The sequence below is a fragment of the Pan troglodytes genome, chromosome 23 (assembly GCF_028858775.2).
Source record: "Pan troglodytes isolate AG18354 chromosome 23, NHGRI_mPanTro3-v2.0_pri, whole genome shotgun sequence".
Taxonomy (NCBI): Eukaryota; Metazoa; Chordata; class Mammalia; order Primates; family Hominidae; genus Pan; species Pan troglodytes.
Window position 1 is genome coordinate 52788908 of NC_086016.1, and position 265121 is coordinate 53054028.

The 265121-nt window shown below is 51.3% G+C and overlaps 7 protein-coding genes, 1 long non-coding RNA gene, 1 other non-coding gene and 5 pseudogenes across 35 annotated transcripts; 7 read left to right on the plus strand and 7 right to left on the minus strand.

Annotated features, from left to right (window-relative positions):
• Nucleotides 1-7277: 7277 nt before the first annotated feature.
• On the plus strand, nt 7278-71558 carry SHANK3 (SH3 and multiple ankyrin repeat domains 3). 7 transcript variants are annotated; one of them, XM_063808078.1, is made up of 23 exons: nt 7475-7566; nt 8789-9438; nt 9782-9985; nt 11418-11489; nt 13351-13459; nt 13535-13686; nt 13785-13952; nt 14078-14194; nt 19158-19235; nt 22108-22174; nt 30887-31160; nt 33939-34132; nt 35098-35211; nt 40210-40285; nt 40516-40598; nt 41088-41212; nt 41314-41446; nt 42428-42508; nt 49868-49891; nt 53205-53335; nt 53939-54023; nt 58553-60806; nt 69059-71558. In XM_063808078.1, exons 2-23 carry the CDS (start codon nt 9151-9153, stop codon nt 69648-69650), a joined length of 5421 nt encoding a protein of 1806 aa, XP_063664148.1. In that variant the 5' UTR covers nt 7475-7566; nt 8789-9150; the 3' UTR covers nt 69651-71558. The 7 variants fall into 7 exon arrangements, 6 of the variants coding, with proteins under 6 accessions (XP_054532100.1, XP_054532099.1, XP_063664148.1 ...); XR_008541883.1 differs by lacking the exon at nt 7475-7566 and adding an exon at nt 61767-66990 and having other exon boundaries at nt 9136-9438; nt 67035-69152; XM_054676123.1 differs by lacking the exon at nt 7475-7566 and having other exon boundaries at nt 9136-9438; nt 69059-69140; nt 69285-71558.
• On the minus strand, nt 19338-21783 carry LOC134809753 (uncharacterized; annotated as a pseudogene).
• On the minus strand, nt 27367-27470 carry LOC112206793 (U6 spliceosomal RNA). Its single transcript, XR_002941264.1, has one exon. It is a non-coding gene; the product is annotated as a U6 spliceosomal RNA (small nuclear RNA).
• Nucleotides 71559-71654: 96 nt separating the features above from the next.
• Nucleotides 71655-149784, plus strand: ACR (acrosin). The gene is made up of 15 exons (XM_016939515.4): nt 71655-76643; nt 77653-77856; nt 78076-78359; nt 82451-82596; nt 83043-95623; nt 120692-120866; nt 121011-121593; nt 122745-122865; nt 137300-137451; nt 144865-145088; nt 146090-146302; nt 146756-147083; nt 147209-148037; nt 148237-148305; nt 149474-149784. Exons 1-5 carry the CDS (start codon nt 76567-76569, stop codon nt 83589-83591), a joined length of 1260 nt encoding a protein of 419 aa, XP_016795004.2. The 5' UTR covers nt 71655-76566; the 3' UTR covers nt 83592-95623; nt 120692-120866; nt 121011-121593; nt 122745-122865; nt 137300-137451; nt 144865-145088; nt 146090-146302; nt 146756-147083; nt 147209-148037; nt 148237-148305; nt 149474-149784.
• On the minus strand, nt 93023-93854 carry LOC739651 (U2 small nuclear ribonucleoprotein A'-like; annotated as a pseudogene).
• RABL2B (RAB, member of RAS oncogene family like 2B) lies at nt 105361-121239 on the minus strand. Of its 20 annotated transcripts, none has more exons than XM_054676138.1 (10): nt 121073-121137; nt 120456-120610; nt 119753-119916; nt 115494-115523; nt 114216-114295; nt 113309-113388; nt 107768-107879; nt 107323-107417; nt 106909-106992; nt 105361-106742 (listed from the first exon to the last, which is right to left on the minus strand). In XM_054676138.1, exons 3-10 carry the CDS (start codon nt 119857-119859, stop codon nt 106644-106646), a joined length of 687 nt encoding a protein of 228 aa, XP_054532113.1. In that variant the 5' UTR covers nt 119860-119916; nt 120456-120610; nt 121073-121137; the 3' UTR covers nt 105361-106643. The 20 variants fall into 20 exon arrangements, with proteins under 20 accessions (XP_054532113.1, XP_054532112.1, XP_054532111.1 ...); XM_054676137.1 differs by having other exon boundaries at nt 107323-107420; XM_054676136.2 differs by lacking the exon at nt 120456-120610 and having other exon boundaries at nt 107323-107420; nt 121073-121239.
• On the plus strand, nt 122776-149784 carry LOC107966435 (forkhead box protein D4-like 1). The gene is given in 12 exon segments (XM_063808079.1): nt 122776-122865; nt 126532-129206; nt 129208-132473; nt 133703-133811; nt 135115-135214; nt 137300-137451; nt 144865-145088; nt 146090-146302; nt 146756-147083; nt 147209-148037; nt 148237-148305; nt 149474-149784. Coding segments are annotated over 2 exon segments (1383 nt in total). The 5' UTR covers nt 122776-122865; nt 126532-128334; the 3' UTR covers nt 129719-132473; nt 133703-133811; nt 135115-135214; nt 137300-137451; nt 144865-145088; nt 146090-146302; nt 146756-147083; nt 147209-148037; nt 148237-148305; nt 149474-149784.
• Nucleotides 149785-149970: 186 nt separating this feature from the next.
• Nucleotides 149971-159152, plus strand: LOC112208025 (mitogen-activated protein kinase-binding protein 1). The gene is made up of 12 exons (XM_054676130.2): nt 149971-150239; nt 150528-150661; nt 150877-150932; nt 152113-152349; nt 152865-153031; nt 153246-153391; nt 153507-153704; nt 153876-153960; nt 154222-154505; nt 154730-155344; nt 155767-155852; nt 156492-159152. The coding sequence occupies exons 1-12, from the start codon at nt 150136-150138 to the stop codon at nt 156717-156719; spliced, it is 2340 nt and encodes a 779-aa protein (XP_054532105.1). The 5' UTR covers nt 149971-150135; the 3' UTR covers nt 156720-159152.
• Nucleotides 159153-159494: 342 nt separating this feature from the next.
• Nucleotides 159495-177866, plus strand: LOC747584 (bifunctional peptidase and (3S)-lysyl hydroxylase JMJD7). 2 transcript variants are annotated; one of them, XM_054676135.2, is made up of 25 exons: nt 159497-159614; nt 164433-164586; nt 164663-164916; nt 165281-165337; nt 165842-165937; nt 166169-166245; nt 169858-169930; nt 170234-170370; nt 170484-170615; nt 170763-170803; nt 170939-170981; nt 171225-171279; nt 171527-171657; nt 171901-171990; nt 172265-172299; nt 173394-173529; nt 174189-174325; nt 174560-174782; nt 174915-175032; nt 175349-175486; nt 175654-175758; nt 175914-176093; nt 176372-176538; nt 177039-177225; nt 177351-177866. In XM_054676135.2, the coding sequence occupies exons 1-25, from the start codon at nt 159551-159553 to the stop codon at nt 177560-177562; spliced, it is 3042 nt and encodes a 1013-aa protein (XP_054532110.1). In that variant the 5' UTR covers nt 159497-159550; the 3' UTR covers nt 177563-177866. The 2 variants fall into 2 exon arrangements, with proteins under 2 accessions (XP_054532109.1, XP_054532110.1); XM_054676134.2 differs by lacking the exons at nt 169858-169930; nt 170234-170370; nt 170484-170615; ... (14 more) ...; nt 177039-177225; nt 177351-177866 and adding exons at nt 166475-166634; nt 166762-167281 and having other exon boundaries at nt 159495-159614.
• Nucleotides 177867-178728: 862 nt separating this feature from the next.
• LOC129138557 (spectrin beta chain, non-erythrocytic 5-like) lies at nt 178729-205978 on the minus strand. The gene is given in 48 exon segments (XM_063807813.1): nt 178729-179669; nt 180565-180650; nt 180772-180863; nt 180996-181082; nt 181491-181562; nt 181896-182030; nt 182348-182449; nt 182535-182732; nt 183013-183202; nt 183337-183542; nt 183805-183960; nt 184537-184731; nt 184979-185183; nt 185304-185500; nt 186141-186280; nt 186283-186325; nt 186579-186765; nt 186964-187220; nt 187299-187433; nt 188328-188474; nt 188616-188706; nt 190289-190461; nt 191122-191199; nt 191439-191627; nt 191834-191996; nt 192241-192362; nt 192502-192615; nt 193416-193530; nt 193621-193736; nt 195535-195630; nt 195765-195956; nt 196071-196220; nt 196686-196853; nt 197263-197367; nt 197796-197945; nt 198125-198328; nt 199568-199747; nt 199970-200080; nt 200173-200287; nt 201102-201247; nt 201509-201644; nt 202029-202186; nt 203219-203335; nt 203572-203772; nt 204019-204205; nt 204569-204783; nt 205185-205349; nt 205841-205978. Coding segments are annotated over 48 exon segments (7095 nt in total). The 3' UTR covers nt 178729-179499.
• A 3802-nt stretch (nt 205979-209780) lies between these two features.
• LOC129138469 (uncharacterized) lies at nt 209781-210391 on the minus strand (annotated as a pseudogene).
• Nucleotides 210392-212701: 2310 nt separating this feature from the next.
• LOC112207538 (nascent polypeptide-associated complex subunit alpha, muscle-specific form-like) lies at nt 212702-216810 on the plus strand (annotated as a pseudogene).
• Nucleotides 216811-218610: 1800 nt separating this feature from the next.
• LOC112204113 (protein capicua homolog) lies at nt 218611-226695 on the minus strand (annotated as a pseudogene).
• Nucleotides 226696-230886: 4191 nt separating this feature from the next.
• On the plus strand, nt 230887-253682 carry LOC134809718 (uncharacterized). The gene is made up of 3 exons (XR_010156097.1): nt 230887-232029; nt 252670-252819; nt 253279-253682. It is a non-coding gene; the product is annotated as an uncharacterized LOC134809718 (long non-coding RNA).
• Nucleotides 253683-265121: the final 11439 nt, after the last annotated feature.

The window sequence follows — 265121 nt, forward strand, 5'->3', positions numbered from 1 at the left end:
TGAAAAGATACTCGGAACCCTAAATGTGAAATTAACTAGACAAATATTTCTCACTTTTAATTTCACGTTTTTTTTTTCCTTTGAGACAGGGTCTCGCTCTGTCTCCCAGGCTGGAGTGTGGTGGTGTGATCACAGCTCACTGCAGCCTTGACCACCCAGGCTCAGGCGATCCTCCTGCCTCAGCCTCCCAAGTAGCTGGGACCACAGGCACGCGCCACCACGTCTGGCAAATGTCTGTAATTTTGTAGAGACGGGGCCTCACTTTGTTGCTCAGGTTGTTCTTAAACTTCTGAGCTCAAGTGATCTGCTCACCTTGGCTTCCCAAAGTGCTGGGATTACAGGTGTGAACCACCTCGGCCGGCTAATTCCACATTTCAATGTTAAAACAGTATTTTAAATTTAACACTCTTTCTAAGAATATACAACTAAGATCAGCCATCCCTTTACGCTGCTGTTTTGCTGCTAGATATGGAGAACCCACTCATCAGAATACACTCCAAAATCTGAACTAGCTTTTGATGATGATAAAATGTAGAGTGTTTACCAGGTACTAGGCATGTGCTAAGCATTTTACACACACGTACCTCACCTAGTCCACACAATGGCCCAGGAAGCTGAGAACTGACCTGTGAGCCTCTGAAGGCAGACACCTTGCATCTCAACCAGGCCTGCCATCTGGCCAGAATGAATGAGGAAATGAAACAGTTTGTACTACAGTCCCCAGCTTAGCTGAGCACACATGGAGACATAGGAAGGCTAGGAAGCTTTCCTAGGCCACCTGGGTATTTGGTGGCTGAGCTGGACATTTGCTCCAAGTCCAACTCTTGAACTTCTCTGGGAAATGTATTGTTCCTTGAAACCAAACTGCAGAAGTGCTATCAGATTTCAGGGACTAAAATTAGAAACTCAAACCCCTTCAGAACCCTCCCTGTCTCCCAATCTCTATTTCTTCCAGCATGACTTTCTTCTCGAGCCTGCTTAGCTTTGGGTGTAAGGTGCGTTCAGGGTGGTAGGGTCCCAGACGCCGGCCGTAGTGTGGTAGTGTGGCTTTCTTCTCAAGGCTACCACTCGGTCACCAGCAGCTCCTGAGTTCACAGTTCTCCTATAGATCCCAAGAGTGGAACCAGTCTCATTTTTTTTTTTTTTTTTGAGACGGAGTCTTGCTCTGTCACCCAGGCTGGAGCGCAGTGGCGCGATCTCGGCTCACTGCAACCCCCGCCTCCCAGGTTCACGACATTCTCCTGCCTCAGCCTCCCAAGCAGCTGGGACTACAGGCATCCACCACCACGCCCAGCTACGTTTTTGTATTTTTAGTAGAGACGGAGATTCACCGTGTTAACCAGGATGGTCTCGATCTCCCGACCTCGTGATCCACCGGCCTCGGCCTCCCAGAGTGCTGGGATTACAGGCGTGAGCCACCGCGCCCGGCCAGTCTCCTCATTTTAAGACACGTACTATCTCAGAACAGGATTCACACTGGCCCCGCTTGGGTAACATGACTACCGGCCTCTCTACTGACTGACCATAGTGACCCCAGACAAGTGAAGTTACCGCTTGTTCAATGAGGACAGTGACAGTGCTTCCCTGAGTGACTCTGTGACGATCGAATGAGCTAATATGTGTAATACACTTAGAATGGCATGTATGTGCTCAAAAACCTTAGGGAACAATCCATTTTCATAATTCTCACTGCACACTTCTTTTTCATTTAAACATTTTTCATAAATCTTTGTGGTGGTCCCAAGCAAAAAAAGTTTTTCTGGGAAACTGTCACTATTGCCAGCTTTGGAGTTTGAATTCTATGGCCCTTTGTGGTCCTGGCCACAAAGCCAAGGCATTGACATACAAGAAGTGCTGGGCTAGTGGTACAAGGGACATATCCAGGTTATTCAGGTTCTTACATAGATCCAGGCCCAACATGAGCTCATAACTCCTGGTCATAAAATTCTCACAGAAACAATCCACCAAGTGTAAGAATCAGTCCACGCCACGAAAAGCAGAATCAGACCATCAGAAAGTTCACATAATGGAACTAATGACTAGAAACTTGAAAATAAATATTTCTGAAATGATTAAAAACAAAGAAGAGGCTTGGCGCAGTGGCTCATGCCTGTAATCCCAGCACTTTGGGAGGCTGAGGCAGGTGGATTGCTTGAGTGTCAGGAGTTCGAGACCAGCCTGGGCAACATGGGGAAACCCTGTCTTTACAAAAAATTTTAAAAATTAGCTGGGCGTGGTGTTGCACGCCTGTAATCCCAGGTACTTGGGAGGCTGAGGCAGGAGAATCGCTTAAACCCAGGAGGCAAAGATTGTAGTGAGCCAAGACTGCAACATTGCAACATTGCACCCTAGCCTGGGTGACAGAGCGAGACCCTGTCTCAATAACAAACAAATAAATAAAGTCTAAAGGATGTACTTAGGAAAAAGAAAATTGAACCTAGAAGGAAAGAATGAGAGGCAAGAAGGCCGGGCACGGTGGCTCACACCTGCAATACCAGCACTTTGGGAGGCTGAGGCGGGTGGATCACCTGGGGTCAGGAGTTCAAATCCAGACCGGCCAATGTGGTGAAACCCCGTCTCTACTAAAAATACAAAAACTAGCAGGGTGTGGTGGTGAGTGCCTGTAATCTCAGTTACTTGGGAGGCTGAGGCAGGAGAATTCCTTGAACCTGGGAGGCAGAGGTTGCAGTGAGCTGAGACCCAGCCATTGCACTTCAGCCTGGGCAACAAGAGTGGAACTGGGACTCAAAAACAAAACAAAACAAAACTGGTTAACATGTAACTAAGTCTAAACAAGCATTTATTTTCCGACAGGGTTAGTAATAACAGAGATGACTAATTTGGAGATAACAACATGGACAAAAACCTATAGGATGAGAGGAGCGATTGGAGATTATTCTAAATTCTTTTTATTACACAGAAGGAAGATAGAGATACTAATTAACTTTAGACTTTGTTAATTACGCACGTGCAAAGTTTAAGTGTATTTATAAAAATGACAGAAAGAGAATGCATAACTTCCAAACCAATGGGAGTTGGAGGAAAGGAGAATAAAGAAAACTTGATCAATCCAATAGAGGCAGAAAGAGAAAAAAGAAGCAGAGAAAAAAAGTACAAATGGCATGAAATAAGATGGTAAAAATCAGTTAAAGTATATCCTTAATCACAATATACATACTTTTAAAAATTAAAAATTGTCAGACTGGGTTTAAAACAATCTAGCTGTACATACTATTTAGGAAGCACACTGAATATAAGGATGGAAAGGATAAAAGGAAAATGATGGAAAGAGATATGAGGCCATGAAGAAGGGTGCTGTAGCTATATTAACTGTCGGAAAAAATAAAATTAAGACAAAAAGCTCAATTAGAGATAAAGAACGGTCTCACATAATGATAAAAAGATGAATTTATCAGGAAGCTGTAATAATTTTAAACTTGTTAGCATTTAATGACAAAGCCATAAAGTATATGAAACCAAAATTGGCAAAATTTCAAGAAGAGACTGACAAAGCCACTGTCACAGCAGAGATGTGAACACATCTGTCTCAGTAATTTATAAATCAAACAGACAAAATATTAGAAAGTACACAGAACATGTGAATAAAATAAACAAGCTTGATCTAATGGAGTTATATGTGAATATAATGAATACATATGAATTAATATGTACCATAGATATGAATTATTGATTCATATATATGAATCAATACATATGATATAGATGATATCAATATATATGGTAAGAATAGAAATACCTATATCCAACAATTCCTACTGAATAAATAGGAAACTTTTACAAAAATGGACCATGTAGGATACAAAGAAAGGGTCTTCATAGACCCTCAAAATATCAGTATTATCCAGATCCTTCTCTGACCATATATAATAAAATATCAATAACCAAGGGTTAGTCTTCTCCCAACAAAAAACAATATGCATTTGCAAATATAAATAAGCATATTTTCAGCAATTCCCAAGCCAAAATAGATAATTGGTATTAGAAAATCAGAACAAAATGTCCAGGCGCAGTGGCTCATGCCTGTAATCCCAGCAGTTTGGGATGCTGAGGTGGGTGGATTACCTGAGGTCAGGAGTTCAGGACCAGCCTGGCCAACATGGTGAAACCGTCTCTACTAAAAAATACAAAAATTAGCTGGGCATGGTGGTGGACACCTGTAATCCCAGCTACTCGGGAGGCTGAGACAGAATTAGTTTGAACTCAGGAGGCAGAGGTTGCAGTAAGCCGAGATCGCACCACTGCACTCCAGCCTGGGCGACAGAACGAGGCTCCATCTCAAAAAAAAAAAAAAAAAAAATTCAGAACAAAACTAAATGAAAATACTACTTATCAAGAATTAAGGGAACAGGTGTATGACTGTAGTCTCGACTACCTGGGAGGCTGAGGCAGGAGGACGGCTTGAGCCCTGGAGTGGGAGAGTGGGAGGCTGCAGTGAGCTATGATCCTACCAGCCTAGGCAACAGAGTGATACTGTGTCCAAAAAAAAAAAAAAAAAAAAAAGGCTGGTCCGAGTACAGCGGCGTTTACAGCTAATTGATCACAACCAGCCAGTTACTTGTTCCTTCTTCACTCTGTTTCACTTGACTAGTTTTAAAAAGTAAAAAAAAAAAAAAAATTTAAAGGAAAGCTTAAGGGACATAATGAAAGTGGTACTTGGAAATTCATAGGTTTATGAAGAAACACTGAAAAAAAGACAAAAGAGAAACACTGAAAATTAATGAGCATCCAGCTCAATTTAGAAAAAGAATCAGGCTGGGCGTGGTGGCTCACGCCTGTAATCCAGCACTTTGGGAGGCCAGGACAGGCAGATCGTGAGGTCAGGAGTTCGAGACCAGCCTGACCAACATAGTGAAATCCCCGTCTCTACTGAAAATACAAAAATTAACTGGGTGTGGTCATGGGTGCCTGTAATCCCAGCTACTCAGGAGGCTCAGGCAGGTGAATCGCTTGAACCCGGGAGGTGGAGGTTGCAGCGAGCCGAGATTGCACCACTGCACTCCAGCCTGGACGACAGAGCGACTCCGTCTCAAAAAAAAAAAAAAAAAAAAGAAAAAGAAAAATAATCATAAAAACTCAAAAAAGTAAAGAAATAAACATAAGAACAGAATAAAATAGAAAAGAGATGATCAAAAAATGAAAAGCTAATTATTTAGAAATAGATTTGTATTCCTAGAAAAATAAAACTTAAGATTCAAGATAAAATGGAACCTAAATACACCTATAGATATTCAATAACTAGATGCAATAAAAACTCTACTCCCTGCAAATACTGTGTATTCAAGGATGGCTGCCTTACACAAGCTGGTCTGGAGTCTGGGAGAGGGACTGATCTGCAGAGGGGAAGTTGGGTGTGGACTTGCAGATGGAGGCTGGTGTGCTGACCCGTCACACAGGGGGAGCACTGCCACGCATCAGGCTGTGCCAGGGGCTTGGACACTTCAGTGGACCAAACCGGCAAAGGTCTCTCTCCACTGGGTGCCTACATTTTGGCAGGGAAAGAAAGACAGTAAAGCACAAATAAGTGAGTCAGAGTATGCTAGAAGGGCCTCAGGAGGAAGGCAGGGGACCAGAGTGAGGCAGTGGAGCAGTGTGGGGCCAGGCAGGCCCACCTGGGAGAGGAAGGTGGAGGGGATGGCCTGGGAGCAGAGGGTCCTCTCCCCTGAGGTGTGGAAACCAAGGGAGGTGAAGGTTCTGGGGAAGTCAGGTGGGACAGGACAGAAACGTGCCTGTGGGGTGAGCAGCACAGGTGCTGGTGTCACCTTTGGGAATCTTTTCCAGGGAAGTGGTCACCCAGGGTTTGTGGGCTGAGCGAGAGGGAGGGTAGGGAGTGAGTGAGAGGGGCCGGGGGAACGATAGTGAGGAGTCAGGAGGGGACAGCTCTGAGTGCAGCTGAAGTGAGGCCAACAGCTCTGATAAGAGAGAAGCCAGCAGTGGGCAAATGCAGGCCCACCTGAGGTCCTGAAGGTGGGTGGGGGCGTGAGCCCCCTTGCTGGAGAGTATATTAAGATAGGAGGGCCGAGGTTTGGGAGGTGTCACAGGAAGTGCTGAGGCAGGGAGGGCCCTTGCAGTGGCCTCAGCCTGGGGTGGCAGCGGGGCAGTGGGCTGGGGTCCATCCAGGGGTTGGTTTGCACCCAGCACTATTCTGGGTGCTTTGCCCACATGAGCTCTCCCAGACCTTGTGAGGCCTATTTGTGTCTAAATGTGTGTGGGGGCAGGTGGGGAAGAAGTGGGGATGGTGAGAAGGACAGATCTTTCCAGAATTTTGGCCCTGTTGGAAGGAAGGGAAACCCTAGGGGCCATGGTGTCCTGTAAATCCCCACCTTCCAGGTCAGAGACGGGAGAGAAGAGGGGGTAGACCTGGGCCCAGGGTGGCCCTGCCTGGCCGGTGGGGTCTGGTGGGCCTGAGGGAGGGTCCTCAGGAAGCTTGGGGAGGCCGTGGGGAACCTGGGGATTATTCTCAACAAAGTAAGGGACAAAGACATCCCGTGTCCCTTGGCTTCCTCTCCAGGAACCCCCCCGGAGCCCGGACGACGTCATGTGTGTGAGTGCTTGTGGGTATTGTTATTTTTGCTGTTTGCCGGGGTGGCGGTGGAGCTGGGGAGTGACTCAGGCTTGGACTCTTTTCACGATGTGAGCATCATGCGTGCCAGGCACTGTGCAGAACCCAGGCTCAGGGCGGCACTGGGCAGGGGCTACGGTGCTGCCCCGGGCAGTGGGTCTTTGACCCAGCTGAGTCTGGGGACCATCAATCTGTGGGCTGCTGGTTGGTGAAGATGTGAGATTTTCTCTCAAAATGCTCAGTGGCCACAGCCCCAGTGCTGGCCTGGGGTGGCTGGATTCACCTGGGCTGGTGGGTTGGCAGGAGGCGGCTGGTGGGGTCCAGAGGTCCAGTCTAAGGGTCGGAGGAGTGCCGGCCAGGGTCTCTGGGTCCACCCAGCCGAGGGCAGGCTTGCAGGGAGACACCAAGGGAGAGGGAGGAGGCCCAGGGCTGTGGAAGACCTGGCTGCGGAGAGTCCATCACTGGTGGACTGGGAGGCCCCATCCACCACCTTCTGCTGGCCACAGTGGGATGAAGGGCCGGCACCTGGGAGCAAAGGCAGGTGGAGGTTGCGGTGGGAGGGACGGCAAGGAAGGTTAGGGTTAGGGCTGAAGGAGGGGTTGGGAGGGAGTTGGGGGCCTGGGTGACAGGGGTGGGAGAGACATGGGCAGGAAGACGGTGGAGACACGAGGTGGGCCCGGAAGCACTGGTTTCCTCTCTCCAGGGCTGGGCCACAGGAAATCCAGCCCTCGTGCCTTCCAAGGTGCTTCCTGCCGATACGGGAGCCTCCAGGGCCCCTTCCTGCTCCCTGCTCCCGGGACCCCCACCCCTCCCATCCTGCCCCCTCCCCTGGGAGACCCTCAGCTGCATCACTCAGGCCAGGCCAGTGGCCTTGGGAGGGGCCTGTGATGCTGGGACCACAGTTCCTGGGCAGGGAGCAACCGTCTAGGCGTGGGGAGAACGCAGGACGTGACCCACACACCGCACTGGAGGCTCCGCTCTGCCCGGTCAGTGGCGTCCTGGGGAGGCGGGAGGAGGAAGCCAGACTGGTCCCAGGGAAGAGAGGCCCTGCTCTGGGGTTGACCAGAGGCTGTTTTGAGGGGAGAGGGCTCATCAGAAACACTCTGTCAGGGGTGCTCTGGGGTGAGCAGGTGGTGGTCGAGGTGGATCTGTTGGGGAGTGGGGGCTGTCCTTGGAGGGAGTGCCAAGCTCTGTTCTGTGTGGGTCAGGGTGTTTAGGATGGTCCAGGTTGTCACGGCGGGGAGGGTAGGGAGGTTTTTCTGCGTGTATGGGGGCCGGAGCAGTTCAAGGTTATTCCTGGGAGGCTCAGGCAAAATCCGTTTTGTGGGTGATCTGGAGCTGCTCTTGGGGAGGCTGGGGGTTAGAGGCTGTTTTCCTCCTTAGGCAGAGGGGTTCCCCAGGCTGGGCTCTTCTGTGAACGTTCTCAAGCCCTGCCCTCAGGGGGCCAGCGGCTCCTCTAGGAGGATCTGGGGCTGCTTGGGGGCGGAGGAGGGGGGTGGGGAACGCCAGGCAAAGCCGGTTGGGAGAGTTCTGCAGGAGGCGGAACTATTTCGACTTAGGGGCTGCTCTTGGGGGCACAGGGGCTCGCAGTGCTGGACAGTTCCGAGAGGCCGCTCAGGGCTGGGGGGCCTGATGCACCCCGATGGGGCGGCGGTGCCTGAGCTAGTTTCTTTACTGAGCTCCCCCCTCCTCCGCCCACTCATCACCCCCTCCCGCGTTGCCACGACAACGCGTAAAACTAAAATTCACTTCCCAGTCGCAGGTGGAGACTAGTAGCGCCCCCTCCCCTAGGCCCTTCCCCGTAGGTCGCGCCCCCATCCCGTCGTCGCTAAGGTGACGGGGAGGGGGCGACAGGCGTTGGATCCGGACCGGCCAGGGGTCCTTGGGGGGAAGTCCGGAGCAAACTCCCCAAACTAGGCTGGCGTGGGGGAGCCGCGCCGAACACGCCAGGGCGTGGTCGAAAGGGTTAATTCGGAGGGCCTCTCGCCAAGGCGGTGGGAAGGGCCCCGGACCCTCCCCGGTCTGGAGGTCCCCGTGGTCCGACCCCCAGGCCTGGGGCAGGGGGGGATCCCCGCCATCTCCTCCAGGCCCGAAGCTGGGGGTCGGTGGAGTGGGGGGGAGAAGCCGCCACCTCCGGAAATTAATTGTTTTTCTTTCCCCTTCTCGCCCTACCTTGGTCTTCGTGCCCCAACGCGGCCCCCACCCCAGCTCCGGGACCCCTTCCTCCGCCGCACCCGCCCCGGTGGTCCGCGGATGCCCGCCCGCTGCGGAAGGGCGGCGCGGCCCTTGCTGCTCAGCCACTCCCCCCCCACCGAGGCCTAGGACTCCCCCCCCCACCCCGTCACAGCCCCCCAGGCCCCCCGCCCCGTGGCTTGGCCCCCGCCCTCCGCACACACCTCCCACCCCCACCCGGGACCCCGCAAGTAACCCCCCAACACTGGCCCTGAGCCCTCCCGGCCCCCGCCTCCGGCGCAGCCCCCTCGCCACCCCCGCTTCCCTCCCGTCTCAGGCCCCCTCCCCCCGCCGCCCCCGCCCCCGGGGAAGGCAGGCGCCGAGCTGAGCCGGGGCCGATGCAGCTGAGCCGCGCCGCCGCCGCCGCCGCCGCCGCCCCTGCGGAGCCCCCGGAGCCGCTGTCCCCCGCGCCGGCCCCGGCCCCGGCCCCCCCCGGCCCCCTCCCGCGCAGCGCGGCCGACGGGGCTCCGGCGGGGGGGAAGGGGGGGCCGGGGCGCCGCGCGGAGTCCCCGGGCGCTCCGTTCCCCGGCGCGAGCGGCCCCGGCCCGGGCCCCGGCGCGGGGATGGACGGCCCCGGGGCCAGCGCCGTGGTCGTGCGCGTCGGCATCCCGGACCTGCAGCAGACGGTGAGCCCCGCCGCCCTGGGCCCGGCCGTGCCCCTGCGCTCCCCGCCCGGGATTCCCCCACCCACGCCGGGCGCGCCCAGCGCCTGGGACCCCCGGCCCACGGCTACTCACCCCTCCCCCGCCGCCTCCGCCGGGACCCTCCCCATCGCCAGGGCGGGGCCCCGGGAAGCCCGGCCCCTGGGGCGGGGCTTCGGCCGCGGTTCGCGGAGGCGCGGGGTCCCGGGCGCCGGCACCCGAGCCCCGGACTCCTTCGGCGGGGGCCCGGGGCTCGGCACCCCGCATGGGGCCGGCGGGGCGGGTCCGCGCTCCCGGGACCTGAGCTTACGAGCCCGCTCCGCTGCAGAAGTGCCTGCGCCTGGACCCGGCCGCGCCCGTGTGGGCCGCCAAGCAGCGCGTGCTTTGCGCCCTCAACCACAGCCTCCAGGACGCGCTCAACTATGGGCTTTTCCAGCCGCCCTCCCGGGGCCGCGCCGGCAAGTTCCTGGATGAGGAGCGGCTCCTGCAGGAGTACCCGCCCAACCTGGACACGCCCCTGCCCTACCTGGAGGTAAGTGGCCGGCGCGGGGGTGAGCTGAGGAGCGCGCAGGGTGGATCACCAAGCCCCGTGGCGGGACCAGTGAAGGGCACGGCAGTGGGGAAACACAAGTGGGAGGGGTGAGGGGTGGAGGCTGTGTGTGTGTGTGTGTGTGTGTGGTGCTGTGTGCAGAGTGCAGTGAGCGTGTACAGGGTGCAGCGAGCGGACACAGTGTATGCAATGAGTAGGCACGGTGTGTGCAGCAAGTGGGCAGGGTGAGCAGTAAGGATGTACAGTGTGGGCAGTGTGCAGTGTGTGCAGTGAGCGGGCAGGGTGTGCGCAGTATGTACAGTGTGGGCAGTGTGCAGTGTGTGCAGTGAGCATGTGTAGTGAGCAGGCAGTGTGTGCAGTTAGCAGGCACAGTGTGTGCAGTGAGTGGGCAGTGTGCACAGCATGTACAGTGTGAGTGGTGTGTGCTGTGTGCTGTGAGCATGTGTAGTGAGTGGGCACAGTGCAGTCAGTGTGCACAAAGTATGCAGTGGGCACGTACCGTGTGTGCAGTGAGTGGTGTGCAGTGTGTAGTGTGCAGTGAGCAGTGTGTACAGCATTGCAGTGTGGGGCAGTGAGTACAGTGTGAGTGTTGTGATTGTGGTAAGCAGGATGCACAGTATACAGTGAACAGTGTGCACAGTGTGTGCAGTGTGGGCTGTGTGCCACACAGTCAGTGTGGTGTGTGTAGTTTGAACAGTGTGTGCATTGAGCAGCATGGATGGTGTGGACGCTGAGCATTGTTCTCCAGGGAGGAGTGTGAGCACGAGTGAGTGCCAGAGGGGTGTGTGGTGTGAGCAGGGCTATCTGTGTGCACGTTTGTTCCTTTCTCCAGCTGTGAAGTCTTGTGAAGGCCAACCAAGTGTCCTCCTTTACTCACCCATGCATGGTGTGAAGATGTATTGAGTGCCTTGCTAGGCGTGGGGACGTAGACGGGGTCAGTCCTGTGGAAGGTCTTGGAGTTTGGCAGGGTGGAGGGGGGTGCCCAACTGCAGTGGGCGTTGAATAAAGATTTTGTGAGCTGAGCTCAAAGTTGGGCGGGCCTCCGTGGTGGCACAGGAAAGTGGGGTCAGTTCTACCTGGAGAGTGGAGGGGGATGTCTAGGATGGTAAGCCTGGAATCAGGCCTTCAGAGAGGAGTGGGATTTTGCTGAGAATCCTGGGGATGGGAAGGCGACGGGACAGTGCAGGCTGCGGGCAGCTAGGCACGTGCCTTCCATCGGGCTGCATCATGCCTGAGTGTGGTGGGTGCATGGCAGCTGTTAGCTCTGTCCACTGTGGTAGTATGACTGATGGTGTGTACAGGAGGGCAGTGAGGGGTGCGGTGTGGCCAGCATGAGCGGGACGGGGTTTGTGCATGGACTCACTTGCTCAGCCGGGGTGGGGGCATTTTCTCTACCTTTTCTTTATCTGAGCAGTTTCGATACAAGCGGCGAGTTTATGCCCAGAACCTCATCGATGATAAGCAGTTTGCAAAGCTTCACACAAAGGTAAAGGATCACGGGGAGGGGGCTCCTGAGGTTCCCTCCTGCCTCCCTGTGGCTGCTGTCCCCCACCCCAGCTTGGGGCTGACCACAGTCCCCCAGCTTTAGCTCAGTCCATTTCCCCATCATCAGGGGCCCAGAGCCTGTACTGGGTGTGGCTGAAGGGCTGGGCACAGATTCCTGGCCCCATGGTTGGGGTCAGGTGTTACAGTGATGTGTTCCAGTTAGATCAGACTCTTGCCGACCCCCCTGGCTTAGGGGCTGGAGTGTCCTGTGAGAAGCTGGGTGGGAGAGGGAGTGGACAGGCATCTGATGTGATGGCTGTCGGGACAAGGCACCCAGCATCGAGTGGTCGACCGGTGCTGGGCATTTGTGATTAGACCTCTCATTAATCCTCTTCCAGAGGGACTGTTATAACCCTGTTTCACAGATGGGGACACAGAGTGCCCGACTGTGTAGACAGTGAAGCTGGGGCTGAACCCAGATCTGTCTGATTCCAGGCCCTGTGCCCACCAGGCATGCCTTTGAGGTGTCTACTGCTGGGTGCCACCCCCAACTGGGCCTGACCCCAAATGCTCTTGAGGGGGGCACCTTACTATTTCCCACTGAATGTCAGAGGGGCAGGGTGGGTGCCACAGCCCCTCCCCAGGGGCTTCCACCCCCAGCTCACAGTCCAGCAGACACTTGTTTGCTGGATACTTTATGGGCGGTCTCTGGAGCCCAGGAGAGGAATCAGAACTATCAGCCCTGTGCCCTAATGGTCCCATCAGTGACTTTAGAGCCTCAGGCTTCTGTGCCAGGCTTTTCTGCTGCCCCAGGGCAGGCGGTGGTCAACGGCCTTGGCACTATGGCTGGGCAGAGTCCACTGTGGAAAGGTCCCCCCTCCTGCCACTGGCCCTCACTTGACCTTGTCAGCCTGGGTTCCTCCCCCATGGCCACCCCTCCCTCCGGATCTCTCTTCAGTGACCAACAAGACATGAGTGACTCACTCTGAAGTAGGTCTCGTTTGTTTTTAGGATGAGCCTGAACTTCTTACATAGCCCGTGTTTCTGCTTGCCTGGGCTCCAGCTGGCCTTTCCCTCTCCCCTGGTAGTGAGCACTTCCTCCTCTTTCACTGCCTGGCCCGCCTGAGGAGGTTGCCTCCCAAGGCAGGGGTCCCTATGGCACCCTCCCCTATTTCTGAGGTACACTGGGTGTTTATGGAAGGGCCCCGGCCTTTGGCCAGGGCACCTTGCCTTGTGTGTGTGGTGTCCGTAGTGCCGGCTGGGGAAGTGAGGTCTTGTGGGGTGAGTGAATAAACTGGGTGAATGAGTACAAGGCCATCAAAGTCATGTCACAGGATGGGTCCCTGTGGTGGGGGTCTGCGGTGGGGTGAGCTGGAGAGGAAGATGGGCCGAAGAAGGAGCAGGTTGTCTCAGGGTGCTGAGGATTCAGGGCTGCTGTGGGGCTGGTTCCTGCCTGGGTGGACCTCGGGCTCTTCTAGGCCAGGCAGGTCGGGGCAGCAGGGCTGGAGAGACGGAGCCAGGGCAGTGACTGGGCCTGGAGTGGGGGACTTGCTTGGGGCCCCACCAGGGTGACCTGGCCTTGGTGAGGGGCTACTTGGGTACAAGCTGACAGTCGTGACTGGTTTGGCTATCAGGGCGCAAGGAAGGGCTTTGAGCCGTGCATGGGCCCACCCGAGTGGGAATTGGGGCCGTGGTGGGAGTGCAGGACCGTGGGTGACAATTGTGATGTCAGGTGCCAGGTCAGACTGGTAGGGATGTGGCGGGGGTTGCCTGAAGGTGGCCTGAGGCTTGCCGGAGGAAGGCGGGTGATGTTCAGATGATGGAGGCCTTGGTGCCAGGCTGACTGACGGCCGGTGTTCCAGGCGAACCTGAAGAAGTTCATGGACTACGTCCAGCTGCATAGCACGGACAAGGTGGCACGCCTGTTGGACAAGGGGCTGGACCCCAACTTCCATGACCCTGACTCAGGAGGTGAGGAGTGGAGTCGGGGAGGGTCATGGCCTTTGCGCGGCTGGGAGCCTGACCCTTATCTGTCTGTGAACCCAGAGTGCCCCCTGAGCCTCGCAGCCCAGCTGGACAACGCCACGGACCTGCTAAAGGTGCTGAAGAATGGCGGTGCCCACCTGGACTTCCGCACTCGTGATGGGCTCACTGCCGTGCACTGTGCCACACGCCAGCGGAATGCGGCAGCACTGACGGTCAGTGAGGGCGGGGCCTGGCCTGGAGGGGCTCTTGCCTGGTGATGGGGCTGGGGGCAGCTGGGCCTGGTGTGGATACTGAGGCTGCTCACCCTCAGACCCTGCTGGACCTGGGGGCTTCACCTGACTACAAGGACAGCCGCGGCTTGACACCCCTCTACCACAGCGCCCTGGGGGGTGGGGATGCCCTCTGCTGTGAGCTGCTTCTCCACGACCACGCTCAGCTAGGGACCACCGACGAGAATGGCTGGCAGGAGATCCACCAGGTGTGCAGGGAGCTGAGGTGGGGTCCCGGCCTCTGTGTGCTGGGTGGGGGATCCTGGCTCTGTCTGTAGGGGTGGGGGCCCTAGCCTCTGCCCAGGGACCCTACAGCACCTTGCTCTTCCCCCAGGCCTGCCGCTTTGGGCACGTGCAGCATCTGGAGCACCTGCTGTTCTATGGGGCAGACATGGGGGCCCAGAACGCCTCGGGGAACACAGCCCTGCACATCTGTGCCCTCTACAACCAGGTGCGACTGTGTGTGCTGCACATGCCTGCACCAGCGAGTGTGCATATACTTGCCTCTTCTGGGGGTGTACGTGTGTGTGGGCACACAGGTGACCCTGTACAGTGATTGCATGTGTGCACCGAGTGTGGATATACTTGCCTGTTCTGGGGGTGTACGTGTGTTTGTGTGCACACAGGTGACCCTGTACAGTGATTGCATGTGTGCACCAGGGAGTGTGGATATACTTGCCTGTTCTGGGGGTGTACACGTGTGTGTGCACACAGATGACCCTGTACAGTGATTGCATGCGTGCACCAGGGAGTGTGGATATACTTGCCTGTTCTGGGGGTGTACATGTGTGTGCACACAGATGACCCTGTACAGTGATTGCATGCGTGTACCAGGGAGTGTGGATATACTTGCCTGTTCTGGGGGTGTACGTGTGTTTGTGTGCACACAGGTGACCCTGTACAGTGATTGCATGTGTGCACCAGGGAGTGTGGATATACTTGCCTGTTCTGGGGGTGTACACGTGTGTTTGCACACAGATGACCCTGTACAGTGATTGCATGCGTGCACCAGGGAGTGTGGATATACTTGCCTGTTCTGGGGTTGTACGTGTGTGTGTGTGCACACAGATGACCCTGTACAGTGATTGTATGTGTGCACCAGGGAGTGTGGATATACTTGCCTGTTCTGGGGGTGTACACGTGTGTTTGCACACAGATGACCTTGTACCATGATTGCATGCGTGCACCAGGGAGTGTGGATATACTTGCCTGTTCTGGGGGTGTACACGTGTGTGCACACAGGTGACCCTGTACAGTGATTGTACACGTGTACCAGGGAGTGTGGATATACTTGCCTGTTCTGGGGTTGTACATGTGTGTGCACACAGATGACTCTGTACAGTGATTGCATGCATGCACCAGGTAGTGTGGATATACTTGCCTGTTCTGGGGTTGTACGTGTGTGTGTGCACACAGGTGACCCTGTACAGTGATTGTATGCGTGTACCAGGGAGTGTGGATATACTTGCCTGTTCTGGGGGTGTACATGTGTGTGCACACAGGTGACCCTGTACAGTGATTGTACACGTGTACCAGGGAGTGTGGATATACTTGCCTGTTCTGGGGTTGTACGTGTGTGTGTGTGCACACAGATGACCCTGTACAGTGATTGCATGCGTGCACCAGGGAGTGTGGATATACTTGCCTGTTCTGGAGTTGTACATGTGTGTGTGTGCGCACAGATGACCCTGTACAGTGATTGCATACATGCACCAGGTAGTGTGGCTATACTTGCCTGTTCTGGGGGTGTACGTGTGTTTGTGTGCACACAGATGACCCTGTACAGTGATTGCATGCGTGCACCAGGGAGTGTGGATATACTTGCCTGTTCTGGGGGTGTACATGTGTGTGCACACAGGTGACCCTGTACAGTGATTGTACACGTGTACCAGGGAGTGTGGATATACTTGCCTGTTCTGGGGTTGTACGTGTGTGTGTGTGCACACAGATGACCCTGTACAGTGATTGCATGCGTGCACCAGGGAGTGTGGATATACTTGCCTGTTCTGGAGTTGTACATGTGTGTGTGTGCGCACAGATGACCCTGTACAGTGATTGCATACATGCACCAGGTAGTGTGGCTATACTTGCCTGTTCTGGGGGTGTACGTGTGTTTGTGTGCACACAGATGACCCTGTACAGTGATTGCATGCGTGCACCAGGGAGTGTGGATATACTTGCCTGTTCTGGGGGTGTACACGTGTGTTTGCACACAGATGACCCTGTACAGTGATTGTATGCATGTACCAGGGAGTGTGGATATACTTGCCTGTTCTGGGGGTGTACGTGTGTGCACACAGATGACCCTGTACAGTGACTGCATGCGTGCACCAGGGAGTGTGGATATACTTGCCTGTTCTGGGGTTGTACGTGTGTGTGTGCACACAGATGACTCTGTACAGTGATTGTATGCATGTACCAGTGAGTGTGGATATACTTGCCTGTTCTGGGGGTGTACACGTGTGTGTGCACACAGGTGACCCTGTACAGTGATGGCATGTGTGCACCAGGGAGTGTGGATATACTTGCCTGTTCTGGGGGTGTACATGTGTGTGCACACAGATGACCCTGTACAGTGATTGTATGCATGTACCAGTGAGTGTGTATATACTTGCCTGTTCTGGGGTTGTACATGTGTGTGCACACAGATGACCCTGTACAGTGATTGTATGCATGTACCAGTGAGTGTGGATATACTTGCCTGTTCTGGGGTTGTACATGTGTGTGCACACAGATGACTCTGTACAGTGATTGTATGCATGTACCAGTGAGTGTGGATATACTTGCCTGTTCTGGGGGTGTACGTGTGTTTGTGTGCACACAGGTGACCCTGTACGGTGATTGCATGTGTGCACCAGGGAGTGTAGATATACTTGCCTGTTCTGGGGGTGTACACGTGTGTTTGCAGACAGATGACCCTGTACAGTGATTGTACACGTGTACCAGGGAGTGTGGATATACTTGCCTGTTCTGGGGGTGTACATGTGTGTGCACACAGATGACCCTGTACAGTGATTGCATGCGTGCACGAGGGAGTGTGGATATACTTGCCTGTTCTGGGGGTGTACGTGTGTGTGCACACAGATGACCCTGTACAGTGATTGTATGCGTGCACCAGGGAGTGTGGATATACTTGCCTGTTCTGGGGGTGTACGTGTGTGTGCACACAGATGACCCTGTACAGTGATTGTATGCGTGTACCAGGGAGTGTGGATATACTTGCCTGTTCTGGGGGTGTACATGTGTGTGCACACAGATGACCCTGTACAGTGATTGTATGCGTGCATCAGGGAGTGTGGATATACTTGCCTGTTCTGGGGGTGTACGTGTGTTTGTGTGCACACAGATGATCCTGTACAGTGATTGTATGCGTGTACCAGTGAGTGTGGATATACTTGCCTGTTCTGGGGGTGTACATGTGTGTGCACACAGATGACCCTGTACAGTGATTGTATGCGTGCACCAGGGAGTGTGGATATACTTGCCTGTTCTGGGGGTGTACATGTGTGTGCACACAGGTGACCCTGTACAGTGATTGCATGCGTGTACCAGGTAGTGTGGATATACTTGCCTGTTCTGGGGTTGTACGTGTGTTTGCACACAGATGACCCTGTACAGTGATTGCATGCGTGCACCAGTGAGTGTGGATATACTTGCCTGTTCTGGGGGTGTACGTGTGTTTGTGTGCACACAGATGACCCTGTACAGTGATTGCATGTGTGCACCAGGGATTGTGGATATACTTGCCTGTTCTGGGGTTGTACATGTGTGTGTGCACACAGGTGACCCTGTACAGTGATTGTATGCATGTACCAGGGAGTGTGGATATACTTGCCTGTTCTGGGGGTGTACATGTGTGTGCACACAGGTGACCCTGTACAGTGATGGCATGCGTGCACCAGGGAGTGTGGAAATACTTGCCTGTTCTGGGGGTGTACACATGTGTGTGCACACAGGTGACCCTGTACAGTGATTGTATGCATGTACCAGGGAGTGTGGAAATACTTGCCTGTTCTGGGGGTGTACACATGTGTGTGCACACAGGTGACCCAGTACAGTGATGGCATGTGTGCACCAGGGAGTGTGGATATACTTGCCTGTTCTGGGGGTGTACACGTGTGTGTGCACACAGGTGACCCTGTACAGTGATGGCATGCGTGCACCAGGGAGTGTGGAAATACTTGCCTGTTCTGGGGGTGTACACATTTGTGTGCACACAGGTGACCCTGTACAGTGATTGTATGCATGTACCAGGGAGTATGGATATACTTGCCTGTTCTGGGGGTGTACATGTGTGTGCACACAGGTGACCCTGTACAGTGATGGCACGCGTGCACCAGGGAGTGTGGAAATACTTGCCTGTTCTGGGGGTGTACACATGTGTGTGCACACAGGTGACCCTGTACAGTGATTGCATGCGTGCACCAGGGAGTGTGGATATACTTGCCTGTTCTGGGGTTGTACGTGTGTTTGCACACAGATGACCCTGTACAGTGATTGCATGCGTGCACCAGTGAGTGTGGATATACTTGCCTGTTCTGGGGGTGTACGTGTGTTTGTGTGCACACAGATGACCCTGTACAGTGATTGCATGCGTGCACCAGGGATTGTGGATATACTTGCCTGTTCTGGGGTTGTACATGTGTGTGTGCACACAGGTGACCCTGTACAGTGATTGTATGCATGTACCAGGGAGTGTGGATATACTTGCCTGTTCTGGGGGTGTACATGTGTGTGCACACAGGTGACCCTGTACAGTGATGGCATGCGTGCACCAGGGAGTGTGGAAATACTTGCCTGTTCTGGGGGTGTACACATGTGTGTGCACACAGGTGACCCTGTACAGTGATTGTATGCATGTACCAGGGAGTGTGGATATACTTGCCTGTTCTGGGGGTGTACATGTGTGTGCACACAGGTGACCCTGTACAGTGATGGCACGCGTGCACCAGGGAGTGTGGAAATACTTGCCTGTTCTGGGGGTGTACACGTGTGTGTGCACACGGATGACCCTGTACAGTGATTGTGTATGTGCATCCCTGCCTCAGTGCCATGGTATATATATGTGCTCTGTGTCCTGCAGTGAGTTGTGGCTGCAGCACAGCCTCATAGGCGTATGTGTGCACATTTGTTCTCTGAACACACAGGGGCTTCACATGTGTGCACGTGTGTTCTGAATAACCAGGTATGAATTGGGTACATCTAGGCCCTCTGGGCCAGGTGAGACCTGAGCGTGTATACCTACTGGCTTGTCCCTGTGCAACTCAGGTGTACATGGAACAAATAGGTGTGAGTCCGTGTGTGCGAGCCTGTGCCCTGCGCACGCCATGTGCGCATTCCTGTGTGCGCATGTGCTGTTGTGCTCGGATGGTCTCTCCAGCCACCCAGCTGTGATTCCCTCTTCCCCGCAACAGGAGAGCTGTGCTCGTGTCCTGCTCTTCCGTGGAGCTAACAGGGATGTCCGCAACTACAACAGCCAGACAGCCTTCCAGGTACACCGGTGGTTTACAGGAGCTCAAGGCTGCCCCAGAGGTGTCTGTCTCTGTGTCCATGTGACTTGACTTCTCTGAACCTTGCTTCTTCCCTGGAAGGCCCTAAGGGAGCACGTCCCCCAGGACTGCCCACAGGAGGTGTTGGGGGACGAGCCCAGCACGTGAGGGGTATTTGGTGCTGATGTTCCCTTCGTCCCCTCGCCAGGGAGAGAGGAGGGTCAGCAGGGCTCTGGGGCAGGGGTATGGGGAAAATGAGAAGACTGGGGTGACAGGTGTGGGTCTGACCCCCCAACCCCGAGAGACCAGCAGGGGTGCAGAAGCCAAACTGCAGAGGGGGTGGAGAGGGGGGTGGTGGAGGGGGGGTGGTGGAGAGGGGGGTGGTGGAGGGGGGTGGTGGAGAGGGGTTGGGGTGGAGAGGGGGGTGGTGGAGAAGGGGTGGTGGAGAGGGGGGTGGTGGGGGGTGGTGGAGAGGGGGGTGGTGGCGGGTGGTGGAGAGGGGGGTGGTGGAGGGGGGGGTGGTGGAGAGGGGGTGGGGTGGAGAGGGGTGTGGTGGAGAGGGGGGTGGTAGAGGGGGTGGTGGAGAGGGGGTGGTGGAGAGGGGGGTGGTGGAGAAGGGGTGGTGGAGAGGGGGGTGGTGGAGAAGGGGTGGTGGAGAGGGGGGTGGTAGAGAGGGGGTGGTGGAGAGGGGGGTGGTGGGGGGTGGTGGAGAGGGGGGTGGTGGAGGGGGGTGGTGGAGAGGGGGGTGGTGGAGGGGGGTGGTGGAGAGGGGGGTGGTGGAGAGGGGGTGGGGTGGAGAGGGGTGTGGTGGAGAGGGGGGTGGTAGAGAGGGGGTGGTGGAGAGGGGGTGGTGGAGAGGGGGGTGGTGGAGAAGGGGTGGAGAGGGGGGTGGTAGACAGGGGGTGGTGGAGGGGGTGGTGGAGAGGGGGGTGGTGGAGAGGGGGTGGTGGAGAGGGGGTGGTGGAGAGGGGGGTGGTGGAGAAGGGGTGGAGAGGGGGGTGGTAGAGAGGGGGTGGTGGAGGGCGGTGGTGGAGAGGGGGGTGGTGGAGAGGGGGTGGGGTAGAGAGGGGTGTGGTGGAGAGGGGGGTGGTGGAGGGGGGTGGTGGAAGGGGGTTGGAGAGGGGGTGGTGGAGAGGGGGGTGGTGGAGAAGGGGTGGTGGAGAGGGGTTGGGGTGGAGAGGGGGGTGGTGGAGAAGGGGTGGTGGAGAGGGGGGTGGTGGGGGGTGGTGGAGAGGGGGGTGGTGGCGGGTGGTGGAGAGGGGGGTGGTGGAGGGGGGGGTGGTGGAGAGGGGGTGGGGTGGAGAGGGGTGTGGTGGAGAGGGGGGTGGTAGAGGGGGTGGTGGAGAGGGGGTGGTGGAGAGGGGGGTGGTGGAGAAGGGGTGGTGGAGAGGGGGGTGGTGGAGAAGGGGTGGTGGAGAGGGGGGTGGTAGAGAGGGGGTGGTGGAGAGGGGGGTGGTGGGGGGTGGTGGAGAGGGGGGTGGTGGAGGGGGGTGGTGGAGAGGGGGGTGGTGGAGGGGGGTGGTGGAGAGGGGGGTGGTGGAGAGGGGGTGGGGTGGAGAGGGGTGTGGTGGAGAGGGGGGTGGTAGAGGGGGGGTGGTGGAGAGGGGGTGGTGGAGAGGGGGGTGGTGGAGAAGGGGTGGAGAGGGGGGTGGTAGACAGGGGGTGGTGGAGGGGGTGGTGGAGAGGGGGGTGGTGGAGAGGGGGTGGTGGAGAGGGGGTGGTGGAGAGGGGGGTGGTGGAGAAGGGGTGGAGAGGGGGGAGGTAGAGAGGGGGTGGTGGAGGGCGGTGGTGGAGAGGGGGGTGGTGGAGAGGGGGGTGGTGGAGGGGGGTGGTGGAAGGGGGGTGGAGAGGGGGTGGTGGAGAGGGGGGTGGAGAGAGGGTGGTGGAGAGGGGGGTGGTGGAGAAGGGGTGGTGGAGAGGGGGGTGGTGGAAGGGGGTGGAGAGGGGGGTGGTGGAGGGGGGTGGTGGAAGGGGGGTGGAGAGGGGGTGGTGGAGAGGGGGGTGGAGAGAGGGTGGTGGAGAGGGGTGTAGTGGAGGGGGGGGTGGAGAGGGGGTGGTGGAGGGGGGTGTGGTGGAGAGGGGGGTGGTGGAAGGGGGGTGGAGAGGGGGTTGGTGGAGAGGGTGGTAGTGGAGAGGGGGTGGTGGAGAGAGGGGTGGTGGAGAGGGGTGTGATCCCAGCCGCTGATGTAATTCAGGGGAGGTTTCCGGGCCCTTTCTCTGGCCAGGTTGGTTGGCACTGATGACCAGGTGGACGTGGTCTCTGACTTGGAGTTTGTTGGGGAGTCGGGAATATTGTGGGGGTTTGCGGACCAGGAACGGAGCCAGAACTCCCCTATTTTCAGTAGGAGTGAGATGTGGGAAGAGTGGTCAGGCTGCTGAGGTTGTGTGGTCATAGAAGGTGGAGGCAGCAGTGGGCTGCCAGATGGGTTTGGGCACACTGGGAAGCAGATACGCCAGGGCCTGTTGGATGACTGGGTGCAGGGTCACAGGAAGGGGAGGATGAGCTTGGCAGCTTGGGCAGCGGCGGGGCCTTGGCTGAGATGGGAAACATGGCTGCATGTTGGGACAGACCAGTGTGCCCGTTTGCTTGGGACTGCTGGTTTTAGCTCTGAACTTCTGTCCAGGTAGCCCCTCAGTCCCAGGCAGACAGAGGGTGGGTCACTCCAGTTATAGGGTGTGCCTGTGGCATCCCAGTTACAGACAAGAGTGTGTGTCAGTAGAGAAGAGGAATGGGCTGGGGTCTCCGGGGCCCCCAACCAAGGAAGACTCCACACAGGAACTGGAGAAGGAGCAGCTGGGGCTGGCTGGGGAGGCAAAGCTGGTGCTGCTCAGCCCCTCCCTGCTCCTCAAGGCCTTGACCTCCCCTTTCCCTCAGGTGGCCATCATCGCAGGGAACTTTGAGCTTGCAGAGGTTATCAAGACCCACAAAGACTCGGATGTTGGTGAGTTCTGCCCACCTGGGCGACCCTGCTGAATGTAGATTCGTGTGGTTTTCTGGGGCCCAGCAGATGTGGGGGTCAGTGGTGACATAACAAAGGGGCCCCACACCCCACATCTACACTGTGTGGCCAGTGGTCTCTGAGTGGCCACTGCGGGCATGAGGAACGGGCCACAGGGCCTGTGTTGAGTGAACGTTGTTTTTGGTCTGGGAGAAGAGCATGGTGAGGTTTGGGCTGTGGGCCGGGGCTAGCATTCAGCTTAGGGGCAGCATAGGTTGAGAGTGGGGTTGAAGTTAGGGTCAGAGTCCCTGTTTCCCGTTAAATCCTAGGAAGAGCCAGCAGGAGACATGGGGGTGGTGGACCTCACTTCACCCTGGAGCAAGCATGAGTCTCGGTGGTCCGCAGCAAGCTCTCAGCATGGAAAGATCATATAAACGACACATAAGGAAAACAACAGTGATGGGAAAGCAGAATGGGGCTGGGAATAGTGCCATAGCCATCCTCAGGGCAAGGAGCTCTGAGCCCCCTGCTGCCTGCGAGTAGAGGAAAGCCTGGTGTGTGCGTGACTCACGGTCCTGGAAGGAAAACCAGGAGACACACACGTGGCCTCAGCCAGGATACCCGAGCCTCTTGGAGGTCTCTGGTGGGTGTGGTGCCAGGCTGGGACCGTCCTGTTGTAGCTGCCGGAGTCCCCTCTGGGAGAGTTGTAGCTGCCGGAGTCCCCTCTGGGAGAGTTGCTGCTGGCCAGGCTGGGACCGTCCTGTTGTAGCTGCCGGAGTCCCCTCTGGGAGAGTTGTAGCTGCCGGAGTCCCCTCTGGGAGAGTTGCTGCTGGCCAGGCTGGGACCGTCCTGTTGTAGCTGCCGGAGTCCCCTCCGGTGCCTGTGCCTCTCTCTGGAATATGGACTCCCAGGACCCCCTTCCTGCCATGAGTGTTTACTCGTGGGTGTCCCCATTTTTTGTTTTTGTTTTAATTTGAAGTGACAGCGGGCAGCAAACGTCTGGAGCAGATGTTAGGGTTGGACTCTCACTTGGTTCTAATGTGAGGTCATGGTCAGGGCTGGAGTTGAATTTTGGACTGGGGTTAAGATTAAGGTCGGTTTCATGTTTAAGGGCCCTTCTTCTGTAGAGTTCCCCCTGAACATCCCCCTGTAAGGCTTGGTTATGAGCCCCTCCACCCCAGGCTGTGTCAGTTGAACCATCTGAGGCTGTGGCAGACCCTCGGTGAATGCCACAGCTGCTCTCAAGGCCACTGCAGGGAAGTGTGTGTTGAGGAAGTAACTGGGCCAGTGGGATGGGTAGGATCGGAGTCCAGGGTCAGGTCAGGGGAGAACTGTGGTAAGGTTTGGGTTTGCATAAGGGGCAGCAGATAGTTACTTCTGGTTTGGGCTGGTGTTTTGGAGGTGGCCCTTAGTGTTGGAGGGCTCTGGTTTGTGCATGTGTGGGGCCTCTTCCTCTTTTTTTTTTTTTTTTTTGAGATGGAGTCTGCCTGTGTAGCCCAGGCAGGAGTGCAGTGGCGCGATCTCGGCTCACTGCAAGCTCTGCCTCCTGGGTTCTCACCATTCTCCTGCCTCAGCCTCCCGAGTAGCTGGGATTACAGGTGCCCACCATCATGCCTGACTAATTTTCTGTATTTTTAGTAGAGACGGGGTTTCACCGTGTTAGCCAGGATGGTCTTAATCTCCTGACCTCGTGATCCGCCCGCCTCGGCCTCCCAGAGTGCTGGGATTACAGGCGTGAGCCACCGCGCCCGGCCAGAGCCTCCTCTTCTGCCTATAATTGTCTAACCGTGGGAAAGCTGTCCGGGACCTCTGCGCCTCAGTTTCTCTTAAGTGAAACATGGTCTCTTATGGTCATTTGCATCCCCTTCCCCCTGTGGCCTCCTGTGGCATTTGATCCTAGGTGGGGCTGGACTCTTGCCGGTGGCCTTGGTCTAGTTGCTTGGAGGGAGGGCGGGAAGGCCCCATCTGCCCCTCATCTGTGCGTTGTGGACAGATACCCCAGGGCTCTTGGAGTCACCATGGTTGCGACTTACTGGCTATCCAACCTAGGTGTGCTTGCTTGGTTGGAGTTAGACACACGTCCCTCAGTGGTAAGGAGCAGGCACCTGTGTCAGTTCATCCTGATGTGGTCGTCGGCTCCATGGGCCAACAACACCCTTACCTGATCAGGTGCCACACACAGACACTAGGGTGACACCGCCAGATTTCCCTGAGTACAGGCAGCATATTTGTCAGGATTTAATACAAGCCCCTTATCTCAATTTGCCCTCTCAACAACCCCCCAAGGAGTGATTAGACTGTTTTACAGAGAAGGAAACTGAGGCACAGAGGGGGTTAATTCAGACCTGATTGATTCAGGGTCTGCCTTTGTCACTCCCATGCCCTCCGTACACATTTGCTCCAAGGACAGGACAGTCATGACTTGCTACATCCTATCCCCACTGGGGTCCCAGAGTGGGGCCTGTACACAGAAGAGGAACTGGAAGGAGGTGCCGCCTTCTCTGGTGGGCAGGTGCCACCTGGTGGGATCTGGTAGACTGGGACCTGTGTAACCCTTCAGGCAACAGGATAGCTTGCTGCCTCTCGACAGCCCTGCTTGCCCCCTCTAGACTGACAGGCCTTGGGTGGGGTCCCTGGCCTGGGCGTGGAATGGGCATCCCACAGTGCTTTTGATGAGTACCTTGGGGAAATGCTTCTCCAGGGTGCTGTCATGCCCATGAGAACACACCTGTGCCTGGGAGTGTGTGCCTGAGAGAGGGTAAGAGACGATGTGGACCCAAAGAGTGACCTGACATGACAGAGGCAAGGAAGCAGAGGTGACCACTTCTAGGCCAGAATGATTCAGTAGCGTTCTGTATATTCACGGTGTTGTCCAGCCAATTCTACTGAATTCAAAACATTTTCATCACCACAAAAGAAGACCCTGGATACATTAAGCAATAATTCTGCATCAATTACCCTCTCCCTCCAACTCTGTCAGCCATTAACACACTTTCGTCTCTGTGGACTATAGATTTACCTATTCTTGATATTTCATGTCAATGGAATCATATAATAAGTGACACTTAGTGTCTGGCTGCTTTTACTCAACATGTTTTTGAGCTTCACCTTGTAGGATATATCACTGCTTCATTCCTTCTTATGGCTGAATAATATTTCACTGTTGGTATAAATGACATTTTGTTTATGCATTCATCTGTCAATGGATACGTGGGTTTCTACCTTTTGACTGTTTCGAATATTGCTGCTGTCAACATGTGTGTACATGTACTTGTTTGAATACCTATTTTCAATCTCTTAGGTATATACCTAAGAATGGAATTTTGGAATCATATGATAATTCTATGTTTAACTTCTTGAGGAACTGCCAAACTGTTTTCCACCATTTTGCATTCCCACCAGTGATGTATGAGGCTTCCAGTTTCTTCACATCTTCACCAACAGTTGTTACTATCTTTTTTTTTTGACCGTAGCCATCCTAGTAAGTGTGAAATGGTATTTCATTGTGATTTTGACTTGTATTTCCCTAGTGACTAGTGATGTTTTGCATCTTTTCATGTGCTTATTGGGCATTTGTATATCTTCTTTGGAGAAAAGTCAAGTCCTTTGTCCATTTTTAAATTGGGTCATTTATTTTTGTTGTTGAGTTGTAAGGGTTCTTTATATATTCTGAATACTAAACTTGTGTGGAATATGTGATTTGTAAATATTTTCTCTGTAGAATAGGAGATCCTTGTCACTTTTTTGATAATGTCCTTTGATGTACAAGAATTTTTAATTTTGATAAAGTTCAAGGTATCTATTTTTTTCTTTTGTTGTTCATGCTTTTGGTGTCATAGGTCACGAGGGTTTATCCTCTAGGTTTTCTTCTAAGAATTTTACGGTTTTCACTCTTAGGTCACTGATCCATTTTAAGTTTTAACTTCTGTTTATGGTGTGAGGTAGGGAGCCATCTTCATTATTTTGCATATGAATATCCAATTGTCCAGCACCATTTGTTGAAGAGACTATTCTTTTCCCATTGAATGGTCTTGGCACCCTTGTTGAAAATGAATTGATCCTAGATATGTGGGTTTATTTGGACTCTCAATTCTATCCCAGTGGTCTACATGTATATTCTTATGCCAGGACCACATGGTTTGATTACTGCAGCTTTGTAGTAACTTTTTATTTTTATTTTTTTGGAGATGGAGTTTTGCTCTTGTCACCCAGGCTGGAGTGCAATGGCGCAATCTCAGCTCACTGCAACCTCTGCCTCCCAGGTTCAAGCAATTCTCCTGCCTCAGCCTCCAAAGTAGCTGGGATTACAGGTGTGTGCCACCATGCCCAGCTAAGTTTTGTATTATTAGTAGAGATGGGGTTTTACCATGTTGGGCAGGCTGGTCTCGAACTCTTGACCTCAGGTGATCCACTCGCCTCTGTCTCCCAAAGTGTTGGGATTACAGGCATGAGCCACTGCACCCGGAGTGTAGTAACTTTTGAAATCAGGAGGTTTGAGTGCTTCAACTTGTTCTTATTTGTTATCATTTTGGCTAATCAGGGCCCCTGGCAATTCCATATAGACTTGAACACTGCTTTTCTATTTGTGCAAAAAGGGACATTGGAATTTTGCATTGAATCTGTCATCACTCTGGGTGACATTAACATTTTAACACCATTGTCTTCCAATTAATGAACATGGGATGTCCTTTTATTTATTTAGGTCATCTCTAAGCAGTGTTTTGTCATTTTCAGTATATAGATTTTTTTACTTCCTTAGTTAAATTTATTCTTGATTATTTTCTTCTTCTGGATGCTATTATAAATGGAATTATTTTCTTAATTTCCTTTTTGGATTGTTCATTGCTGGTGTGTAAAAACAAGTGATTTTTGTGTGCTGATCTTGTGCCCTACAACTTTGCTGAATTTGTTTATTAGCTCTAGTAGCTCTTTTGGTGTATTCTTTGGGATTTTCTATATATAGGATCATGCCATCTGCAAATAGAGATAGTTTTACTTCTTCCTTCCCAATTTGGGTGCCTTTTTTTTAATTTTTATTTTTGCCTGTCTAGAACTTTCAGTACGGTGTTGAATACCAGTAGTAAAAGCAGGCATCTTTGCCTTGTTCCTGATCTTAGGGGGAAAGCATTCAATCTTTCACCATTGTGTATGGTGCTATCTATGTGTGTTTTTTTTGTTTGTTTGTTTTTTGTTTTTTAAATATGGAATGCTTCATTAATTTGCATGTCATCCTTGTGCAGGGGACATGCTAATCTCTGAATCATTCTAATTTTAGTATATGTGCTGCAGAAGCAAGCACTTCGGATTTTTAATAAATTTCCTTTATTATGTTGAGGAAGTTACTAGCTTCTATTACTAGTTTCCTGAGTGTTTTTATAATGAAAGAGTGTTGGATTATGGCAGATGCTTTTTCTGCATCAATTGAAATGATCATTTATTTCCCCTTTTGTTCTATTAATGTGATGTATTATATTGATTACATTAGTCTGTAGATTTCTTTTCCTGCAATGCCCTTATCTGGCTTTGGTATCAGGGTACTACTGGCCTCGTGAAATGAGGGAGTGTTCCCTCCTCTTCTGTTTTTTGGAAGAGTTTGAGAATTTGTGTCAATTCTTTAAATTTCTAGTAGAGTGCACCAGTGATGCCATCTGGTGGTGGACTTTTCTTCGTTGGGAGGCTTGTGGTTAAGGATTCAATCTCTTTGCTTGTTATAGGTCTGTTTAAATTTTCTGTTTCTTCTTGAGTCAGTTTTGGTAATTTGTGTTTTTCTAGAAATTTGTCTACCTCATCTAGCTTTTCTATTTGTTGGTATGTAATTGTTCATAGTGTTATATTCCTTTTTAACTTCTGTAACACTGATAGTAAGTCCCCAAATTTCACTTGTGATTTTAGTTATTTCTGTCCATCTTCTCTCCTTACTAGTCAATCTAGCCAAAGGTTTGTCAATTATGTTGATATTGTCAAAGAAACAACCTTTTATTTCCTTGATTCTCCGCTGTTTTTCTATTTTGTTTATCTCTGCTCTAATCTTACTGTTTCCTTCCTTCTGCTAGCTTTTCTTTCTTTTGCTAGTTTGGTTTGCTCTTCTTTCTCTTGTTTGTTTGTTTGTTTCTTTTTGGTCTTCTTTCTCTAGTCTGTCCGTCCCTCCGTCCCTCCCTCTCTTGCTTCCTTCCTCTTTCTTTTGTTTGCTCTTCTTTCTCTAGTTTCTTCTTTTCTTCTCTCTCTCTTTTTTTTTGGAGATGGAGTTTCGCTGTTGTTGCCCAGGCTGGAGTGCAACGGTGCGATCTCAGCTCACCACAACCTCCGCCAACTGGGTTCAAGCAATTCTCCTGCCTCAGCCTCCCGAGTAGCTGGGATTACAGGGACCCACCACCATGCCTGGCTAATTTTGTATTTTTTAGAGGCAGAGTTTCTTCATGTTGGTCAGGCTGGTCTCGAACTCCCAACCTCAGGTGATCTGCCTGCCTCGGCCTCCCAAGTGCTGGGATTACAGGCATGAGCCACCGTGCCCGGCCTCTTTTCTTTTCTTTTATTGGTTCATTCATACAGACAAGGTCTCACTATGTTGCTAGGCTGGTCTTGAGCTCCTGGGCTGAAGTGATGCTCCCGCTTTGGCCTCCCAAAGTGCTGGGATTACAGGCATGAGCCACTGAGCCTCGCCGTCTCGTTTCTTTTTTGTTTCTTTTTTTTCTTGAGATGGAGTTTCACTCTTGGTGCCCAGGCTGTAGTGCAATGGTGCAATCTTGGCTCACCACCACCTCCGCCTCCTGGGTTCAAGCAATTCTCATGCCTCAGCCTCCTGAGTAGCTGGGATTACAGGCATGCACCGCCACACCCGGCCAATTTTTGTATTATTAGTAGAGACGGGGTTTCTCCATGTTGGTCAGGCTGGTTTCGAACTCCCGACCTCAGGTGATCTACCTGCCTCGGCCTCCCAAAGTGCTAGGATTACAGGCGTGAGCCACCGAACCCGGCCTTCTCTTGTTTCTTAAGATGTATAATTAGGTTATTGATTTGAGATTGTTTTCCTTTTTAAAAGTAAGTGTTTACAGCGTTGTTTCCCTTTAAGTACTGCTTTTGCTCCATATGTTGTATTTTTGTTCTTGTTTGTCTTAAAATGTTTTCTAATTTTCCTTATGATTGATTTCTTTTTTCTCTTTCTTTCTTTTTTTTTTTTTAGAGATGGGATCTCACTCTATGGCCCAGGCTGGAGTGCCCTGGCATGATTTTGGCTCACTGCAGCCTCAACCTCCTAGTCTCAAGCCATCCTCCCACCTCAGCTTCCTGAGTAGCTGTAACTACAGGGTGCAGCACCACACCTGGCTTTTTCTATTTTTTATAGAGATGGGGGTGTCACTATGTTGTCCAGGCTGGTCTCAAACTCCTGACTTCAAGTGATCCTCCTGCCTTGACCTCCCAAAGTGCTGGGATTATAGGCTTGAGCCACCATTTCTTTTTTGAGCCTGGTTTCTTTTTTGACACATTGGTTGTTTAGGAGTATGGTGTTTAATTTCCACATATTTGTGAATTTTCCAGTTTTCTTTCACTTCTCGATTTCTAGCTTTGTTTCGTTGTGGTTGAAAAAGATACTTTGTATGATTTCAGTCTTTTAAAACTTTATCGAGACTTGTTTTGCGGCCAAACATACAGTCTGTCTGGGAGAATGTTCCATGTGTACTCGAGAAGAATTCTTGAATATATTCTGCTCTTGTTGGGTGGCATGTTCTGTACGTATCGTTGAGTCTAATTGGTTTAAGTCTTCTATGTCCTTATTGATCTCTCCAGATGTTCTACCCATTATTGAAAGTAAGGTATTAAAGTTTCTTACTATTATTGTGGAACTGTCTATTTCTCTCTTAAATTGTGTTGTTTGTATCATATTTTGACGTTCTGTTGTTCGGTGTGTATATGTTAGTAATTGTTAATCAACATATAATGTCCTTCTCTGTCTCTTGTTACAGTTTTTATCTTAAAGTTTATTTTGTATGATGTTAATATAACCACCCAGCTCTCTTTTGGTTACCATTTACATTAGATTGCTTTTTTTATCCTTTCACTTTGAACCTATTTGTGTCTTTGGATTTAAAGTGATTATTTTGTAAGTAGCATATAGTTGGATAATACTTTTTAATCACTATCTGCTTTTTAAGTAAAATTCTATTGGAACACAAACACACCTATCTGCTTGTATGTTGTTTGTGGTGGTTTTCATGCTGCGGTGGCAGAGTTGAGTCATTGCAACACAGACTATATAGCTTGCAAAGCCTTAAGTAGTTACTGTCCAATTCTTTCCAGAAAAGGTTTGCTGATCTCTGGTCTAGAATGTCTTTTATAGTTTCCCTGGTTATAGTTAACTGCAAATGGTCCTGTTCAGCAGTAGTCTGGTGAGATTCGTCACATGTAGCCTGTTTTGTCTCTCCTGAAGCTTGTGAAATGCAGTTCTTAGAGCATATCTGAGCATCCTCAAGGCCTCTTTCGGCTGAGAGGAGAAGCAGGCTTCTACCTCTGAAGCTAGGGTGAGAGGCAGTTTGACTGGGATGTGGCCCCTTAATGGTAGCTTCATTTGTAGGGTGGCCAACTCTTTTGGTTGGCCTGGAACCAAGGCAGTTCCTGGAACATAGGATTTAGTTTTAACATCTGGAAAGCCTGGGCAAACTGGACAAGTTGGTCACCCAGCTGGCTGTTCAGAGTCTTACCTATGCCCCCTTACCCCAGTACCATTCAGGGAAACCCCCAGCTATGCGAAGCGGCGGCGACTGGCTGGCCCCAGTGGCTTGGCATCCCCTCGGCCTCTGCAGCGCTCAGCCAGCGATATCAACCTGAAGGGGGAGGCACAGCCAGCAGCTTCTCCTGGACCCTCGCTGAGAAGCCTCCCCCACCAGCTGCTGCTCCAGCGGCTGCAAGAGGAGAAAGATCGTGACCGGGATGCCGACCAGGAGAGCAACATCAGTGGCCCTTTAGCAGGCAGGGCCAGCCAAAGCAAGATCAGGTAGGAGGGGGCTGGGAGGCCCTGGAGGGGTTGGGAGGGTGGGGTGCCGGGACCTGAGCCAGGAGGAGCCAGCACCGGGAGGCAGAGAGAGGCCTGGTGGTGCCTAGCACCTGTGTAGTGATGGGCTAGGGCTTCCTGGTTGGGGAAGGGAAGAAGGCATCTCTGGAGGTGGGGACAGGCACATGCACGCTGATTTCCGGTTGGAGCTGGGCTTGCCATGAGGACAGTGGGCAGTTGAGGGAGTGTGTTAGGTGGAGAGGGTATGCTCCTACCTGTGATTTAGAAAACACACTGCAGTGTCAGGCATGGCTGGGAAGAGTCGGGGCTGGTGGCCTGTGGTAAGGGGGGACAGGGATGGAGTTGCCACTCCAGTAGGGCCCAAAACCTACAGGTAAGCCCCAGCCCTGCCCCCAGGGTATACTCATGGTTTCCCCCAGCCCTGGCACACCCTGCAGGACTCTGTGGCTTCTATTCTTTACCCTCACCCTGAGGCCTGGGTCCCTGAGGCAGGGATGCCTGGACCGGAGCCCACTGGCCTCTCTGGGCTGTGCACTGGGTGCTGAGGTGGGCGCACTGGCTCTCAGCCACTTTGTGCCTGGACTTCTCATCAGTAAGTGGGAATAGTCCTACCCAAGTCATTGTCTTTGGGAAGACTTCCAGAATGCCCTGGGCAGGTGAGGGATCACCTGGCAGAGTCTGGCAACTGCCGGTGAAAGCACCTGCTCTCCCTGTGCCTTGAAGGCAGGCACCGTCTTTGTCGTTTCCTAGTTTCATCAGAGCCAGGCACTGAGGAGGGTGTTTGGCAGACATTGTTGAGTGGAAGAGTTATATAAACAGTATGTTGTTGTCAGGATGGCCGCCGGCCTTTACAGCTCTGTCAGTCCAGGCCTGCTGTTGGGCTGAATGGCATGTGTATACTAGCTCCTTTAACCTTGACGAACGTACATGTTCGTGCTCTATTAATACCATGTTACAGATGAGCGTCCTGGTACTCAGGTGGCCTGTGACGGGTCCAGGGTCACAGAGCTACGGATCAGCTTCACTGGGCCCCAGGTAGACCCAATCCCCAACTTTCTAAGCCCGAGTGTTCAGCAGAGGGCTCAGGGTGCAGCAGGGCCTATGGAAGGCGCCCCTTCCTGTGCTGCTGCTGCCTCTGCTCTGCAGCCTGGTCTCAGCGATGTCTCCGTGTCTGTCTTTGCCTGGACTTGTTGGACTCGCAAGGCTGGCTGTACTGCCCCAAATCTCAATTCTCCCCTGAAGCTTTTTTATAGACCCGCGGATTTTCTAAGGGCTGGGCGGCCCAGTGGCTGAAAGAACACATTCTGCATTCCGGATGTTTCCATCCCGCAGAAAGGCTGCTCCTGAGTTGGAGGCACGCGTTGCCACAGGCTCCTCCCTGCATTCATGTTTTGTATGTGTTCATCCTTTCAGCAGACACAAAACTAAGACCTGCTGTGTGAGGGGCTCCAGCTCACCTGCTCTGTGGGGATGGCAGAATTCTGTTTTTTCCTTCCTCGCAAACATTTATTGGGTGCCTGGTGCGTCAGAGGTGGTGGGTCTCAGGAGGTTGACAGCTGAGGGCCCGGGCTAAGCAGCAGTTAGGTGGGCAGTGATCCCCTTATGGGGCTGCCCTGGTGAGTGGACAAGGGTCTGCAGCTCTCGGGAGGGGCTGAGGAAGTTCGGTGCCCCGAGGAGAGAAGTCACCTCTAGGGGAGGCGAGGCTGGGCCCTGCACCGCGCGGGTCTCAGGCGGCGGCGGCTCCGCGGCGCCCTCTGTCGGCTGAGCCGGAGCCGGGACCCGACCCCCATCAGCCCCCCAGTATCACACGGGGCACGGCGGGGCGAGTTTGGGCTGAGAGCCCGTCACTTAACAGCTGGCCCAGGGGTCAGCATTTTAGAGTAGTTCAGGTGTTGGCAACTGCGTGATGGACAGCCCACAGGAGGGGAAGGAAAGGTGCCCCTGTGTGACTAGAGCGTAGCAAATTGCCAAGCCCCAGGGAGCCTGGCTCTTGGAAAAGCGTGTGGCTCTGGCCTGCCTGGGTACTAGGGAGCCACTGCAGGCTTCTGAGCAGAGCCCCAGTGGAGGAGCGAGAGCTCAGGCTCTACCCCAGTCTGGGAGTGGTCTGGGGAAGGTGGGCATCACGCAGTGGGCGTGGGCAGGGGCCGGTGTCCAGGACGAGGGGACACAGGCCTGGAGGGGGACTGGGCACCCAGCGATCCGGGCCCTGGACCTGGAGGGGTGGGGGGGCGCCGCTCCCTCCCGTTCACCGGCTCCAGGCGGCTTTGCCGGTGCCCGAAGCCCCCGCCCCATCCCCCGCTCCCACTAGGCTGCCCTGACCACCGTCCCGCGTCCGCGTCCGAACTCCCCCTCCCAGGGGTCGGCGGCGAGGGGAGGGCGGGAGGGAGGGCGCGAGGGCCGCCACCACCGCCCGCAGAGGGAGGAGCCCGGCCATGGAGGAGGCGGGGCGCGGGGCGGCCGCGGCATGGAGCGAGCCTGGCGCGCCCAGGAGCGCAGCCCCGCGGCCCCGGAGCCCTGAGCGGGCGCGGCTCGTGCGCTGGCGGGAGCGGGCCGGGCGCGGCGGCACGGCCCATGGAGCTGCTCCGGGCCGGGCCCCCGGCGGGCAGGCGGGCGGCGGGCGGCGGGCGGCGGGCGCTGCGGCGGCGGCTGCGGTGAGGCCGGCGGCGGGGCCGGGCCGCGCGCCATGGAGGCCCCGGGCGCCGGCTTCGCGTGCCCGCTGCCCCCCGGCATCGCGTCCGTCACCTACGTGTTCGTCTACAGCCCGAGCGGGCCCGGCGGCCCCGGCCCCGCGCCCGGCCCCGGCCCCGCGCCCCCTGCGCCCCCCGCACCGCCGCCCCGGGGCCCGAAGCGGAAACTTTACAGCGCCGTCCCCGGCCGCAAGTTCATCGCCGTGAAGGCGCACAGCCCGCAGGGTGAAGGCGAGATCCCGCTGCACCGCGGCGAGGCCGTAAAGGGTGAGGGGCGCCGGGGGGGCGGGCCCGGCGCGGGGAGGGGGCGGCGCCGCGCGCGGTGCTGGCCGGGCCGGGGCAGTGGCTCTGGGGTCTCCTTTGCCGGGGCGGCCCTGGGCCCTTGTGGGATCCCTGGTGTCACAGTGAAGGGCTCTGCCTGGGGAAGGTTCCTGCCGTGCGGGTCCCTCCGGTGCTCTGTCGTTCCGGGCTCCCTGTGTCACCACGGAGGCTCCTCTCTCGCCATGGGCGTTTCTGTGTCCCCGGGGGTCTCTGCCTGAAGGACCCTGTCCCATTACAGAGCTTCCTTGCATTGCGGGGTTCCCGTGGCACTTCTGCAGCTTCTCCATTGGAGGCCCCTGCGATGTGGGGGACCCTTGCCGTCGTGGGGTGTCTATGACCGTCATGTGGGTGTTTGTGTTATGCAGGCTTCTGTCGCTGGGGCTTCCTGTGTTCTGGGGGGATCGCGTGCCATGACAAACCCCTCTCATTCTGGGGGTCTCGGGGCCATCACTGGGCTCCTAGCCTCAGGGCCGGCTGAGGTGGAAACAGCCCAGCTGGTGCATCACGTGGCCTCACCCACTGGCCACTGCACGATGACCCCAAGCTCTCGGCAGTGACCCCTGGGTGGGTGACAGAGCCAGGATGGGGGTCGGTCGAAGGGGCTGGGGGAGCATGGTCAGCTGGGGGTGGGGGCAGCAGCAGGAGTGTGGCCCCTGCCCCTGCCTGCGCCCCTCCCCGAGTGTGTCCATCTGTGTGTCTCTCTGTCCCCCACATGCCCACCCTGTGCCGAGCCCATCTGTTCCTTTCTCTCTTCTGCGTGGATCCCAAAATCTTCCCAGGGAAAAAGCTGGGAGAAAGTGGGAAGGGAAGGAGGGAAAGGGCAGGGGGTGGGTGGGCAGAACCTGCTCCTGAGGTGGGGTAGGCGCCCAGCTCTGCTCCCCACTGACGGCCTGTCTGGCTTCTTCCTCCAGTGCTCAGCATTGGGGAGGGCGGTTTCTGGGAGGGAACCGTGAAGGGCCGCACGGGCTGGTTCCCGGCCGACTGCGTGGAGGAAGTGCAGATGAGGCAGCATGACACACGGCCTGGTGAGTGACCCCACGGCCCCCCGGGCAGCTCCCAAGGGGACCACCCCTTCCAGTTTCCCTTTGGTCTCTCTTGGTGCTAAATCCACATGGATATTCATAGAGAAAAGACTAGAGGTAAAGTCAAACAAACACTCAAAGTAGACGCAAACTTGTGTACATGACACAGACACGTGTGCACACACTCTGCATATACTTGGGAACGTGTGTATGTAACCTGACACTTCACGTGCAGCGGAGACACATAGGACGTGTGTGACGGGGCCTCTGTCTGTGTGATCCCACATTGACTCCCAGTGACTTGCACCCCACCAGCACAGTCCTTCAGAAACACCAGGTGTGTGGAACGCATGATTCCTGCGTAGCTGGCAGACATGTAAGGAGGTCAGTGTGAGAAAAGAGGCGTTTTTCCAAAGTGGACAGATTGTCCAAGTGGGCAGAGCAGGGAGGCCCGGAGCAGCCAAGAGGAAATGAGGCCAGTTGGGCCTGGAGGTGCCCTGGTGAGTGCCCTGGGGCAGGGATGGTCTGAGGGCAGCAGGTGAGGGTGGGCTGGTCCTCAGCCTGCAGGGAGGATGTGAAGGTGAAGGCTGCAGCTCCTGGGTTGGTGAGTGGCTGCTATCCAGCCCTGCTGACCATCTGGTCCTTTGGGGGCCCCCGGGCTGGAGCTGGGTGCATGTCTTGGGGGTGCCCTTGCAAGGAACCCTCAGGGGTCCCGGGAGGCCCCCAGATCCATGCATGTGCTTCTGTCCTGGAGAGCTGGTGGGCCAAGCAAACCTCTTCTGAGTGATGGTCACTGGGGGCCATCGGTGGTGTGTCTGGATCAAGGGTGCATGCACCCTCCCTCTGCATGTGAAGGGCTCAGGCCTGGGGTTACTGTGTCCCCGTCTCTGTGTCCCCAACTCTGAGAGTTTCCCAGCGACTCCACCCCTGTACGGCCTGGACCCCTGCCCTGTGCTGAGCTCAGCAGAGGCCCAGGGAGGCAGGAGCTTCGCCACTGACCTTTTCCTGGGCTGGTGCCCTTTCCTCCTTCCTTGGCCTTGTTCTGCCTTGCTCTGACAGCTCTACTGGTGGCTTAGAGTGTGGAAGGGACTTGGCCCCCTGTTCTCAGCCCGCGGAGGGTGGATAGGGCAGGGTCCAGATGGGAAATGGTTTCAGAGATTTGGGCCCTGGTTCAGACAGTATGGGAGAGGGGAGGGGAAGGAGAGGTAGGGGGATCCACACCTGTGGCGGGAGCGGGTCTTGAGCTCCCCCACGTGGTGGTGAGGAAGGTTCTGGTTTGAGGACTGTGTGGAGTGAGGGGCATTTGGACCTAAGTCTGAAGCTGACGGGGAGGGAGGGGGGTTTAGGCTGGAGTCAGAATTGGAGAGCAGCAAATGTTTTTTAGGTGTTTGTCATGTGCTGGGCCCTGTGCTGGGAGCCGGGATCACGGAGGCTCAGCTGGAAGCCTTGTGGGAGCAGTGGCTGTGACGGGGGCCGTGTGAGCGTGGGAACTCCCTGGGCTGGCCTGAAGGAGTCAGAGAGGGCCTCAAAGCAGAGGCATTGTCTGAGCTGAGTCCTCTAGGTGGTCAGCGGCTGGGGCTGAGGGGACAGCCGTGTGTGCCGGGTCCGTGTGGCGCTCTACAGCTGTGTGTCAGCACGGCCTGCTCTGAGTGCCTGGCACAGTTTTAGCACTTTTACACGTATAAGTCGTTGACTCATCTCAGCAGTCCCAAGAGGTGGGGCCACTTGTTGTTATTCCATTTCTAGGGGGTCACATGGCCCTGAGGGGCAAAGTCTTGTTTGCAACATAGGCAGCAAGTTCTATGTGAGTGAAACGCCTGCATGGGGTGAGGGGCGAGGCTGGCGTGGGGACCACGAGGGTGGTCAGGTGGCATGGAGTCAAGTGACAGTGTGGCATCATGGCGGAGGGAACCCAGCTGCAGTGTCTGATTGTGCAGGTTGTGTAGGATCAAAGCCCGGGCTGGGCAGAGCAGAGCAATGGAGAGGAGGGTTCAGGTCTGGGCTCCAGCCAGCAGCCATGGTGTGTGTGACCTGGGGAGTGAGTGTCAGAGGTCCCGGGGTAGACGGGAGTATTTCATGAGTGGGCAGCGGGAGAGGGACCTGCGGAGGCTGCCTGCGAAGGGCAGGGAGTGGGAGCAGTGACAGTGCCCTCTGACCTCGGCTGCAGGCCCTGCTGGCCACACTGCGCAGAGCCTCTGCTCTGGGATCCCGGGGCCGAGTTCTCCCAGAGGCCAGAGTGCAGCCCAGGAACAGGAACCTGCTTCCAACAGGCCCAGATCTGCTCCCCCCGCCCCCCAAAAAAATCCATTTCCTGGACTGGAGTGGGGACAGAAAAGGACTTAAAGGTCAGGGAGGGGATATAGTCCCTGTGCGTGCAGGGGCTGGTGCCCAGAGCCGGTGCCTGCTGTGGGATCGGGAGGCGAGTCCTGGTCACTTACCGAGCAGAGAACAGTCTCCCACGGCACCTCCTGGCAGGCAGAGGGTGGAGCTGTGAGGGAGGGAATGGAGAAGCGAGGTCAGGTGTGTTCTGGAGGCCCAGCAGGAGCAGGCCCTGTGCCTTCCCTCCCCTCTCTCCTTCCCTTTCTTTGCAGTAAGGTCAGTACTTGGGTGGGTAGTGGGAGATGGCTGTGTTGGGCATTTTCTCTTCAGCTGGCTTTTATGTGTCTTATTAACAAAGCTGGAAAAATGAGTTTGTGTTATGTAATCCGTACAATTTGTTTGGTTGACAACATCTGAAAACAGGAGGCTGGTCAAGTGCAAGTGTGGCGGGTTCTTCAGCAGGCAGCACCATGACACTTCCGTGCCTCTGTCGACGTGGAGAAGGGTGTGATGGAGGAAAGGAGGGTCTGATGCCCCACCTGAGTGGTGATGAGGCTTGGCCTGAGCTGGCCTTAGGTTCAGCGGGATGAGGGGTGCAGGTGTGGTTGGGGAATGCCAGGATAAGATATAGGTCATCAGAACCAAGGGGATCCTCCAAGTTGGATTTTTCTATTCTATATGGGCAGGCTTAGAGGGGACTGTTGACTTACTGAGAGTCACACAACGTAGTAGCTGGGACCTGGAATCCAGCCCGATATTTTTTTGATATCTGTGTCTTCTGATAGGAATAGGCACTCTTTCCTCTTTCCGTCCGGCCACTGCTCCACCTATGTTTACAGCCATCTATCCTTTGACTCACCCACCCATCCCACCATCATCTTCTTATCCGTTGACTCACCAGCCAACCCAATCCACCACCCCTCCCTTCCTCCATCCATCCACCTCTCCACCTACCTGTCTACACACCCAGTCCATCCATCCATCTACCCATGTATCTGTCTGCTCTTTGACCTATCTACCCATTGCCCTCTCCTTCCCTCCCTCCATCCACTGGTCCAGTGCCTTTCAATCCACCCTTCTGTCCGTCTGTCTCAGATGCACCTGTCCACCATTTACGCTCCTAGTCAGCATGCAGAATGCCTGTGACATGCCAGGTGCTGTGCTGGGTGCTAGGATCACAGAGATAAAGAACATGTGGCCCTTACCCTCAAGGAGCTCACAATTAGTGGGGGAAACAGGTCATCGAAAGCTGCAGGTTATCTTTCTGATCTCATTTCCTGCCACTCTCTCTAGCTCCCTCTGCTCCAGCTGCACAGGCTCTGAACTCTCTCAAATGCTGCAGGCTGATGCCTGCCGTGGGCTTCCCCCGACCACCCCCGCTCCTGGGAAGCCCTTTGCCCACATATCCACAGGCTGCTCCCCATCCTCAGCCTCTGCTCAGCCCTCCCGTGGGGGTGAGGCCTTTGCGTGCCTTTCTCTGCCCTCCCTGATCTGTTCGCTGGTCTCCTGAGCACTTGCCAGCATTCACAAGCTATGTCTTTATCCTCTGTTTATCCTGTCTCCCTGAACAGATTATAAACCCCACGAGTGCAGAGACTTTGTTCTCTTCTCTGCTGTATTTACAGAGCTGGTACACAGTAGGAGCTCAATAAATACTTGCTGAAGGAAAACATGGATCTTGAGAAATGCTACCAAGAGAGGAAATGAGGAAGGTGCTGAGGGATGAAAGCGAGGCAGTGGTGGTGCTGCCCGTGGGGCCTTTGCAGTCCTGGAGAGTGGAGCTGCGGGGCTGGGAAGGCTGGCGGGTGGGGCTCGCAGGCAGCTGGAGGAGCTCGTGGGAGCAGAGAGGTCATGGCTGGAGGTGTGGCTCGAACCTTCAGGTCAGTGAGGGTGGAGTGGTGGGCAGACAGCTGGCTAGCTTGGTGCTGGCCATGTGGGACTTGAGATCAAGAGGACAGTTGGGGACCAAGCTCTGTGGGATGCATCGAGGTCAGGGCAGGGGACCCAGCCCCCACACCTAGATCCCCTGCCCCACTCACAGTTAGTCTGAAGCAAGGGACCCCATGAGGTTGAGCATCAAGGAGCTATTGTGAAGAAGTTGAAGACAGAATGCTGCTTCCATGCCAGCGCCTATAGGCTTATAGCACGGCATTTGTACATGAGTGTGGGTAATGCAGATTCAGATGTGCACACACACGCATGAACACACCTCACACGCACATGACGGCAGGTCACACGGACACATGAGCACGGCACTTGCACACAGTGGGCTCATATAGAGACACGTGCATGAGCACAGCATCTACACGTGACCACGGATCTCTCACACACACACGTATGTGCACACCCCCCTCTTTGCTCGCAGCCTTGGGGCTCACTTACGCTCTGTGGACGGCTCTGGCCTTGTTTGGACTCCTGGTTCAGCAGCTACTTAGGAAAGAGATGAGCTGCTGCCCCCTCCTGGACCCTGACCCACGGAGGTCAGAATTCCCTACATCACCCCTCAGCCTTCTTACCTCTGGACCCAGGACTCCAGGATTTGGGGCCCCCTACTTCCATCTGGACACAACCAGGCCAAGGGGGTGTGTGTGGGCAGAGACTGGTGACCAGCATGGGTGAGGGCAGTTGAGGCAGGCCAGCTGGAGGCCACGACCGTCCATCAGCTCCCGATACTCCCTTCAGAAACGCGGGAGGACCGGACGAAGCGGCTCTTTCGGCACTACACAGTGGGCTCCTACGACAGCCTCACCTCACACAGGTACGTGCAGGGACCCTGGCTGGCGGGAGCATGCATGTGGGACATGGGGCAGGACCTGCAGTGTAGAGGGAGGCCAGGTATGAAGAGGTCAGAGGAGGGCAAGGGAACGGGCCTGGCCGACCTCTCTTCTGCTGCCCGGCCTGTCAGTCCCGGGGTGACTGCAGGGTGGACTGTGGCCGGCCAACCTCGAGGCAGGGCTTACCTCACTCCTCCCTGCTTTCCTTCATCAGCGATTATGTCATTGATGACAAAGTGGCTGTCCTGCAGAAACGGGACCACGAGGGCTTTGGTTTTGTGCTCCGAGGAGCCAAAGGTAATGGGGAGTGGGTGCCCGGGGGTCAGGCAGGCAGGGGCTGCACACCGCTCAGGGATGTCTTCAGCTTCTTGCTTCTGCCCCCCACTCTGCTCTGCCCCACACTCCCTCCCTGCCTTGCCCCTGCGGCTCCCGCTTTTGGCCCCGGCTTTCCTGGTTCCTCTGCTCGGTCGCGACCGTCGTGGTTTGCAACGTCCCGGCCCAGGCGGCAATTCCTTCCCTTCGCTGTTTTCCACTGTCTTTGCTCTAGAGTGTAACCGAGTGGGGGCTTTTCTGGCATGGGCAAAGGGAGTTTTGCAGAGGGTCATGTCTGGGATCCCTGGGCCGGCTCGTCCCTGCGCTGTGGCTCCCCGTGGCCCTCCCCCAGCCCCGGGTCACTGCCCCCCGCAGTCATCTCTTTCCTGTGCTGAGCCACTCGGAGGTTGCTGTGTGGCAGCCGCCCCCACCCGAACCTAGCTGGTGAAGCGCCTTCCTAATTGCCCCCCGCAGCAGAGACCCCCATCGAGGAGTTCACGCCCACGCCAGCCTTCCCGGCGCTGCAGTATCTCGAGTCGGTGGACGTGGAGGGTGTGGCCTGGAGGGCCGGGCTGCGCACGGGAGACTTCCTCATCGAGGTGAGGTCGTTCTGGCCGGTGCTGCCCAGTGGGATGCTGACCCCTGAGCCCTGTGGTGGACGTGCCTGGGGCGTCCCCACCCAGCTGCCTGTCTATCCCAGGTGAACGGGGTGAACGTGGTGAAGGTCGGACACAAGCAGGTGGTGGCTCTGATTCGCCAGGGTGGCAACCGCCTCGTCATGAAGGTTGTGTCTGTGACAAGGAAGCCAGAAGAGGACGGGGCTCGGCGCAGAGGTGAGGGGTCACGCTTCAGGCCTCTGTGCCCAAACTTTCCCCTGACCTTAGACCTTTGACTTCAGGCCCACATTCCCCTTCCCATCCCTGACCCCCAACTGCTGACATCAGATTCCTGAACCTCAATGAACCACCCACACGTGTGGGCTGGGACCCCTCCCGATCCCTGGTGCTAGACTGCCAGTCCTGTCCCCTGGCCTGAGGCCTTTGACCCCTGACCCCTGACCTCAGGCTGCCCCTCCTCAGATCCCTGCCCCCTCCTTCCCGGCGTTCCCCCAGCCCCTGGCGTGGCAGAGCCCTCCTTCCCTACACCGCCAGCAGCTGCCTGGAGGCCGGGGTTGCCATAGCAACTGTGAGGTTGACGCTGCCGCGCTGCTTATTGTCGGAGGGAAGGGGGAGGCGGCACCTGAGGGAAGAGGAAAAGCGTCTTCTCCCCGCGACGACGCGGCACAGCCTGGGCCCAGGAGGCTTTGCCGGCCAGGCCCAGCCCAGGCCTGTGGCTTGGCTGACCACACCCTGGCCCCACGAGGGGCAGTGGCCACCCGGGCCTGGGGGGAGCCCTGGAGCAGCAGGAGCCCCGCCCGCAAGGAGACCCCTCCCAGCCCCCACCTCATGGCTCTGGTGCCCCCTTGCTTAGCCCTCGGAGCCTGCAGGGTGGGTGCTCAGGCCAGAGCCAGCCGGCACTGTGACCCCCACCAGCACCCTTGATCGTCTCCTGAGGCCCTGATTCTGGGGGTTCCCAGGGCCCCTGAGGCCCTGACCGCCCGGGCCTCCCCCCCCCGCCCCGCACTCCCTGAGCTCCTTGAGCCATGAAGAAGTTTGCGTCCAGCCGTAGCCTGAACAAGATCCTGGCACAGTGCGACTCATCCTCGCGGGAGTACGAGGAGATCCAGGCAGTGGAGCGCAAGTGGCACCTGCACCTGGCCACACCGCGCCGCCTGCTGCTGGACAGGAGGTCCAAGGCCTCCCTCTTCTTTGCAGCCCCACCGCCCCCCAAGAGGGCCCCCAGCACCACACTGACCCTGCGCTCCAAGTCCATGACAGCTGAGCTCGAGGAACTTGGTGAGTGGCGGGGGTGGCAGTGGAGGTGGACGCAGGTGGACGGTCCATGATGGGCAGACAGGGCCGGGAGACACAGGTAGTATGGGAGGGCAGGGGGTCAAGCCAGAGGGGAGGAAGGACAGGTGGATAGAAGAGCAGGTCAGAGGTGAATGGGTGGGTGCTGGCGCGACGGGGAAATTTGGTGCTTGTGGGGTGAGGAGAGGGTGGCATGTGGAAGGGGTGAGATGTGAGGGGCTGGGGATGGACAGTGGGGTGTCCAGGACAGATGACGGGGAGCAGGGCCTGGCCCACCAGTATGTTTGCATGTGTGTGCATGTGTGTGCGTGTGCTGCCTCTGGTTTTCCACGTCTCCACTTTGACTTTACTCCTGCATTTCATCCAAGTGAGGAGAGAGCGGTAGTGAGGTGACCAGGGTCTGCTGCTGGCTCTGCCAGGCACTGGCTGTGTCAGCTCTGTGTTTATTTTACCCTCTTGGTGACTGTGCACTCATTGACAGGTGGCCCTGCTGACCCCACAGGCCACAGGAGTACTGTCGGTGGGATGATGGGGCAGGGCCTCGAGCGCGGCAGGAGGGGAGCAGGAGTGTGTTGGGGTTTGATGGGGCGTGTTCTGGGCACAAGCCCTGGTTGACCATCAACAGCCTCTTCATGGGCAGGTCTTATATATGTGTCCATTAACAGCCTTGTCATGTGCACGTCCAGATATACTTGATCATGTCCTGACATGTGACAGTCAGTAGCCTCTTCATGGGACTGTCCCATTACGTGTGACCATTGTCCTCACTGTGGGTATGTGCTATACATGTGGCCATCAACAGCCTCGTCATGGGCATGTCCCACTGTACGTGACAGTTGACAGGCTCTTTCTTTCTTTCTTTTTTTTCTTTTTTTTTTTTTTTTGAGACAGTTTCACTCTTGTTGCCCAGGCTGGAGTGCAATGACACGTTCTCGGCTCACTGCAACCTCCACTTCTTGGGTTCAAGTGATTCTCCTGCCTCAGCCTCCCAAGTAGCTGGGATTACAGGCACCTGCCACCATGCATGGCTAATTTTTTTTTTTTTTTGTATTTTTAGTAGAGGCGGGGTGTCACCATGTTGGCCAGGCTGGTCTCAAACTCCTGACCTCAGGTAATCTGCCTGCCTCGGCCTCCCAAAGTGCTGGGATTGCAGGCGTGAGGCTCTTTCTTTCTGTGATCTGAGCCCAGTTCTGTTCCCAGACTTAACTCTGCCTCTGGTCATAGAAGGAACCCCAACTCTGGTCCTAAACTGAACCCTGAAGTCCTGGCCACAGGAAGGGACCCCATTCTGATTCTAGGCTGAGCCCCATCCCTGGCTTCAGTCTTGGTTCTACCCCAGCCATAGAAGGAACCCTTTTCCTGGTCCCCAGAATTATCCCTGACCTCACTCATGAACCAAGCCCTGACCCTGTCCTGGCCGCAAGGCTGAGCTGCCCCATGCCAAGCAGGTGGTCTTAACTGCAGTTTAGTTCAGTGTGGAGAACAGCTACCAACGTCCATTGGGCTGACGTGGTCAGAATTTTCACCATAGCTATTCCAAATAAAATAAAACCCAAAGAAAAAAACAAAAAACCCCATATAGATAATTCAGAATGAAAAGGAGAGAAACCAAAGCCAGAGGCTTCCATACCTTGTTATCTAGTACCCAGGGGCAAGGGGTTGGGGTCCTGAGGCCCCCACAAGGCTGGGAGACGTGGCTGGACCTGTGAGAAGCGGGAAGGTTAAAAACCAAGCCCAACCACTGGAATTAGCTTCGAAAGAACTGGAAATCAGAGAAGAATATGAAAAACATTAAAATAAAGTAAATTGTCACAAAGATTAGAAGAACTAACAGAACTAATGAGAGAATAGGACAGAACAAACAAGCAAAAAAAGAATAAGCACATTTTAGAATGATTCTTTTTTTTTTTTTTTTTTTTTTTTAGACTGAGTCTCGTTCTATTACCAGCTTGGAGTGCAGTGGCGCGATCTCGGCTCACTGCATCCTCCGCCTCCCGGGTTCAAGCGATTCTCTTGGCTCAGCCTCCTGAGTAGCTGGGATTACAGGCACACAACACCACACCCAGCTAATTTTTTGTATTTTTAGTAGAGATGGGGTTTCACCATGTTGGCCAGGCTGGTCTCGAACTGCTGACCTTGTGATTCACCCACCTCAGCCTCCCAAAGTGCTGGGATTACAGGCGTGAGCCACTGCGCCCAGCCAGAAGGATTCTTAAAGAACTGTTATTGAAACAAAAAGTATAGTCACTGAGATAAAAAAGAAAGCCATGCCTGGGATAAACAGTACACTAGACCCAGGTGAAGAAAGAAACAGCAAGTTAGAAGATAAATCTGAGGTTACCCAGAATATAGCACAGAAATATAAGGAGATAGAAAATATCAAAGAGCAGTTAGGAGACACACACAAAAAAATCGCATAGATAATTCAATGGGACTATTGGGAAAATCCCAGCATTTACCTAATGCAAGGCGTGGAAGCAAAAATAAAATGTTGCCTGGAGGCAATATTTGGAGATGCGATGGCTTAAGAATTTCCGAAAGTTGAACAAAGACATGAGTCTTCAGTTTAAAGAAATATAAGTCTCAGCAAGGAAATAAAAACAAATCTGTATCCACATCTTTCATAGTAAAACTGTAGAATGCTGTGAACAAGCAGAAATCTTTAAAACAATGAGAGAGGCTGGGTGCGGTGGCTCATGCCTGTACTCTCAGCACTTTGGGAGGCCAAGACAGGTGGATCACTTGAGTCTAGGAGTTTGAGACCAGCCTGGGGAACATGGCGAAACCCTATCTCTACTAAAAATACAAAAATTATCCTGGCATGGTGGTGTGTGCCTGTGGTCCCAGCTACTCAGGAGGCTGAGGTGGGAGGATTGCTTAAGCCTGGGACGTGGAGGTTGCAGTGAGCCAAGATTATGCCAGTGCACTCCAGCCTGGGCAACAGAGCGAGACCCTGTCTCAAAACAAAACAAAGCAAAAGATGAGAGAGAGAGAGAGAGATGGGCTGCTGGATGTCTTAGACGGGAGCAGTGGTCCAACTGACAACAGACTTCTCATCAGCAATGGCAGATGACAGTAGATGATGGAAGAAGAGCTTCAAAGTGTGGAGTCAAAATTCTTTTCCACCTAGAATTCAGGAGTGAGGCAGAGAGGCTAATCCTAGACTTCTGGCACTCGGGTCATAAGGGTCCAAGGTCAGTCACGGGGAGCTGACCTGTCAATTGAAGATCCAAACTGATCAATAAGCCAGCACCAGTAGGCAGCTGGGTCCCAGGATTCTCCTGCCAGAGGCTGTCACATAGCCACAGTCAGCTGCGTGCTCAGAAGGGACTCTTCTATTCAGCACCACGAGGCTTTTGGGCAGCCTGAGATCCGTAATCCTGGGACCCAGGGACTCTGCCCTGTGGAAACGAAAGGACTGTGCTTTGCTCTCTGGGCTTTTCTGCCTGAAGAAACTGGTGAATGAAGACGCTCCTTTCCCTCCCCTCTGGGCTGGGTGTTCCCTCTTCTGCAACAAGCCTCAGGACAGGTTGCTGGAGTCACTTTGCAGACCCCGGTCTTCCAGAGGAGTTGCTCACAGCTTCAGGCCACCATAATTTTCCAGGCTTTTTTCTGAGCAGAGTCTGGGGGAGGATGAAGGGACAGCTTAGCGCAGAGCCTCTTCTACCCACACTTCTGGAGCTCAGGAAGCCACCCTGTCCCCAGAAGACAGCTGTCCTGGGAAGCCAGCAGGGCTTCTGGAAGTCCCCTCTGGAAATGCCTGATGTGAGGAAGCCATGCCAGCATCAGGGTTTCCCCAGGTACCTAAGGGACCATCCCACAACCCAGTGTTTTTGCTTTCAGAAGATAGAAATGAGGCCTGTTGGTCACTGCTGGCATGAACACATCAGAACTGCCTCACAGTGTCAAGAGCTATTAGAGCCCTTTAGGATCCATAGTCTATCGAGAAGGTGCCTGGACACCTAAAAAGAAGAAAGTGAGGTGTCAGAGAAAGCAGGTGCAAGGTGGAGGCTCCTGTCCAGGTGGCTGTTTGCTGCTCACAGGATGTGGGAGAGGCATGGCCCTGTTGGAGGAAGGGGAGGGAAGGGGTATCCTGTGGGGGAATGGGGTGAGCAAAGGCTGGTGCCTGGAAAATGAAGGGTTGCAGAGCTGGGAGTGAGAGGAAGGGGCTGGGTGGGGACCTTCCTGAGATAGGTGGTGAGAGAGAGAAGAGGGCAGAACACCCCTCCTCCCCTCAGCACTGGGGGCTCCTCATGGTCGCCACATGCATGTCTGCTCGGTTTGTACCAGGAATATGCTGGGGTCACAGGTCAGTGGAGACCCAGGCCAGGGAACGCCCTGGCGGGTCCAAGCCCTTCCTGTGTATTCACGTTCCCGGGAGAACTCTGGACTTCCCTGTAATTTCTGGGCCCCTTTTTCTTTTGTGATGAGAACATCAGGGTAGGTGCCACACCCAGCATCTGTGTGAGTGGCCTTGTCCTGGAAAAGGTTTCTGTGCCAAACACACTTGCCCTGCCTTTTAAGACCGACTTTGAACAGAACACAAAGGTGATCACCTTAATTTTCAGCGACACCTGAACTTGTTTTCTATGGGGTTTTGCCTTTTTTCTGAACAAACGTTTGACTGAGCCAAGCGTGATGGAGTTGTGCATATCTCTGTGTGTGTGCGTGTCTGTGCGTGGGTGAGCGGACGCGCTGTGTGCACCTGCATGCGTGTGGCACACGTGTGTGCGTGGGTGTGGACGCGCTGTGTGCACCTGCATGCGTGTGGCACACGTGTGTGCGTGGGTGAGCGGATACGCGCTGTGTGCACCTGCGTGCATGCGGCACACATGTCTCTGCGTGGGTGAGTGGACACACGCTATGTGCGCCTGCATGCGTGTGGCACACGTCTGTGCATGGGTGAGCGGACACGTGCTGTGTGCACCTGCATGCGTGTGGCACACACGTCTGTGCGTGGGTGAGCGGATATGTGCTGTGTGCACCTGCATGCGTTTGGCACACATGTCTGTGCGTGGGTGAGCGGATATGTGCTGTGTGCACCTGCATGCGTGTGGCACACGTCTGTGCGTGGGTGAGCGGACGCGCTGTGTGCACCTGCATGCGTGTGGCACACGTGTGTGCGTGGGTGAGCGGACATGCGTTGTGTGCACCTGCATGCGTGTGGCACACGTGTGTGCGTGGGTGAGCGGATACGCTGTGTGCACCTGCGTGCGTGTGGCACACATGTCTGTGCGTGGGTGAGCGGACGCGCTGTGTGCACCTGCATGCGTTTGGCACACGTCTGTGCGTGGGTGAGCGGACACGCGCTGTGTGCGCCTGCATGCGTGTGGCACACATGTCTGTGCGTGGGTGAGTGGACACGCGCTGTGTGCGCCTGCATGCGTGTGGCACACGTCTGTGCGTGGGTGAGCGGACGCGCTGTGTGCACCTGCATGCGTTTGGCACACGTCTGTGCGTGGGTGAGCGGACGCGCTGTGTGCACCTGCATGCGTGTGGCACACGTCTGTGCGTGGGTGAGCGGACGCGCTGTGTGCACCTGCATGCGTGTGGCACACGTCTGTGCGTGGGTGAGCGGACGCGCTGTGTGCGCCTGCATGCGTGTGGCACACGTCTGTGCGTGGGTGAGCGGACGCGCTGTGTGCGCCTGCATGCGTGTGGCACACGTCTGTGCGTGGGTGAGCGGACGCGCTGTGTGCGCCTGCATGCGTGTGGCACACGTCTGTGCGTGGGTGAGCGGACGCGCTGTGTGCGCCTGCATGCGTGTGGCACACGTCTGTGCGTGGGTGAGCGGACGCGCTGTGTGCGCCTGCATGCGTGTGGCACACGTCTGTGCGTGGGTGAGCGGACGCGCTGTGTGCCTGCATGCGTGTGGCACACGTGTGTGCGTGGGTGAGCGGACGCGCTGTGTGCGCCTGCATGCGTGTGGCACACGTGTGTGCGTGGGTGAGCGGACGCGCTGTGTGCGCCTGCATGCGTGTGGCACACGTGTGTGCGTGGGTGAGCGGACGCGCTGTGTGCGCCTGCATGCGTGTGGCACACGTGTGTGCGTGGGTGAGCGGACGCGCTGTGTGCGCCTGCATGCGTGTGGCACACGTGTGTGCGTGGGTGAGGGGACACGCGCTGTGTGCGCCTGCATGCGTGTGGCACACGTGTGTGCGTGGGTGAGCGGACGCGCTGTGTGCGCCTGCATGCGTGTGGCACACGTGTGTGCGTGGGTGAGGGGACACGCGCTGTGTGCGCCTGCATGCGTGTGGCACACATGTCTGTGCGTGGGTGAGCGGACGCGCTGTGTGCGCCTGCATGCGTGTGGCACACGTGTGTGCGTGGGTGAGCGGACGCGCTGTGTGCGCCTGCATGCGTGTGGCACACGTGTGTGCGTGGGTGAGCGGACGCGCTGTGTGCGCCTGCATGCGTGTGGCACACGTGTGTGCGTGGGTGAGGGGACACGCGCTGTGTGCGCCTGCATGCGTGTGGCACACGTGTGTGCGTGGGTGAGTGGACACGCGCTGTGTGCACCTGCATGCATTTGGCACACGTCTGTGCGTGGGTGAGCGGACGCGCTGTGTGCACCTGCATGCGTGTGGCACACATGTCTGTGCGTGGGTGAGCGGACGCGCTGTGTGCACCTGCATGCGTGTGGCACACATGTCTGTGCGTGGGTGAGCGGACGCGCTGTGTGCACCTGCATGCGTGTGGCACACGTGTGTGCGTGGGTGAGCGGACGCGCTGTGTGCGCCTGCATGCGTGTGGCACACGTCTGTGCGTGGGTGAGTGGACACGCGCTGTGTGCACCTGCATGCGTGTGGCACACGTCTGTGCGTGGGTGAGTGGACACGCGCTATTTGCGCCTGCATGCGTGTGGCACACATGTCTGTGCGTGGGTGAGTGGACACGCGCTGTGTGCACCTGCATGCGTGTGGCACACGTTTGTGCGTGGGTGAGCGGATGTGCTGTGTGCACCTGCATGCGTGTGGCACACGTGTGTGCATGGGTGAGCGGACACGCGCTGTGTGCACCTGCATGCGTGTGGCACGCATGTCTGTGCGTGGGTGAGTGGACACGCGCTGTGTGCACCTGCATGCATGTGGCACACACACACAAGTCCCTGCTTGTGGTTGTCTCCTCCTTGGCTTTCAAGGCATGTACCAACTGATTCCAGAGTTGGGCAGATTTGCTATTCACGGTCTGATAAAGAGGTGTAGGCTGGGGGCAGATTTGGGAGGTCATGGTTTTTGGGGGAGGTGGTGGTGAGAACGATGGGGTGGGGAAATGAGTGTGGATAATGGGGCCCGGGTGCCAAGCCTGCCTCTTATGCCCTTTACTCTGTTTCTTGATTCCAAGCCTCCATTCGGAGAAGAAAAGGGGGTGAGTCATCTGCCTGTGTCCCCAGGGCCTTGGCTTTGCCTGACCCCTGTCTGGGGGAGTGCTGGTGTGTGAGGAGGTTCCAGCGCAAGTCAGGGTGGTCCGGAAGCCTGGGCTGCACCCTCCTGTTGGCCTTCTCCCTGGGCATCTGGTAGGGGCATGAGAGAAGGGCCTGCAAGGATGGATGGGGAGTTCCCAGGGGTGTGACCCTCTGAGACTGTGATGGCCTTGGGGGCTCAGGTGAGCCTGGGGCCTGTGAGCTGTGCAGATAGCCTGATGGAGGCAGCCCGTGGGGAGGAGCTGGGAGAGCCCCATGGAGGCCACTGCATGCACCATGGCCCAGACAGCAGGAGGGAAAGGGCTCCGAGGGTCCCAGAGGGGGAGCTCTAGGGAGCAGGGAGACTGGGCCGTGTTGGCGTGCACATTGCTTCTTTCTGCTGGTCCTCTCGGGGCCTGTGCTTGGGTTGTGGGACCTACTCCCTTGCTGGTTGGTTGTAGGGCCAAGCCCAGAGCTGATGGTCCCTTCAGAGCAGGGGTCTGAGTCCCACAGCACTGGGGAAGGAGCTTGGAGCTCCCCTGGCCAAAGACCCCAGGCTGTTGACTACCCTCCTGAACCCCCGTTCAGGCTTCCCTCTACCCTTTGGGGCTGCTCCCTGTATGTCCTGTATGTTCAGCCTGGCTGCAGGGGAGGGCGCATTCAGGTGGGGACAGTCACCTGGGCCTGGGTACTGAGGTCCACTGTCTGGTGAAGTCCTGGGACCCGGCTTCCGGCAGCCTCCTCTGCCTCTCGGGTGGATGGGAATCAGGGCCCAGACAGAGGCTTGAGGTGGCTTTCTCCACCCAGGCCTGTATATTTGCTCCACGTCCGTGTACCTGATGCCCATCCCTCCCTCTCTCTTGACCCACTTCCCTCCCTCTCTCTCGACCCACTGGGCTTTCCCTGGGTGAGGACACATCTGCCAGGCCCTTGGCCCGGCCCTCTTGAGGTCCCCTTGCTGCCTCTTGCCCCAGCCCAGGTGAAGGGCTTCCCCAGTGTCTTCCCAGGTATTAAAAGCAGGTGACAAGGTCTCCTCCAGTGACGTTTTCTGCATGCCTTTGGGGCAGACATACAAGCTATTTCTGGAATCTTCTGGCTCTGCCCTCTAGCTCGTTAGTGGGGCTCCCAGGGTGCTGTGTTGCAGCCCAGGTGCTGCTCCAGTTGTGGAAGAAGTGATGGCTGGTTGATCATCCCGCAGGCCCTGTTGATCAAACAGCTGCAAACCCAGGTGTGTCCTGCACCCAGAGGGCCCTGGGAGTGAGCCGGTCCTCTTGGTTCCTGATGGGCTTTGTTTCCCTTAATTATCTAAAATAATTTATTTAAGAATATATTCTCTAATATTGGGGGGAGATTTATGTCAACCTCATCAGTTTGTAATTTGCAGAATTCTTGATGAACCCTTTCCCTTTTGAAAACACTTCTCACCCGGCTCCAGCACCATCGCCGGATGACCAGAAACAGCTGCTCACTAAACCTTATGTGCGTCCCGCTGTGGGTCTCTGGGATGGGTCTTCCAGACCTAGAGAGACAGCCTCTCCTAGCCCGTGGCTCAGGCGGCAACGTGTCTCCCATGATGCTGAGCCGTGTGTGCCTCACGGAGTTTTCTCTCCATTCATATCTTTACTTCTGCAGTTTCTGGGGAGTATGGTGCTTAAGTCTCATGTCTTACTTCCTAGTCAGAGATTTGTGGCAATTTCACTTCAGTTTGCTCCTGGGTTGGATAAGGGTGATGATAAAATCCTCGTGTAGTTGTGGGATGAGAGGAGTGGTTTGCATAAAGTCCCGCATACTCTAGAAATCACCAAGAACTTAACAAATGGTGGCAATGGTGACTTCAACTCCCAAAAAGAAATCATTCACTTCATGACAAAAGCAAATGAGAAGTCCCCTCAAACCAGCAACCCCTGGTCTGTACCTGGGCCCCTGTCACCTGGTGGCACTGGGAGCTGTGCACAGGCCCAGATATCTGCAGTTGGAGCCTGTTTTGCTGGTAAACTCTTGTATCGTTCAGGACACAGGCTGGGCGCTGATGGAACACAGAGAACAGTATTTGCTCTCTTCTGCAGACCCGCAAGCTGTCTGGGGAGATGGGGCACACAGACATGAATTGTACTGAATTGTGTCCAGTGCCAGCACAGTTGTAAGCCTTTCTTCTGTGCTAATTCTCACTAGAGACACGTGAGCGAGCGCTGTTTTTATGCCTGTTTTATCAATGAGGACACAGGGGTCAGAAAGAGGTTATGTCAGGACAGAGTCAGTGTACAGGGTGGGTCTGGTCTGGGTTGGGTACAGGACAGTCTTGGGGAGTTCCTTCCTTCCTTCCAGCAATGCTAAGCAGATTGCAGAGATAGAACCAGCAGGGGCTGTGAACAGCCGCAGATTGGAGTTGGAAGGAGTAGGAGGTGTCCAGTCTGACCATTGAAATTCTCCAACAAGGGGCCAAGACAAGAGTGAAAGGTGCCAAGACAAGTGTGGCCAGACAGTGGTCCCTCTAGGGTTGGCATAGCCCCAAAGAGTGGAGAAGGGCGTGGGGTTGGGTGCAGCCTGAGTGATGGGTGGGGTGCAGTGGGGCTGCTGAACGAGAGGGCTGGTGCAGCAGCCAGGTGGACATGAGTGCTGCCCCAGCCCTTGCTGCATGCTCCACGCACTGGTCCTCAGTGGACCCACAGGGGGCGAGAGCTACTGATGTCCTGGGGGAGCCATCCAACCAGAGCTCTGATGGTCCTGAGATACACGTATTAGTTTAACAGTTTCCAAGTCACTTTGATCTTTTGTGGAAACCTGCTTGTACATCAGGGTCTGTCCTCGGGCTGTGACCCGCTGTGAACAGCTTCCCTTCCAGTGCGGTACAGATAGCCAAGAGTGGCCTGTATGTGCTGAGAACAGTGACAGGATGAAGGGAAATGGAGGGAAATCCAGGGAGACTGTGGTCTCTGAATTGTTTGTCTGTCCCGTGCCCTGGTCTTCTCCCTCATGGTCAGAGTGGCCTTTCCTTAAGTGAGGTCCGCAGGGTCACCTGGAGTCTCCTTGAGGCTAGAGAGGCTGCCTGGGGTGGGGTCTGAGTCCTGGGGTGAGGGCCTTGTCTTGGGGGCCTGGGCTGCCTGGGGTGGGGTCTGAGTTCTGGGGTGAGGGCCTTGTCTTGGGGGCCTGGGGTGGGAGCTTAAGGAGGGAGGGGAGCAGTGGCCTCTGTCAGCATCACGGGTGGCCGGGTTGGGGAGGACATGGCAGTGGGGCAGGAGGTGGCCCAGGCAGCTGAGATGGAGCCTCCTTGCTGTGCAGAGAAGCTGGACGAGATGCTGGCAGCCGCCGCAGAGCCAACGCTGAGGCCAGACATCGCAGACGCAGACTCCAGAGCCGCCACCGTCAAACAGAGACCCACCAGTCGGAGGATCACACCCGCCGAGATTAGCGTAAGGGCCACGGGCGGCTGGGAGCACTGGGTCGGGCAGGCATGGGGGTCAGACTGTCCTGGGCCCTCTTGACGGAGGTGAGAGCCTATCATGTGGACCCCTCTCCAGAGGGGTGTGTGCACCCCATGGCCTCTCTCAGAGACTCTTGGGGCTGTCTCTGCCCCCTAAATGGCCACAGCTCAGCACCTGCTGGGTTTGCTCTTATAGCTTTTGGTGCCTCTGCCTTCAGGCAGTCCCTGTCTCACGCCTGAGACCACCAAGGTACCCCAGCTCCGCTGAGAACACGACAAAGCATGTCTCTGTTCCCTGCCCACTTGCCAACCCGGCGCCTTCTAGGCTTCTCCCCCACCGTCACCCAGGGTCGGCCAGGGTCTGCACCCACCCTGCCCAACACCGTCTACACTGTACCACCATCTGCACTGCCCACACAGCCCAGGCTCCAATGGGCTGCATCCTCTGCTCCCAGAGGGCAGAGTCCAGACATCATTCCTGGGTCCAGGCACACACAGGCACTAGTGCCATTGGAGTGAGAGTGTGGGGTGTCTCACCTCTGGCTTAGGAGGAGGACTGGAACCTCCATATTCCCCTCCCTGACCCCCACAGTCATTGTTTGAACGCCAGGGCCTCCCAGGCCCAGAGAAGCTGCCGGGCTCCTTGCGGAAGGGGATTCCACGGACCAAGTCTGTAGGTATGGCTGGGCTGTGGGGCTGCATGGGGTGGGGAGGAACGGGGCTGGGGTATGGCTGGGCTGTGGTGCTGCATGGGGTGGGGAGGAACGGGGCTGGGGTATGGCTGGGCTGTGGTGCTGCATGGGGTGGGGAGGAATGGGGCTGGGGTATGGCTGGGCTGTGGGGCTGCATGGGGTGGGGAGGAACGGGGCTGGGGTATGGCTGGGCTGTGGGGCTGCATGGGGTGGGGAGGAACGGGGCTGGGGCCGGCAGGGCGGACTTGGGTTTGAAGGACACTGCCTCTCCCTGCCCGTAACTGGGGTTTCCAGTTTCCCTCTCAGTCCTGTCTCTTCCTGGTCCCAGCTAAAGGATCTCATATGTTGATGGATGTGTGGGGATTAGGCCTTCCCCAACCCAGAGCTTTCCCCTGGCAGCCGACACTCCCTGTCCAGTGGGCACCGCCCCCCATCGCCTCATCCCTCCCATGGACAGTCTCACCCCTGTCCCCAGCTGCCACTTCCTGTCCACTGGGCACCCCCACCTCCCCATCACCTCTCATCCTTCCCATGGGCAGCCTCATCCCTGTCCCCAGCTCAGCTGCCTCCATCGCGGTTGCTCCCCTGCAGCCCAAGTGCATGTGAAGTTTCTGACCCTCAAACCCCCTGAACTTGTCTCTCCCCTACTTCTCCATGTATTGCTGTCTCCCCCCTTCACAGCCAGTTTTCCCCCAAAAAGTCACCTCTACTGGCCGTCTTGTCTCCCGTCCCCCACCGGCTCCTCAGCCTGCGGCAGACTTTCTCTCTCCATACCCAAATTGAAACTGCTCCCACCAGGGTCACCGGCGGCCTCCAGGGCCTTCCTCCCCATGGACGCATGGCCAGCACTCCTGCTGACCTCAGCTGGCATTTGGTTTCTTTGCTCCTTCTTCCGTGAAACGCTCCTCCCCAAAGCTTTAGGACAACACTTACTGGTTTTCCCCTCCTTTCTCAGGTGGCACCTATTTCAACCCTGCCGCCCCAGCCTCCCAAATATGGGACCTTTTCAAGGCTGTGTCTTCAGCCTCCTTCCCCTCTGTGCCTCACCACTCCCCAGCCACCGTCACACCCCACACTCACCGTCTCCTTTCCTGACCCAGATGGGGACACCTAACAAGCCCTGCCCACTGTGCATCCCTCCAGACATCCACTCTCCCGTCCCCTGCCCACCTGTACATCTGTCCACCCACACACCTGCCCACTTGACCGTCCGTTGTCCATACAAACCCCAGCACACGTCCCATCTGTTACACATAGGAGTAAACCTTTCAGCACTTACCACAGGCTGGACACTGAGCATTTAATACTTAGAATAACCATATTGAGGTTGAGACCACTGGTACCTCCATTTTACAGATGAGAAAACTGAAGCAAGGAGGGTAAATGACCTGCCCAAGATCACACAGCTGCCCAAACTCGGATTCCTCACCTGCCTCAGGACCCTGCCAATTTGTGTTCACACAAGGCCGATCCTGGGCCAAGTCTGGGGCTTGGTTAGGGAATGTGACGTGTGCAGAGAGCTCAGCGGGCACATTGTGGGTGCCGGGGCTCACGGACCGATGGAGCCCACTGGGGGGCTCCGAGCACACCTGGTGTCACAGAAGGCTGTGTGTGTCGGGGTGGGGGTACTTTTGAGCTAAGATGTGCAAGATAAGTGGGAGTTTCTGGGCGATAATGGGGTGAACTGACAGAGCAGTGTGGAAAAGGCATATGGGTGTGTGACCTGGTCCCTCAGAGACTGCCAAGAGTTATTTCTGTAGGTGGGATTGTGGGGAAGAAGGCTGGTGAGGCTGCAGCTACTTTGGAGCTGAGAAGCGCTCTCCCCTGCTCTCCCTGGCCTAAACCCTGAGTGTCTTCCGTGGTTTCTTTCTTACCCTCTGCCTCACCTGATGTGTCGGGGTAGGTGGCCTCACAGCCCTGCCCTGCACAGGTCTCATCACCTTGCAGCTGGACCATGGCTTTGTTCTCATGACTGCCTGCCCTGGCTCTGCCCTCTAGTCCATCCCTCTGGCCAAATCAGGCTTTCCGCAGAGCTGCTATCACCCCATATCCGTCCAGCTTGACCCTCTGTGCACTCCTCATTGCCTCAGGGCCCTGGAGATCGGCCCCAGTGCTCTCCTGCTTCATCTGGAAACATTTGTCTCTGCCTCCCTTGACCTGGGTCTTCTGACTCTTGCTGTTCCTGGGCCCGACCCTGCAGGTCTAGGTCCATGCACCTGCCCTGCAGGCCTTGAGCCACTCTCCTAGGACTGCCAGTTCTGCACTGGTCCCTCAGGCACCCTCTTGCACTCGGTTGATGGATGGGTGGACAGGTGCTCCTTTTTGGCTCCTCTTGGCCTGCTGGGCCTCAGCTGCCAGCATGCACGTTGGTTGGGTTGTCAGACTCCCCAGGCCCCTGCCCCATGCTCTGGCTCTGTTGCTGTGGGCACACGATGCAGCCCTTGAAACATCAGGATTTTGATCCATAAACATGGAGACCACCTATTACCCACCTCCAAGGACCACTCTGAGTCTCCCCCGGTAGGCGGCACTCACAGACCGCGTGGCATGCTGGGAGTGCTCAGCAGCTGCCAGTGTTAGTAGACGTAGATGCTGCCTCTTGAGGTTGGCACGCAGTGGGTGCTCGAGAAATGCTCTCTGCTATGACCTAGGCAGACAAAGAGGGTCTGCCTCTGCCCCCAAGGGGTCCCACCCCCACCCCAGATGGTATCAGAACAGATTCCCCATTCCCTGCTGAGGCAAGTGACTTTTCTTTACCCTAAGTCAGAACTTGGCATGCTATTAGCATTAAATTTCCCCTTATTTCATCTTTGCACGTCACTCCCGCCTTCTGCATCCTCAAGGTGCGCTCATTCTGCGTCGCTCCATCTAACACATAGGCTGTGGGTGTTCACTGCGTGTTCATACACAGTGCAGGGAATGCAGCAGGAGACCCAGGACGAACTGGGCACAATTTCTCTGTCCAGCGGTTGGGGAGGGGGGGAAGGCAGACCTAAAAATCACGATGATGATGACCTCGGCCCCCTTCCCCCATTCCCAGGATACTGCTGCAGTTCAGCCCTGCACTGTAAAGGTGAAATCACCCCACAGTAGTTGCAGGCTGTCCTCTTGACATGAGGAAGTTCCTAGAGGCTTCTGAAGTTCCTGGCAGATCTAAAATTCAAGCCTAGGTTTGTACACAAAAGCCCACCCTTGGTACCTTGGCTACAAAGAGAGATTATGCCCAGCAAGAAGCAGTGTAGTATTGGAGGCCTCATTAGCACTGCGGTGGCTGGAGGAGGATGCGATCAGGAACAGGCAGTCTGTATTTTAGCGAGTTCATAAAAATGTTGACCAATCTCAGAGTGAGGCTGGGAACAGGAGCACCACGAGACCTGGGTGTGTGGGTGTGGGGCCATCCGCCCCCTGCAGCCTCACTGAACACACCTGCAGCACGTGTGTCCACATCATGATGTCCACAGGGGTGTTCAGGAGGTTGTGTCAGGTTCTGCTGGACAGCAGGAGCATGAGGGCCCTGAGCACTCCAGCCCCTGCACAAGACCCTAACAATGATGTCTGAGCAAGGCATGCAGAGGGGGGTTACTGAAGCTCAAAGGGGCTCAGGGCCTGGCCTGGGGTGACGCTGCCAGTAGGGGTTAAAATGAAACGTGCTGGGTGCTCAGCCTGCAGTTCCAGTTTGATTCATCCGTCCGTTCTTCCCTTCACCCACTCACCCATGCGGGTCTCTGGGAGGAGCCTCTCAAGGCTTCCTCCACAGGGCACCTCCTTACCTGGGTGGGCATTAGGTCTTTCTCTGCTGGAGGCCTGGCTCCAGTGGCCACAGCCCTGCTGCCCCTCACCCTGCCAGTGTGTCACTCCTGCTCATTTCCGACTATCTTCCTCTCACCTCTGGTTGCCTCCAGGGCTGGTACTTCTGCATCGGCCTTGTTCATTCTGGGGTGGGGAGCCCTGTACTGGCCCCTCCAAGCCCCTCAGCAGTTCTGTCCCCATGTCTTGCGGGGCTGTCCCTGCCTTTCTGGGATATCTTCTCAGGGCCTGCTTGATGACCCTGGGTTTGGGCAGGTCTTGGCCCCAACCCAGGTCGTCAGAGTTTGTGTCCTTTCTCAGGGGTCCCTGGTGGGGCCCTCCTCCATCCGTAACTGAACTCACACCTCTCTCCTGTCCTCTTCACAAGAGCCCTCCCCGTGCAGCCCTGGGCCTGGGGCACAGAGCTTGGGCATCCAGGGACCAGCCCAGACCAGGGTCTTGCTCGGAGCCCGTGCTCTGGGCTCCCTGTTTCTCCCCTGCCCTCCATTCCCCGCCCACCACTGGTCCCAACCCCGTCTTCCCGAGCATTCTAGCTCCTCTCTGCCGCGGGCGTCCATTGTGTCCGGACGGTGGCTTCCCCGGGGTGGAGTCGGGGCAAGGCTGGCCTCTCTGGGAGGGGGTTGCCGGGGTCCCCAGGAACCTCTCCGAAGGCAGCACCACCCCCCGCCCCGCGCCCTGGCTGGTCTCACCGGCCCTTCCGTCCGCAGGGGAGGACGAGAAGCTGGCGTCCCTGCTGGAAGGGCGCTTCCCGCGGAGCACCTCGATGCAAGACCCGGTGCGCGAGGGTCGCGGCATCCCGCCCCCGCCGCAGACCGCGCCGCCTCCCCCGCCCGCGCCCTACTACTTCGACTCGGGGCCGCCCCCGGCCTTTTCGCCGCCGCCCCCGCCGGGCCGCGCCTACGACACGGTGCGCTCCAGCTTCAAGCCCGGCCTGGAGGCGCGCCTGGGCGCGGGCGCTGCCGGCCTGTACGAGCCGGGCGCGGCCCTCGGCCCGCTGCCGTATCCCGAGCGGCAGAAGCGCGCGCGCTCCATGATCATCCTGCAGGACTCGGCGCCCGAGTCGGGCGACGCCCCTCGACCCCCGCCCGCGGCCACCCCGCCCGAGCGACCCAAGCGCCGGCCGCGGCCGCCCGGCCCCGACAGCCCCTACGCCAACCTGGGCGCCTTCAGCGCCAGCCTCTTCGCTCCGTCCAAGCCGCAGCGCCGCAAGAGCCCCCTGGTGAAGCAGCTGCAGGTGGAGGACGCGCAGGAGCGCGCGGCCCTGGCCGTGGGCAGCCCCGGTCCCGGCGGCGGCAGCTTCGCCCGCGAGCCCTCCCCGACCCACCGCGGTCCGCGCCCGGGTGGCCTCGACTACGGCGCGGGCGATGGCCCGGGGCTCGCGTTCGGCGGCCCGGGCCCGGCCAAGGACCGGCGGCTGGAGGAGCGGCGCCGCTCCACTGTGTTTCTGTCCGTGGGTGCCATCGAGGGCAGCGCCCCCAGCGCGGATCTGCCATCCCTACAGCCCTCCCGCTCCATCGACGAGCGCCTCCTGGGGACCGGCCCCACCGCCGGCCGCGACCTGCTGCTGCCCTCCCCGGTGTCTGCTCTGAAGCCATTGGTCAGCGGCCCGAGCCTTGGGCCCTCGGGTTCCACCTTCATCCACCCACTCACCGGCAAACCCCTGGACCCCAGCTCACCCCTGGCCCTTGCCCTGGCTGCCCGAGAGCGAGCTCTGGCCTCCCAGGCGCCCTCCCGGTCCCCCACACCCGTGCACAGTCCCGACGCCGACCGCCCCGGACCCCTGTTTGTGGATGTACAGGCCCGGGACCCAGAGCGAGGGTCCCTGGCTTCCCCAGCTTTCTCCCCACGGAGCCCAGCCTGGATTCCTGTGCCTGCTCGCAGGGAGGCAGAGAAGGTCCCCCGGGAGGAGCGGAAGTCACCCGAGGACAAGAAGTCCATGATCCTCAGCGTCCTGGACACATCCCTGCAGCGGCCAGCTGGCCTCATTGTTGTGCACGCCACCAGCAACGGGCAGGAGCCCAGCAGGCTGGGGGGGGCCGAAGAGGAGCGCCCGGGCACCCCGGAGTTGGCCCCGGCCCCCATGCAGTCAGCGGCTGTGGCAGAGCCCCTGCCCAGCCCCCGGGCCCAGCCCCCTGGTGGCACCCCGGCAGACGCCGGGCCAGGCCAGGGCAGCTCAGAGGAAGAGCCAGAGCTGGTGTTTGCTGTGAACCTGCCACCTGCCCAGCTGTCGTCCAGCGATGAGGAGACCAGGGAGGAGCTGGCCCGAATTGGGTTGGTGCCACCCCCTGAAGAGTTTGCCAACGGGGTCCTGCTGGCCACCCCACTCGCTGGCCCAGGCCCCTCGCCTACCACGGTGCCCAGCCCGGCCTCAGGGAAGCCCAGCAGTGAGCCACCCCCTGCCCCTGAGTCTGCAGCCGACTCTGGGGTGGAGGAGGCTGACACACGCAGCTCCAGCGACCCCCACCTGGAGACCACAAGCACCATCTCCACGGTGTCCAGCATGTCCACCTTGAGCTCGGAGAGCGGGGAACTCACTGACACCCACACCTCCTTCGCTGACGGACACACTTTTCTACTCGAGAAGCCACCAGTGCCTCCCAAGCCCAAGCTCAAGTCCCCGCTGGGGAAGGGGCCGGTGACCTTCAGGGACCCGCTGCTGAAGCAGTCCTCGGACAGCGAGCTCATGGCCCAGCAGCACCACGCCGCCTCTGCCGGGCTGGCCTCTGCCGCCGGGCCTGCCCGCCCTCGCTACCTCTTCCAGAGAAGGTCCAAGCTATGGGGGGACCCCGTGGAGAGCCGGGGGCTCCCTGGGCCTGAAGACGACAAACCAACTGTGATCAGTGAGCTCAGCTCCCGCCTGCAGCAGCTGAACAAGGACACGCGTTCCCTGGGGGAGGAACCAGTTGGTGGCCTGGGCAGCCTGCTGGACCCTGCCAAGAAGTCGCCCATCGCAGCAGCTCGGTGAGCAGGGCGGTGCGGGGAGGGATCCGTGCCTTGTCCGTGGCCCCGTCTGTCATTCCTCTTGTCTGTTCTCTGGCTCTCCTGTTCCTCCTTGTTCTGTTCCATTCCTTCTGTGGCAACCCCCAACCCGCCCCCGCCATCCACCTCTGAATCCGGTCTTGCTTGGCCTGCCCGAGAGAGGAGGTTCTTCTGGGTGTCTGACACATCAGGGTTGCTGCTCACTGTGTCCCTGTTGGTGCCAGAAGTGGGAGCTGGGCTCCCCTCAGAGACTCAGGTTGGGCATGAGGCGCCTCCATGGCCCTCCTGGAGGCTCTTGGCCCCAGGGATTCCTGTGGGTTCTCTCTCTCCCTCCCGACACAGGCTGTCTTTACCATTAAGGGTTGTTTTGTGTTTTACTTTGGAGGTACGCCTCCCTCCTCCCATCCTCTCTGTGGCCATGTGGCTGCCCAGTGTGGCTGATACCCTCTGCCTTACAGCTGCCTCCTGCCTTGCTTCCTCTGGCGGCTTGGAGCACACTGACTCCTTTTCTTTTGGGGGATCTGCCACTAACTTCCTATTTCCCATCCCGGAAACATTTGTCTCTTGGCACCACCTTAGAATCCCTTAAACATGGATTCCCGTGTGTCATTTCTAAAGTGCAGTAAGAAGGTAGATGGAAGTCACGCCATCTCCCTGCACTCCATCTGCCCTCTTGCCTTCTCCCCACCACTTCCCCGTCTGTCCTGCCCCTGCCCAGAGGGATCTGAGCAGGGGCCTGGCTTGCTGCTGAGGCTGTCACAGCTGCCAGAGCCCTGGGTTGATCCCATAGGTCTTTCCTTGAGGACCCGACTCCCAAGGCTCCTTCCAAAGAGGAGCCCTTCAGGCCCATGGGCTGCATGGATGCTGGCGGCAGAGCTGGTCATCCCCCACCCACCCCCTTGTCTGCCTTTTTAAAGCTGCTTTTGCCTTCTGTGCCCCTAGGTCTCCCCTCTCCTCTTTGGGTCTAGGGGGGTGGTATGTGGATGCCACCTCTTGACTCCTCCTTCTTGCTGCCTGGAAGACCAATCTAGTGGGCCCCGTACTGTCAGCCTTGGAGGACAGAGTTCACAGCGTAGCAACGTGTTCAGAACTTAAGGACTTTGCAGGTCTTACCAAGGCCTGGCCATTCTACCTTCTTTAGTTCAGGATTCAAAAGACAGGTAGGAGCTTGGGAAGCTCATGAGGCCTCTCCTAAGGTCCCGGGATGCTGCCTCCAGCTCCTGTCATCCTGGGGAATTGCTCTGGGGTCCTCTCCCCTTTTAGCCTTTTCCAACTCTCAGCCAAACTGGAAAGCCCTCTTCCCAGCAGTGCAGTGTTGAAGGTGCCCGTAGAATGGGTGTTATAATCAGAGTGAGCAGCCTGGTCCTAGGGCTCTGTACAGGACCAGACCCCTGAGGCTGGGGTCTCCTGACCCACACCTGACCAGCCCCCATCTTCCCTCTCTGCTTCTCCCTCCGCTCCTCTCTGCCTCTTGGTCTTGATGAAAATCAAAGCCATTTTAAAAAGTGCATAGCACAGTGCCTGGCCTGGTTCGGGCCCTCAATAAACATTTCTTAAATGGATGAAAGAACAAAGCAAAATGCAAATGCTGTGTTTTGTGATTTGAGATCTAGGGAGGTGGCTTAGGACAAAAACCCACAGAAGGACTTACTCAGCGTTCAGACTCATCAGATGTCGATCCCCCATGGTCGGGCTCAGGTGGGCCCAGGTCTCGTCATTGGCTCTGTCCTCTCCTGTGAGGCAGCTGCAGCAGTTGCAGGGCAGGGTCAGGGGATTCCTCAGCCGGAACCTCTGGCACTTCCCCTTCTCTGAGTTCATCCTCCCACAGTGCTCTTTAGCATTCTGTCTTGATCAGGGTATGGTTCTCTCAGCCCTTGGCTCTGGCTTTCACCAGGACCCTGTTTGTTTTTCTTTCTCAGATGTGGGATGGGGAAGGACAGGACCAGCAGCCCTGACCCTTACGTGATGTCTGTTCTTTTACTCAGTAGTTTCTGCAAAATTCTGATCTCTGATTGGGTTCATGTGGGTCCTCTGCTTTTCCCTGACTGATCACTGGGGTCTGGGGACATAGGGCTGTCATCGGCCAAGCTTGAGTCCTCTGTTCTCCCAGGAACCAGGGGGATGGGTCCGCCCACCTAGCAAGCAGGTGCTGAGAGTGAGGGGAGGGGGCTCTCCAGATGGAAGTCCAGTGCTGTCCCTTGAGTAAGTAGATGCTGGACAGCCTGTAGCAACCAATGTTCTGTGACACGGCCCCCACTGGCATCAGCAACTCACTTCCTTGCCGGTCATTGGCTTGGAGCCATCAGAGGGCCCTGATGTCGGTGCTCAGGAGGTCACAGCTTAGTGCTGTATCCCTCCCCTGTGAAGTGTATTTACAGCGAGCCAACTGCACAGACTATCGCGAGGCTGCACACGGCATCACCTGTGAAGCACCCGGTAGGCCCAGGGCTGGGGCCTGTGGACCCCTCACTGGTGTGGGCTGCCATTGTCTTTGCTGTCACTGACGACACCTAGGTGAGGTCTTAGAGTCCTTTGTGGGAAAACAAGCCTGTTGGATGCAGCACTGGAGACGGTCCTGCCGTATCAGTTTGTCTTCACACCGTTCTGTTAGACGGACCCTAACAGAATCCTCATGTTCCAGACAATGAAACTGAGGTACCAGAGAGTTTCCTTGCAGACAGAAAACGGTGGTCTGCCTGACCACGAGCCCTGCTCTCTGGCTGCCGTAATCGAGGGCCGCTGTTGTTAAGCCCCTTCTGATGACACACAATGGGCTTTTGCGCAGTAACGCCCCTCCACAGAAGTGGCAGGTGTGTGCATGGCACAGACTCACCCCCTCTGTTTACTGGTCATGTTTGTCATAAGTAGCACCTGGTGCCACCTGAGTGGCCTACCCGGGCCTGCTTTTCCTTCTCAGTTTGCCTCTGTGTTACCTTCTGTTCCAGCTCACTCTTCCTTTCACCCTCTTGCGCTCCTTCTCGCCCTCAGACCTGGGCTGAACTACAGCCATCTGGAGGGGCCCCTGCCCACCCTGGGCCCTTAACTTCCGGTGCTTCTGGCTGCAGGCAGCGGAGCGGAGCACAGGACACTTGGTGATGTCTGAGTCCAGTCCTGTTTGAGATCTGGTCCTTTGTGTGCCCACCGTGGCTGTTGTCAGCTCTTGTCCTGCAGCCCCTAATGGCTGGAGTCCGGTACTCACTGCTCACTTAGGGATAAAACTGCTGGTGGAACTGTCTAAAGTGTGGGAGGTTCTGACATCCAGGTATGGCTGCTTCCTTCCCAGGGCCAGTCCTGGCAGAGGCGCTAGGTCACCCTCAGGGCCATACCCTGAGCTGTGTCTCCAGCCCCTTGTGTTCCACAGTGTTTGTCTCCCAGGCCCATCCTTCTCCTCCCTGACTGACACCATGAGAAAGGGAATGCCTACCCACCTTCTCCAGAGATGGCTCATTCCTGATGTGCTTTAGCCACAAGGTGTTCTGTGGCCTGAGAGCTTTCTGGACGAGTTAAGCTGTCTTGTATGTCATGGAACCAAAGCTCGGTAACCTGTGGAAAAATGATGAGCTCTGGGGCCACCTTTGATTTTCAGGGGAACCTGCAGGATGTGGCACTCTCATGCTGCCTCTGGAAGGTCCAGGACCTTCGGCCTTTTGAATCCTCGATCCCAGATTGTCCACCTGCTCTGTGCTCCCAGCTCCAAGTCTAGCTCTGCCGGACAGACCATCTGCCCAGAGCCCCTCCTCGGTCTCTGGGCCCCACACCTGACTCTGAGGCTGCATTTGGGCATGATTCAGACCTGACTCCGAGCCCCACAACTGGCCACAGGCACCCCGTCTGTCTGAGGCTCTCACTTGTCTCTGAGACCCTGGCTTCACACCTGGCTCTAAACTCCATTTGTCTTCCAGGCCTCGTGCTCGGATCTGAATCCCATGTGGGGTCTGAGGTCCATAGTAAGGCTCACATCTGCCTTGGCACTTAGCTTTACATGGGACTCTCACATCTGGTTTTGTAGGTAAAGTTCATGGCAAAGTAGCTTTGGAAACACAAAAAGAGGTTCTTTGCTGCAGTAGTTCTGGTGCCTTTGACAAGCTTGGGTGGAGGAGGGCACTGTGTGCCATGGTCTCCAGACCTGTTAGAGTCAGTTCCTAGATCTCCCAGGAGACCCACGTTCCTCAAAATGGTCAAGAAGCCCTGCCCTGGTGGCCTGCTGCAGACCCTGCCTGCTAATATATTTGTCAGGGCTCTGGACAAAGCACTCTGTGCTTGGTGGATCACACTGGTAAGCAGGGCCAAGGCCAGCAGGGCCTGCTCTTTTGAAACCCAGACTGTGTCACATACCTGCCAGTGGGGGCCCCTGCAGGCCACATGCAGCTGGGGCAGGTGTGTTCCCAGGATCCCTGAACCCTGTTCGGGGAGTAGGAAGGAGGTACAGAGGAGGGGTCATAGGACACTGGGGCCCATCAGAGCTGGAGCTGGGAACAGGCGGGGTGCTGAGGAGCAAGACGTGTTACCGCAGAGGATGCACTGGAAGCTTCCGAGCCCATGTCTGGTTTTGTGCTCCTCTGAGAATTAGTTCCCTTAATGAGGCCCCTAGTTTGCAAAAGGCCACAGGCCTAGACCGGCCCCACGTGAGTGCAGTGGCAGAAGGCCCGAGGCAGTATCCAGGGCCCGAGTGTGGACATTTTCCTGCCTGTTGGCCCCAGTGGGCTGACTGAGTTGGGCACGCCTGGCAGGGACATGTCATACATACTATTTTTGCATTTTGTTAGTGCATCTCGTATTCCTGGCTTTGTGCTAGGTACCAGGAGGCAAGGAGAACCGGTAAGAAGTGGGGTGAAGGGCCTGAGACCATGAACGGTCTGGATCCAGAAATGGCAAGGGGTAAAGAGAAGGTCTGGGTTGATATTAGGAGTTAGCCATTGGCTGTAGGGTAAAAAGAAGAGCTGATGGTGGCTCCCAGGCTCTGTGTGTGGCAATGACAGGGTGCCGTTCACTGAGTTGGGGATGGAGGGACATGTGTGGATACCCCAGTAGAGGTGTTGGACTCATCAGAGGCTGTCTGGGTCTCACACGTAGCATTCCTGGGCACACTGGCCATAGCAAAGGGTGTGAGTGGATAATGTTGCCCAGGAGAAACTGCAAACTAAGAGGGGAGCTCTCCGAAAATCCATCTAGGAAGGAAGAGGCCTGGGAAAGAATGTCTCGAAGGGAAACATGAACAGGTCAGCAGCGGGGTCTTGCTGACTGCCTGGGCAACTGTGGGGCAGAGGGCGGAGTGGGGAGGGTGTGGCAAGGCCAGACCTCTCTCACTGGCTGAGAGTCACTGGGAAACAGTGAGACGGTGCAGGATTCAAATGTAGGTGGAAAGACGTGGGGCCGTGGGGGCCTCAGCGTGATCTGGACTCAGCCTCTTCAGGGTGGCTGCTGGAGGTGTTGGTGGGTGATGGTGCCTGGTGAAGTATCATGTGTTAGAGGGTGGGTGGCCCAGAAGCTCTTTGGGAGGCTGGCAGGTGCTGTGATGTGGCTATTTGGCGGCCAGAGCCTGGCCAGGGAGGTGGCCAGACGGCTGAGAGTGACAGTGGGTGTGCAGAGAGGCCATGGAAACATGGAAGTCAGACATGGACACTGCTCGGGTTTGTGCCCTGGGGATGGTGTGGGCAGTACCCTCTTCCCCGAGAGAAAGAGGAGAAGCAGACACCTGGGCCATGGGTGACCCCAGGCCCCTCCCTCCTGTGCCCTGGGGCCTTTGGCAGGCACAGCCTTCCTTGGGCATTTTCTCTTGGCCTCCTGACATCTCCAGCATGCTCTGGGAGGCGGGAGCAATGTGAATGGCTCTCCTCACATCTCTTGCCCTCGGGCCCCTGGCTCCGTGGGTGCCTCTGGAGCCAGCCTGCCCTCTGCCCAGGTCTCCAGCTCAGCCCCTGCCAGTACTACCCAGACAGGCACAACTCTGCTCTGCCCAGCTCGGACCTCCTGGAGCCCAGACCCTGCTCTGGGCTCCGGCCGAGCCTCCTGGCTGCGCTGCCCGCGCCTGCCCTGTGCCTCTGCCTTCACTGCTGTGGTCCTGCAACTCATCAGTGTGCTTCAGTCACACCTGAGACTCCAGGTACACCTGCCATCACAACTCCACTGAAAGCTAAGCCTTGGGGCAGGGGCAGGGCCAGGGTAGGTGTCCATCCTGTGATACAGGTCCCCGGGGCAGGGCCAGGTTAGGTGTCCATCCTGTGATACAGGTCCCCAGGCCAGGGCCACTTTGTTGGGGCTGGTGGGTGGAGGCCAGGTGCATATTCCTGGTCCTGCTCCTCTCTGGGTGTCCACAGTCAGGTCCCTCTGAGTGATTCTCTGGGAGTCTCCTCTGGCAAGCCCCTCCAGCAGTCACCACCACCTGGGCACCCACCCCCAGGGGACCCCCCGACCCAACACCACCTGGCACCTCCCCTTGGGAGTCCCCTCAACCCTGGCTGCCTCCCCACTTTGCCCCACCGTGCAGGTGGATCCATGGAGGCCAGGTCCAGTGGGAGCAAAGACAGCTTATTCTGGTGGTTGGTGCCTGTGCTGAGGCCCACCTCAGGTGTTCTTGAAGCCCCTTTCTGTTTGGGGGCACAGTGGGGCCTCTTCAGGAAGTTCTGCTCTGGATCTGAGCAGCTGGGAGGAGGCAGTAGGGACAGAGGCTGAGGAGAGGACAGAAATGAGGTCCCATGGGAGAGACAGAGCTCAGATCTCCACAGAGGGCTGACCTCTCACAGGCGGGAGACAAAAGACGAAACCTGCTTTAAGGGGAGCCCCATGCGTGTGTGGGGCAGGCACTGGTGATGCTGTGTGGTGAGGACAGCACAGAGGTTGGGGTGGGGGACTCAGCCTGGGCAGGGGCAGGGAGAGGGGGTGGGAGGGCCACTGGAGAGGGGCCCGGCCAAAGAGGATGTCAGGGGCTCAGCACCCCCAGGCGGCCAGGCACCTGCCGAGCCCTGCAGCCACGCTTGTGGTTCACCTGCACTTGGAGACTCTCGCACAGGCGCCTCTCCTCCACCAGCAGCTCCAGCTTTGTCCCTCCCACAGCAGCTGGGCCCTCTGCACCTGAGTTCCTCCCTCCACACCTGGCTGCCCATTGTGTGGTTGCAGCTGTGGGTCGCGTGGGCCTGGCCGGCTAACTCTCTCTCTCATTGCTCTCTCCTGCCCATCTGCATGTGGCTGCTCTGTCGAGCTGCGCCGTGGTCCCGAGCGCCGGCTGTGTAAGTGAGCATGCCCATCCCATGCCTCTTGCCGTCCACACGCTGTGCCTGTCTGCCTGGGTCTCTGCTCTGCGTGGCTGTGAGAGGCTCTGGTGCCACTGACAGCCCCTTGAGGCTTCCCCTGACACAGTGGGGAAAGGGATGGGAATGGGAGGACATGGGAGTGGGTTTTTCTCTGGAGCTATCACCCCAGGTAGGCCTCCCACCACGGCAGAGCCAAGGAGGGGCTAGAGCTCTAGGGTCCTGTCAGGTGAGGCTGGGAAGTGAGCTGCCATCGGTTCTTGTGTGTGTGCGTGCGTGCATGTGTGCGTGTTGCGTGTCTGCGTGTGTGTGCTGCTGCCACTGCAGCATGTCTGTAACGCGTGTGGGCACCGTTGCTGCTGTTGTGTGCTGTCTGTGCAGGAGGCTGCCTTTGTGTTGTGGGTGTGCACGGCCTCACACCTGCCCTGCATGTGCTGCTGCTCCATACGGGTACGAGCCCTGCCTAGTGTCTGTCTCCTGTGTCACGGACCTGTTCAACCTCATGCTGCTGCCAGCCTTTATCACGACTCAGCTGTCCCTGGAACCTGCCCAGGATCCCCTGGGTCTTCTCATGAGAGCAGAGCTGTGTGGGGGGTGGGCGGTGAAGGGTACTGCCCAAGTCTCACCGTCCCGAGTATCTGTGGATCCCGCCATGCCCAGAGCCGGTGTCGGAGGCTGGCAGGAGGGAGAAGCCAGCCCTTTGCCATGAGAGGCTGTCTTTTCTTTGGTTGGGCTGCACTTGGAGCCTGGATGGAGTGGAGGGGGCCACCAGTCATTCCTCATATTCCAGCCAGTCGCTGGCTCTGGTCCCAGGGGCCAAAGAAAAGGGCCAGGGTAACCGTAGGATCCCACCCTTTATTTCTTCCTCTGGCCGGGCTACTCCCGCCAGCCCCAGCCCGTTTCCTCCTGGACCCTGCCCGCTCCCCTCCGCCCGTCCCCCCTTGGCTGTGCGCCCCTCACCTGGCGCTGACCCCTCTCCCTCCGCAGGCTCTTCAGCAGCCTCGGTGAGCTGAGCTCCATTTCAGCGCAGCGCAGCCCCGGGGGCCCGGGCGGCGGGGCCTCGTACTCGGTGAGGCCCAGTGGCCGCTACCCCGTGGCGAGACGCGCCCCGAGCCCGGTGAAGCCCGCGTCGCTGGAGCGGGTGGAGGGGCTGGGGGCGGGCGCGGGGGGCGCAGGGCGGCCCTTCGGCCTCACGCCCCCCACCATCCTCAAGTCGTCCAGCCTCTCCATCCCGCACGAGCCCAAGGAGGTGCGCTTCGTGGTGCGCAGCGTGAGCGCGCGCAGTCGCTCCCCCTCGCCGTCGCCGCTGCCCTCGCCCGCGTCCGGCCCTGGCCCTGGCGCCCCCGGCCCACGCCGACCCTTCCAGCAGAAGCCGCTGCAGCTCTGGAGCAAGTTCGACGTGGGCGACTGGCTGGAGAGCATCCACCTAGGCGAGCACCGCGACCGCTTCGAGGACCATGAGATAGAAGGCGCGCACCTACCCGCGCTTACCAAGGACGACTTCGTGGAGCTGGGCGTCACGCGCGTGGGCCACCGCATGAACATCGAGCGCGCGCTCAGGCAGCTGGACGGCAGCTGACGCCCCACCCCCACTCCCGCCCCGGCCGTGCCCTGCCGGCAGGGCCCCCCACCCCCACCCCGGGCCGCGGGCTCGGCCTGCCCCTTACGACGGCGCCCGGGCCAGGAATGTTGCATGAATCGTCCTGTTTGCTGTTGCTCGGAGACTCGCCCTGTACATTGCTTAGTGCCCTCACCGGCCGCCCAGCCCACCCAGCACACAGTCAGGAAGGGCGTGGACCAGGGAGGCTGGGGCGGGAGGTGCCGGGGGTGGGGTGCTCTAGCGTGACCACCTCCTTCGCAGCTCCTGGTGGCCATTCTCCCAGAGGGGGAACCTAGTCCAGCATGCGAGGTCAGGACCCGCCTTGGTGACTCGGGGGGAGGGGGGAGACATTGGGATTCTCGATGGGGGCCAAGGAGCCCCCCTGTTTTGCATATTTTAATCCACTCTATATTTGGAACGAGAAAAGGAACAAATATCTCTGTCCGTAATAGTTTCCTCTCCCCTCCCTTCTACTTCCACTGGTCCCACTGCAGCTGCCCAGTCTTCCATCTCCGGCCCCTCACTGCCACTGCCACCCCACAACGGGGCAGGGGACGCTCCAGCTGGTCTGGGGTTGGCCAGGGCCCTAGTGGCCCCGCCCTGGGGCCCCAGCTCGGCCCCTCCCCTCGCTGAGCTCTAGTGTGCCCCACCGACCCTTCAGGTGCTGCTCGTGGTGGGAGGGGCGGCAGGCCGCGGGTCCTGCTGTGCACCCGCGGGACCAGCCGGCCTGGGAGACCATCGGCCGGGGGGGGGGGGGGATGAGGGCAGGGCCCTGCCGCTCCACCGCAGCCATCTTCCTCACAGGGTCTCTCCCCAAGGAGGGGGCTAGCTTGGTCCCCATGCTCTTGGGCAACTACAGCAGAGAAGCCTCCCTGCCTTGGACCCCAAAGTCTCCTGTCCTGCCCTTTATGTGTGTGGGTGAAACTGGGTGCGTCTGAGCACGTGGGAGCCATGTGTGTGCCTGATTACTGAGTGGCCACCAGGGGCCGCTCTGGACTAGCGCGGGGCCGTGGAGGCGTGCACAGTGTGCATGCATGGGGTGTGCCTGTGAGAGCACCCTGTCTCCTCTTCCAAAGAAAGTCAGAGGCCATCCTGCACCCTGGGTCCAGCTGTTTGCCCAGCCTGTCCTTCCAGAGCCTCACCCAGCCTGAGCGGGGTTCCCTGGTGAATCCCTGCTGCTTGGGGAGGCCCCAAGGGCCCCTTGGAGGCAGCGCCCCCACCTTGGGCTTCTGAGGGCATCATAGGGGGACCCCTAGAGTCAGTTCACCACAGGCCCTGGGGAGAGTCAAAGACCCTCGAGGGTGCCCAGCCCCCCACACTGTGACTCCTCACACTCAGCGATGGCCTGTGGGGTGGGGGGCCCTGGGACGTTTTTAAACCTAGGGTTTGGAGTCTGGACTAAGCTCCATCCACGTCACTCACAAGTTTCTGTTTATATTTCTAGCTTTTTTTAATAAAAAAAAAAAAAAAAGAAAACAGAAGTTTTCACAACCCAGGGGCCTGGCACGCCGGTCTGTGCCTGCCCGCCCCGCCCTGGCCCACCGGCCCCACTCCCTGGGCACAGAGTCACACCCACTCACCCTTCCGCCAACAGTCCAGGTCACACAGCAGCAGTCACTGTAACAGACTGCCACATACACACTCGGTCTCACACTCACCTGTGGGTTTTGGTTCCGTTCAATTTGGGTTTTTAACTTTACAGGGTCAGTTCCGCTTCACCTCCTTTTGTATGGAGTTCCATCTGGGGGTTTTCACCCCCTGCTCCAGTCCTGAGGCCTCCTGACCCTGACGTTGTGATACGCCCCACAGAGATCTATGTTTCTTATATTATTATTATTGATAATAATTATTATAATATTATTATGTAATAAATTTATAAGAAATGAAGCCATGGCTCAGTTGCCTGCTTGAGGGGATATTTGTGTCTGTCCCTCATACCAGCCACACAAACCTCCTCAGCCTGGACCACATGCACGGGTGACTCCTAGATCCCTATCTTTGACCTCCATGCCTAGGCACCTGGCATCTTCCAGCATCTTCTCCGAGTCTGCTGGAACTCAGCCCATGCCTTCTGCACCGAAGGCTTTTCTCTGTTCACCAACCCACTGAGTAGCACCTCCTAAGCTGGAGGCCACTTGTCCTCCATGACCCCTGCCAGGTTTTAAGCCTAGGGTTTAAGACTTGCTCCCGCCAGCGTCCGGTTGCTTTTAAATTCTGCTGCTCCTGTCTTGGAACCCGCTCACATCTCTTGCAACTGTCCCACCCCACGGCTGCAGACCAGATTTAGCCCTCACTCCTTCCCTGCTGATTCACTGGTTTTCTGTTTCCATTTCTGCCCTCTGCTCACAAACACCAGCCTGTCTGTAAATGCAGCTGATGGATGGACCCCGTGAGCCAGTCCAGCCCAGCCAGTGCTGCCGTGGCCCTGCCAGCATCCCCTGCTCCCTCCCCATGCACACATGCTGCTCGCCAGTCTCCCTCCACCTCCTGCAATCCCTGAGCCGCTATGACGCTTCAGGGCTCTGTCTCACACATGCCCTCCTCCTTCTGCCTGGATCACCCATCGTTTGCCTGCATCAAGCATACATAGCCTGGAGGCTGATCTCTGGATCCTGTCTTCCAGGACGTTTTCTCTGACCCACCCTCCCTGGAGTCCCAGTTAGGTGTTAGGCTGTGCATCTGCACGGCCCTGGTGCTATCTCAAATTAGAGCAAGTTGGTGCTTCTCACCTTGGGTTGTCTGCCCAGGTGCTCCCACCCTGAGCACCAGAGACAAGACATTGTCCTTCAGGAGCGCACAGGCAGTCATGTGAGCAGCCGATAATGTGGCAAAAAAGACACGTCCTGGGTGGCACCTGGTGGGGGTGGCCAGCCAACAGGAGGGACAGAGACCCCTCGCTGAGTGGAAGGAGGTGGTGAGCTATGTCTTGAAGGGCAAACAGTAAGGCAAGTGGGCAAAGGCAATCAAGAGGGAGCCGTGAGAAAGTAGAGGGCACAGGACCCAGCACTGAGGCCAGGGGCTGCAGAGATGTGACATCCCCGGTGGGGAGGGTTGCTTACAGGAGGGGCAGTGGTTTCAGAGCCTGGACACACTGGGTTGAGGAGGCGTGTGAATATGACAGAATGACAATTGCATACCTCGGCTCTGTGGTTAACCCTAGCCAGGGGTGGGGCCGGTGGCACCGTGGAGAAGTGCCACTAGCCCCAGACTCCGAGTCCCCACAGAGGCCCAGGGCTCCATGTGCAGCACAGGGAGACCCACCCTCCCGATGCCACACACTCAGGCCCAGAGCGAGTCAGGGGCCCCCTGCTCCCACACTCAGACCCTTGCAGGGCCCCCCTCCTTGACTTCCCGTGCAGCCCTTTCCTTATGATGGCCTCAGTTTCTAATCTGAAAATAAGATGAGGATTAGGAAATGTTGAAAATTTGAAATTGTGTGGCCTCTGCTCTTCCTGTGGGCTGGCACCCCCCAGCCACTCCCAAGACCTGTGGACAACTTTGGGGCAGGGCCAGGACATGGAGGCTGCTTTTGTTTTGTTTTGAGACAAGGTCTCACCCTGTCACCCAGGCTGGAGTGCAGGGGCATGATCGTGGCTCACTGTAGCCTCAACCTCCTGGAATTGAGCGATCCTCCTGCCTCAGCCTCCCAAGTAGCTGGGACTACAAGCGTGGGCCATCACACCTGACTAATTTTTTTTTTAAATTTTTTATGAGATGGGGGCCTCATTTTGCTGCCCAGGCTGGTCTAGAACTCCACCCTCCTTAGCCTTCCAAAGTGCTTCGATGACAGGTGTGGGCCACCTTGCCCAGCCTGAGGCTGGTTTTCAAGCTGTCATCATCCATAGCCTCAAAGGGCCTTCGTCCTTCTCCATGGCGCCACCCAGACCCTCACCTGTTTGCTTAAACCACCCCTGAGGCACCTGCTTCCCCTGGGTGAAGACCTGAAACCTACCCCTTTTCGGCCCTCAAGGTTTCACTGCGTCAACCATTCTTACTCCCTCTGGGATCTTCTTGCCTTCCTGGCTGGCTGGACATTGAGGATGGATGGATAAGTTTTCTGCTCCTCACAGAGGGTGGTGGGGACAGGAATGGAAAAGTAGGGGATTGGGGGCTGGAAGGGATTGAAGCTCAGGGTGAGAAAAACTAGGGTGGGAGTTGGATTGCCCAGGTAAATAAGGCATGGGGACAGAAGTGGGCACGGCTGGCGAAGGCAGCGGGTGGTTGGGGTGAGCAGGAGCAGCGAGAATGGCTGGGATGAGCTGGAGGGGTGCCTGGGGGTCAGGGTGGAAGCAGAGAACAGGGAGGAGTTTGAGGGGGAGATGGGGAGCCCCCATCCTGCCCCCTGTGCTGAGCACTCTGCCTCAGCCTGAGCCATGCCCTCGGATGGGACCCCACCCTCTGGCCCCAGACCTGTCACCCATTTCTCCTTCGCTCTTGGAACAGCATGAAGAAGGTCAGACAAAGTCACTCTGAGTTGAGATGTTTGTTGCTTCCATTAGATTAAATGACAAAATTAAATGGGCCGGGCCAGGTACTTTTCCTGCAACCATCACTATAGCCAGGGGCAGGCACGATGACTGGCAGCCCCTTCTAGAATCAGAAGTGGGTAAGCTTTGCAGAGTCAAACCATAATGGTCTTCTGGAATCTAGACACTGACATTGGGTCTTCAGACTTTTTTATTGATACCTCCTAAATATTTGTAAAGAAATAGGTGCTATCTATTAAAAACACCTGAATAATATTTTCTTTAACAGTCAGAACTTTAATCTTCTTCTTTTTTTTTGAGACAGGGTTTCACTCCCATTGCCCAAGCTTGAGTGCAATGGTGCGATCTCGGCTCACTGCAACTTCTGCCTTCCGGGTTCAAATGATTCTCCTGCCTCAGCTTCCTGAGTAGCTGGGATGCAGGTGCCACTGCACCTGGCTAATTTTTGTATTTTTTGTAGAGACGGGGTTTTGCCGTGTTGCCCAGGCTGGTCTGGGACTCCTGAGCTCAAGTGATCTGCCTGCCTCACCCTCTCAAAGTGCTGGATTTACAGGCATGAGCCTCTGCACTTGGGCCCACTTCTTCAATTCTTCTTGCCATTTCTTGAACTATATTTCCAAAGTCTTTTCCTGGTTATTTATGAGACACAACTTGATGCTCAGTTAAAATAAGTGAGGTCTGCTGACACTCAGTAGTGCAGCTGAAACCTATTCACATTCAAGTCACGAAATAGAACTTGTATGCCCTTCAGCTAGAGGAAGTGGGGCTACCTGACATAAAGGTAGAAAAATCTCCTGACACTCGGAGGAGATAAAGTGTCATGACTTAGATAGGGCATATAGGAGATAGGAGGTTTCGTGACTCTCAGGTAAGGGAGATGAGACCTCCAGACAACCAGGAAGAGGTGAGAATACCTCCAGACCTCAGGGGGTTGAGATGAGAACTTTGGACACCCAGAATAGAGGAGATCTCATGATACTCTAGCAGAGGAGATGAAAGCTCCATGCCATTTAGACAGGGATATGAGACTATATTCAAGTAGAGGGTAGGACATGCCCTGGCACCCAGATGGGGGCAATGAGATCTCCCAACACTCTGGTATACCGGTGGAGACTTCAGAACATTCATATAGGTAAAATACAACCTCTTGACATTCAGCTAGAAGATGTAAGACCTCTTGATTTTCAGGTAGAGAAAGTGCGACAGGGTGACACTTGGGTGGTGGAGGTGAGAATTCTTAACCTGTAGGTGGAGGCAATGAGGACCTCTGGCATTGAAGTGGAAAAACAGAGTTGTTATTTCTTTCAAAGAAGGAGGTGATCACTCCCTGATACTGGGTAAGATATACGAGACCTATTGAACATTCATTTGAGGATGTCATAAGTACGACATTCAGTTAGAGAAAATAGATAAATCAAGATCATCTGATAATCTGAAAACTCAACACTCAGGAATAGGAGATGAGATGTCCTGACACTCAGGTTGGAGGCATGGGACCTTCTGACACCCACTTAGATGATGTGCAACCTATTGACCCTCGGGCTGGTTGAGATCTTACATTCAGGTAGAAGAGGTAAGGCTGCCCTCATGCAGGTAGGTAAGAGTGTGACCTCCTGACACTTGCAGGCGATGGGAAATGTTTTAACATTCAGGTGTTTGCAATAAGCATTTGTCACACTCTGGTAGGTGAGATGCTAGTTCCTGACGATCAGATGGGAAAAATGATGCTTCATGATATTCAGGTAGCTGTATGAAAACTCTTGACATTCAAGTATAGGAGAAAACACCTTGCTCCACCTCAGTCACAGAAAGCCGATCTGGAGACATTCAGGATAATAGGAGACCTTGTGATATTCAGCAACGGACAGGAAGGTGGGCTTTGCAGTTGTAAATTAGGAAAATTCAAAATGACTCTTGGAAAAGTGTGTTGATAGCATTCACTTGGAAGAGGAAAAGAAAACTTCCCCAACAACAATTAAGGATCAGTTAATCTGCTGACCCTGACTCCTCTGATCCACAAACATGTTGCACTGTCTCATCACTGAAGGGCTGAGCCGCTCCTCAGTCTGTGAGTCTGCAGTGGTTACAGCATGCATGAGAGGCAGACTCTGAACCTGCACAAAGCCAGAGCCTTGGGTGATGTGGGGACCTCGCAAGAGTTACTGGGAATGGAGATCCTGGCCTTGGGACAGAGGGAGTGGGGCTGCACAGGAGTCCCCCATCATCCTGGTGGTGGGGGAGCCTATGCAGGAAGTCAGGAAGTCTCTTCAGCACAAACCAGTTAAGGCGAGGGGCTCTTACCTGGCCTGACTGCTGGGGGTGGGGTGGGGGTCACCCCTGCTGATTGGCCAGGCAGCCACGGAACTTTGTGAGGTCACTAGGCTTGCAGGCCAGGCAGTGCCAGGAGTATGGTTGAGATGCTACCAACTGCCATTCTGCTGGTCTTGGCAGTGTCCGTGGTTGCTAAAGATAACGCCACGTGTGAGTAAGTGTCGGAGCACCTTGGTGGGGGAAGGATCTTCTGAGGAGCAGGTACCACCCCGACTCCCTCTGTCCAGGGCTAGGGAAAAGGAGGCTGGGCTTGGGCCTTAGCAGTCCCTGGGTCTCACAGCTCCTGTGACCCACATCCCTAACCTGGACCCCCCCTGCTCCCAGAATCAGCAGCCTGGATCCCCCAGACCCTCAGCTTTCGTGGTTTCCTCCAGAGATGGACCCCTCAGCACCTCAGGCGCCTTGTGCCTCTCCCACTCCCCCAGGGACTGACCCCACTGTCTTGAAGACATGAAGTCCTGATTTTGGGAGCCCTTATCCCCCCACAGACAGCTGAGATGTCCCAACCCGTGGTTGCCCCCAACAGCCCCAGGATATCATCGCTTCACACCGCTTGCACTCCTACCCCCCGGTAGGCTCTCTCACTCCAAGGTACCCCGAAATACCAACACCTCCCAAGCTATATGTGGCCTCCCACCCGTGACACAGTTCCCAGAGCCTCCAACTCTAGACCTCCACTGCTCTCAGTGTGCCCCCTACACCTGTGGGCCACAGTATCTGCCCCTGGCTGCTATCCCTCCTCCCATCACTGTCAACGACCCCCTTCATCACCTGACTTCCCTGAGTCTCCCACCCAAGATTGGTTATAAAGACCTCAGGCCATTACACCCCTCTGTCCCCAGGCCCCGCATCCCCACCTCTACCCTCCTGTTCTGCCCAGGGACGGGCCATCCCTCAGGGCCCATACAGCCTGTCCTGGCTTCCTATGGCCTCCTCTTTCTCCATCTGTGACTGCACCCACAAGAGCTGAGAAGTCGTGGCCCCAGAACCATTTCCTAGAGCCTGCGGCTTCCTACATAGCGCAGGCTGCCCCTGCTTTCCCAGAACCCGGAAGCTCTTCCCCACTTTTCCCAACCCCATGTCCCTGCCTCCCCTCAGTTATGGAGTTACAAGGACAGGCTGTGCTCATGCTAGGTTTGAACTGTGCTCTGGTCTCTCCCCAGTGGCCCCTGTGGGTTACGGTTCAGGCAAAACCCACAGGGTGGTGTCCGCATCGTCGGCGGGAAGGCTGCACAGCATGGGGCCTGGCCCTGGATGGTCAGCCTCCAGATCTTCACATACAACGGCCACAGGTACCACACATGTGGAGGCAGCTTGCTGAATTCACGATGGGTGCTCACTGCTGCTCACTGCTTCACTGGCAAAAAGTACGTGTAGGGATGCACTGAGGGAGGTCTTCAGAACGGCTCTTCTCAGAGAGGGGCGTTCCCCAGGGATGCTGTGCAGCGTCTCCCTGGGGCTCTGGGTCAAGTGGCTGCAAGACTCCGGGGGCTGGTCCAGACCTTTGCTAGGGGAAGGCCCTGAGGGTCGCTGTCACCAGGCTTTTGTCCAGCCAGTTGTGACCTGGCTTACCTTTGTGCCCACAGTAATGTGCATGACTGGAGACTGGTTTTCGGAGCAAAGGAAATTACATATGGGAACAATAAACCAGTAAAGGCGCCTCTGCAAGAGAGATACGTGGAGAAAATCATCATTCATGAAAAATACAACTCTGCGACAGAGGGAAATGACATTGCCCTCGTGAAGATCACCCCTCCCATTTCGTGTGGGCGCTTCATTGGGCCGGGCTGCCTGCCCCACTTTAAGGCAGGCCTCCCCAGAGGCTCCCAGAGCTGCTGGGTGGCTGGCTGGGGATATATAGAAGAGAAAGGTGAGTATGGGAGCACCTGCAAGGGGGGACGCTGCTGGCCATTCTCCTGGTGGTCTTTGAGGTGCAGCGGTCACTTGTTGACACCCAGCCAGGCTGCTTTCATCCTCCTCAGGGCGCTACACGTAGAGCCATCACCGTGGCCTTCCACAGTCCCCTGTGCCAGGTCACGTGATGGGTGACTCGTCTGGCTGTCTACGGGGGGGCTGACGGCAGGTGCAGGCAGAGCGCATCGTTGCTTAGAATGGGGTTGAGGCTGTGTCTGTATTTGGCACCTGGGGCCCAAGCTGCTGGATCCTGGAAACAAGCAGCAACCCTGAAACAGCCTTTGGAGAAGAGCTCCAGATAAGGTTATGTGGCCGTATGACAGTGCCTTCCACTCTCTGGGCCTTGGTTTCCTCATCTGTAAATGGAGGGGCTGGATCAGATGGTCACCAAGCTGACCATTTCCTAACACCTGTGATTCCAGGGCCCAGCCTTCCTGCTTCCAGGCTGTCTTTGTCACCATCAGCAGCCACCTCCGGTGTAGTCATAGCACCAAATCTACCCTCTCCATCCGAGTTACTTGACATTTGCTCTGTAGACTGGGAAGGGGACAGGTGGTTGGTGTGGCTTTCTGTGGGTCATAGGCATCCCTGTATTTCAGGCTTCCTGGAGTGTCCGGCAGGTACCTCTCCATTCAAGACGGGTGTAGCTGTCGCTCTAGAGCTCTGTCCATAACCAAGCTGTCTCTCTCTCCCCTGGCTCCCAGAAGATCTCTTGCCCATCCAACACTATCTGACACACTCGACACCAGATGAGTTCCAGAACAGTAGGGGGAATTTCTTCCGTACCAGACCAGGCTCACAGAGGGCCCCAGGTGTGACCTAGAACAAATTGTCATTACTGACTCCGTGGTCAGAGAGGCCCAGACACCTCTCCCTACATACTTAGGCACACTAGAGATACCATTTATCCCAGAAGCAACAGGTGACCCCATTAAATGGCAGCAGTGAGCAGCAAGGTTTTGCCAGCAGGACAAGACCCAGTAGGACTTGATCTCTGCATGTGACCTATATTTCCAGCTTTCCAAAAGTGGTGCATCTCAATCTCTTTTTTTCTTGATAATGGATAATGAGGCTTCTTAATTCAAGGCAATTCAGTCATATGAGTCTAAAACGCAGCCTTTTTTGGGTAACAACAACAAAAAGTCAATAATTTGAGGATTCTTCCTTTAACTCTTATTTCTTTCTCTGAGGGCGTGGTCTAAGTTTCTGACAGGTTTGTCACCTCTCCTGTCCCTCAGGGAAGGGAGTCTCATCCCAGCTGTCCTTGTTCTCACTGGCCTCACTTGACACGTGGCCATCCCCTTCTGGCCTGGAGTGACAGCCTGTATTCCAGCTGCCGATACCCATGGCTCTGCCCTGGCCTCTGTCCAGCCCCCTAGCCTGCCATGCTCTGTCCCCTGTCTGATGATGTCCACAGCTCTTGGGGGTCCCTATGTTCCTGGGAGGCTGATCTTAGGGTCCCCACTGCCAACCGTTGCTGTCCTATTCTATTACTCAGACGGATAGTAGTCTCCTAGCTACATCTTGGATGCCATGCAAAACCTTTTTTGTTCTGGAATTCCCATAAACCTAATAGGATCACTCTGTTTCTGTTTGGGGTTTTTTTGTTTTTCATTTTTGCAAACACATCCTGTACCCATAAGCCCAAGTCTTAAAGAAACCCCCAGGCTCCAACTCCTGTGATCCCTTCAAACCTTCCATGTCTTACCACCTCCTTCAACTCATCTGCTTTGGGGCTGGAAGGGTATTGCTTCTTTCCCATTGGATTTTGAGTCCCTGCAGACTTTTAAGCATTTGTTATTTAAAGCCCAGGTGTCGGCTGTGTGCAGTTGCTCATTCCTGTAATTTACCCAGCACTTTGGGAGGCCGAGGCAGGTGGATCACCTGAGGTCAGGAGTTTGAGACCAGCCTGGCCAACATGGTGAAACCCAATCTCTACTAAAAATATAAAACATTAGCAGGGTGTGGTGGTGGATGCCTGTTGTCCCAGCTACTCGGGAGGCTGAGGCAGGAGAATCACTTGAACCCGGGAGGTGAAGGTTGCAGTGAGCCAAGATCACGCCACTGCATTCCAGCCTGGGTAACAAGAGCGAAACTTCATCTCAAAAAAAACCTGCCAAGGTGTTGGGATTTAGAAAACCCTTTTCTGTTTCAGACACCTGGCTCTTCACAATAAAACCCATGGCTTTCAAGACTATGGGCTCTGCCCTAGACTTAAAAAGTCATCTTGGCCGGGCGCGGTGGCTCACTCCTGTAATCCCAGCACTTTGGGAGGCCAAGGAGGGTGGATCACAAGGTCGTGAGATCGAGACCATCCTGGCTAACACGGTGAAACCTCATTTCTACTAAAAATACAGAAAATTAGCCGGGCATGGTGGCGGGCGCCTGTAGTCTCAGCTACTCGGGAGGCTGAGGCAGGAGAATGGCATGAACCCGGGAGGCGGAGCTTGCAGTGAGCCGAGATGGCACCACTGCATTCCAGCCTGGGCGACAGAGCAAGACTCTGTCTCAAAAAAAAAAAAAAAAAAAAAAAAAAAAAAAAAATCGTCTTAATGGCTAATAAGCCAGGATTGTTGTCATTGTTGTTTCAATGTCACCCCTACCCCAAGGGCAGTGCATGTACAAAACTCTCACTGCTGCTTGGATGGTAAGAAAAGGTAGGGGCTAAGGGGATTAAAAAACATAAAGCCAGCGAACACTCATTCAGCAGCCGCTTACCAGACGCCTGCTGGGTGCCGAGCCCTATGCACGTCACTCGTGTGTCCCCTGTCTCCCGCCTTGGCCTGTGCAGCTATGTTCTGGGTCTGCCCCTACCTCAGTCTGCTCCCATCTGCTCTGCAGGTGACGTCCAGATCCACCCCCAGGGTTGTAGGTGCTGCTGCGGTGGGGGCCAGAGTGGCTGCTGCTGTTGGGGACCCTTCTGTCTGTGGGACCCCTTGAAAAGGAGCAACACTGGCTGCATGCGCCGTAGCATCGGGTCTTTCTAACCCAAAGGTCACGGTAGAGAGTCCAGCGCTTTCTTTCTTTTTTTTGTTTGAGACGGAGTCTGGCTCTGTCACCCAGGCTGGAGTGCAGTGGCACCGTCTCGGCTCACTGCAACCTCTGCCTCCCGGGTTCACGCCATTCTCCTGCCTCAGCCTCCCGAGTAGCTGAGACTACAGGCGCCCGCCACCACGCCCGGCTAATTTTTTGTATTTTTTTTTAGTAGAGACGGGGTTTCACCGTGTTAACCAGGATGGTCTCGATCTCCTGACCTCATGATCTGCCCGCCTCGGCCTCCCAAAGTGCTGGGATTACAGGCGTGAGCCACCGCGCCCGGCCAAGTCCGGGGCTTTCAAGGAAGTCCGCATCGGGGTTGTTTCAACCGCCCCTGCCCCTGCCAGGTCTGCCCGTGTGTGGAGGCGCTGCCCCGAGCTTCCCCTGCAGTCTCCTCGGAACAGATACGCAGCATATGGGGAGGGACTTATTGACCCAGCTCCAGCAGATCCCGTCCGCAGCTGAGCCGAGGAGTTCTGAAGAGGGACAAGAAGCAGGGGGAGTGGCTTACAGCCAGACTGTGGGAGTGGACAGTGTGTCTCAGACTGGAGTCTGGAGAGGAGCAGTCCTGAGGCCAGGCTCCAGCCCCTCCACGTCTCTCCTGTGACCTGGGTGGGCGGTGCTCCAGCCTTCTGATCCAAAATGGGAATAACGGGACCATGTGACTCAGGGAGTGCTTAGTGCGCACTAGGTGTTATTGGTAATACTGCAACTAACCTCCATAATCCATCGTTAATAGGCACACCCACCCTCCATCCACCTGTCCATGGGCCTCCACCCTTCCTTCCTCTCTTCCTCTCTCCTCTGGCCTTGATTTGGATAACATTTCCCCACCTCCTCCCACCACCTCTCGTCTGCTCTTTCTGGTGTCTAAGGAGGGGTCGGGGCATCAACCGGATGGGTCTGAGGTTTAACTGGAGCATCACAGAGGATGGGGTTGGGTGGGGCAAGGAGGCAGGGCTTTTGTCCGTGTCTCCCATGATCACTGACCACCGAGTGGTCTGACTGTAGCCCCCAGGCCATCATCTATGCTGATGGAGGCACGTGTGGATCTCATCGACCTGGACTTGTGTAACTCGACCCAGTGGTACAATGGGCGCGTTCAGCCAACCAATGTGTGCGCGGGGTATCCTGTAGGCAAGATCGACACCTGCCAGGTAACCTTCCTTCTGGCTTCTGGGCCCCTGGGTCCCTCCAGGACTCTCCCGGCCCCTGAGAACATCCTCCTTTTGGATCCCCAAGCTCCACTATCTCCACTGCTCTGCCCAGGGCCCTTCTCTAGTGACTGCTTCCCCGGTCCCTTTTCTAGCACCTACTCTCACAGTGGGGATGAGCGGTGACAGCCACCGGCTGCCCCTGCCGTGTGCCCCTGTGGACACCTGGGTTTGCTCATGTCACTGCAAGGAAAGCCCTGACAATTCACACCCTCCTCACATCCCAAATGAAGCCCCTGACACCCCCTCAAACTTTACTACAACCAGTTGTGTTTATGGCAGCAGGAGACCATGTGACTGTGGAAATTGTCCTCCCAGAGCCTTCTGACCCCTCTGGGCAGGGGAAGAGTGGCTCAGGCAGATAGTGATCTCTGTGTCCTTCTGGACAGGGGGACAGCGGCGGGCCTCTCATGTGCAAAGACAGCAAGGAAAGCGCCTATGTGGTCGTGGGAATCACAAGCTGGGGGGTAGGCTGTGCCCGTGCCAAGCGCCCCGGAATCTACACGGCCACCTGGCCCTATCTGAACTGGATCGCCTCCAAGATTGGTTCCAACGCTTTGCATATGATTCAATCGGCCACCCGTCCACCTCCCACTACTCGACCGCCCCCGATTCGACCCCCCTTCTCCCACCCTATCTCCGCTCACCTTCCTTGGTATTTCCAACCGCCCCCTCGACCACTTCCACCCCGACCACCTGCAGCCCAGCCCCGACCCCCACCTTCACCCCTGCCCCCACCCCCACCTCCACCCTCAACTTTACCCCCACCCCCACCCCCACCTACACCCTCATCTACCACAAAACTTCCCCAAGGACTTTCTTTTGCCAAGCGCCTACAGCAGCTCGTAGAGGTCTTGAAGGGGAAAACCTATCCTGACGGAAAGAACCATTATGACATGGAGACCACAGAGCTCCCAGAACTGACCTCGACCTCCTGATCTGACCTGGTTCTCAACAGACCCAGGGAGCCCTTCACTCCTGAGAAAAAGGAAAGATGAAATAAATAAATAAACATATATCTATAGATATACACACACACATATCTCCATGTATACATGCATATACATCAAGAGATGCTTTCTGGACTTCTTCCTATCCCCCCTCCCAACCCAAATTTCCCCTATAAAATCTACCCGCTCTCCTTCACCCTACAATAAGGCGGAATTGCTTGTACATGACTGCCAATCGTGTTTTTAAAAATCTTGATTTTTAATGCTGGAATAAGGTGACCTGGGGCTGTAGACCAGGGATGGTCTTTATTTCACACTTAGGGAAAAACGACAAATGGTGAAAATAAAAGAGCCATCTCTGCATGTGCAAGTCAAAGGGGGTGGACCCCCAAAGCAGCAGCTGTGAGTGAGCTGCCTGGGAAAGAGGGGGTGTGGGTCCAAGTCTTCTATCAGGAGGCTGGTGGTGTTGACACCCACAGAGAAGCTTCTGCATGAAGGTTGAGCTCCCCAGAACACAAAGGCCAAGGAGGCCACCAGGCCACCAGAACAAGTGTCTACTACCAAACACAGTTTTGCTTGTGGCTTGTTAGTGTCCAGTCGACACCAACAAGCCTGTTCATTACTTGCCTGTAGTTAAATCTTATTAGTTCCTGGATTTGAGCAAATTAAAAAATGTATTCTTTGCTAGAGCTTTCTAGGAATTGCAATGGGGAATACTTTTTGGATGCCCCCGAGTGAGCTTTGAATGGCTTCCTTAGGATTTGGGGTTATTTATTTTAAGACCTTCCATTGCAAGGAACAGAAACCAGTTAGAGCCATTTAAGTGATAAGGATGCAAAGATGTCACACAGAACCAATAGGAAAGGCCAGAAGCAGACACCAAGAATGGTGAGGAACCCAGGCAAGGCATGACCCTGGTCTGCATAGAGTACCTGCCCCACACTGCCCCATGCTGGGGGCAGCTGTCACCTGGAACTGTTCACATCTATTTGCAAAATCCTGGGGAATAAATCCTCCAGCCTGACCAATATGGTGAAACTCCATCTCTACTAAAAACACAGAAAAATTAGCCAGGTGAGGTGGCGGTGCCTGTAATCCCAGCTACTCGGGAGGCTGAGGCAGGAGAATCACTTGAACCCGGGAGGCAGACGTTGCAGTAAGGCGAGATCACGCCGCTGCACTCCAGCCTGGGTGATAGAGTGAGACTCCATCTCAAAAAAAAAAAAAAAAGAAGGAAATCCTGATAGGTTCAGGCCAACCACCCACTCTGATCAGGGAGTAAAAATGCAAAACTTGACTGCTGGTTTAACCCCTTGTGAGACTGAAGATGGCAGGTCTCAGAAAGAGAGAAAACCTTGGCATTTGGCTGAGCAGTCATTGCAACAAGCTTTCACTCATATGTGTGTCCACCTAGCTGCTTGTGTGAGTCAAGTGCAAGGTGGTCCTATGCCCCGGTTACCAAGACAGGTGGCAGAGAGAAGGTGCCATGGCAGGTGGGAGGAACCCTGGCTGAGAAAGCTCAAAGGACCAGTCATTTTCCTGCTGGAGCTGGAACCTGGACTGATGGAGCAGCTGTGAATCTTCATCTTCAAAATTTATTGGTCTACCTGGGGTTTCAAGCAAATACCCTGCTCTACCCCGCATAAGCTCCGTGCTCTGGGGAAGATGTGCCAGAGGGCTGTGTGACCATGAAATAAGGACAGATGCAGAGCATTAAAGCAGGTCTTGACACACCAGAAATGCCCATGAACATGGGCTGTCATTCATGGGCCAGCTGGTGGTGACTGCTGGTGCGTAATCTTACGCTTATCTGCAGGGGCACTTCGGTGCCTGCCGTTTTCCTCTTATGACCCCTGAAATGCTTTGGCCACATAGGAGGGCTTGCATATTGAGTCGAATGGCCCATGCCTCTGTAGGATAGTAACAGTTGATCACACTTAAAACATTCTATCTGCCTTGGCTAAGAGCTGGTGCTGCTGAAGTTGGAGTTGGTAATTCATTTTATTGACTTTTAGGCTCTCTCTACTAAAGCCAGTTTCTTAATCTCCCTTTGTACCCTGGTGCCAGACACTTGACATTCTCTAAATACTAAGCATACAAAATGCAAGGCCCCATGCGGAAGCCGTAACAGCGGCAGCTTGGGATTCACCCTCAATGACCCTGAGCCAGACACAGAGCCAGGTGGGCTAGCACATAGAAGTATGGGGCAAGGTGTGCTGCAGTCACAAAGGGGTTTTGGACAAATTGGGGTGGAGCTACAGCAGCAGCATTTTTCTACCCCAGAGACTTCACTGCTTCTCTTCTGAGCTTTCTGTGATCCAGAGTTGATTTTCTTGGTTCTCTTTCCCCATAAATACTCCTTGTCCTTAGTTTCTTCTCTCCCCAGTGATGGAGAAAATCTTACCCTGGGCCTATCATCTATAGCTGACATCTGGGCCTCCTTGGAGAGACAGGGCCTACTCTCAAGGAACACCCTATGAGAGGCCATAGACTGGGTGGAGAATTCAAGCCGTGATTCCTGGAAACTTCACATGCACATTAATATGGTGACATGTCACATAATCTCCTGATCTTTCACCATTCACACTACTCTATGACTTGCTTTTCCATTTAGCAAATATAGAGGTATTTCTATGTTAGTGTGTACAGGCCCATCTTATGTCTCTAAATTGATCTTCCACAATAGGGATACTTATAAGACAAAGTGGCACAGTTCTTTCCTAGGAAGGAATGTTTAGCCTTCCATGCATGAGAGTGCCCATTTCCCTACATCTAAGCCGACACTGTTCTTACCAAATGTGTCTATCTTTACCAATGTAATAGATGTTCCAATTTTCATTTTTAAAATTGACGCTCTTTGATCTGCCTTCATGTTCCTATGGATAGTTTAACCCTGAAAAGGTTAAACTTTCAGATCGTGAAGCAGGTGTCTCCTGCTCATAGTGACAGGAGAAATGGAAGAATGACCAGCTGTGTGACAAACCAAAACTCCAGGGACCTAGACATCTAAGGGGTGTGCCCACCTAGACATCCGAGGGGTGTGCCCACCTAGACATCCAAGGGGTGTGCCCACCCAGACAACTGAGGGGTGTGCCCACCTAGACATCCGAGGGGTGTGCCCACCTAGACATCCGAGGGGTGTGCCCACCCAGACAACCGAGGGGTGTGCCCAGCTAGACATCCGAGGGGTGTGCCCACCTAGACAATCTGAGGGGTGTGCCCACCTAGACAACCGAGGGGTGTGCCCACCTAGACAACCGAGGGGTGTGCCCACCTAGACATCTGAGGGGTGTGCCCACCTAGACAACCGAGGGGTGTGCCCACCTAGACAACCGAGGGGTGTGCCCAGCTAGACATCCGAGGGGTGTGCCCACCTAGACAATCTGAGGGGTGTGCCCACCTAGACAACCGAGGGGTGTGCCCACCTAGACAACCGAGGGGTGTGCTCACCTAGACAATCCGAGGGGTGTGCCCACCTAGACAATCCGAGGGGTGTGCACACTTAGATATCTGAGGGATGTGCTCACTGTTTTCTCATGGGACGGCTAAGCAAATGAAAAATATTTGTAAAAACTGAATTCATAATGAAGCTTACTGATAGGAACAATAAAAGAAAATGGTTTGACAGTGGCTAAACTGTACAGGGCAAGACTCTGATGCCAGAACAGTGGGCGCGGCAGGGATCATGCACAATATTGACACTCACAGAGGCAGAGGTCCTCGCTGTGCCTCTCATCAATATAGGAAATCTTACAATATTTGCAAGGGAAAATGTTCTGGTGAATCCAATCTTAGCAAATTTACAATGGAAATGTGAAAAAATGAAAACGCTTCATCTTTAATACGTAGAAAACTGACCAAGAAACAGAAGTTAGCTTAATGGAGTTTACTCCAGAAACTCTATTCTTGGTAAAGAATCATCAGTGATCTAATTCTGGACACTACACATGGGTTTTTGCATGGGCATGTGCTTTCATGTCTCTCGGGTAAATACTTAGGGGTGGAATGGCTGGATCATACGGTGGGTGTAAGTTTTGACATACAAATGCATCCCCGAAGCAATCACCACAACCCAGAGAGTGAACACGTCCGTCACTCCCTAAAGTTTCCTTGTGGCACTTTGCAATCCCTCCAGCCTGTCCCCTCTCCTGCCCCAGGCAATGTCTGGTCTGCTTTGTCTCATATCAATGTGCTTTTCTCATAATTTTATATAAATGAAACCCTACAGCAAGCCCTTTTTAAAATCAATCTTCTTTCACTCAGCATAATCATTTTGAGATTCATTTTGTGTATCGGTGATTTATTTCTTTCCATTGCTGAGTATTTCATCACACGGCTACACCACAGTTTGTTTTCCTATCTACCTATTGATGGACATTGGGTTGTTTCCAGTCTGCGCTATTCCAAATGAAGCAGCTATGCGCACTCAAATACAAGGATTTGTATGGGCATACATGTTCATATCTCTTGGCTAACCATGTGTGTGAGGAATGGCTGGTAGGTATATGTTAAAAAGCACTTTTTGAAAAACATTGAGTGTTTTTTCAAAGTGATTGCAACATTTCACAGTCCCATCAGCAGTATATGAGAGTCCCAACTCTTCCACATCCTTGACAAGATTTGGTATGGTCAGCCTTTTTTATTTTCTTTTATTATTATTATACTTTAAGTTTTTTTTTTTTTTTTTTTTTTTGAGACGGAGTCTCGCTCTGTCGCCCAGGCTGGAGTGCAGTGGCGCGATCTCGGCTCACTGCAAGCTCCGCCTCCCGGGTTCACGCCATTCTCCTGCCTCAGCCTCCCGAGTAGCTGGGACTACAGGCGCCCGCTACCACGCCCGGCTAATTTTTTGTATTTTTAGTAGAGACGGGGTTTCACCGTGTTAGCCAGGATGGTCTCGATCTCCTGACCTCGTGATCCGCCCGCCTCGGCCTCCCAAAGTGCTGGGATTACAGGCGTGAGCCACTGCGCCCGGCCTATACTTTAAGTTTTAGGGTACATGTGCACAATGTGCAGGTTTGTTACATATGTATACATGTGCCATGCTGGTGTGCTGCACCCGTTAACTCGTCATTTAGCATTAGGTATATCTCCTAATGCTATCCCTCCCCACTCCCCCTATCCCACAACAGTCTCCGGAGTGTGATGTTCCCCTTCCTGTGTCCATGTGTTCTCATTGTTCAGTTCCCACCTATGAGTGAGAACATGTGGTGTTTGGTTTTTTGTCCTTGCGATAGTTCACTGAGAATGATGGTTTCCAGTTTCATCCATGTCCCTACAAAGGACATGAACTCTTCATTTTTTATGGCTGCATAGTATTCCATGGTGTATATGTGCCACATTTTCTTACTCCAGTCTATCGTTGTTGTACATTTGGGTTGGTTCCAAGTTTTTGCTATTGTGAATAGTGCCACAATAAACATATGTGTGCATGTGTCTTTATAGCAGCATGTTTTATAATCCTTTGGGTATATACCCAGTAATGGGGTGTCTGGGTCAAATGATATTTCTAGTTTTAGATCCCTGAGGAATCGCCACACTGACTTCCACAATGGTTGAACTAGTTTACAGTCCCACCAACAGTGTAAAAGTGTTCCTATTTCTCCACAACCTCTCCAGCACCTGTTGTTTCCTGACTTTTTAATGATCACCATTCTAACTGGTGTGAGATGGTATCTCACTGTGGTTTTTATTTGCATTTCTCTGATGGCCAGTGATGATGAGCATTTTTTCATGTGTTTTTTGGCTGCATAAACGTCTTCTTTTGAGAAGTGTCTGTTCATATCCTTCGCCCACTTTTTGATGGGGTTGTTTTTTCTTGTAAATTTGTTTGAGTTCATTGTAGATTCTGGATATTAGCCCTTTGTCAGACGAGTAGGTTGCGAAAATTTTCTCCCATGTTGTAGGTTGCCTGTTCACTCTGATGGTAGTTTCTTTTGCTGTGCAGAAGCTCTTTTGTTTAATTAGATCCCATTTGTCAATTTTGGCTTTTGTTGCCATTGCTTTTGGTGTTTTAGACATGAAGTCCTTGCCCATGCCTATGTACTGAATGGTATTGCCTAGGTTTTCTTCTAGGGTTTTTATGGTTTTAGGTCTAACATTTAAGTTTTTAATCCATCTTGAATTAATTTTTATATAAGGTGTAAGGAAGCGATCCAGTTTCAGCTTTCTATATATGGCTAGCCAGTTTTCCCAGCACCATTTATTAAATAGGGAATCCTTTCCCCCTTTCTTGTTTTTGTCAGGTTTGTCAAAGATCAGATGGTTGTAGATATGTGGCATTATTTCTGAGGGCTCTGTTCTGTTCCATTGATCTATATTTCTGTTTTGGTACCAGTACCATGCTGTTTTGGTTACTGTAGCCTTGTAGTATAGTTTGAAGTCAGGTAGCATGATGTCTCCAGCTTTGTTCTTTTGGCTTAGGATTGACTTGGCAATGCGGACTCTTTTTTGGTTCCATATGAACTTTAAAGTAGTTTTTTCCAATCTTGTGAAGAAAGTCATTGGTAGCTTGATGGGGATGGCATTGAATCTATAAATTACCTTGGGCAGTACGGCCATTTTCATGATATTGATTCTTCCTACCCATAAGCATGGAATGTTCTTCCATTTGTTTGCATCCTCTTTTATTTCATTGAGCAGTGGTTTGTAGTTCTCCTTGAAGAGGTCCTTCACATCCCTTGTAAGTTGGATTCCTAGGTATTTTATTCTCTTTGAAGCAATTGTGAATGGGAGTTCACTTATGATTTGGCTCTCTGTTTGTCTGTTATTGGTGTATAAGAATGCTTGTGATTTTCGTACATTGATTTTGTATCCTGAGACTTTGCTGAAGTTGCTTATCAGCTTAAGGAGATTTTGGGCTAAGACAATGGGGTTTTCTAGATATACAATCATGTCATCTGCAAACAGGGACAATTTGACTTCCTCTTTTCCTAATTGAATACCCTTTATTTCCTTCTCCTGCTAATTGCCCTGGCCAGAACTTCCAACACTATGTTGAATAGGAGTGGTGAGAGTGGGCATCCCTGTCTTGTGCCCGTTTTCAAAGGGAATGCTTCCAGTTTTTGCACATTCAGTATGATATTGGCTGTGGGTTTTTCATAGATAGCTCTTATTATTTTGAGATACGTCCCATCAATACCTAATTTATTGAGAGTTTTTAGCATAAAGCATTGTTGAATTTTGTCAAAGGCCTTTTCTGCATCTATGGAGATAATCATGTGGTTTTTGTCTTTGGTTCTGTTTATATACTGGATTACATTTATTGATTTGCGTATGTTGAACTAGCCTTGCATCCCAGGGATGAAGCCCACTTGATCATGGTGGATAAGCTTTTTGTTGTGCTGCTGGATTTGGTTTGCCAGTATTTTATTGAGGATTTTTGCATCAATATTCATCAAGGATATTGGTCTAAAATTCTCTTTTTTGGTTGTGTCTCTGCCAGGCTTTGGTATCAGGATGATGCTGGCCTCATAAAATGAGTTAGGGAGGATTCTCTCTTTTTCTATTGATTGGAATAGTTTCAGAAGGAAGGGTACCAGCTCCTCCTTGTACCTCTGGCAGAATTCAGCTGTGAATCCATCTGGTCCTGGACTTTTTTTGGTTGGTAAGCTATTGATTATTGCCACAATTTCAGAGCCTGTTATTGGTCTATTCAGAGATTCAACTTCTTCCTGGTTTAGTCTTGGGAGGGTGTATGTGTAGAGGAATTTATCCATTTCTTCTAGATTTTCTAGTTTATTTGCATAGAGGTGTTTGTAGTATTCTCTGATGGTAGTTTGAATTTCTGTGGGATCGGTGGTGATATCCCCTTTATCATTTTTTATTGGGTCTGATTCTTCTCTCTTTTCTTCTTTATTAGTCTTGCTAGCAGTCTATCAATTTTGTTGATCTTTTCAAAAAATCAGCTCCTGGATTCATTAATTTTTTGAAGGGTTTTTTGTGTCTCTATTTCCTTCAGTTCTGCTCTGATTTTAGTTATTTCTTGCCTTCTGCTAGCTTTTGAATGTGTTTGCTCTTGCTTTTCTAGTTCTTTTAATTGTGATGTTAGGGTGTCAATTTTGGATCTTTCCTGCTTTCTCTTGTGGGCATTTAGTGCTATAAATTTCCCTCTACACACTGCTTTGAATGTGTCCCAGAGATTCTGGTATGTTGTGTCTTTGTTCTTGTTGGTTTCAAAGAACATCTTTATTTCTGCCTTCATTTCGTTATGTACCCAGTAGTCATTCAGGAGCAGATTGTTCAGTTTCCATGTAGTTGAGCGGCTTTGAGTGAGATTCTTAATCCTGAGTTCTAGTTTGATTGCACTGTGGTCTGAGAGATAGTTTGTTATAATTTCTGTTCTTTTACATTTGCTAAGGAGTGCTTTACTTCCAACTATGTGGTCAATTTTGGAATAGGTGTGGTGTGGTGCTGAAAAAAATGTATATTCTGTTGATTTGGGGTGGAGAGTTCTGTAGATGTCTATTAGATCTGCTTGGTGCAGAGCTGAGTTCAGTTCCTGGATATCCTTGTTGACTTTCTGTCTCATTGATCTGTCTAATGTTGACAGTGGGGTGTTAAAGTTTCCCATTATTATTGTGTGGGAGTCTAAGTCTCTTTGTAGGTCACTCAGGACTTGCTTTATGAATCTGGGTGCTCCTGTATTGGGTGCATATATATTTAGGATAGTTAGCTCTTCTTGTTGAATTGATCCCTTTACCATTATGTAATGGGCCTTCTTTGTCTCTTTTGATCTTTGTTGGTTTAAAGTCTGTTTTATCAGGGACTAGGATTGCAACCCCTGCCTTTTTTTGTTTTCCATTTGCTTGGTAGATCTTCCTCCATCCCTTTATTTTGAGCCTATGTGTGTCTCTGCACGTGAGATGGGTTTCCTGAATACAGCACACTGATGGGTCTTGACTCTTTATCCAATTTGCCAGTCTGTGTCTTTTAATTGGAACATTTAGCCCATTTATACTTAAAGTTAATATTGTTATGTGTGTATTTGGTCCTGTCATTATGATGTTAGCTGGTTATTTTGCTCGTTAGTTGCTGCAGTGTATTCCTAGCCTTGACGGTCTTTACATTTTGGCATGTTTTTGCAGTGGCTGGTACTGGTTTTTCCTTTCCATGTTTAGTGCTTCCTTCAGGATCTCTTTTAGCACAGGTCTGGTGGTGACAAAATCTCTCAGCATTGGCTTGTCTGTAAAGTATTTTATTTCTCCTTCACTTATGAAGCTTAGTTTGGCTGGATATGAAATTCTGGGTTGAAAATTCTTTTCTTTTTCTTTTTTTGGTAGCACAGTGAGTGGAGTTTATTTTTATAATTTGTAGAAAATTGACATTTAGATTTCAAAACTTATATTACAAAATTATCAGCAGCAGTCTTAAGCATTTCAACCATGCTGATAGATTCCACTTTGCTAACACAAACAAGGCTATTATACCATGTTTGAAAAGCAAGACTTGTTCCAAGACGGCCTATTATTATACATCTGCCTCACTGCTAAGGACCCGTTTGTGACTGTGTCTTCTTCCATCTCTTCTTCACCATCATCAGTGGGCCCCAATCTGCGTTCTCTGCCAGGGATCTGACCAGACTGCAGCAACCCCTTCAGCCTCTCCACTTCAGCCAGAGTTGAAGCATTTGCTATAGCATTCTTGATTGCTTCTACATCCCCTGGAGATGGCCCACCTTTCTTTTTGTCAGTTGGCAAACCAGCACCTGGATTAAAAGTGTTGCTTCTCCTGGCAATATCCTTTGCAAGCTGTGCACCCCGTTTGCCCTTGAACATTTTCTCTGCTTCCTGACGCTCTTTAGTTTCACTTTCTGGAAATCCAGTACTCTGACTTGCGGAACTTTATAAATCACATACAATCTGTAATGCTTCTTATTGGTTACTGGATTTCTTAGGATACTTAGGTAAGTCAGCGATTTGAGAGATGCCAGAGGGTCCAGATCACCCAGTTCCATGAGCCTATTATTGGTGAGAATGAGTTCTGTCAGACAGGGCAGAGCCTGATCAAGTCCCTCACCTATACGGCATATTCTGTTTTGTTCACTAACAACGTTTTCAGTCTTCTCAACAAAGGAAAACCATCCAGTTTCCTGATCTCATTGTCAGAAAAATCAATAGCATCAAACTGGTCTAATGTAGCACCTAGATTTTCAATGACGGGAATTGTATACCCCCGGAGGTCCAGCTCCCGGTCGCGCACCGCGTTGGTGTACTGCGCCGCCTGCTCGATCAGCTCCGCCGTCAGCTTGACCATCCTGCAGCCTCCCGTTCCCCCGCGCTGTGGAAAGCTGAAAATTCTTTTAAGAATGTTGAATATTGGCCCCCACTCTCTTCTGGCTTGTAGGGTTTCTGCCGAGAGATCCGCTGTTAGTCTGATGGGCTTCCCTTTGAGGGTGACCCAACCTTTCTCTCTGGCTGCCCTTAACATTTTTTCCTTCATTTCAACTTTGGTGAATCTGACAATTATGTGTCTTGGAGTTGCTCTTCTCGAGGAGTAGCTTTGTGGCGTTCTCTGTATTTCCTGAATCTGAATGTTGGCCTGCCTTGCTAGATTGGGGAAGTTCTCCTGGATGATATCCTGAAGAGTGTTTTTCAACTTGGTTCCATTCTCCCCGTCACTTTCAGGTACACCAATCAGATGTAGATTTGGTCTTTTCACATAGTCCCATATTTCTTGAAGGCTTTGTTCGTTTCTTTTTATTCTGTTTTCTCTAAACTTCCCTTCTCGCTTCATTTCATTCATTTCGTCTTCCATCGCTGATACCCTTTCTTCCAGTTGATCGCTTCGGCTCCTGAGGCTTCCGCATTCTTCACGTAGTTCCCGAGCCTTGGCTTTCAGCTCCATCAGCTCCTTTAAGGACTTCTCTGCGTTGGTTATTCTAGTTATCCATTTGTCTAATTTTTTTTCACAGTTTTTAACTTCTTTGCTATTGGTTTGAATTTCCTCCTGTAGCTTGGAGTAATTTGATCATCTGAAGCCTTCTTCTCTCAGCTCGTCAGTCATTCTCCTTCCAGCTTTGTTCCGTTGCTGGTGAGGAACTGCGTTCCTTTGGAGGAGGAGAGGCGCTCCGCTTTTTAGAGTTTCCAGTTTTTCTGCTCTGTTTTTTCCCCATCTTTGTGGTTTTATCTACTTTTGGTCTTTGATGATGGTGATGTACAGATGGGTTTTCGGTGTGGATGTCCTTTCTGTTTGTTAGTTTTCCTTCTAACAGACAGGACCCTCAGCTGCAGGTCTGTTGGAGTACCCTGCCGTGTGAGGTGTCAGTCTGCCCCTGCTGGGGGGTGCCTCCCAGTTAGGCTGCTCGGGGGTCAGGAGTCAGGGACCCACTTGAGGAGGCAGTCTGCCCGTTCTCAGATCTCCAGCTGCGTGCTGGGAGAACCACTGCTCTCTTCGAAGCTGTCAGACAGGGACATTTAAGTCTGCAGAGGTTACTGCTGTCTTTTTGTTTGTCTGTGCCCTGCCCCCAGAGGTGGAGCCTACAGAGGCAGGCAGGCCTCCTTGAGCTGTGGTGGGCTCCACCCAGTTCGAGCTTCCCGGCTGCTTTGTTTACCTCAGCAAGCCTGGGCAATGGCGGGCGCCCCTCCCCCAGCCTCGCTGCCGCCTTGCAGTTTGATCTGAGACTGCTGTGCTAGCAACCAGCGAGACTCCGTGGGCGTAGGACCCTCCGAGCCAGGTGTGGGATATAGTCTCGTGGTGCGCCGTTTTTTAAGTCCGTCGGAAAAGCGCAATATTCGGGTGGGAGTGACCCGAGTTTTCCAGGTGCGCCCGTCACCCCTTTCTTTGACTCGGAAAGGGAACTCCCTGACCCCTTGCGCTTCCCGAGTGAGGCAATGCCTCGCCCTGCTTCGGCTCGCGCACGGTGCGCGCACCCACTGGCCTGCGCCCACTGTCTGGCACTCCCTAGTGAGATGAACCCGGTACCTCAGATGGAAATGCAGAAATCACCCGTCTTCTGCGTCGCTCACGCTGGGAGCTGCAGACCGGAGCTGTTCCTATTGGGCCATCTTGGCTCCACCACCCTGGTCAGTCTTTTTAATTTTAGTCATTCTGATAGGTGTGTGATAATATTTCATTGTGGTTTTAATTTGCATTTGCTTAATGACTGGTGATGTTAAGCATATTTCATGTGCTCATTGTCATCCATATATCTTCTTTGGGGAAGTGTCTGTTCAAATCTTTTGCCTATTTAAAAACTTCTGTTGTCATCTTTGTATAGAGTTTTGAGAGTTCTTTTTACGTGCTGAATGTAAGTTCTTTGTCAGCTGTATGCATTGTAAATGTCTTCTCCAAGTCAGAGCTTGCTTTTTAATTCTCTAAACGGTGTCTTTTGGAGCTCAGCAGTTTTAAACTTTGAGGGAGTACAACTAATCACTTTATTCTTTATTGTTACATATTATTTGGTATATCTATTCATTTATTTAGGACTTCCTCAGTTCTCTCAGCAATGTTTTATAGTTTTGAGTGTGCAGGTTTTTCACATATTTTGTCAGAATTATTTATTTATTTATTTATTTATCAGAATTATTTATAAGTATTTCATATTCTGATACTCAATTGTTGATTCCTAGTATACAGAAATACAATTGATTTTTGTGTGGTTATCATGTATCTTGAAATCATGGATCATGCTTTTGGTGTATGATCTAAGAGATTTTTGCTTAACCCAAGGTCACAAAAATGTTCTTTTATGTTTTATTCTAGAAATGTTAGAATTTTAGGTTTTTCACTTAGGTTTATGATCCATTTTGAGTTAATTTTTGTATTTGGTATGAACTTGGATTGAATTTTTTTTTTTTTCCTGAGACATAGTTTCACTCTTGTTGCCCAGGCTAGAGTGCAGTGGCATGATCTCAGCTCACTGCAACCTCTGCCTCCCGGGTTCAAGTGATTCTCCTGCCTCAACCTCCTGAGTAGCTGTGATTACAGGCACTCACTACCACGCCTGGCTAATTTTTTTGTATTTTTAGTAGAGATGGGGTTTCACCATGTTGGCCAGGCTGGTCTTGAAATCCTGACCTCAGGTGATCTGCCCATCTCAGCCTCCCAGAGTGCTGGGGATTATAGGCATGAGCCATTGTGCCCGGCTGAAAATTCTTTGGTATATGATGTCCAATTGCTCCAGCACTATATGTTGAAAAGATTCTCTTTTTTCCATTGAAATGCCTTTGTACCTCTGAAGAAAATCAGTCGTTCATATATGTCTGGCTCTGCTTTTGAGCTATTTTGTTCCTTTCATGTATTTGTTTATCTTGACACCAATACCACACCATCTTACTGCAAATGGGTTTATAATAAGTCTGGAAATCAGGTAGTATACATCTTCCAACATTTGTGTTTTCTTAAAGCTGTTTTGACGAGTTTAGGTCCTTTGTATTTCCATATGAATTTTAGCATCAGTCTGTTGATTTCTACAATAAAATTTCTGGCCGGGCTCGGTGGCTCATGCCTGTAATCCCAGCACTTTGGGAGGCCGAGGTGGGCAGATCATGAGGTCAGGAGATCGAGACCATCCTGGCTAACAAGGTGAAACCCCGTCTCTACTAAAAATACAAAAATTAGCCGGACATGGTGGTGCATGCCTGTAATCACAGCTACTCAGGAGGCTGAGGCAGGAGAATGGCGTGAACCCGGGAGGCGGAGGTTGCAGGGAGCCAAGATTGTGCCACTGCACTCCAGCCTGGACAACAGAGCGAGATTCCGTCTCAAAAAAAAAAAAAAAAAAAATTCTGCTGAGATTCAGCAATCCCATTACTGGGTATACATCTAAAGGAATATAGATTTCAACAGGAAATCAGTATGTTAAAGAAACATTTGCATTCCTTTGTTCATTGCAGCACTGTTAACAATAGCCAAGATATGGTATCAACCTAAGCATCCATCAACAAGATGAATGGATCAAGAAAATGTGATATATATACACAGTGGAATACTACATAGCCATCAAAAAGGAGATTTTATTATTTGTGAAAATGTGGATGAACTGGAGGACATTAGGTGAAATAAGCCAGATACGGAAAGATACATGCTGCATGATGTCACTTATATGTGGAATGTAGTAAAGTCTAAGTCATAGAAACAGAGTAAAATGGTGGTTTCCAGAGGCTGGGGGGTGGGAAGATTGGGAGACTTTGGTCAAAGGACACAAAATTTCAGTTATTCAGGAGCAGTAAGTTCAAGACATGTATTACACATCATGGTGACTATAGTTAATAACAATGTATTGTACACATAAAAATTGCCAAGAGAGTGGATTTTAAGTGTTTTTACTATAAAGAAAATGAAATGATAATTATGTGACATAATGTTAAATAGCTTGATTTAGCCATTCCACAATGTATACATATATCAAAACATCATGTTGTATATCAGAAATATATACAATTTTTGCTTGCCAATTGAAAGAATTAACTTAAAAGAATCTGCTGATGTTTTCATTGGATTGTGTTGAATTTGCAGATCAATTTGGGAAGACACGACACCCTAACAATACTGCGTCCTCTGAGTCATGAGCTCAGTGTATCTATTCATTTATTTAGGGCTGCTTCAATTTCTCTCAGCAATGTTTTGTAATTTTGAGTGTGCAGGTTTTTCACATATTTTGTCAGAATTATTTCTAAATATTTCATATTCTGATATTCAATTGTTGACTGCCAGTATACAGAAATACAATTGATTTTTGTGTGGTTACCATGTATCTTGAAACCATGCCAAGTTCATTTATTAATTCTGGTGCTCTGTTTGTAGCTGCCACTGGATTTCAACATAGACAATCAAGTCTTCTGTGAATAAAGACAGTGTTATTTCTTTCTTTATTTTTGAGATGGAGTCTCGCTCTGTCTTCCAGGCTGGCGTGCAGTGGCACAATCTTGGCTCACTGCAACTTCTGCCTCCCAGGTTCAAGTGATTCTCCTAACTCAGTCTCACAAGTAGTTGGGACTACAGGCATGTGCCAGCACGCCTGGCTAATTTTTGTATTTTTAGTAGAGATGGGGGTTTCACCATGTTGGGCAGGCTGGTCTCGAACTCCTGACCTCGGGTGAACCACCCAACTCGGCCTCCCAAAGTGCTGGGGTTACAGGTGTGAGCCTCCACGCCCAACCTTATTTATGTTTTTCTATCTGAAAGCCCTTGTTTTTCTTGCCTTATTTCACAGTACAATGCTGAATGGAAGTGGTGAGAGTGGACATTCTTGTTCCTGAGCTTAAGCATGAAAAGCTTCAGTCTGTTGCCATTAAGTGTGATGTTAACTGTGGGTTTTTCACAAATACCATTTATTAGGCTGAGGATATTTTATTCTCTAAGAAAAATATAGAGGTTTATATTTTTGCTAAGAGGTTTATATTTTTATTTTTTACACAGTAATGAGTGTTGAATTTTGCCAGCTTTTCCTACATTTATTGAGATGATCATGTAATTTTTCTGTTTTTACTTTGTTAATCTGGTGTATTAAATAAACTATGTTAGAACAACTTTACATTTATAGTAGTCACAGATTGTTACAGATTTACTCCTCTAGTTTGAGACTATTTCTCAGTCTTTCTTTGCTCTTATATGACCTTGACAAATTTGAGGGATAGTTAGGTATTTTGTAGAATATCCCTCCATTTGAATTTGTGTAATATTTTTCTCATGTTTATATTGGGATTATGAATTTTGGGAAAGAGTCTCATAGAGACAAATTATCCTCATCACATCCTATCAGGAGTCTACAACATACATATGACAACAGTGATGACATTAACCTTGATCCGTTGGTCAGGGCAGTGTTTTCTGGGTTTCGTCGCTGTTCGCTTTCCATAAGTGCTTCTTTAGAAGTGAGCCACTCAGTCCAGCCCATTCTCTGTAGTGATGGTGGTTGGGGGTGTTGGCTCCACCCCCTGCAGATGGCAGGAGTTACACATAGTATTTTTAATTTTTCTGTATGAAAGATTTGTCTCTTATTATTCATCTATTCATTATATTAGTGTAGAGCCCTAATGTATATTTATTTTATACAGCGGACTATAAACCAATATGACATTATATAATTTGTTGCTCACATTTTTCCAGCTTTGCCCATTGGGAGCCCTTTCATATTGGCTCTTGAGTCCCTTTGACATGCCTTCATCATTTTTTAAATTAAAAAATTATTACTAATTTATTTTTATTTTATGGAGATAGGTTCTTTCTATGTTACAGCCCAGGCTGGTGTGGTCTTGAACTCCCGGCCTCAAGCAATCCTCCTACCTCGGCCTTCCAAAGTGCTGGGATTACAGGTGTGAGCCATTGCACCTGTGGCTTCATTCCCGGCTTCATTTCATTTGTTGAGCGCATCCTTCCTTTCTGATATCATAAGATGCTACAGGCTCATTTTGCATTTCCCCTGCTTCAACCCTGGAATCCACCATTTCTCTAAAGTAATCTGGTTTTTTCACTGGAAAGTGTTTTTTAGAAACTAAGATCTGGACACTGGGTGTGCTTGTCAATACTGAGATGTATTACTTCTAAGCCCTCAAAGCTGGATGAGACAGTTAGGTAATATATGTTGTATACTAACCCATGTACACACATGTATCTATTATTGTTTTTGTATCTATCCATTTTATATATATATAAAGCTAAATGAGAGTTCACAATAATACTTTCACCTCTTATCCAGTACCGCAAGATTTACTTTATCCTTTTCTTGCTTCCAATACTTTTTTTTCTTTTTTGAGACAGAATCTTACACTGTGGCTCAGGCTAGAGTGCAGTGGCATGTGATCTCAGCTCACTGCAACCTCCCCCTCGTGGGTTCAAGCGATTCTCCTGCTTCAGCCTCCCGAGTAGCTGGGACTACAGGCGCCCATGACCACGCCTGGCTAATTTTTTGTATTTTTAGTAGAGACGGGGTTTCACCATGTTGGCCAGGCTGGTCTCGAACTCCTGACCTCGGGATCCGCCCACCTTGACTTCCCAAAGTGCTGGGATTACAGGCGTGAGCCGCCGTGCCCAGGCCCATTAAATTTTTTTTTTTTTTTTTTTTGAGACGGAGTCTCACTCTGTCGCCCGGGCTGGAGTGCAGTGGTGCGATCTCAGCTCACTGCAAGCTCCGCCTCCCGGGTTCACGCCATTCTCCTGTCTCAGCCTCCCCAGTAGCTGGGATTACAGGTGGCCGCCACCACGCCCGGCTAATTTTTTTTGTATTTTTTAGTAGAGATAGGGTTTCACTGTGTTAGCCAGGATGGTCTCGATCTCCTGACCTCGTGATCCGCCCGCCTCAGCCTCCCAAAGTGCTGGGATTACAGGCGTGAGCCACCGCGCCCGGCCCCATTAAATAATTTTTAAATGTTTAACTGACACTGCACTCCTGGGATAAACTCCACTTTAGTCATGTGTATTATCCTTTTAATATGCTGCTGGACTTCTCTTATTTATTTATGTATTTATTTTATTTAGAGGCAGGGTCTCATTCTGTCATCCCAGCTGGAGTGTAGTGGTGCAATCATAGCTCACTGCAGCGTTGAACTCTTGGGCTTAAGCGATCCTTTCATCTCAGCCTCCCTAGTAACTGGGACTACAGTCATGTGCCGCCACACCCAGCTAATTTTAGTGTTTTTAGTAAAGACGGGGTTTTGCCATGTCAGCCATGCTGGTCTTGAATTCCTGGCCTCAAGTGATCTGCCCTCCTTGGCCTCCCGAAGTGCTGAGATTACAGGCGTGAGCCACTGCACCCACCCACAATTAATTTTAAAGTATTCTCGTTACTTGAAAATCTGTACCCTTAGCTTCCTGGCCCCCACCAAATTCCTTCCCAACTTCACCGGCAACCCCCCCACCCTAAACAACCACTAATCTGTTATTTTTGTCTGTAATCTTTCTGTTCAGTAATCTTTCTGTCTCTGTAGATTTGCCTGTTCTGGACATTTCATATTAATGAAATCGCACAACCTGCGGTGCTTTATACGTGGCGTCTTTCATTCAACATACTTTTTTTTCAGTTTCATCCATGTTGTAGCACGTATTAGCACTTCATTTCTTTGTATTTTTGAGTAATATTTCATCGTGTGGATATACCACATTTTATGGATATTTGGATTATTTCCAGCTTTTTGGTTATTATGGATAGTGCTGCTATAACCACTCATATACAAGCTTTTCTGTGAGCACATGTTCTCATTTCTCTTGAGTGTATACCTAGGAGTAGGTTTGCGGGATCATATGGTTAACTCGATGTTTCACCATTCCAGGACTGCCAAACTGTTTTCCAAAGTGCCTGCACTATTTTACTTCCTCCTCTGCGGTGTATAAGGGTTCCGATTTCTCCACAGCCTCATTAACACTTGCTATTATCTTTTTCATTACCAGTAAGTGGCATCTCATTCTGGTTTTGATTTGCATTTCTCTCATGACTAATGATGTTGAGCATCTTTTCATGTACTTATCGGCCATTTGTATATTTTCTATGGAGAAATGTGCATTTGCTTCATGTATTTTTAAAAACCATTTTATCGATATACATATTTAAGGTATACCACTTGATGAGTTTGAAATAAGTATATACCCATAAAAACGTCACCACAATGAATGCCATAAACATATTCATCACTTCAAAAAGTTTGCTCCCTCTCTCTTCATTTCTAATTCTTATGTTTTGTGATAAGGACACTTAACATAAGATCTATTTCCAGTAAATCTTTAAGTATGTAATACAGTGTTGTTAACTATAGTCACTATGCTGTACAGGAGGTCTCTAGGACTTATCCCTCTGGCATAGCTGAAGCTTTGCACCCAATGAGCAATGCCTGCTTGTTTCCTCCTTCCCCTAGCCCTTGGCAACCACCATTCTACTCTCTGCTTCTCAGTTTGAATATTTTAGATTCCTTATGTAAGTGAGATCATGTAGTATTTGTCCTACTGTGTCCGGCTTCTTTAACTTAGTATATTTGCTGCAAATGGAAGGATTTCCTTTTTATTTTATTTTATTTTAATTTTTTTTGAGACCGAGTCTCGCTCTGTTGCCCAGGCTGGAGTGCAGTGGCGTGATCTAGGCTCACTGCAAGCTCTGCCTTCTGGGTTCACGCCATTCTCCTGCCTCAGCCTCCCAAGTAGCTGGGACTACAGGTGCCTGCCACCATGCCTGGCTAATTTTTTTTTTTTTTTTGTATTTTTAGTAGAGATGGGGTTTCACCGTAGCCAGGATGGTCTCCATCTCCTGACCTTGTGATCCGCCGGCCTCGGCCTCCCAAAGTGCTGGGATTACAGGCGTGAGCCACTGCGCCAGGCCAGGATTTCCTTTTTTAAAAAGGCTGAATGATGTTCCATTGTACGTATATGCCACATTTTCTTTATGTATTCATCCGTGGTTGAAAAAAAATTTTTTTTAAGCATCTCTTTCAATCTTTGCAGATTGGCTTTGTGCTGGGGCATTCCTTCAACACCTAACCAGGATATTAACAACTCTGTCTCAGCCTTCACTTCTTGATAACCCTAGAGATCTTCCAAAGGAAAAAGCTTAGGGTCTTCTCAGATCTTTCCTGAATGCGTGACCTGCCCTGGGTATGTGCATGACATTTGAAATCCCCAATAAACACAAGTATTTTTTGAATGTCCTGATTTCCCAAAGAAACTCTCCCAGATTTTCCTCCCAGGCTTTATGTAATATATTGTATGTCTGAACCACAACTTTTTGTCCCAGGGAGCTGTGGGTTTTTTGGTCATCTCAGAATGTTTTCAAGCAATGCCTGCCCCTTTTCTACCTTGAGTGGATTCAGACTTGGGCAAAACAGACAAATGCCTCATTTTAGTCTTTCAGATCGTTTCTGACCGGTTAGAATAGACAAACAAAGTCATTTGTGAATAAGGTCTGCCTTGCTCCCTCTGGAACCTGGGACCTGGGTCCTAAATTGGGAAAGTGGACTACTTTCTTCAAGATCACCATCGAGCTGATGAAGGGGTGGGGCAAGGGCAAGTGAAAATGCCACAGCACTTTTCTGTCACTTTGAAGTTGCCCTTTCCTCATTTCAGTGCTTTCCTGATTGATATAAGTCTTTTACTGTTTTCCAGAGTTCTGGTAAAGTTTCTGCTGCTTTTTCTCCATGTTTCTGTAGAGGGACAGGAGTTTGGAGCTGTCTACTCTGCCATTTTCCTGATGTCACTCCACTTCTGAGTCTTTCCTATCTTTGTGGATAGCAGAGATGTCGATCTCGGATATGATACCCTGTAAGGATGGGGTCCTTCATGATGTGATATACAACTTAATATTCATTATATGGTTTTATGTCCCCAACATGTCTAGTAACCAAGGAGTGGACATAGGAGCGCCCCGCTCGCTAGCACTCTCAGTGACACACTTGGGGAATCTGTGTTTGTGTCTACAGCTTTAGGCTCTGTGAGCTGAAGTCTTGGACTCTGTGAGTGGCAGTGTGGGGAGTGGGGGAGGCATTTCCACCAAGTGATACAGTAAGAGTTTCACTAAACACAAAGCTATGGCTGCTTCCTAGACAGTCCATGCGCTTGTAACTGGCAAGCAGGGTTAGCATTCTGGAAAGAGGTGATTACCTGTAATCGTCATTAGGAAGAAAGGATGTTGCCAGATAATAATAGGAAGGAGCAATGTATTTGGTACTCAGATGATTCATGCTGTTTCTTGGTACTTGCATGTTTAGATATAACTATGTAAGTGTTAACAACCACTGCCTCATAAAGGCATAGTAAGCAGGGGCTCAGACCCCATTAGGCAAGAGGAGCAGGATCAACCCACCAGGCAAACAACCTAGACCAGCAAAAGTGCTAGCCAGAGGATGAGAGGTGACAAGTATCAGTCTCTGCATGGGGTCCAACTACAATAGCAGGGGCTATGGTTTGTCCTTTCCCATTGACCCTTCTCTTGTACATTCCCCCAGGACTGGTGACCAGTTAGAAACATGGAGCAGCTCTACCTGGATGGAATGAACTTTAAGAAGCAGGTGGATCTGAGCAATGTACACATGGGTGGCTTGTGGATGTTGCTGGCACCCTGCCTAAACATTCATCCTCCAATTGCTTTGAGTTGGAAGCGCACAGTTGCCCTTTTCCCCAGAGAACTGACCTTACTGAAACAGAAGGCCCCCTTCCACCTCACACCCTTGGCTGAAGGGCACAAAAGGCCCCTGGTCTTGAGGTAGGACTAACTCTGGAGGGCAATTTGCCCTCCAGAGCTTCCCTGGGACGGGGTGGGGTGGTGAAGCCGGCCTCCAGCTGAGACCACAACCTTGCTGAGCTTCTTGTCTCCTGCCCCCCTCACTCTTCTGAGAATGACCCTAATTAAGTCATTTGAACCACAGCCTTCTCAGGGTCAGCTTCTAAGGAACCTGATACAGAATAGTCCCATAAAACCAACACGATGGTGAACTTTATAGTCTGCAAATTCTATCTCAGTAAGGCTGTTGTATTTTTTTTTAAGTACTTAGTAGTTATTTACAGTAACTACATTTTTTTAAGTTCTACCTCATCAGGGTATACGTTCCTGGGAACCCCTGGTCAGGTCAAACATCTTACGTTGAACATCTAAGTATTGCTGATTTCAAGGGGAAATGTGCTTGTTCTTGAGCTCCCAAATTAATAGGTAATTGAATTCTTTTGAAAACACTAAATTCCACTGAAATGGCCTCCAATATAGTGAATTGAGAGTAAACATGGGCTACCCTGCAACAGGTCAGGGCAGCTACCCCTCATTGATAAGGGTGATGATTTGCAGATTCTTTTGTCTTTTTGCTCAGTACACACTTCAGAGCCACAAAGCACATACATTTACTCAATGTTTATGTAATTCAGCCTTTACTGTAAAAAAGGAAACAATAAAAACAAAACCCTATTAATAAACACAATGCAAACAATGCCCGAGATTATCATAAAAACATACTAGCAAGCCACAAGTACCAGAGAGGGGTGAACAGGCATATCTGCTAGCTCTCCTCTTGCAGTCCTCAGCCTCCCACAGGAGGCACACGGTCCAAACTATTCCTCAAAAAAAAAAAAAAAAAAGGACAGCCTCCTTATGCTGAAATAGGAACTTTAAAGGAAGCTCTTCTTGTAGTCCAAATGGACGTACCTTGTGGTATGGCTGTAAGGACTCGATTTTACCGCTTGTGTATTCCTAACTATAGCTAGGCCTGTCACCTGCTGTTCCTGTGATCTCAGCTTTACCTAGAAGAGCTCCTGAAACAGAGTGGGTACACAGAAATCTGGAATGAATAGCTATCTGCTCAAAAACGATTGTTTAAAAACAGATGATTGGGGCCGGGCGCGGTGGCTCATGCCTGTAATCCCAGCACTTTGGGAGGCCGAGGCGGGCGGATCACGAGGTGAGGAGATCGAGACCATCCTGGGCAACATGGTGAAACCCCATCTCTACTAAAAATACAAAAATTAGCTGGGCGTGGTGATGCCAGCCACTCGGGAGGCTGAGGCAGGAGAATCGTTTGAACCAGGGAGTCAGAGGTTGCAGCGAGCCGAGACTGCGCCACTGCACTCCAGCCTGGTGACAGAGCGAGACTCCGTCTCAGAACGAACAAAGAAACAAACAAACCAGATGACTGGGAGACTGAAGAGGAAAAAAGATGGGAGAAAACGTAGGGAAAGGATGGGGCCTCACAGACTCAGCTGTGGGTGGGGGGGCGGGTAATCATTACCTCAGCAGAAGCACAGGGAATTGTCCCCGAGGTGAGCTTTGGAAAGGAAACAAAAACAAAAACAAAAACACCAAAAAACACCTACATTTCCTGTATTAAAGTGACACATAATCATGTTTTCTGATTCTCTTCACTGTCTGCCTGGGGGGAGGGGGTGGGGAAGGTGTTAATGATGCTGATCCCTAATTCTGCTTCAAGGAGATCTGGTGGGGAATTCTTCCACCAGGCCAGAGTTTGCTGGTGCTGACCTCATCCCTGTATCACGGGCCTTGAATGTGGGAGGCTAATAGGATGGGTGGGTTGCAGGAGGTAGAAGAGGGGATGGCCTAGAGAGTTTCTCCATTCAGAGCTGGAGAGTTGTTGAAGGGAAGGGTATTTTAAAAGGGCTCCACCCACCCCTAGCCCCAGCCCCTCAGCTGTGGGGAGAGGCCGCCTCCTCTGATGGGGTCTCGATGCTGCTGCTCTGTTCCTGGTCTGGCACGTCCTCCTCTTCCTGCTCCAAGTTGAAGTTCTGTGAACAAGGTCGCAGGTGAGGCCTGGCCCTGCATTTGCTCAACCGCAGCTCTGATACATTTAGTGGGGCAAACGTAGGCAAGAGCCACTCCACTGGGTTGTAGTCCCTATCCCTGTAGAGGAGCCGTTTCTTCCATCCCACCCGAAATGTGGACCTGACCTACCTCGAGCTCCTGAAAAATCTCATCCATGAAGTCCTGGGAGTTCTGTTTGTAAGACACAGCTAATCGAATTGCATCATTGAAGAGCTGGGGGTGAGGTAGAGATGGTGGATGAGAGTGCCTTGGACTCTGCCCAGTCCACCCCACTGGCCCCACTGTGAGACTACACAATACTCCATTCCTAAAATCAGCAACCTTACCCCTCCATTTGCCTCTCCCCGTCCCCCTGACCTATGTATGGTCAATGGACTTCTGCCTCATCAAGTCCAGGCCCATCAGCTCCTCCCCTCCCTGCCACCCATGCCCATGCACTGTCCCGGTTCTCTCCATCACACCTGCAGTAAGCCCTTCTCTTCACAGCTTCCCTTTACCACCTAGCGCCCTGACCTTGCTAGCTACCTCTGCAGTCAACCATACCTTCACAACATTGGTACCATCAGCAGCCGAGACGAAATACAGGGGCAGGGAGAACTTCTTGGCAAAATTGAAACTTTTTTGGGTCACGTTTATGTCTGCTGTAGAGAGAAGGTAGGACATTGGTCTGTCTGTCAAGGGAAGGGAAGAAGGTTTGGAGGGGGGGCCACTGGAGGCCTTCATTCCAGAAAGCGGGATAGGCAGGGATGATTGGGAAACATGTCCTAGAAAGAGCTCAGTTAATAGGGATCTGTGTCTTGGAAAGAGGGCAGGTCGGCTTAGCTGGCTTCTTTATAAGGTGGGAAGAATGCAAGCAACCAAGGGTTGTATCTTATCGTGGGAGGGAGGACCAATCACTGAAGGTTGCCTGCCCGGGGAATGGAGGAGGAAATGTATGAGGGCAGGTCCCCAGTGAATTGCTAACACCCAGGTGCAGGGATGGCCCCACCATCAATTTTATTGGCCACCACGATGCATGGGATCTCTGGCCTGAACTCCCGAAGCTCTGTATACCAGGTGCTCAGGTTCCTATAGGTGACTTTCCTCTGTACATCAAACACCTGCAAAGGGCAGAGGAAGAAAGATAGCTCAGGTATGTCAATGTTTCTGCACCCCATCTCCAGGTGACTCACACACCCAAGCAGGTAAGCATGAGCACATGGTGCTGTTTGTGGGAACGCTCTGAATTGCAGCCTCTCTGACCGCAGAGGCTGCCGTTTCTCAGGGAAGCCCCCTGGAGCCTCCAGATGCGAAAATGTTTTTAAAAATCTTATTCTTGGCCCAGTGCAGTGGCTCACACCTGTAATCCCAGCACTTTGGGAGGTTGAAGCGGGTCAATCACCTGAGGTCAGGAGTTTGAGACCAGCCTGGCCAACATGGTGAAATTCCGTCTCTACTAAAAATGCAAAAAATTAGCTGGGCGTGGTGGCGCATGCCTGTAATCTCAGCTACCTGGGAGGCTGAGGCAGGAGAATTGCTTGAACTAGGGAGACAGAGGTTGCAGCGAGCCCAGATCATGCCATTGCACTCCACCCTGGGCAACAAGAGCAAAACTCTGTCTGAAATAAACAAATAAATAACGTATTCCTTTTTTGTTGTCATCTAATCTTATTCACCTATTTTAACAATCATAAATGGAATCAATTTGCCAATTGATACAGTTAGAAATTGTAAAAACTTTTGTGTTTTTTAGTCCTCTTTTATTTATTGCTTAAACTGTTTTAAAGTTCCTCTGTAGTAACCGTAAATGTTTCTAGAGTTTTACTTTAGTTACTATTTACTTTTATGTATTTATTTACTTTTTAGAGACAGGGTTTCACTGTCACCCAGGCTAGAATGCAGTGGCTCAATCACAGCTCACTGTAACCTCAAAACTCCTGGGCTCAAGGAATCCTCCTACCTCAGCCTCCCAAGTAGCACGCACGCATTAATTTTTATTTTTTTTATTATTTTTTTTTTGTAGAGGCAGGCTCTCCCTATGTTACCCAGGCTCATCTCAAACTCTCGGCCTCAAGGGATCCCCCCACCTGGGCCTCTAAAGGTGCTGGGGTTACAGGTGTTAGCCATCACAACTGCCCCTGATTTTTTTTTTTTTTTAGACGGAGTCTCACTCTGTTACCCAGGCTGGAGTGTGGTGGCATAATCTCAGCTCACTGCAACCTTTGCCTTCTGTGTTCAAGTGATTCTCTTGTCTTGGCCTCCTCAGTAGCTGGGACTACAGGTGTGTGCCACCATGCCTGGCTAATTTTTATATTTTTAGTAGAGACAGGGTTTTGCCATGTTGGCCAGGCTGGTCTCGAACTCTTGATCTCAAGGGATCTCCATATATGGAGTCTTGCTCTGTTGCCCAGGCTGGAGTGCAGTGGCGCTATCTTGGCTCACTGCCACTGCAACCTCCACTTCCTAGGTTCAAGCGATTCTCTTGTCTCAGCCTCCGGAGTAGCTGGGATTACAGGTGCGCACCACCATGCCTGGCTAATTTTTGTAGTTTTAGTAGAGACAGGGTTTCATCATGTTGGCCAGGCTGGTCTCAAACTCTTGACCTGCAGTGATCTGCCTGCCTAGGCCTCCCAAAGTACTGGGATTACAGGCATGAGCTACTGCACCTGGCTGATTTACTTTTAAGCTTTTGTTTACTTCTTTGTTCTTTCTGCTTTTTGTTTTTTGAGATAGGGTCTTACTCTGTCAGCCAGGCTGGAGTGCAGTGGCAGAATCTTGGCTTACTGCTCCTCCACCCCCTGGGCTCCGGTGATCCTCCTACCTCAGCCTCCTGAGTAGCTGGAACTACAGGCACATGCCACCATGCCTGGCTAATTTTGTTTATTTTTTGTAGAGATAAGCTCTCATTATATTAACCAGGCTGGTCTTGAACTCCCGGGCTCAAGTGATCCTCCTGCCTCGGCCTCCCAAATTTCTGGGATTACAGGCATAAGCCACTGTGCCCGGCCTCTTTAAATTTTTTTAAAGTAATTTTTATGTTTTATTATTTGCAGTTCATAATTGTATTACTTTATAATTTGTTTTTACCTATTTTATTTTTATTTATTTATTTATTTATTTTGAGATGGAGTCTTGCTCTGTTGCCCAGGCTAGAGTGCAGTGGCGGTATCTTGGCTCACTGCCACTGCAACCTCCACCTCCTGGGTTCAAACGATTCTCCTGTCTCAGCCTCCCGAGTAGCTGGATTACAGGTGCGCGCCACCACGCCTGGCTAATTTTTGTATTTCTAGTAGAGACGGGGTTTCAACATATTGGTCAGGCTGGTCTCAAACTCCTGACCTCAGGTGATCTGCCCGCCTAGGCCTCCCAAAGTACTGGGATTAAAGGCATGAGTCACCGCGCCCAGCCTGTTTCTACCTATTTTAAAATATCAGCAAGAAGGATGAGCACTGCAAACCAGCTCTAAGGGCAGAACTCTGAAAGACAACTGAGCTGCTGCTACAGTGAGCCTTCACGCCCTTCACAGGAGCTCCTCCAAAGTGTCTAGCCCAAACTGCCCTAGTACAACAGTCAGTGGATTAAAGTTACAGACAACCACCACCCTGTAACTGCTGGCACAGCTGACCTCACTTCTAAATCACCCAGCTATTTGTGCAAGCAACATGGTTCAAGCTCAGGGCTAGGGGCTCGCCCTGTGTGGTGGCGGGAGGGTCAGCAACTGTCACATCTCAAGAGGTGGCAGGAAGTCTATGTGGATTCTCTTTCACAGGCAAATTTCAATGAATCACCAGGTTGTCTTGAATTCCCGATGAAGACTCCTTATAAAGGATGTCTGTAACTAAACTTCTGGAATCTGCCTCACACCAGGCTCAGATGCCTTTTGTCCAGGTCTGGTTTCCTGAGCATCCGTTCCTTGTTTTGAGAGCTGAGGAGGAGCTGGCTAGAATGAGGAGCATCCCCATCTCAAGGCTTCAAGGTGGAGGGTCGAGCCCTGGTTCCGTCTCTGACCCTCAGCTCCCCGTGTGGTCAGAAGGCAAGTGCTTTCTACTCGCCAGGGCCCGTGCAGCAGACTGGGGCTGGTGTCAGGCACCTGCAGACACAGGCATGGTGGCAGGAGAGACACCCCAGGCCTTCAGAAGAGGGTCTGAGGGGAGCCCACGGAGATGCAGCAGATGCAGGAAGCAGTCACTCCAAGAGAAAAAGAGAGGTGAGCTCAAAATACCAAATGCCACTGTAGGCCTGAAACCAAACTGGCTAGGACCAAGCTCCTCTGCTCTTGAGGGTCAGACTTCTGCACTACACTGCCCCCATTTGCCTTGCCCTTGCCCATCATCCTCTTGTTTAGTACCTTAACAGTTATCAGAGTTAAAGCTTTTGGAATTTTTCAAGGGATTTTGTTCTTAACGGGCAGTCGGGGGAATTAGGTGACGAGTTCCTTCCTTTACCATCTGCAAAGGGTCAGAAGGGAAGAATCCTCACTGTCCTCACCACTGGTATCTGTACTGTGCCTACCAGTCAGTCAGTTCCTGGGGGCAGCACGTGTGTCTTTCCACCTGGGCACTCCCAGCATCCTGCACACGTGCATCACAGACAGTCCATGTTGTGGAAGGGATCAGTGGTGCAGGAGCACACACGAAAGAGCTAAGCTAATGACAAACATCAGAGGAGGCTGCATGGAGGTGGTGGCATTGAAGCAGGGCCTCAAAAATGAGCAGAGTTTCAAATAAAGGGGTGTGAGCTGGGGAGAGGCTGAGGGAAGAGCATGAAGGAAGGTGTGCAGAGGAGCAGGTGACAACGAGCAGAACAGAGCAGCTCCTTCTGCATCCCCTCTGCTATTGCTTCTTACAGATGAGATGACACCTACTCAGCCATGCATCTCTCTCAGTGCCAAGGTAAGGCCGTGCATATTTATAGACAATCACTAAGTGGGAGGTAGGGCTAGAAAGGTGGGTGTCTAAATGCTATGGGGTGCCATGGCAGACTTTATTAATGTATGCCAACAATGGTGGCAACCTGTCCATCCCATGTGTTCTTTTAACCATGTGATTCTGGTTCCCCACTGAGAGATGCCATCTGTTTCTTCCCTCTGTGACTATGGACAGAGAGATGCCACATATTCCAGGGCTAGGCCATAAAAGGAAATATAAGTCCCACCGGGTTCTCTTTGGATACTTGATCTTGGGATCTTGGCTGATACTCTGTGACCAAACCCAAATCAGCCCAACTGACAAACTGCGAAGAAACACGGGGAGTAGAACCTGCTGGTGGTCCAGCCAAGTACTAGTGTGTGTGTGGGGAGATGCCCCAGGCAGTTCCAGCCTGGAACCCAGCCTTGGAGTCTTCTTAGCTGAGACTTCAGACATGGATTCCCGATCCATCAGAAAATGGTTGTTTTGTACCGCCAAGTTTTGGGGTTTTGTGTTAAAGCAAGACCTTGAATGCTATTCCAAGAAGTTCTAGTGACCGAGGTTTTCACTTGGTGACAATTGCTAGGGTTAATAATTCAGAAGACTAGTCTATTACTTTCTGCATTGTTGATGGCCGATATTCATGAAAATGTGGGTTTTTTTTAGATGGAGTTTTGCTCTTGTTGCCCAGGCTGGAGTGCAGTGGTGTGATCTCGGCTCACTGCAACCTCTGCCTCCCAGGTTCAAGTGATTCTCCTGCCTCAGCCTCCCAAGTAGCTGGGATTACAGGCACCCGCCACCACGCCCAGCTAATTTTTTGTATTTTTAGTAGAGACGGGATTTCACCATGTTGGCCAGGCTGGTCTCAAACTGCTGACCTCAGGTGATCCACCCATCTTGGCCTCCCAAAGTGCTGGGATTACAGGCATGAGCCACCGTGCCCAGCCATGAAAATGTTTTTTAAGTGACTCAAAAGAAAAACATGCTCCTTTTCAGCATTTAAAAGTGGTGGCCTGAGAACCAAGCCAGGGAATTCACGGGTAGGAACTTCTATAGGACACAGGTTTACAGAGCTCCTTTTTCTTTTCTTAGCCCTTTCCTCAGCTGCATTTTTCTCTTGGAGTGACTGCTTCACCACACCCTGGTCACCAGGGTGGAACCGTGAGGACTGCGTCCTAGGCAACAAAATGGGAGGCTCGGGGGGAGGCAAGGGGCTGGCCTGAGAGAGAAGGTTCTCTGGGACCTGCAGCATCTACTCAGTCCCAGCATGTGCCCCCTAGGGAAAAGCAGCAGGCAACAGTGGAGGGAGGCCTTGGGAGCTTGTCTGACAGGTTAGGTCCATCAGAGGGACTGTGGCCCTGTTTCAGGCATATGTTTGCCTCTTGGATGCTACACCTGATGTTGAAGCCCTGAGCTTGCTGTTCCACCTTTTCTCCACCCATCCCCACCTACAGAGAGCTCACCTGGCACCTTCTCACTAAGAAGCTCTGGGGAGCAGGTGTGGTTTGAAACATCCCCGGGTGACCCTAAGCCCCCCTCCCACAACACCCAGACTTGGTTACAAGGGCCCAGGGCTGCTAGGCCCCTCACCCCTCAGGCCAGACTTGCCCAGTGCCTTTGTCCACCTCCCCACCATCTCGTACCATGATGCAGGCGTGGGCCTTGTGGTAGTAGGAGGCATGCATGCTCTGGAACCGCTCCTGGCCTGCCGTGTCCCAAAAGTCTGCAGTGTGAACACAGACAGACCCACATGCCTGGTGCATTTCTGTGCAAGTCACTAAGATACAACACACATGCGGCACAAACCACAGCACATGTGTGAGTGTACATGGGGAGCACAGGGAGAAACAGAGACCATACAGCCCCACACGTGTGTCTTCAAGACACAGTGTACCTGAGTGTGATGTGAGAGGTGTGTGTTCACCTGTGTGTATGGGAAGACAGTGGGTCAGGGGCCAGGAGGAAGGACAACACACTGGAAGCCCAAGGAGGGAGAAGATAGTTCCCCGTTTCCCACGTGACACGCAGGGTCCTCTAAGTTCTAAACTATTCCAACTTCTCACGTGCGCTGACCACAGACGGTAGACAGAGTCAGGCAGGCTGTGTGCCCGGCCAAGGAGAAGATTATGACCCGATGGAAGGTCGCAGCCCGATGTGGGAGATAATGTTCTGACCACATTTATTTTTTTAAACTGGCTGAGTAAGAACCCCTGAAGCTAGGAAAACTACTGCCTCGTCGAAGGCCTCTTATGTTCTTCTTCCCTGAGGTGGGTACAGCCCCCTGACTTCTCCTTTCCTGAACCCTGTCCTGCACAGGTGCTGGCCTGGACGCCAGGTCAGAGGGCTGGGACTTGGCCCCTGCATGCCTCCTTCCACCCTCCATGGCCTCCTGGCTCCTGGCTCTCTGGGTTCTCTCTAGCACCCCTTGTCCCTGCCTGGGGTCTCATTTTCTCCCTGTGGACTCTCTCCTTATGAACCTTCCCTCACCTCCCCTCATCTCCCATTTCCTCTTTCCTGAGGGTCAGCATCTCTTGGCCCTGTGCCACTTACCCACAAGGATGGTCTTGCCATCTACCGTGGCTGTGTGCTTGTACAGGGTCAGGGCGTACGTGGACAGCTGCTGTGGCTGACTGCACTCAGGTTAAGGACCAAAATCAATAAAAGGGGAGGTAAGGAAGGAGTGGGGAGCAGGGGTGTTTGGTTTGATGAAATGGATCCTCTCCCTCCTCTTCTCTTTGGAGTTATTGAGATTTTAAATCAAATGAATGTTGCAGACAGAGGATCAGCTTCACATACCACTGGTACAAGCTCCATGGAAGGGTGAGGGGTGGGAGGAGATGGGAGTGTGTCCTGACCATCGAAGTCTGAGGTAAAACATAGAACAGGATTTTACAGACAAGTGTCATACAAGGCATCATGCAGTTGGAAAATGCAAATGTGGATACCCCAACTCAATCATGGATGGAACTTTCGCAGGCTAGAAAGGAAACCCTAACCCTAGGTAGCAACATGACCATTCCAGGGACAAAAGCTCCCACAAGCCATACAGTTGACAAGCTGTCAATCAATTTGGAGTCTGCCTATGTGTGAAACCCTGAGAAAAAGGGTTAAACTCTGGGGATTAACACCTTCCGAGGCTGCAAGAAGCCGGACAGTGTAAAAAGCAGAGCCAAATGACGCAGGTGGGCTGGGTGTGCAGGAGCACTTGGTAGAAGGTGGAGTAACACATACTCAGATCTTAAGGCAACTGAGCCTTGGGGTGCCGAGCCTAGGACAGGCAGCAGCAGGCTCCAGGGGCTCCTCTCACCTGTGGTTCTCAGTGGATCCACTTGGGAAGCTGTTTAAAAATCTCCCAGTTGCGGGGAGGAACTCACTCCAAACCTATGCAATATAACAATTCATGGGAGAAAGGTGGGGCTGGCAGCTCCTATTTTACAAGGTTCATTCTGAGAGATTTTTTCAATAGTAGGAGGCCCAAGCTTTGAGGTTAGAGAGGCTAAATGACTTGGCCAGTATCAGAAGCTACTGAGGAGGAGGAGGTGGGGTTTGAATCCAGGCATTAGATCCAAACCATTTGCTGTTTGCCATTCTACTGCCCTCTTAATATAAAACAATCCAAATATGAGTAAGGTCCAAAATATACAGCACTGATTGTGCAATGCCATGTGGGTCAATCGGCAAGAAACAAGCGCGGAACAAAACCTGTGCATTCACTTACCCAATCCTCCTTCCTGGGCTGCTGGTACAAAGGGGTGGGCAGTGGGACACTGATACATGAGCGTGGGAAGACCCACAGGAACAAGGGGTACTTCAAACCTTGAAGGATACAAGCCATCCATGAGAAATCTCTCCATGAGTCTGTAAGCAGAACAGGCAAGGTGGTCAGATGGCGTCTCCATCTCTCCCTTGTCCCAAACTTTTTCACCCTAAGGCTGACAACCTGGAAGCCACCTGTGGCTTCCCTTCCCCCTTTCACTCCACAGCCACACAGCTTCCGGGTCAAGTCTGGAAGCTGGGTATCAGCATTACTAACCCGTCATAACAAAACAGCTCATGTCACTATGAGTACACACACCAGCCCATGTGAAGCTCTCAAATCTGTTATTTCTACCAGAGCACAGTTCTGCACATACAATTACCCCTGTGTTATGCAAAGGGAAACAGAGGCCAGGCCAAAGCTGCGCCTTCCGTTCAAAAGCCATTTCCTGGTTGGGCGCGGTGGCTCACGCCGGTAATCCCAGCACTTTGGGAGGCCGAGAGCAGCCTGGCCAACATGGTGAAGCCCTTGTCTCCACTAAAGATACAAAAAATTAGCCAGGTGTGGCGACACATGCCTGTAATCCCAGCTACTCAGGAGGCTGAGACAGGAGAATCTGCTTGATCTATTGGTTATTGAGAGGACTATCAATTCTGAATGTGGTCAGTTATCCTGTGAAAAAATTAGGCAGACTTGGTCACTCCTCTCTGCAAAACCATCCAGTGGTTCCCCATTTCTTTCAGTTCAAACTCTCCCATTTCTTTTCTCTCCCTCTGTTCTAGCCACTGGCCATTTCCTCCTTTTGTTGTTGAAATGCTCCTTCCAGATATCTGCAAGGCTTACTCCTTGCTTTTTTCAAGTCTTTGACCCAATGTTACCTTTACAACTAGGCCTTCCCTGACCACTCTCTTGACATTGCAACCTTTTTTCCCTCACGTTTTGAAGGGTCACTGCTTGCCTGTCTGTCAGTGTAATACACTCTAACCATGATTTTATACTTCTGATATTTAAACTGCAGCTTGAATTGTAAAAGGAGGATAGATTTATAACTATAAAGAAACAGCACCCTTACTATAAAGAAAACACATCATCTTCTTAGATCACGTAGAAAATTACACAAAGAAATTACCGCGGCCAGAGGTTAAGATGGTAAATGAAAAAGACTCAAGCTCAGAACACTGTCTGGAGAGGGCACATGCTCAGAAAGTGCAGGAGGAAGAGGAGAGATCCATAAACTTGCCTCATCCAAGCAGAAGCAGTGAAAGAATAAAAACACAGGCACAGAGGGATTTTCTTAAGGAAAAGTTGCCTCTGGAAGACAGGATGAAGGAGAGAAAAAGAGGCCCCAGAGACTCATTCCCTCCCAACATTCTGCAGCTTAGCAGAGAACCAGCTCGGCAGGCCTGAGCTCAAAAACAGAGCAGGCCTACCTCCGGAGGCTCTAGGAAGCTGCCTCTGTCACTGTCACATACACAGATGTTCCCTGTCTTCTTTTCCCAAAAATATTTAGAGTAGGCACTGGTCACTGGTGGCCTAAGCACAACTCCCTCAGGATAATGAGAGCTTGGGACCCAGGGAGTCACATGGTATGACTTTTCTGCTTGTAAGTTTCCCCCATCACCCTACTCTGTACTCACACCATGTGGCCTTAGTTTTGGGTGGGGGGGGGGGTGTGCCTTTGCCCTCTTTGTACAACGATGATAGGCAATCATTAACGGGAATGGAAGACCCTAAAGGCCAAGTTAGACAGCTATCAAAGAAAAAAGACAACACATCTGGACCTAACTACTCTTAAAGATGGAATCAGAAAGCCACGTCTTGTTGGCCGGGTGCGGTGGCTCACACCTGTAATCCCAGCACTTTGGGAGGCCAAGGCAGACAGATCACTTGAGGTTAGGAATTCCAGACCAACCTGGCCAACATGGCAAAACCTCTGCTAAAAATACAAAAAAATTAGCTAGGCATGGTGGCGCATGCCTGTAATCCCAGCTACTCAGGAGGCTGAGGCATGAGAATTGCTTGAACCTGGGAGGCGGAGGTTGCAGTGAGCAGAGATTGCCCCACTGTACTCCAGCCTGGGTGACAGAGCAAGACTCTGTCTCAAAAAAAAAAAAACGAAAAAACAAAAAAACACCATGTCTTGTTATTAAGCAGTATGATCACCTGGGGTCAAAAGAAATCTGGTCGGGTGCAGTGGCTCACGCCTGTAATGGCAGCTCAGGAAGGTGGCATGTGCAGGAGCAAAGGAAAAGCCTTCCACAGGAGGCAGTGCCCAGGTCTGAGGACACCTGTTCACAGGGGGTAGGGGAGCTGTCATCAGAGCCCACCAACAGAGCCCTGAGTGGAATCAAGAAGCATGAACATGCTGCATGAGAAAAAAAAAAAAAAGGCACCTTAAAGAAAGCCTGGTGACTGGGGCTGCTACTGTTGTAAATTTCTGAACTCTGCAAGAAGGCCGCACTGCCACAACATTGCTATCTAGAAATGAGGCCGTGTACAACTGACGCCCTTCAGATATGATGAACACAAGTGTTAACTTTTTTTTTTTTTTTTTTTGAGACAGGGTCTTGCTCTGTCACTAGGCTAGAGTGCAGTGGCGCAATCATAGCTCACCACAGCCTGAATGTGTTAACCTCTTAATGGGTGTTTTAGCCCAACTGAGTTTAGATTGATAGGTTGGAGACACTGAAAATTGGCAGTAATTCTTGAGTCCAATCAAAACTGAACCACAGTGTTCTCATGCACTCACCTTCCCTCAGATGCACTGTTTCCATCATGGTCTTTGTATCTGGGAGAACCTTTTGCCTGAGATACTGCTAGTGGATGAAGACTGGCTTGTTTTCTAATTGTTGTGTCTGTGGAGGCCAATGTTATGGTAATCTTTGACGTCAAGTTAACTACTTGGATTCTTATTTTTTGTTACTGTTTGAAATGAGGCATATAAAGAGACTAGCATTGAACTTGGGAGCTGGGTATACCAAGATACATTCTCCGAAAGTTCTGTTTGTTATTAAAGTGGCAATTTGCTCTACACCTGCCTGCCATTTCTATTCTTTGTTGTTTTAAACTTGAGTGGGGATAAAGGGGGTGTTATTTATTGGGTAACCTTCCCAAACTACAACACCTACCCTCACTTTTACTGTACAGGCGTGCTGTTGAGGATGGTCAAAGTAACTATAAAATGCTAAACCAGAGGCCGGGCGCGGTGGCTCATGCCTGTAATCCCAGCACTTTCGGAGGCTGAGGTGGGCGGATCACGAGGTCAGGAGATCAAGACCATCCTGGCTAACAAGGTGAAGCCCCGTCTCTACTAAAAATACAAAAATAAAATTAGCTGGGTGTGGTGGCAGGCGCCTGTAGTCCTAGCTACTCGCAAGGCTGTGGCAGGAGAATGGCGTGAACCCGGGAGGCAGAGCTTGCAGTGAGCCGAGATCACGTCACTGCACTCCAGCCTGGGCGACAGAGTGAGACTCCGTCTCAAAAAAAAAAACAAAAAAAAAAAACTAAACCAGAGCTGCAGTGTGTGATTGTGTGGTGGGGAAGAGAGAGAGAGAAAGAGAGAGAGAGAGAGAATTCAAAGTCATGGAGATGGCCTAAAAACGAGCAAAGCCCCCAGAGAATTATTCACAGCTACCTGAGTCAAAGGACTTGATTATAAAAATGAAGGTAGAAACCAAGGTGGGCCTGGAGTACTTGGGAGATAAACGTAACCACTTCTCTGGGCAGGGGCAAGTGTACCATCATGCTATGAAGGCAGAAATGGACATGTGCCCTCAGCAGTCCTAGGCGTGAGAACTAGGACGTCTCATGGAGACAAGCTGGCAGCATGGCAGAGCCTCCCTTCACCTCTCCGGGTGGCATGTAGGCACCGAAATTCATTACAAGAAGAAGCCAGTCTTCACAATGATTATAGTCAATCGTCAGTTCTACCCAGTTTTCTCTATTTCAGAGAGTCCCTCCAAGAAAGCATCTTTACCACCTTTACCCAATCTGTCACGGTGGCATAATCACTTTTGTCTTTCCATTCCCACTCCCCGCCCTTGCCACCCCTCAGCCCACAAACCACATACAATGTCCTCAGTTGCTCCACACGTTCTCTCAGGGCTCAGAGGAAACATTCAAATTCCTCAGTCCTTAAGACCTGCCCCCTCCACCCAACACACACAACGGCTCACGTGATTCCCCTCGTTCCCCCATGAACATCTGTGCTCCAGCCAAGACTGCTCCTTCACCAGCCCCAAGAAGCCATGCTCCTCTGCCTCTGGAGGACTTTTTAAATGACCCGGACCCTCTCTGGGGCTGGTATTTATTCCCTAATCTCCCAACATACTTGGATTTGCCCACTGCGCTGTCTCCCAGGCAGATGATCTTCACGTTGTCATCAGCATCATACTTCCCTTGGTCCAACTCACTCGGTTTGGTTTTGTCTTCTGCCATTGGCTCCTAGCTGTAGAGAGGGGTCCAGTCCAAGGGAGGGGAGGGTATTGTCACTGTCTGGGAAGATCAACAAGAGGCTGTTGTCAGAGATAAGTCCCCTCAACCAAATCTCCAGCTGTACCTCCATCCAGACTGCTTCCCTCAGTGCCAGACTGAGATATGGTATGCAACTGACTACTAGCCTTGGAGTAGCAGAGTATGACACACAGGCATCAATAATATGTTATACACAAATAGTTAAGTCCTGCGCACCCCAAATGCTGCTCCTCACGTTACCCATTTGCACAAGACATTCGCCAGGCATCCAGTGCCAAAGGCTGTGTGCAACATTATGTCTAGCTCTGTTTTACTCTCCTCACACCTAAATATGACTTTGTAAACATTCCTGAGAATGTAACCACAGTCCAGACTCTTAGCTAGGGGGGCACATAGAAATGATATGATGACGAGATAGCAGCAGTAGGTGAGCCTTACTGGGCATTCACCATGAGCAGACCTTGCACAGGGTTCAGAGGATGGAAGACACAATGATAGCAGAGTCTACTGTGGTGAGAGCTACGACAGAAGTATGCACACGGGTCAGGGGTAGAAAATACCAACATGGCCCCCGAGTTTTCCTGACTGTGCCACCACACAGCTACTGCTTCTGCACAGCCAGGCACTTCGCCTTGTTTATCCAGGGAGACAGTTCCTGGGAAGTGGCAGATGCCTGGAAAGCATGATGAGGGGTCTGCCCCCTTTCACCTGTACCCTGTACCCTGTAGAGAGAGCGACAGAAAGCCAAATCCAGCTTCATGGCTCCATGCTTGAAGACGTTCTTTCTTTTGTTTAGAAATAGGGTCTCACTCTGTCGCCCAGGCTGGAGTGCAGTGGCGCGATCACGGCTCACTGCAGCCTCCAACTCCTGGACTCAAGCGATCCTCCCTCCTCGGCATCCCTGGACTATAGGCGTGAGCCACTGCTTACGGGCGAAGACTTGCTTGTCGGTATCCTCGCCATCTAAGTGGGTAAGCTATCTTTCGATAAATGTTTTTGGCCACCAACCATGTCCAGGCATCGCCAGGCTGCCCGTCCCGCCCCCCACAACAGCCTCGCGAAGCCACCTTTCCGTGCTTCCCCCGACCCGGACGCCCTCTCGCCCACACCGCTAGGGAGGCCTCGGAGGGGCTGTCCCCGCGTGCTAAGCCAGCCACCGGGGCGGATTTGCCCTCACGTGCGGTTCCGAGTGAGGGCTGGAGAGACCAGGGACGCTGCGGGTCGGCCCCTCGGGCCCTGCCGCCCGTCTGGACTCTGCGCGCTGTCGAACCACGCCCGCCGGCCCAGCTCGCGCCGCAGCGCACTCCACTTCCGGCTCGGCCCGCGTCCTCGCAGCTGCTAGGCAACCGCGCAAGGACCCCGAGGGAGGCTGCCCGGCCGAAGGCCTGAAGGACCCCGCCGGGGCGCTGGCTGCCCAGCGCGGCGCCTGGCGGGAGGGCCGCAGGGAGTGCGCATGCGGCCGAGTGCGGGACTGGGGCTCCTGGCTGTGGGTGTGGTACTGAGGCTTCAGCGGGTGCCGCCCGCCTAGAGGGAGTGGAGCGGTGAGCACGTCAGGGGTGGGGGGCGCAGGTCAAGCTTTCACCAGTTTTTAATTCTTTGATGGGGTAAATTTGAGCAATTTTCTCGACTTGTCGACATTCGTTATTAACTGAGCAGGAATCAGGAGAGGAACCCGGTCCTCTCCACACAGCCCAGCAGGTACGCCGCCCATGTGCCTGTGGACAAGAGAGGTTCCTGTGGGGCAGACAGGTGTGGACCAAGTAGCTGTGAAATTTCTTCTGAAGAAAACACACAAGGAGGAAGCGAGTGAGCTCAGTGGAGGAGGGGCGCTACCCCAGGGGACGTCCCCATGCATGGGCTTGTGAACCTCGAATATGTGAGACGGTCTCAGTCAATTTAGAAAGTTTATTTTGCCAAGGTTGAGGACGCACGCCCGTGACACAGCCTCAGGAGGTCTTGACACGTGCCAAAGGTGGTCGGGACACAGCTTGCTTTTATACATGTTAGGGAGACAGGAGACATCAATATATGTAAGATGAACGTTGGTTCCCTCGGGAAAGGCGGGACAACTCGAAGCAGGGAGGGGGCTTCCAGGTCACAGGTAGGTGAGAGACAAACTGTTGTATTCTTTTGGGTTTCTGAATAGCCTCCGCAAAGGAGGCTATCACATATTAACCTATCTCAGTGAGCAGAGGGGTGACTTTGAATAGAAGGGGAGGCAGGTTTGCCCTAAGCAGTTCCCAGCTTTTTTCCCTTTAGCTTAGTGATTTTGGGGCCCCCAGATTCATTTTCCTTTCACAGGCTAGACAGCTTTAGGAACTGAAAGGTTCACGAGGCTGTAATGAAGAGTCGAGTTGCTCCAGGTGAGCCTGGGCCACAGCAGCACGCAGGACCTGGGCGCCCACGAGGGGCTCCTGGGAGGGTTCGGGAAAGGGATCTGTGAACCCTATCTGAGATGGTTTCAGGTAATTTAGAAAGACGTGCACCTGTGACACAGCCTCAGGAGGTCTTGACGACATGTGCCCAAGGTGGTCAGGGCACAGCTTGGTTTTAGGGAGACATGAGACATCAATCAATATATGTAAGAAGTACGTTGCTTCCATCCAGAAAGTTGGGGACAACTGGAAGCAGGGAGGGGGCTTCCAAGGTCACAGGTAGGTGAGAGACAAAGGTTGCATTGTTTTGAGTTTCTGATTAGCCTCTCCAAAGCAGGGAATCAGATATGCACGTATCTTAGTGAGGAGATAGGTGACTTGGAATAGAAAGGGAGGCAGGTTTGCCCTGAGCAGTTCCCAGCTTGACTTTTCCTTTAGCTTAGTAATTTTGGGTCCCCAAAATTTTCCTTTCAGAGAGCCTACGACTAGATTTGCATCTTTACGTCCTGCGCGGAGGCTGCTACACACATGCAGAAGTCATGCTGGTGGCCTGGACAGTGAAGGGAGAGAAGTGGATTTGGGAGACATTTAGGAGGTAAGATTGCTAGGACCTTGGTGATAGCTTGGACATGGAGGGTGGAGGAGGAGGGGTGTCTAGCAGATAATGCTCTTAGGTTACCACCTGGGATATTAGGGAGAGTGAGCAGGCTGTTTTTTGTTTGTTAGGCAGAACTTGGTTTTGCGGTGCAGTAGGGTGCCTGGAGCCGAAAGCCTGACTTCCTCATACAGGCCAGACCCCACATGTGACTGCCAGGCCACTCTGAGGCTGAGAGAGATGCTTTTGTCTGGCCTCTGTCCTGCACGTGTTTACGGATGACCTCTGTGTTGGCAGATTTGGGGGTCCGCCAGATAGGATCCTGTGAAGAGACCTCAAAGGTCTTTAGTCCAATCTATAAAACATTTTTATGTTGATTATATCATTTCCACAATCAAAGATGAATAAAAGATACAGAGGTGTATTTAGTGAATCAGGTTGATGGTGCACCTGCGCTAGGCAGTGTTTTAGTTCGTTGAGACACCAAGGAGTTGAGACAATCCTTTACCTCAGAGTTTTGTGTCTGTAAGTCCTGCTGTTGAGAGCTGTGTGTGTTAAAATGTCTGATTTGGGCAGGTGAGATCTGGGCCCTCTGTAAGGTTAGGTAACAGGAGGTTGGTGTCCAGCAAATATTCAGTGCGCCATCAACATCCCAGTTCTTGTCCACCAATCTTCCAATTCTAGGACTGATGCGGAGGCCCTCAGAGCAACTTCAGAGGAGAAGTAGTATGCTCTGTGGCTATCTTGTTTTGGAGTGTAAATTGTAAATCCTCTGCAAACAAAACGTTGGAAACAAGTAGTGTTTTGGCTTGAGTTTCCTGTAAATGGCTTACAGTCGTATAAACCAGAGCATGTATACCACAGGGCAACACGAGTGTCCCTCTATCACCCTTTCTCCCAGTGGCCTAGGTGGAGATGTAAACAGAATACTGTGTGCAGCCTCACTATGTGACAGTCCAGTGCTTTGAGCTTGGAGTGTCATCAGGGAAGGGCCCCTGACTTGGAAGGCTGCTGCGTCTCGCTCTGTGACAGGAGGCACAACATGGCCTTGGTCTTATGAAGACCTTTGGTGCCCTAGTTCATTGTAGTCCCGATTAGCCTGATGCAGGTGCTGGGCCGTTGTTCTGGAGGTGAGAAAATACCCTGGGCTTCCACTGCATGGCTGGCACTCTGAGCATTCAGGTGCCTGTTTGGGGACTGATACAGAGTCCTGTGCCAGATGCAGTGGTGCACACCTGCCAAGGGTCCCTGCTTCTACTGGAGAATCTGGACACATGTAAAAGGTAAGAAAGGCTAAGGGTAGGAGTTAGGGTTAGGGTTAGGCTTGGGGCTGGGGTTGAGGTTGTGTTTAGGGTTATGGTTAGGGTTGTGGTTGTGTTTAGGGTTATGATTCAGGTTTGGCGTTAGGAGTTAGGGCTAGGGATAGGGTTTTAGCATTAGGGTTAGGGTTGGGGTTACGGTTACGGTTTAGGGTTAGGGGTCAGGGTCAGGGTTAGGGTTAGGGGTTGGGGTTAGGGGTTAGGGTCACAGTCACGGTCAGGGTCAGGGTTTTAGGGTCAGGGTCACGGTCGGGTCAGGGTTAGGGGTTAGGGTGAGGGTGAGGGTGAGGGTTGGGTTAGGGTGATGGTGAGGGTGAGGGGTTAGGGTTAGGGTCAGGGTCAGAGTCATGGTTAGGGGTTAGGGTTAGGGTCAGGGTCAGGGGTTAGGGTTAGGGGTTAGGGTTAGGGGTTAGGGTTAGGGGTTGGGGTTAGGGTTAGGTTTAGGATTAGGGGTTATGGTTAGGGTTAGGGTTAGGGTACTGTAAATAATTTCACATTATTACTAATAATAAATTATTATTTGTATTACATTATTACATAATGTAAAGGCTATTAAGACATGTTTGTCTTCAACAACACATTTCAAAGAAGATCAAGTTTGTACGTAACACTAGAGGCATTTCTTATCAAAAGGATTGGATAATAAAAATAAGTTTCTACTGGGTATATTTCAAGCATTTATTTATTACTTTAGTTACGAATTCCAATATACTTTAAAATGGTATTTGTTTTACAGCATACATAAAATGTAGCAAATCAGTACTGTAAAACATTTAACATTCATACAATTATATATAATATCCTTTTTTTTAAAGAATGGTATTTCACAAAAATATCTTTTGAAATTGGCTTTGGAGTTTACATATACTGAACATGAAAGTTTATAATAATGATGATACAACTTTCAACATTGTCATTTTTTCTTAGAACTTCAGCTGATTGCAGAGATATAATGATTACATTGTTATTAAATTTTTTAACACAAGTAAGTGTCACCATTTTATGACATGAAATAAAAGGTTATGACTGTTATTGATGTTGATGTTGACGACCTGATCACCTGGCTGAAGGAGTGTTTGTCAGTTTTCTCCATTGTAAAGTTACTCTTTTCCCCCATTTCATACTGTGCTCTTTGGAAGGAAATCACTATGCACAGCCCACACTAAAGGAATGGGGAGTTGTAGTGTACTTTCTTGGGAGTGGTCTACATAATTAATTGAAATTCTTCTGCAAGGGACAGTTGTCCCTTTCGCTTTATTAGTTCGATCATTTATGTTTATCAGTGTGGACACATGAATATTTTATACTTTGGGTTACAATTTAATACTACTTTATTTTGTTGCTCAAATTATCCCAGCTTTGACCATTGGGAACTCTTTCAGTTATCTCCTGTTCCCCCCTTTGACATACCCCCATCGATGTCGGTTTTGTGTTTTGTTTTTGAGCGCCTCCTTATTTTTCTCCTGTATTTTTAAATAACCCCAATCCCTATTGAAGCTGGCGCTAGGAAAACTAACAATACTCCCTTTCCCAGGTCATCGGATTCCTATGCTGATGGAGGAAATGTGCCTCACATGCCGGGGGCGCTGGGGAGTAGGCGTCTGGGATTTTGTGGTTGAATAAGACACCTGGCCTGGCCCTCCTGGAGCTTAGTTTAGTAGGTCACACAAGCAGTCATTGGTAAATTTGGGATTCAAACAAATCTGTTAGGCTCAAACCTGTCTGTTATTTGTCCTCCAAGCTTCATATAAACTGAGGAGCCTTAAAGGGTAAAAACTTCAGGAGCAGCAAAGTTTCAAAAAAAGATCAGCAAGAAAGCTCTTTTCCAGATTTTATCCTGAAGGCACTAGCTACTTTAAGCTATTTTTTTTATTATATTTTGCCCTTACAGTTGGCGTTTGATTTCTCACTGAACATTCATTGTCATAATTATAGACACTATATGACTATCAAGGGCATAATATTCTTTCATGCTGCATTTTTATTAGATGGCACCTCAAAGTTTTCCCAAGTAGGTGGGTTTTAAATTATGAATATATACCGTGGCATAGTATCTTACTTAGTATTTTAATAAGATCCTTATTTATATAACAAATATTTTTTTTATTCCTCTGTAGTGCTACTTTAGTCTCTGAGCTAATTTTCATGAAGCCAATCTAAAAATCATGTTACTTCTAAAGATGTGGAGCGAGTGAGATGAACAGTTGTGCTGTCATATTGCCCCTCCCCAGTGCAGATAGTGAATGAGGACCCACTGATTTAAAGGCAACACTGCAGCCCCTTCTTGCTTCATTGAAGTCCCAAGTTTTATTACAGTAAAAGCACTTAATGTTGATATTTCTGAAAGAATGAAGAGGCCGGGCACGGCGGCTCACGCCGGTAATCCCAGCACTTTGGGAGACTGAGGCAAGCGGATCATGAGGTCAGGACATCGAGACCATCCTGGCTAACACGGTGAAACCCCGTCTCTACTAAAAATACAAAAAATTAGCCAGGCGTGGTGCCGAGCGCCTGTAGTCCCATCTACTTGGGAGGCTGAGGCAGGAGAATGGCGTGAACCCAGGAGGCGGAGCTTGCAGTGAGCTGAGATCGCCCCACTGCACTCCAGCCTGGGCGACAGAGCGAGACTCCGTCCCAGATAAATAAATAACCAACCAAATTAGCTGGGCGTGGTGGCGGGCGCCTGTAGTCCCAACTACTCAGGAGGCTGAGGCAGGAGAATGACGTGAACCCGGGAGGCGGAGCTTGCAGTGGTCCTAGATTGTGTCACTGCACACCAGCCTGGGCGACAGAGCGACTCCGTCTCAAAAAAAAAAAAAAAAAAAAAAAAAAAGAAAAAAAGAATGAAGAGCCAGAGCCAGGCATAGTGGCACGCCTGTAGTCCCACCTACTCAGGAGGCTGAGGCGGGAGGATCACTGGAGCCCAGGAATTCAAAAACAGCCTGCGCAACATAGACCCTGTCTCTAAAAATGAATTGGTTATAAAGGATGAAGAAAGTAAGGAGGAAAGGGAGAGAGAGAAGCCCTTATAGAGTGGGTGCATTTCTTGTATGTGGGGCCACTTTGTAAGAACAGGATTTTTCAAACTGGGCCCATACTGGTATGTGTGAAATCAATTTAGTTGGTTATGGCCATTTTTTTTTTAAAAGGAAATATCAGTGATCACTATAGTGTAAGTATATTGTTTCGTGAAAGCCATCTTAGTTATGTATTATGTCTGTATGTGTAAGAGTGTGATATAAAATGTATTTCTGTGGTTAAATATTCAAAGAAATTGGAGAACCATTGCTACAAGGGGACAGAGGACTCCGTGTGAGCTCTCCTGCCTTCCCTGAATAAACTTACACAATTTAGTGCTGGGACATTTGAACCTTTTCTGAAAATTTGGGTGAGGGAGAGCATCTTGGGGAGGTGGGAAGGAAGGTAGAAGGAGCAAAGCAACACCCCCCTGAAGCCTGGGAATATTGTCAGAACCTTAAATATAATTCAGCTCACCATTCTGGGTAAGGACAGACTCTACCAATGAAAATGGGTGATTACCAGCTGTGAAACACAAAAACATACTTTTACGGTTACACATTCCTTTACAAACAACCGTGTACATTTCAGCCTCCTGCCCCACCATTTCTTTTCTCCAGGAGGGAAGGCTGCATGTCGAGGTGATCATAGAATGTTGAGTATCATACTTTCCTACCTCGCTTTTATTTGCGCGGGTTTAAATGCGCCTTAACAGAACCCGTGCAAAGGCTTGCCAACTGTCTGGCTGCACCGGATGAGTAGAGCATCTTCCTTGGTGGCAGGTGGGTGCGAGGAGGAGGGGGCTGGGCTTTTCTCCGGACGGGTGTTTGCCCAGAAGACCATCATCCCTGGACTACGTTAGGAGGAAGTGGCACCGCTCCGAGGTACGGGAAGAAGGGTTATAAAGGGGGGAGTCCACCACACATGGTCTTGAAGAAGCTTTTATAAAAGGCAAAGGCATCTTTGCCGGACGTTGTTGCAAAGGAGTAGAAACAAGCAGACGAAAACACCCCAAAGGGTAACCACTAGCGTTCCTGCTTCTTGCACCATTCATCCCAGGCTTCCAGCTCAGCCCGCCCCAGGCCAGGTGATCGGCCGCCACATCCCCTGAGACTAAAGCACCTGCTCCTCCATGAACTTGCCAAGAGCTGAGCGCCTTCGCTCCACACCGCAGCGCAGCCTCCGGGACTCCGATGGGGAAGACGGTAAAATCGATGTCCTGGAAGAGGAGGAAGATGAAGACGAGGTGGAAGACGAGGAGGAGGAGGCGAGCCAGCAGTTCCTAGAGCAGTCGCTCCAGCCGGGGCTGCAGGTGGCCCGGTGGGGCGGGGTTGCGCTTCCCCGAGAGCACATCGAGGGCGGCGGCGGCCCGAGCGACCCCTCAGAGTTTGGCACCAAGTTCAGGGCACCACCAAGGTCTGCGGCGGCCTCTGAAGATGCCCGGCAGCCGGCAAAGCCCCCCTACTCGTACATCGCGCTCATCACCATGGCCATCCTGCAAAACCCGCACAAGCGCCTCACGCTCAGCGGCATCTGCGCCTTCATTAGTGGCCGCTTCCCCTACTACCGCCGCAAGTTCCCCGCCTGGCAGAACAGCATCCACCACAACCTCTCGCTGAACGACTGCTTCGTCAAGATCCCCCGCGAGCCGGCCCACCCAGGCAAGGGCAACTACTGGAGCCTGGACCCCGCCTCCCAGGACATGTTCGACAATGGCAGCTTTCTCCGGCGTAGGAAGCGTTTCAAGCGCCACCAACTGACCCCGGGAGCCCACCTGCCCCACCCCTTCCCTCTACCTGCTGCACACGCCGCCCTGCACAACCCCCGCCCAGGCCCTCTGCTTGGGGCCCCTGCCCCGCCGCAGCCAGTCCCGGGGGCCTACCCCAACACCGCCCCCGGGAGACGCCCTTACGCTCTGCTGCACCCGCATCCTCTTCGCTACCTACTGCTCTCGGCCCCCGCCTATGCCGGGGCACCGAAGAAAGCAGAAGGCGCGGACCTGACGACCCGGCACCCTTCCCGTGCTGCAGCCCTCACTTGGTCCTCAGCTTTGGGAGGAGGGCAAGGGTCTGGCGTCGCCACCGGGAGGCGGATGCATCTCTTTCAGCATTGAGAGTATTATGCAAGGGGTCAGGGGAGCGGGTACAGGGGCTGCGCAGAGTTTGTCCCCGACCGCGTGGAGCTACTGCCACCTGCTCCAGCGACCATCAAGCCTGTTGCATCCCCAAACCGCTGCCCCTTTGCTGCAAGTGTCCGCCGCCGCCGCTGCTCGGACAATTTTGCAGCAATAGCAGCAGCATCAGGAGGAGGACTGCGCCAACGGCTGCGCTCCCACCAAGGGCGCGGTGCTGGGCGGGCACCTGTCGGCCGCGTCGGCGCTGCTGAGGTATCAGGCAGTGGCAGAGCGCTCTAGGCTGACATCGCTGGCTGCCCCTTTGGGCGGAGAGGGGACCTCACCAGTTTTTTTAGTATCGCCCACGCCCAGTTCCCTGGCCAACTCCGCAGGGCCCTCCTAGAGCCAGGTGGGAGTGGGGAGCGACCCGCAGCTGCTCACTCCACCTTGCGCGGCCCATACTGGGCGTGTGCATCTGAATCCCGCTGGAGAGCAAACACGAACTTCTGTTCGCTGCAAAATGGTTAGAAAGAAACAGCTGGATTACGTTCCTCTAAAAACCACCTGAACGTAACCTTCGCAGGGCGTCAAGTCATCTTTTCTTGCCTTCGGTTGTGGCTTCTATGGCTTTCCCGATTTGCACATTTCCTGGGGTACTATGAACGTGAGTGGGGTATTTTGTTCTGGCATTAAAAGAAAAACAAGCAAGCAAACAAAAACACAGCCTCCGATGCCAAACATGTTCCCCCTTCTTCACTTCCTTGGAACTGGAAGTATTATTCCTAAGTCTAGTGCAAAATGCTTCTACTCTCTGTGTCTTCCTGATAGGGATGTTTAATGTAAGCAGGATATTAATTTCAGAACATTGATTTCTTATCTGTGTGTCTGACGTGCCATCTTTAATGTTAAAATTAAGGTGTTAAAATTAAGCCTAGTTATAGAGACGAAATAAAATGCTAAGTCACTACACTACATCGTTTATTTTCTATTACGTCTCATTCTTCCCTTTCTAAATGGAACTTTTTAAAACCTACATTATTTTCCCTCAAACAATTTATTTTCACAATTCATATTTATTATAGATAGCAGAAGTAATCCATTTTAATATGGCCTTTAAAAATTCCAAATATTTGAGGTTGAAAATGTCCTGGCTTTTAAAATAGGAAATTTACTATTTATGAGACTTCTAAAATAAAAGAATAGGAGGGCATGTAAATATATTCTCCATTTATTTTTCATCACCCCCCAACAAGCTGGAAAACCATTTGAGATCAATTTGGAATGTAGTGGCCAACATGTACTCAGGGAAAATAAAAGGCTATAAATATATATATATATATTTTTAAGCACTAGAATTTTCAAAACTTATTTCTTAAAAAAAAAAAAACTCTGAAAAGACTTTGCAACTAGAAAGGTTTAAGTGTTACTCGGCGTCAGGGGACGGAGTGGGGGGAAACCAGACAAGAACGCCCATCATGAATTGCTCCCCACAAAGAAAACAAATTTCTAGGAACTTGGCCGTTTTCCCCTGTCCTGAGTGGGGTTCCCGATTCCGTGCCGCTTTGAGGGAAGCTGCTCTGTGAATGTGAGAAAGTTTTTCCCCCAGCCCCCATCTACTCCCCACCCCCAGCTGTCAATTTCTTATTTCAGGAGGGAGGACAAACATGGAGACACACATTTTTACAGTAGTCTAATTGGCCGATTTTTCTCCGGCTTCTCTTCTCCGTCCCGTCTCTTGGAATTTCTTGGCATGCCCTACCTGAGATCCCCTACGGGAGATTTCCTTTTGGCTCCTGCGGTTCTGTGGACGTTCTGAAAAGTTCCCAAGCCCCACCTTTGGTAGCTGCCCAGACCCCAGCTTCCAATTCTTCCCTCTTCTTTGCACGGGTAGCCGTCAGCCCCATAGCACCACCAGCGTCCAAAATAGACCACTTTTAGCAAATCCGGCAGGGCTGGGGCAGTCTAAGAGTTTGGAAACAAACTGAGAATAGAGGGGTCCTATTTCATGCCAGGTTCTCGCTGGTTTACGTTCCAACTCCCCTCTGTCCGTTGTGCGAAAACGTCTCCAGGCCGACCTTCCTTCATTTATTGTCAACAAACGTCCTGGGAGAGCGGCTACGGCCGGCCGCTGAACCCAGAAGGGACTTTCTCTAGGCTTTCTTGGCACCCTCCCAATTATCTTCCTTCTCTTGCCCGAGGGCAGACCAACACAGCTACAAACATGGGTGACTGAGGGTCAGACCCCTTCCCGGAACCGCCTCCAAGCTCCTAATTTTTGCCTAATGTTAAACCATATCCAAAGATGAATATTTAAACCATCAATTCAGTGGCGGAGTAAATTAAACGTTATTCTCCGATCAAACAGGAGCTTCGGGTCCACCTGTTTGGAAGCACCCAGGCGGCTTGGAGAGGTCCGGCCTTCGGGTGCGACCCGCAGGGGTTGCCTTGCCCGGCTCGCGGAACGGACGTTTACCTGTCGCAGCTACGAACCCACCAACGACACCAAGCACTTGCCGGGCAGACCAGGCGTCGTGGAGGCGCCCCAGCCCCCCCACCCCCCGCAACGACGCGTCCCAGGGGTGCGTAGTGCTTGGCGCGGTGACCAGACCTGGCCGCCTTCCTGACTGCACAGAGCGAGAGGCCACACTCTGGATCCCAGGCCGGGTCCCTGCGGTTCTGGGAGGGAGGTCCCGGACGCCTCCCAGATCTCGGGCTTCCGTAACCCTGAGGCTGGGTTTTAAAATCACGGCTCTTCCAAGTTACACGAAGAGTCCATGGTCAAGGGTCAAGGGTGGTCTTCGACCCTCGGGATCGTCTTCTTGAGAAATGGCTGAGAGCTAAGCCTAGAGCTGCCCAGGGAAGGAAGCCAAAGAGCTGGAGCCGAGCGCGAAGGGCTGGGAGGCGCGGGGAGACCCCTTACCCCCGCCCCCCCCCACCCCCCCACTGTCCTGCCCGCTAATAACGCTGATAATAGCAACAGTATCGGCCAACTGTTTCCCCCCTGCTCCTGGTCTGCCAGGCACCGGATCCTCCTTCAGCACTCCCAGCACTCCCTGAAGAAGACACTATGGAATTCTCCGTTTTCCAGACTAGAAATAAGGAACTCGGGGAAATGAAGAAACTCGCCCGACGACCCTCAGGCAGCAGCACCTGGCCAGGTTTGCTTTCTGAACCACTAACTCCACTCGCGCGCGCCACCTTTCCTGCCTGGGCCTCTTGCGGGTCGCAGGGGTGGAAGCCTGACCTGGGCCAGGGCCCGGATTTCTTCCTCCTGGCCTCTGTGCCACCGCCCCCGGTGCCAGGAAGCGCTTTTCTCTCCCCGAGACCCAGACGCGCCGAAAGACTCGCGCGGTCAGTTCCCCGCCCCACGCCCTGGGCTGTGCGTGTTCTTGTCGCGCGGTCCGTTCCCCGCCCCACGCCCTGGGCTGTGCGTGTTCTTGTCGCGCGGTCCGTTCCCCGCCCCACGCCCTGGGCTGTGCGTGTTCTTGTCGCGCGGTCCGTTCCCCGCCCCACGCCCTGGGCTGTGCGTGTTCTTGTCGCGCGGTCCGTTCCCCGCCCCACGCCCTGGGCTGTGCGTGTTCTTGTCGCGCGGTCCGTTCCCCGCCCCACGCCCTGGGCTGTGCGTTTTCTTGCCAGCCTCTGCCGAGTGCGGGCAACGGCGCCACCAGACTCCCCCAGACCGCGCTCCGGCCCACGCCTGACCAGAGCACCTGCTTCACAGGGGGGCGTTCTGCGCGTCCTTCCTCCTCGCTGTGATTTTCGTTCTTTTTCCTCTCGTGGTCCCCAAGAACCCCGGCACCCCTCGACGTCGGTGCCGGCGGTACCGGGAATCCCTCCCCCGGACTCCCTGCGGGCCCGAAGCCACCTTCTAATCCCAGCCGCCTTCCCCGGGCGGCGGAGGTGGGCGGCTCCGGGCTCCGCGCCGCCCCGCGAAGCCGGAATCTCTCTTCGGAGTCTCGCTGCAGCTCTCCACTTCGTCGCCCCGCACTGGATCCTGGTAGCGTGAACCTTGCCCGGGACGCTGGGCTGCGCTGGCCTGGGGGGAAGGTCCAAGAGACGCGGGGGCCGGGACGCGGGGCCGTCGCAACGACTGGCCCTCTGCGAACCCTCGGGCCGGCAGGTTCGGGACTAGCGGGGTGGGAGTGGGGGCGGTGGCCGCTGGAGAGTAGAGAGAACGTCCAGGAACCGGTGGACTAGGGGTCCCCGGCGGCCGGCCGAGGGTCGCAAGCAGAGGGGACTGTCGGTTGCCAGCAAGTCCCAAGCAGGTGCCTTCTGGCAGGGCAGTCACATCCTACAGTGCCGATTCTGTGGACATTGAGTATCCAAAATGCATAAAATCTGTTTATACATTGGAAGGTAGCTTATGATTCCAAAATCTCATCTCCAGGCTGCCTAGATCACACGGCCCCGTTTCATTCATTTTTACTTAATAACGGTCGTTAGACAATTGAGAGAAACAGCAGAAACCACGAGAAAAATAATGGAATCCAACGGCGGTAAGGACTGACAAGGCTGGCGGGGAGATTTAGCAAATGGTGGCTTCTGAGAGTTTGCACCAGTGCTTCACCACGTTTTAGTGGAAGTGTGGAGAGTCATGATTCTCATTCCTCCCCAGCCTTCCGGAAAAACGCTCAGAAATTTCTTTCCACATTGACACCTGATTACAGTCTAAATAGTAACCTTATTCTGATTGTTAATGTAACCTTCTCGTAATCTCTACAAAAATACTTTAGTTTTTCTAGCTGTGTTTTCATGTAATCACTGAAATTATTTTTAATTGGTTTGAAGCATTCATTGATTCCATATACACCACCTGCAAAAAAGTTACATAGGTGATCGCTAACAATACTAGAATTCGCCCCATCCAAAGGAAACATTAGAGTAGAAAAAGAAAAAGGATTTGAGAATCCAGTATGAAATTCAGTCAATCATTACTTCCCTGTTACTCAACTACCTTAACATTGTCAGGTTTACCTGAACATAAACTTCATTTTCTTAATTGTTCTTAGAACAAAGGGATATGTTTATTGAAATCAGTAATTAAGAATATTTTGGGACAGTTATGATTTACCTAGCCAGTGAAGCAGTTTCTATTCCCAAATCCAGGCAAAGAGAACAATAAGATTAAACGTAGCCTAAGAGATTTCCTTTTTGTCAAATAATGTGATTTTGCTATGTATAGAGGAGATGTCTATATGTAAGGGCATATTTATGACCAGTAGTTCCTAAAATTAAGGGGACTATTATTGTGTTACTCAAGGTATCAGTTGTATAGGATACATTATGTCATATTTCAAACAATGTTTATAAAGATATTAGTATAATTAACCTGTATGTACTTCTCCTCTGGGCCAACCTTGTGTCTTCTTTATCTGCTGACAGTCCCCTCCCCACTGAATTATTTTGAATCAAATCCCAGATAGTCTATCATTGTATTGTATTTTTGAATATTTCTCTAAAAGATAATAATTCCATCAATGAGACTGGGTGCAGTGGCTCCTCCCTGTAATCCCAGCTCTTTGGGAGGCAGAGGTTGGAGGATCACTTTAGGCCAGGAGTTCAAGACCACCCTGAGCAACATAGCAAGACCCCATTTATAAAAAAGAAGATTCCCATCAATGTAACCACAATACCATTATCACACCTAAATAATCCATTAATAGCATCGGTTTATCCAGGCAATATTTAAATGTCTTCAATTGTCTAAAAACTTTTTGTTTAGTTGGTCGGTTTGAATTAGAATGCTAATAAGGGTTACGTATTGTGTTTGGTTGATATGGGCTATTATATCTCTTTTAGATTTCCTCAATCCTCTTTTTTTGTTTCCCTTGCATTTTTTATGGGAGAAACTGAACTGTTTGTTCTGAAGAAGTTGACATTCTGGACTTTGTAGCTGCAGGTAATAGTTTTTTGGCAAGATATTCCCAGGGATAAGGTCGTTTATTCAGACTTTTGAATATTGGCAAATAATAATATTGTTTGTAGAGGGAGAAGGATTAGTCAAGATATTTTGAAGAAACAACTATTGAAAAAACAAATTTTTATCAGAGTAAGCATGGATCTGGTAAAGATTATGTGAAATTTTCCTAAATGCAAATACAATCTAAAATTGTAATGTCTTACAATTAAAAAATAGATTATTTTCCATATATTTATAGAAATATAAATGATCAATCAACTATTTCATTGACAATTTTAAATCTAGTTTTATCTTGAGGAGAATAAAGTTTTTTATATCTTTAGTATTTTAGTTGAAGATCCAAAGACATTTTATGTTAAAACTTTAGGTTTTATATTGTTTTGTGTTTTAAAACATAAAATCTAAAATGTGGTAATATCCATGAGATGCAGATAGAGTAATAGCACAAATTCTGTGTTCATGAAAATTCATTTTAGGATAACTTAATTAAAAGGACTCAGGATTTGAATGATATTAGATTAGACAGAAAAAAGTTCACTTGAGTGTAAGACATAAGTAATAAAAGCCAAAGGTAGCTAACTTTTTTAGGCTTCTTCTTTCTCTAACGAGTATGCATATGAAATAAAATTTCCATGTCCATGTCCAATTTTCCATGGTACATAGGGCTTCTATAATTTCATCTATTTCATCCTGCAGTTATTTTCACGGGTTTCTGTGTCCACCACTATCTGGAATCTCTGAGATGGTGAAAACGAAATCTTATTCTTCTTTATATTTCAAACAATTCCTAGCACATTATCAAAAATACCTGATAAAATTTATTGTGTCTGTAATACTGGTAAGCATGTAAAAGGGTGGTAAATATATAGGCTTTAAGTTTAGATAGATCTAAATATTATTAAAATTACCAAATTATTGTTTTTAAAAAGTATTAGTTTCCTAAGACAAATAGAGATTTTTAGATAAGGCTGGATTTGTAATACTTTAAGCAACAGGTCACAGTGCTTAAGTATTTAATGCCGATTTGGCAAGCAGCTGATGTTTTACATAATGCTGTCGGGTATTTTATATTTGCGTGTATTTTCTGATGCACTGGATCCAGCACTTCATGTCACGTCATATATCTGTTTATAATGTATACAAATGTATTTCCATATATATTTGATGTTTGATGGCTTTGAAACTTTAACCTTGAAATAGATTTTAAATTTTTATGAAAACTATTTAAATAATTACCGTAAGGAAAGAGCTCTTATTAGTTGAAAGAAAATGTAGATTCATGTTTCCTTGGAGACTAGTCTAGTTTCCAAGGATAGACGGCAGTGGGGAGTTGGGTATCTAGATGGAATTTCTGTTGGTTTGGATTCCAGCTCTGCTGCTTACCAGCTTTGTGACCTCAGGCAAACAACTTAACCTCTCCAAGCCTCAATTTCCCCATATATCTAATGGTGATATTTATAAGTTTCACCTTATAGGGCCATGGTGGGGATCCCATGAAATAGTGAATGTGAAGTGCTTAGCACAGTGCCTGGCACATACTCAATGCTCTATGCACGTCAGCTAGTACTTAATGATGCTAATAAACATGATGTGTCCCGAAGCACAGGCGGGATCTTGCCTGACGTCCTCTCTGCGTCCTGGTCAGTCTTCACATGGTGGGCATCCTTTGTTTCCGGTCACACACGGGTAGTACACAGAGCATGCTGTTTCTTTCCTGCCAGAAGGTTCCTGCTGCAGCTCTCCTGCTAGTTTAGCTTAGCCTTCTGGTTTGAGGGATGAGTCACATGTACCATCACTTCCCAGGACCAACAGGACCTTTCAAGAAAGCTATCCCTGCTTACACAGAGAATTGCCCTTGCCTAACACTGAAGCCTGGCAGAGTAACATGAAATAACCACAGCAATTCTAAAATTAGAATTAGCATGCCTAGAATAACAGGTATAACCTTCTCTTGTACTTTATCACTTGCTTCATTTCTGCTCAGCCTAATTTTCACTTGATGTGTAGATTTATTTTTTGTTCACCCATCCAGAAAATGTTGACCGAGGAATTACTCTGTGTTAGGTGCTGTTGTAGGAGCAAGGGATACAATGATGATCAAGGCAGATGCAGCCGTTACCTTCAGGTTGTGGAGTCCGGATACAGACTGGAGGCAGGCAGCTGTAAGATGTGCGACAAATGCTGCGCTGGATCAGCCCGTGGTATTAGGAGAGCAGGTAAGGAAGGGTGGGGACGGGAGCGGACGACCTGGAGGAAGAGGCACCTAAGCAGAGTCCGGAAGGCTGAGGAGGAGTCAGCAGGTGAAAGAGAGGGGAATCATGGCATGCCATCTCAACTGTAGGGCACGGCTAGCTGGCTGACTTAGCTGCTGTAACACCGGATTTTTGCAAGACTCCCTGAGTATTTCTCGTGGACTTGCGAACAAATCTGAGCAAGAAAACCACGTAATTTCTTTTATGCCCTGCCCAAGAAAGCCACCTGGAGGGGCAAGGGGACATTAGCAGAAAGAAGCTGGAGGTGGGGGGAGAGCAGGGTGATATTACTCTCCATATGGTGGGGGGTGGACACCTCCCTGTCATATGGCTCGTAATATCCAGCGAGGGAGAGGGGGTTGACTTTCCCCTACGTTATTGGTAATATCACCCCCCTCTCTCCCGCTAAATATTAAGTACAATATCACGGGTGGGGTGTACACCCCCGGTGATGTTTGAAGTAATATCAACTTCTCCCCCTCTGGATGTTAGAAACAATATCACAGGGGGGTGTACAACCCCCTGCGATCCTGGGAGTAACATCATCCTCTTTCCCCCGGATATTAGGAACAATATCACAGAAGGTGTTTACAACTTTTGCAATGTTGGGAGTAATATCATCCTCTCTCACCCTAGATATTCAGAACAACATCACATGGGAATTGTACCCTTCTGTTTATTGAGAGTAATATCATCCTTTCCCTTTCTGTATATTAGTAACAATATCACAGAGGGCTGTTTACACCCCCAGGAATGCTTTGAGTAATATTATCCTCTCTCTGCCTGGATATTTGGAACAATGTGACAGGAGTTGTGTACACCCACTGTGATATTCGGTTTAATATCAACTTCTATCCCCTGGATATTGGGAGTAATATCTATCTTTAGCCCCTGGATACTAGGGACAATATCACAGGAGGGCTGTATACACACGGTGCTATTGGGAGTAATATCATTTTCTCCACCCCTTGATATTAGGTACAATATAACAGTGGGGATGTGTACCCCCTGGGATATTGGGAGTAATATTAATCTCTTCCCTTGTGGATATTTAGAACAATATCACAGGGGCAGTGTACACCCTCTGAGATATTGCGAGTAATATCGTTCTCACCCCGCCGCCCCCACCCCAGATATTAGGAACAATATAACAGGCAGATTATACACCTGCCGCAACATTGAAAGTAATATCATCCTTTTCCCCCTGGATATTAGGAACAATATCTTATGGGGGGTTTACAGCCCATTCCATTTTGGGAGTAATATCAACTTCTTCATTGCTGGAAATAAGAAACAATATAGCAGTTCTGGTGTACACACCCTGTGATATGGGCAGTAATATCATAGACTCTCCCCCGGTGTATTAGGAACAATATCAAAAAGGGGTGTATACCCACAGCGATTTTGGGATTAATATCATACTCTCCCCCCTGGATATTAGGAACCATATCAAAGAAGGAGTGTCTACCCCTTGCGATAGTGACAGTAATATCATCCTCTCCCTCCCTGGATATTAAGAACAATACCACAGCATTGGTGTACACCCACTACGATCATGGGATTAATGTCATCCTCTAACCCCTGGATATTAAAAACAATATCACAGAGGAGGTGTACACCCCTCGCGATATGGCCAGTAATATCATCGTCTCCTCCACTGCGTATTAGGAACAATATCAAAGGGGTGTGTACACCTTCTGCGCTATTGGGAGTAATGTCATTCTCTTTTCCCCTGAATATGAGGAATAATATCACTGATGGGGTGTACAACTCCTACGATATAGGCAGTAATATCATCCTCTCCCAACCTGGATATTAGGAACAAAATAACAGGACATGTACACCCCCTGCGATACTGGGAATAATATCATCCTCTCTCCCACTTAATATTAGAAACCGTATCCCAGGAAGAGTGTAAACCCTCTGAGATATTGAGAGTAATATCATCCACTCCCTACCTAAATATTAAAAACAATGTCACGGGAGGGGTGTACACCCCTACAATATTGGGAGTAATATCATCCTCTCCCTCCCTAGATATTAGAAACAATATAAAAGGGGTCGCGTACACCCCCTGTGATATTGGGAGTAATATCATTCTAATCCCCCCTGGATATTAGGAAGAATATTATACAGGGGATGTACACCCGTTGACATATTGTGAGTCATATCATTTCTCTTCCCTTGGACATTAGGGACAACATCACGGGGGGGGGGTGTCCCCTGTTATATTGAAATTATTATCATCCTCTCCCAAACTGAATATTAAAAACAACATCACGGGGGTGTTGTGACCCCAGCAATATGGACAGTACTATCATTGTCTCCCTCCCTAAATATTAAGAACAGTATCACAAGAGGAGTGTACACCCCCTGCGATATGGCCAGTAATATCATCGTTTCTACCTTTGGATACTAGGAACAACATCACAGAGGGTGTGTACACCCCCTGCGATATTGGGCATAATGTTAGCCTCTCTTCCCCTGGATATAAGGAACAATATCCCTGGTTGGGGGAGGTGGAGTACATTAAGAACAATATCTGAAGGAGGTGGGTGTACACCCCGTGAGATATTGGGTGTAGTATCATCCTCTCTTTCCTAGGATATTAAGAACAATATCACAGGAGGGGTGTACAGCCCCTGCGATATTGGGAATAATATCACCCTATCCCCCTCTCGATATAAGGAACAATATCCCAGGGTGGGTGTACATCCCCTGCCATATTGGGCGTAATGTCATCGTCTCCCAACGTGGATATTGGGAATAATGTCCCAGGGGGGTGTACACCTTCTTCGATATTGGGAGTAGTATCGTCCTCTCCCCTCAGGATTGTAGGCAAAATATGGAAGGGGTTTTACAACTCATGCGATATGGGCAGTAATATCATCCTCTCTCCACCTAGATATTAGGAACTATATCACAGGCGGCTGTACACTTGTTACGATATTGGGAGTAATATCATCCTCTCCCATCATGGATATTAAGAACAATATTCCAAAGGAGGTGTACACCCCCTGCGATACTGAGAGTAATATTTGGCTCTCCCCTTTGGGATATTAGGAACAATATCGCAGGAGGTGTGTACAACCCCTGTGATATTGGGAGTAATATCGTCTTCTCCCCCTGAATATAAGGAACAATGTCACAGGAGGATGTACACCCCCTGGGATATTGGGAGTAATATCATTTTCTCCCCCTCGAGATATTCGGAACAATATCACAGTGGGTGTGTACAGCCGCTGCGACATTGCCACTAGTATCATCCTCTCCCTCCCAGGATATAAGGAACAATGTCACAAGGGGTGTACACCCCCTGCGATATTGGGGGTAATATCTTCCCCTCCCCCGCTGGCTATTAGGAACAATGTCACAGAAGGGGTGTCCACTCCCTGCTATATTGGGAGTGAGATCATCCTCTCTGTCCCTGGATATTAGGAACAATATCCCTAGGGAGTGTACACCTCCTGCAATATTGAGACTAACATCATCCTCTCGCCCCCTGGATATTAGGATCAATATCACAGGGGTGGTGTACATCCCCTGCGAAACTGGAAGAAATATCATCCTCTCCACCTTTGGATGATAGGGACAATATCACGGGGGAAGTCTACGCCCCCTGCGATATTGGGAGTCATATCATCCTCTCCCACCCAGGACATTAGGAAAAAAGATGACCGAAGGGATGTATACCCACTGCGATATTTTTCATAATGTCATCCTCTACTCCCTGGCAATTAGGAATAACATCATAGAGGGGTGTACACGTTCTGTGATATTGGGAGTAACATCCTCTACCCCTCGGATATCGGGAACAATTATATTATTAATATTCATAAATATAATAACAATTAATAGAAATCATCGATATAAATAATTACTATAAAGATAGTAAAAGTTACTACGGATTAAAAATATTAATGTTTACTATTAATAATTAATAGCAACCTCACTATTAATAATAACATAATGATATCGGTAATTAACGTTACTTAATTAAATCAATAAGTGATGTTGGTAATAAAACAATAATTAATATTAAGATTAATAACTAATATTGAAAAATGACAATACTAATAATTAATTTTAATCATGCATAATCATATTTAAAATAATCATTGATGATTAATAACGTTATACTATTAATTAATATTACCATTGATAATTATTAAGACTGATGTTTAATAATTAGTAATATTATTAAGACTGATGCTTAATAATTAATCATATTATTTCTTCTAATACCGTAGGGGGTGTACACCTACCTGTGATATTGTTCCTAATATCCAGGGATGGAGAGCATGATACTAGTTTTAATATCTCAGTAGGTGTACACTCACCCTGTGACACTGATCCTAATATCCAGGGGATAGAGTATGACATGACTCCCAACATAGCAATGAATGTACAGCCACCCGGTGATATTGCTCCTAATATTCACGGAAGAAGAGTAGGATATTACTCCCAATATCACAGGGAGTGTACACCTCTTCTGTGACATTGTTCCTGGTATCCCGCGGGGGAGAGGATGATAATAATTAAAGTATTGCAGGCTGTGTTCACTCACCCTGTGATATTGTTATAAATATCCTGAAAGGGAGAGGATGATATTACTTCCTATAACAGATAGATATTACTCCCCATAATAGAGCAGGAGGTGTACACCCACCGTGTGATACTGTTCCTAATATTCAGAGGCAGAGAGGTCGATATTACTCTCAATATCGCAGGAAGTGTACACCCCCGTGTGAGATGGTCCTTAATAATATTCCAAGGCAGAGGATATTACTACATTTATCGCAGAAAATGTAGTAATAAATGATATTACTACATTTATCGCAGAAAGTGTACACCCCCCCCAGGGATGTTGTTCCCATGATCCTGGAGAGAAGAGGATGATATTAGTTTAAATACGACAGAAGGTGTACACGCCCCCACTGATATTGTTTCTAATTTCAGTGTGGGAGAGGAGAATATGACACCCAATATCGCAGGGAGTAGAAACACACCTGTGATACGGTTCTTAATATTCAGGGTGGAAGAGGATGATATTACTCCCAATACAGACGGGTGTACAACCTCTGCACACCGAGGGTGTACACCCATCTGTCAAACAGCACATAATTTCCAGAGGGGGAGATATTACCCCCAATATAGTAAACAGGCTGTGAGTCCACCGTGGATCGTAATAACTCGGGGGGAAGAGGAGGTGGCTCTTACTCCCCATATCGCAGGGGGTGCCTACCCCCACTGCGATGGGGGTCCTAAGAGCCATGGGGGGAAGAGGGGCTGGCTCTCAGTCCCGGCCTCGCAGGGGGTGCCTCCCCTTCCTGCGATGGGGGTCCTAAGAGCCAGTGGGGGAAGAGGGGCTGGCTCTGAGACCCCGCCCCGCTGGGGGTGCCTCCACCCTCTGCGATGGGGGTCCCAAGACACGGGGGGAAGAGGGGCAGCCTCTCAGTCCCGGCCTCACGGGGGGTGCCTCCCCTTCCTGCGATGGGGATCCTAAGAGCCAGGGAGGGAAGAGGAGCTGGCTCTCAGTCCCCGCCTCGCGGGGGGTGCCTCCCCGCCCTGTGATGGGGGTCCTAAGAGCCAGAAAGCTTAGAGGGGCTGTCTCTCAGTCCCCGCCTCACGGGTGGTGCCTCCCCGCCCTGCGATGGGGGTCCTAAGAGCCGGGGGGGAAGAGGGGTTGGCTGTCAGTCCCCGTCTCGCCGGGGGTGCCTCCTCCCCCTGCGATGGGGGTCCTAAGGGCCCAGGAGGAAGAGGGGCTGTCTCTCAGTCCCCGCCTCGCAGGGAGTGCCTCCCCTCCCTGCGATGGGGGTCCTAAGAGCCAGGGGGGAAAGAGCGGCTGGCTCTCAGTCCCCACCTCGTGGGGGGTGCCTCCACCCCTGCGATGGGGGTCCTAAGAGAAATGGAGGGAAGAGGGGCTGGCTCTCAGTCCCCGCCATGAGGGGGGTGCCTCCCCCCCTGCGATGGGGGTCCCAAGAGCCAGGGGGGGAAGAAGGGCTGGCTCTCTGTACCCGCCTCGCGGGGGGTGCCTCCCCTTCCTGCGATGGGGGTCCTAAGAGCCAGGAGGGGAAGAGGGGCTGGCTTTCAGTCACCACAGCTTGGGGGGCCTTTATGTTCTGGTTTTACCCAAGAGTCAGCTGATTTGCTTCTTGTACTAGCAGGGCAGTTGCTGCCAAGGCCCTCAAACAGGGGGGCCATCCTTTCGAATCCCTGTCTAGCTGTTTAGAGAGGTAGGCCACCGGCCTCAGCCAGGGCCCCACAGTTTGGGTTTAAAGTCCAGCTGCCATCTTTTCTCTGACGCATACAATGGAAAAGGCTTTGTGAGATCCGGTAGCCCCTGGGCTGGGGCTTCCAGAAGTTTTTCGTTTAACTCATGAAAGACTTGCTGTTGTTGGAATCCCCATTCCAAATGTTCCCGGTCCCCCCCCTTTGTGACGTCATACAAAGGCGTGGCTAATCCTGCAAAGTTGGGCTCCGCAGTCTACAAAACCCCACAGCTCCTAGGAATTCTCTCACCAGGCTTCTGCCCTTAGGCTCCGGAAGATTGCAAATGACCTGCTTTCTTTCGGATCCCGGGCTGCTTTCGGACACCTGTCGAATAGTAAATCCCAAATAAGGTACCTGCGGTCGTCGGCAGATCTGAGTTTTCTTCTTGGACACCTAATACCCACAGCCCTCCAGGTCGATCCTAAGGATCTTAGAATCCTCGATGGGGGTCATAAGCCAGGGGGGGAAGAGGGACTGGCTCTCAGTCCCCGCCTCACGGGGTGTGCCTCCCCCGTGTGATGGGGATCCTCAGAGTTGGGCGGGGATGAAGGGCTGGCTCTCAGTCACCGCCTCGCGGGGAGTGCCTCCCCCCACTGCGATGGGGGTCCTAAGGGCCAGTGGGGGAAGAGGGGCTGGCTCTGAGACCCCACCTCGCGGGGGGTGTCTCCCCCCACTGCGATGGGGGTCCTAAGAGAAATGGAGGGAAGAGGGGCTGGCTCTGAGACCCCGCCTCGCGGGGGGTGCCTCCCCCCCCCCCCGTGATGGGGGTCCTAAGGGCCAGTGGGGGAAGAGGGGCTGGCTCTGAGACCCCGCCTCGCGATACGGATCCTAAGAGCCAGGGGGGGAACAGGGGCTGGCTCAGTCCCCGCCTCGCGGGGGGCGGCTCGCTCCCCTGTGATGGGCATCCTAAGAGCCAGGGGAGGAAGAGGGGCAGAGGAGGATAATAATTTCAGCATCGCAGGCTGTGTTCACCCAGCCTGTTAAATTGTTATTAGTATCCTGAAAGGGAGAGGATGATATTACTCCCCATAACAGACAGATATGACTCCCCATCGTAGAGCACGAGGTGTACACCCGCCCTGTGATTTTCTTCCTCATATTCAGAGACCGAGAGGTTGATGTCACTCCCAATATCGGAGGAAGTATACACCCCCGTGTGAGATGGTCCTTAATGATATTCCACGGCGGAGGGGTTGATATGACTACATACATGGCAGAAAGTGGAAACCCCCCAGGGATATTATTCCCACGATCCTGGAGGGAAGAAGATGATGTTACTTTCAATATGACAGAAGGTGGATGAAGTGGTGGACTGCCCCTCCACACCTGTGAGTATTTCTAGTTGGGTGGGACGAGAGACTGATAAAAGAAATAAGACACAGAGACAAAGTGTAAAGATACAACAGTGGGTCCAGGGGACCGGCGCTCAGCACACCAAGCACCTGCACCGGCACCAGCCTCTGAGTTCCCTCAGTTTCTATTGATTATGATTTTCATTATTTTAGCAGAAAGGAATGTAGTAGGAGAGCAGGGTGATGATAAGGAGAGAGTCAGCAGAAGACATGTGAGCAAAAGAATCTATGTCATAATTAGGTTCAAGGGAAGGTACTATGACTGGACGTGCACGTAAGCCAGATTTGTTTCTCTCCACCCAAACATCTCAGTGGAGTAAAGAAGAACAAGGCAGTGTTACTGCAAACATGTCTCACCTCCCGCCACAGGGCAGCTTTTCTCCTATCTCAGAGTTGAACGAATGTACAATCAGGTTTTACACCGAGACATTCAGTTCCCAGGGGCAAGCAGGAGATAGTGGCCTTCCTCCATCTCAGCTGCAAGAGGCTTTCCTCTTTTACTAATCCACCTCAGCACAGACCCATTACGGGTGTCGGGCTGGGGGACAGTCAGGTCTTTCTCATCCCATGAGGCTATATTTCAGACTATCACATGGGGAGAAAGCTTGGACAATACCCTGCTTTCAAGGGCAGAGGTCCCTGCGGCTTTCCACAGTGCATTGTGTCCCCGGTTTATTGAGACTAGAGAATGGCGATGACTTTTACCAAGTATACTGCTGGTAAACATTTTGTTAACAAGGCACGTCCTGCACAGCCCTACATCCCTTAAATTTTGATTTTATACAACACATGTTTTTGTGAGCTCCAGGTTGGTTCAAAGTGGCTGGGGCCAAGCGGCTAGGGCAAAGCTACAAATTAACAACATCTCAGCAAAGCAATTGTTTAAAGGACAGGTCTTTTTCAAAATGGAGTCTCTTATGTCTTTCCTTTCTACATAGACACAGTGACAGTCTGATCTCTCTTTCTTTTCCCTACAGATGGACACGCCCCCACTGATATTCCTTCTAATTGCAACATGGGAGAGGAGGATATGACACGCGATATCGCAGGCAGTAGAAACGCCCCTGTGATACTGTTCTTAATATTCAGGGAGGAAGAGGATAATATTACTCCCAATACAGATGGGTGTACACCCGTCTGTGAAAGAGTTCGTAATCTCCAGAGGGGGAGATGATATTACTCACAATATGGTAAAGAGGCTGTGAGTCCACGGAGGATCCTCAGAGCCAGCGGGGGAAGAGGGGCTGGCTCTCAGTCCCCGCCTCACGGGGGTGCCTCCCCCCACTGCGATGGGGGTCCTAAGAGCCAGTGGGGGAAGAGGGGCTGGCTCTCTGTACCCGCCTCACGGGGGGTGCCTCCTCCCCCTGCAATGGGGGTCCTAAGGGCCCAGGAGGAAGAGGGGCTGTCTCTCAGTCCCCGCCTCGCGGGGAGTGCCTCCCCTTCCTGCGATAGGGGTCCTAAGAGCCAGTGGGGGAAGAGGAGCTGGCTCTCAGTCTCCGCCTCGCGAGGTGCCTCCCCACCTTGCGATCGGGGTCCCAAGAGCCAGGGGGGAAGAGGGGCTGGCTCTCTTTGTGGATGATTCTTTTTCCATTCTCAGGCAGTTTTCTTTTTTCTTTCTTTTTTTTTTTTTTTTTTTTTTTGAGACTGAGTCTTGCTCTGTTGCCCATGCTTTGCTGGATCTCGGGTGACTGCAACCACTGCCTCCCAGGTTCAAGAGATTCTCCTGCCTCAGCCTCCTGAGTAGCTGGGACTAGAGGCGTGTGTCACCACACCCAGCTAATTTTTGTATTTTTAGTAGAGATGGGGTTTCACCATGTTTGCCAGGATGGTCTCTATCTCCTGACCTTGTGATCCACCCACCTCAGCCTCCCAAACTGCTGGGATTGCAGGTGCGAGCCACCGGGTCCAGCCTCTCAGGCGATTTTCATACCTGCATACTCTGATCACTACTCTGTTAAACAGTCAAGGAGGGTAAGTATTATCTTCAGATTTCCAGAGCTCTGTCTCTGTACAGCCCTCTCCTCCTCAATATTCTGCCCTATGAATTCTAGCCACATTGGCCTTCCCAGACTCACAGTTCTGTCCCCTCAACTCAGGAAGATCTCTGAGCTCCATCTGCATTCTTTCTTCCTGTGCTGTGGCCTGGAAAGTTTTCTAAGGTGTTTGGGAGGTCAATTGTGGGGCTAGCCTCATTTGTTTCTCATTTCTTGAGGATCACTGCCTTTTGATGCTTGATTCCAGTGATTGATTCCCTTTGTTGCTTGAGGGCCATAGTTTCATATATTTTCTCCAGTATTTTTGTTGTTTTAGGTCAGAAAGTAATTTTGGTCTCTGTTACTCCATCTTGGCCAGAAGTGTAAGACCTAAGCATTTACACATCAAAATACTGCACACATAATTTTAGTTTAAGCCACTTTTTAAAAAATCTCCTTCATTTTCCATTTAGCATTCTGTTTAGGGTATTACATTGGTTTTTTTGAAATTCTGTTATTGGCAGTTTCTATTGCCTCTCAATCCCATTTAAAGATAGTGCATAGGGTATTCTAAAATAGCTGTTAAGCAAAGAGAAAATTGGGCCTGATAGGGTGAGAATCACAGCTCTAATACCTAGAGTGACCTTATAATGTATTGTCCAAAGGAGATATTTTTGACAGTGAAAGAGGGTGTTGTTAGTAATTATATCAGGACCATGGCCTAAACCAGGACTATCCCAGGCAGCCTGGGACATATTTGTACCCCATCTCTATTTAATGCCTTTATACAATTCTTTACTTAATTCTACCAGCCTTTATTGAGCCTGCTTTCTTTGTCTAGCTGAGTGCCACGTGCTGACATCACTAAGATCAATACAGCAAACTCTGAAAGATGGACAGAGAGACAGGAGATGGTCCTTTATAATGCAGTGTGATCTGTGCTGCAATAGAGGTGAGCACAAGGTCCTTACGAAGGCTCAGTGAAGAGCATGCTTGACTGCAGGGGAGGGCACTTAGGTTAGAAAAGATGAGTCGAAGTATGTTCATAGGGAGCATGGGGTGAGAGGTGGTGGGAAAGGTATTCCAGACAGTGTGTGTCAAGGCCAAGAGCCAGGGGAACACAGGTGGGGCTTCTTTTTTTTTCTTCTAAGATGGAAGAGTGTTCTGATCGGCTGGAAAACAACGCACATGGGAAGCTGTACAGAAATGAGTGGGGAAAGGTAATACTTAACAGCAACAGCAGTTAATATTTAGTGCCCACTTACGACATGCTGGACACAGTTCCGGGTACTCTGAACATATTCGCTCATTTAATCTTTACAACAACCCTATGAGGTAGGTACTATTATTATCTCCATTTTCAGGTGAGGAATCTGAGGCACAGAGAGAGTAAGTATGTTGCCCAGGGCCACGCACCAAGTATGTGGTAGGTCCTGGAGTTGAATGCAGAGCCCCTCCACTCTAAACTCCTGAAAGCCAGATGCTACAAGGCGTTGTTATTCCAAGTGGAGGAATGCTAAGGACAGCATCCTGCAGGTGACCAGGAAACCCTGAAGCATTCGAAGCAGGGGAATGGCTTAAAACAAGGTGGTATAAGAAAGTGCTCCCAGAGCAGCATGAAAGTCTGGTGTAGTGGAGGTCTCCACTAGCCACAAGAGGTGGTAAGAGGCTGAGCTGAAGCAGCTGCAGCAGGGATGCAGAGGATACATTCCCCAAACCCTTATGGGCAGAGTCCTTTGGCTTCAGTGACCACGGCCAAGGGTGCAGAGGAGAAGCCCAAGAAGATGCCAGGTGTCTGGCTTATGCCCCTGTGTGAACGTGAAGCCTCTCATTGACATGCAGGTTACAGGAGGAAAAGCAGGTTTATGTGGGAAGGAGGCTTCTAGACCATGACTTCCATTTTAGCCATGTAGTTTTTGAAGTGCTTGTACAAGTTCTAGGTGGAAATGTCCAGGAGGCAGTGGGGAACTCAAAGTAGATCTCAGGAGAGAGGCTTAGGCCAGAGGGTTTGGGGAATCATCAGCATGGGGGTGGGAGGAGAGCTGGTATTTGGATGAGATTGCGGTGGAGCAGGAACAGAGTGGGAAAAGGTGGTGATGAACCCAGGGACTCCAGTATGCGGTAGCTGGCTGTGAGATTAGGAAGCAATGAAGGAGGCCGAGAAGGATGTGGGGGAGAAGCATCAGTAAGGAATAAATGAGTTGCACGTGCTCCAGAGAGGCCAAATAAAGACTGGATTTGGCTCTCGCAGGTCATACATGAAAGAATCTTGGAACCAAAAGGAAAACGGTGGTGGTTTAAAGGGTATATTCAGTTTCTAGGTCTGCTGTCACAAAATACCAGAAACTGGGTGTCTTGTTAAAACAACAGAAATTTTTTCTCTCACAGTTTTGGAAGCTAGAAGTTCAAAACGAGGTGTTGGCAGCACCATGCTCTCTCTGAAGATGCTAGGAAGAATCTGCTCCATGCCTTTCCATTCGCTTCTGGGGTTTCCTGCAAGCCCTGACATTCCTTGGCTTGTAGATGCATCACCCCAGTTTCTGCCCCCATCATCACATGGCCTCCTCTCTGCGTGTGCCTCTGCATTCCCTCTATTCTTCTTCTAAGGACACCGACACCAGTCATAGTGGATTAAGGGTCCACTCCTAACTAATTACATCTGCAACAACCCTATTTCCAAATAAAGTCACATTCTAAGATTCCTAGGGAGAACATGAATTTTTGGGGGCGTGTGGATACTGTTCAACCTGGGACATGGAGTAAATAAATGGCAAGGAAGATTACAGATGACTTTAAGCTAAAGAGGGAGATAGGGTTAAATGTAGGACTTTTTTTTTCCAGGACGGGAGAGGTTTAAACATGTTACTACATTGAATAAATGAAATAACCATGAACATGGAGTGGCTAAAGATTCTGAACTAAGTGCAAGTAATTGATACACGTCCATGGATAAGGGGAACGAATGGCGCTAGCCATTCCACCTGCCCCTCCTTCAGCCAACTGTGTGGCTTTACCCCAGCTGCATATTTGTGTGGCGCCTGAGCTCTGAGATGACCATCAGCATGAGGCACCGTCTGGCCGAGTTGCGCCAGCGTCAGCGGGGCGGCAAGCAGCAAGGACCATCCTCTCCCCAAAGGGCTTCTGGACCCAACCGGTGAGAACAGAATGTGGGCAAGTGATGGGTGGGTGTGCAGACGGCTTGCTGGGACCTCACTGCACTTCCTCCATGCTTTGGGCCTGCCATTCAGCAACTCTGTCTCCCAAGACCTTACCTCTCACACAAGGATCCATGATGTCAGCCTCTTCCCCCTGTTGAGTCTCCTCTCCCCCTATTGAGTCTCCTCTTCCCCTCATTGAGTCTCCTCTTCCTTCTTCCCCCATTGAGCCTCCTCTCCCCCTATTGAGTCTCCTCTCCCCATGCCCTTCCTTGACTCGGACTCAGGCACCAGGCCCCATCAATGCTGTCTCCTGGACCGGCTCTCTCATCAGACAGTGACAAGGAGGGAGAAGATGAGGGGACTGAAGAAGAACTTCCAGCACTGCCCGTCCTTGCCAAGAGTACCAAGAAGGCACTGGGTCTGTGGCAGTTGGGCGTGGGGGCAGACAGGTCCTAGTTGGTATGATGGCTAGATATGGTTTTTCTGAGACTGTGGGGTGAGAGCAGTGTGAGCTGAGGAAACTGAGGCATCATTGTGGCCACACAGGGTATGGGCTGATGGGGCCAGGGCTCCAGGATTGGGTGGGGGCGGGGGGGCAGGAGACACTTCCTCTGACTGCCTGTTTCTGTCTAGCCTCGGTCCCCAGCCCAGCCTTGCCCCGAAGCCTGTCCCACTGGGAGATGAGTCAGGTGAGTCGCCATTGTTAAAATGTTCTCCCAAGGTTAGAGGAGGCAAAGGGAGCTGTGAGAACAGGGCTCTCTGGGCCTGGTAGGGTACTGGGGCATGGGGTCTGCCCACATGCTGCACTCCTGTGTCCAAGGAAGGGCTTGTCGGGGAAGTTGAAGCAGCTGGGCCAGTCCTGGGTGCGGGGTGAAGAAAGCCCAGGTATTTCCTTCCTGTGGACCAGTTGGGGTGGATGGAGCACAGGGTTAGTCAGCACTGGGGAGGTGGGGCACTTGTTCAGCTGCCTGGTGCCTGGAAGTAAATATCATCAGAGAAGAGCTCAAGGTGGAGAGGACAAAGGACCCCTAAGCCAGATAGTTAGAACTAAAATGCAGGAAATCAAGGATCCAAAGAGCGGAGATCTGGAGAAACAGTTCTAAAGACCCCGGTTAGGAGGTAAGCGGAGAACTTCCAGAATAGTTAGAGGGAAAAGGCCATGAGGGGACCCATAATTCAGCGACTGCCCTGGGGTGGCCAAAGGGGGATCAAGGTGTTCAGAGCAAGTTCCCAAGCACCAGTACCTTCCGTTGTCAGCAACAGTTTCACAGAGTGATGATGCTGTGGTGTCTCTGGAGCACCCTGACCGGGCCAGGGGTCTCAGGCCTGGGCTATAGGTTTGTCCTTGGTGCTGTGAAGGGACTTTGGGGCCCCCAGCTATTGGAGTGATTGGGGTAGAGAGGCAAAAGGAGTGGTTGGGGTAGACAGGCAGAAGTGGCCTTTGCCCTGGGCTGGGTTTCTTGGGGGACTCTTGGTAGTAAGTGGTTGCTGCTGGGGCTGTCCTCAGAGTAGGAGACTTTTAGAGACCCCCAGCTCTGAGGCATCCACGATACCAGGTGAAGGCTGAGACTAGGGGTTCCTGTGCCAGAGGATGCGGAATGCAGCTAAGAGTGTGAACTCTGGAGCCAGACTAACCTGCAGGCCACTTACTGTCTGTGGGACGCAGATTGGTCACTTAAGCCCCCTGTGCTTCAGTCTCCTCATCTGTAAAACAAGGATGATACTAGTGCCCATTTCAAAAGGTTGCTGTGAGGATGAAGTAAGCTAGCATGTGTAGTGTGCCAGGCACATAGTAAGGGATATGTGGATATTTGTTGATCTGACTGTGTGGTTGTTGTTACTCCTCCCCCACCCCCTACCTCCCACCAGGCACAGGAGTCCGTGGGGTTCCTGGACCCAGCTCCTGCAGCCAACCTGGGACCCAGAAGAAGAGGGCGCTGGGTTCAGCCAGGTGTGGAACTGAGCATTAGATCCATGCTGGATCTGCGGCAGCTGGAAACACTGGCCCCAAGCCTGCAGGACCCTAGCCAGGACTCGCTGGCCATCATCCCATCTGGTCCCAGGAAGCATGGGCAGCAGGCCCTTGAGACTTCACTCACTAGCCAGGTGAGCCTGCTTTCTCCCAGCTCTCTAGAGAGTTCCAAGGGGCCTTAGGCAGCCTTTGCCACCAGCTGGGACCTGAGCACTGGTCCAGCTATGCTTGCTCTGCCCCTGTGGCACATGGGTAACCTGAACTGCAAAGCCAGGATGGGGGTGACTGGGCTGTATGGTTTGGTCATCAGGATAGGCAGGGGAGGGGTTGGGGTAGAGAGGCAAAAGTGGCCTTTGCCCTGGGCTGGGTTTCTTGGAGGACTCTTGGTATTAAGTGGTAGCTGGAGGTTGGCAGCCCAGAGTGCTAATACAGTTCATCCAGAAGCTCACATCAGCAACTGGAGCCCAGCCTGGCTTCTCGATGTCTGTCCTTCAGCTTCCCCTTGAATAAGTGCACACCGCATCCTTACTCACCTCCACCTCTTCTCCAAGGGGAGGGTTGGCCCCCAGGATACTCAGGGCTTACCCCCCAGCTACCACTGCCTCATCTGTCACCTCTGCTCTGTTAACATCCCTTTGTGTGTTCCCAGAATGAAAAGCCCCCTCGGCCTCAGGCTTCCCAACCTTGTTCCTATCCCCATATTATCCGATTATTGTCACAAGAGGAAGGGGTCTTTGCCCAAGATCTGGAACCTGCACCCATTGAAGATGGTATTGTCTACCCGGAGCCGAGTGACAACCCCACCATGGATACCAGGCAAGGATCCTGCCCTAGCCAGACCTCGTGCCCCCGTCTTCCCCTCCCTATGAGTGTTCTTTAGTCGAGGGAGGGTTGGCCCCCAGGATACTCAGGGCTTTCCTTCCAGCTCACCACTGCCTCATCCCTCACCCTGATCACAGGCAGGAGTCCAGCGGGGCTGCTGCCTACCCCTGCTCACTGCCTTTTCTTCTCCCTGCTGGAATCCTGACAGTGAGTTCCAAGTGCAGGCTCCAGCCCGGGGAACTCTGGGAAGAGTGTACCCAGGCAGCAGGAGCTCAGAAAAGCACAGCCCTGACAGTGCCTGCTCTGTGGATTACAGCAGCAGCTGCCTTTCCAGCCCGGAGCACCCCACTGAAGGTGAGGCTGTAGCCTGGAGGGAGGGGCCATGGGGGGGTGGGGCCTGGAGGTGGGTGGGGAGGCTCTGGCAACAGATGGGTGCAGTGCGATGCCTCTCTCCCCTCCCCACACCCAGACTCTGAGAGCACGGAGCCCCTCAGTGTGGATGGCATCTCCTCAGACCTTGAAGAGCCAGCTGAGGGTGATGAAGAAGAGGAAGAAGAGGAGGGAGGCATGGGCCCCTATGGGCTACAGGAGGGCAGCCCCCAGACTCCAGACCAGGAGCAGTTTCTAAAACAGCACGTTGAGACTCTGGCCAGTGGAGCTGCTCCAGGTGTGGTCAGAGGGCCAGCATTTAGTGCCTGCAATTTGCCCTTCTCCCCTCCTTGCCTACCTGAGAGGAGGGTCCCAGGGTATAGGCTGTGGCTGGGGGGTCTCAAGGAGGCAAAATCTGGGGCAAGGGCTTGGTTTTTGCCCCAATTCATGATTTCTCTGACCTTGGTAGGGGCCCCAGTGCAGGTCCCAGAGAGGTCAGAGTCTCGGAGTATCTCTTCACGATTCCTGTTGCAAGTACAGACCCGCCCACTCAGGTACAGAGGCCCCCTACCCCCCAGCAGCAGCTCTGGCTCTCCTGGCCTCCCAGGGCTGCTGCCCTCTCCTCTCCAGTGTTCTGTCTCTCCATGCACGGGGTGTTTTGCACTCCCGGTTTTGGGCTAACTGGCCTTTCCCCAGCCCTATCTGGCTTTGTGCTGGTTCTCTCCTAGTGCCCTGGTGCTATGAGTTTCTCGCCATTTTGGCAGGGAGGAGCATTGAGCCTTCTCTGGGCCTTCTCCCACATTTCCTCCCTGTAGGGAACCATCCCCGTCCTCCTCAAGCCTGGCACTGATGTCGAGACCAGCCCAGGTGCCACAGGCATCTGGTGAGCAGCCGAGAGGCAATGGTGCCAATCCCCCTGGAGCACCCCCGGAGGTGGAACCGTCCTCTGGCAACCCCAGCCCCCAGCAGGCAGCCTCTGTGCTGTTGCCACGATGCCGTCTCAACCCTGACAGCAGCTGGGCTCCCAAGAGAGTGGCCACAGCCAGCCCCTTTTCTGGACTCCAGAAGGCCCAGTCTGTGCACAGTCTGGTGCCACAGGGTGAGGAGCCTGATGGGTTCAGTGCCAGGGTGCAGGGTGTATGGAACACATGTACATGCTGGAGGAGGGAGGGCCTGGTGTGGCCCTGATGTGCCACTGTGCTGGCCACTAGGTGTCCCTTAATGGGCATGTGGAGGGGAACAGCAGCTCTTCGGGATTGGGTGTTGGCACCTGGGATGCCTTCCTCAACACCTGACCTGTGTATACCTCTGTCTCCTTTGCAGAAAGACATGAGGCCAGTCTGCAGGCCCCTTCACCAGGCGCACTGCTGTCTCGGGAGATCGAAGCTCAGGATGGTCTGGGCTCCCTGCCCCCAGCTGATGGCCGTCCGTCTCGGCCTCACTCCTATCAGAACCCCACCACCAGTTCCATGGCCAAGATATCCCGCAGTATCTCTGTTGGGGAGAACCTGGGCCTGGTGGCTGAACCTCAAGCTCATGCCCCCATCCGAGTCTCACCACTCAGCAAGCTGGCCCTGCCCAGCCGGGCTCACCTGGTCCTGGACATCCCCAAACCACTGCCTGACCATCCTACCCTGGCTGCATTCTCTCCTGTCACCAAAGGCCGGGCCCCTGGCGAGGCAGAAAAGCCTGGCTACCCGGTGGGCCTAGGAAAAGCTCACAGTACAACTGAGAGATGGGCCTGTTTGGGGGAGGGCACCACTCCCAAGCCTAGGACAGAGTGCCAGGCTCATCCTGGGCCCAGCAGCCCCTGTGCCCAGCAACTGCCAGTCAGCAGCCTCTTCCAAGGCCCTGAAAACTTGCAGCCCCCACCCCCTGAGAAGACTCCCAACCCCATGGAATGCACCAAGCCAGGGGCAGCCCTGAGCCAGGACTCAGGTGTGCACAGCTCCCCAGCTCTCATCTCCTGCCCCATCCTTACTCTCCCCTCTCTGTTGGCCGCTGTCTGGCTCCATCCCATTTCTGTGGGTACAGCTTCTGGTGTTTCTTGTCCTGTCTGCTCCTGTCGCAGGTCCGTAAGTCACACCCCTGATGGTGAGACCCTCCTGCTGACCTTCATGATTTCCTTGTGATTCACTTGCCCATTCAGTGGCTTCTGAACTTGGGGCTGGCCGTCTCCTCTGGACCTTGTTTGTGTGGTGTTGGGGAGGCCGTTGGAAGAGAAGCCAAGAGGAAGGGACTGAGGGCAAGTGGGAGGTGCAATGCTGAGGGCTAGGTCTCTCCCGCTCTGAGTGTCTTGGGTGCGGAGGCCTGAAAGGGCTACATGCTGGGCCTCACTGAGCTGTATCCGTCTCTTTCAGAGCCAGCAGTGAGCCTGGAGCAGTGTGAGCAGCTGGTGGCAGAGCTCCGCGGCAGCGTGTGCCAGGCAGTGCGGCTCTACCACTCGGTGGGTGTTAGGTGCCCCCCAGCAGGAGGGTGGGCACGTCAGTAGTGCTGGGTGTTTCGGATAACCATGTCCAGAACAGTATGCTAAGGCTCTTGTGCTGACAGGATGGCACACTCAAGAACATCTTGGGCAGCACAGGTGAGGGGGTTAGAGGCCAGGCTAGCCTCTTGTACCAGGCACCTGCGGTCATTTCTGGTTAAGAGCTGGAGACTTCCCTCAGGAGGTGAGGCCTGAAGAGACCACACCTCCCAGTTGGCTCAGGACAATCCCAGTTTATGTCGTTGTCCCAGTGTAATTATTAATGGCATCCTTTTTCATATCCATGAATTATTTGGCCCCCTTAGACATAGGGGACAGTCCAAGAAGGCCCAAACTTTGAAAGGGAAAGCAGATTCTGCCGGAGTTGTCATAAGGAGTTGCTTATAAGATGTAGACGGTTCTGCAATCCAATGGGTTCCTCCTTGGGCGTCACCCCCAGAGTCTGCCTGCATCCCATGTTCCCTGGCCATACATGCTGATCTTGGTGGGTAGAGTTCCCAGCTAGTCCCTTCTGAGGCAGGCTGGACCCAGGTGGGGCCCCTCCCTTTTATATGTCTGTTGACAGGCTCCTCCACCTCACTTCTGGGGGTGCTGTTTCAGGTGGCTGGCTGCAAGATGCCCTCAGCAGAGCAAAGTCGGATTGCCCAGCTTCTCAGAGACACCTTCTCTTCAGTGCGACAGGAGCTGGAAGCTGTGGCTGGGGCAGTGCTGTCCAGCCCAGGCAGCAGCCCTGGGGCTGTGGGAGCCGAGCAGACACAGGCCCTGCTGGAGCAATACTCGGAACTGTTGCTTCGAGCCATGGAACGGCGTATGGAAGGCAAACTCTGAGTTCTAGAAGCCTGTCCCAAGTGAATGAATGCCCCAGCGATTCCAAACTGCAGCCCCTCTGCCCCTCACCAAAACCTGCGGGGCTGCTTGGAGTGGAAAGCAGGGAGCAGTGTTCAGAGGCAAAGCAGCCTTCCCAGCCGCTCCTCGTGGGGGGCCTGTATTTATTAATTTATTTCCCTGACTGTTGCCTCACTTCCTTGGAACTCCTGCCTCCACAGCCCCTCCAGTGGCAGGGACAGGTCTTGGGTCTTTGTCATCTTGGTGCTGTGAGAGGTAGGAGGGCAGCCTGCCCCATCTAGGAATCTGGGAAGGGCTGGCCCTCTCTTAGAAGCCATTTGAAATTACTGCAGGGATTAGCTCCCTGTGGTGGAGCATACACAGGATACTCTGGGGTCGAGGTGAGAGGTGATGTGGTATTCAGTGCCCGTCAGCCAACTGTGGGCCTTCACCTCTACCTGCACTTCCCCTCTCACACCAGCTGCACTCCCCTGGCTGCCAGAGCAGGGTGGTTTTCCCCAATACCTGGCAGCTCAGAAAGGCAGAGCCATCTGGCCGTCCAGGGTGTCCCCAGCCATCAGGAGACTTGAGTTGGTATTTGGACCTGAGCCCGCACATTCCACTCCCATTCTCCCTCCAAGAGGGGCCCAGCATTGTATTTCCCTGTGACCCCTTACTCTCCTGGCCAGAACTTGAGCCAGCTGTGGGACATTGCTGCAGGACAGTAAGCCCTCACCTGGGCAAACATGAAGCTCTGGCCTCCTTTCCTCAGCCCCTTGTTCTTCCCTGTCCTCCACCCTGGACCCCAGCCGGCTGCTGGAGCCCAGAGGCCACCTTCTCCCTGCATCCTGAATGATGCTTAGTCAGAAGCCTGTGTTGGAACATCCCTCGTTTACAGGGCGCTGGCCTACCTCCTGAGGACCTTGGCCACAGATGAGATCACACGCATGCACGCGCACACATGTACACACACCTACCTGCACAGCACGCTGTTGAGTGTTGGTTGCCAGAGTATCCGGCTGGCTGCTGTGTGCCTGGTTTCCTCACATCCTGCCTCAGCTTCACCACCCTGGCTTATGTGGAACACCTATCAGGGAGCAGAAAAGGGGTGCAGTACACTAAGTGAACCCAGATTCTGGATTCTTGGTGTCCACAGCCTAGCTGATACGAGATGGCCCATAGGACACCTGGTTTAGGTAGAAGGAGCCTCCTCAAAGGCAGTGCTGGGCACCCACGGGTGTGCTGGATACTGGAGTTTGAGAGGAGGGAGGTGCTGGGGCCAAAGGAGACACTAGAAAAATGGTAGATGGGACAGGTAAGTGGCAGAGGTGAGGGGATAAGTTAGAATGTAAAAGGGCAGTAATTAGGGGTGAGGGAAAGGAGATAGGGGACCCTAGGAGGTACAGTGGGACCATGTCGTGAGGCAGTTGAAGAGTTGAGGAAAGGTTTTTCTGGGCCCTACTGCTCCCCTCTGCTGCAGGTAAGTCAGAGCAGCTTTACCACAGCTTCAGGCCACGAGAGCCCCTTCACCCGCCCTGCTGCGCCATAGGCAGAGGCTTATAAAGAAATGGGTTCCGGGCCAGGTGTGGTGGCTCAAGCCTGTAATCCCAGCACTTTGGGAGGCCAAGGCGGGTGGATCACGAGGTCAGGTGATCGAGATCAGCCTGGCCAACATGGTGAAACCCTGTCTCTACTAAAAATAAAAAAATTAGCTGGGCGTGGTGGTGGGCGCCTGTAATCCCAGCTACTCGGGAGGTTTAGGCAGGAGAATCGCTTGAACCCTGGAGGTGGAGGTGGAGGTTGCAGTGAGCCCAGATCGCGCCATTGCACTCCAACCTAGGTGACAAAGCTACACGCCATCTCAAAAAAAAAAAAAAAAAAAAAAGAAAAAAGAAAAAGGGTTACAAAAGGTTCCCAGCTCCGGGGCATCAGCGTGAGTGCGCTTGAGCTGCTCCAAACCTGGCCCTTCCCCACTCCTCTAGCATCGCCACCCGCATGGCCCTGGAACTCCCGCGGCGGCGGGGGCGGGCCCGTGCCTGCTGTGTCCCCACTTCCCACACCAGCCGCGCCCACCGCAGGTGGGACTCAGGTTCGCCCTCTGGGCCAGGTCCTTCACGAGGAGGCAGCTACCCTTCGCCAGAAGTTTGTGAGAATGTGGCCGCCCTTTTCCTGCCCTCTGCCCCATGTGGGTGGGGGGCCTCGTGGCCCGGCCGGCGCCCCGTCCCCTTCTGCATGTCTGAGGCCACCGGCAACCGCCGCCCCACTCCAGATTTGCCCCCGCCCTGTTTTGAAAGCCCCTTATTTATAACTTTTATACTTTGTGCAGGTCGCGGCGCTTCCCGCCTCATCCTCGGCTGCATGGGGCGGGGGGGCTGTTTTTAACGTGCCCGTTTGTACTGATGTATGAACTTGTCAATAAACACAATTGTTTGTTAACCCTGGGATGCCGGCCCAGTGGGGCAGGCCGAAGCGGGCGCTGCCAGTCGCTCCACCGCTTCGGTGGCAGAACCCGGTATGTGTCCAGGGGCAGGACGGGGCGGGGTGCTGGGGGTGTGGCCTGCGGCGGGTGCCTCTGGAAGGGCGGGGCGAGGGTCTGGGGGTGTGGCCTGCGGCGGGGAGGGCGGGGCGGGGTGCTGGGGGTGTGGCCTGCGGCGGGTGCCTCTGGAAGGGCGGGGCGAGGGCCTGGGGGTGTGGCCTGCGGCGGGGAGGGCGGGGCGAGTGCTGGGGGTGTGGCCTGCGGTGGGTGCCTCTGGAAGGGCGGGGCGAGTGCTGGGGGTGTGGCCTGCGGCGGGGCGTCGGGGAAAGGCGGGGTCTCGGCCGGCGCTGACGCAGCCATGGCGGAGGCGGCTTTGGAAGCCGCGCGGAGCGAGTTACGAGAATTCCCGGCCGCTGCGAGGGGTGAGTGGCTCTCCCACAGGCTGCGGCGATTTCCGAACACGGGAGGGGCCCTGGGATGCCGCTGACACCGGGGGCTCGGAACCTCGTGTGTGCGACTGCCCCGAGGCCCCGCTCGGGTTGCTCTTCTGTGGCAACCTGCTTCCCTTCTCCCGTGTTCGCGCGCTTCCGCGGCTTCCTGGGTGATTCTGTTCACGTTATTCCCAAGGCCCGGTGCCGTCTTGACCGTGGTCGCGGCGAAGCCCTGTGTTTCCTACAGTCTTGAGCAGCCTGCTGTTGCCGTTGTTGAAAGCTCATCGAAGGCACACAGGTGGTGGTCGGATTCCTCCCCCACGTGCGCCGCCTCCGACCTCAACTCCCTTGTCGCACTTTGGGAGGATTGCAGGCTGACCAAATGGTCCCTGGCTCTTCCTCTGCTTGGTTTTTATTCCTTTTCTTTCTTTCTCTCTTCCCTCCTTCCTTCTTTTTTCTATTTTTAAATGATTTCTTACCACTGAACAGCAACACAGGCTCATGTGTATGTGATGGGTATGTAATATACAATGGTACGCAATGTAAATGAAGCGAGGTTCCCTCCCAGCCCCAGTTTGCATTCTTACAGAAAGATTGTTTATATCCGTGCACACACGACTTTTTACCCTTTTTTTGTACAAATAGTAGCCTGCTAAACACACTCTTCTGCACCGTGTATCTTGGAGATCATTTCACATTCCTCTACCTCAGTCTTTTTCACGTCTGTGTGCTAGTGCTGTATTCACTTAGTCATTTAGGTCATGTCCAATCCGTTGTTTTCAATAATGCTGCAACGAATACTTTGAGGATTGATTTAACAAATACTTATTCAGCATCTCTGTGTGCCAGGCTCTGTTCAGTGTGTTTGAGATACATCACTGAACAAAACAAATCTGTCTTTTACAGTCTATGTCCTGTTACATTCTAAGTGAGAAGGTGGACAATTAACCACAGGTGTACTGAATGAGTACATTGTAGAGTAGAAGAAGTAGGTTAGAAGGTAAGTGCAGGCAAAGCCCTCTGTGGGAGTGTGCCTGTTGTGTTTAGGAAACAGTGAAGAAGCCAGTCTGCAGGAGCAGCGTTTTCTGCACATGTGTGAGTATGTTTGTTGGTTAAATTCTTTATATTTTTTGAGACAGGGTCTTACTGTGTCACACAGGCTGGAGTGCAGTGGCACAATCATAGCTCGCTGCACCTCGACCTCCCAGGTTCAAGAGATCCTCCTGCTTCAGCACCTGGGAGTAGCTGAGACTACAGGCATGCGCCACCACGCCTGGCTAATTTTTTTGAATTTTAGTAGAGACAAGGCTGGTCTCAGATTCCTCAAACAATCCTTCCACCTCAGCATTCCAAAGTTTTGGAACGCCATGGAACACATAAGCCACTGCTCCCGGCCTTGTTAAATTCTTAGCAGAGTTATGGGGTCAAAGCAATTGTTTGGATCCCTTTTGAAATTTTCTCACTTGGAAGCCCCAGGAGAGGAAAGCAGCCATTCTCTAAAGGAAATGGTGAGCAAGTAAAACAAATCCCTAATTGCAGAAGTCCAAAGGGTGAAAAAATGGCAGTTTCCATGCATTTTCAGAATCCCGGGCTGTGTGCAGGACTCACGCCTGTAATCCTAGCACTTCAGGAGACCAAGGTGGGAGGCATCTCTTGAGGCCAGGAGTTCAAGACCAGCGTGGGCAACATAGTGAGACACCATCGTGTGGTGGCATGTGCCTGTAGTCCCACCTCCTGAGGCAAGAGGATTGTTTGAGTCCAGTAGTTTTGATGACAGTGGCGGGCAGTTTGAAGCAGATGCTGTCATCATGCTGGCTGCAGTGGGGAGGCACAAGTCGGGCAGCAGAAGCGGCTCTGGGAGCAGCAGTGGTGGTAGTGAGTCCCCTGTTCCCTGCATCCCCGAGGCAGCCGACTGCACCACCCCCACCCTCACATGGCTGGGCAGGACCTGCTCCTAAGCCCAGACCCTCTGCTGCAGCCTGAACCTCGCTCCCTGCCACATCCCAGAAGCCTGCGAGCACCCTGCCAAAGGTGCAACTGGGACTTGTAGGGACTTGTACTTGTGAGTACAAAAATACTCACACATGTGCACAAAGACCCTGCTCCTGCAAACTGGCTTCTTCACTGTTTCCGGAACACAGGACTACTAGGCTCATTTGTTTGGGGTGGTCAGAGCTGCCATGCCATATGCACCTTGCCCGCCACCGCTGTGGGGAAAATGCGAAGAGGAGAGGCAGCTGGGGCCACATGTTCCACAGAGCTGGCGGGAACTGGGGACAATGGGAGCCCCACCCCTTCCAAGTTGGTAGAGTGGGAGCTCCCTAGACGCAATTACAGCCACCCAAGCCAGGACTGCAACTCAGGCACCCCTGTGCTCTTGGGAGCCAGGAGCAGGCAGGAGCCCCACTCTCCTAGATGCAGCTGCAGCCTCCCAAGCTGCAGCTGTGGACCCAGGCATGTCTGCACTTTTGGGGACCCAGGAAGGCCCCTTCCTGCTGCCGCAGGCTTGGAAGTGCCTGATCCTGCTGTCTGGCTTCTCCTCACTGTCAGCACCTGCTCAGATCATGGAGCAAAGTTGAGGCCGAGCCTGGGTGCTATTGCAGTGCTGACACACCAGCCCCCTGCCTCCTTGGCCCCCTCTGGCCTTTGGGTGCCAACGAGCATGGGAGGGAGGCCAAGAGGGGCTGAGGGCAGCTCAGTGCTGGCCTGCAGGCACCCCTTGGCACAAACAGCTTGGGTGCCGTGAATGGTGGCAAGAGGCAGACAGGTTCCTGGGTGGAAGGTGGCGGGTCCCGGTGAAGCCCGACCTTCAAGCCAGGGAAGGCCTGAAGCCTGGGGGCTGGGCTGCCGGTTCCATGGACCGGAATGGGAACTTTTGGTGCTTTTTCCGGCCCACCCGTGGCTGCCCATGGACCAATAGGCATGTACGTCCTCCCCTGTGAGACCCATAAAAAGCCCCTGACTCAGCCAGACCAGAAGAGACGATGGGACAACCAGCTGCGGGGAGGAGCTGCCCACTGTGGGTCTCCTCTGAGCTATTCTATGGCTCAGTAAAGCTCCTCTTTGTCTTGTTTACCCTCTGCTTGTCTGTGTGTACCTCATTCTTCCTGGATGCAGGACAAGAATTGGGACCTGCTGAGTGGCAGGGCGAAAAGAGCTGTAACATGAAGAGGGCTGAACCATGCGTCTTGCTGGCCACATTGTGGGTGACCAGAAGGAAAGAAGAGCTGCGGCCCTTTGGGGAGTCCAGACCCAGGAGCTCCCCAAGCTGGGGTTCTGACACCCTCTTTAGGGCTCTGCGGTTCCTGGTATCTGCAAGCTTCCAGGCACCACCATGCTTCCCAGTGTCAGCTGTGGAAGCTGCTTATGGTACACCTGGTCTAGCTGCAGCCTTGCAGGAAACCAGCGCCTGTGTTGGCACCTGAAGCTGCCTGCCCCACCGCAGCCCACATGCCTAGCTGTGCGCAGTGGCCAAACCCCACACTCATTTTTTTTTTTTTTTTTTTTTGAGATAAAGTCTTGCTCTGTCACCCAGGCTGGAGTGCAGTGGCATGATGATAGCTCATTGCAGCCTCTACCTCTTGGACTCAAGTGATCCTCTGGCTTCAGCCTCTAGTGTAGCTAGGAGTATAGGTGCATGCCACCATGTCCAGTTAATTTTTAATTTTTTTGTAGAGATGGGGTCTCCCTACGTTACCAAGGCTGGTCTTGACCTCCCGGCCTCAGCAATCCTCCTGCCTCTGCCTCCCAAAGTGCTGGGATTACAGACATGAGCCACCACGTCTAGCCCTAAAATATATAGCATGTCAGATGGTGATGAATGCTAACGAGAAAAAATACGGAAAGGAATATAAAGATTTGCGGCAGGGGGACAGATTATAAATTTAGAAAGTATAGTCGGAGAAGGAAGTCTTATCAATGTGATAATTGAGTGAGGACCCAAAGGAGGTAGCTGGAATGTGGATGCCAGCGGAGGAGAGGAGACGGTGGGTTTGAGAGACATAGGAGACAGAATCAACAGGACTCAGAGCCAACCAGTAGGATGACGGGAGTGAAGGAGAAAGCTGAGTCAAAAAGATTTTGATTAGAGGTGACACAGGGCCACTGTAGACCCCTGCGCAGGTGGCACACCACGCAGCCTGCCGAAGTGTACGTGGTGGCCCTGGGTGTCTGGAGATGGTGATGCTGTTCAGCAGGACCCAAACCATAGCCGAGCCCTTCCTTTTCCTCCATTGGTGTCATCTGGTAGTTTGTCTTCCCGGGTAAGAAGGTTGTAAATTTCTTAAGATGATGATTGTGTCATCCCTGATAGCCCCAGATTAGCCAAGCCAAGTTCTGAGCACATTCCTGGTGCTCAGTAAATGTCACTGTTAAAGGGGGCTTCCCAGAGCCACACAACACCCAGAATAGCCCGTGGCCATGGGGCCTCAGCCTTACTCATTCTGGAGCTCCCAATGCCACTTTCATGGTGGCCTTTCCTGGTAGATGCTAGGAGGCTGGCCTCTCCAGGGTGGGAAGGCATAGGGTCCACTGTGCAGACACAGCCCCACAGGGGATTTGGCTTATGGGCTGGGTAGCAGCCTCTGGCCCCGTGGATGGTCGGGGCCCATGCGGGTGTGTGTGCATGATGCTTTCTGCTTTCATTTTTCCGTCCTCATCTTTCTATTACTGGTTGTCCAGGGTCCTTTGGTCACCAACGAGCATTTCCCAGTGACACAGCACGGCCTTTCCAGGGATGGCATCTCTTGGGCAGGGACTGGGTGCTGCAGACATCAGCCCTTCCATCCCCTGTCTTCTTCTTTCTCTCAGAGCTCTGCGTGCCTCTTGCTGTGCCCTACCTGGACAAACCCCCAACTCCGCTCCACTTCTGCCGGGACTGGGTCTGCCCCAACAGGCCGTGCATCATCCGGAACACTCTGCAGCACTGGCCGGCCCTCCAGAAGTGGTCCCTCCTCTATTTCAGGTGGGAGCTGCCCTGGGGTCAGGTGTGAGCAGTGATTACTGGCATCTGGGCATGGGCTGAGTGTCCATTCCTCTAGAGCCACAGTGGGCTCCACAGAGGTGAGTGTGGCCGTGACCCCAGATGGTTACGCGGATGCCGTGAGAGGGGATCGCTTCATGATGCCAGCTGAGCGCCGCCTGCCCCTGAGCTTCGTGCTGGATGTGCTGGAGGGCCGGGCCCAGCACCCTGGAGTCCTCTATGTGCAGAAGCAGTGCTCCAACCTGCCCACCGAGCTGCCCCAGCTGCTGCCTGATCTGGAATCCCATGTGCCCTGGGCCTCCGAAGCCCTGGGTGAGTGGAGGTGGGGTGGTCCTGGCCCTGGACAGGGAAGATATGGGAAGGAGGGGGGTCAGCCTGTTTGCCCTTAGGTGATGACCTGGCCTATGGGCTTGGTCCTGTCAGCATCTGGTGCAGCTCACTAAATACATTCCCAGGCCTTGACTTAATCATAGATGAACTGCCAAAGATTGTTGTCCTTCCTTCTGCCCCAGGGAGGGAGGACCCCTTCCCCAAGATTTCCCAACCTCTGCCTCTTCTCCCTGACCCCTTTCTTGGGATTCTTCTGTGCTCACCCAGGTTTTGGCTCTGGCATCACTGGATGGCAGCTTTCCCCAGCCTGGCCTTCCTAACTTGCTCTCTGCCTTCTGCCCTGCAGGAAAGATGCCCGATGCTGTGAACTTCTGGCTGGGGGAGGCGGCTGCGGTGACTTCTTGTAGGTGTAAGGGGAATACAAAGGTGGGGAAGGAGCAGGTTGGGGCAGAGGGAGGGAAGACGAGGCCAGGAGTGGAGGGATGGCCCTGGGTGGAGGTTGGGCTGTTCTCTAAGATTTCTTTTGGCTTCTAGGACTCGGGCACCACAGAGGGTTTCCCCTGACAGCTGAGGTCGGGGAATGGACCCATGGCATTGGGGGCGGGTGCATTGTTTCTTCTAGACCCAAAGAAACCTCCCTGAAGGCCCGCTGGGCCAGGGGGTAAGTGTAGGAGAACTTCCCCTCTTGTTGAAGAGGAGTCCAGGGCCTGGTGAGCATCAGGTCCCTGGTAGGCAGAGTTCCAGAATGCCCATCAGAGCCCCTGGCATCTCCAGCCCACTGGCTCTGTGTGTGCTTCTCTTTTGTCGTAGGCCGTCTTGGGGTGCAGGGCTCTCAGCATGATGGTTTGCCTCCTCCCGTGCCCCTGCCCTCCATACCCTGCCCCCCGGGCCTTCTTTCTGTTGGCAGTGCACAAGGACCACTATGAGAACCTCTACTGCGTGGTCTCAGGAGAGAAGCATTTCCTGTTGCATCCGCCCAGCGACCGGCCCTTCATCCCCTATGGTAGGGGATGTGGCCTGCAGGGAGGGGCTGGGGAACAGCTGGCCCAAGGGGGAGGGAGGCAGCAAGAGCCTGGGAGGCCAGTTCCCAGGCCTGAGGTGTGGCTGTGGCATCCCCAGTGCACCAGGGCCCCTGATCCCCTTGCCCCTGCCCAGGGCTGGCTGGGGTGGAGGAGGGTCTGGCAAGTTCCAGGCTGTTTGCAATTCCCCCACACCCTTCTCCCTTGGGCTCCAGAGCTGTACACGCCGGCAACCTACCAGCCAACTGAAGAGGGCACCTTTAAGGTGGTGGATGAAGAGGCCATGGAGAAGGTGTCTGTCCTGTTCTTGGGCTCTAGGGAGGGAGAAGGGCAGAAGCCTGACTCTGAAGAGCAGGCGCAAAAGATCTGGGGAGGTGGCACCTTGCTCTGAAAAGTCCCTAAGTCTGAGGCCTTTCAGTGCTGAGCCAAGCAGGGCCTGTGGTGTTGACCTTTGGAAGGGACAGAGCCTGAAGTCCTGGGGGGTCTGCGGGGCTGCTCCCTGGCATCTGATGTGTTCCCAGGTGCCCTGGATCCCACTGGACCCCTTGGCGCCAGACCTAGCACGATACCCTAGTTACAGTCAGGCCCAGGCCCTTCGCTGCACGGTGCGGGCCGGTGAGATGCTCTGTCTGCCGGCTCTGTGGTTCCACCGCGTCCAGCAGTCCCAGGGCTGCATCGCAGGTGAGGAGTTGCCCAGGCCGCCTGGGGACAGGCCCTGCCAAGGTCCAGCAGGGCCTCTGGGGGGAGGCTTGGGAGGCTCTGGGTCAGAAGAGGGATCTTCATGCTCAGATCCCCGTTCTTCCCACAGTGAATTTCTGGTATGACATGGAATACGACCTCAAGTATAGTTACTTCCAGCTGCTCGACTCCCTCACCAAGGCTTCAGGCCTTGACTGATGGAGCGCTGGTGAACACGACCAAGCACGCCTCGGGGGACAGGGCCAGCCCCTCCCTGGCCGGGTCAATTCTCGAGAGAGCCTGGAGTGTGCATGCTGGCTGCTGGCCCCGGGTCCAGCATGGCTTGAGATCAGCTGTGGAGGATCTTGGAATGTGGTTATAAGGACTCAAGGTGCCAGGCAGGTCTGGGTGAGGGTTCTCAGGAAGTTGCCACACAGGTGAGCAGAGTGGGGATCAGGTGCAGCGGCACCTCTCCCCAGCGCTGTGATGTTGGGCGAGTCACTGCGTCTCGGACATTGGTGTCCTGTCAGTAAAGAGATAATAATGGCTGTACCTCACGGGGCTGTTGTGGGCTTGGAGATGATGTCTATGAGGACCAGCATGGAGCTGGCACACAGGACATGTTGAATAAAAGGTAGCTGTGAGTCGTACGTCCTTTTTTTTTTTTTTTTTTTTTTAAGATGGGGTCTCGCTCTGTCACCCAGGCTGGAGTGCAGTGGTGTGATGTCAGCTCACTGCAAGCTCCGCCTCCCAGGTTCACACTATTCTGCCTCAGCCTCCCAAGTAGCTGGGACTACAGGTGCGTGCCACCATGCCCGGCTAATTTTTTTGTATTTTTAGGAGAGACGGGGTTTCACCGTGTTAGCCAGTATGGTCTTGATCTCCTGACCTCGTGATCCACCTGCCTCGGCCTCCCAAAAGTGCTGGGATTACAGGTGTGAGCCACTGCGCCTGGCTTATGAGTCGTATGTTCTGATCCTCCCTCTTGAAGTTGCCTTCTGTGGTCTAAGGAGGGCCTGAAGGTTCAGGTAAAAACTTCAGGGTGACCTTCACTGGGGGTGAGGGCTGGATCCCAGCCTGGGCCCAAAGAGCCGTCCGCTGCCCAAGTCCCGCTGTCCATGAGAGCCACCGCAGCCCCTCCCTGGGACAAGAAGCAGACCTGAGTCTTGTAGCTCTCTGGTCCGGACCTCTTTGGCCCAGGACCTTGAGAGCTATTCCTAGCTCTCCTATGGTTACTGTCCTCCCCCAGTTCAGGGGCAGCAGGTGGGACCTGGTGCCCTGGGGATAACCCCTGTTTCTCCCATAACAGGCACAGGCAGGAAGGGACGGAAGCCCCCGCCTCTCCTGGGGCTGTCCCTCTGAGGAAAGAGTTGGTCTCCACACGCTGACCCCCCCACAAACCATGCCCTGGAGGCAGAAGAACCCCCTGCCCCTGAGTGCCAACCCACAGGCCTCATCCCTGGCCACTCAGCCCCTAGCTTTCAAGGGCTGTTTTATGTGACAGCCACTCCCCTGCCTGTTGTGAGGGGGCCCGGGTGTTCATCTCAGATTGGTGGAGCCCTGCCATCAAGACTGGGCATTCCTGTCCAACAGGTGCCAGAGTTGCGAAAGGCCTGTGACAGGGAACTCCACTCTTCCCTTGGCTGCTGTTCTGGGACTCACCCCTGCTTTCCTTCTGCTCAGCCCCTGGCAGCAAGCTCTCCAGGCTGGGATTGCAGGGCTGGGTGGGGCAGGCCCAGCTGGTAAAGGCTGGCGAGTGCCACAGAGGTATCAGGAGCTCTAGTATAGGCTTAGGGTGCCTCATTTCCTGGACAGGTGGCTGGTTCAGGAGTGGGTGTGGAGCTTAGGTGGAGCAGAGGCGGCGGGTAGGAGGGACTTGGGACCAATTGGGACATCACATCCCTGGCTCTGGGTTAGAAAGCTGACAGTCCTTGATCCTGTGGCCACTGCCCCATCATTCCTGCTCCTGAGGACTCAGTCTCATGGCTGTGGTAAGGCCTGGCAGGGCCCTGGGTCCCTACTGGGACCCCTGGTCTCTACCTGGGGCCTAGTTAATATGTTTCTTATGGGAGCTGTGGTCTTCTCCAGGGGTAGGGAGGGGAGTTTATTGACCACAAGACCAGGGTAGTGGGCAGAAGCCAGGGGAGAAGGAGGCTTGGGGATGAGGGATCCGTCCTGAGTGTTTTCTGTCCTGGGAACGGGCTCCTGGCAGAGCTCCCTGGCACCATAGATTTGGGCCCTGGAGACTCAGAGGCTCCCAGCTGCCGCCCTGAGGCCCTGGAAGCAAGTGGCTCCTCCATGCTCCTCTGACTCAGTTGCCTGGAGTGTGAGGGCCCTGGGCTGACCCTGGTGGATGAGGCCCTCCAGCACTGCCCTGGACCTGGTTGCTCCCTGGACTTGACCTGTTAGGGTCCTTGCGGAGGCAGGTGGAAGGCCGAAAGGAAGCAGTTGGCACAGGCTTCCCTGGTCCCGGTGCGCCTGCCAGGCTGCATTCCCAGAACCAGGGGCATGGGTTTGGAGGGAGCTACCGGGGGACCATCTTCAGCCTGACCTGGCAGGACCTGGAGGACATGACAGCCTGTGAGGGGTCTGAGCTAGGAGCCACCTCCCCTGCCCAGGAGAGAGCCCATTTCCAGGATGCTCTTCTGACCGGGGTGGAGGGAGGGTACGAGAGCAGCTCAGCCTGGGGCCCAAGGCCCTGATGTGCTACTTCCCCTCCCTCGATAGCTTATGTCCCCTGCCACCCAAGACCAGCCGGAAAGCTGCTTAGCTGGGGTGTGGGCTGGGGATGTGGGGTGGAGAGCCTAAAGGATACTAGCCCGAGAAGGTGGAAGCAGGTCTGTGTGAGGCATAAATCTGGAGCCAGCCTGCCCGGGCTCCAACCCCAATTGTGGACCTCAGGCAAGTGACTGCTTCTCTGTGCCTCAGTTTCCTTGTGGAGTGGGCCATCGTAAATAGTATCTGTGCATAAGGTGGTTGTGCGATAAATGAGTTAATGTATGCAAAGCCCTTGGCCCAGAGCCGGCGCAGAGCATTGTGTAAGTGCTGGCAGGCGTCGTGATGGAGATATCATGTCTCCTCTTGTGGATTCAGGATTCTGATGAGATGGAGGATGGGCCTGGGGTTCAGGATTAGGCCTTGAGGCACTGCTCCAGCCTCCTTTGTGGCCCCTGTCACCCTTGGCTTCATCAGCCCGTAGCAGGTCTCCCCTCTCCCACCTCTGCAGGCAGAGGTGTCCAGGACCTGCCTGCTCACGGTTCGTGTCCTGCAGGCCCATCGCCTACCCTCTAAGGACCTAGGTGAGTGCGCACCGCCCTGGCCCCTGTGCTGGGCTGAGGGAGGAGGAGGGTGCTGAGGAGGAGGGTGCTGTGGCTGGATTTGGTGGAGGCGGGTGGGCCGGTGGGCAGGGCCTACAGGAGGGAGCTGAGAGGAGCTTCTGGGTGGAAGGTGGCAGCTGGGGCTCTGCCTCTGGCCCCCACTTCCCCCCACTTCCCCTCCCCCTCAGTCTTAACCCACATGGGGCTCTAGGTGATGGAAGGAAGTGGGTCTGGGCGGCTGGGAAGGGCTCTTGTCCACCGCTGGGCACTTGTTCCTTCCTGCAGTGACCCCCTCTGACTGCTACGTGACTCTCTGGCTGCCCATGGCCTGCAGCCACAGGCTCCAGACACGCACGGTCAAGAACAGCAGCAGCCCTGTTTGGAACCAGAGCTTTCACTTCAGGATCCACAGGCAGCTCAAGGCGGGCCAGGCATCAGCGCTGCCTCTACCCACATCCTCGCCAGCCACTGCCGCTGCCCTGCTCACCTTTCTGTCCCCTCCCTCCTGCAGCCCTGTCACTCTTTTCCCCTCCAGAATGTCATGGAACTGAAAGTCTTTGACCGGGACCTGGTGACCGGAGATGACCCTGTGTCGTCAGTACTGTTTGATGCGGGGACTCTGCGGGCTGGGGAGTTCCGGCGTGAGAGCTTCTCACTGAGCCCTCAGGCAAGGCGGTGTTTCCACGGCAGCCCTAGCTGGTGTCTGGGTTGAAATCTCCACGCGCACACATGCACACACACGCATGTCTCATACTCACTGACATATGTGCACTCCTTCTGACCCTTTCTAACTTACTTCTGGCTCTCTTCCCAGGGTGAGGGGCGCCTGGAAGTTGAATTTTGCCTGCAGAGTCTGTGAGTCAGGGGCCTGGGGCAGTTTGGGTGGGAGTGCCGTGTGGGAAGGACAGCACTAGTGCCTGGGGGATGCCCAGGTCTCTGTGGGGTGGGAACCTGGACTCCTGCTAAGGGGGCTCTGGGGGCTCTTTCCAGGGCTGACCGTGGCGAGTGGCTCGTCAGCAATGGCGTTCTGGTGGTGAGTGTGCCAGTGCTCTGGGAGGAAGTCTGGGGTCCCCGGGACTCCCTCATGCCAGCGACTTGAGGTACAGGCCCACCGCTGCCTCAGCCTGGGGACCCTGGGATTTCAGTTTGTTAAGGGAATACAATCTCAAGGGCCCAGGTAATGAAGTGCAGACCAGCAGCAGCCAGGGTGCTGCGAGGGTGGGGTCCCTGAATGGGGGGTGGGGTTAGTGTCTGAGGGGCTGTCTTCATGACTCAGGCCTGGGAGCTCTCCTGCTTGCACGTTCAACTGGAGGAGACAGGAGACCAGAAGTGTGAGTCCCCAACCCACTGGGATAGCCCCTGGCTCTCAGCTCTTGTCTTCCCCCTTTAAGCATTGGACAATTCTCCCTGGGGCCTGAGCTTTCCCCTTAGGCCTTCTCGGGGGACCGTGGTGGGGGATCCATCTCCACCAGACCATTTCAGCAGGGAGAGGGAGGTGCCCTCCAGGCCACGCAGCAAGATGGGTTCTGTGGGCAGAGATACCGTCCCCAGCCTCTCTGCTCTGGTTCCTGTTTCCAGCCGCAGAGCACAGAGTTCAGCTTGTGGTTCCTGGGTCCTGTGAGGGTCCACAGGAGGCCTCTGTGGGCACTGGCACCTTCCGCTTCCACTGCCCAGCCTGCTGGGAGCAGGAACTGAGTATTCACCTGCAGGTAGTGTGCCTCGCTCCCTCGAGGTGGGGCCCCCAGAACTTCCTCCCTCCCTCTGCACCTCCTCCCAGTCTGACCTCTGCTCCACCTGGCAGAGTGGGCACCCTGGCAGCATGTGTGGGCCCATGCTGGCCTCCCCTTCCCATCCCTCCCAGACCTCTATGGCTGCCGGTGGGAGTTTGGTGAGGTCTTTGCTAGGAGTGGAAGCGTAAAGATTCTTAGGTCTCCATTCTTTGTCCCCTGCAGGATGCCCCCGAGGAGCAACTAAAGGTGCCCCTGAGTGCCCTGCCCTCTGGTCAAGTGGTGAGGCTTGTCTTCCCCACGTCCCAGGAACTGGCCTCCCAGGGAAGGAAGCAAGGTACCTGGATGGGGCTGGGACCCAGGCCACAAAGGGAGGGGCCTGCTTCCCGCTTCTCCGTGGGTCACACCCTGAGCAGGTGCTGGGGCCAGGCTCTTTGGGGAGTGTCCTCTGAGCATCCCTGCTTCAGGCCTGGCGCCTGTGGAGACAGTGGCGGGGCGGGGGTGGTGCGCCGGGGATCAGGGTAAGAGGACCAGAGCTGGGTGGAGGTGGCCGACCTTTTGTGACTGGGGCCTTCACGGTTTTCAGGAGCCCCTGATGAGAGTGGAGCTGAAAAAAGAAGCAGGGTGAGAGGCCTGGCTGGGGACTGGGCAAGGCCCTGGAAAACAACCAGGGCGCGGGGCTGGAGGAGGCCTGGAGGAGGCCTGGAGGAGTGAGGGGGAGAAACAGCCGCCCCTCATCCTCATGCTCCCTGAAGGGGCTCAGGCTTGCGCTCGGGGGGGCACGAAGTACCGGGAGGAGTACTGGGAGGAGTCTTAGCACCTATGGTCAGAGGGGTGAGTGACCGGCCCAGTGCCAGGCACCTGGGGAGCACTTGATAAATGTTTGGCTGGAAAACGCAGGGAGGCGAGGATGGAAAATGGTAACATGGTTTGGGGCGCAGAGAGGGCAGGAAAACCAAGGGAGAGAAGAGGGGAAATTGCGCCCTTTTGGGTGGAAGCTGTTATGGCTGGACCTTAAATGATCTTCGTAGAGTTGTCGCCCACCCTGGCCCTCTGTCTTGAGAGAGTGGCTTCTCACCTCACAGACACAGGATTATTGGTCCTTTTCTGCCCTGCCCCCTGCCCTTTTTTTTTTTTTTTTTGAGACGGAGTCTCTCTCTGTCGCCCAGGCTGGAGTGCAATGGCACGATCTTGGCTCACTGCAACCTCCGCCCCTGGGGTTCAAGCGATTCTCCTGCCTCAGCCTCCCGAGTAGCTGGGATTATGGGTGCCCACCACCACACCCAACTAATTTTTGTATTTTTAGTGGAGACGGGGTTTCCCCACATTGGCCAGGCTGGTCCTGGCCTCAAGTTATATGCCTGCCTCAGCCTCCCAAAGTGCTTTGAACTCCGTGGGTAAGGGACAGAACACGAGACTTGGAGGGGGGGATCTATGGTATGGGGCCTGCCTGGGGGCCTGTCTGCACCTGGGACCCCAAGCAGCCTCTTTCGGCCACGGCATTCTGGGTCCTGCCAGTCTGCTTTGCTGCATTCCCAAGCATGTCCACATGGACACACTCTCCCCAGGTGTCAAACTTCAGTCTTGTGACACGGGAGTGGCATTGAGGGTTGGGGAGAAGAGGGAGGGCAGTAGGTATTACAGGTGAGGCAGACCTGGCTTTCCATTCTCTGGGGAGGGTTGAGAGCTGTCTCACAGTCTCTTCCTTCCCCGGCCAGACTGAGGGAGCTGGCCATGCGACTGGGCTTCCGGCCCTGTGCAGAGGAGCAGGCCTTCCTGAGCAGGAGGAAGCAGGTGGTGGCCGCGGCCTTGAGGCAGGCCCTGCAGCTGGATGGAGACGTGCAGGAGGATGAGGTTTGGGGGCTGGGCTGGATGGGGTGTCCCCGGGCTTGCTTGGGCCTAGCTCCTGGTGCTGAACACTGGAGCTGCTTGTCCCCGATCTAGACCAGAGCTCGTAGCTGCCTGTCCCCACCCTGCTTCCTCTCACCTGGTGTTAGCAGGGACTTGGTACAGGCAGAGTGTTGCTTGAGGCACCTGGAGCCCACATGGGAGCTACCTCATGGGGCTGGCTTTCCTACTCTGTTTCTTGGTTCTCAGCCTAGCCTGTCTGAGGAGGGAGACAGATATCTGGTATGAGGCCTGTTGGCCCAGGGTGCTTCAGGAGGTTCATATTAGCCTGGGCCATCTCCTGGGGGAGTGATGGCAATTTGGGAAAATTTTGAGGCAGGCCCTGGGGCTTCCAGAAAGTGAGCATCAGGCTCGGGGGCTGAGGGCAAGGAGATGAGGCTCAGAACTTGCCTGGGCCATTTTTTCCTGGAGCCCTTAGGACTGGAGGAGCTGGGCACTCAAAAGGCTGTTTCTGGCCCCCAGGGCTGACTCAGAACTGGTCCCAAGACCTGTGATCAGGCCTTAGCTGTGGGCTGGGTGGCCACTTGACCTGCTACCTCTTCTTCCTGTGACTTGGCCTTCCCCATCCCTAGGGCCTCTACAGGCCTGGCTCTCTTCTTTTCCAGATCCCAGTGGTAGCTATTATGGCCACTGGTGGTGGGATCCGGGCAATGACTTCCCTGTATGGGCAGCTGGCTGGCCTGAAGGAGCTGGGCCTCTTGGATTGCGTCTCCTACATCACCGGGGCCTCGGGCTCCACCTGGTGAGCTGGGGGCAGGCTGATGCTGGACCCTGTGTGGCAGGGGGTACTGGTGCCAGGGTTCTCCTAGGCCTCTGAGAAAACTAGAAGGGCTGGGAGAATGAATGTGCCAGGGAGAAACGTGCTCAAGGGGACCCTGGGAAGGTCCCTGCCAGGCCATTGTCCTAGAAAGCCCGGGGCACGTGGGGTCTAGACGGGGTCCTTCAGTGACAGCCCTCTGGCTTTGGCTTTTCCCAGGGCCTTGGCCAACCTTTATGAGGACACAGAGTGGTCTCAGAAGGACCTGGCAGGGCCCACTGAGTTGCTGAAGACCCAGGTGACCAAGAACAAGCTGGGTGTGCTGGCCCCCAGCCAGCTGCAGCGGTACCGGCAGGAGCTGGCTGAGCGTGCCCGCTTGGGCTACCCAAGCTGCTTCACCAACCTGTGGGCCCTCATCAACGAGGCGCTGCTGCATGATGAGGTGCGGGGGCTGCGGCCTGGGGGCAGAGCCAGGGCAAGGGCTGGAGCTGGGGCTCGGTGCTGGACAGCAGGGTGGGAAAGGCCCTGGGCACCCAGGCCGCTGTGGGTTTAGGTTCTACGCATCTTTCCCCAGCCCCATGATCACAAGCTCTCAGATCAACGGGAGGCCCTGAGTCATGGCCAGAACCCTCTGCCCATCTACTGTGCCCTCAATACCAAAGGGCAGAGCCTGATCACTTTTGAATTTGGGGGTGAGTGGCCCAAGAGCTGAGACCTGTGCCCTTGCAGTTGGTGGAATAAGGGGAGACGGGGCCTGTGTGCAGATTGCAGATGTCACACCCACCTCTCCTGAGCCAGGTCCCTTGCTTTCTGGAGACCGGCACCCTACCGGGGTCCCTCAGCCCTTTGGGAAGGAGGCAGGGGCCTTAGGTCCTATGCACAAAGCCCAGGCCACAAGGCCTGGGCCTCCTGGTCCTCAGCTGCCCTAAAGCAAAACCCTGGGTCGGGGTGGGGGTGTGGGTGCCTAAGGGCTGTGCACCACGAGGCTGAGGGGTGGGCTCCTCACAGAGTGGTGCGAGTTCTCTCCCTACGAGGTCGGCTTCCCCAAGTACGGGGCCTTCATCCCCTCTGAGCTCTTTGGCTCCGAGTTCTTTATGGGGCAGCTGATGAAGAGGCTTCCTGAGTCCCGCATCTGCTTCTTAGAAGGTGAGGGGCACTGGCAGGCTGGGGAAGCTGGGCCGAGCAGGGAAAATGGGTCCTGGGTGAGAGGGCAGCCTCGGTCAGAAGAGTTTCCTGGGCCAGGACTGGCCATGGGGAAGGGTAGGGTTGGGACAAGAGTCGGGGGCCCTCTTCCCTCATGGCTGCTCTTTCAGGTATCTGGAGCAACCTGTATGCAGCCAACCTCCAGGACAGCTTATACTGGGCCTCAGAGCCCAGCCAGTTCTGGGACCACTGGGTCAGGAACCAGGCCAACCTGGGTAAGTGCTCCGACCCCCTTCATAAGGGTGCCAAGGGGCAGCCAGCTGGGGCTGCACCAGGGGGCGGGGGGTTCACAACTCTTCCCCCTCCCGGGTCACCACCAAGGTGGGGATAAAGGTGCAGGAGTCCCTGTTTCCCCACCTTGCCTGTGTAGACAAGGAGCAGGTCCCCCTTCTGAAGATAGAAGAACCACCCTCAACAGCCGGCAGGATAGCTGAGTTTTTCACCAATCTTCTGACGTGGCGTCCACTGGCCCAGGCCACACATAATTTCCTGCGTGGCCTCCATTTCCACAAAGACTACTTTCAGCATCCTCACTTCTCCACATGGAAAGGTACCTGCTTCTCTCCAAAGTCCTCCTGTGGCCACCTGAGCCTTGAGTCCCCAGTCCAGATACCCCTCACGGTCCACTCCCATTCTCCTGCTTTGAGCTTGATTGCCTGGACTACTTGGAACAGGGGTCTTTTTCTCCTTGTCTTGGGGACCCAGGGCCCACCTGCGGGGCTGTGGGGGTGTTGGTTCAGCAGGGACCGGAGGCCAGAGTCTCTCCTTCCAGCAGGAATCTGGTACCCTTGGTATCTGTGACAATTGCTGCTCTCCCCAACCTTCCAGCTACCACTCTGGATGGGCTCCCCAACCAGCTGACACCCTCAGAGCCCCACTTGTGCCTGCTGGATGTTGGCTACCTCCTCAATACCAGCTGCCTGCCCCTCCTGCAGCCCACTCGGGACGTGGACCTCATCCTGTCATTGGACTACAACCTCCACGGAGCCTTCCAGGTTGGGAAGGGTGGGCAGCCCCCCAGGGAGGCGGTGGGTGGCCCCTGTCCCCTGAAGAGAGGGGCTTCGGAGTCCAGTGTCTGGTTCAGCTTCCTTTAGGAGCTGTGACTGGGACACTGGAATCTTAATTTGCCACCAGAGGAGCTCATTCTTTTCCGGAAGTTGGGAAGCTGGCGAGGTTCTCCTGGTATCTGGTAGCTGGGTCCCCTTTACTGACCTGCGAGGTGTGGTCCTGGGCCTCTGGGCCCACCTGCTGAGTCTGCTTTGGCTCCCAGTGTCAGAACTGGAATGCTGGGAGTAACCCGGCTCCGTCTAGCCCCAGAGGAGCTGCCACCGAGGCCTGTCAGGCGTGGAGAGTTTTTTCCAACGACTGGCTTCGTAGGCCCCACTGGAGACCGTTTTGGCATTTGAGCCCCAGGTCCTGTGCATCTTACGTCAGCCCCAGTGTTGAGGATGCCAGGGGCCCTGTCCCTCTGAAGCCCCTTCTGCCTGCCCTGCAGCAGTTGCAGCTCCTGGGCCGGTTCTGCCAAGAGCAGGGGATCCCGTTCCCGCCCATCTCGCCCAGCCCCGAAGAGCAGCTCCAGCCTCGGGAGTGCCACACCTTCTCCCACCCCACCTGCCCCGGAGCCCCTGTGGTGCCGCACTTTCCTCTGGTCAGCGACTCCTTCCGGGAGTACTCGGCCCCTGGTGAGCTGCTGTTCACCTCCCCATCCTGCTGCCCCAGTCCCCCACACCTCCTCTGTCCCCTGTGCCTCTCCAAACCCGTCTTCCCCACAACGTGTTCCCCATGCCAGGCTGCACTCTCTCCACAGGGGTCCGGCGGCCACCCGAGGAGGCGGCAGCTGGGGAGGTGAACCTGTCTTCATCGGACTCTCCCTACCACTACACGAAGGTGACCTACAGCCAGGAGGACGTGGACAAGCTGCTGCACCTGACACATTACAATGTCTGCAACAACCAGGAGCAGCTGCTGGAGGCTCTGCGCCAGGCAGTGCAGCGGAGGCAGCAGCGCAGGCCCCACTGATGGCCGGGGCCCCTGCCACCCCTAACTAACTAACTCTCATTCATTCCCTGGCTGCTGAGTTGCAGGTGGGAACTGTCATCACGCAGTGCTTCAGAGCCTCGGGCTCAGGTGGCACTGTCCCAGGGTCCAGGCTGAGGGCTGGGAGCTCCCTTGCGCCTCAGCAGTTTGCAGTGGGGTAAGGAGGCCAAGCCCATTTGTGTAATCACCCAAAACCCCCCGGCCTGTGCCTGTTTTCCCTTCTGCGCTACCTTGAGTAGTTGGAGCACTTGATACGTTACAGACTCATACAAATGTGAGGCGCTGAGACCATCTGTTATTACTGCTGAGAAGGGCCATGTCATTCTAGGCTCTGGGCTGTACATGGCAAGGGCTGGTACAGAGCTCGCTCATCAGTGTTCTTCCTCCGAAGAGCACATTCTCTGCACACATCTGCGTCTACCTGTGCTCAGAGTCACCCCTTCCAAGCAAGGAGGAGGCCACATGGGCGTGGGGTAGCCCTGGCCTTGCCCACCTGCTCTGCCGTAACACGTCTCCTCTTCACCCAGACAGGAATGCAGGGGGAGGCCAGGCAATGGCTGTTTCCTGCCACATGGTAGGACCCATCTAACCAGAAGGAACTGTCTATTCCAGAAGCTGGGCCTGGGGAACTGGGTTGAAGCAGCCACGGGAAGGAGCCCTTTTGCCTGTAGCTGAGTCCCATTCTGGTCCCTTAGATGTGTCCTCGCTTGTGCCCCTGAAGTTTGGTGTTGCACTGGGGTTCACCTCAGGGATCAGACCTGTTGGGAAAACGGAATGAATTTAGTAGGGTATGGCCACCCCAGAATCTTCTCCAAACAAACAAACACTGGTGCCCCTGCCCTCCCCTGGACCAGCCAGCCTCCTAGAATAAGCGTGGGAGTGGATTCCAGAGCTGACAGGCGCTGCGGCAGCGACCACAGTGACGGGTGAGTGGGTGGGAATTGCCTCGACTTTCATAACCCAACTCGACGTCTGTCAGCTGGCCTAGTGGCCCCAGCCCTGGGTTAGAGACAGCAGAAAAAATGGTTGTCCTGGTAGCCTCAGGAGCCACTGTGTCCAGGACAAGGCCTGTCCCGTCAGCAACACATCATCTAAATCAAATCATATATTGGGCTCTGCAGGACTGGGAGCAGATGGTTACACTGGAGACCACAGCCGCGGCTGCCACCCCTCATGGTATGAGCCCTCCAGGCACACGGCTGTATATGCGTGTGCACGTCTAGGCACATCCTGGCATGGGGCCCATGCACGGAGGATTTGCCTGTCTCCAGTCCCTCCTCCACTTTCACCTAACCTCAGGTGTCCCCTCCCCCTGGAGAGCCTGAAGCCCTCTGGTTTGGAAGGGAAGGAGATGTGGGTGAGGGGGGTTGAGCATCGAAATGATGCTGGGATCTACAAGGAGGGACTGAGGAGCCAGGTAAGAGCCTCCTGCCCCCGCACATCCACCTTCGCATCTCCTCCCTGGCCTGCAGGCCGGGACGTGCTGGCCCTCTCCATTGCCATGGAGTGGGGATTGGGGAAAGCAGGGGAGGACCAGGTAGAGAACGGGTTGGAACAAGGGTGGGGCAGGGTCTGGCTGTCCTGCCAATGTGCTGTGCCTTGGAGAGGGGAGAGGAGGGAGGAAAGTGAGGAGTGCACGGGAAACAAACCCAGGCAGGCTCTCAGCACTGGGCAGAGGGAAACCTGGCTGCTCCTCCCACAAGCAGCTGAGCAGGAAGGGCACAGGGAGCCTGGGCAGCTTCGTCTACAGGGTCCCCACACCAGAGCATGGAGTGAGCCCTGGGAGGGGACCACTGTCGAGTCTGTGGAAATCTGGGCTTTGTGGCCTGGATTCCTCTCAGCTGAGAGTGGGCAGGGGCAGCTGAGGGTTCCAAAACATTTCCCTACAGCCCAACAGAGTAATTCTGAGGCCCAGAACCTCAGGCTTCAGAGGACAGCGCCTGCCAGCCACTGAAGCCCAGGGCTCCCCGCCCTGCTTCCCCCACCCAGGTGTCCCACCTGAGTAGACATCCAGGCCGGGCATCCTTGGTCGTGCACTCATTCAGAGAGCTGACAGGTTTGGCTTTGAGTTCTGGGCTCAGACTCCGGGCTGCAGAGCAAGGGAATAACCACTGTTAGCCCGGCCCAGACCATCTGCAGGCGCCAGGTCTGGCTGCTCCTTCCTCCAGCTTCTGGAGGCTCAGCACAGCCTTAGGCAGCCTGGCCATGCCAGGCCCTTCCCACGTGGGGGTGTGGGGCGGGCTGAGCACCTGTGGGCAGGTTTTTTCCCCCATGCGTCCTGCCTCTTAGGAAACTCCTCACAGATGAGTTAAGAAAGGCTGAGCCTTTCTTAGGAGGTGGGGGATTCTGGAATGTCGAACAACTCAAGATCCCTTTGGGTTTCTGGGAAGACAGACTCCTGGGAGGAGAGTCCAGGGGAACCAGCGACAGAGCTAGGATCCCAGACACATTCCCTGAACACACTGTCCACACGGAGCCTCAGCAGAGCACGCTGACCCCGGAAGAAAGTCCAAAGGGTTGTCTCTATATATTCCTCCAAGTAGAACCTGGCTTGCTTACTGTCTGCAAAACAACTCAAGCGTGGTGACATTCAAAGTTGTCTGAGGACTAGAAGGTTAGAGAAGCACCCAGATCAGAAAGAACAGAGCCTGGAAAGCCCTTGGAGGAACACAGTCCATGAGGATTGTGGCAGGAAGGGCTTGGGGCAGTCTGAGTGGCAGACTCCAAAAGGGGCAGAACAGGACCAGGACACAGCTGGGGGTTCAAAACTGGCCCCATCTCTGCTAATTAGCTGTGTGATCTTGGGCAAGTTGCGTAACCTCTCCAGGACCTAAATTCTTTGAGAAAAAACAATAAGTCCCACTTCTTGGAGGTTAGAGATGCTAACTGTGAAACCTCCCTAGGATGCATAAAACACTAGGGGCCCAGGAGCTTGGGGCCCAGGGAGTCGGCCGCCCTCCCCACATCCTTCCTCTGAAGCCCACCTGCAGTGCTGCCCAGGGCTCGCCACCAGCTCTCAGCCTGCTCTTCGGACGGTGCTGCAAACAGGATCTCTGCCCCACTGGTCAACCTGGCACCCACACAGTCACAGGTCAAACTCCACTGTCCCTTTGGGGACCCCCATGCCTCCAGCCCCCGCTGAGCCAGGTGGCTGCTGGGGGCGATGCCGGAGTCCATGTCTCTCCGCTCACCTTAAGGAGAATGTGTGTTTCCTGCCATGGCGGCCCCGCAGCCTCTCACACCGGGCTCCCGTGAGGTCAAGGAGGGCTATGGAAGCTACTTTCTGAGGAGAGATGAGAGGCAGGGGTCACTGCGGCCATCTCAGCTTTTCCTTGTGGGGTCCCTCTGTCCTGGGGCCCCTCTGCCTTGTTTCCCAGCACCCTGATGTCTGCATCTCCCCTACCCCGCCTGGTACCTCCGCTGCCATCCTCTCATCCAGGAACAGGCTCAGAGAGCTGCCCTGCAAGGTCCCGCGGCAGCTGTCCCAGGAGCTCGAGCTAGGCTGTGGAGAGGAGGCGGGAAGGTCGCATGAGCCACACGCAGGAAGCCAGAGCTAGGGCCTGTCCACGCCTCACCGTGTTTCTGGAGCTTCCCAGGAAAAGCGGTGGATTGGACCAAAGTCCCAATGGGGAAAGGGAAGCCACAGAGGGGCTCTGACGGGAAACCAAGCAGAAGGGGAAGAGCAGGTGGGGAGGAGGAATCCCAGCACCTCCTGGGGGGGTGGGTAGGTGGGGGTGGTGGCAGAAGCTGGGAAGGGTCCCAAGGAGCCAAACTGCCTGGACAGCATGGTGGGGGGTGGCATCTGCCCAAGTTCACAGTGCAAGGGTGCCAGGCCCAGATGGCTCTTCGAGCCACTCAAGCGCTGCTGCAAGTGGGGAGCTGCCTGGAGAAGGAATCTCCAGGCACTCACCTGCCTCCCGCCAGGCAGCAGGTGCTGCTTGAACTCCAAAGACCCCTCCATGGTGGGGGTACCCTTTGCATCCTGAAAATGCAAGATGGGGCCCAGAAATGTCAGGACCAGCACCCTCAGGAAGGTGGGCAAGGCACCCACTGCCCCCGGCTCTCTCTATTCCTCCCATCCAAGTACTAACCAGGCCTGACCCTGCTTAGCTTCTAAGATCAGATGAGATCGGACATGTTCAGGGTGGTATGGCTGTAGACAGCCATCTTTATTCCTAATGACCTTCAGCTCCTGTGCCCGGGCTCCCAGCACTGGCTCCAGGGTGTGGGCCCTCACCCCCACAGCCCCAGCCCCACTGCATGCTCCAGGGAGACCACGGCGGGGGGGTGCCTGCAGCCCCATGGGGACACCTGCCTGGGGGTCCCTCGTCTCAGCCAGCTGTGCTCCTAGCCCCTGGTGTCCAGAGGGCCTCCACTGAAAGGATGTCAGCGAGCTGCCAGCTCTCCCGGGCTTCAGCTCCTGTGGCTGCAGCAGGAGCTCCTGTTCCATCTTGGGGAGTGAGCAAGGTGGGCAAGGTGAGCCAGGTCAGGGAGACCAGCCACACCTCGGGGTCCCATCTACCTCCCCTCCCCCAGCCCTCCCGGTCAGAGGGGGCCTGCCTGCCCATCACTAGCTCTTTCAGCTTTGGCTCTGGAGGCTCACACCCAGTCCACAATGGTGCTTCTCCCACCACCGCAGCTGGCCAGGGAAAGGAGCAGGTAAGGCAGGGCCGGGTGAGGGCTCAGTGCCCTGGGAGACACTGACTTGCAGGCTGAGAGGGACTGTTCCCCCACCAGCCCTCAGCCCCTAGCCGAGGCAGTCGTCACCTCTGTCTTCTGCATTTGGGCAAACTTCTCTTCCTGGGCTGCCAGCAGCTTTTCTAAGTCCTGGTGTCTGTGCAGCAGCAACTCCACATCTGACACTGAGTGCTGGGGAGAAGCATGTTCAGGTGAGGCCCAGCTTAGGGGGGGCCCAGAGCCTGGTAGCCAGCTAAGGGGCAGGACCCCCACTCACCCCATAGTCGGGCTTCAGCAGGAGGCCCTCCCGGCAGGCCAGCCAGGCCTCAGCCTGCTCCAGCCTCTGCCGAAGCTTCTGCAGGCCCCAGCTCTCGGCACAGCATTGCCAGCGCAGGGCCCAAGCCTCCTCCAGCTCCTGCAGCCGCCCTTCCAGCTCCTGCAGCCGCCCTTCCAGCTCCTGCAGGCACTCTGTCACCTGGTGGGGAGGGGCTGCTATGGGTGACAGCTTGGGTAGGGCTCCCACCATGGGCAGGGTAGGGCTCCCACCATGGGCAGGGCAGGGCTGGAGAGCCAAGTGTTAATGGAAGTGCAGAGGGAAGGCTGTGAGACCCGCACCTGCCCCTTCCCAGCCTCTCTCCCTGTCTGCGCCCAGCTTTCCTTTCCCGCTGGTTTCCATGCCTGTGAGGGGCCCTGAGGCCCTGGGCAATCAGGCTGTATCCCGAGCCCAACCCCAGGCCCACCCTCTGAGTTCACACCTCCGCAGACATGAAGTGGCTGTTGTCCACCAGCTGTTGTCCTTCCTGCCGCAGGTCCTGGGCTTGAAGGCGGCACTCCCTGATTTCTTGCCCCAGCTCTTCATGCTGCCCAAGGAGCTGCTCAGCCCCCGCCACGTCCTCAGCCAGCTCCTCGGAGGACGCCAGCTCCTGCCTCTCCTGTGCCCATGCTCTGTGGGGCAGGGAAGGGAGCTGTTGTCAGGGCTGGCTGGGGAGCAGGGGAGGGAGGGTCCAGCTCCCCCAAGAGCCAGCATACCCCCACCCCACAGGGTAGAGCTGAGCCGGCAGCTGAGGTAGGACACCTACAGCAGTTCCTGGCAGCGCCCGAGGAAGGCATGGCCCTGTGCAGCCTGCGCCAGCCACTGGCCTCGCTCCTGGGCCTTCGCCTGCAGGGTGGCCCAGGCCTCCTGTACCTTGGCCAGGCCCCCCGGAGCTGCAGGATGTAGCTGGCCCAGTCGGCAGGCCTCCGTCTGTACCCGTGCCACCTCCTTCTCCATAGCTTCCAGCTCTCTCTGCAACCAGAGCATGAGATCAGGCCTCAGTCCCCCAACTGAGCCGATGCGTGCTCTGCATTCAGGAGCACCAGGCCTCTCTGAGGAACCACCTCCACTCTGCTGCACAAGCTGGGCCAAGTCCTAGGGCCCCTCGGGGAAGGATCTGGGTTTCTGGAGAAGAGGCTGAAGCAGGCTGGGGTGGGAGGGCTGAGATAGGTCCCCTCAGCCACCGCCTTTGGGCAGGGGCTCAGACAGGCAGGCTGCAGGGCGTGGGCCTCACCTCCAGGTGCCTGTGCTGTTGCTGCAGGGTCCGCACAGATGACAGGCTGTGGCCTCCGTCCTCTCCCTTCATCAGGGCCGTCTTCTCCTGCATTCTTCCCTGGAGCTCAGCCGCTGCCTGCTGAAAGCTGTGGACCTCATGGGCTGCAGCCAAGTTCTGGGAGAGGAGAAAGGACCTGCTCAGGGCTGTTCTCTGCTCCCAGGATTCCTTTCTCCCTGGAGACATGGCCTTCTGGGCCACCTCCTTTTGAACAAGGAGGACCATGGGGCTTGATGTGTCCCCAGGTACAGAAACCATCCTCCATGCTGCAGCCCTCAGTGAACGTGATGATATGAGTCTGCGGCAGGCCAGGGGGTGGGGAGGGCGGGGAGAGGAGAGGGCCTCGTGCATCTCAGGGAAAGGCAGACGTGAGGTGTTGGGTCCACGTGAGGGAGCAGGCCGGTTCTCGGGGATCTGGCTGGCCCTGGCAGTACCACCTGCAGTGCCTCTCATGGGGCTGGGGGACCGGGTCAGCTCAGGAGGCAGCCCCAGCCCAGGACCTACAGAGATGGAATGTCCGGGGCTGCAGCCAATTCCTGGAAGAAAGCTGAGCAGGTGAGGGAGAAGACGCATTCACTTGAGGCCATCAGGGTGTGTGTCTTGTTGGAACCAAAGCCTGTGGTAAGGAGGGCTTAGAGGGATTTTTTGAAGACTCTGACACCCCTTAGCTTGGCCCGGCCTGTGATCACCTACCTCTGTGTGGGCTTTTATTGCTTGGTCCAACCTCTCCCAAGCGGCCTCAATGCAGCTCCTCTGGGCTTGGATGTGGGGATAGCGCCTGGGTGCACCCCGCTCCAGGGTGCCTGCCAACTTCCTCAGGGCATACACCTTGGCCTGGCCCAGGCTCTGCACTTCCTTTCTGAAAGCATCAAACTTCTCTTCCAGCACCTGCAAAGGTATGAGGCCCAGCAGGGTCACTCGAGATGTTATCATGAGCTCTCAAAGCTCATGAAGAGCTCAGCAGACTCTGATGGCTCTGAAATCCCTCAGCCCAGGTTCTGGAACCATCGGGATCCTCCCTAGGACACCCTCTCCAGGCTCCTTTCTGCTGACTCCCCAGCAACCCTTTCATCCCAAGGCAGGCCTTCCTCAGCCTCTGCCCACTCCCCGTGAGGTTTGCTCAGGAGTAACTCACCTTGACACCCTCCAGGTCCTGCCCGTAGTCCTGGGACTCGGCGGTGGCCGCCTTGGTGGTCAGTCAGGCGTCGAGGAGCAGGGTCTCTCGCTCCAGCTGGTGTAGCTGCAGCTGCTCCTGCAGCCCGTGCCCCCTGGCCTCCGCCCTCCGCAGCAGCTCTGCGTGGGCCTCCTGAACTGCCTGCAGCTGGGCTAGCACCTTGGTGCTGTGGGAAGAGAGCGACAGTCTGGACTGCAGCCCTTCCTTTCCAGGCTGGAGCAGTCTCCTGCCATCTCTGTAGGGGGCTTCTCTCTGCTTCTTCCCGGATGGTGTGGCTTCTGCCCACCTTTCTGGGTTCTTCCTGCTCTCCAGGAGTGCTGCTGTCTGCTGCAGCCGCTCGATGCGTGGGCTGAACGCTTCCAGGTCTCTCTTGGTGGCCTCCAGCCGCCGCAGAAGGGCCTGTGTGGCTTCAGCACTGTGGCCCATGTCCTCGCTGTCCAGGACATGGCCCCGCTCAGCCAGCCAGGATCCCGCCTCCAGGAGCTGGGGGTGACAGAGTGGAGATCCGTTTTCCCGGGGCACCCTCCAGGGCTCAGGATTTACAGCCACGATTCTCAGCCTGGCTGCACAGGGGAATCACCTGGGAGCTGTCATGCTCCCTCGGCCTGGCCCCACTCCTAAGCAGCCTCATCTGGTCCGGAACACAGCCAGGGCGGCAGTGTTTTGTAAAGGGTCCAGGTGATTGCTTTTTTCCATGCAAAATAGACATTTTATTCTTGGTTCATAGGCATAGATTTTGTCACTTAAAACCAAGTTTTAGCAAATATTCCTTGCAGTGTTTCTCCCTTTCATTTATTAGCCTATTTACTTCAGTTTTTCTTCCTTTACAATTGTATTCACCATTGTGAAGTAATTGAGGTATAATTGTCCGAGTGAAGGTTCCAGGTGATTCTCATGTAAAGCCCTGGTTGAGAACCACTGATCTAGAGGGAAAAAAGACAAAAGCCAACCCAGCCAGCAGCTGTGTTCTGGGAAACATGTGGAAGGAAGCCCTTGGGGGCAGGAGACCACTGAGTGGAGGAGACGAAAGGTGCCCAGGCCAGGAGCCCCGGAGTGACCTCCCGGCCGCACTCGCCCTGTGTTCCAGGCCTGCCTGCTGTGCCCTGCCCATCACTCCCCTTACCTCAGTCAGAAACTGCTGGGCCTCCTGAGCCTGCTGCAGCAGAAGCCGCCTCCACGCCGCCTCTGCCAGCAGGTGGGCCATGGCCTTCTCCAGCTGCTGCACCCGGGCGGCCACCTCGTGGGCAGCAAAGTGCCCAGCACCACCCGGGTCAGAGCCTCGTGGCTGCTCATCTCACTCTCCAGGTTCTGTGGGGGAGGAGGCAGGAGGATGCGGATGTTGCTGACCCTTGGGGGACTCCCACAGTTGTGCTTGAAGTTTCACGGGACCCCACTAACTTGTCCCCAAGGAGTTCCCTGTCCCCATGACTCCCAAAGAATCCAGGGCATCCCAAAAGCCCCACAGGCAGAGAGTTCCTGGCTGGGCCACAGAGAGTGCCGTTTGCTTGGCTGAGAAGCCCTGCTCACGTGCGAGGCCGGCCCTCCCCGGGTGGGCCCACACCTGGTGCTGCTCCTGCAGGTGCCGCACCGCACTCAGGCTCTGGCCATAGTCCTGGGCAGCGGCCAGAGGCAGCTTCTCCTGCACCCAGGCCATTTCCTCGTCGGCGTCCCTGAAGAACTTCAAGAGGAGGCTCCGGGCCTCCAGGGCCATCCTGCGCTCCTGCAGTGGCTCCCTCAGGCTCTTGAACCTGCAGCGGTGGAGGGTGGGACCAAGGGAGGCAGGGACCAGGGTGTCAGTATTAGGGATACCTGGTGACACAGATCACCCAGCTGTGGCCCTCACCATGGGCAAGGGGAGAAAGTGAGAAGACATCAGTTAAGAGGGCAGGGGTGGGGGTCCCTCCAGGAAGGCAGGGAAGAGAAGCTGAGGGCACGGGTGGATCTACCTCTGAAGCAGCCGCCGGGCCTGTTCTTCCACATCTTGGGTAAGGCAGTGGCCTTCCCTCACAAAGGCCTGGGCCTGGCCCAGCAGTGCCTCAGCCTGCCCGGCCTTCTTGTCCACTGCTGCCTCCAGCTCCCTCTGTGTGCCCAGGAGCTCGCCCACCCCAGGCAGGGCCTGGCCCACAGTGGGGGCTCTCAGCTCAACCTCGATGGGCTCCAGCCAGTTCTCCAGTTCCTCCATGCTCCACCGCAGACGCAGGGCCTAGGGTAGAAAGTGAGGTAGGCAGGAGGGGAGTGGCCTGGAGCCCGGCCAGCCAACCCTCGGCCTGCACAACCTCACCTCACAGGCCTTCTGGAGCTTGGCCACCTTCTGGGAGTTGTCTTGCAGCTCACCCCAGAGTGCTCCCAGCTCCTCCAGTCGCTCCTGGATGGCCTCCGAGGCTGGGTGGCCCCCCTGCAGCAGCCTCTGTCCCTCCTGCAGCCACAACATGAAACACACCTTGTGGACTCAGGACTGCCGGTACCAGGGCACTTGTGTTGACTCTGACCACCAGCACTAGAGCTGCAGAGTCCCTGCAGTCCAGCTGCATGATCTTGAGCAACTTTCTTTACCTAAGCCTCATTTTCCTCATCCGTATCATAGAGAAAATAATGGTTATTTTGTTTAAATGAGATAAGTCATATAAAATACTTAGCAGGGTGATTTATATCAGAGGGAGCCAGCCTGGGGTCAGGACCTGCCTTTGCAGGTGGAAAAGAGAATGTTTTAAAAAGTGCTATGCTGGGCACAGTGGCTCATTCCTGTAATCCCAGTACTTTGGGAGGCTGAGGCAGGTGGATCGCCTGAGCTCAGGAGTTTGACACCAGCCTGGACAACATGGCAAAACCCCATCTCTACCAAAAATATAAAAAAGTAGCTGGATGTAGTGGTGTGGGCCTGTGATCCCAGCTACTTGGGAGGCTGAGCTGAGAAGATCACTTGAGCCTGGGAGGCGGAGGTTGCAGTGAGCTGAGATCTTGCCACTGCACTCCAGCCTGGGTGACAGAGCAAGACCCTGTCTCAAAGTGGCTATGTTTTGGCTCCTTCGCTCACAGGACTGGTGGCTATGTCCTGTTCACATCAAAATGTTATCTTTAAAATTACTGAAAAGGTGCCATTTTTGGAGAGGGTGCCCACCCCCCCCCCCCCCGCCGGAAAGCAACTTCTCACTACACTTCTGCCTAAACAACCGCTTAGCCAGGTGCCTGCACACAAAAAGTACTGGATAACGCTGGCCACCGTTACTGTGGTTCAGCACCAGCTCTGGGGCACTGTCCTGTGTTCTGCCTGGAGAGCTGTCCCACCACCCTCCTGCCTGCAGGGCCTCACCCGCTGCAGCTCCTGCTGTTGGTGCATGCTCGCGTCCAGCTCCGCCTGGAAATTCTGCTGCTTCTGTAACTGTGCTGGCAGCATGGCTGTGTCCAGCAAACCCTCCTCCAAGGCCACCAGGTTCTTCTCCCTCAGCCACGCAGCCACCTGGGCACGTGGGGAGGACAGGCCTGCTGTCCAGGGCTTTCCCCTTCCCCTGACCTCTGGGATACCCCAGAGGAAGGGTGGCCTTTCCCTGGGTCGACTCCTTCCCCACCATGACCGCCTCCCTCTCCAAGCGAGGCGAACCTCCTGGGAGTCCTGCAGGAAGGCCTGCAGCTGCCGGAGCTCCTCCAGGCGATGGCGGCAGGTCCCGGCTTGCCTGAAGAGCGCCTCCTTCCTGCCAGGAGGAGAGGCTCATGGGCCTGGAGCCACCCCCGGGGCCAGGTGGGGTGCCCGTCCAGCCTAGGCTTTCTCGGGTATGAATATACTCCGAGTCTGGAGTTTCCTTTGGAATAAAGATACATTGCACTCCCCTTCTGTATTTGTGTCTGTTATGCGCCGGATTTTGTACCCCCAAGTTTGTTTTTGTTTTTGAGACAGAGTCTCACTCTGTCACCCAGGCTGGAGTGCAGTGGCACAATCTCGGCTCACTGCAAACTCCATCTCCCGGGTTCAAGCAATTCTTCTACCTCAGCCTCCCGAGTAGCTAGGACTATAGGCTCACACCTCCAGGCCCAGCTAAATTTTGTATTTTTAGTAGAGGCAGGGTTTCCCCATGTTGGCCAGGCTGGTCTTGAACTCCTGACCTCAAATGATCCACCTACCTCGGCCTCCCAAAGTGCTGGGTTTACAGGCGTGAACTACTGCACTCAGCCTGTACCCCTGAGTTCTTATGTTGAAGGCCTAACTCCAGAAGTGTTTTTGGAGACAGCGTCTTTAAAAGAGGTAATTAAGTGAAAATGAGGTCATATGGGTGGGTCCTAATCCAGTGTGACCTTGTGAGAGGAGGCAACTGGGGCAGACACAAGCACAGGGGACGATCTGCCTCCTGCAGGAGGGCAGAAGCCAGGGGCTAGAAGTCAGGGTGGCACTGTGCTGGGGGAAGCTGAGCCTGCCAGGAACCACCTAAGGTGACTGGGGGAGGGGGTGGTGACAGAGACCAGCAAAGCAAAGTTTGCATTCTGTTAATTCAAAGACCTCCACAGGTACCCAGGTGTGGTCCACCTGCAAGAATGGAGAGGGGGTGGCCCCGACCACTGCCAGGACACCAGCACAAGGAGCCATGGCATTTGTGGGTGCTGGTTGGCTCTCTGATCGGCTCTCTGAGAAGGACAAAAGCCCCCACCAGTCTGGGATCTGGCTTTTGACCGTACCTGCCTTGATCTAAAAGTCTGAGGAGCTGCATGAAGCAGCCAGACCCGATGAGCTTTTACAGGGAAAAAAAAACTGCAGAGCTGGGGTCTCATGGGCCATGCAGGTCACATGCATCTGTGTCTGAACTTCAGTTAGATGAGCTAAGACCAGCACAGTGCTTTCGTCCTCATCACAGCCGTTAAAGCCCAGGATGTGAGGCTCAGCTGCCGTGAGGAGGAACTTGTCTGAGTCCTGCCATTAGTGGGCAGCACAGGGACGCAGGGCTGTGACCCTGGAAGGCCGATGCTTGACCTCTGTGCCCTGAGACCTTCCGTTTCGTGAGATGATTTCCTCTTGGTCTCCTAGCATAAGCCTCTCTTTAAACTCCCTTTGATCTCAACTGAATGAAGAAGGAAGTGGGATTTTCCACGTGGTGTTTGATGTCCATAACAGGCAGACACATTGCAGGGCCAGGGGTGGTGGGGACCCCCGGCATCTGACCTCAGTCCTTGGACAAGGCTGGTGAGCCTGGGCCAAGTAGTGGAAGGGTGGGAAGGGAAGAACCGGGATGCCAGATGCCTGTGCCAGCCCGCCCACAGCACCCCTCACCCCAGAGCCACCACTACCTCAGAAGCATGGCCTGGCACCTGTCCAGGGCACTCTGGGCCTCGGGGTGCCCATCCTGGTGCAGGCCGCGGGCCGTGGCCTCCAGAGCACTGATCTTTCCCGCCTGCACCTCCAGGTCCCGCTCCAGCATCTTGTGCTTCCACAGAAGGGGCTCCATGGGGGCCAAGGGGTCCTGGTGGGAGTGGGGAACCCAATACTGTCCATGAGCCTCCCCCTCCCATCCCAGGCTACCTGCCTTCCCACGTAGAACCATCCTACCAAATGCTCATCCACAGAGCGGCTGCTCCGCCCAAACACATCCCTCACATCCCTCAAGGCTGTTTCCAGCTTCAGGACAGTGATTCCCAGCCAGGGGAGGCATTTGGATTAGGGATCAAGAGCCAGAATCTCTGAGGCAAGCAGAGCTTTTTCATGTAAGGTGAAAGCTCCCTCCTCTGCACTCCCTGGAGGACCATGTTAGTCCCCAGTTATCCTCTGAGGTCTCCTATAAGTTACACTCGTCTGCTTCAGGGTTGGGGCAGTGGCGGGAAAAGCCAACCTCTAGGCATTTGGGAAGCGAGGAGGGCAGGGGTGAGGTGGCAAGAATGGGTCAGGCCCACACAGGCACTCTAGAAGCTCCTTGGTGTTCGTGGTGGGGCCTGCCCACAGCTGCATGGGAACTGCTCTAGATGACGGGTAAGTAACTGCCCAGTGACGGATGTGGCCCAGGGTGGGGAGATGGCCCAGAAGGGGAGGATCCCTGGCCTAGGGAGCTCAGGCAGCACTGGCTGGTTTGACCCCTAATGCTGCTCTTATAATTCCCCCCTCCTGCCCATTCCTGCTGGGTACCTACCCATAGACCCTCACTGGCTAGGGAGTCTTCCTTGCTGCAAAGCCAACGTTCCATCTTCTCCACTGAGCTCAGAAACAGCTGAGAACAAAGGAAAAGGCAAGAGACAGTCGGTGGAGGGTCCAGCCACTGCAGTTGGAGTGACTGTTCCAGTGGCACAAGTTAGGGAACCAGGGTCCTGGAAGGCAAGAGTGCTGAGTGGTGGGGAAGTCCCTGGCACAGCAGCCCCCTCCAGTCTTAGCCTTGACCAGAGGCTGTGGGGTCAGCGCAGGCCCTGTTCGGGGGGGCAAGATGCAGGCTGGGGATGGGACTGTGCCTGCCTGTAGCTCCAGGGCCTGCTGCAGCTGTAGCTGATGCTCCTGCCAGGCCCCTTCCAGGCTGCTCAGCTCCTGTTCTAAGCCAGCCAGCACCTGGCGAATGTCGGAGCTGAAGGTGTGCCCCGCTGTGAGCAGTCGCTGCCCAGTGCTTCGGGCCAGGCTGATGCTGTCTGTCCAGGAGTCCAGCTCGGCCTGGAACAGGACTGGGCTCAGATCACTGGGGGCTGGAAGCAGCCCAGCAGGCAGGAGAGAGGTGGGGAAGCAGCTGAGGAGTGGGAGGCTGGAGGAGATAGGCAGGGCGGGACACTCAGGAGGCCCAAGAGCAAGGAGATGAGAGGAAGGGGAGGGCAGGGCGGAGCTGAGAGCCTGAGAAAGGCTTGGGCCAGCTGCCCATTCACCTTGCACTCCTGATGCTCTTCTAACATACACCGGGCTTCTACAGGGCTGCGAGGAGTGGGGCTCGTGTCCATCTGAGCCCGCAGCCTCTGGGCACTGACCAGCAATTCCTGCAGCGTTGCCTGGAGTTTCTGAGCTTGGTGCAAGGCATCCAGCGCCTCCCTCCTGCCCACAGCACTCATCAGCTAGTCGTCAGGCCTTCAAACCCCTCTCCTCCATGCCCACTGGTGTCTTCTGTCCCTTAATCACCTCAACCACAGGAGGGCCCACGGGCTGGGAGTTACTGGGAGGACAGTACAGTTATTTGAAGGGTGGAGAAGGAATCCTAGGGGAACACGGGCTGAGGGGAGCTGTGGGGACTGAGATGCTGGAGGATGGGTCGGCAAGGGCAAGGCCTGTGGGTTCATACCGCTTCTAGGCCCTGCTCCGGAGCTGCCACCAGCTCTCAGCCACCTCCTGCTGCCTGTGCCTGAGGCCGTGGGCTGCCTCAGGGCTTCTTTGGCAGAGGCGGCCCACTTCACGCTCTAGGGACTGTGGGGGAAGCCGGGGTCAGAGGCTGGGGCAGGGGAGCTCTGGGCCACCCTGGCATCCCAAAGCCCCTCCTCCCCACTTGTGCCCAGGGTCCTACTGAGGAGATGCCCTGGGCCCAGCTCTACAGCCAGCTACGCACCTCCACCTGGGCCTGGATGGGGTGCACTTCCCGCTCCAGCTCCTCGTGTTTCCGCAGCAGCCTCTGCACGCTCTCCAGATCTTTCCCACAGTCCAGGGCCTGGATCAGGGCTTCCTGGAGGAGGGGCATGGCCAGTTACCTGCTGGGCCTTTGCTTCGGCTCCTCCTTCCTGGCAAAGGGCCCAACCACTGGCTTCTGTGTGCACAGCAAGTCCCCAGCGTGATTTCCTGGCCCCGACTTTGAGGGCCAGAGATCTCTTCCTTATGTGAGGGGGACGATTCTGAGGAGCAACTCTGGATTTGGAGTCTCCTCTGAGGGAAGAACCTCACGTGTGTGCTGCTTCCCTGTACAGTCTCACTCAACTCTCATCCCTTGAGGAGCGAGAAAGAAAATAGAGCAAGGATGGACAGACAGGCCTGTGCCGTCATTTGAGGGCAGAAGCCAGCGGAGGGGACAGCCAGGCATGCCCAGCACAGGCAGCAGCACCTGTTTCACACAAGGGCTTCCTAGACCGGGTTCTAACTCTGCCAGATTCCAGCCCGGGGCTCTGTGGTTATGTACACAGTCCCAGGGCAAACCTCCCGAGGGTTTGGGCTTCCTCAGGGATGGGAGGAAACAGAGAGTGTGTTTTCTGGCCTCTGGACCTGCCATGTATCTGGGGACCAGATCTGGGGGAGAAAGGAGACAGGGAATCCCCCACTGAGCTTGCAATGGGTGCTTCTATGGTCCTGAGTTGATCCCGAGGGCCAGCCCATCAGATGTCCCTGGTGCAGACTGCTGGGACCCACCTCCAAGTACCCAGCTGAACAGGAGAGGCCAGTGAGGGGGGAGACGCATGGGAGACTCTAGGCAGCGCCCCCTCCCCTGACTGCATTTGCTCACAGCCCCCACTGGGACCTCTTTCCACCACGTACCTTCTCCTGAATCCTCTTGGTGACATTGTCCAGCTCTCGGGACAACACGTGTATCTCCAAGGCCCCTTCGAGCTGCTGCTGGTACCGGAGCAGGTTGCCATGGAAACTCGCCCACCTGGCCAAGGGGTGGTGGTGTCATGTGGAGCCTGAGGTGGCCTTCCACCCCTCTTCCCGGCCCTTTGGTTCTCCCCAGCCTGGGACTGGCCTGTTGTTGAGCTGGCTTCGCCGCTGGCAGATGATCTTGACTTCCTCAGGGTCCCTGTTCTTGAGCTGCAGTGACAAGTCACTGATGCTCCTGATGCAGGCATCACCCACTGTGTCCTGCAGGGGAGATATGGGTGAGGGCATTGGCACCCCCCATGCACAGCCCCTTCTTCCCACCTCAGCAGGCACTGGAAGCATGCCTGGGCCCCGGAGCACGAGGAACTGCATATTTGGGCAGTGGGAAGAACTGCCTCCTGCCTCCTCTACTGCGGCAGGTCCCTGAGGTCACCCCATCCAGGTGAAGTGAGCAAGATCAGCTTGGAGCCTGCAGCCCCAGAGTCATCTCTAAGGCCAGAAAATGGGATCCCTGCACTGGGTACCATGTAGGAGGGGGAGAGTGGGCACATGCTCACTAACAGAGACTCTTGAGACGGAGTCTCCCTCTGTTGCCTAGTCTCCCTCTGTTGCACTGTTGTAGTGGCACAATCTCAGCTCACTGCAACCTCCACCTCCCTGGTTCAAGCGATTCTCCTACCTGAGCCTCCCGAGTAGCTAGCACTACAGGTGCCTGCCACCAAGCCTGGCTAAGTTTTGTATTTTTCGTAGAGACGGGGTTTCACCATGTTGGCCAGGCTTGTCTCAAACTCCTGACCTCAAGTGATCTGCCCGCCTTGGCCTCTCAAACTGCTGGGATTACAAGTGTGAGCCACTGTGCCCAGCCACAGAAACTTTTAAAATGAAAATTCAGCTTCTTGGTTGAAAAGAAGCAAAGGGAGGTTGTAGAATGGAACAGTGAGCTCTGGCTTCCTGGGGTTTGGGTGTCCCCACCCCAGGACTCGTCTGAGCTGAGGCTGGTGCTGCTTGGACACTGGATGGGGTTTAAAGGTACACAGGGAGGGGTCCACCGCAGGGTGTGGTTGCAGATCTCCTGCCTCTGGCATCTGTAGAGCTTGTTTAAATTTCCAAAGCACTTTCCTATGAAGTGCCTCATGCAAGGTAGGCAGGGAAGGACATTCCCCTCCTTTTATAGATGCCGGAGCAGAGCTCAGAGGCTAACCTGGCTCCTTTGCGGCAGAGCCAGGATTCAAGCCCAGCTCCTTTAGAGTCTAGCTCTCTTCCTACTGCAGTATCTGGCACAGTGTCTGTGAAATTCCACCATTAACAAGGGATGTCTTAGGTTTAAGCACTGCCGCCTCTTAAAAAGTAATACATACATGTACCGGGGGACAAGGTTAGCACATTTGGTCTTTAACACCTGATTGTCAATACATTTGCCATTTTTTTTCCCTGTATACCACATAAGAGAAATAGATGTTTGGTGTGTGTATGTGTGAGGGGGCGGGTGTGGGGTGAGGAGAAGACGCTGAGACGCCGAAATAGTCACACTGAAGGTGGGCGCTGATTATCTGCCACATCCAGGCATATGTCCTATCTTTTTAAAATTTTTTGAAATAATTATAGATGCCCAGGAAATTGCCAAAGTCCTGCAGAGAGGTCCCTGTGCCCTTCCCCAGCTTCCCTTACAGCAGCATCCTATATAATGATAACATTAAAACCACAAAGCTGACGTTGGTGTAATACTACCAACTAGACCAGACCTCATTCAGATTTTATTAGTTTTTGCAAGTATGCATCTGTGCGGGGCAGTGGGGGATAGGTCTATGCAGTTTTATCACAGCTAGAGACTCACGTACCTGCCATCACACACGTGCTCTCTTACCTCTGAGGTGGGTGCTACCCCCATTCTAAAGAGGAAGGAGTGAAGGCGGGTGAGAGGAGGGAGCCTGCCCGAGGGCATAGGAGGAGCAGGCATGGCGCCCACGCCCTGCTCTACAGCCCACACTCTTTCCCTGCTCTCAGTTGGATTTTCAGTGCGGGATGCATGGCCAACCTCTACCCAGCAAGGCCCCCTTACCCCGGCCGAGTTTCCTCGGAACTCGCAGAGCCACCGTCAGAGCTGCAGGCAGTGCTCCAGGTCCTGGCCCAGGTCACCAATATTCATCTTCATCTCCTGTGAAGGCGGAGGGTGGGGAGGGAGCGCTCTGAGCACCAGCCCAGGCTCCTGGCACCTGCTGCTGGGGATCCCTCCTGTCAAGGGAGGGCTCCTCCCCCCATCTCTCAGCCCCCACCCAGCTGGGGCTACACCTTCTCCTGGATCCAGGCCTCTGCAAGGTCCACTCTCTGCAGGAACTCCAGGAAGTTCCGCCTGTCCTCCAGCTCCTGGCCCCTGAGGGCCATTGCCTGCCTCAGGTCCTCCCAGTGCTTCCGCAGGCCCTGCAGCCGCTGGGAGACCTCTCCGGCTCGAGGGTGACCCTGTGCCAGGAGAGCCTCTCCCTTCTGGAGGGAGAGAGGGGACACAGGACATCTTGCCTGCTGCACTTCCTCCTAAGTCTGACATGGCCCCTGGGCCACACTTTGGGGCAGGCATGGGGCTGAGGGCCCTGTTGTTACCTTGGCAACAGAGGTCATGACCTCCTCATGGGCCTGGACTTCAGCTTCAAAGGCCTGGTGTTTCAGCAGGGGCTTCAGCTTATCTCTCGGGTCCCCAGGAGGGATCGACTCCTTCAGCTGCTGGGCCCACGCCTGGATCCAGTCCTCAGCCTGGTGGGGGTGGGACATGAATGCTGCAATGTTCTGCAGCCTCAGGCCCCAGACGCCACAGGCCTAGCCCCCAGCCATTCCCAGGAGGCTGGCCTCAGGGGTGGGGCGGGCAGCACCTGGTAAATGAGCCCTGAAGGTTCCAGCTCCGGAAGGTTGCTGCAGGAGGCAGCCGGGCAGGGCCTTGGGTGGGCTCTCGTTTTGGAGGTGTGGCCCCTACTCCTGGGGCCCTGGGCTGCTCTGCTCCCTTCCCCACCTCTCTTGCCCTGGCGCTGCTAGAGCTCGGGACACTGGTGGGGTCTCCACGCAAAGGGGCTTAGATCCCATGTTCTGGGCTCCAGCACAGCCTCTGGGAAAGCCATCCACCCCCGAACCTGTTTCCGCCTCACAGTGTTGCGGTGTGAAGGCGGCTGAAAACTGTCGAGTGTGGTTCCAGTGGAAGGCCCTGGGCTGGGGGTGCCCTCTGACCCGGGTTGCGGCCTGGGTGAAGCTGGCCATCAGCAGGGAGGCATGCGGGGTGTGTCCCCGGCTCTCCGCCAGCTCCTTCACTCTCACCCGGCGCTGCTGCAGGATGGGAAGCTGGTCCCGCACCCAGGTGCGCCGGAGCGTCTTCAGCCGCTCACGCAGGGCTGCCTCCTGTGGGGCAGGGGCACAGCTGCTGCTCTCCCACCCTGGGCTGGGGCAGGGCCTGGCCTGCAGGGCTCACAGTCCTTTCTTTGAGGGCCCCAGAGCCCTTACCTCAGCCCCATATGGCTGAGGGGTGTCTGATCCTCCCAGCCACAAGCCAGACCAGTCTGCTCCCCAAGGACCACACGGTGTGGACAGAGCCGAATGCCCCGTGTGGGTCTCTGCAGTGTGGCCCATCTCCCCCTGGGCCCTCTTCTTGAGCCACACATACAACTTGCTCAGTCAACCCCAACCAGGCCCCCAGCCTCGCAGGCTCATCAGCACTGCCTCCAGGAAAGCACCAAGCGCCCCGTGACCCCCTTCAGGACTCTCCCGACCACCGCGTTCTGACCACGCCCAGGCCTCCTGACTCCATTACCTTCTTGTCCTGGGCAGTCAGAACCTTCAGGAAGACCTCGTGCTTGCAAATCAACTGCTCTACCTCTTCCACCGAGCTCCCCAAGGCACTGGTTTTCAGGGAGACCTGGATCCACAGAAAAGTCAAAGAGGCCACCAAGCCTTCCAGCCAGCCAGCCCCTCCAGCTGCAGTCTGTGCCCATGGGCACTCTGGGTATGGCAGGGCCTTAGGAGTGCCCACTGAGCTTGGCATGCAGCTGTGAGGAGTGGGAGTCCAGGTTGGGAGGCTGCGACACCTCAACCTCTGCACCATGTGGGGAGCATGACCAGCCTCTGGCCAACTTCCTCGGGGCTCAGTCTGGGATAGGGGCTGGGGATGTCAGTGGACGCTCAGGGGCCTCAGCACTTCACCATGGCCACCTGGAAGGACTTGTGCACAGCTGCCTCATATTAGAGAAAAAGCCAGAGAGGCGGGAGGAAAGGGACTGAGCAGAGAGGGGAATGGAAAGGAGGAGCAGGAGGCTGAGCGGAGTGTGAGGGCGGGAGGGGACCTGCCTCCTGGGCCGTGAGGATCTCCTCCAGGCGGCCGCACTCTCTGAGGAAGAGCTGCTCCTGCTGCTCGGCCTGCAGCCTCTCTTGCTTCCGTGCCCAGGCCTGATACACCTGGTCCCGCTGGTCCTGCAGGGCTCGAAGCTCTTCCTGGACCTGGGGATGGACACATGAGGAGCCTCAGCTGGGGAGGGTGGTGTGGGTGAGGTGAGGACCGGATCCTGAGGGAAGCTCCTGAGGAGAGGCCAGCATGGCACAGTAGGACGGGGCACCAGGTGGCCAGGCACAAGCTTGGTCAGCTAGGGTATGTGGGGGCACCTGGGGAGGGGGCCCACCTCCTTGGTGGGTGTCCCTGCAGCAAGAAGTGCCTGCTGGCCCAGCTGGGTGGCCTGCTGCCACAGCTTCTCCCGGGCCTCCAGCTCCACCCGGAGCCACTGGTGGGCACTGAGCTTCTGCGGGCCGCTGCTAGGCTCTTGCGAACTCCCCTCCACCTGCAGGTCCTGGCGCATGCGGGCTGCCCAGGGGGCGTAGTCACGCACCTGATCCCGGGGACATGGAGGGAGAGCCGGGTGAGGGCTGGGCTGGGCAGCAGGAAACCAGGTGCTGAGGCAACTGCAGCCCACCTGAGTCCACTCACACAGCCCAAGCCGACCTGGGTCAGGGCCTCGGGTGAGGCACGTGTGGCCCTTTGTCACTTGGTTTCTCTGTTCTCATCCAACCCGATCCCCCCAGAACCACGAACCCCCTACATGAGCCAGACCCTCACCACGACACGTCTCTGCCCTTTGTTCCTCCTGCCTTCCCATCTCTACAGAGCTCACCTGGATGAGGCCATGAGAGGACTGGCGGCTAGCAAGATCAGCCCCATCAAGACTGCTTGATGGGGAAAGAAAGCTCACCTGCTCTTCAAAGGCCCCTTGGCCGCCTTTGCCTGGCAAAGCCTTCCCTGGTATTTGATATTGCACTGCTCTCCTTGTTCTCTGAATTACTAATTTAACCCTTACAGTCTTCTGCTGATTTGGGTACAACTATACAAGATTGGTGCTGGAGGGACTTCAGGCCCTTGTCCAAATATCTCATTGCATGGAGGAAGGAAGGGTAAATGGCACAAAGAGTCTTGTAAACTCTAAGTGCATGACAAACCCAGGGTTAAGTGCCTTGCTCAAGCTCACACTGCTAGCAAATCAGCAGAGTTAAGTCCCTAAACTCAAGCCTTTTTGCAGTGTCAGTTTGGGCCTCCTGGTCTGCCAGGTCCCAGGACAGTGGGATGCCGGGGACATCCTGTGGCCAGGACCTACTGTCCCAGTCTGATTCTCTGGGTTTCGGGCTCATCTCCCCAGGAAGCAGGGATCCATGAGGGCAGCAGTTCCACTGTCCATAGCTTCTATATTGCCCTCCTCTCTCCACCCGTGGCTTCAGCAGGGAGCTGAAGACAGACATTAAATAGATACTGACTGATCCAGAGGTCACTGTCTAACATCTGGGTCTCCAGTTATGAGCTTTCCTGGGCAGTTCTTACTCCCAGCCCTGGCTGGGACGCTGCATGACTGCCCTGCCACTCACCTTGCTGGCACTGACCCAGACCCTAAGATGTCACTGCTACGCCCATGTGCTCAGCCCCTGACCAGCCAGACTGACATCCCGTGTGCTTGTGCTCTCCCACCCGAGTCCATGCTTCTTCTCCCTCTGGAGCTGGAGGGCCTCATGCGTGCATGCCCATGCATGGTGCAGCACACACACATGCACACACACGCCACCCAAGGGGCAGAAGCCCTCACCGCCGTGCGGAAGCGGGCCAGGAGGCATGCCCGCTCCAGCTGGGCCCTACGCTGCTCCATGCGTCACTGCAGCACTGCCCACGCCTGCGTCACAGCTTGCTGCCTCTGCTGCACCGCATGGGCCTGAGGCCCCGGACACAACTTCTGCACCCTGCCTGCAGTCTCCAGCAGTTCCTGCAGCTGCGGGAGGGGCAGGGAACAGGGAGGCAAGGGTCATGTCCTCCTGATTATCTCGCAGATGTATCCCTCGCCTGGGAACTCTGGCCCCCTTGGGCCACGTCCTGCCATGCACAGTAGGCCCATGGGAGGCTCTGAGGGAGAGTGGAAAATCTAGAGGAACAGGCGGGCCAGCCTGAGGGGGCTGCAGGGGCCTGGGTCGGAGAGGCAGCCAGCTGGGCTCACCTGCCGCTCGGTGCCCACGAGTTCTCGCTCCAGCCCCTGGTGGCTTCTCAGCTGGGCCTCCAGCCCACGCAGGTCCCGTGCCACATTGTTGGGGAGGCTCGTGGCTTTCTCCTGAGGAAGGGAGAATGCCGAGGAGATGAGGGATGTAGGGTGGGCACTGAGCCTGGAGTGTATCCACTTCTAGCCACCCCTCCGGCTCACACCTGGACCTGGGTGAGGACTTCCAAGAGATCTCTGTGAACTCTGAGGGTGGTCTCGGCGTCTCGGAGCGCGTGGCCTCGGGCCTGGGTCAGCTCCCACAGCTCCGACCAGGCGGCCCTGCCCACGGCGTGTGGAAGACCAGCCGGGGATCAGCTGCCGGGCCGTCTCATTCCTCCCTCCCGCTAGGCCTGGTCAGCCCGCTCCTCTCTGAGTTGTATCGGGACTTGCCCAAAGCTCCTCCTTCTTAAAACCTCTCCCGCCTGTGGCCCTGCCTACGCACCTTCTTCCTGGGAGCCTGTCTTCTAGCTTTACCATGAATTCAGTGCTTTGCTGCTGTAATGCTCAGCACTGCATGGTATCTGTGCTGTGATACTCCTTACATCCTGTGCTTTGACTCATAGTGCGTCACCCAGGTTATGATCACAGACGCTTTGTGGGCAGAGGCCACATCTCTCCGTTCCTCGCTAACTCTGCAACTGGCTGAGCTCCTAAGGCTTCTGCCAGGCCAGGCTCTGGGCTAGGGGTTATGAGCAAGTCATGACCTTGCCTCAAAGCTCACAGGCTGGGAGTGGATCCAAATCAGCCAAGTGGACAGCTAGGAACCACACGAGTCATGGGGTGTCCCGAGTGAGCACAGGAGCTGGGGTAGCTCAGGGGAAGGCCCTGATGTCTGGCCCCACCATCTTCCCACAGCTCCTGCTCTCAATCCTGGGAGCAGGACTCTGACCTGCACACCCAGCCTCACCTCCCTTCACAGACCAGAGCCTGTGGCGGGCTCAGCTTCTCTGCAGCTAGGCCCCCTGCAGAGCCCTGTGGGCAGCCAGGGCCAGCGTGGCCCTCACAGCATGCCATCCCCTCTTACCACTCTGGGCCCTGCCTGCCCAGCTCCTTCCCCCAAACCCCATGCTGGCCTGGCCCGCTGGGCACTCACTGCAGATCCTGCTGCCTCTGATGGACCATGGGGCCAGAACTGTGCCCACGCTCTAGCAGCCTCTCTGCCAGCAGCCGGCAAGCGGCCACCCGCTGGCTGCCCATCTCCACTTGGTGCTGAAACTTTGCAAACTTGGTGCAGAGGTGCTGAGAAGAGGGGAGTGGGTGACAGGGTAGCCCCCGGCTGGTTAGGCGTCAAGCAGCCTGGGAATTGAGGCACCTCAGTGCCCAACTGGGTGATGTGGGCTTGGACAGCCACGGCGTCTGCCCGCTCCACTCAGGAGGCCCCACCTCAGCCAGGGCTCACCGCTCTGCTGCCACCTTCTTCCGCCGCCCCGCCAGAGCCAGCTTCCCCACCCCATAGGCTCTTCCCCAGGGCACCCTCCTTGACCCTGGCCCTCTTCTCACCAGGGCGTGCTCGGGGTCCTCCCCCAGGCTCTCCCCTCCTTTGGCTGCCTGCTTCTGGCTTGCCAGCCAGCCCTGCAGGTCCTCGGCCTCCCTCAGGAACTCGTGCAGCCTCAGGGTCCCCTCCAGTTCCCGGTCCCTGTGGTGACAGTCCGTGGTTCCCCAGAAGTGAGTTGCCCACCCCCCTGGGGGCCAGTCAGGCCAGCCAGAGGGGCCAGTCTGAAAACTGGGGTTACTCATGGTCTCTGTCCAAGCCTGCGGCTCACGATTCAGGGAGTAGTAGACACAGCAGTGCAGGTGTAGGGGCAGAGGAGGGTGTGGACGTGGGGAGATGGACTGCAGGGAGTTGTGGGGCCTCACTGAAGAATTTATGGAAAGAGGTGAGCAACACACACCCTTCTCCCAATGCATCTCTACAGCCTGGGGTCATGGGTTCTGATTGACTTTGGGCCATGGCATGGGAACAGTCAGCTGTGGCTAGGCCTCCTGTACCCACTGATGAGAGGGGTTATGGTGTCCTCACCGTGTGGCCGCCAACTCCTGCAGTGCCCGCAGCTGCTCCCGGAGCCTCTCCCACACCACACGCAGCTGCTCAGGGACTTCGGGGCCAGTGAGGGTTTGGGCTGTCTGGTCAAGCTCCTCCATGGAGCTCCAGTAAATGGCTAGTTCCTCCTGTAGAGCCTATGATGCATGAGGACCCATGCCAGGCTCAGCCTGGGTGACTCATCCACCCACCTGTCCGTCCCCCACCCATCCAGTCACCAATCCCCATCCATTCACCCACCACTCACACGCCCATCCATCTACCTCAACTCATTCATCCACCCACCCAGCATCCATCTACCCATTACTGATGGAGTAAGTACTTATTGTTCCATAAAGTGAACACCTGGTCTGTGCCCACTGAGGGCTCATTATTTAGCAGGGAAAGGTGAATGCTGGCTAATCTGGGCCAAGGAAGGGAGGGCACAGGAGGCATTAGACTGGACCCCAACATCCATGTGTAAGAGAGAGGCAGAGTTAAACAAGCTGTCCAGTATAGCCGGGAGATGGGTGCTCCGTGAGGCCAAGGCTACAGGCCTTTAGAAAGACCTTCTCTGAAGGTCCTGTCGCAGAACACACTGGAACTGGGGCTGTGCAGGAAACATGCCCAGACAGGAGGACAGTTCAGTGACAGCAGGAACCGGGACTGCCGTGGGCTCCAGGCTTTGAAGCTTGTGTGGTTCTGGGAGTCCGAATTCAGGAGTGAGGAAGGGGACTTCGAGACCTCCCTCCCTTCAGCCAGGGGATGTTTGTGGGAGGAGGTCGGCTTCATGAAGGGCATTTGGTTAACCCGAAGGATGACGGGTAAAGCCTGGGAGGAAGACACCTGTGGGAGACGTGGAGCGGGCTGGGCAGGTGACCTTGACAGAGGAGAAAAGTGCCAGGGGTGGGGTAGAGAGGAAGCAAGAGGAGGCGGAGAAACCCCAAGGCCACAGGGAGAGGCAAGACTCGTAAGAAGATGAAGGGAGAAAGCGTGTACATCACAGTGCCCAGGTTGCCTTGGAAGAAGGGGCACTGTGGGATCTGGGTGGGCAGTGGGGATGGGGCTGTCTGAGTCTCCAGGAAGCAAGAGCAGGGCTCCGTGCCTCTGAGAGAGGGAGGGTGACAGCCCTCTCCCCGTGGTCCATCATCACCCAGACCACACTGCAGGGGAGGCTCAGGACGTGGTACCTCGTGCTTGTTAATGAGCCTGAGGGTGGCTGCCTCGTCTCTGCCATAGTCCCGACTGCTCACCAGCGGCCGCTTCTCCTCCACCCAGCCCTCCAGCTCTGACACATCCAGAAAGTACTGCCAAGAGTGGGGCCAACTCACCTGGAGGATCTCAGACAGGACCCTCCGTCAGCCCTGGAGACATCTGCCCCTGCTCTCCAGCATCAAAGGGGCTTCTGTGCCCATAGGGGCACCCATCAGCTCCCAGCCCAGAGCCCCCACCACTGATCCGCCTCCCTGAGAGTCCCACAGGTGGCCCCTCAAGGAGCCCTGACTTCTGCCTCTTCCCCCAACCCCACCTCTCTGCATCCTACCTGCTGGAAAGCGACAGCCTGCTGCAGACACTGGGCCCGTGCTTCACATGCCCTCTCCAGCTCTGCCCAGTGGCCTTCCAGCTCCTGGCACTGCTCCACGATGTGTTGGGCTTGGGGGTGCCCTGAGGCTGCCAGGCTCTGCCCAGAACTCAGCACCCGTTGCACCTGCCCCTGGTGAGCTTTTACCTCCACCTGGAGCTCCTGCCACAGAGTGGCTTGAGAGGCTGCTGCTCTTAACCCAGGGGCGTCCGGAGCAGAGCCATGGATGTGGCTCCAGGCCCCAATCATGGCAAGACCCCCAGGGTCAAAATAGCTGGGGCAGAGATTTGGAAATTGGGATACCCAGGGGTGAGGGCTTAGAGGCCAGGACACCTGAGTAGGGGCAGAGGGTTTCTAAGGTCTGGGAAGCGGATGTCGGTAATCCTGTAGGAAGAAGAGGGCTATTACCTTGTGCTTGCAGTGAAGGCTCTGGGCACCATTCAAGCACTCGGTATAGCTGGTGGGGCTGCCATGGGGCATCTGCTCAGTTACCCAAGAGAGCTCCATGTTGATCAGGTGGCAGAACTGGTGCAGCTCCACTGAGGCCTGCAGCTGCAGGCCCCGGATGGCCAGATGCCCCTGCAGAAGCTCCAGCCTAGGAGGAGGAGGAAGAGATTGGAGAGGGTGGGAACAGAGTGAGCACAAGGCTCCTGGTTCTCTCCTTGGCCAAGCCAGGGCCCGTGAAGAACAAGACCAGGGAATAGAGCAAAGCCCCATCTGACAAAGGGAGGCAGTGGAAGGGCGCCAGGGCCCCACCTCACGGCCTAGATAACTCGCCTGACCGCACTGTGGGGGTCCTGCTAAGGAAGCATAATGGGGTCTCCGACCCTCCCATCCCAGAATGACTCTACTCATAAGGGAGGAGGTCTGGACACCCCGGTCCTGTGGGTGCCATCTTGTGGGACCTTAAATTCACATGGAGGAGTGACACACAGGTGGGTGGGAGGACAGACCCCACCTCTGGAGGTGCTTCTGGGTCTCTTCCAGGATGGCCGGGGAGGCGGCCACGCCATGGGCCTTGGAGGCGAGGGCAGCCATCTTGGCAGCCAGGGTCCGGCTCTCACTCTCCAGCTGTTGGTGCCATTTCTGCAGCCTCTGGCTGGAGCGCAGGTCCTGCCCTGTTTCCGAGCTCTGTAGGGCCCCTTCGAGCTGCTCCAGCTGCTCCTTTGCATCCTGGGAGGGACGCATGGAGCTGCATTAGGTTCTCTGTGTACAGCACAGCAAGTGGCCTTCCCGGGCTCAGGGACTGTTGGACTTTTAGGACCAGATTCACCAGGGAGCTCTGTCCCCACCACTGCCAACCCTCGGCCAGAAGTGCCCAATCTTCCCCTGTTCCCTCATGCTTCTTCTTCCCTGGGGGACTCAAGTGGTGCTGACCACCCGCTGGGCACACAGGAGAGAATCCTGCATTGGCCGACTGAGCAGAAAGCCACGCTCAGCTTGTCCTAGGCCAGAAGCCTCCAAAGGCTGCAGAGCCAGGGTCAGCAGAACACCCAGACTTCTCCCTCCCCGTTCTGTCCAGCCCAGCCAGGCCTCGGTCTCCCTCTTGTGCCCTGTGCCTCTTCCCAGTGGACCTGCAGCTGCCTCAGGAGTTGCTCCTGCTGTCCAGCCTGCTGGAGCTCGTCCCCACGCTCAGTCATCTTGCGGTTCAAAGCTTCCCATTTGCTTCTCAGGCCTTGAAGCCTGGTCTGTATGTCCTCCTGGCCACAGGGCCTCCTACTCAACAGCTCTCTCCCAACCTGGAGTGGAGATAAAGGCCCAGGGAGTTTGGCTGAGCTGCTGGTACCACCAGTGGCCACAGCAGGCTGGACCTGGGTGGCAGTGGAGGTGAGGGGGTGACCACAGCTGCACTCCATGGGCTGCCTGGAAGAAAGCAGTTCATGTGGCCCCAAAACTGCAGGTAGGGGGGCTTTCCTCTGACCCCTGCAAATAGAGCAGGGTGAGCCAGCATTAGGTTGGTGGCTGGGGAGAGCCGTGTTCTGGTAGAGGTGGCCAGCTCTGGGACTTGCCATGGAGAGTTGTAGGGGAAGGGATGGATGGCAGCAGCTTTGGGGCTGGTTTGGGTGCCAAGGGGATGCCAGCAGCATCAAGGAGGCTTGCGGGGGGAGGTTCTAGGTTCACGCTGAGGCTGATTTTTCCTTCAAAGACTCTTCCATGAAAACAGGTGGTGCAGTAGGGTTGGGAATTTGAAGACAAGGGGGCTCTGCACCCTCTGTCCCGTGTCCCCCACCTGCTGCAGGGCCTCCACGTGTCTGCGGGTGGCGAGTAGCTCGCTCTCAGCTGCTTCGTGTCGCTTGAGTGTCTGCAGCATGTTTCTGCGCACTCCGGAGGGCTCATGCGCAGCCCTAAATAAATGGGGTACCAACATTTCTACTCATTGGATTACAAGTTCTCAGGCATCCAAAATGATGAACAAAATGACAATTTCTAGGGCTTCTGTGGGAGAGTATGGAAAGGTCTTTTTGAACCTTTTAATGCTGTCAATGGAAGAATGATGAGGTTCCTAAATTTGGAAAGGAGACATTTCTTCATTTTTATGTTTATTTTTATTTTTTTTGAGACAGAGTTTCACTCTTGTTGCCCAGGCTGGAGTGCAATGGCGTGATCTTGGCTCACTGCAACCTGCACCTCCTGGGTTCAAGCGATTCTCCTGCCTCAGCCTCCTGATTAGCTGGGATTACAGATGCCCACCACCACACCTGGCTAATTTTTTGCAGTTTTAGTAGAGACAGGGTTTCATCATGTTGGCCAGGCTGGTCTGAAACTCGTGACCTCAGGTGATCCACTCGCCTTAGCCTCCCAAAGTGCTGGGATTACAGGCATGAGCCACCCAACCAGTGAGAGATTTATTTCCTATAAAGGGTTGTAGCCTGCAGGGTTGTCCTTCTGACAGGCTGGGAAGCATAGCCTCCAGCCAGAAGCCAGAAACAGACGCTTCAAGGAGGAGGTAAAGGAAATAGCAATTTATGCTGACTGGAATGGCCAAATACATTTATTTAATAAGCTCCAGGAGGAGTCATGAATATTTATGGAAGGAGAAATGCATGCATGCACAATTGAGTTTCTGGCTTCTTCATGGGTCCCATGTACAAAAAATGGCAGTGTTAGCATGATCCCAGGGTGGAGTTTTCAGCCCTCTGACATTAAAAGGTGAAGCAAAGGACATGAAAACTCGCTCTGTGCATCCTCTGTGCGCTGGCCAGAACCTCCTGTTGTGGGTGGTCTCTTATCAGGCAAGAAAGGAGAGGTTGATATCAGTGGTGGAGGCTTTGAAAGGGCTGGTTTCTGTTAAGTCCTTAGGGAAGAAAGCCTCATCATGGTTAGCAAAGGAGTGGGTTTAACGATGTGTATGTTAACCCCATCATCCCATCCTAGCAAAGCTGAGAACTCAGTTTTGAAAGTTACTCTGTGGTCCCCTCAGCCAAGAGTGGTTCTGTTCAGTCAGTTGGGAGCTTATAATTTAATTTTTGTTTATCAATGCTAATGCGAAAGAGTACGCTGTCTTCATGGCAGCTGAATTTGCAAGAAACTCCTTGGATGGGGTTAATGGCAGCTGTATTTTTCTGGGAGCTCTGCTTTAATTGGATAAAGTAAGTTGTGGTAAGATTTCTTCTTTTATCTTCAGTATCTCAAATGTTTTCATTTAAATAATCTTTATAACAACTTTTGATGTCTGAGTGGATTCCCACACAGTCATGTATTGTAAGACTTTCTGATTCCATTTTTTTCCTTTGGTCATTATGAATAGGGCTTATGTAAATAATTGCATGGTAGCTTTTGATTGGAAATAACATAGTAGTTGTCAAAATACTTAGGAATGTTATTTTTGGATTGTAAGGTGAGACTTGTTTAGCTCTGGAAAAAAATGCCCAACTTGTAATAGGGGAGGAAAAATAATTTTCTGTTTTCGGAATTCTTAGATGGGTTGCTCTGTAAAAACTGACAGATTAAAATGAGAAAAACAGAAAAGTTGAAAAACACGTATACCTTATGGTTACATGGGAGATACTCAGGGAAAAATGAGTAAATCTCCAACAGGTGGCTTTCAGTTCAAGCATAAATACTGTCTTCAACTTAAAGAAAGAAGATTTGAGGTGCAGTATTGGGGAGTTAACCAGCAAAAGCACATTAGACAAGGGTAAGGTTCATTATACAGACTTAAGTTCATGCATTCTCCATTGATAAGACTCTGTAGTGATTTAGTTATCCTTCTCTTCTTGGTGTCGAGAGAGGTAGCTTTTAAATGGAGATTTCCTTTATAGATGTAAATTTTCCTTACACAAGTGTAACTTCTACTCTGTTTTCATAACTTCCTTTGTTAGCATTTTTTTTCAAAATAATTAGCTAGGAATAATTCTTAAGCCAAAGGGACATATTTTGGGGTTGCATATTCTGGTTTCCTACCATTATATTTTGGGGTGGCATATTTTGGTCTTATACACTGTGTTCCACCGGCAATGAAAAGAGATCTTGTTTTTCCTCCAGCAATTTGTCATTTGTTAAAGAGTTTAGCAGTTCTAAGAGATATAGACCAGCTGTGCTATCTTTTTGTGGTTTTCAGTTCTCTAGTATGTTGAGCATCTTTTTGTAAGTGTACTTGCCATCTGTAGATCTTCTTTGGTGAGGTGTCTGTTCAGATCTGTGTGCATTTTTAATTGGGCTGTTTAACTTATTGTTTAGTTTTAACAATTTTTTATGTATTTTGAATACAAATTCTCAGATCTGTATTTTGCAAATATTTTCTTTAATATGTGGCTTGTCTTTTGGTTCTCTTAACAAGGTCTCTTCCAGAGTATAAACTGTAAATATTAAGAAAACCACATTGTCATTTCTTCTGTGTATATCAACCTTCTGTGTCATTTGTTAAAATTCATTACCAAACGCAAAGGCACATAGCTTTTCTTCTATAGTTTCTTCTAGAAATTGTATAGTTTTGCATTTTTAGTGTAAGGATGATTTTGAGTGATTATTTGTGTAAGTTGTAAAGTTTTCATCTACATGCATATGATTTCTTATGGTTTCCAATTAATCATTCCCTCACTATTTTTGGGAAAGACACAGGATAGTGGGCTCTGTTAGAGTAGATAGCTAGCTAGACATGAACAGGAGGGGGAGCGCCTGGAAAAGGGAAAGTCTGTGAAGGCTCACCTGGAGGGACCCCCAAAAATGCACATATTAGTAGCATCTCCAGTGCTGGAGTGGATGGGCACTTGTCAATTGTGGTTAGGAGGGAGAAGAGGTACCTACGCAGAAACACCCTAGAACTTCTCTTAAGATGCCCCAATCATCATTCACTCTGCAATAAAAATGTCAGAATATTGCTAGCTACATGCTGATAAGAAGGACAAAGGGGACATTCCTAAGAGAAACCTGGCACCATAAGTACAGATTAGGGCAGAGAAAGACATTCTAAAGAGGCAGGTGCAGTAGATACAAACGTGACCGCTGTCAGCCTGCCTGGGATGGCGGGAAGGAGGTTGGTGCCAGAGTGGATTCAGATTCATCACCCCACATGTACCTCAATCAACAGGAGGTCCCACAAGCCTAAGTGGGGCAAGTCGGGGACCTAAGGCAGTAGCAGGAAAACCAAGGAAAACAGGCGTAGACTTGAGACAGAGGCAGGAATGTGAAGAAGTCCAAAATAAAATTCCCCGCACAGGACTCTTAGGCTGTTCTCATGCACTATGAACCCACTCCTCCCTATTTTCCTACAATAAGCTCTTTACACTGTATTTCTTTTCAATGAAGTTATCTTCCATCTTTGTACTGCCTTTTGGTGAAAATCTTTCTTCCAAGTTAATAACTGGGACATCAGCTCTCCCCAGTAATAGCTCCTTTCAGTTTTAATTTACAGAACTGATGGGGATTAATAACTGGCGCTCTGACTTTAAGTGGTGCAGGAGGCGGCCAGTAGGGGACGCCAGCCGTCACACCGGGAGCAAGAGGGCCCTGCCTAGTCCCCATCTGCCTGCAGGTGGCTTGCAGCCACGACAATGTCAGCAAGAGGGCCCGGCAGTGTCCCTAGCTGCCAGCAGGGGGCGAACGACGACTACACTGTGAGCAAGAGGGCCCTGCAGTGTCCTTAGCTGCCAGGAGGTGGCGTAGGGGCACCACACCATGAGCAAGAGGACCGTGCAGTGCCCTGGTTGCCAGCAGGGGGCGTGCTGCCACTACACTGTGAGCAAGAGGATCCTGTAGTGCCCCCAGCGGACAGAAGAGGGCGTGTCCCGACTACACTGCAAGCAACAGGGCCCGGCAGTGACCCCAGCTGCCAGCAGGGGAGCAGCCGCCACTACACTTGGAGTAAGAGGGCCCGGCAGCGTCCCCAGCTGCCAGCAGGCGGGTGTGCTGCCACTACAATGTGAGCAAGAGGGCCCTGCAATGTCCCTAGCTGCCAGCAGGCGGCGTGCCGCCAGTATACTGCGAGCAAGAGAGCCCTGCCGTGCCCCGTCGCCAGCAGGGGGCGCTGGACACCACTGTAAGGAAGAGGGCCCCGCAGTTGCCCTAGTCGCCAGCAGGGGGCGCAATGGCACAACACCGTGGGCAAGCGGGTCCTGTAGTGCCCGGGTACCAGCAGGGGGCACCCGAACCGGGCTTTTCAGATTACTCAGGTTCCACCCGTCTGTGCGCCGCGCCGCCGGGGACATGTGTCTCTGCACCTGCACCTCGCCATTCCCGCGCTCCCCGCCCTGCGGCGTGCGACTGTGCACCTGCAACACGCCCCGCCACCCTGAGCCCAGCGACGTGCGTCCCTGCGCCTGCGCCTGCGCCGCGCCTCACTCCAGCCCGCCCAGTGACCCCTCCCCTCCGGGGACGCGGAGGCGTGCGTCTATGCCCTGCGCCGCGCCTCCCGAACAGCGCCGCGCCCCTCTGCGCCTGCGCCGGCGCGCCGCGCCCCTCTGCGCCTGCGCCGGCGCGCCGCGCCCCTCTGCGCCTGCGCCGGCGCGCCGCGCCCCTCTGCGCCTGCGCCGGCGCGCCGCGCCCCTCTGCGCCTGCGCCGGCGCGCCGCGCCCCTCTGCGCCTGCGCCGGCGCGCCGCGCCCCTCTGCGCCTGCGCCGGCGCGCCGCGCCCCTCTGCGCCTGCGCCGGCGCGCCGCGCCCCTCTGCGCCTGCGCCGGCGCGCCGTGCCTTTGCGAGGGCGGTGCTGCGTTCTCCTCATCACAGACCGGGAGAGCATCGCGAGGGCGGAGCTGCGTTCTCCTCTGCACAGATTTCAGTGGTACTGCGAAGGCGGAGCAGAGTTCTCCTCAGGTCAGATCCGGGCGGGCGGGCTGAGGGCACCGCGAGGGCGGAACTGCGTTCTGCTTAGCACAGACCTGGGGGACACCGTAAAGGTGGAGCAGCATTCTCCTAAGCACAGACGTTGGGGGCACTGCCTGGCTTTGGGACAACTCGGGGCCGCATCGACGGTGAATAAAATCTTTCCCGGTTGCAGCCGTTAATAATCAAGGTCAGAGACCAGTTAGAACGCTTCAGTGTGGAAAACGAGAAACCAAAAGCCCCTCTGAATCCTGCGCACCGAGATTCTCCCAAGTCAAGGCGAGGGGCTGCATTGCAAGGTCCAACTGCAGTGTCGGAACACAAATGCAGCATTCCTAGAGCACACATGACACCCAAAATATAATACCCACATTGCTCATGTGGTTTAGGGTTAGGGTGAGAGTTAGGGGTTAGGGGTTAGGGATTAGGGTTAGGGGGTTAGGGGTTAGGGGTTAGGGTTAGGGAGTTAGGGTTGGGGTTAGGGTTAGGGGTTAGGGTTAGGGTTTTAGGGTTAGGGGTTAGGGTTAGATTACAATTTCTAACCTGTTTTATTTTTTTTTTTTCTGAGACAGGGTCTCCCTCTGTTGTCCAAGGCTGGATTGTAGTAGCGCTATCGCAGCTGACTGCAGCCTCAACCTTCCAGGCTGAAGCGATCCTCCTACCTCACCCTCCCACGTGGCTGAGACTACAGGTGCTTGCCACTATGCCCAACTAATCTTTGGAATTTTCGTATACGTGGATTCCAGAGGGGTGACAGCGAAACGTGAGTAAGCATGGATTTTGGTATATGCAGAGATGGGGGGCTGGAACTAATTCTGTTTACTGAGGGACGACGACTGTATATGTTTTTACAATTACGCTGTAGGATACGTACTGTTGCATAGCCTTGAAAATAATAATTTTTAATTGAGTGGAATAATAATAATATTGATAAAAGTAGCAGCTGGCCAGGTGTGGTGGCTCACACTGGTAATCGCAACACTTTGGGAGGCTGAGGCAGGAGGATGGCTTGAGGCCAAGAGTTTGCGAGAGGCCTTGGAAACAAAGGGGGAGTCACCATCCCTACAGAAAAACACATGAATTAGCCTAGTGTGGTGGCATGTTCCTGTAGTCCCAGCTACTTGGGAGGCTGAGGTGGGAGGATCACTTGAGCCCAGGGAGGCTGAGACTGCAGTGAGTCATGATCAGGCCTCTGCACTCCAGCCTGGGTGACAGAGTGAGACCCTGTCTCAAAACAACAAAAAAGTAGCAGCTAACATCAACTGACCTTTTATACCAGGTGCCTATTGATACCATAGTTTAATTTCTTATAACTGTTTCTTATTTCACTTACCAACTCTGTCTTCAGTTACTCCCAGATTTTTACTGTGTGTGTACAGATGACCTTTTGTTTAGATTGAATTGTCTCCCCAGAAGTAAGATTACTGTGAGTCATGGTGAATGGACATTCTCATTACCCTTGATGTAAATTGACAGGGTTTTGGGTGCCTCCCAGCTATAATCTTAGCACTTTGGGAGGCTAAGAGAGGAGGATTGCTTGAGGCCAAGAGTTGGAGGAGGCAGTATGGCAGTATGGTGAGACCCTGTCTCCATTATTTTAAAAAATTGACAGGCTTTACCCGGGAAGACTTATACACAATTTAAACACCCCTCATAGTATAAGAAAGTGCCCATTTCACTGCACCTTTGCCAGCACAGGGTATTATAATTTAGTAAGTCATTTTTTGTTTGATTATTTTACATAGACAAAAGAACTGATGTTACTTTACTTGTCACATTTCAACATCTTTCCTCAGCTTATTGGCTCTATTTCTTTTCTGTCTGTAAACGGTTGTTGCTGTTTTGTTCTTTGAGACGGGGTCTTGCTCTGTCACCAGGCTGGACTGTAGTGGCATAATCATGCCTCACTGCAGCCTTGACCTCCCAGGCTCAAACTTCCGCATTCCGAGTAGCTGGGACTACAAGTGTGCACCACCAGCCCCAGCTAACTTTTTTCTTTTTTTGGATAGAGACAGGGTCTCACTGTGTTGTCCAGACCGGTCTCTAGCTCCTGGCCTTAAGCAATCCTCCTGCATTAGCTTCTGAAATTACTGGAATTTCAGGCATGAGCCACCATGCCTGGCCTGGGCTAGTCCTGTATTCTCTAGAGTTCTCTTTACTTTGTGCTAGCCAATCTCTCATTATGCTGTTCACCTGTTATAATGAATAATTCTCTGTATTAAATTTTACCACTTTAAACTTTTGAGTGGTTTATGCTTCCTGATTGGACTCTGACTAATATGTTAGGAAGGGTCCCAGGAGATAAACCCACACAGATGGGATTTGGCCATAGGTTTGGTTTCCCAGGGGGCAGTGCTGAGCTCTTTGCCAGTGGGAAATGGGATGCTGGTGATTTCCAGTAGGTGACCTCACAGTGACTCAAGCTACCACTTACTGTTGATTGTGACGAAATGCCAGCTGAGGCACATTGCCTTGGGAGCTAAGTGGTTGCTGCCCTTGACCACTGTGAAGACTGGTGTGGGAAGGGTCGCTTTGGATGCACGTGAGCAGGGGTCCCCAACCCCTGAGCCATAGGGAGCCGCAAGGAGCCACACAGCAGGAGGTGAGCGGTGTCGAGTGAGGGAGTGAGGGAAGCTTCGTCTGTATTTACAGCCACTCCCCTTTGCTCACATTCCCGCCTGAGCTCCACCTTCTCAGATGAGCAGCAGCATTAGATTCTCATAGGAGAACGCACCCTGTTGTGAACCGTGCATGTGAGGGATCTAGGTTGCGCTGTCCTTATGAGAATCTAATACCTATTGATCTGTCACTTTCTCCCATCACGCTCAGGTGGGACCATCCAGTTGCAGGAAAACAAGCTTAACACGCTCACTGATTCTACAGTATGGTGAGTTCTATAATTATTTTATAATATATTACAGTGTAATAATGGAAATAAAGTGCCTAATAAATGCAAATGTGCTTACATATTTTGGCCCAGCTCCTACCTCCCGGCAGCCTCTCCAGGCCCAGAACTTTCTCCAGTCAGCCTCTACAGACCAAGCTCATGACTCACCATGGCCTATTTAGGCCCATACCCTACCTCACGGCAGTCTCCGCAGATGAGGCTACTGCCTCACAACAGCCTCCACAGGCACAGCTCCATCGTTACAATGGCTTCTTTAGACCCAGCTCCTGCCTCCCAGCCTTCTCTCCAGGCCCTGAACTTTCTCAAGTCGACCTCACCAGGCCCAGCTCATGCTTCTTTGCAGCCTCTCCAGGCCCAGCTCCTGCATCTTGGTGGCCCCTCCAGGCCCAGCCTCTGCCTCCCGTCGGCCTCTACAGTCCCAACATCTGCCTCACAGCAGATTCTTCACGCCCAGCATCTACCTCACTGTGGACCCCCCAAGCCAAGCTCCCAACCTTTCAGCAGCTTCTACACACGCAGCTCCCGCCTGCCAGTGGCCTCTTCAGGCCCATGGGGCTCATTCCTCACAACGGCCTTTCCAGGCCCAGTTTTTCCCTTCCGGCGTCCTCTCCGGGCCCAGAACCTCCTCAAGTCGGCCTCTCCAGACCCACTTGCACCCTCCGGGCGTCCTCTCTGGGCCCAGCTCTTCTTCCTGGTTGCGTCTCCAGGCCCGACTCCTGCCTCTCAACAACCTCTTTGGACTCAGTGCCTACCCATCTCCTGGCAGCCTTGGTCAGCCCACAGCTTCCTCAAGCCAAGCTCCCCAGGCCCAGGTCAGGCCTCACAGTGGCCTCTCCAGGATGAGCTCCTGTCCTCCGATGGCATCTCCAGGCCCCAAATGGTCTCCGGTCGGTGGGCTCCTCCACGCCAAGCTTGGGCCTCCCGGCGACCGCCGCAGGCCCAAGTTGTCCTGAAGTCGGCCTCTCCCGGCCCTGCCTCCCAGCAAGTAAGCAAGCTCTTTTGGCTCAACTCCTGCCCAGCTCCCAACCGCCTTTGTAGGCCCTGAACTTTCTCCAGCCAAGCTCTGAGGGCCCACCTCCTGCCTCCTGGTGGCCTGTACAGGCCCAGCACTGGTTGGAGAACAGCCTCTGCAGGCCCCACCCTTGCCTCCCAGGGGCCTCTCCAGGCCCAGCTCTTGCCCCCATGGCGGCCTCCCGGGGCCAAGTCTCTGCCTGCCTCCCAGAAGCCTGCGTGCGGCCCAGCTCCTCCCTCACGGTGGCCTGTTGATGCCCAACTCATGCCTCTGGCACCCTGCCCAGAGGCGTGAGCCCCTGCCTCACACTGGCTCCTCCCACACTGAGAGAGGTCAGTGTGAGCCCCTTGCCTCACACCGGCCCCTCCCACGCGGACAGAGGTCAGCGTGAGACCCTTGCCTCACACCGGCCCCTCCCACACTGAGAGAGGTCAGTGTGAGCCCTTGCCTCACACTGGCCCCTCCCACGCGGACAGAGGTCAGCGTGAGCCCCTTGCCTCACACCGGCCCCTCCCACGCGGACAGAGGTCAGCGTGAGCCCCTTGCCTCACACCGGCCCCTCCCAGGCTGACAGGTCCGCGGGAGCCCCTTGCCTCACACCGGCCCCTCCCACGTGGACAGAGGTCAGCGTGAGCCCTTGCCTCACATGGGCCCCTCCCACGCTGACAGAGGTCAGTGTGAGCCCTTGCCTCACACCGGCCCCTCCCACGCTGAGAGAGGTCAGCGTGAGCCCCTGCCTCAACAGGCCACCGGGAGGGAGGAGCAGGGACGCACGTGGGCTGCTGGGAGGTAGACAGGGACTTGGGCCTCGGAGGTCGCGGTGGGGCAAGAGCTGGGCCTGGAGACTCCCCTGGGAGGCAACAGCGGGGTCTGCAGACGCCCTTCTCCAGCTGGAGCTGGGACTGTTCAGTCACTGGGAGAAGGGATGTGGGTCTGAAGAGCTTGGTTGCAGAAACTTCGGGGTCTACAAACGCAGGCGGGAGCTGAGCCAAAAGAGCTTGTTTGCTGGGAGGCGGGAGATGCAGCCAGGAGGAACAGCTGGGCCATGCGGGAGGCGGAGGCCAGGCCTCCTCAAGTTGGCCTCTCAGACCCACTTGCAGCCTCCCGGCGTCCTCTCCGGGCCCAGCTCTTCCTCCCGGCTGCATCTCCAGGCCGGACTCTGGGCCGACTCCAGGTCCCAACAACCTCTCAGGCCTCACGGTGGCCTCTGCAGGCTCAGCTCCTGCCCTCCGATGGCATCGGCAGGCCCCAAATGACCTCCGGTCAGTGGGCTCCTCTAGGCCCAGCTTGGGCCTCCCGGCGGCCTCTGCAGGCCCAAGTCGTCCTCAAGTCGGCCTGGAAGTGGGCCTGGAAGAGCAGCAAGTCGGCCTCCCTGGGCCCAGCTCCGTCCTCTCGGCGGCCTCTCCAGGTGCAAAACTTCCTCGAGTCAGCCTCTCCAGGCCCAGCTCCTCCTGCCTCCCAGTGGCCTCTTTCGGCCCAGCCCAGCTCATGGCTCTCGGCGGCCTTCCCAGGCCCCGCTTTTGACTTTTGGCAGCCTCTTCAGGGGCAGAACTTGATCTCCAGTCGGCCTTTGCAGGCCTGGCCTCCTGCCTCTCGAAGGCCTGCACGGGCCCGGCCTCGGCCTCGGCCTCACAGCAGACTCTCCACGCCCAGCTAGCTCTCGCCTCACTGCGGCCTCCCCAGTCCAAAGCTCCTGCCTTTCGGCCACTTCGGCAGGTCCAGCTACTGCCTGCCAGTGGCCTCTTTAGGCCCAGCTCATTCCTCACAACGGCCTTTCCAGGCCCCGTTTTTCCCTTCCGGCAGCCTCTTGGCCTCTAATTTGTTTATCTTTTGTGTATAAATCCCAAAATATTGAATTTTGGAATATTTCCCGCATTATATATTTTGGTAGGTAATTTATTTGGAGTGAGTTTCTGCACCATGCCCGAATTTTTTATTTTATTTTCCTTATTATTTGGTGTTAAACAGGTTTAATGACGGTCATGGCAACTTTTTGGCACAATGAAAAATATCGCCCATGATCAACGTGTTCTGTTCTGGGGAAGGGGGCAAAGGCAGGGTGAATCACTTTCTTAAAAAGTATAGCTCAAGTTGGGAGTGCAGAGGGAATGGGAGAAAACCCTCCCGCTGCCTGTGTCGAAGTGCAGGAGCCCCCACCCCCATACTCACCTGAGTCCAGCCCCTCTGGGGAAAGAAGGGGTGCATGAACTCCCCCTAGTCCACAGGCGCCTCCCTGTGGCCCAAGGCCCTCTTCACACTCCATCTTGTGGCCCCAGCAGGAGCTATTTTCCGAAAAGTGAAAAGCTCTGAAGGTCCCACAATTCATGGTATGTACAGGGGCTTGGAGGAGGGAAACCGCCCAGCTTTCCCCCGGCACAGCTGCAGGGGTAGGGGGTATAGATAAGAGGAGCAGGCCTTGGCCAGGCGTGGTGGCTCACGCCTGTAATCCCAGCACTTTGGGAGGGGGAGGCAGGCAGATCACAATGTCAGGAGATCGAAATCAGCCTGGCCAAGATGAAGCCCCGTCTGTACTAAAAATACAAAAATTAGCCGGACGTGGTAGCGTGCACCTGTAATCCTAGCTACCCGGAAGGCTGAGGCAGGAGAATGGCGTGAACCCGGCGGGAAGAGGTTGCAGTGAGCCAAGATCGCACCACTGCACTCCAGCCTGGGCGACAGAGCAAGAGTCGGTCTCAAAAAAAAAAAAAAAAAAAAAAAAAAGAGGCAGGCCTTACTCTGTCCCAAACTGAAAGGATTAAATGGCTTTACCTGGGAGAAGATAACCATCCTGCCCTCCATTGCTACCCCCACATACTTTCCATGTTCTCAGGGGGTACTGTGAGTCCTGGGATCTTTGGGGTTGCCCACCTGCCTGTGGTAGTTATGGAGACCCCCAGGTGTTGAGGCAGGGCTGGGGTGTCCCCTTCCAACCAGGCTGTCAAGGCCCCAACTCTGGGGCAGAGGCAGTGGCAGGGCAGCCAGGGTTGCGCCAGAGCCTGAGCAGGTTGAGGTGGGGTCAGGCAGGGCTGGGAGTCAGGGCAGGGGCAGCAGCAGTGGACCCACTATGCACACATCATCTTCTCCAAGGTTTGTGTGCAGAACATTCTGCCCATGCTGCCCCAGCAGCTTCAGTTGGCACCTGCCCCAGTCCAGCCTCTGGGAACCATGCAGCAGCTCCCAGCGGCCCTGCACCCACCACTAGCATCCGTTTCACGTGCAGTTGAAGATCCGTGAGGTGCCCAGAAGATCATGCAGTCATCAGTCCCACGGAGCAGCCCGTGAGGCTGAGGCTCCTCCCACTGGACCGCCCCCCAACTGGCACCACTGCTGCCCCTGCCCCTACTCTCAGCCTCACGTGACTCGGGCAGAGGCAGTGGTGGGGCAGCCAGGGCAGCATCAAGAGTCTGAGCCAGGTGAGGTGCGGTCAGGACCCCCACAGGGCTGGGAGTCAGGGCAGAGGCAGAACAAACCTTGGAGGGGAAGATGTGTGCATAGTGGGCCTGGAGGGCGGCTGTGGCCTAGTGGACAGGAAGAAGCAGTGGGCCTGGAAGAGCTGCTTGATCAGGGCCGGCACTGGTCCAGGGCACGTGCAGTGAAGAGGACAGCGCCTTCTCGGTCTCCGGTTCCCTGAGCCTGTCCTCGGCTTCTCCACCTGTACAGGCAAAGGGGAAGCTGTCCCCATCACACATGGCACACTTGGGGGTGTCGGGCTTTGGACTGCAGCTGGAGCATCTTCTCATCTTGCATTTGGGCGTGGTGGGGTCCTCCAGTGTGGGATCCATGTCCGTGGGGTTCCCTCTGCCCCGACCCTGAAAGCCCAGTCAGTTTCTCTTCAGGCTCTGCCCCCAGGGTGGCTCAGCCCAGCTCCTGCCTAGGAAAGCCTTAGTGTTGGGAGGGACCCTGATGACTGAGGAGCCTGGTAGCTCCAGGTCGCCCACACTTTCAGGTCTCTTGCACCAGAAGGTGGCAGGATCCATTGGGAGGAAACAGGTCACCTTGGAAGGCGTCCCTGGGCCCCCATCCCCAGGGGTAGGGGCCGTAGGGGGCCCGCTCTGCTGCCTTGACCAGACTCCTGGGCTTTGAAGGCTCCTGAGCCCAGTAAGAAGGAGGTGGGTGCCAAGGTTGAGGAGGAAGCATCCGAGTATGTGTAGGAGGAGGACAGGGTGGGACCATAGACTTTGCCAAAAGCTGCAGGTGGATCCGGGGACCCTGGGGGCTCAGGATCCAGCAAGGGGCAGCAGGAGTAAAGGAGGAAGGAATGACAGGTGCAAATACCTTCCCACCAAAGCCCTTGTTGCCCTCTGGCTCCTCCCCAGAGTTGTCCCCACTCTGTCGGTCACCCACTCCTTGAACTTGAGATCGGTGTCAGTGGTGCTAAAGCCATCATCAGCAATGACATCATCACCCCCCCCTCCTCATGGATGACCGTGTGCTCCTCGTCACTCACTATGTCCTCACTGGCCATGTGCTGGGAATGAGCAGCTCAGGTGGGCAGCAGCAGGGCTGCCCACTGGTCACCTCCCTCACCAGGGGCTGCAAAGTGGCCTGGACCTCCATACTGAGTAGAAGCCTTTGGGCCAGAGTATGATGCAGTGCCAGGCACCACCTGTGTCAGTTCCCGTAGTGCCTGATGGTCTATTTCCCTGCCGTCCAGGCTGTGTACCCCGCTGTGGGAGAAGGCTTGGGCCAGGCTGAGCCAGGTTCCCTGACTGTGTGCAGCCGTTCTGCCCCACAGAAGCTGCTCCTTGGTATCTGAGCTCTGGAGTGTTTGGGCTGCAACTGACAGGAGTTCAGAGGACACCCCAGGGGCAGTGGCAGTGGCAGTGCCCGTCTCTGATACGCTCCACTCCCACGAGCCGTTGTTACACTCCTGCTAGCCCCTGGCTTGTGGGCTTGGCCTCTGAGCTGGACTTCTTTCGGTCCTTGTTGCAAGTGGGCCACCTTCACCTGGAAGGCCAGGTCGTATTTCTGCATCTCATTGGGCCCCAGGGTGTACCACCGCTCGCTCAGCATCTGGCTGACGGTCTGGATATCCTGGTTGGGGTGACCCTGGTGCGCCCCGCCAGGGCCTGGTGCCGCTTGCTGAAGATCATGACCGCCACTCATGGGCCACCGGATGTGGTCCTTGTCCCATTTGTTGGGGCTGCGTCCAACCTTCTCAGAAGATGAGTCCTGTTCCTTGCGCAGGGCACTGAGGGACTGGGCCTGACATCATCTGAGTGGTAGAGGCAAGTGGGTGTCAGGAGACATGATGGAGAGGAAAGCATCATCATGGTCATTCTCTCTCACTGTCCAGCAGGGACTCCCCTGAGGGGCCCAGGGCTCCTCCTCCATGGTGGGAGGTGAGCTTTTACCAGGTTCCACCACCCCCAAAGTGTGTGGGGTTGCGGGCCCTGGGCTTTCAGGGCAGGTGGCTCCAGGGGGCCGCCCAGGGTCAACACTCCCTGTCCCACCTGGTGGACGCTCATGAGCAACAGCTGCCAACTTGGCAGGTTGTTTTCTCTGGTTGGAGGCCACTGAGTGACTGGCAGGTTGCTGGGCCTCGTGTTGCTGCAGGGAGGGGTGAGGAAGGGGATGGAGTACCAGGGGAACACGGCCGCAGAGTGACCTTCCACAATCCTCCACACGAACATGCTGACGCCATGGGAGGCCTCACTGAACGCAGGCCTGGGGGCCAAGTACTTGGTCCGGGCAGGGGGTTCCTGGCAGGGGCTCACACCTCCTCGCCCCCTCCTCAGCCAAGGTGGCTTGGGCCCAGAGAAGGGGAGGTTGGAGAGGAGCAGAAGGCCAGGCCTCAAGTTTTGTTTTTTTTGTTTGTTTTGTTTTTTTGTTTTTGAAATGTAGTTTGACTCTTGTCACCCAGGCTGGAGTGCAGTGGCACGATCTCAGTGGCCTTCATACCTCGCTAATTTTTTGTATTTTTACTGGAGGTGGGGTTTTGCCATGTTGGCCAGGCTGGTCTTGACCTCCCGACCTCAGGTGATCCACCCACCTCAGCCTCCCAAAATGGGATTACAGGCATGAGCCACCGCTCCCAACTTCATTCATTTTTACTTGAAAAACTCCGTTAAGCATTTTTTTAAGGTAGACCTAGTGGTCCTGAATGCCCTCAGCTTTGTTTGTCGAGGAAACACGTTATTTCTTTTTTCTTTCTGAAGGACAGCTTTGTCAGACATAGTATTAGTTGCTGGCAGTTTTTTTCTTTCAGCACTTTGAATGTATTATTCGATTCTGTCCTGACCTGCAAAGTTTCTTTAACTTTTGACTATTTGATTATATTGTGACTTGGTGAGTATCTATTTGGTTTGAACCTCTTTAGGAATCTTTAAGCTTCATGGATTTAGATGTCTAAATCTTTCCCATGATTTAGGCAGTTTTCAGCCATTCTTTAAATAAGCTTTCTTCTCCTTTCTCTACTTTCCTTCTCAAACTCCCATAACCTGACAATGGTTTGCCTAATGGTGTCTTGTTGGCTTTCTTTTCTCTGTCTCTTTTTTTTTTCTTTTTTTTTTTTTTTTTGAGACAGAGTCATGCTCTGTCACCCAGGCTGGAGTGTAATGTGTGGTCTCGGCTCACATTGCACTCCAACCTCTGCCTCCTGGGTTCAAGCGATTCTCCTGCCTCAGCCTCCCAAGTAGCTGGGACTACAGGTGTGTGCCACCACACCCGGCTAATTTTTGTATTTTTAGTAGAGATGGGGCTTTGTCATGTTGGACAGGCTGGTCTTGAACTCCTGACCTCTTAATCTGCCTGCCTCAGCCTCCCAAAGTGTTGGGATTACAGGCTTGAGCCACCACACCCAGCCTTCTTTTCTCTTTTTTATTCTTTTTTTCTTTGTCCTCTGACTGGATAATTTCAGAAGATCTATATTCAAGTTTACAGATTCCCTCTCCTGTTGAAGTTTACTATTGTGTTATATCACCCAGTCTGGTCTTGAACTCCTGGGCTCAAGAGATCCTCCCACCTTGGCCTCCCAAAGTGCTGAGTTTACAAGCATGAGCCACTGCATCCAGTCAGTCCCAGCACTTTGGGAAGCTGAGGTGGGAGGATCACTTGAGCTCAGGAGTTTGAGACCAGCCTGGGCAACGTACTGAGAACTTGTCTCTATATTAAAAAAAAAAAAAAGTCTTTGGGAGGCCAAAGCGGGAGGATCACCTGAGGTCAGGCGTTTGAGACCAGCCTGGCCAACATGGCAAAACCCCATCTCTACTAAAAATACAAAAAATAGCCAGGTGTGGTGACACACACCTGTAGTGGTGGTGCATGCCTGTAGTCCCAGCTACTCAAGAGGCTGAGGCAGGAGAATCACTTGAACTGGGAGATGGAGGTTGCAGTGAGCTGAGATTGCACCAGTGCACTCCAGCCTGGGCAACAGAGTGAGACTCCATCTTATAAAAGGAAAAAAGAAAGAAAAGAAAAATTCCATATCTGAGTGTTTACTCCTGAGTTTTTGAGATTGTTATTAAGATCGTGCTCTACTGTGATGATTAGGGTTTGTTTGATAATCAGAAAAAAGCATATTCTTTTGGGTGTTCAGCCACACTGCTTTGGTGTCACAACTGCACATTGGTTTCACAGCTGCAGGACAAATTCGAGCATCTTAAAATGATTCAACAGGAGGAGATAAGGAAGCTCGAGGAAGAGAAAAAACAACTGGAAGGAGAAATCATAGATTTTTATAAAATGAAAGCTGCCTCTGAAGCACTGCAGACTCAGCTGAGCACTGATACAAAGAAAGACAAGCATCGTAAGAAGCAATAGTTTCTCTTACTATTCTGAGAGCCTTATCATTCTACATCCCATCTTCCTGTGAGATTGTAGCATTTAACTCTAATTGCAGTTCTCTTTTTGAAAATTGGCTTGCTTATTGTATATTTTCCCCAACTAAAGCGTGAACTCCTAGCAGGTCATGGTGGCTCATGCCTGTAATCTCAGCACAGTGGGAGGCCGAGGTGGGTCGACTACCTGAGGTCAGGAGTTCGAGACCAGCCTGACCAACATGATGAAACGCTATCTCTACTAAAAATACAATAATTAGCTAGGCGTGGTGGCTGGGACCTGTAATCCCAGCTACTTGGGAGGCTGAGGCAGGAGAATCACTTGAACCGTGGAGGTGGAGGTTGCAGTGAGCCGAGATCTCACCATTACACTCCAGCCTGGGCGACTAGAGCAAAACTCCATCTCAAAAAAAAAAAAAAAAAAAAAAAAAAAAGGTGAACTTGAAGGCAGGTCCTGTGTCCATCTTTTCAGATTCTGTATCCCAGCACTTAGGACATAGACAAACACGAAGATGACAATCAATATTTGTCAAAATGAAAAAACAAAAGAAACATGTAACATCATGTAAAAGAAGCTGGTTAGGTGGAGAAATTTCTTTACCACAGTCTTGCTTGTGGATCCAGTAGTGACTTTTACATTTTATATCTAAATAGAAGCTGGAGGCTTTGTTGGGTACTCATAGGCATAAAATATTATGTTATTTATTATAGAGTTAAATGCTACAAAGACAAATCTAATTAATAGGCCTATTTTCCTTTTTAAGTTCTACTCATAATTTCGTCATAGTTTTTATGATAAAAGGTTGGATTTTGATTAGAACTCCCATGCTTTTGTGTCAGAATTAAAACTGGTATTAGAATAAATAATTCAAAAGCTAGGGAAAGAGTACAATGAGAAGCCATGAGTTGCATTTGAATTATAATATTATGTCTTACAGATTTGGGGTATATGCTAAAGTTACCAAAGTTGTAGAAAATAAGGCCGGGCATTGTGGCTCACATCTGTAATTCCAGCACTTTGGGAGGCCGAGGTAGACGGATCATTTGAGGTCAGGAGTTCGAGACCAGCCTGGCCAACATGGCGAAACTCCGTCTGTACTAATAGTACAAAAATTAGCCAGGCGTGGTGGTGTGCACCTGTAGTCCTTGCTACTCAGAAAGCTGAGGCAGGAGAATCGCTTGTACCCAGGAGGCAGAGGTTGCAGTGAGCAGAGATTTTGCCACTGCACTCCAGCCTGGGTGACAGAGTGCTTTGAGTCACCACACCTGGTATGAGCCACCGTGCCTGGCCCACAATGACTTTTACACATGTTGTTAAATCATCTTACAGATTTTATAATTTGGGGGAAGAAAAGTTTTACTAAATGGTCTTTTAATGGAAACTCTACAAGAACCAGAATCTTTGCTTTGTTCACTTATGTATCCATTCCTAGGCCTAGAAAAATGTCTGACACATAGCAGCAATTATTCATTGAATAAATGGACCCAGCGATGGTACATTAGCTATGCTATATGCATACATTAAAGATGTAGATTATTGACTTTCAAAAGATAATTAATGTAACTTCTTACTGCTTCTGAACATGTTTGTGAGTTATATTGCTGAGGGACCTTTATCTTCTCATTCTTTCATCTTAACCCAGTGTTTTAAAATTGAAATCACCAATATTATTCCATATCTAGAATTAATATCTACCTTGTAAAAAATATCACTCTGCTGCATTTGACAATAGACATTTTAGGTAATAATGATGCAATCCATAGGGTTTTTTGGGGGCACAGAGGGATTCATGCTAATAGAACATTTTATTTTCTATTTTCCCAGAGCTGTAAAACATGAAATTGGGGTAGTATAAGGCATACTTTTACTCTTTTTAGAATTTTTTCTAAAAAAAATTAGTGTTTGTTCCCTATATAACTTTTAACTTTATAGGGAAATATTTGTCTCTTTCAGCTCCAGTTTTATGTGAAATAGAGTTTTCAGATTTATGTAGCATGGGAAGTTTTAATACGTCAGAGTTACTGATTTTTGCCATTTTCTCAATTATTTCTTTTTTATCTTTAGTTGATTTTTTTTGTAGTGACACATTTTGTTTCTAGTCTCATTTCCTTTTGTTTATATTCTATGTATATTTTGTTTTTGGTTACTATGCGAATTACATATAACATCCTAGAGTTATAACATTTTAATTTGAATTTATTTCAACTTAAGTTCAATCACATACCAAAATTCTACTGCTATACATATAGCTCTACTCTTTTTATGTTATTGATGTAACAGATTATATCTTTATTCATTGTATACCAGCTAACAGATTTACAATTACATTTTATGCATTTGCCTTTTAAATTATGTAGAAAATAAAAAGCAGAGTTAGAAACCAAAATTACAATAGGACTGTTTTTATGTTTGTTTATGTATTTACCTTTACCAGAGAGCTTTGTATATTCATACAGCTTGCTTATTTACTTATATAGTTATTGCCTAGAGTTCATTTATTTCAACCTGAAGGACTTAACACTTCTTGAATGGCAAATTCAGGGATAAATGGATTTTTTTTTCAGTTTTTAAAAAAAATCCGGAAATGTCTTAATTTCTCCCTCATTTTTGAAGGATAAGTTTTCCAGCTATAGATTTCTCAATCGACAGGTTTCTTCATTATTTTAAATATATAATCCACTGCCTACTGGCCTTCAAGGTTTCTGCTGAGAAATCAGCTGCTAATGTTATCTGGATCCCTATCTGTGAGAGTTGCTCTTCTCTCTGAGTTTTCAACATTCTCCCATTATCTTTTGTTTGTTTTTGAGACAAATAATTGTACATGTTCATGGGATACAGAGTGATATTTTGATACATGTATACAATGTCCAATGATCAAATAAGGATAATTAGCATATCCATCACCTCAAATATTTGTCATTTATTTGTATTGTGAACAGTCAACATTCTTTCTTCTAGTTTTTTAAATTTATAAACATTTAAATTTTATTACAGAAATTTAAATTTTTTGATTCTGAAAAAGTCATATATGTATGCAACATCGTTTTATCATTTATTTATATATTTATGCATCTTTCCTTTTAGTTTTGACAGAGATTTTCTATTTTATCATTATTTCAAAAGAACTCTTACCTGTATTTATTTATCAATTATATTTCCCTTGTTTTTTCCTAGTATATTAATTTATTTACTTATCTTCTAAAAATACTCCATATAATCTGTTTATTTTGTTTCCTTTCTATAATTTCTTCAATGATTAGATCTGTTCTATTTTCCATTAAAATATTTCAATCTCGTATGAATTTTTGTCAGATTAGAAATTTAGGGCATTTCTTAATTTCTCTATATTCTAGCTTTTGACTTTTTTTTTTTCTGACCTAAGAGGTATTTAGAGCACATTTTAGATTTTTTATTTTGACTAATCATTTAAAATGTATACTAATCTTCAATTTAAATAAAAACCTTGTCTATAGTGACAAAAATTACAAATGAGCCTAACTAATAAATTATCAGCTGTGTTTATATGTATAAGCATGCACAGATTTTGGTAAATATGTACATAGTATATTGGTGAGCTTATTTTTATCATTCTTAACTCATTGTATAGTCTAAACGTTGGGGAAAAAATAAAATACAATAATCAGATGGTGTGAATAAGAAAATTGTTCTAATGTTTGTAAACTAAGCAACTGTTTTAACTGCTCCCCTCTTCCTGATTGACTTCTAAAAGGGATTAATCCATATTGGGTCCTATCATATATGTCACGGTATAACATCTCCAGCTATAAAATGGAAATTTGAGAATAACTTTGCTGCTACTCAGATACATTTTATTTCAAAAACATACACTAAGGTGTTGCTGTTGGATCTTTCCAAAAACGTATTCACACAGAACTTTCAATCACACTGAGCCATACTTGAACAGTCTTTCAAGGTCAGCTCTGGCATAAGCTAACATTATACCATTTAACTCAGAAATTTCTTTAGTATTTGATTAATGGGTTTATGTTTGATATGTAATGTAATTTTCTAATGCTAAATCAGGTGGTAATTTTGTTAATCAAGTTGATTTAGTGGCTTGGGAAGAAAGCTTTTAATGTTCCCCTAATTTTTCTTACCTTTGACATGATCCTTCACATGTCTTATTTTGCTTAGTGATTTTTCTTTTTTTTTTTTTTGAGACAGGGTCTTACTCTACCACCCAGGCTTGAGTGCAGTGGTGCGATCACAGCTCATTGCAGCCTTGACCTCCCAGACTCAAGCTATTCTTCCACCTCAGCCTCCCAAGTAGCTGGTACTACAGGCACATGCCACCAAACTTGGCTAATTTTTGTATTTTTTGTAGAGACAGAGTTTTGCCAAATTCTCAGGCTGGTCTGGAATTTCTGGGCTCAAGTAATCCTGCCTTGGCCTCCCAACATGCTGATATTACAGACATAAGCCACAGTACCTGGCCAGTTTTCTTTTTTAAAAAATCTATTGGTTATTAATTTGAAGCCTTCCTTTTCATAGCTGTGCTCCTTAATTGGGAGCAAATATGAATGGACCACAACTTAGCCAATTTTCTATATACGATCTTTGCCATCCTAATTTAAAGGAATATTAATTCTTTCTTTTCCTCTTTCATTCCACAAACCTGTATTGACTACATCTAAGTTCTAAATCGTGCACTGGATGTTGAAAAAGTTGATGATGAGCAAGAACAAAATTCCTCCTTTCAGGAGACTTACAGTTCAATATGGGAAATATAATTTGTTAAAATATAAAAGTGCAATTGTGTTACGTGCTGTACGAAGTACATGTTGACATGTGAGTATATAATAAATGGGCTGGAGGCCAGAGGATTGCCAAAGAGAATGGGCCTCCTGCTGAGATGAAAAGTTGAGCAGGGATTAGTTGGCGAAAGTGGAGGGACGATCCTTTCTAGGCAGGAGGAAGAACATGTACAGAATCTCTGAGGTGTGATGCAACAAAGTCTATATAAAAAACTGAAGAAAGGTCTAATGTGGCTTAAATACAGAAGCTAGTAGGAGAGGAGTTGAAAAGAGGCTGGAGAAGTAGAAAGTGTCTGCATTCTGCAGGAACTTATATTGTATAAAAAGAATTTCTCTTTATTCTAAGTGCAATGTGAAGCCAATGAAGTGCTTTAAACAGGTGATGTGATTTGATTGAATTTATTACTTCACTTAACAAATATTCATTACATGCCCACTGTTTGTCAGATATTGCTGTAGCCCCTGGTGATACAGTAGGGAATAAAACAGGCAAAAATCCCTGTCCTCTTGCAGCTTATAATGGACTGCAATGTTTAATATGTCAGAGGAGGTCCACGGAGGAGTGACTTCTAAGCAAGAATCTGAAAAAAATGAGGATATCTAAGGAGGGAACAAATGGTTCAAAAGCCCTATAATTGCAAGCAGGCATGATGAAGCAATTGTAGTTGTCCTGACTCTCAACATCGTGGAACTCAAAGTAGATGGAAAGATTCTTTCTCTCCCTCATATATTTTCTCTTTCTGTCTATATATATAGAATATGAGACATTTCCCTAATCATTATGTGTAATTACAATTACATATATATGTATGTAATATATAAACGTATATATGTAATTGTAATTACACATAATGATTAGGGAAATGTCTCATATTCTTCTACTCAGAAATAAGCAATATAGCAATTACTGTTTTTTACATTTTACAGTTACAGTTTCAGAGAAAGTTTGATATTTATCTAAAATTTTTCAATGTATGAACTTTTTCATTTGGCAAACCATAATTGTACATATTCTTGGGATACAGAGTGATATTTCTTTACATGTATAGAATGTGTAGTGATCAAATCAGGGTAATTTCCACGAATTTAAAATGCCACCTTTCTGTTATTGTAATTTATATATATACTATATATATATACACACACACATATATATATACATGTCCACATACAGTGTGTGTGTGCACATGTACACACATGCATATGTGTATATAATGCCCAGTATAAGCAATGTGCACAAATAAAATTAGCTAACAGAGATAGTATAGAGTGAGAGGAGAGGCAGATTAATCTTTGAGGAAAAGCACAATTTTATAGCTGAATGGAGAAAGCTGAGGTGGTTTCTAAGATGGAGAATAAGACGAAAAATGTAAGTACGTTGTTTGACTGAATTCAAGAAAGAAGGGTAAAAGTGAAGAAATTAGTGGTCTTATCATTAAATGCCACAGAGAGGTAAAGATAAAAACAACATATGTTTTGGGTTTGGTAATTTAAGGGTTACCAAATTCCGTTTTGGAGGAGGAACAGATTCCATGTCCACTAGAATGGAATGAACAAGAAATGGAGGAGGAAAATAGGTAGTTTTTCAAAAGTTTTCAAAAATATGAAAAGAAGAAATGAAATGGTACTTGGAAGAGATTGTTGAAATGGGAGAGACTATGGTGGCTTGTTTAGAAGCAGTTGAGATAGATCCAATTGAGATAGAGATATTGACTATATAAACAAAAGAATGACAAATTAATAGTGTAATGGATAACTTGACTTTGGCAAATATTGTGAATTTTTGTGAAAGTACAACTAAAAGGCAATGTCACTCCAATAATCACCAGAGTAATCAATTTGCTTATTGCTGTCCCTTTAAATATAGTTCTCTGGTATCAACTAACACGTTTTTAACTAATGATGCTTCTTAAAGAAAAGGGAAAAGACCTTTTTCTTTCTTTCAGTCTTCAATGATTCACTGCTTCATCTCGCTCCACCAAAGATAAATGAAATCTACATCTCTTATACATTAACAATGCATGACAATTTATAAATAGCTAAATTTTTGGAGCTAACTTTATGTACCTGAATGGAATTTAATCAACCCACTAATCTCCTTCTCACTTCTCAGTTATTTATCAAGTTTATGTCAAGGGACAAGGAAAAATTATCCAAACATTGTTTAAAACAATCATCATTAATTAGTAACACTTATCCAGGGGGTTTTTTAACCTTTCCCCCACTCAAGGATTATTCTAATGTCAGAGTAGAATAAAAAATAAGTGCAGCGATGCTGACTCTTCCAAGCTTAACATTTCTCACAAGTCAATTAGCTTTGTACTGGGAGGAGGGCGTGAAGGGCTGCTTGCGGTAGTTGTGTAGCAGCAGCACAATGGCTGCAGACAAGGAAAACAGTTTCTAGGAATTCCTCGTATATAATTTTATATTTTTGACAAGATTAATGACCCATGCTCCCTTCCTCTCCATTTCTTTTTTTGGAATTCTGTTGGTATGTAGTTAGTATATTTTATTAAAGGAAATTAGCCTTATCTCTTATTATATTTTATTAAAGAAAATTATTATATTATTCCTTTATATTTTTATTAAAGGATTTCATTATTATTAAAGGAAATTAGCCTTATCTCTTATTATATTTTTTATGACCTTCAAAGTAGTGTCTCTGCTTAAAAGTGTACCCTGGCCGGGCGTGGTGGCTCACACCTGTAATTCCAGCACTTTGGGAGGCCGAGGCGGGTGGATCACGAGGTCAGGAGATCGAGACCATCCTGGCTAACACGGTGAAACCCCATCTGTACTAAAAATACAAAAAATTAGCAGGGCATAGTGGCGGGCGCCTGTAGTCCCAGCTACTCAGGAGGCTCAGGCAGGAGAATGGCGTGAACCCGGGAGACGGAGCTTGCGGTGAGCTGAGATCGCACCGCTGCACTCCAGCCTGGGCGACAGAGCAAGACTCCGTCTCAAAAAAAAAAAAGTGTACCCTGAAGCACACATCAAGCGACATGTAGAGTTCATAAATTCTCCCAAATGGTCATACCTCAAACCTCATCAGCACTAAGGCTCTTTACTTGCACTGACAAATATGAACGCTGGGGAATTTGGAAATGATATATAATAGATATATAATATATAATATATATAATAGATATATTATATAATATATGTAATAGATATACAATATATAATATATATAATAGATATATAATATATAATAGATATATAATATTATATATAATAGATATATAATATATAGATATATATTTTATATATAATAGATATATAATATTATAGATATATATTATATATATAATAGATATATAATATAGATATATAATATTATATATATAATAGATATATAATATATAACTTTCCATGTGACTTTCCTCTTAATTTTTTTCTAGCTGATCCATATGAATTCCTCTTATTAAGAAAAATAAAGCATCCAGGATTCAATGAAGAACTGACTATCACCTTGTTAATCATTCAGAAACATGTTGCAGACTTAAGCCTTTTTGATATAGATACTGAAACAATTACTTGCTAAGAGCAAACTTGAAGGTATGGATAAGGCCCTGAGTCATCTTCCTGAGCTGAATGATAGTTAAGCTGAATGTACGTATAAAATATGATTTTCTAACCACTTGCTCGCCAACAAGGAAAACTTTTAAGTAGAGCAGAACCTGAATAGACAAGACATTTCTTTCTTTTGGTAGAAAATGATTTACCATTACTGTCTAGTTAATTGTAGACTAGGTAATTTTAACTTTGTGATTTATTGCCGGAGACATTTTCTTCTGTACTGTAAAGTGTGTGTCAAAAAAAAATAGCGATTTTGGAGGATTAGAGGAGTTTGATAAATTGCCTGCAATTCTGGCAGTATGAACTGCATATTAATTTCTCTCTTTCAAGAACATTTTTATTTATTAATTCCTTACAAAAACTCCCTAAACTTTGGAACAGCTCTCAATTGCCTGTATTCTTTTTTTTCTTATTATGATACTCTTCTAGAGATTTGGCTTGCATCTATGAATAAGCCAGGACATCTTCAGAAATTGTCTGATTAAAAACACCACCAATGGAGTTTCATTAAATTTGTATTGCTCTGACTAGTGAAACACACACATCTATGTTGCTGAGGATATTTTACTGCAGTTTTAGTTGTAATAATAGCTCTGTTTAAGATCCGTCAGTCACTTGAATCTTCTCTAAGGCTTTGTATGTTAGAAGTTAATTTGCTTTCTTACAAGGCCACATTCTATCTTGTAACTAAACAACTGAATTTTATGTCTTAGCGTAGATGGTTTATTACTTTCTGGTTTTTCTTTAGTAAGAATCCTATAAAAACACTAGTATTTTTCTCTGAGTTTAAAATTCAACACATGCCTACTGATATGATTAGGCTTTGTATCCCCACCTGAATCTCATCTTGAATTGTAATCCCCATAGCCCCCATAATCCCCGCAGGTCAAGGGAGAGACCAGGTGGAGGTAATTGAATCATGGGGGCAGTTTCTCCTGTGCTGTTCTTGTGATAGTGAGTTCTCACGAGATTTGATGGTTTTATAAGGGATTCTTTCCCCTTTGCTCGGCACTTCTTCATGCTGCCTTGCGAAGAAGCTGGCTTGCTTCCTCTTTGTCTTCCGGCATGATTGTAGATTTCCTGAGGCCTCCCAAGCGGTGCTGAACTGTGAGCCAATTAAACTTCTTTCCTTTATAAATTACCCAGTCTTGGGCAGTTCTTTATAGCAGTATGAAAACAGACAAATACACCTACTATGTAAAACTTAAAATACAAAAAAACAAAACATTATCTCACTAACATAGGAGCTAATATTTTGGTGTACTTTGTTTAGTATTTTATATTAAAAATATGTACATATATTTATATATAATTAAGAACATGTATGTACAATCGTGCATACATCATGTACATACATCTACTTAAGAAAATAGCTATGTAATATACCATTACTCAACTAGATTATAATTTTCTCTCCATTTCTTTATTGTAATTTATCATTTTCTACTTTTTTGTTTTCTCATTTTTATTGCGTAATATTTAATTATGCAAAATATACATTAAATACATTGAAAATATATAGTTTAGCTATAAGAATAAAGAACGATGGTAAAACAAATGCTAATACCCACTACCTGACTTAAAGAATATGATACTATTTTTTTCCAATTGAAATCCCCTCAACTACTCAGAATTACTGCTATCCCTTTTATCCTTTCATTAATTTTCTTCTAGTTTTCTCACATGTGAATCTATTTCTAAATACATTTCTTTATTTTGCAAGTTTTTGGACTTCATATAAATGTAACCATATTGTATATATTCTTCTTCAGCTTCTTACTTTTTCACTAAACAATATGTTTTGCTGATACCTACATTCATATGTACAGTAATAGTTGATTTATTTTAATGGCTATATATTATTCCATTGTTAGAATACACCAGGATTTATTTTTACTTATTTTTTTGCTGGAAAATTGGGTGTCTTTTTCATTTTTTGATATAACAAACAATGTTGTAATCATTTTGTATGTACTTCCTAGTCCACTCCTGTAAGTTTCTCTTGAGTACATACTAGCAATGAAGATGCTGAGTCACTGCATATACATACTCACAACTTTATTCTATAATGCAATATTCTATAAAGTAGCTGTATCAGTTTATACTTTAACCAGTAATGGACAAGATTTTCTGTTACTTCCCATCTTTGTTAATTATTACTTTTAGACTCTAACTTTTATCAGGCTCATGGATGTAAAAAGCATCTCAGGGTGGTTTTAATTTGCATTTATCTGCTCATCTATGAAGATGAGCTTCTTTTCATATAATTATCAGTCATTATTTTTGTTTTGCCTTCTTTTGTTTATGCATTTTGCTTGTTCTATGTCTTATTTTTCCTGTTGAATTTTGGGAGTTCATATATATTCTAAATGTATATTTATTCACTCATATATATGTTGCAAATATTACAGTTTATGATTTGTCACCTTATGATATCATCCAAATAGAGAAGCTTTATATTTTGATGTAGTCATATGTTCATTTTTCCTCCTTAATGTTTGTTTTTCTTGGTTCTATGACCTACCAAAAGTAACAAAAATTCTCATTTATTTTTAATCTTAATGTTTTAAGTATTTTCCTGGAATTCACCTTGAATTGATTTCTGTTGGAGATAGGTATCCAATCTAATTTGCCTCATATGGATAACCACTTGTTCTATTACTGCTGTAACAAATTTCTACAAAGTAAGTGACCTAAAATAACACAAACTTGTCATCTTACAGTGTACACAAGTCAGAAATCAGGCATGAATTTTAGTGAACTAAAATCAAGTTGTCGACAGGCATGTTTCTTTATGGCGGCTAGGGTAGAATCCATATCCTGGCCTTTTCTATCTTCTAGAGAACATCAGCATTCCTTTTCTCATTGCCTCTCCTCTCTATTTTTAAAGCTGGCAATGTCACATTTCTCTGACCATTCTTTCATTGTCACATCTCTCTCTGGACTCAGCTAAGAAAGGTTCTCCATTTTTAAGAACTCATGTGATTAGACTGGGCCCATCTGGATAACCCAGGAAGATCTCTCCATCTCGGTTTGCATCCTGAATCACATCTGATAAGCCTTTATTGCATTCAGTGTAACATATTCACTGGTTCCAGGGTTAGGCATGGGCATCTTTGAGGGCCATTATTCTCCCTACCACATTATTTGCCTAGCATCTTTCATTACATTGTCCGTCTATGTACTTACTGATTTCGAATGACATCCAAATCAGTTACAACATTTTATGTAAGCATTGTTTTTATTTTTATGTTATTCCACTAGTCTATTTTTCTACTCATGAATTATGGTACATGAGTCTATTTTTGCAACTTTAAGCTTAATAACATGTTTTAAGATTTCCTCAACTTTCTTTTCCACTTCTTCAGAAGTTGACTCTTTTGGCCCTTTGGTCTTCTATACACATTTTAGAAATGCTTTGTTGAGGACTAAGAGGAATGCTAAGATTTTGATAGGAATTTCATTGAATTTTGAGTATATTGGCATGCTACAATGGTTAGTGTTTTATACATGAAAATAATATATCCCTTCCTCTTTTCCTAGCATCATGAGATGTTTGTTAGGCAGACATGAATATTGAGTTGTATCAAATGTGTTTTTCTGCATTATTGTGGTGGTGATGTGATTTAGCTCCTTTAATTAGTTAATGTAATGAATTACATTTGTAGATTGCTCTAACTATTGAAACAAGCTTGAATTTCTGGAATAAGCCCAATGTGATATTTATTCAACAAATATTCATTGAGTATACCTAGTATGTAACATGCTTTAAGAATACACCAGTGAACCAAACAGAAATATCTGACACTACAGAACTTAACATTCCAGTATTTGGAGACAGACGATAAAAAAGTGAACATGTATATTTACAATTTGTCAAGGAATGATAAATGAAGACTCTTAAAGTAGATGGGGAATTGGGAGTGAAGTCTGTAATTTAAATAGGGTGGGCAGGAAAGCTTCACAGAGAATGGGACATTTAAGAATAGACTTGAAGGACAGGCAAGAGCAATCTCTATGTTTATATGGGAGAAAAGGTTCCAGGCAGATGCAGTAACAATGGCAAATATCCTGAAGTAGGATCATGCTGGAGTTTTTGTGGAGCAGCAAGGAGGCTAGTGTGACTGCCACAGAATCACCCAAGGGAAGATGAGAAGATCAGACCAGACCAGCACTTGGGCATCTAATGGGAAAAGTTTCTCAAGCCATCATAAAAATTTCACTTTTACTATAAATACTACAAGAAACCATGGGATGTTTTACAGTAAGAAAGGTGTCATAATATGTTACATGTTTTAAACAAACTCTGTAGCTTCTGAGTTGAAATAGATTGTAGGGGCTCATGGCAGAAGCAGAGGGAACATTTAGGAGACTACTGTAAAGAATACCATGAAAAGAACAAACAACGCTATGTAACATGCTTAAGTGGACTGAAGAAGATGTATAAAATCAAAATGATGTTACCTTCACACCTTGAATCAGTACGATAAACCCCCCTCCCCAATCACAAAAGAAAAACTAAACAAAAAAACCAGGCTTTGGTTGCTCAGACAATTTTACAGGTGAGTTCTAGCAAACATGCAAAGAAAGTTTAATTGCACTGTTACAGAAATTCTTCTGGAGACAAGAAAATAAGACACATCACCCAACCAATTTCATGATAACAATGTCAACGTATAACAACAGAAAAAGTGGATCTCCAAAGAAATAAATTTATTTGGAAATAAACAAGGATTATAATCTGAGATATTTGTGCTATGATCAATCATAGGTGCATCCCAAGAGGTTGAGGTAAGGAAAATATTTAAAGACAAAAAGAAGTCTATGCAAGCTGTTTTGAAACAAACATCATTGGTCACAGGGCCTGATGCAGGAGCTGGTGTTAACTTACTGGCAGAAACAGCCATTGCTAGGCAAGTGTTCTTGTGAGGGTGGCTTATCTGAAATGCTGCAGTCTTGAGGAATTTTTTATGATAGGTACTATTATAGAGACAGCTACAGGATGAGCTGGACAAACAGAGTGTGCTGGGTGGGCAGAAATTTCTTGTGAGTTGATAGAAAGTCCTTGTGATAGTGCTTATCGTGGACACACACACAAGATCCCTTTTTCACGACCCGGCTCCACTTTGCTTTGGGTCTGATGTAAGTGACTTTGCCTTGTCATTGGCAACTTTCACTGTAGTATAATCTGCACATTAAAGTTACCTAACAATAGTACAAAGAAAGAAAATTAAAGGTATATCTCTTTCAAAAATATAAACCCCAAAATTGTTAGGAAATTGTAGTGAGTATAAAAGATAATTCATTATAATAGACATCTCAAGCTTCACAGAATTCTGACCTTTGCTACACTCTCATCTACAATCTTTTCTCCTAGTAAATGGCAGCTCCTTCTGTTAAGTTGCTGAGGCTTCTTATTGCTTTTTTCTTCAAATAACAGTCAGAACTGAACAACTGTAATCATCCTAGTCCATACAATTGTTATATTTTCATTTAAAGAAGATCAATGTGTGATTTTTAAAATATATTTCTGGACAATTCTTTATATTTTAATAGTAGTCAGAATTTGATCAGGAAAACAGGAGACATCCTAAGTATTATAAAGATAAAAGTTTAATATTAATTAGGGCCTTATGCTATTATTGGAAGAGCTTGGTGAATAGATATTAGAAAAGCAGCTAGACAAAATCAGAAGAGGTCTGTTTTATATCAGAGATCTTAGCCTGACAGTCTAGAGTGTGGGCACAGAACCCAGGCTTATAGGAATTTCTGAAAGGTCTGTAAATCTTATCCAGATGGACAGTGGGAGCTCATAAAGAATTCTGCAAGCCATCACATCTGTCAAACCTGCTGGGTCGAATCCTTAAGCCTGCTTTATGTGAAGACCTCCTCTTCACGCCTCACTTCCAGCTCTCATGAGTTTCTTTCATAGGCAAACCCAAACCTGGAACAATGTGCCTGAAGACTTCGGGTGACTCAGTACCCAGACTTAAATAGGAGGGGAGCCATGGTGGAAGTGGCCATCCAGCACAGTTTTCTTGGTCTTTACTCATAGTTTTGATTCCTTAAAAAAATTAACCACATTAAAACATGTTTCATAATCTACATCTAATAATACAAATATTTAAAGTCTTTTCAAGTTTGAATACGCTACCCATGTTGCTGCTACCCCCATTTTGTGTGCGTGATTTTTGTGTGTGTGTTAGAAGCTCATGACCTTTGAAACCTGCTCTTATGAGCTTGCTTTGATGATTTATTTGTCCAGAGAGAATTTTTTTTCCCACCTGGCATTTTGGACTGCTATCAACCTGAGACCACTTTGAATTAAATTCTCAGCTTGCAAATTTGGAAGCCACACAGATTGTGTGAGTTCAGGCTGAAACCTGTTTGAGAGCTGGATTCTGGCTATAAACTCTACAGGGAACATTTTCTCTCTCCACTCAGAGCTGAGAACATAGGGAAATTTATTTGCTAGCTCTCTTTGAAGGTTTATTTTATTTATTTTTTTAATTTCTAGTACACGTGCTCACTGAAGGTGTAATACTTATGTGAGAATCTCAAAATCAGTTGTGTTCTTTGTATGACCCTGGTTTTGTTTCCTCCTGCTCTCTTACTTTCAGTGTGTCTCAATATGTCTGCTCAATATGTCATCTTAAATTTCAACTGAGGGTGGATCTTCTTCCCAGCTCACTCACATGGTTCTTAGCTAGATTCAGTTTCTAAGTCCATTTGTAGGACTGAGGACCTCAGTTCTTCACTTAGGGTTGGCTACAGGCAATCATCAATTTCTTGTAACAGGACTTACACTGGGCCACTGACAGCATGCCAGTTGGCTTCATTCAAATGAGAGGGCAAGAGAAAGAGAGAGAGGGAGAGGGCACAAGATGAAATTCACAGTATCTTATAATCTAATCTCAGAAGTGGCATCTCATTACTTTTGTTCTATTCTATTCAATAGAAACAAGTACCTGGGACCAGCTTATACTATAGGAAAGAGATTATATAAGGGTATAAATACCAAGAGGTAGAGATCATCAAGAGCCATTCTGGTGGCAGCCACAATATCTTATCCAGAATATTTCTTATTCAGGCCTTCAAATGTGCTGTCTTTTCTGGTCTAATGGAAATGAATCTTCCTTCCATAGAATTTCTTCTCCTAAATTGTACTCTGGCTCTCTTATCACATACAAACGTCTATATTAGGTATTTGTGTCTGTCTTGATTCTTGGTAGGCTTTTAAACTCTGTGAATGTTGGACTGTGATGTAGACATCATTTCACCGCACATTCTGTAACCACCAAACCTTAGCAGCTTATTCAGTAAGCACATACTTGGCTCTTAATGAGTATTGCTTAAATTGATGAATTGAATTAGTATTTTACCTTCTCTGTTGCTTAGCTAAGCAGAAGAATTTGTCATTTTTTAAATTTAGTGACTGGTTCTATTAAAAGTTACCTTTGTCTATATCATTTTGTTATACTAAAGCACAAATGTATAAGGTCAAAAAACATTCTCAAGATTTTGTTTAAACCACAGCCCTCAGTTGTGTATATTTATCTCTTGTTTTCATATGCAAGATTTCTCCTGAAATGGGCAACAATTACAAGAGTTTTTTTCCTCTTCTGAACTAAGAAAATAAATATTTAATAATAAATATTTAATTCGCAAGTTTAGAAAAGTGAACCTGAAAAATCACAGGGCTAGGTGGGTTATGAGGCCCACTGGTACATGATAGTGTTGAATGTGGATTAGAATGAACTCCGTGGATTAGAATCTCAGACCATAGGCAAACATTTACTTGTTTTAGAATAAGCACATTTGAGTCTGCAATAAGTATTACTATTTTTAAGTTGAAAATGTAATTCGTTTCTAATAATAACCATATTGGCTAGCATTATTTCAATCGTGTTTAATGTTTCCCAATGTCATTTCATGTCAGATATCTCTTTGGATTCTTAGTAACAATTTGGACAAGACAGCAAATGCTATTGTCCAAGTTTTCTAAGGAAGAATTTGAAGTGAAATGACATCAAGAGACCTATCAAGACCTGTATCCAGGAAAAGGTAAATCTGAGCTGAAATTTTAGCCCTTGTAAATTACCTACGTGACATACCAGATAGTGTTCATGATCCATTTAGTACTCTGTTCTAAAAACGAGACAATATCCATTTATTCACTTGTTTATTTATTTAGTGTTTGTTCAGCCCTTACTGCATATTCCAGGCACTATTCTGACTGTGGCAGGAGTAAACAAACAGGCATGGTTCTTACTTGCATGTAATTACAGTCTTATAGTGAAAACAAGTGTTAAACAACAAAATCTCCCAATTATTTTAAAATTATAAACTTGATTCGATACTATGTGGCCATATAATTGTTCCTAATTTGGTTAGAGAAGGGAGGCAGTTAGGGAAGCCTTCCCTGAGTTAGTGCCATTTAACCTGATTTATGATAGATGATAAGTCATTTGTCAGGGGAAAAATACTCCAGGAATAAAGAACAGGTACAAAGGTCAGGTTCTGGGAAGAGCTTGTCTTGGTCCAGGAACTAAAAAATGTTAGAGTGGCTGGATCTGGGAAAGAGACAAAGAGTTATTAAATGAGGCAGCAGGCTTCGGCAGGTGCCACATTGCTCAGGGCCTTGTAGGCCATGCTAAGGATTTGGGATGTTAATGTCAGTACAAACAATTGAGTCATAAGCAGAAAGTAAAAGCATGATTCCATCAAATGTTATTCTCTAAACAGTAATTTTATAAATACAGGTTAAATGTGTGTGGTCCCAGCTACTCAGGAGGTCCCAGCTACTCAGTATTCCTTTTCAACAAATATTAGGTGCCTACTATTAGCCAGGTACAGCCCTTAGCTACTTTGAATGAAGCATATATTACAAACTGGCAGAATTTCTTAAACAAAGAATCTAAAGTTGTTTATACACCATAATCTCGGTATTTTATAAATTTCTTGAAATTATTTTTATGTACACTGCTTTGCAGAATTTTAACTGGCTTTGAAATAAACAATGACAATAGTCCTCCATGTTACTAGTTTCAAATTTTCCCAATACCTACTAAGACATTACTTAATCCACAGATTTACTGTCAATAGTTTGTATCAAATTGTGATAACATATTTGAAATTAATATTTCAAATTAAAGCAAAATCACAAATTTATACTTTATATTATGAATGAGATTCACAAAAGGAGCATGATAATATATTCTGTTGTCATCGCATATAAAATAATAACATATAGAGTATGAATCAATAATTTTTCAAATACAAAGCTATTACAATTAGGAATACAAAGAAATCATAATTAGGAATACTTCTACAATATTAACACACAATAGTGGTAACACTTGCAAAATGGTGGTGGTGTTTTTTTTTTTTTTCTTTTCCCGACAGAGTCTTGCTCTTGTTGCCCAGGCTGGAGTGCAATGGCGTGATTTTGGCTCACTGTAAACTCCACCTCCTGGGTTCAAGCGATTCTCCTGCCTCAGCCTCCCTAGTAGCTGGTATTACAGGTGCCTGCCACCACACCCAGCTAATTTTTGTATTTTTAGTAGAGATGGGGGTTTCACCATGTTGGCCAGCCTGGTCCCGAACTCCTGACCTTAGGTGATCCACCAGCATCGGCCTCCCAAAGTGCTGGGATTACAGGTGTGAGCCACTTCGTCCAGCCAGTGGTGGGTCTCATATCTCAATGTGGACTTTTACTAACTCCCGATGCCTCAGTTTCCTCATCAGTAGAAAGGAATGAATGAAAGATATGTGTTTTTCATATTACCAGGTAGATGATAAGGAGATTTTAATTTTCTTTTTTTTTTAACTTTTATTTTAAGTTTAGGGGCATTTGTTACATAGGTAAACTGGTGTCACAGGGGGTTATTGTACAGATTATTTCATCACCCAGGTATTAAACCTAGTACCCAATAGTTATCTTTTCTGCTTCTCTTCCTTTTCTCACCCTCCACCCTCAAGTAGACCCCAGTGTCTGTTTTATTCTTTGTGTTCATTAGTTCTCATCATTTAGCTCCCACTTATAACTGAGAGTATGCTGTATTTGGTTTTCTGTTCCTGCATTAGTTTGCTAAGGATAATAGAAGGTCCATCATATTCCAGCAAAAGACATGATATCATTTTTTAATGGCGGCATAGTATTCCATGGTGTATATGTACCACATTTTCTTTATCCAATCTGTCATCGATGGGCATTTAGGTTGATCCTATACTTTTGCTATTGTGAACAGTGCTGCAATGAACATTTGTATGCATGTGTCTTTAGGGTAGAATGGTTTATATTCATTTGGGTATATACACAGTAGTGGGATTACTGGGTCGAATGGTAGCTCTGCTTTTAGCTCTTTGAGGAATCACTATTCTTTGCACAATGATCGAACTGATTTGCACACCCACCAACAGTGTATAAGCATTCCCTTTTCTCCATAGCCTCACTAGCATCTGTTATTTTTTGACTTTTTAATGATAGCTATTCTGACTGGTGTGAGATGGTATCTCATTATGGTTTTGATTTGCATTTCTCTAATGATCAGTGATGTTGAACTTTTTTTTTGTATGTTTGTTGGCTGCATGCATGTATTCTTCTGAAAAGTGTCTGTTCATTCCCTTTGCCCAATTTTAAGGGGGTTGATTGTTTTTCTTTGGTAAATTTCTTTACATTCGAAATGTTTTTATTATTAAGTTGAGCTGCCTCATTCTTAGTATGGTTTTTCACTTTAAAAAGCATAAAGGTGGACATGGTGGCATATGCTAGTAATCCCAACTACTGGGGAGACTAATACAGGAGGGTTGCTTGAGCCCAGGAGTTCAAGGCTATAATGTGCTATGATCATGACTGTGAACAACCACTGTACTGCAGCCTGGCCAGAGTGACATAGTGAAACCATATCTCTAAAAAAAGAGAAAATGTAATTTAAATCTTTAAATACATATGTATATGTGTGTATATATGTATATATATTGCATATATCAAAAATGGTTTGTAGTTTCCATTCACAGCACATAGTAAAGTGTCTTAACCTCCTCCCTCCTCCCTATGTGTGTTTTTCTAAGTGTGTGTCTTTTTTACCTTAATTTTTCTCTTAGTGTCTCATAGTCTTCTTAGGTCTCCCTCTTTCTTCTGTCTTTCACACACACACACACACACACACGCACGCATACACACACGTACCTTGAAAAATAGCTTTTCTTTTTCTTAAAACTTCCCAAAGCTTTCATAAAATTAGCCCTCAGGCACTCTTACGTATCTCATCCACTCTTCTTCCTCTCTCCCCTTCCTGAAGCCATTTGTAACTTACTCTATTACACTAGGAAGGGGAAGCAAATATTCATATTATTTTCTTGTTATATCCTTAGCATTACTAGACCTTTGTGGTTTCTATGGATGAGGGACATAATATTTATTAATTTATTCTAAACTTCAGTCACTCATAATATACCCTTTTATTCCTCCTTCTTCTGTGATATTGGGAGTGTATAGTTGTCATTGTGACAAACCTTTGCTGTCAGTATCTATAGTGGATGGGGAGAAAATGAGGGCTTTGCCAATCATCATCTCCAGTGCATTTCCCACTGTCAGCATCATTGTCTAATGCTGTTTGCATCCACACAGCCTAAGGGAACCGTTTAAGTGAGTGACTCCCTCCCTTCACTTCAGCCCATCACTTGAACATTTCTCTCCCTTGAAAAAAGACAAGTGGTGTTTCTAAGACTTGAGTAATTCTGAATATAATTGAGGACTAGATGTTCCTGTTTTATATCCTACAGGGCTGGCATCTCTAATGCTGAAAGTACAACAAAGTGCAGTGGTAGTCACTGAGTGTTCAGCCATGCTGGGTCATCAAAATAAAAGGAGATCGTCTTCCCATTCCTATCAATGGCCTCATCTCTACCAGATATATAACTGGAAAAACAGTGCATTTGCTTAAACATCCACAGTGAGCCACACTTGTTCGGTGTTGTGGGGAAATGATACAGAAGCATCCTTGTTTATTAAGGATCCAATTTTGATAGGCTGAGGCATATTTTTCCTCCCAAGTCTGCACATGGTCATGCATTAAATATTAATGAGCATCTTCTCTCTATCAGGCTTTGGGGGATATGTTCACCTCTTGGGAGGTGAACATGATAAATAAGATCCTTTCTCTCATGTAGCATTCTCTCCATTCTTTTTTTTTTTTTTTTTTTGATAGGGACTAGCTCTGTCACCTAGGCTAGAGTGCAGTGGTGCAAACATGACTCACTGCAGCCTTGACCTCATGGACTCAAGTGATCCTCAAGTGATCCTCTTGCCTCCACAACATCCAGCTAACTTTTAAAAAAATTTTTGAAGAGAAGGTTTTGCCATGTTGCCTCAGCCTCCTGAAGTGGTGGGATTACAGGTGTGAGCCACTGCACCTGGCCATGTTTTCTTTCCATTCTTATGGAAGGCAGTAGTCAGCAAAACAGTTAATCAATTGAGAATATATTAGGTTGTTATAGGAACCATGAAAAAATAAAATAGAGTGTGTAAAGAAGGCTTGATGGCCAGGAAGCTTTTACAGGGAAGTGACATTTGAACTGAGACCAAATACTTAAAGAAGCCAGTTCTTTGAAGACTTGATGGGAAAGTATTCCAAGAAGTGGGAATGGCAAGGGGAAAGGACTTAAGATGTAACCTCAGAATGATTAAGGAGGAGCATGGTACAAGAGGATGTCAGAAACATAGCCAGGAAAGAGAGCTATGCTTAAGTATTAGGATTTTATTCTTTGCAAAGGAAAAGCCCATTGAAGCTTTAAAGCAAGGACCTAAGAGTTAACATAATTTTTTTAAGGTACCTTAAAAATTTTGCTGAATGAAGAATTCATTGAAGTGAGTCAGGATTGTATGATTTTGGACAACCAACACAATGCCTGAGGCATCGTTTCTTCATATGGAAATTGGAGACAATGATCATATCTACCTTAGCAGATTATATAATGAATTATTTTCCTAGGGCTCCTGTAATAGAGTACCACAAACTGGCTAACTTAAGCAACAGAGATTTATTGCCTGACAATTCTAGAGGTGAGAAGTCCAGATCAAGAAGCTGGCAGGGCTAGGCTGCCTGAAAAGGTGCTAAGGAAGGAACTGTTCCAGTCCTCTTTCTCTCCTTCCAGTAGTTCCTTGGCTTGTGACAGCACAGTGTCAATTCTCATATGGCATCCTCCCCGTGTGCCTCTCTCTATGTCCAAATCTCCCTTTTATTTAAGGACAGAGTCACAGTGGATTAGAACACCCCCATAACATGAAGATTGCATGAAATTATATACATAAATAATTCAACAACATAACTTCCAAATAGAAAACACTCAGCCTTTGTCATCTCATCATTATTTGTTTACACCTTTGTATTATTGGTATAGCTCTAGTCTTTTGAAAGGTGCAGTTACTCATCTTTGTGTTTTCCACTCCTTTATAGCTAAGTGTAAGGTGCTTTTGCAAAATCCAGTACTGCATATTTGAGAAATGCTTTTTATTCCTACACATACTGCATATACTGTTACACAATTCGATTTTGTAGGTCTAATGAAGTTGGTCTTTCTATGAGTTCCTATGGCTAAAAATAGTCACAATTGTGTACTCCAGTAAATTGTTAGAATGAAGGAAAATAGTTTGAGTGAAATTATCAATCTGGTTTTTCTGACTTCAGCTGTGTGTCATGTTTGGTTAGTCAAGAGAAACATCTAATGTGAGGCCCCGTGGAGGACAGCTGATAAGTAAGCATACCAAGTAGAATGGCTACTGGAAAAAATGTGCCAGCTAGAGAGAGAGAGAAAAGAGAGAGTTAATTTACCATTTGCTCAAGTAAGGAATGATCCACAAATTCAACAAAATCTAAGTAGTCTTAAAGGACATGTCATTGACAGATTTATCTTCTAGTCTCCCACTTTGTCTAATACTGCTTCAAAACAAAGCAATTTACTGAACCCAGTGGTCTCATTATTCTGGAGGTTTATAAGGTTAAAAATACCTGGAGTTTTGGGAGCAGCAATAGCACTGAAGTGGGATATTAGTAATGATGCGTGTGTTTACAGCACCTGTGAACACACAGAGACTGAAGCTTGAAGGCTGATGACCCTGAGTTAGGGGAAAAGATAAAACTTTTTATTAGATTTTTTTAATGTCGAGAAGAAAATTATTTATCTCCACATTTCTTGAATATTATCCTCTTACAATTACGTCAATGATTCTCACCCCAGTTATATATTAAAATTACCTGGAGATATATAAAAACTATCAATGTTCTACTCTTCTACAGATTAAATCATCATCACTGAGGGTGGCCCTCCAGCAACCAGGTTTGAGAACCACTTTAGACCAGAATTTTTCTCTGTGCCATTCAGTAATGGCAATGATAACTGTAGGATACGCAAATTGCAGAAAGACAACGACAAATGGTTTAACTTATCCCCAAACAGCTGAACTGTCTTAAGCCTCATGGCTACTTTAGATTGACCAAATCCATGTAGACGCCAGAAGTTGTGTCATACACCTATTTCAAGGGACACATAGAATTTACCTATATATACCTACCTCAAGGGTCATGTCGGTTTACCATTCCCCTAAACAACAGCTTAATAGTATAAACTGCTGAACTGCTGTCTGCCTAATATTTATTGTGGCTATACTTCTTCTTTTCTGTATTAACGGCCACTGCTTTTCCCAGCTTGCTCTTTGTTCTCCATCATCTGTTGTGGGTCACTTGTGCTTTCTGTTTTTAACACCCGTGTTGCTGAAGTCATTTCTCCAATTCATGATCCATGTAACTACTTCAGCAGTGAAAATGGCACCCCTCAGGTTCAAGTCAACATTTTTATATTTCCCTCTAGGTCAAGATCCAAGCTATGGAAGAAATCAGGATATGTCAATTTTCTAGAGCAGCCAAGTTTTCTAAAAGTCTACCTAGCCATGTAGTTATGTAGCCTCACTCTCACTTAAACAAAGAAAATTAAAAAGCACACCAGAAAAGACTTTTCTTGTTAAAAACACATGTTTATTGTAGAAAATATAGTTAGGAAAAAGAAGAAAATATAAGGCAACTAGAATTTCTCCAGTTAGAGATAACTATTATTTATTTGAGTGTGTGTATATATCTATATATATATATTGACATTCAGCTCTTATGTACTAGATACACACATCTACTGTTTCATAAGCTTTTTTCACAGAATAGATTATAATCAGTTATGTTTGTTATCACCACAACATTTTCTTCTTGAAGACCTTCTGGAATGAGGCATTTGCTGTTCTATCTAGAGACCCTATCCTTTCAAAAGGTCATTTATCTGTGGAAAGAGCTATTCTGGCCACAGTTACTGCCAAGAAACAAGGTGTAAGAAAAGGCCTAAAGTTAAGTGCAGAACTGCTGTGTTTTGATGAATATTCCGTTGTTTTGAGAGGAGGTAGAAGCATTCTCAGCTTCAGGATATTTGCTCACTACTCATTAGTCTCTCTGAGAAGTAGCAAACTTCAAAGGTTAAATATGAAGAGATGAATTGTGTAATGCCTAGATGTCAGTAGCGGAGAAGGTATCTGAGCAAATTCAGAATTTTCTCCCTGTCTCCATGGGCCTAGTGTGAAGAACAGTCATTTGTGTAAGTGGGTCTTTGTGTATATGGTACTGAATCAGGTCACTGAGTCAGAAACTTAGAGCTGTTAGGAAAGTGAGGTGCTCTCCAGTCCAGTGTTCTGGAATTTCTTCTGCAGTGGCCCCCAACAGCAGGTGGCAGCCTCGTCCATGATTGTATTCTTAAGTTACATGGTATTACTCTTTCTATTTGCAATCCATTTCACTGATGGATAGTTCTAGAGATCTGAAATATTGAGATTTAGCTCAGTGTTGTTTATATGAAGATAAATTCCGCTTTCCAACAACTCTCTTGAATGTGTCTAACGTCTGCCGCATGGAATGTCACAGATTATGCTTCATACTTGTCTTCCTGAGTCTTCTTTATCCCGAACACCCTGAATTTTTGAATGGTTGACATGCCAGCTGGCTTTCTGCAGATGTACTTCTTGTGTGTAGATTTCCTTCTCTGTGAGGTATTCATATTGAACATGACCTCCAAGTGTGTTTGGGTCTGTGCAGAAGACAATAGGACTGTGATTTCTGATGATTAAACCCTGGATTGTATGTTACTGTGATCAGACCCTGAGACTGCGTTAGCAAGTCTTATAGCATCTGAGTCGCTCTGTTGGAGGAAAGTGCATGTGATGGGCATTTGCTTGCTTCCCCACCAGATTCTCTACCTTCACCCTTCCTGCAAGATTCCCTAGGAAGCTGACTTCTGCTGAATGCAACACTCAGGTTCTCTGCTTCCTAGATTCTAGTTGAGTTTGGTCCATGGGAGGCCTTGGCAGAAATTTTGAGAGTAAGAGCAAATAATTACTTAACCATTAGAAAAAAATAACATGAATGTGTCCTTCTATCCATGACCTCAGTTCCTGCTGGGGAGCCTCGGTGCCAATCCCTCGGTGCATCACCATTTCTAATTAGTTCCTGTTTTAGTCTGCTTTTGCATGTGTGTGTGTGTTGTTATAAAGGAATACCAGAGGCTGAATAATTTTAAAGAAGAGAGGTTTATTTGGTTCACAGTTCTGAAGGTGTGCAAGAAGCATGGTGCCACCATTTGCTTCTGGTGAGGGTTAGGGGAAAATTTTTTCCCCCTGAATACAGTATAATAAACTTGGTTCTTATTTCTCTTTCTCTCCCCCTCCTTTTTTCTTCCCTCCCCACTACAACATGCACACACACAAATAGACAGATTTGTTTATATTTGACTTTCTAAAAACCTGTTACTAGAAAGGCACATTAATACATTTCTCCTGTGCTGATAGAAATCAGGCAACTCTGGTTTCTATCGGAGGCAATTTCTTACGTATTAAATGCCAGAAAAAGGGCATCCCTCTGTTTTTGTAGAGAGCCTTTCTTTATGAAGACTAATGACCACATTAGTTAGTCAGTCAGTCAATAATACTTACCAAATGTCAGTAGAGCAGAAGGGAACACCAACAGAAAATCACATTTTACAAATGCAATTTACTTGGTATCCTAACATGCCATGTCATAATAATTATTGAGGCTTTTCTTCTCTGCTGCATTGGTCTAATGAATGTGGCTAGAAAAATATGGGTGCCCATGTAGCCTCCTGGAAGCACCTGTATGACTTTTCTAGAAGCGAGGTTCATGGATAAAGATGAATTTTTAAAAGCTGGAATGAATGAGCAGCAATAGCAGAAGGAGAAAAGTGAGTGAGAGCTCTCCAAGAAGCCATCTGGCAGGCTAAGGGTTCCGAGGGAAGCTCTGGTTTCAGAAGCAACTCAGGAATTACTTCTGTCATATTAGGATGGGATGGTAGGAGATTGGGAACTCTAGGGACTAGAAGTCATTTAATTTCCTGTCTACAATCCTTAGAAAAGGTTTTGAGAATTGCAACCTAGGACCTTAACTAATCATCTTCCCTCAGCATTGATAGAATTCTTTATTATACATGTTAATATCAGATTAGTCAGGATGGGCTGGATTATGCTGTGTTAACAGACATTCTGTAAATCTCTGTGGCTCAACAGGGAGCTCTGCCTGTCATGGTCACTTGGGACCCAGGCTTTGGGTATAAGGCTACAGCACATGGAAAACGTATGAATGTCTCTCAGATTCTTAAAGCTTCTGCTGGAAGTGACATGTCATTCTGCTCACAGTTCATTGGCTAAATGAGTCACGTGGCTCTCTCTAACTTCAAGGATGGTATGAAATTGCAATCCTACCATGTTTCTAGAAGGAGAACCAGCCCTAATCACAATGCTGCATGTTTATAGCTTGCCTCATAGAGTTTACTGTATTCTCCTGGTATAATTTTCTTACATGCTCAACTGGAGAGGAAGCTCTTAAATAGAAAAAAATCACAGTAAATTTCCTTTAAAAGATCTATTTTACAACTCTGGCATGATGGAGCACAATGGAGTCCTTAGTAATGGACTCCATCTCTTCCATCAGATAAAATCTTGAGAACTGAAGTTAAAATTTGAATAATGAAACCAAAGGAAAAAAAAATTAAATGAATTTTAAGACAATTGAGATAAGAACAACTGTGGCGTCAGCATAATTCAATTTAATAATGTATTAAATATTTTGCAGAAAAGTGAAAAGAAATGGATAGCCAAATCAATGCAGCATTAAGCCACCATTTGGTCTAATTTCTTGCTGAATTGACAAAACAAAACACTAGTTTAGTTATATAAACATGGCTGATGTTTATACAAACAACAGAATTTGCCGGTAGCATTATCACTGGAAAATAAGATGTGTACTTAATTCTTGTATGTTCTGAGCCCATCTAGGAAGAACATAAAAGACGAAGAACAAAGCAATCATAGGATGTTATCATGAAAATATCACCTTTGGCTGGAGTAAAGTTTTGGCTAAATGTGACACTAGTATTTATTACAGCTCACCTTTTTATAATGAAGGGCTATGGACTGAACATTCTTATTATTTCCCATTTTCTTACCACTCTATCCCAACACACATGCACATGCATGCACACACGCACACACACTGGCACCCACACCCATGCATGTGGGACACACAGAGCAGCCCAGGCAATTTCAATTGTTGGCAGCTTTGCTTTTATTAGGTATTAGTCTACCGACTTGCTTTCTCTTTAGAGAGACTAAGTGAAACCAAACTCATTTCCACCCAGTTAGCCTGCTGGAACCTGTAACAGTTACTGTAATGTTAAAAGCAGTAAAACAAAATAAAAACCAGTCAGTTCACTTACTCCCGAAGTCCGCAGTTTGGTGTTCAGCTTTAAAACATATGCTCTGGGTGTCCTGTGGTGGCTACCAGAGGCTTTGGTGAGTCATTGTCAACCCAGTGGCTAGAGAAGTGCTGGAATGCCCCTCTTAAATACAGAGCCACGTTTGTCCTTCAGAATGGCTGCTTGAACGAATTTATTGCTCAACTCGAAAGGCCATTTTTTATAATCCACTGCAGTTGTGCTTCATGTGTTTCTCCACCTATCCTGTAAAGTGTATTGTGAAATTAATTTTATAGATTTCCTCACACTGCAGTGACTAGGGAAATCACCCATTCGTTATTATCTAATGAGGAGAAAGTGGAAACATCTAGAAGCATTGCTCCCATCCTCCTCCCCAGCCCACACAGACACCTACTTCAGGCCCTCCCTGTCCCAGGTGAGCAGAGGGCCCCACCTTCGGAGGTTGCCTCCCTTCCACCTTCACCAATCCTATGACCAGATTATCCCCAAGGAAATGTCAATTTCCAGGCAGCAAGGGAATCATATAAAGATGAGATCATTGAGAGATTTTTTTCCTTCGTGATTGGCAGTTTATATTTTCTTGGGTCTACAAATCTGACAGCATTTATTAAATTTTCTAGTTTGATACTGACCTCTGTCTGATGCTGGGCTGTCACCATGCCCAAGACTGAGGGGACCCACAGTCTAGCTAGAAGGCATGGATCAATTCCAACTGTCCTACCCCTAGCCTGTGGGCAGGAGAAAGCTCTCAGGCTCTGGCAGAGGAGTCCCAGGGGCAGGATGCATGATCTTCCACTGTGCCTCCCAGCCATGCTGATCAGCAAAGCAGACCATGAGCAGGTCTCCCTTAAACTCATTTGCTTGGTTTGTCCTTGAGTGTCCTTGGATGGCTTTGTTCCCTCCTTGTCCAGTATGTCTTGGTCATCCTGATTCCTGGGCTTGGCTCCCAGGTTGATTCTTTCCCTGACACAAAACAGGCACTATGGGCAAAGACACCTGCAGCCTTGGAGGGACCAGTGATGCTGGATGTTTCCTGTTAGCACTCAGGAAAGCTCAGAGCCTTTGATGAGCATCTTTTGATCCATTAGTTAAAACCACGCTGGGTTCTTTATAGTGGTTAGTTAGCTCTGGGCTATGGGATTGTGGAAGACATTTATTTCTTCTTTGGATTCACCTGGATTTTCTGCAACGGACATGTATCGATAAAATACATGGTGCTTTTCAGAAATTGCCCTATCATCATGTTGCTGTTGTTGTTATTGATATTGTTGTTTCTGATGGATAGAGATCTAGGCCTGACACTCCAAGCAGTGTGAACAGCATTTACCTTGATGAGCATTCTTACATCTTAACTCTCGGGAATTTTAAATAGAAGTGTTCCGTGTGATTAAATTAACAGGTTTAGAGATGGGTGTCCTGGTTATTTCCTTTGTTCTCCTCCTGGTAGCTGCCTGCACTCACAGCATGTTGGGAATGGTGATTATAAATGTAACCATGCTGTCTTCTTGTAAGTGGAGAGCCCAGGTACCTCTTATCCAGCATGTGACCCTCTTTCTACCTCAGGATAGTCATACTCTTAGGCTTCCTGGATTTATTCAGGGCCAAAGGAGTGGTCAAGGTCCTTTTTGTTTTGCCCTATTCCCTTTGGAAAACATTTAGTTTATGCCCATGTTACAGATTGCAAAATACAGGCACATACTCTCACTAATGTGGTCTGCATGTCCCTTTGCAAGGACATGCAATGTGACTTCACTACTCCTTTCATCAAGAAAAGGAGTCTCTTGGTCGGGCACCGTGGCTCACACCTGTAATCCCAGCACTTTGGGAGGCCAAGGCAGGTGGATCACGAGGTCAGGAGATGGAGACCATCCTGGCTAACACAGTGAAACACAGTCTCTACTAAAAAATACAAAAAAAAAAAAAAATTAGCTGGGCGTGGTGGTAGGTGCCTGTAGTCTCAGCTACCTGGGAGCCTGAGGTAGGAGAATGGCGTGAACCCAGGAGGCAGAGCTTGCAGTGAGCCTAGATCGCGCCACTGCACTCCAGCCTGGGCAACAGAGCGAGATTCTGACTAAAAAAAAGAAAAGAAAAGAAAAGAAAAGGAGCCTCTTTGCCTCTTTACCCTAATCTGGGCAAGCCTTGCAACCTGATTTGCCAAAAAAATATGAAGGAAGCAATGTGATGTGATTTTCCAGGCTAGAATGTAAGAAGCCTTGGAGCTTCTGCTTTTACTGTCTTCAGATGCTGCCTGAAACCACTGTAAGAAGCTCTAACATACTGGAGGATAAGGGGTGAGCCCAAGAGCAAGCCCAAGGGCAAGCCCACTTCTTTCTGTCCCTCCACCCCACCAGCTCTGATACGGACACACAGGATATTAGTAAAGGATAGTATTTGTTGAGAGTCTTTTGCGTGTCAGGCACTGCTTCTAAACGTATAATACCAGCTCATTCAATCTTCAAATCAAGGCTATACAGTAGGTACTCTTCTTCTTTTTTTTTTTTTTTAAATTTTACAGCTGAGGGACTGATGTATGGAGAGGTTAGGTAACTTGTTCAAGGACACCAAGCCAGTCAGGGTGCCACTGGACCTAAGACAAGGTAACCTGGCTCTGAGACCAACCCCACAGAGAATTATGTTGATGCTGACAACACTGTAGGAAGTTACAAGGAGCAAAAGAATAGCAGCCTCAGCCCTGAATTCCACTGTAAGCTTCCCTCTAATCTTCCCTGCCTCACTCTCAATCAAATAAAGAGCTGATCAGGAAGCAACTATGCACGGTCTCCACAGTCTCTTATCTTAACCCAGACTCTCCTTTCTATTGATAGCAGGTCTGTAGATAATAATTCTTTCAACCAATTGACAATCAGAAAATCTTTGAATCTATCTATGACCTGTAAGCCCCATTACTTTGAATTTTCCTCCTTCCAGACCAAACCAATGCAGACCAAACCAATGCAGAACTCCTATGTGCTGATGGTGGTCTTACGTTTCCCTAAGTTTCTGCCGACTAAACTGTGCACACGTTCTCAGGACCTCCTGAAGCTGCGTCACAGGCACTAATCAAAGAACACAACCAAGGTGAGTCTCAATCATTTCAAGAAATCTATTTGCAAGGTTAAGGACACACCTGAGAAAAGAACAGAGAACCACAGGAAAAACTGGTCCGTGCTTTTCCCAAAGATTGTCTGGGGACCTCAGTAAGTAAAGGGGAAAAGTGTGGGTATTGGGGAAAGGGGAAGAAGTGGAAAAAATGGGTGTGGGTAAATCAGAGGCAAATGGTTGCATTCTTCAGTCTTTGGTCAGCGTTCACTGAATACACATTTTACATGCGATGGAGGTAGAGGCAGGGATGTAGCTTTTTTATCTTTGTGTAATAGCTCTCTTATTTAGGAACCAGATGGGAAGCAGGTTTGCATAAGCCAGTTCCCAGCTTGGCTTTTCCCTTTGGCTTAGTGAGTCTGGGGTCCCAGGATTTATTTTCCATTCTCACAGGTTGTGGTCCTCACATTTGGCTCAAAATATTCAAATTTTTTCCAGAGTTTGGCCTTTTCTTCAGCACTGGGAATTGTGATCCAAAGCTTTCCCGGATGAAGCACAAAGTTGGAGAAACAAAACGCAAACTAAACAACAACAATGAAACAGAACAGAGTTAATCTGCTGTAGCTCAAGAGAGGACGTACCTGCCCCCACCCCGCATCCCTGGGCTCGGGTTTGCCTTGCTGACCTCTGCTGCCACCTGGTGCCACACAGAGAAACTGTGGAGAAACCACATCAGTCTCCTTCAGCCTCAGCTTCACATCTGTGGGTCAAGTAACCCTTTCAGAAGCTGTATAATGTGGGAAAGCTTTCCTCTCAGGAAAATGCACACATCTAACTTTGAGAAGATGCCCTTGGGGGCGCTTCAAGGATCCTAGATAAAGAACCCCCTTTCCCGAACATCCAAGAACCTAAGTTTTTTTTTTTTTTTTTTTTTTTTTTTTGAGAAAGTCTCGCTCTCTCTCCCAGTCTGGAGTGCAGTGGCGTGATCTTGGCTCCCTGCAAGCTCCACCTCCCAGGTTCACGCCATTCTCCTGCCTCAGCCTCCCGAGTAGCTGGGGCTACAGGCACCTGCCACCACACCCGGCTAATTTTTTTGTATTTTTAGTAGAGACGGGGTTTCACCGTGTTAGCCAGGGTCTTCTTGATCTCCTGACCTTGTCATCCACCCGCCTCGCCCTCCCAAAGTGCTAGGATTACAGGTGTGAGCCACCGCACCTGGTCCAAGAACCCAAGTTTTAGATCTAGAGTGATGTCAGCATGACATTGATTTCCTGAGGCCCAGGGGTGAAGGAGCTGAGGACAGCAGAGAGGTGAAGGAACTCAGCTACAGACAGCAGCAGCTGATGCACAGGACTCCCAGCGCCTGAAGTCACCCGGAATTGGGAAGTGCTCAGAAGCTTACAAAGCTGCCTCGAGGTGGGAACACGACATAAATCCAAGAGCAGATCCCTGATCCTATAAAAATATACTAGATGCAGTGGGGGCATTTTAAATGAGCAGAGAAGGACAGACAGATAAACAGAAGGACAAACAGTATTGGGATTGGGTAAATGCTCAGCTTTTGCCCAAATCTTAGTGACTTAAGCATCACTTATTTGCTCATGATTCTGTGGCTGGACCATTTGGTTTGGCTCACAGGGCAGGGACTGTGCTGGTCTTACCTGAGCAGACCTGCATGTCTGCGGTCAACTGGGTTGGCAGAGACAGAGGGACAGAGGGACTGTCTTCCTCCAGGAAGCAGCAGGTTAACTGGTTGGCAGAGACAGAGGGACAGAGGGACTGTCCTCTTCCAGGAAGCAGCAGATTAACTGGTTGGCAGAGACAGAGGGACTGAGGGACTGTCCTCCTCCAGGAAGCAGCAGGTTAACTGGTTGGCAGAGACAGAGGGACAGAGGGAGTGTCTTCCTCCAGGAAGCAGCAGGTTAACTGGTTGGCAGAGACAGAGGGACAGAGGGACTGTCCTCCTCCAGGAAGCAGCAGGTTAACTGGTTGGCAGAGACAGAGGGACAGAGGGAGTGTCTTCCTCCAGGAAGCAGCAGGTTAACTGGTTGGCAGAGACAGAGGGACTGAGGGACTGTCCTCCAGGAAGCAGCAGGTTAACTGCTTGGCAGAGACAGAGGGACAGTGGGACTGTCTTCCTCCAGGAAGCAGCAGGTTAACTGGTTGGCAGAGACAGAGGGACTGAGGGACTGTCCTCCAGGAAGCAGCAGGTTAACTGGTTGGCAGAGACAGAGGGACAGAGGGACTGTCTTCCTCCCGGAAGCAGCAGGTTAACTGGTTGGCAGAGACAGAGGGACTGAGGGACTGTCCTCCAGGAAGCAGCAGGTTAACTGGTTGGCAGAGACAGAGGGACTGAGGGACTGTCTTCCTCCAGGAAGCAGCAGGTTAACTGGTTGGCAGAGACAGAGGGACTGAGAGACTGTCTTCCTCCAGGAAACAGCAGGTTAACTGGTTGGCAGAGACAGAGGGACAGAGGGACTGTCTTCCTCCAGGAAGCAGCAGGTTAACTGGTTGGCAGAGACAGAAGGACAGAGGGACTGTCCTCCTCCAGGAAGCAGCAGGTTAACTGGTTGGCAGAGACAGAGGGACTGAGGGACTGTCTTCCTCCAGGAAGCAGCAGGTTAACTGGTTGGCAGAGACAGAGGGACTGAGGGACTGTCCTCCTCCAGGAAGCAGCAGGTTGGCTCTGTTTCCTTCATGGGGTAGCTGGTCTCCAGGGCAGCAAGAGAGACCAAGCCCCAGTGCACATTCTCCAGCCTCTGTGCACAACAGACTTGTTAATATCCCATTGGCCAGTGTACATCACATGGCCAAGCCCAGATTAAGGAGTGGAAAGATGGAGACTATCTCCTCCTGGGAGAGGAGGCAAAGAAGGTGGGAGCATTATGTGGCCATTTATGTTTGCAATCTACCATACTTAGCACTTTGAGAAAAGAATTAACTGAGAAACTTGCTTCAAATAGGGCATTCAGTAAAATGAAGCCCCAATTGAAGTAAAAGGCATATATAAAAAATGAAACTGTGACCGATTTTAAGGACAGTATTGGCAAATATTTCTGTGCTCTTGGAGGAGAAGACCCTTATTTGCATGACATGTCAGAAACCACAATGAAAGAATTATTTTAACTTGCATTCATAAAAATTGAAATTATTCATTAAAAACATCGTGAATGAAATTAAAAGTCAAAATGTAAGCCAGAAAATTATTCACAATGTACGTGTCAGGAAAAGACAATACCCTTTAAACTTTGAGAGTTTACATCAGACAGAAAACAGCAAATGACAGGATCCAAACTTGATAAAGGACATGAAAAAGAGCCAGCAGTTAGTATGTTTTCTGAATGAATAAGTAGCCAACAGCACATGAAAATGTGTGTATTCCATTTGTAAGCAGAGAAATGCAAACTAAAACAGTAAAGTGTCATTTTCACATCCTGGATTGGCAGAGGGTTTTATGTATTTTACTGATAGTGCTCAATATTAGCAGTAAACAACAAATGGTGAGTTAATATGAGCTTCGGAAGCTCAGGGAAATGATCTCCTTATTTAAACCTGTAGTTCCTTCCTACAGCCAGTGTCTACTGAGCACCTACTATGTGCCAGGCACAGCCTAAGTCCTGAAGGTGTAGTCTCCACTGAGAAGGTGATATTTGCACAAAGACCTGAAAGACAGGAGTGAACTGTGTGGATAACTGTGGGTACCCCTCCAGGCAGAGGAGTAGCAATGTGGGTCCCAAGGTGGGACCACATCAGACATGTTCGAGGACTAGCTGAGAGAGAGAGGTGGGAGGTCAGAGGAGATGGGGGCCAGCTCTGCTGGCCATCACGAGCACTCTGGGTGCAGAGGGTGAGAGGTGGGGAGGAGGTCGGAGGAGATGGGGGCCGGCTCTGCTGGCCATCACGAGCACTCTGGGTGCAGAGGGTGAGAGGTTAGGGTTAGGGTTAGGGTTAGGGTCAGGGTCAGGGTCAGGGTCAGGGTTAGGGGTTAGGGTCAGGGTCAGGGTAGGGTCGGGGTCGGGGTCGGGGTCGGGGTCAGGGTCAGGGTCAGGGTCAGGGTTAGGGGTTAGGGGTTGGGGTTAGGGTTAGGGTTAGGGTGTAGATATTTCCATGTTTATAGAGATAGCGGTGTAAATATTTCCATGTTTATAGAGATAGCGGTGTAAATATTTCCATGTTTATACAGATAGCGGTATAAATATTTTCATGTTTATAGAGATAGCGGTGTAGATATTTCCACGTTTATAGAGATAGCGGTGTAAATATTTCCACGTTTATACAGATAGCCGTGTAAATGTTTACACGTTTATAGAGATAGCGGTGTAGATATTTCCACGTTTATAGAGACAGCGGTGTAGGTACTTCCACGTTTATACAGATAGCGGTGTAGATATTTCCACGTTTATACAGATAGCGGTGTAGATATTTCCATGTTTATACAGTCAGCGGTGTAGATATTTCCACGTTTATAGAGAGAGCGGTGTAGATATTTCCACATTTATAGAGATAGCGGTTTAGATATTTCCATGTTTATAGAGACAGCGGTGTAGATATTTCCACGTTTATAGAGATAGCGGTGTAGATATTTCCACGTTTATAGAGAGAGCGGTGTAGGTATTTCCACGTTTATAGAGATAGCGGTGTAGGTATTTCCACGTTTATAGAGACAGCGGTGTAGGTACTTCCACGTTTATACAGATAGCGGTGTAGATATTTCCACGTTTATACAGACAGCGGTGTAGATATTTCCACGTTTATACAGACAGCGGTGTAGATATTTCCACGTTTATACAGACAGCGGTGTAGATATTTCCACGTTTATACAGACAGCGGTGTAGATATTTCCACGTTTATACAGACAGCGGTGTAGATGTTTCCACGTTTATACAGACAATGGTGTAGATATTTCCACTTTTATACAGACAGCGGTGTAGATATTTCCAGGTTTATACAGACAGCGGTGTAGATATTTCCACGCTTATACAGACAGCGGTGTAGATATTTCCACGTTTATACAGATAGCGGTGTAGATATTTCCAAGTTTATTTTGGGCAGGAAGAAGGTCGAAATAAGAAGGGGCAATGTTTTTGGCCATATCATTGGCTTGACTATTTTATCTGGGTAACTGTATTTGCTAGGCAGGCTAACAAAACTGAATATTTAGCTTTTAGCCTTTGGAATAGAGGTAAGTAAGGAGAACAGATTGATGAGTGGAATAAGCAAATATATTTGCTACAGAAGCTGGAAATCAACAATGTTTAGAAGTAAACTCCAACTTTCTTTCAAAATCTGTTCCCTCTCGTTCATTCCCTGTTTTAGTCATTGGCAGTTGTTTTTTCTCACTCAAAAAGTTAAGAGTAATTTTTACATATTCTTCTCTTTTTTTCACCTTTATATCAATTTGGCTAAAAAATATTATGGAGGGAATGTCCTACCTTATTTCTTAAATTTTCTCCTCTTATTTATTACTACTATTTATCCAACCCTGACTTTGTTTCAGCCCACATTTTTTTCCCCCGATGGGATATTTTTTTTCTTCCAATTTTAATGTATTCTACTCAACAATCTACTTCCAACAGATTATACTTTATAACAGACACCTATGGCCAGGTCTCCACTTCTCATAGATCCATCAATAAGTCTTACTGCCTCCAGGACAGAATTCAAATATTTTATCATGATATTAGCTCCTCACGATACTGCTCTTTTTCAGTGGTCTAATATCCTCCTTCACAATTCCCCCAAGAATCCCATACCCTGGTCAAAACAAGTTACTTGTGAGTTCAGCAACACAGTGTCCTCTAATTCTTGGGTATTATGCAAACCTCTTTTCCTCTGCCTGAAAGCCTCATTCTTGACTTTTCTTTTTCTTCTTCTTCTCATTTTTCCTCTCCTTCATCCTCTCCCTATCCTCCCCACCTTCTCTTCCCTCTTTTCTCCCCATTCCTCTCCCCTCTGTCCTCCTCCTACATTTCTCCTCCCTCCTTCCTCCACCTCCCTTGCCTTCTTCCTCTCCTTTCCTTTTTCTTCCTTCTTCTCCCTTCTGCCTTCTTTGTTCCTTCCTTTTCTTTCTTTCTTTCTTTCTTTCTTTCTTTCTTTCTTTTCCTTGTTTTTGATATGTCCTTCCACCATTTATGCTCAGGTTTCTGAGCAAAAGTTTCTTGTGAGTTGAGGTTTCTTGTGCAGGGAATTTTCCCTTATAGACTATCCCTCCACATTGCCACTACCACCCCCTACACACACACACACAGACACACACACACAGACACACGTGTATTGATTTATCTCCATGACTAAATTCTAAGTGCCTTGAGGCATAGTTCCTACCCTGTCTAATTCTTTTGTGGACCCTAGAACAGAACAAGCACTTAATAAATATAGATTGACCAAATGATTGAACAAAGAACATGTGCAGTTATTCAAATGCCAAATATTTGAGATTTTGGATTATTTCTTCTTCCTTGTGAGATACATATGCTCTATTCCATAAAAAAGCAGATTTAAATAAAATATCAAGGGAAGATGTTTTTAACAGTACTTACATTTGTGCTAAGAATATTATATTATTTCTAGGTTTTTGTTTTAGTATGAAAAATGAAGCTAAGTCCTCAAACTATATAATGAGGCTTTATTGAAGAAGAATTAATCTGGGCCAAGCATTTCCCATATTTTAATAGACATACAGGTACTTTTGCCATATTATAACAGAAATATTGTATTTAGAAATGAGTGGACTTAAAGAAAATGAGTGGACTTAAGTTGTAACATAGCCGTCTTGTGGTAAGTCTTTTTGGTTTATAGAAATGATTGTTTAGGAGGCTGAGGTGGACAGATCACTTGAGGTCAGGAGTTCAAGACCAGCCTGGCCAACATGGTGAAACCCCATCTCTACTAAAAATACAAAAATTAGCTGGGCATGATGTCGTGCCGCTGTAATCCCAGCTACTCCAGAGGGTTGAACCTGGGAAGTGGAGGTTGCAGTGAGCTGAGATGGCACCACTGCACTCCAGCCTGGGTGACAAAAAAAGACTCTGTCCTGGAAAAAAAAATGTTATTTAGATTTCCTAAAAAGACTTCTTTTCACATACGTGGGCCATAATGCACCTGCCCTACACGCCCCAGGGCTAGTATATTAGTCTATTATGGCTGCCATAACAAAGTACCTCAGACTGTGTTACTCAAACAATAGAAATTTATTTTTTCTTGATTATTGAGGCCAGACATCCAAGTTCAAAATGTCAGCAGGATTGATTGAGTTTTGTGTCCTTTCTTCTTGGCTTATAGATGGCTGTTTTCTCCCTGTGTCTTCACATGGTCATTCTATACCTGACTATGACCTAAACTCTAGTTTAAGTACACCAGCCATATTGGATTAGGGCCACCCTGGTTACCTCATTTTACCTTAGTTAGCTCTATAAAGGCTGTATTTCCAATACAGTCACTTTCAGTAGTACTTTGGGTTAACACTTCAACATAGGAATTTTGGGAGGCATGATTTAGCCCATAATAACCAAGTTCCAGACATCTAGAAACAGCTTCTATGTTCTAGGGCCTGCTGACATCATTAAAACTAGCCAGTCCTAGGCTTGCTTACCCTGCCTCCCCTGCTTCTTCTCCTAGAAACCAGAAGAAAGTTTCTTACCCACATTTCACTCCTCTTCCTCTGCCTCCTGACTGACGCTGGGACTTTCCCACGTGCTCCCTCTTCTTGGAGAGGAGGTGTCTAGAGACACCCAAGAGGAGGTCTATACTCTGGGTGACCAAATAATCTGTATAACAGACCCCCATGACACGAATTTACCTATATAACAAACCCACATATGTACCCCGAAGTTAAAAGCTTTTTTTTAAAAGTAAAAAACAACTCATAGAGCTGAATACTGGAAAATAGGAACTTTACCATATGTAAATTTATAAATAAATTTGAAAATGAAATGACCAACTTTTAAAGTTGAAAAATTCTGAGATGAGGAAGTTTATAATATATGGCTTATTTATTATACCGTTATTTATGAAAATGAAACTATTATTTTACCATATATATTTCTCTTTACTCTAAAAATATATCATGAAGTCAGGAGTTCGAGACCAACCCGGGAAACATGGTGAAACCCTGTATCTACTAAAAATATAAAAATTAGCCAGGTGTGGTGGCACATACCTGTAATCCCAGCTACTGGGGAGGCTGAGATGGGAGAATCGCTTGAACCCAGGAGGCAGAGGTTGCAGTGAGCTGAGATCACGGCACTGCACTCCAGCCTGGGTGACAGGGTGAGATCCCATCTCAAACAAAAGAAAAAAGAAAAAAATACATATAAGCTATTTTATTTATAAAACTGCTTAGTATTAGGTATGTTCACAGTTTCTGAACACTTTGCAAATTGGACAATAAAACTAATTTTTAATATGAAAGAAATTGTTTAGCCTATTTCCAGATTTTCTAACAATACCGTTCTAACCTCTGCCCCTTCCAAGATATGAAATTTTATTGTACATTTATTGAAAAGAGGATCACTTTAGATTTTACCGAAGTAGCTAGTATGAAAAAAAAATCAAGCCTTGCTATTGTGATTAAATAAGAACATGTTTAATCACTGATTCTTGAATAACACTGATTCTTAAAGAAACAGCTGATTATAATTTTGTATAACGATTTCATGCTGTGGCTCACAATCAGAATATTTTGAATGTTCTGTGAATATTTTTAGATTGGTTTTTCAGGACTTTGCCTAAGTCTCATTTGTAAAGCCCTCAAATATACCAATCATCCCTTTATTAGAATCTGAATGATGCATATATATTATCCAGTTAAATAACTAAGGACCTTTTTTATTTTAGTAGCTTCCAGTTCTCTTTTAAGAGACAGTAACTGTTCCTTCCTTGAAATCCACTACAAATAAGGATAACTGACACATTGTCTAAAACCTCTGGAGTAAAAACTGGGTGTCAATTATAACTTTTACCACAATGGCCTTGAGACTTGGACTTCATTTTCTACCCTCTGAGAGAGTCTGGACAATTTCATTTAATCTGTTTGTGCAAGATAAGATTGGAAGGATGGCAGGCCCTAGATATGTGACTTTAGTGGTACAGACACCTTGAAATGGTTGGCAAAGCCGTATTCCACTAATCATGTATCATTGATGGAGGATTTGAAAACCCCTAAAATAATATTGTACTGCCAGATTGTGGTACAATGTAAGAATAAGAGAAAGAGAGTTGGGCACAGTGGCTCACACCTGTAATCTCAGCATTTTGGGAGGCTGAGGTGGGCGGATCACCTGAGGTCAGGAGTTCGAGACCAGCCTCAACCTGGCCAACATGACAAAACCCTATCTCTACTAAAAATACAAAAATTAGCCAGGCGTGGTCTTGGGCCCCTGTAGTCCCAGCTACTGGGGAGGCTGAGGCAGGAGAATCACTTGAACCTGAGAGGCAGAGGTTGCAGTGAGCCGAGATTGTGCCACTGCACTCCAGCCTGGGCAACAGAGTGAGACTCTGTCTCAAAAAAAAAAAAGAAAGAAAGAAAGAAAGAAAGAGTGAGAGGAGAGAGGGAAGAAGGGAGAATTAATATGAGTATAAATAACTGACATCTTTAAATAGCTTTGAGCTCTGGGATTGAATGCACTAAAATAAAAATAGCTGTCCAGATTTATTAATTGACAATTTATGCATACCAGGCCAAAATACTTACTCATATACCACTGGTTTTATGGTTGTAAATTCCAGTTTTCAGGCCAAAGGTAGTTAAAGTGGTAGACACTGGTGAAAGAAATGTAATACATTTGACAAAAGCTACGTTTTTAATTCCATGCAATTTGTACTCAACTGTTTTGCCATTTTTGTTTATAGTGCTTCTGGGTTTTTTTTTGTCTTGTGTAAATAGTGATGAATTAGAGATAATATGCAACATTTAACTGAATTATGGCCAATATTTAGTTATGTAGCTCTAGGGACAGAAGATTTGTAGCTATTATATGAATCTACAAAAATTACAGTTTTAATTGTTTCATGGTAATCGTTATTGTGCAATCTTAGCTTCATTTATTGCCAACATTCCCTTAATTGCATATGCAGCTTTGTTTTCAGTGCATCTTACATTCAAGAGGATTTGCATATTCATCATTTGTAAACTCCCATTATGAGGAACCAGATTGTGGATGCATTCATAAATCATTTCCATAACGAATTGCTTCAGTTGTATCACAAATAAAAGTGAACATGATGTATATTGAGTCTACAATGTTTTAAAATTTTTCATCAGGTTGTTCTTAGGCCATTTATTCATTTATCAAACAAGTATACATTGAGCACCTATTATGCCAATAAGTTTTTTAGATAGTCGTGTGATAGCAGTGAAAAAGCAAATAGTAATCATTGCGTTCACCAAGCTTACAATTTAGTCAGGGAGAAAAATGATAGTAAGCAAATAAATAAAAAATATACTTTATGTCAAGTGGTGATATTTGCTATGGAGAACAGTAAAAAAACTGTGATAAGAAGTTCTAGAAATGAGGATAAGATGGTGATGTTTAAATAGTCAGTATGGTCACATTAAAACATATAATCTGAGAAAAATAGCCAAACAATAGAGGAAATAAGCCATGTGAATATTACATATGTTGACAAAAAGAGCCAAGTTCTTTAAAATATTAAAAGAGATTTATTCTGAGCCAAACATGAGTGATCAATGGCTCATGACACAGTCCTCAGGAGATCCTGAGAACAGGTGCCCAAGGTAGTTGGGCTACAAGTTGGTTTTACACAATTTGGGGAGACATAAAATATCAATCAATGAATGCAAGATGTACATTGGTTGAGTTTAGAAAGGCAGAACAACTGGAAGAGGGGGCTTCCAGGTCATAGGTAGATTCATAGATTTTCTGGTTGACCATTGGTTGAGTTATTATCTGAAGACCTGGAATCAATAGAAAGTAATGTCTAGGTTACAATAAGAGCTCGTAGAGACCAAGGTTTTACCATGTAGATGAAGCCTCCAGATAGCAAGCTTCAGAGAAAATAGACTGTAGATGTTTCTTATCATACTTAGTTTGTTCTACCAGTAATTGCAAAAGGGAGGAGGGTATAATGAGGCATGTCTGGCTTCACTTTCCCATCATGGCCTGAACTAGTTTTACAGGTTAACTTCGGAATGTCTGTAGATGAGAGGAGGAGTCCATTCAGATGGTTGGGGGCTTAGGATTTAATTTTTTTATTTATATATCCAGCTATAAATGCAGAGGCCTTGAGGAAAGAGGCTTTGGTTTATATGAGGAAGGTCATAGTAAGGCATTGATGTTTACTTCATGTAGGATGAAAACCCAGGGAAGGGCTTTAAGCAGAGGAGACATGATCTGACCCTCAAGATTATAGTGGAGCAGGGACAAGGACAGAAAGACAAATTAAGAAGTTACTAAGATGATCAGGAAAGAGATGATGTTTCCTGAGCCAGAGTTGGTAGTAGTAGTGGAGGTCGTAAGATGTAGTTGGATTCTGGATGTGGTTTATTGATAATGCAGAAATTTGCTGATGGATTGCATGTTTGGTGAGAGAGAGAGAAAGAGATGAGTCTTGGAAGACCCCAAATTTCTCGCCTTGACTAGAAGGATGGAGTTTCATTAACTGGGATAAGAAAGGCTGTGGGAAGAGAAAGTTTACCTTGAGAAAAATCAGAAGTTTATTGAGATAGTAACCGCCCAAGGGGTTCACCTTGCCAGCTGCCTGGGCAGAGCCAATTCATCAAGATGGGAATTGCAATAGAGAAAGAGTAATTCATGCAGAGCCGGCTATGTGGGAGACTGGAGTTATATTATCACGCAAATCAGTCTCGCTGAGCATTCAGGGATCAGAGTTTTTAAGGATAACTTGGTGGGTGGGGGGAAGCCAGTGAGCCAGGAGTGCTGACTGGTCAGAGATGAAATCATAGGAAGTCGGAGCTGTCTTCTTGTGCTCAGTCGGTTCCTGGGTTGAGGCCACAAGATCAGATGAGCCAATTTATTGACCTGGATGGTGCCAGTTGATCCATCAAGTGCAGGTTCTGTGAAATATGTCAAGCACTGATCTTCGAAGCAGTTTAGGGAGGGTAAGAATCTTGTAGCCTCCAGCTGCGTGACTCCTAAACTATAATTTCTATTCTTGTGGCTAATGTTAGTCCTACAAAGGCAATCTAGTCCCCAGACAAGAAAGAGGTCTGCTTTGGGAAAGGGCTGTTACCATCCTTGTTTAAACTATAAACTAAGTTCCTCCCAAAGTTAGTCCAGTCTCCACCCAGGAATGAGCAAGGACAGCTTGGAAGTTAGAAGCAAGATGGAGTCGATTAAATTAGATCTCTTTCACTGTCTCAG

Excerpts from the sequence above, each read along its gene's own strand:
- RABL2B (XM_054676136.2), bottom strand. The coding sequence starts at position 119,859 with ATGGCAGAAGACAAAACCAAACCGAGTGAGTTGGACCAAGGGAAGTAT. Across the intron at positions 115,524-119,752 it reads AGCGCAGTGGGCAAATCCAA|ACTCATGGAGAGATTTCTCA; the intron begins GTATGTTGGGAG and ends TTCTGCTTACAG. Across the intron at positions 106,743-106,908 it reads AGATTTTTCAGGAGCTCGAG|AACTTCAACTTGGAGCAGGA; the intron begins GTAGGTCAGGTC and ends CCTTGTTCACAG.
- LOC747584 (XM_054676135.2), top strand. The coding sequence starts at position 159,551 with ATGGCGGAGGCGGCTTTGGAAGCCGCGCGGAGCGAGTTACGAGAATTC. Across the intron at positions 170,371-170,483 it reads GGATCCACAGGCAGCTCAAG|AATGTCATGGAACTGAAAGT; the intron begins GCGGGCCAGGCA and ends TTTCCCCTCCAG. Across the intron at positions 176,094-176,371 it reads TCACTTCTCCACATGGAAAG|CTACCACTCTGGATGGGCTC; the intron begins GTACCTGCTTCT and ends CCAACCTTCCAG.
- LOC112208025 (XM_054676130.2), top strand. The coding sequence starts at position 150,136 with ATGACCATCAGCATGAGGCACCGTCTGGCCGAGTTGCGCCAGCGTCAG. Across the intron at positions 150,933-152,112 it reads CCCACTGGGAGATGAGTCAG|GCACAGGAGTCCGTGGGGTT; the intron begins GTGAGTCGCCAT and ends ACCTCCCACCAG. Across the intron at positions 153,392-153,506 it reads CCCGGAGCACCCCACTGAAG|ACTCTGAGAGCACGGAGCCC; the intron begins GTGAGGCTGTAG and ends CCCCACACCCAG.
- SHANK3 (XM_063808078.1), top strand. The coding sequence starts at position 9,151 with ATGCAGCTGAGCCGCGCCGCCGCCGCCGCCGCCGCCGCCCCTGCGGAG. Across the intron at positions 14,195-19,157 it reads TCTGTGCCCTCTACAACCAG|GAGAGCTGTGCTCGTGTCCT; the intron begins GTGCGACTGTGT and ends TCCCCGCAACAG. Across the intron at positions 34,133-35,097 it reads CCGCGGCGAGGCCGTAAAGG|TGCTCAGCATTGGGGAGGGC; the intron begins GTGAGGGGCGCC and ends TTCTTCCTCCAG.
- ACR (XM_016939515.4), top strand. The coding sequence starts at position 76,567 with ATGGTTGAGATGCTACCAACTGCCATTCTGCTGGTCTTGGCAGTGTCC. Across the intron at positions 76,644-77,652 it reads AAAGATAACGCCACGTGTGA|TGGCCCCTGTGGGTTACGGT; the intron begins GTAAGTGTCGGA and ends GTCTCTCCCCAG. Across the intron at positions 82,597-83,042 it reads GCAAGATCGACACCTGCCAG|GGGGACAGCGGCGGGCCTCT; the intron begins GTAACCTTCCTT and ends CCTTCTGGACAG.